General features: G+C 40.5%; 3 protein-coding genes across 6 annotated transcripts; 1 reads left to right on the top strand and 2 right to left on the bottom strand.

The window, feature by feature from the left end:
* The first annotated feature begins 60,913 nt into the window (after nucleotides 1–60,913).
* Nucleotides 60,914–153,711, top strand: LTK (leukocyte receptor tyrosine kinase). Its single transcript, XM_066321234.1, has 29 exons — nucleotides 60,914–61,225; nucleotides 99,264–99,377; nucleotides 103,239–103,394; nucleotides 104,020–104,242; nucleotides 111,167–111,306; nucleotides 113,061–113,198; nucleotides 114,136–114,288; nucleotides 115,354–115,454; nucleotides 116,987–117,153; nucleotides 122,311–122,405; nucleotides 127,148–127,249; nucleotides 128,830–129,004; nucleotides 129,541–129,691; nucleotides 131,878–132,009; nucleotides 132,521–132,677; nucleotides 133,793–133,975; nucleotides 134,504–134,602; nucleotides 135,112–135,264; nucleotides 136,007–136,117; nucleotides 136,759–136,945; nucleotides 137,653–137,743; nucleotides 138,987–139,051; nucleotides 141,026–141,155; nucleotides 142,374–142,471; nucleotides 144,641–144,733; nucleotides 145,326–145,427; nucleotides 147,326–147,460; nucleotides 147,800–147,890; nucleotides 148,522–153,711. The coding sequence occupies exons 1-29, from the start codon at nucleotides 61,183–61,185 to the stop codon at nucleotides 149,293–149,295; spliced, it is 4,359 nt and encodes a 1,452-aa protein (XP_066177331.1). The 5' UTR covers nucleotides 60,914–61,182; the 3' UTR covers nucleotides 149,296–153,711.
* A 1,034-nt stretch (nucleotides 153,712–154,745) lies between these two features.
* Nucleotides 154,746–194,011, bottom strand: ITPKA (inositol-trisphosphate 3-kinase A). Of its 4 annotated transcripts, XM_066321232.1 has the most exons (8): nucleotides 193,306–194,011; nucleotides 192,913–192,963; nucleotides 169,742–169,838; nucleotides 167,371–167,584; nucleotides 166,482–166,686; nucleotides 160,983–161,084; nucleotides 159,773–159,844; nucleotides 154,746–158,893 (listed from the first exon to the last, which is right to left on the bottom strand). In XM_066321232.1, the coding sequence occupies exons 1-8, from the start codon at nucleotides 193,807–193,809 to the stop codon at nucleotides 158,690–158,692; spliced, it is 1,449 nt and encodes a 482-aa protein (XP_066177329.1). In that variant the 5' UTR covers nucleotides 193,810–194,011; the 3' UTR covers nucleotides 154,746–158,689. The 4 variants fall into 4 exon arrangements, with proteins under 4 accessions (XP_066177329.1, XP_066177326.1, XP_066177330.1 ...); XM_066321229.1 differs by lacking the exon at nucleotides 192,913–192,963 and having other exon boundaries at nucleotides 192,994–194,011; XM_066321233.1 differs by lacking the exon at nucleotides 192,913–192,963.
* A 15,906-nt stretch (nucleotides 194,012–209,917) lies between these two features.
* Nucleotides 209,918–218,755, bottom strand: LOC136363187 (carbohydrate sulfotransferase 8-like). Its single transcript, XM_066322265.1, has 3 exons — nucleotides 218,687–218,755; nucleotides 211,342–211,489; nucleotides 209,918–210,903 (listed from the first exon to the last, which is right to left on the bottom strand). Exons 2-3 carry the CDS (start codon nucleotides 211,433–211,435, stop codon nucleotides 210,053–210,055), a joined length of 945 nt encoding a protein of 314 aa, XP_066178362.1. The 5' UTR covers nucleotides 211,436–211,489; nucleotides 218,687–218,755; the 3' UTR covers nucleotides 209,918–210,052.
* Nucleotides 218,756–246,873: the final 28,118 nt, after the last annotated feature.

Here is a 246,873-nt window from a genome sequence, read left to right as displayed (position 1 = left end):
CCACAGAACACTAGAGGGCATTGCTTTATCTAGTTTAAATGCAAGATTCCTCAGCCTCGGTCCTGCTGGGACCTGAAGAAAAAACAACCACCCTTACACATTGTTTGATTTTTTTTTTTCGTTTTTCATTTTTGCATATAGTTTTGGAGCAAGTGTGGTGAACTAAATACTTTATGTGATGGGTTGCTAAGAACCATACAGTGCTTTGCCAGCAGGAACATTTTTGAAAAATCATGGTACATTGAATGTAAGATTTAAATGTAAGCTGAATGCAGTTTTGAGACAGGACCAAAGCATGCCCATTCTGTTAATCCAGTTTAATCCTGGTCAGGGTAAGTGAGGAGATGAAGGAAATTAAAACTGTCAAAAAAAAATGGATGTGACTTCTTGACTCCTTACTGAAGGCTTAAGATTTCTTTGAGAAGAAAATAATTCTGCCTGCAATAGGATCCCCAAATAGGTTTCTGGTGCTGAAGTGGTTCTAACTCAGAAGAACATATGCTATCTGGTAACTCTCATCAGAAGTCAACAAAATCAGCAACAACAACTGTAAGAATTCCTGCCTGTCTTTTAATTCTTAAAAAGGGCACCCCATTTTCTGGTCCTTTGTGGCTAGAATATACTTGGTTTAATCTAAGCTTCTGATGATATCCCATGTGGATAATAGTGGAATCTCTGTTTTTACCAATTTAGCATGGGATGTGCTGGAAGGCAGCAACAAAAAATAAAAAACCAAAAATGGTCGTGGTTTTAAAAACAAAAGGTAGGTTGGACTGAAGATGAGTTGAAGATAATCCTTTCAGTGTTGCTGTTGAATAGGCAGGTGAGAGGGCGGGGCTGTCACAGGTTTGTATCCTATTACTTCAGTGGTATTCTACTGAATCTTCCTTGGCATTTTGAAAGGGAAGAGAGTTCTCCCATCAGCTTGGAAGTATGTCCTTTTCTGCCTAGAAGAAATGGAGTTGATTTGTGATCCTTCAACTGCGTGAATGGTTTGAAGTCCTGGAGTTTAGACCATATGTGGTGACTTGGCTCACTTTGCTGAATAGGGATCATTCCCAGAAAGATGTAAGCAACTCAGTAGCTGGCAGTACTACACAGTGAGGTAGGACAAGGCCTGACAGAAGAAAGTAAAGGGTTAGGCAAGGAAGAAATCAAAACAGGACTGAAACCAAACTGTATGGGAACTTTTTAACAGTACATATAAAGCATTATATAGTTGAAGAACTTCTGTTCCTCTGGATTTATTGACTACTTCAGTTTGACAGTGGAATTTAATAATCCATTTCTAGACTAATGCATTCTGTCTGGCCACTTAATGCCGGGCAAACCCTAAACACTTTTACTGGTGAAGTCATGACAGGGCAAGCCATAAGATGTGGATATATAAATACACTGTGGGTCAGACAAGCACATTACTTTTCGTGTCAGGCGTGAAGTACAGCAAACAGTCGTGTTAATCATTGCTTTTACTTCTTCCTAGTTCTGCAAAGTTCTTGGAAATTCCTCACTGATGAGGTGGTGCTGCCTCCAGCTGATGATCATATTTGGGAGGCAAAACATGCTTATTCCCCTTGCTTACAGAAGCTCATATAAGCTTTACTTTCACAAAGCTGGCTTTCTGGTGTTCCTCGTTTAAATAATTTTGTGGTAATTTATTGGCCTTTGCCCTAGTTTTTAAAAACTGGCTTTACTTCTGCCTTTGAATGGAGAATGTGCAAGAAAGCCCTGCTCACAGAACTGCTGTGTTTTGCACGGTAAGTGGTGGTTGTAAGGAGAGATAAGTTTGCCACAGTGTGCTCCCTTCCCTGCCTTTATTGTGATAATCTTGAGTCTCAAAACAGCTCAGCAATGCTATGTTTAGGTTTCTGGCCAGCTGCAGCACAAAGAGCTCCAGATCAACCTGAGGACTGTGCTAAAGGAGCAGGCACAGCACCAGCGGTATTGTGAGCCTCCAGCCACTCCTGGCTGCAGCAATAGCTCTGGGCCAGTTAAATGAGCAGAGGACATTCCAGACAGACAGCACCTGCCTCATCTTCGGGTCCAGTTCTTTATTTGTAGGTGGGCTGTAACCAGCAGATACCAGCAGACAGCTATGGCTCCAGAGAGCAGATGAATGTCCTTTAAAGTATGTTACTGCCTGTTGAGCCACCAGCTCATAAGCCCAGTCAGGGTGATGAATATTCCCTGGAAGTACTGTGTTAGCACTTCACTCCCAGTTGGGCGTTAGACCAAACCTGGGGCATAGGGGGAAGGCTGGATGCACCCACCCTCTGCATCCCCCTGCCCTAATCCAACATGGATGACAAACCAGACCAGTGCTGTTGCAGCTTGTCCTGGCCGCAACAAAAACAGGGCTTGTGTGATGTAGAAGTACCACTGATGTCAAAGCACAGCCACGTACATGGCAGTGCATGCTGGAATCTGAGGTATTAGTTAATGACTAAGGCTGGAGGAGAGTTTTGTGGGACAGTCTGGGTGCTGGAAGCCCGTCGTGAGGGGCAGCAGCTGTGGGGCTGGGCAGGGAACACCTCGGCCCCACACCGGCCCTCAGGGAGCGCAGGGCGGGGTCGACGGAAGGTAATTAACGTGCTTCGAGCCTTTTGTCCGCTCCTCTGGAGCGTGGGTGCCTGGCTGAGGGCTCTGGAGGACACAGATCAGGTTGGTAAAATTAAACTACGTGTGGTAAAGTTAAATTCTGTGTGTTAAAGTTAAATTCTTGTGCTGGGGCTGATAGGGTTTTTGTCTTTTTGGGTCTATGCTGACAGTGCTGCCTCATGTTTCCCCCAAGCAAGGAGGGAGAGCTGCCCGAGTGCTGAGCCCCGTGGCCATCCTGCCCTCAGCAAGGGCTCTCTTTGGGGTGGTTTGTGGGGCTCTGGCAGGAGTGTTTGCTATGGAAACAGGAGGCAGGAAAAGTCCAATCCTTGTGGTAAATGAGGGGACAGCAAGAGCAGGAGTGCAGGTGCTGGAAGCCTCGCCACAGCACAACCTTGTTCCCTGGCCATAGTGACTAGTCTGGAGCTTTGGGAAGGGGCAAAGAGAAGGACTGAATGAGCTGGTGGGCTTGGAGAATGGCTCAGTTTTTGCTTCTGGGGCTCTCAGGTTGAGAGGAGTTTTGTGGTTCCTCTTCTCTCTCCAGTGTCCCTTTCCTTCAGTACTCTATGTGTTCCATGTCTTTCTTGTCCTTCGCTAGACACTCCTTCCCTCTCTTTGCCTTTTTATTTTTAATTCCTCCATTATAGTAGCTTCTAGCTCCCTGTTGGCTTTTCTCTCTTTTGGCTCTTTTGCAGAAGCAATCAGTATTCCAACAGTTAAACTGGTGAACTGAGATGTCACTGGGTTTGAGGTGAAAGCTCACATCTCTTGAGTTGTTCATCTGAAGGTCTGGGCAGATGTCCATAAATAACATGCACAACATGCCCGTTTGGAAAGCTTACAGCAAAGAAGTCTGTAACTTTACTTTTAAGACTCAGATTGCCGTCTGGTGTAAGCACACCACACCATTTGGGTCTGATCTGTCAGATATTTGATGACACTTTAGCAATTAATGTATTGGATCTGCCTTCTGAAAGGGAGACTGATGCCTGTGTAGCAAGTGATTATTTACTGTTACTGCTTCAACCATGGTAAACTTTTGCCTCAAAAACTGAATATCTCCCAGACAGTATTCTAGGTTTCCTCAGTGCACATGGGCTTTTCTTAGCAACTTTCAGCACAATGCATGTTCAGGGAGGGTCTTTAATATCTTCCAAGTAGCAGGAAGTGCAAAGAGCTCTGAATTAAATTCAGGTATCACATTGCTGGCAGTGACCTGTAGTTTCAGAGGGGTGTAACACACCATGAGGATACAATGACAGCCACTGTGAAGGTATGTTGCTAGCATCTTTCACAAAAAAGCAGCTTGCTGCTCCTGGCATCAATGTATCTTTCAATATAGATTTTAAAGAACAAATTTAGAATGATACAAAAGTTTCTTAAAACCAGCATGCCTCTCTTGTCTCTGACATGAGTGTCAGCTCACTCAGAAAATGCTAGTTGTGCTGCCACCCAGAAGACACCACAGATGGTGGCTCGTTTTTGTTCCTCTTGTCTGCTGTGAGATTGATCATGTTTGGATTGATGAAATTATTTGGGCAGGAGCTGCCATTGCTCTCCTCCTGTCTGTCCACTGTTAAAAGAAGTGGGAGGAAAGGGGATGTAAAATACACTTTTTAGTGTCTTTCTCTCTTATTACTGTTTTATTAACACTTAAAATATTTATGGAGGAGAGTGTGGGCTTGCTGACCATGCTTCCTTGCAGTGAGCTCTTATAGCAAGCTTTATGTTTTAAAGCCTTTGCTGGGGTTTGTTTTGTTTGGTTTTGGTGATATTTTTTTTTGTTTTGTTTTGTGTGTGGGGTTTTTTGTTTGTTTGTTTTTGCATTTTGTTGTTTTGGTTTTTGTTTTTTTTTTTGTTTATTTTGTAGCAGTACAATTTGCAAGTTAAAATTAAGATGGAGAACTTTGGGTATTTGAATTCACCAGTGAAAATAACTGCATCCTGTGTGATGCAAGTCAGAGGTTTTCATGCTCAGTGTGCACTTGTGCCATGAAGGCCAACCATTGCATTGTTGAAAAAGTCAGCAGGTGCCCTGCATTTTGCAAATCTCCTCTAGAGTTAGTGTATTACTTTAGGGACAATAAGTTTTCTTGTATGAGTCTCTTCTGCTATTAAGATACTCATGTGATTTTGAAACTTCTCAATTTTGCAATTTAACTTTCCCTTTGAACAAGCAACTTTTTGTTACTGCTTTCTATAGTTACTTATTTTGGTGATTCCTACACTGTCTGCAAATGGAAGAAAGAAGCAATAAGTCTACAGCCTAGCATGGGATTCTTGCCCTGTATTTAAACAGAAAATGCAATTTTATAGTCAGACTAAACCCTTTTCATGAACGGATCCTCCTGGGAACAATGTTAATGTACATGGGATATAAGTAGGTGATCGGTGACAGTCAACATGTCTTCACTAAAGGCAGGTGGTGCCTGATGAATTTGGAGGTCTACAGTGTGGTTACAGCACTGGTGGATTAAGGGAAGAGCACTGACATCACCCACTTGGACTTGTGCAAAGTATTTGACACTGCCCCACATGACATTCTTGTCTCTAAACTGGAGAGACATGGATTTGATGGATGGACCATTTGGTGGATAAGGAATTGCCTGGATGGTCATGGAGAAAATATTATACACTCCAGAAAGACAAATAGCCTGAGGTTAAGGTAATTTTTCATTATGTGGGAGACCCCAATTACTGTGTTAACAGCTCTTCTAATGTGAAAGTTTTTACAGATTTTCTGAGGTTTCCACTTTTCGTGTCGCTGACAAAATTGTATCCAAAATAGAATTCTTATTTTCTGGTTCATCCTCAACAGACTGTTTATGGAAAACTAATTGTTATAGGAAAAATGCTCTCAGGGTGTGATAAACTTATTTTGTGGCTTAGTTCAGGATTCTTTTTTGTTAACCACATACTCTTCCAACAAATTGTCATAAATTAGTAACTGGAGAATATTCCCACAGTTTCAATACTGCATGCTATAAGCTAAACTTTACTAGTGCCTATTTGGCTTGCAGGTTTTTCCCCAATGTGAGAGGAACAAGAAAGAGGAAGCATGAGAGTCCTATTGGGGTTGTGCTCTCTTGGCTCCAGTGCACAATGTTTTAGTAGAAAAACATTGCATGCATTTAAAAAGTAGTTGTGAGTTCCTGTTCTGTAGGCTCATCAAAGAAGCAGGTGCCACCATGAGAAATTACTTGCTCTTGGATCCTGTTGCAGAAGCTGTATTTGGCTTTTGGTTACATAGTCAGACTGCTGAGGAAAATAGATAGTGAGAATTAGGAAAATAGTAACCAAGTAGGCTTTTCTGGTGGAGAAAACTTAGATGTTTTTCTTTGACAAGATACAGGTGGGAACACCTCTGTAGTCATCTGCATGTAAGCCTTGATATTTTTCCCAGGGAATCCAGTCTTAGATCTTAGTGGGAATGGAACCATAGCCTCTGTTTAATAAACCAAAGGATCATGAGAGGTACCTGCTGTAAGCAAACATAATTTAGTGATTGTTTGATAACAAGCTCCCTTTTAATTTGCAAAATGATAACATAGTCACCTTGACAGATAGATGTGAACAGAGAGCTCAATTCAAAATAAACCTTGATTGTTAGTGTCCAGAGGCCCACCCTGACACAGGCACTCTCTTGTGTGTGTGCAGGTGTGCTCATGTTAAGACACTATGTCTCTCTAAGCTTAATCCTTCTGGTGACAGATGTGATTGCCCTCTTGTATTTTTATTACAGTAAAAATCCACACTATTTTACTACATCCATATTTCAAGTCTTCTGTAGCTTGAGCTGTGTGCCTTCTGGGGTTTATTGTTGCTTTATTCCTCTAAGAGATAATTATTGACTGTTTTGGGTGACTAACTCCTTACTGAACAGCACAGTTGATGCATGTGTGTTTGATTTTGTCTGCTCTCTCATCCACTCTTATGGATTTCCATATGGAATGCATGACAAGGAATTTTGGGACATCTTGTGATGCTCCTTGTAAAGAACTTTTAAAACAGGACATGTTATGAGTCCTTCTGGATGGAAGCTGGAAGCTTTGCTTGGGAAGGACTTGTGTTTCCCTTAAATGCATAACAAAGAACCCTATCCTTATATTTTGAAAATTTAGTGGTTTGGATCGCCTATAGTTTCACCTGCTGACCATTGATATGTTCAGTGGCCATATAGTTCAGGCAATATCCAAGTGTCCCAGTCTTGCCCCATTTCTCTTTGAATCTTGTTTCTGTGGCACGGGTATAAACATTCTGCTCTTCTGCTTTATTCGTTTATTTTTTAGCTCTCAAAATTTGTGAATGTCTAATTTCTAGCTACTCTAGTGTGAAAAGGGTTTAATGGAAACTGAATCGTGCTAAACGTGGTAATAAAAGCCTTTTCTGTTTGTTGTGGTTTAGGAATGGTGTTCCAACATTTAGTGGTCCCACTGAGACTCTCCCAAACCAGATGCTACTTGTTCTCCTTCCTTCCCTCTCTGATTGAAAGCACCAAAGGCAAAGATCATGTTTTGAGATAAGAGCAGTGCTAAAAACAGCCATGAGATAAGAAAACAAACAGGAGCTGCAGCAATATTACTAACAAAATGTATAGGACAAAGAAACGACAAATACTAACTGGCTCTTCCATACTACCCTTTCTCCACCCTGCTAATGATGTGAGGTGGTATCAAATAACATTAGGATCTGGCCATACCACACTCCTGGCTACTGTAAAAAATAAACCCTGTTCTGGCTGAAACTAGGACACCACTGCACTTTGCATGTCCAAGTTCCTTAACACATACTAAAGTTCATAACCCCCTTTTAGGAGTGGCAGTTAGTGCATATAAAAAGATCACTTCACCTAATGCTGAGATAGAGAAGACTCTTTTAGTATATTACAGCACACAGAAATGCCACAAACTATTTTAGCCTGGAGAACAGAATGCTGTATTTAGATAAATCTGTAAGATTGATTTAGGTAGTTACCTAAATTGGATTGTCTCCAGGCCAGTGGGATTAAGAATCTGCTTTTTACAGAAACGGTTATGGGATCTTTAATGATCATACAAGGTCAGGACCTGTTTTGCGTCTTATCTGAAAGACCATGAACTTAAAACTACTGATCTGTCACTGTCTGATCTGACTATCTGTTCTAGGGACTGCTTTATTTTAGAAGAGATCTGTGTAGCCAGGAGTCTCTATGCCGTCAAAGCTTTTAGTCCTTGCTCTGTTCTTTGCCTGAGGAGGTTTCTAACGAGTTTTCGTTATGAAATATTGTCTTGGTTTGTTTTTCCCTTTTCATGGCAGACCAAAATGAGGCTGCAAATAATATTTTGCAGTTTGTACGTCTGTCATTCGCTGTGCTGCTCACAGAACTGCTTACTGATCTGTGCCTGAAAATGAGTTAATTTCAGGATTGTTCAGGAGGGTATCCAGTTCTCAATACTTTTTCTGGGTAAGGTCATCTTTCTGCCTACATGGCCACCTCTCTGTGAGGCCCCTCATTCCCCCTTACTGCAAAACTACAGCCACAGCAAACTGTAAATATAGCAGGAATATGTAGACCATGCCAGTCCTGCTTTTAGCGTGTCACGGGTAAGTGGTTTGTGTGTGTTTGTGTAGCCATGTTAAAAAACCCTCTAGTAATCATATAAGCAAAATCTTTCTGTACAGTAGCTGTACTCAGAAGAGGTATGTGGGAGGAGGTTAAAGAAGTTCTCCTTCCCAGCTATTCTCAGCATATTATACATAACTTGGCCAGTTTTTTCCTTTATAGCAAAGGTAGAGTCAGGACCCAGCTCATAACTTCATTGTTTATGTGGTGTGGCTGTCTGATTCCCACCCTCTTCCACACACATTTACATGTGCCCATATGATTTCCACCTTGCCCTCAAAAGCACACTCACTGTAGTGCTGCTTGATAGCACAGAAGTGTGTATTCCTGTTCATATTCCTGTTGTTCCTGTCGAGAGCCTGTTTGGCCTGCAGCAAGGAAACGTCTGTGCCAGATGTTATCTGAGATGGGAGAAAATGGACAGATCACTCTACTATTTCAGTGTCCAACAAGTGAGCTGTGCTCACTTTTCCTTCTATATATGACTAAGTTTTGCCTAGCCTGAAAAGGACATTACTCTGCATCATCTTTGCTTTTAGCGGCTTCATTTTAGCAGCAGCAGCAGAGGAGGTGAAATTGAAATCAGGAGGTCTTAATTTGAAAGAGAAATGAATTTGTTCAGAAACAAAAGGCTTTTCTCTCTTGAGTCACCAATATATTACAACTCTTGATTTGATTTGGAAGCTGTTTAGGATGCTGCGTTTATATGACTGGCTGGTAGTCTGGGTAACCTCAGCACTGATGTGCCCATGACTGGCAGACTATGAGTTGGTCACACCATACTGTTTGACTCATGGATTCTGAAGGTCAAATGCAACAGCCTTGTTTGAGAGACTTGTTTGGCACCAGCAGTGAAAAGGGATACAGGAGATCGTAGTGAAACGTAGCAGCAAATCTGTCCTTTCTCAAGAGGTGGGTGGAGAAGGAAGCCAAGTACACAAAATGAAAATATAACTGGTGGTATTGTGCATTAGTCAGAGTTTCTGAATCATCTGTGGAAATCATGCCAGCCAGGCCTACTTGTCTAGAGGAAACTTCTTGTCTCAGAGCTGAGGTGGCACAGCAAACTTGAAAGGCTTCCTTCAAGCTTTTGTGAGCTGTGCATTCTGCTGTTTAGAACAGAACAGAGTAATCCAGCTTGCTGACCAAAGTAAAGCAAGTTATTAAGGGCATTGTCCAAAGGCCTTTTGAACATCATCAGGCTGTGGAATTGAACACCCCTCTAGGAAGCCTGTTCCAGGGTTTGACCAAACTCTCTTGGTAAAATCAGTGTTTTCTAACATCCAGTCTAGAGCTCCTCTGGTGCAGCTTTGAGCCATTCCCATATGTCCCTGTCTCTGCATAACAGGGAGGAACTCCCAGCACCTCCCCTTCTGTCCTCTTCTCAGGAAGCTGTAGAGAGCCGTGCAGTCACCCTTCAGCCTCTTCCTCTCTAAACTAGATGAGCCCTAAATCCTCAGCTGCTTCTCAGGACATTCCAGCCCCTTCACCAACTTTACTGCCATGGCCTGGACCCATTCAAGGACCTTCACCTCCTTCTTAAATTATGAAGGCCCGGAACTATGCACAATATTCTAGGTGAGGCTGCACCAGTGCTGAATACAGCGGGGTATCTGTGTGTACTCCCCTGCAAGGGCGCTTGTCCTTCAGGAGTCAACAGCACCTCCCAGGCTGGTAGCATTAGCAAACTTGCTAGTAGTGCATTCAACTCCTTCATTCACATTCTTGATATGTATACTGAACAGAAGGGGGCCTGGAATTGAACCCTGAGGAACACTTTTAAAGCTGATGCCTCAAAATTTGATCTTTGACTTGCCCACCCTCCCCAAGTTTTTGTTTCCCCCTGTGCTCAGTGTATCTTGAGGTAGTGCATAAACACTAATGCAACTAGCAACTTGATGCTTGTTTGAAATGGTTTGCTTCTTTCTCTGAAAATACAGTAACAAACTGCTAAGGTAGCTGCCTGAGGTCTCAGTGAAGCAATTGACAGAGGCATAGTAATCCCTGTGCAAGTCTTTATCTCTTTTTTTCTCCTTAACCAAATGCCCCATCATTTCTTTCGTGGAAGTTCAGACTTCACATATTTTGAACTTTCTGGTGACTCTTAGACTGGGACATCCAAATAAGATCTTTTTATACTCACCTCAACAAAAATTCACTTTTTCAAATATATTTTCTGTTCGATGTACTTTCAAACTTAAGTCTCTGGCCTTGCACAGAGCTTGACTGCAGGGACTGCTCTTGCTCAGCCTTTGGGATCCTGATGAAGTGCATCTGCCACCATGACTGACTCCCAAACTCCTGCTGCTGCAAGTGTACACAAGCTCATTCCAGCTCAAGTATGTTGATAGCTCCTTCAGGAAGGAGTTCTGGGGAATCCTGCAATCTAGTCAATTTGAAACCATGTGACAGAAGAGAAAGCAAATATACGGAGTGCTTGTGTGTTCCATGGGAACTGGGAAGTGAGTAGAAGAGAAGTGGACATCTATTTGTGTCTCTGCTGAGAGAACAGCTCTGTTGTTTCTGCCATATCTGCTCCATCTGCTTGGAGCCAGCTGGCCAGTTACACATCCCTACTGGCCACAGAGCATCCTGCTCTTCTGGTGTGCCACTCCATAAAACAGGGGAAGGCATGGGAGCCTGAAATTGCCAAGTCAGGGATATCTATGTAGAGAAATGGTAAATAGCAACAATGAGGCTGAGGAGCAGTGTCCTGGGCAGGCACAAGTATTGCTGAAGGGCTTGTTCTGTTCAAGACCTTGACTAATGACTGGCAAAACAACAAATAGCCCATTAGCTCACTGATGCTGCTAATGTGGAAAGTAGTGTTGAATACCATCCAATCACAAAGGCAACTAAAATGCTGAAATCTGCACAGAAGTCAATACAACAAAATTCAAAGAGGGGAGATAATATAAAACATGGCTTAGCTAAAACAATACCTGTACAAAAAGATGTTGAGAGTGGTCAGCTTGACCTCCTTAGGAACAAAATGCCAGTTGAAGCTGTTGGACTTGGGCGTGCGCAGTGGCCTCCTCCCAGGGATTGAGGTGCCAGTAAGATGTGTTATTTTATGCAATTTAGAGCTGTCATCCAAGTGCCATTCCATGACAAAACTCCCCTGAAAAAAATTGCTCTCCGAATGAGTAGAGAAAGTTTTAAAGACAGAGTCCAGTGCAGTTTCAAATGTGCTGATGTGCCTGAACTTTTGCGTAGAGTTCAGAAAACAGTCAGTGAGACTGAAGAACTGTGAGGACCAGTTTGGGAATGCTGAAAAGAATAAAGTAGGTCTTTGCTAGACTGTACACAAAAAAATGAAAATAAAAAGAGCAATTTTATAATAGCTTGTAACCAAAAGAAGAGGAGAAATGGTAAAGACAGAAACTGTTTAGGGAGAAGTGTTCCCAGCAGAGTAGTGGGCATTAATGGGAGGAAAATGTGCACAGAAATCATCCCTATTGTTTGTTGTTTTGTTTTGAATAAAGTACTTGTACAGAGAAGGCCTAAGGCATCTTAAGCTGCAGTAGTCAGAGTTCCAGAAATTCTCTGATTAGCTTGAGACCAGGAATAAACTTGAAGATGCAATTTCCTTGTGTGGAATGTGCTCGGAGGCATTCTTCTATTCTGCTTGAGAATAAAAATCCTTAAAGAGCAGTGACCGCTCTTAGATCCTTCCCATTTGCACTTTGATTGTGTTTGTTTTCATTCTTCTCTGGCTGGAACAATATCTCCCCTTCAGTGTATTTTTTGATGCAGTGTTCAGGTACAAATGTATTTTCCCAGAAAACCTCAGGCATGTCAAGCTGCAGCAAAGAGACATGTTGTGATAACAGATTGTGTGGCACTGTGAATCCTCTCTGCACTGGAGTGCACAGTTCATGCTGATTTGCCTGAGTGGTTCCTGGACGCAGTCCATACACTTCAGAGGCTGTGCTGGTAAATAACACCACTTCATCTCTTCAAAGGATCCTGGACATATTTGTTTTCTTAACAAGTTATTTTCTCTGACTAGGAAGGGCAATGCTTTCTTTCCTTTTAAATGTCCCTGAGCTTTTGGTTGATTTTTTGGTGTCTGTTTTTCCAGAGGTGATCTTACAGCACTTGGCTTCTTCCAGGTTTCTTCTGTTGTTGGAACCTTGGAGGCTGAAAATTTCAGGCTTTCTGTGCTGAAAGGTGCTGACCCTCAAGCAAGCACCACATTTGACTTGAGGCCTTGGAACAGGCTTCTGAGGTCAAGTGACAGCACTGAGGCTGTGGGTGTGTAGTTTGAATAGTATTGTGTGATCACAGGGCAAAAAACTTGAATTTGGGATTTTAGTATACAGCAATCCATGTGAGCTAAGATGAAGGACTTTGGGCATTGTCTTAGTCCTTCTTTACCTTCTTCTTCATGGGTTTGGGAGGTTTTCTGTAATTGGTTGATGGAGTCTGCATTGCAGATTTCAAGTAATTAATTATTGGGTTTAAAATAAAGATAATTTAGGTGGCATTTCATAATTGGACGGACTGGCCTTGAAAAGACCTGGTAGAGATGGAGAAATACTCCATTTTACCTCATTTCTCTAACTTGCTAGTTAGAGCTCACAGCTCATAAATCTGTAAATAGATAAGAAATAAACATCCAAGTCTGAACATGAACTTTGACTCCTGTGTATTAATCCCAATCCTGGCAGGGAAAAAGAGGCCGGAACCATTGAACTCTGTTCTTTCTCCTCTGTGGAGTGCTAGGATGGAGGCATTGTATCCTTGTGACCCAAACACTTTTCTGTCAGTCTATTCCACCTCATTGATGCCGTTGGTTTTGTTGGATGGAATAATTGTAAATTCACTTTGTATGCCCAGGGGGGTGGCAGGAAGAAATCCATCTTTTATGCCATTAAAAGTACAGATAAAAAAAAAAAAGCCCCAATCCAAAGCAGATTCCCTTGAGGGTATCTGTGGCTTTTAATGTCATTTACATGTAGCTTAATTTTTGCTAATGAACAAGCTGTTTGTTTAGGGCTCTTAAATGAACCTTCAGCCTCAAGGGCTGTTGTTGAAAGAAGAGAGAAAGGAAAAGGGCAGAAGAAAGTCTAATGCCATGAGGATAATCACGTGATATTTTTTTTTTTTAAAGCTAGAGGAGTTGCTCTACTTTGTAATCCTCAAGCAGCTCCTCTGTCATTTGCAAGGTCAGGATTTTCTGGCTCACTTAGAGAGGATGCTCTCTGACCAATGAGGCATGAAATAGCAGTTGGAGAAGGGCTTGATAAATATTGATTTAGAAATTGCCACGGCTGCTGACTTTGCGATTGGCCTGTTTACCCGGCAAAAGGAAGAGGAATGGAAAGAAGCTGTCCGTTTCTCAGTGATGGTGGCACATGCATTTTTCAACAGCGCCCTAGATATTTGAGGGGAAAGGGTTTGAAAGCTCAGCCCAGTGAGTTTTTTAGGACAACATTAATCCATTACAGCAGATTAGACTTTGGAATCCTTCCTCCTGCCAGGAGCCTTCCCTTCTTAGTTTCACTAGACTCTGTGTAGATGGTTACACTGTCCCTCCAGGAGGAAGAAAGTTTCCATTGCAAGCAGGATAGGCATTTTGCTACTTTGGGGAATATCTGTGCTATGTTCACACTATAATGAGTACACAATACCTGTGCTCTAAGCTGAATTAATAATGTCTCTCTTAGCCAGCTCTGAGCCTGAATCTGTGGTTCCCCTTTGAGTGGTTTATTTATCTTGCCTTGCTGTGTCTCAGCGGTATAAAATGTGAACCAGCAGAGTGATATCACACCACTTCAGTATTTTGCATTTTGCTGTTGTGCCACTGCTAACCTGCTGTGAGGGACCCAAAATTCAGGTTTGCTGCATTGCCAACCAAAACCTGAATTAAAAGCCAGAGATGTGGTAATTAACTCAAACTCAGTGCTACATTGTTGGAATGTCTCAGAGTATGGGTGAAAATGAGCTCAATGTCTGACAGCTGTACTCAGTGGAGGCATCCCCTGGGTGAACCCTTTCCAAATGCCACCTGAGCTTGTGACAACCCTGGCCAGTGTTGCAAGGTAGTCCCTCTCCTACGCACTTGAAAGGAGTCCTATGCAGTGATTCTTATCCACACTTTTCCTGTTAAATATTAAATTCACACACAAATTGTAGGAGGCTATCGCTGAGTCTGTTCTGCCACAGGAATTCTAACACCTTCTGATCCTTCTGGTCTATACTTTCAGTGTGTTCAAATCTCTGCAAGATAATTTGGTATGATCTTGTTTCTATTTAATTTCTGCTGCTTGATAAAGATACTTCAGTTACAGAGGTGGCTGGGGACTTTTGTCAGAATCAGGAGTTTTCCAGATTAAATGTATTGAATGCATTTAGTACTACAGAGAAGGCTGGAAAAAGGAAACTTCTGTTCTGAAGTGTTTGTGGTCTAGGCAAACAAACAAACAAACAGGAACGAGAGAAACCAAGCCCTGAGTTCAACTGCGTGGAATCTATTTTGTAAATAATGAGTCAATAGGGGGAAAAAAAAAAAGAAGAAGAAAGAAATATCTTTGCAATATCTTCATTAGTCAATTTGAATTTTCTGATGTGTTTTGACTAGATTTGTTGTTTGAAAGCTCTAAATCCACAACCTACAATGGTGAGATGGAGAGCTTGTTCCTCAGCACTGTCCTGTCTGGTAGCACAGTTGTTAGTTGTCCTATGACAGCAGTAAGCTCTGTTCCCCAGCTGTTTATGTTTGTGCTCTCAATACCAGAGTTCAGGACCCAGAGGAAAAGCTCATGATCTGTGTGTAGCCTGTCCTATGACGGCCCCTAGGCCCAGAATCATCATTCTTTTTCACACCAACTCACCAGTGTCCTCCTAAGCCAGCTGGGAGCAGTGTCCTACTCACCAGTGTCCTCCTAAGCCAGCTGGGAGCCCAGTCCTACAGGGACAGAACTGAGGTTAGTCCTTTCAGCACAAGGTATCACGGTGGTCTGTGGTCTGCTTACAGAGCTCTCTTTGCTTATCCCCTCTCTCCTGGCAAACCGGTGTTCCCTACTGCTCCTGTATCCTTGGTGCTGTCAGCAAGGGCTGTCAGCCTTTCTGGCCATGCACTTTGCCTTTTGCTGTGGGGAATTAGCCCTTTTGAACCCTGCTGCTGTGTGCTGGCAGTCACCCCTCACAGGCCAGGGACAGCTGCACCCTGACCCTCTGGGGAAGGAAGGGAATTGGGGAACAAAAGTATAGGTATAGGCTGCATAGGGATAGGGCTCTGCCCTGCCACAGGCACCTCCTCATGCACTCGCTCCTCATCATTGCTCTTCTTGGATTAATAACCTTCACAGGTCACTGTGCAGTAATACCTAATTCCTGATAACCTCCTTCAACCTGTCTGGGTAATGAGTTGCTTCTAGAGAGGGACACCTTTTTATTAACTTCCAGCTATAAAGAAATATTGCTGTTGGTTGGGGCAGGGCTAAGAGGGAGCTGTGGCAATGGCATATGGTGAAAACAGATTCAGGAAGCTTAGGGATGTATCTTTAAGAAAGGACAGGACATACAAAATTACCGCTGGAATAAATGACATTGATACATTTTGGGAAATCCAAGCTGTTAAAACATAGGTACAGTGGCACTGCCTTCTTTTGCTTTCTAAAAGAACTGGTTTAGAAAAAAAATTGTATTTTTCATTGCACAGAGGTCAGAACATGAATATTTTCAGACTGAGTTATCAGTTTTGAGCATCATATTTAACAAGGAATGATTCTAGCCAACATATTGTACTCAGCTGGGAGAAAAATGCATATAGTAATGTCGTCTAAGACCACTTGTCAGTGCATCCTGAGTTTTCAGGTGGTTTATGATGCACTTTGTGTTAAAAAAAAAAAAATACTAATGTAAAAACAAAACTTTGCTTTCCATGAAGCAACAATAATGTAACTGTGTATTGCTTTTGAAATTGCACATCTTTTTTTTAATAGCTGAACTAATGCAGGTTTTCCACAGTTGGTGGGTTTTGTACACCAGCCTGTTATTACAGGAGAGACATGTCATTACAGGATATTTCTGCAAACCAGGTTGGTGGTGTTTTACCGCTTTGTAACACTGCTTATCAGACACTACAATATTAAGAAACCAACTCTTATGCAATGATGAATTCTCTGAAACAGAAAAGAGGGGTTTGTGAGCCTGGCTGATATGATGTGGTGATCATACAGGAGTGGTAGGAATGTATTAGTCTTAAATAGACTTTATGTTGCAAGGCTGTGAAACTACAGACTAAGCAGCAAAAAAGCTGAAGAAATGGCCTCTGTCAGAAAGATGGTACAGGTGAAATATTAATCCCCAGACTGTAAGATAAATATGGTAATACAAGAAGTAGAAGAACCTTTCTAATATTTTATAACAGGGAACTAGGTGGTTTTTGTCTCCATAGCCAGGACATTATCAGATTTGTTCTCAGAAGCTTCATTTTTTTTTTTTCCAGGAAGTCCCTCTCCCTTTGTTAAGGTTCACTGGAATTAGGAAGTCCTGGCCATTGTTTCCCATTCCCGTCCTTGGAGTTGTTAATTCGTTATGAACAATTTGCTGCTGTTCCCTTGACAGATGAGAAAGTGGAACCTGGTTTGTCTCAGAAGCCTGTGAGTACAGGGACCTTGCTCCAGCTTTTGGTATTAGCAAAGATTTTGTGATGCAAGGCTGAAATGGCCACCTCTGAGCAAGACATCCTACAGGAGAGTGAGTGGGTCTCACTTCTCTCAGTTCTGGCTCAAAACCTTATCAAGACACTTGATTGTTTCACATTTTGAGCTCATTTTAAAGCCTGGCATTTATTGCCTGGGCTTAGGCCAGTTTAAAATACGAGGTTTCCCACCATTTGCACAGCAGCACCGCTGTGATGTTTTCTCATTGCTAGCCCTGCATCCACAGTAACTGCTGTCTGAAGGGTCTCAGCTGTATGGGCTCTGAGTGCGCCGTGTGCTGGGTGAATGCAGCTACTGTGTGCTCCTCATTTGCTGCTGTGCATACCTGATCACTCTACCTACCTTACTCCTGAGCACTACTCTGCCCCTGTCAGGAGACTGTGCCTGGATCCATTTCCCAGGAGTACTTTTATTGGTTCTTTATTATAAAGTTGTGGTTTTGAATGTAATTCAAAGCATTTTACAGAGAATGTCAGTTTTACAGATGTAAATTCCCAAAGCCTGGAGCAGGAAAAAGACTTATCTATGGTTACAGAGGAAACTGGGAGCAGAAGCAGGCCTAGATTTCTAGTTTTCTACATGCAAGAATGCCACTTGATCCTTCCTGCAATGAATAGTGTTTCTATAGATCAGGTTTTTTGGGGATAATTTCATTGTTGTGATGGAGCTGTCACATTAAAAGGAAACTCTTATTAGTATAGCTCCAATTTCTAGGTGTTGTTCACATCAAGGATTTCATAGCTCTAACCTTTCTGATGCAGCAGTGACATGTGCCTGTGCAGTGGTTCTGTCTTTACTTTGAGAAACCAAGGCAGGGAACAACAAAGTGACTTCCAGAAGTCAAGTGTGGAGGAAGTAGCAAGTCAGTGGATTTGTTGGGAATGGTTTACAGGTGTAGCATGATGATGTGCTTCTTCAAGCCCCGCGTACACACACATCTCTACACACCAGAGATCTAAAACTGGCAGATGGTGATGGAGAGCATATGCTTCCAGGCTGTGATGGTGTTCTCCAGTTCTTCTTAACACTCAGTGAAGAGGAAATGGTGAAAGGACAATGGGAACAAAGACAAAAGACCCTGACCTATGTGTGAATCAGAATAACCCTCTCCACATGTCCATTGGGATGCTGACTGCTTGTGGCAGTACTTTGGGACAAGATGGTGTGGGGGTTCCTAGTGCTCATGGATAGTGTACAGCAGCTGGTTCAATTTGGATCTTTGATTGCCTGGAGCCCTGGAACCCTTGAAGTGTGAGTATGTTTGCATGCAGCCTAATTAGCACCATTATCATTGTCATTAATGGCTTTTAATGAAGAACAGATGGTCCAGTCAAGCTTTCAACCTGTTAAGTTCACTGACCTATTTGTGCTAAAAGCAGGGGAAAGAAAACAAAAAACCCCACAACCCCTGGTTCCAAACTGATGGTGGTAGACTGAAAATGATCACCCAAACATAAACCTCATGTTTTCCTATACAGCAATAGAAAGCATATGCAGATGCTGACCAAAGCCCTGCTTTCTCTGGGGAAAACAGGATTTCCTGGCACTTGTCTTCATGAGGCTCTGACACATCAGTTATCTTTGTCATGTTTGAACTGAGAATTCTCTAAAAAAAAAAATGGATCAAAGAAGGGATTGACATGATACACCCAGGTCTTGGAAAGGGTCATTAGGCTAGGTCAGTACTAGGGAATTAAGGAAAGAAAGAAAGGGGACATAAATTTGCAATGATTCTCATTAGTGTCCAAGCAACCTAAGTGAAGAATCTTACAGAATTTTAGTTTTACCCTCTTACTCTCTTTCACTTTTTCTCCAGGCTTGATTATCGCTCACGTGTGGCTGTGAATGGCACCTCTCTTAAGGGCTGTAGTTCCAAATTTTTCTTCTGGAAGATGGAATGCTGCTGTTCCTCATTAGGAGCTCAGATGGTCAGCTTGAAAGCATGGCATCTTGGTGGAGAAAAATTGGAAAAGATGAATCCCAAGCAGGGGTCATTTGTTAAGATGTAATTGCCTATCCAGGTAGAGGCTTTTCTTGTCTCCTAATTTGCTTAATAATTATTGAGCAAAAAGGGATGTGTAATTTATAAGTTCATGTTGATCGGTGCACTATCCAGCTTAATGAAAGGAAAGTCCTTTTCTCTTTTAGTTTTGAGGGAAGCTTTTGTTCTGCCTGTGATTCAGGATTAGCTATCTTCTTTTGGCATGGTGTTCTCCATCTGAATGAACAGATATATACAGATAATATGGAGTGTATTATTGGTGTTCACTTCTGCCTTCTGTTATTGGATCCACCCCATTTATATGGATCATTCAAGAGCATTTGCACAGCACAGGAAGGGCCTAATCATTATCTTATCATTATTCTGGTCATGTTCAAAAGGTTTACTATCAGAATTCCAGTTAGAATTGCCAGTATGATGAATGCAAATTGTGTTAGCACTTTGTAGAGGAATTTCACATAGGACCATGTGTCTGTCACTTCAGATCCATGTAGGTCCTACTCTTCAGTGTGGACAGATGAGATCTGGGGATTGAAATAGTTATTGAGTCAATTGCAATGTTCTCAAGTTATGAGAATTTTGCAACCTGCCCATTTCTTTAAAAATTTAGAAGCATTTAAAGACATTGTTGAAAAGTAAGAGTAATAAATAATTTTATCCTGGTGTTGGAAGAATACACCACCACTACAGTAAATAGTAGCTGTAAATTCATCTTCTTGTCTGCCAGACCTCTCTTCTTTCCCCTCCCCTTGCTTCTTATTTTTACTTCACATTTTCATTTGGAAGAAGGAAGAAATAAAATTCATTAGCACTGATCCAGTGCCATATTTAATTAGCTATAGTATGGGGCACTTCTGTAGTCTTGGATACTGAGTACTGTGAGTTAAGAGGTTTGGTTTAGTTTGGCTTTTTTGCTCCTTCCCTTGCACTAGCATCAATTAAGGATTAAGTAGCGATAAATCTGATTAATTTACATTGCCTTTATCAGGCTGTGGAAATAATTATCTCTCACTGGGAGAGTTTTCAAACAAACACAGTCATGTCCATGAAGTAATTTCCCAAGGAGTCTCTCTGGAGCTGCAAAAGGAAACTTAGAGCATTAACAAGCAAAAATTCTGCTTGGGTCCTCCCCGGCTGTTTTACAAAGCTTCACCCGCCCTCCTACCTGTGCCTACCAGGAAGAGGTAAGGCTCATAGAAATGAAAACCCCTTATTTCATGAGATGTGCTGACTTACAACAATCCCTTAAGTTGTGTTTTAGATGTGTGCTTGAGAGGAATGCACCCTTGATTGTACTCTGTCCTGTGGAAGTTTAGAGAGGAGGGGTTGGAAAGGCCATGGAAGCTGCTCCAGCAGAGCATCTGTATGCAATGGGTTTAGGTGGTTAAGCTTTCCTGTGTAACATGCATAGGAAAGGTTTTCTCATTAGCTGCCATTCCAGGCAGCAGCTGAAGACCAAGGGTGAAGAGGAAGCAGGGCAACCTTCATTAGGCTGAGTGGAAACATTTTCATAGGGATTTATAGAGAGTAAGAATGTCACACTGGGGATCAGTAGAAAGTTTAAAAAGCTGCAAAAGTGTACCCTCATTCCATCTCAAGCTGGGCCGGAGGATCCTTTCTTTCCCTCCTTCTCCTTAATTAATAAATGCTTTGTTACTTACATATACTGCAAAGCTTTTTAAGGCTTTTTTTTAGTATTTCCTTTATCTGTCCATTGATTTCAATTTACCTGGGTTTTGAGGTGGTCAAGTGTGTGGGTGTGTGTGTGTGATTTTTTCTTTTTTTCAAGGTGTGTAACCTATATGGGAAATTGAAACATTTTCCAGGTAGGAGCCTGCAGGAGAGACTGGCATGAGGGGAGCTTGACTGGCTGCTGCAACAGCCAGCTGTTGAAAATAACAATGACTGCCAGTTGCAGGTAGAATCTTGGCAGAAGGAAGAGTTTAAATCCAAAGAGAAGGTTTTGTCTATGCAGACTGGAAAATACTCTAGAGACTAGTTGAGAGACAAGATAGAGGAAACACTCAGGTATAAGCCAGTTTTGAGAATCATCTATTTGAATGCATTGGAAAATTCGAAGAGGTGAAAAGAAGGAGCAATCTCTGAGTAGGACAGTTAAAGACATGGAGGCTTTCTAGGAGGGTGGCTTGGAAAGCACAAGAGTGAGACAGAGATGAGTGAAAAGGTGTTTAAGGAAAGAAATTTGGGAAGAGTCAGGACAGGGAAGGCTCTTGCATGGGGCAGTTTAGTGCTTGGAAAGGTGGTTCCTGAATCAAGGTAGGAGTCTGAAGACTTTTTTTTGAGAAATAGATTAGTTCTATTCACTGGCATCAATGTGCTTCTTTATTTCAGTCTTGGATGCTTTTGCCAGGCCTTTTGATGTACTAACAATTTTCTTTTGAAAGGCCTTCTCACCCCTGATTAGTACCTGTATAAAAAAAGCACAACTTTAGTGCACTCAGACTTGATCACAAATGTGATTTTCAAGTGTGATGTTAATTAGTGCATCAACACCTGTTGCAGTCTTAACTGGTTTCTGTCTGTCCTTTGGTACTTAAACACTTAGACAAGGGTGTAAATACAGGATCTTCATAACCTGCTCTTCCAAGAATTAGTCACTTTACAGTGCTGGCAAATCACTGTTCTAAAGTATGTCCTGGGGCAACAATTGTCAGTTAAGATCTAGCTAAGTTAAGCCATTTATTATTTTAGATCTTTGATTTCTTTCAAAACTATGCCATCACTACTGTTTTCCTCACTTAAGGTTACAAAAGTATCCAATACATAATGGCCTGAAAGAAGTCTTGCACTTGTTTTTCTCCTGTCTGAGATGCACAACATCATTAATTTTAGAGGGGGGAAAGATTTTTGATGTAAAATTTGTGGCTTTATAGCAGTTTCCAGTTTATAGCAGTGGGAACCAAGTATGAGATACAAAGGCTAGGCACGTGGCTCACCCACCAGCTCTGCCCAGGGAACCTGTACAGGTGACAATGTGCAGGTGATGCCACGTGACTCTCCTCATATCATGATTGAAGCTATAACTGGACACATGCAATATTTACAGAGAAATTTGAACCCTGAACCAGTTCAGCTGGCTTTGTGTTTCGTTACAATTTAAATTACCAGTTACAACTTGCCAGTACAAAAATGTCAGGTTACAGCCATGTTTGCAGAATTGCAATAGGAAATAGCACAAATCGAGCAGATACTGAGGGTGTGTAACTGCAAATATTACTTGATATGTTTAAGACACTTGACATTTTTTTAAGCCATCTGTAAATTGCATCTGAATGTTCACTTAAATTTCAGTAATCTCTGGAGAGTCCTAGACCCAGTTTTCAATGCCGTCCTATTTTAGGGTGCTGTGCCATAATTTACATGCAAATAGTATCCGCATACTATTTTGAAGCAAAAGCCAGGGAGAATCTGGTAGAGGTCAGAAAGGTTGAGCATATGGCTTGTATTTAGAAATCACTGAAGTTTCATTTAGCTGTGCTTGGTGCCTCATATTACTGTGAAAGGGGTAAATACAAATGTATATGTAAAAGTGATACTTAAGGTTATGATTTTAAGGTTATTCCACAGTGAAGTACAAGGTGTACAATGAAACGAATTTCCTTTTTTTTTTCCTTCAAGAGGGAATATATATATATATATATATATTTGTGGAGACTTTTGTTTGTTATCCCCCTAAGTATCTTTGATTTCAGCTGCTCCTCTTTGTGGAGTGCTTTATTTGTTGAAATTACATCTACAAGCCAGATAATATTCAGTGACATTACAGCAAACAATCTTCATGGGCACCTAACTCAAAATTCTCATGTTTCAAAGTGGGAGCTGAGACTTCGCCCATTACTAGCAAACTGAAGTATGTGAGATGCAACAACTAATGAGTGTCCAGCATAAAGAGGAGGCAAACAGGTCTGAGGCAGGATTCCTCCCTGCTGGGCACAGTCTGAAATTCCAGCAGAAATGTTGCAGTGTATTTTGCTGAGCAGCTGAACCCATGGGTACCTGTGTGACTGACCAATTCTAATCAACTGGATATTCAAAATGATTTCTGTTGCAGCGTAATTACTGCCAAAGCTTGAACCAGCAGTGTTCATGCTGTCAGCCTAAGGACAAGTAGACGTGGCAGCTGTTATGTCTTGATTTTAAGTAAGGCTTGGCACAGTGCTGCGTGGCACTCTTGTACGCAAACTCAGGAAGCAAAACCCGCATAAGATTGGCACAACCAGTGGAAAAACTAAACTGAGTAATCTATCAATAGTTCCTTGTCAAGCTGAGAGAACATTCAAGTGTGGTCATCAGAAATCTGTCCTGGGTCCAGAACTATTCAATATTTTAATTTGTTATTTTGACAATGGGAGGACAAGCATGCTTATGGGATTTGTGCATAATACCAAGCCAAAAAAGATTGTCAGCCTTTTGGAAGACAGAATTAAAATTCATAATGATCTTTGTATACTGAAGGAACTGTGTAAAATCCAATAAGATGAAATTCAGTAAAGACGAGTGGCTAGAAAAAGGAAAAATCAAATGTACAAATACAGAAGTATCCAGTTTTGGCACCACGTTTTGAGTGCGATAGACAAATGTGAGAAAGATCAGAGTTCTAGAAAATATAGCCTGAGTAGAAAGATGAGAGGAACTGAGTGGAAAAGAAAAGAATATGATAGATATAACATTAAATGTATTTAATATAATAAATAACACATAATAATATATTATATAATAATGTAGTAATAAACATAGTTAATAAATAGATATTAATGTGATTGTTAATATTTGGCAGGTAGTTGCAGGGAAGATTAGATATTCTCAGTAGCTAACAAAGTAAGAATATGATGGGTTTTATTTGCAAGGAGCATTTAGGATTAGGCTTTAAGGGACAGCTGTTTATACCCTTCGTAAAAAGTGCTACCTTGATAGATTTTGGTATCTGAAATTTTTAATTATTGGTGAGATGCAAATCTGTTTATGGTGATTTTTGGATACCAATCCTACCTCGTGTGAGGGGATGTATTAGGTAGAAGTTCTTCAATACATCTACACTAGACAGGGATGTAAAGAGGAATAGTGTGTAGGAATGAATGTGTGAAAAATTGAAATATCTGACTTTTTGTTCCGTAGTACAGTTTCACCTTTGCATTCTCGCTGCTCCTCATGGGAGGCTGTCTTATGTTTGTGGTCTTCAAATGATATGGGCAAAGCTCTCTGCAATTTTATTTAGCTTCAGAGTAATTTCTGCTTTGAGAAGACTGGAAGAGTTGACTCCAGAACTGTCTTTCACATTCCATTTATCTGTGAATCTGTTTTATATGACCTAAGATTATCAAAGCTCTTGCTGCTTTTTTAAGGAAAAGAGTTTGACAATTTCTACTGCCAAAAATAATAGGAACTTCTGAAAATGTTGATCTTGCTTGGAGTTGATAGAAGAGCAAAAGACAGATAAATAGATGCTGGGGGTTTATCTCCTTCATATTGTATGCTAAATTGGCACATTTTAAAATATGTAATTAACTCCATTAGGAAATTGTAACAAACATTCTCTAAATATCATGATCCAGAAGCTGTATACAATATTTGCATAAAAATGGGCAGGTTCAAATTAATTCAGAGTTGTTCAAAAGATTTGATAGCTTTGCCAGTACAGAGAGAGCATGGCAGTGGAAACTATGAATAAAGCATGTCTACTTGCAGGTATAAGAAAGGTGATGGCATTCACCTGCTTGTATCTGCAGCAGGTCAGGCAACTATGACAGCTCTGTGATAACGATTGTACTTTGCAGCAACTTTTTCCATTTAATTACTTGAAGCTGATCCCAGAACAAGAGGATGTATATTGCTGTGTTGGTGGACAGCTAAGTGTCTCTCATTCAAATGTAAATACAGAGATTAAATTTATAGCAGGATATGGCACAGTAGACTGTGTCATGAGTCAGAGTGAGATAATGTATGAATAGCTTCAAGGTCAAGAGACAAAACGTGTGACGGGCTGATCTTCGTGTTTAGCTTATAGATAGAGAAGCTTGAAACATTTGTGAAAATGACTTTTGTTTCTAAAATGTTGTTTCGTGGAGCTGGTTGAACCAGTAGTACCCTATCTTTGCTTGCTGCTTCAAAAAGGAAATCCAGTTGTCTGTGTTGTGCATTCTCACGCTGGTCTCCTGACCTGTCTCTGGTGTGGCAGCTGGCTGATTACCTTCACAGCCCCATGACTTCTGTGATGGTCTGGTTCCTTCTTACCAATGTATAACCACTGAAGGTTTACTAGCATGTTGATCCAGTTGCTTAAGTTTTTGAACAATGACCAAGAGAGTGGTTGTCTCGCAGTACAGAATGGCCACCTTCTTAGGCCCACTGCTGCAGCTTCCATTGGGGAGGCTCCACTGTAATTTCCTGGGGAACTTCAGATATTGGATAACAATATGATCCTTATGAAGACTGGAATGAACACACCAGTTAGTGGGCTGCATAGGCTTAGCAAAGGAGACACTTCATGAATTCTATTGTCCTCCAGCATTTACACACTGGTAGACAGTGCAGCATGAAAAAACAGTGAAGCTGGAAATGCAAGGCAGACTGAGAAAGAGAGAACAAGGCCCACAGGAGCACTGAAAAGCTATGTTTGCCTTATCATATGCAACCACACACTAGTTTCCTCTCCCCACCCCCATCTTTTTTCCATCACGGCAAATTATAGGTTCTTGAAGACTTTTTTAAGCAGGATATGACTGAATTTCAAATATTTTCTTTATTGTGCACTGTGAGAAGGGAAACTGATGGTAACCTCCCTACATGACTTTTGTTCAAGCAATACTTTTCTCTAGCTGGCTGCAGATTTGTCTGCCTCTATGTGATATTTCCTGCTCCAGTCCTCTATGTGAGCTTTAATTAAGCTATAGCAAGTGGGACAATTCATGGATCCTTTATACTCTTGAACAACTGGCTGGCCTCTGAGACAGTCTTCACCATGCTTTAGTTGTGCTGGTCTAAATGTCTGTTAAATGTGGACCGTGGAGGAGGCATGTAAAATGTACATTGAAGTTAAACATTTATTAAAAAGGAAGAGGATTGTGTATTTATTTAGTCTGCTGATCCACTTCCAAAAACTTGCAGAGCTTCTTTCATCCTCACACACTCATGCATCTCACATGAGCATTAGCACTGCTAATCCATCCAGACTGACTTTTTTGAAATTACAGACAGCCTCTTTGAATTGTTTTTGCAGGCAGTAACGAGCATCTCCTTATTGATTTCACAAATACTACTTATAGTATCCTACATAAAGACAAGAATAAATCAGTGAGGGATTTGCTCCAGCTTAAGGGCTCAAAGTTATGAGAAGGACATTTCCTTCACAGTCTGCCCTACCCATGCTGTGGTCTACTGCCTGATGGTAAGTTTGCCAAATCTCTGTGTTCCAATTACCATTGCTACTATTTCCCTGTGGGAAGTTGGCGATTTTGATGGCTGACCTGTGAACTGCAGTGATTAGAATCACAGAAGTGTAGAATGGCCTGGATGGAAAGGGACCTTATATAGATCATCTAGTTCCAACTACCCTACCCTATCCTTTCATTAGACCAGATTGCTCAGAGCCCCATCCAGCTTGGCCTTGACAGCTCCAGGATCGGGGCATCCACACCTTCTCTGAGCACCCTGTTCCAGTGCCTCACCACCCTCACAGTAAAAAATTCCATTCTAGTATCTTATCTAAACATACCCCTCAGTTTAACGCCACGCCCCTATCCATATAGGATGAGGATCCCCCTTATCCTATATGCTTTTGTATATGTCTCTCACCATCTTTCTTGTAGACTCCTTCAGGTACTGGATGGCTGCAATATGGATGGCTTGAAGCTTTGTTTTCTCCAGGATGAACAATCCAATTTCTCTTAGCTTTTTCTTGTAGGAGAGATGCTCGAGCCCTCTAAACACCTTAGTGACTCTCCTTTGGACTTACTCTAACAGGTCCCTGTCCTTCCTTTGCTGAGGACCCCAGAGCTGGATGCAGCACTGCAGGTGGGTCTCATGAGAGCAGAGTAGAGAGGCAGAATCCCTTTCCTTGCCCTGCTGGCCACTCTGCCTTCAATGCAGCCCAGAATATCTTTGACTTTCTGGGCTGCAAGTATAAGTTACCAGGTCATTGCAAGGTAAATTGTTCAGCCCCTCATCCACCAGCACCCCCAAGTATTTCTTAATAGGGTTGCAATTGATCTGCTTACAACTGAGAACAGAGAATTACACTAAAATTTTTGTGGTAATCATGGGTAGGAACCCAAGAACTGCTGTCCTTATCTCTAGATCAGAGAAGGTTTGTGAATCAAAGCCCTGCGCTAGCTTAAAGGCAGTTCAATTTTCTCGTGTAGGAGAATCTGTAGGATTGCTCACTTAAAGGCTCATTCATGATGGCTTTAAGTGGAAGGTGTTCATTGCAGAAAACTGCATCCACTCTTGGATTTGCTAATTCAGTGCTATTTACATGTCACTCAGTCCATCCAGCCTAAATCAGTCTTTACTACACAGCCTCAAGCCTTTGGGAAACTTCAGCTTATGAACTGTCTGTCCACTCTATACAGAACACATTATGCCGCAGCTTCCAGTGGTAACGCTGATTGCATTCACTTGTTTGCATTGCTGTAATAAGAAAATATGTCTTCTCAGTAAGACTCTAGGTAAAAACATGCATTATTAACAGCTCTGAAAATCAGCTGAAAATACATTTGGTGGGTTGGTTTCTTTTTAGTTCTTTTCATGCCTGCTGAAGGTGAGATGGTGTAACACTGCCCCTGTGTACCAGAACAAACTTGAGAGCACAGGTTCCCAATATGGCTTATCTTGCATTTACTACTTCAGGTCTGAAACCCAGTTTCTGTGGGAAAGGCAGAAAGTGCTGAATGCTGAGGTGACACACTGCCAGAATGCTGTGACTGGTGCAGATAAGTGAGTTCCCAGCCTTGCTGCTGCCTGTGCAGTCTCTGACGTGTCATGCAAACTCTGTGGCTGCTTTGTAAATCTGTTCAACAAAGCTACTGTTTCCATGTCCCCCCTGGTGTGCTTGTTCCGCTTGTATAGCTGTTGCCTTTTAAGCCAATTCTTTCAGTTCAGCTGAAATACAGTTCAACTTATTGTGTTCTTTCTGGCTTCGCATCTCACTGCCGTTCATTACTCATCTGCTTTCCTCCTCTGCATGTCAATATGTACATACTATGACAAGAGGATTGGCTGCTCAGTTAATAGCAAATATTCTTCAACAGATACAGCTAGGTAACAATCTTTTTGTGCATCTCTGCTTCTATTATGCTTCACAAAGCAAACTGAATTTCAAAATGTCCATGCAGTTACTCTGGTATTTTCTGCTGATGGTGTAAATAAAGTTTTTTCTATCCTTCTGACAGCAAGTCCTTCAGTTTGTCAAATACTGTATCATGGATAGATAAGCTGAAGTACTCAGCTTCTCCTAGGAAGAAGGTTAGAAGAAGTTGATAGCTGTTGCCATAGACATCTTCCTCAGTGATTCCTCAAATGTGAATAAACATTTTTTATCCTTTGAAGCACAGGTCAAAATACATTTTACAAGTAAGAAAACAAAAGGACAAAAAGAATTTTCTTTCAAAGACCACATTATGATCACGAAATGAAATTAAATCAGAAATCTGAGAGCAAGTAAAACTCCCAAACTCTCAAAGGTTTCCATTGATGTTAATTATAAACTATAAACTTTTTTTTTTAACATCTGAAGGTACTTTAGGACTTGAAATCTAAGATTTGGGGTTAGGAGGTGGGAGTTCTGCTCCTGCTTGGTCATCATTGAAAAAACTGTTTATAAACAACTCTGTCTAGAATTTGCTTTAGAAATACTACTTGCATTCTTTACCTGGAGAATAGAACTGCCACTCATCCCATGCCTCGATTCCATGTAGAAGCCTTACGTATTTCTCTGGTTTTTCAGCATTGCTTTGTGATTGTCTTTGGGACTTATTCTGAGACCATTGAAAGGAGAGAGACACCAAAGGGAGAAGGATGCAAAGCTGTGCATTTTAACTTTCACAAGGACTCTCAGGGGATGACTGGATAGAACTCCTGTTGTGTTTAGTTAATAACAATCCAGTTGAATCAGTAGTATGATGTATCAGCATCTTTCTTTCCTCTGTCTCCAGAACCTGGATGTGCTGCTTAATTCAGTAGACCTATGCTGGTACCAACAGCGGGATGGGACAGACCCAGACGTCACAAAATTATGTGCAACATTTTATTTTGAACAACTCTTAGTGATGTGTCTTGGTTGTAGGGGAAAATACATTCCACGCCACCATGGCTTGCTATTCAAGAGAGCAGAAGTGAACCTTTTATTTAGATTAGTCCAATATGCAGCTCTGAATAGGCTCTCTCAATAGAAGTGAGTGACTTAGTAATGACATTCTACAAGTTAGGAAGAAGGATGGATCACAGGAGATGGAGGCCAAGGCTGCTAGGAAGTGAGGGAGTGTGATTGGTGTGGAAAAGGGCAGGCTGTCAGCATCCTGGTGTCTGGCTTGGTACCTTTCCTAACAGTGATTTCTGGCAGGCTGTCAGGTTTCAGTGAAAATGAGCATCAAATTGGTGATTCATAAAGCCGGTGCCTTTAAAACAGCCTGCTTGCTTCCAGATGGAGTACAGGGGATGTTGTGGTTCCTCCAAGCTTCCCTACCTTGTTTGCAGTCAGGTGCTTCCTAACATCTCACTGCTGGTGCCCGCTGACAGTGCAGTACTTCAGTCCCAGCTCTTTAAGCCATTTCCTGCCCCCTCTCCTCCTCCATTCCTTCCTTTACCCAGCTCCAAACTGCAGGCAGTGCTTCCTGTAAAGATTTTGCTCTTTGAGTCCTGTGGTATCTCGAGGGTTCAGGTTCTGGCTGTTTTTAACTTTGTTCTGAAGAGGGGCTCTGCAACTGGACCACACTAGACTTTCCTTCCTGCTCAGCTGGGGTGGAGATGCGTTTTCTGGTAATGGACCAACAGATTACTTAGGGATGTTATCCATCACACAGACAGAGAGAAAACCTGCAGATTTTCTTACAGGGCTGAAGATTTCAAAGGATGCTGAATGCGTCAGTGCTAATCCTGCACTGGGCAGAATGCCAGAGTCTGCCTAATGCCTTTGCTGGTCTGACATTTGAGCCTCCATCCTAATGGATGCCAAAGCGGATCCCTCCACCTCACAGAGCCATTAATTAGAGCTTAACGACTTTCTTAGAGAAAGACCTCGGAAATGAGATTCAGAGAATTTCCTACTGATAATGTATGGTGTAAGTACCAGGTTGGCCTGCTTTGGTCAGACTCTAAGGTCTTTTGAGTCAAATGATCTGTGTTTCTGTTTATAGGATCTACATTTTTTTTCTGTTGCTGTCACATAAAACACAAAATGTCTTTTGTGTAGAATGACAGTTTCTCTAACTTCTGAAGCCATTTTAGGTCTTCTCTAGGCATTAAATGAGTTTTAAGGTCTTCTGATACTGGCATAGTTCTTGGAATGACAACTCTGTTTACACCCAAAACCATTTTCAGTCCCAGGTTCCTGCAATTGTGGTTTCTATGAATTTTTGCTTTATCTGAAGTCATGTCTGATTGTACAAAGATTCTATTTTTAATTTCTATTTCTTTTTCTTTTTTTTTCTTTTTTTTTTTTTAGATAACACCACCTCTTTTTTCCCCATAGACATTGAATACAGTGTTCATTTTCCATTAGTTTAACTTTGAAATTCCCATTATCTTAGCAGAACTAAAATGTAAGCTCTGCAAGCATTGAGAGTGGATTTTCCTCCCTAAATATTAATGCTTTGGGGTTTTTAATGTATATTGTACAAGATTCTTAGGCTTTAAACTCTCCGGCTTCAACTGTACTTGTGTATTGATGATGGAGTATATGAATATGAGGTGTCTGTTTTTTGAGAAGTTTGGTCACATTTATGAGGGTTGGGCACATCAATATTTTCTATAAATCTCTTTGTAAGGTGACTGGAAGTCCTAAGAAGTTCAATTCATACTGGTAGTAATAAAATATATTTTCCCAATAATTTTCTTAAAAGTAGTTGTGCAGTCATCTACATAATGCTTTTGTCAATACTCCTTTGGTGTTGGTGCAGTGGGATTAGTATTGGCTTGCACAAGAGTTGGAGGAGAAAAGCTCTTTGAATTTTGACTTGAAGGTTCAATCCTGTAGTTTTTCCAGTCTCACTGGCAGTTACAGTGATGTCAAAATGGCTTTCTAAGAACTTGGATTCAGTTAATGCAATCAAGTTTTAATAGAGACTTGGTTCCCAAGGCATGCCTCTTCCATTTTGCTTTGCTCTGTTGGATACATGTGTCTAAGAGCTGGTACAGTATTCTCCCTTCTAGAAGGCTATTTAAAACATATTACATGTCAGCTGCTGTACCTCTTATATAAGCCTTATACAAAAATTTTGAAGTGTAAGGCTTTTTTCTTTTTTACACTTTAGTGCTTCTACCTGTGTTATTTTTGCCAAGCCAGGATCTTCAGTTTCATTATAAAGTGAACCAAAGCTGAAGAAAATTTCAATGAGTATAGCTTTTAGTTTCCTCATCATAGGATTTTTTTAACATGTAACTTAACTTTTTTCAGCTTTTCAAGCTTATACTGAGAGTAGAAAGGTAACTTTAGCTATATTTAAAATCCTAGTATAATCTCACAGTTGAAGGGATTTGTAGGAAAAGAGAGAAACCAGAAAATATTGCCCTTCCACTGTGCACTTAAACTAAACTTCAACTCACAAAGGAGAGTGAAACTGTGTAGGAGCCATGGGGTGTGCATGTGTGTACCTGTGCAAGCACAAGGCAGGGAGCTGATTTACCTAGAAACAGGATGGGAGATTTTAACTATGGTTTGGAAAAGAGAGGAGTTCTGGAGTGCTTCTGAGGAGGTCTGCACATACAAATCCTCAAGGAAGGACATGGGAATTATGCCTTCCGTAGCTGAGTGGTTCACAGTGTGTAATGCCAGGAGCATCCTTCTGTCCCAGCACTGCTTCATGATCACAAGGCTCAGTTTTACTGTCATCTTTGTTTCTCCCACCCACTTATTTCCTCTTTTTGCATGAATTAACCTCTCTTTTTTGAGCTTAGGATGTCATAAATTTACCAGTGCGTCTCACAGAATTAATTAATGTCCCTCTTAGCCCTCTAAAGAAAAGAGACTGGCACCCCTCAGCTCAAAGGCAGAAGTCCAGTTGGACATGGCTTCATGGTTTGACAGGACATTGTGACCAGCCCACTCTGGTGATGGCCCAGCATGTGACTGACTGGGGAGGGGGCTGGTTCAGAGAGGCCTTTGGCTCGTTTTTGGGAGGGAACACGGGATGTCCAGGCTGTGCTCATTGGCTACTTCAACCATTTTGTTGGCTGCTGCACCCTGTAGCAGGGTGCACTCACTGTTTCTTTGGTTTAGGATAACTTGGTGCTGGAACAAGAACAGCGTTTGCTTTTTGGAGTCTGAACAGATTTCTAGGATGGGGAACTGTAAATTGTATTTTGGTGTGTGTATTTGATAAGGACAAGGGACTGATTATTTGAGGATGATAGATTACCTCTTACTGTAGTACCTACAGACCTTTCAGATATGTAAACACAACATAGGTAACAGCCTGAGTTGATCTGTTAGAATCCATGAAATCACTGGGCTCACTTTTACTGGCTTGATACTGTGTATGTCCAAAATGCAGTTGTAAGCTGTGTCTGACCTGTGGGCTCTGAATTTCTCACCCACACAATGTGAAAACAGGGAAACATTCAAATTTGATATTTGAGCGCTCAAATCTATTTTGCTCTAGCAATAGCAGTAGTGGCTGTTGCTGTGCAACATTTTGTTTGGACAGCCAGGAGTCAAAATCTTTAAATTATATCTTCTGGCAGAGAGAGGGAAGAAGGAAGAACAGATTGCTTAAATGTATGATTTTAATCATGTAGGAAAGTGGCAAGAGAGGAGGTTTTGTAAACCCCCTAACTTTCACAAGGCTTCATTTAAAGATTGTAGATTTGACCAGACTTCTCTTTGCTCTTTTTCTATTATGTTCCAAAAAATATTTTTTGCTACCTTTTCATAGTTAATTTATAATGGTTTTCCTGCAAGCTTTGAAAAACTTTCAAGTTTTGTTTAGAAATAGTTGCCTAATATTTTCACTTTGCTGCATGATTGTAAAACTACAGACAAAGATCTAAGTCACATCAGTTGGAGGACTGATGTCAGACTGGAATTCTCTAGTGTTCAGATACAGCCAGGAACCTGGGTCTGGTCTCAAGGCTGGTGCCTTGTAGGACTATGGCTGCAGTACAAAGGCTTTCTTTGGGTAACATGAAATAATTAGAACATGAATAAAATATGTGAAACACATATGTGTTTCTTTGGTGTGGGTGGGAATGATGAGAACAATTAACTGCTTACATACAAGGCTTTAATTCTTGGACTTTCAAATCCCTTAAGCTTGAGGAAGTTAAAGTAGATATCTTTTTGGAGGAACGTATAAGAAAGCATTCACCAAGGACCACTTGTACAAAAAATTCAAAGGAAATAGGTTGCTGGTTCCTCTTTGAACAGGACTGGGTGGAGACAGGGAGAAAAGTTGAGAGAGTAGAGAATGGCATGAGAATAAGGTGAAAGAGGGCAATTCAGCAGTCAGCACTTTCCCATCTCCGGAGGCTTGCATTTAAGCACATCCATCCAGTGCAGCTGCAGCTTCATTTTAGGAATCAGGAAATAAGCTGAGTGGCAAAGAAAGATAGGAGCTGACAGCTCTCACTGTTCAGTCTCTCCCCTTCACACTGGGAGAGCAAGTAGGGAAGAGCTTTTCTCCTGCGGAAGCGGTACCATTCGCCAGCAGGATCATTGCTTACTGGAGAAAATGGGATAGAGAGAGGAGGACTTGGGAAGTGTATGGCCCCAGCTGCCTGGGTGAATTAAGCACGGTGCCTGTGTCAGTTTTGCTGACTCTGTGCCTCCACGGGATTGGGGCTGGGGGACATGGGATGGGAGAGCAAATGACAGGTGTGAATCTGCTGACATTTTGTTTCCAGTGGCTTCACCATTAACAGCTAAGCTCATGCTCTCTGCTTTAACAAAACCCTTTTAGAGCCCCATTAGTGGTGTCTTTGTTTTTCCCTAGCCTGTTTCATATATAATTGTATCTTGTTTATGGAAAATCCTGAGGTGAAGTGGAAGCAATTTCTCTTCATTCCAGGTGGCAGCAGAATGGAAGCCAAATCCTGCTGATGCCAAAGACCAGTGCATTCCTGAGCCTTCGTGCTTCTTGCTTTTCGCTCTGCCATTATAATTTTGTCAGGACCAAAAAAACCCACCAACTTGGTGGGTTGCTTTTCTTGGGTTTACTGAAGATGGCCTATTGACTTTTTACAGCATTTTGAATTTCACTGCCTTTTGTGGAGCCTGGGGTGACAGGGGACACCTGCCTGTATGCAGGCAGATTGTGTCCTTGACTGTGCCACAGCAGGATGCTTCCATCACATCTCTGCTCTTATGGTAGTGCTTTTGGCAACTGTACATACCAATGACACAGGGTCTCTCCCAGCAGCTTCTGGTGTTTCGTGATCGTCAGTCAGGTTTTTAAAAAGTGTAGTGCTTCTACTATCAGAAACCAAGACTGATTACAAATTATGTCCCCAGTGGATAACGAGTAGAAATTAGTAGTCAGTGGTATCTGCTTGTCAGCAACTTAGAGTGCAGATGTGGTGGGTAACACTAACTACCTGTCCAGTTGTCAACTAGTCCATAATTAATAAATAATGTCTGTAAATAATTTCCCCTTTGCCAAGGGAAATATAGGTTGGCTATTAAGAAAAAGTTTTTTTACAGAAAGGGCTGGAATGGTCTGCCAGAGGGGTGGTGGAGTCACCATCCCTGGATGTGTTTTAAAAAAGACTGGACGTGGCACTTGGTGCCATGGTTAATTGAGGTGTTAGGGCTGGGTTGGACCCAATGATCTTGGAGGTCTCTCCCAACTCAGTGATTCTGTGATCCTTTAATACAAGTGTGTGGGGCACTGAATGAGAAACTGAATATGCAAGCTGACTGAAGTGTAACCCCCACCCTAAAAATACTTGGTTCCAGCAGTAGCAGAAGAAATACTAGATTGAACATCTTTCTTTCCCTATTTTACTTTTGGTCACTTAGCTGGCCTCTTTTCGGGGTTGCCTGCATAACATGTGAGTTACAAGGATCACAAGAGGCCAAAGTAATGTAGCCTGCTCATCATTTCTATAATGCAGTGGGCTGTATGTGGTGCTTCAATGAGAAACCTAGGTAAACTTGTAGTTTCTAAAAAGGGGTGTATGGAAATTGGCCTAGTGATTTACACTTGGATTTCCAAATCCTAGGTCTCATCAAGCAGAACACTGGATTGAAGTAACTTTTATTTTTCGTTCTCCCCCTCCCCACAAACTAGAAATATTTTAATTTGACTTCAGTTTAATGTTTCATTTAGAACAAAGTATTTTTATTTTCAGATAGTTGCAGTAAAAGCCAGTGAAAAGTGAACTTAGTATGTCAAAGTATTGCCTGATACTCAATTATTTCATATTTGGTATCTGAATTGTTTAGGTATTTTGTCAGAATATGAGAAAAAGAGAGAAGTTCAGCTTGCTCTTCTGGATCAAGAATTTGACTCTAAATTACATTCTCTGTCTCTGCCACCAGTACTGTGTTTTTATGTTTCCCTGAAGTACTATTGATGTATTTTATTTGTAAGTCTCATCTTCATTCAAACGTGATCTGTTCTGTGAAAAGACTTGCTGAGCCCATCCTAATGGCTGGATAAAGCCAGAGTACTCTGCCTTGCTTGTGTGCTGCTCTTCTTTCTTATAGATTAGTCAGTCAGGAACATTTTCCCTCGTGGCTTCTGTGAGGTAAAATCAGAGGAATGATAATGTAAAAGGATTGAGAAAGTGTGATGGATTATGCTACTTTAAAAAACAAGTAGTCCTCCCAGCCAGCCTCACTGCAGCTACACCAACATCTACTTGTCACCATTTCTCTGCAGTTCCTCACTTTAGTCCTGTTTGCTTCTTATTCCCTTGGACTTTAGGAGCACCTGAAGTCAAAGAAAATACCCTGGAAGGTGTGCCTTCTTTTTTATTTTTTTGCATCATTTATTCGTACCTTGCCACCTCCTGTTGTTGCCTGACTTAATATCTTCCCATATAAGCTTACCCTGAAATGTGACCTGATACCAAATATCAAGTTGTTAAAACTACTGGAATGATCAACAAGGAACCTTTCCTGTTTTTGGAGGAGAGCTCTGCAAGTGCTTCAAAGCATGGGCAGAATAACAGACAATCTCCAGAGAGGAAACCATGTGTAGAGAATTAAACAGAATTAAATTTAGACATATTATGGCGGCTGCAATTCATAAAAATCATGCATAGGATGCATAACTACATATGTAAGTATATGTAATTTCAGAGTATTTGAATGAGAGAAGAAATAACTTCCTTAGGCCAGGAGAAGTGCTGGTGTATGGGCAAGAGCACATTCTCATGTTCCTCACCAGAGACACTAGCAGAAAAAAGCTGTCATGTAATGATTTTAAATTTCTTTGTGTGGACAAACTGTCTGAATTATTGATGTTTCACCTTGTCACCATCAGCTTGTGTTGTGGAGATGTAATAACAGCCTCTGCTGCAGGTCACAGAGATCAAGTAACTTCATCTTTGAGAGATTACTGGTTCTTTCTTTACCAGGTTATGTATAGATTGTTCAATTAATGTGGATGACTGTTGTGTCCCTGTGGTTCTGTGTCTAATATTGAGGGCTATCTTTACCTGAAATTTTTTTTTTTTTTTTTGTGAGGCACATACAAGAATGAGTGAACAAGAGTTGTGGCTTTACAATTATGGATTTTCTTGGGTTGGTTTTCCAGTGCATGTCTGTGTCCCTTTGTATAGCTTACAACTACACTGCTGTTTGGCTTGCAAATTTCTTTTACTGAGCTTTTCTTCTGTTTTATCTTTTTCATCTAACTTCTGAAGCAGTTCTTCCCTTGACCCCTCATTCCACTTTGCCTTCTTCAATGCCTGTCTGCTTTGCACCACCTCCCATCAGTTTCATCTCCCATCTTGTGTTCCCCTACTCTTGAAAGATATTTCTGCTCACCTGTTTGCTCTTGTCCACTGATTTTAACTCAGAATTACTCTTCCCCCCCTACCAATAATTTTGTCCTAATTTCTTGATTAGTATTTTTTTATGACTTTACTTTGGATTTATGTTGTGTTTGCTTCGAGTGTTTATTTTCAGTCTGTAATTGTATTCAAGGCAGAAAATATGTCTGCATTTAAACCTGCTGTGTAAATCCATGGTGCAATGTATATATGACTTTAAGAATTACACAAAATAATCCATAGATTCAATAAAGGAAGGCAGCCCAACCAGTGGTGTAAAGGTTTCAAAAGAAGAACTCTGCTTCCAAGGCATATGGGCCTAGGCAAGGGACAAAACTCAGTACCTCTGTGCTTCTTTCTAATTTTCATTTATGTTCCTTAAAAGTTGTTCAGATTCATGGTACAGCTGGGGAAGGGAAGGATTCAGATGATGTTAATATTGCTGGTAGAAAAACAAAAGGTGGTTCTTGGAGACTTCTTTTGCTGTCTCCTTACCTTTACTAATTTATCATGTCGCATCCTGTAGATGGCAGCTATGACCCTACACATCTGGCCGTGCACTGGATAAACGTAGAGACAGACTAGTGCTTTGTTAGCGAGCAGAGCTTTTTCCTCTCAGCGTTGAAGAGTACCGAGGAAAGCGTGTGCAAGGAGCAGATCAGACACCATCACAGGATCAGACCACTTGATCTCGTTTTGGTGACTGATATTCCTGCAATTTCTCATTTGATGACTGATACTCCTGTAGTCCCTAGACTCGCTCAGAATCTCCTACAGCTGGCAGTAAACAACGTAGGACGTAAGTTTTCATAGTTGAAAATCTGGAGCGTGAACTGGCTTTTTAGGATATAGATTCTACTGTAGTTCCCATTTAAAGTGTCTTTTTGTGTTGTGGCTTTTTGTACTTTGGGTAACCCATCAGTGCTGTTCCCCCAAGGCCAGATAGAAAAGGCTTTCGATTGTCATTAACCTATCCTGGATGTCAGCTCAAAATGAAAAGTGAAAGCCTGATAGCCTGTTAATGGTCCCCTGGGATGTCCATTTATTCCGTGTGTCATTTTCTAGTCCTTAAACACTTGGAGTATCACAGAACAAGTCTTGAATGTGTCACTGGCACCACTCAGAGAGGATGTAGCAAGAGATGATTCTGACAAGCACTGTGGCATTTGCAGCCCTGCTATTGTGGCCTAATCCTGTGATAACATGAATCATTTTAATGGAGATGTCATCTGCAGTTTGGGCCCTCATCATCCAGTCCGACCTATCATTGATTCCACCAAATACAGCAGCTTGGACTCAATTATATTGCTCAATTTATACCAACAAAAATGCAAGGCATTCATCCTGCAAAACACACAGTTACAGCCAGAAGTGCTTAATTAAGAACTGATACTAAAGAGTTGAAAACTATTTGATACACCTTGTTGTGATCAGATTGGAATTAATTAAAACTTCTGTCCTTGCATGCAACTTTTCTGGTTTATATTCCTCATCACAAATAAATCTCTGGTTCTCTTAAATGAGTGGTCAGGAACATCAGGTAAATATTTTCATGGCATCAAAGTGAAAAAAGAAGACTTTTTCTAAAGCCTACTTTCCTTTAGGTTCGGCATGTGTAAAGTCTTAAACAGCTATTTTATTATTACTTTTTATTATTGTTTTATTATTAGCTGCTTTCTGGTTTGTTTTTTTTTTGTTTTTTTTTTTTTTTTTTTTTTTTTTTTTTTTTTTGTATGTTTAGTATAGGATAACCTGAAAGTTTTCTATTCAAAGGCAAAAAAGCATCTGGCATTTTATTAAGGTATTTTGCCTATACTAGTTTTTGTTAATAATGGAATTCATATTTCTTCCCATTATCTTGGAATAAAATTTCCTAATTCATTCCAATAACCTAAAAGAGCATACCAGGACTGCGTGGATGCTGTGGACTGCCACTAGTATTGAGTGGAACATGGCTTTAGGCTGAGTTGGAGCTGCTGTAGGTCCCTCAGACCTTATTTTGGCTACTCCAACTTAATGTTAACTTGTGTTCCAACTGTGGAAGAGACTGGTCTGTATCCTAAGCAAAACCCTCTTCAGGATTCTGACAACAGCCTGAAAATTAGAAGCATTCTTTTCTTTAAATCAGGTTAATCTTATTTTGTGTCCTCAACTGCTGGTGAACTAAAGTGTGGGAAACCTTGAATCCTAGAGATATTTGTGAAATGCGGTAATTTATCTTAATTGCTTCTAGATTCTTCTCCAAAAACTTGAAGGCGATCATAATTTAGAAGGTATATTAGAGGACTTTCAATTGTCTTTGTATTTTCTTTCTATTTGGTACATTGTCAAAAGAGAGGAAAGTCACAGAATTTCTTAAGGTAAATGTTAGATGATTAGGAAATGTCCTCTTATTTTTAAGACTGTGCTCAGGTTGTTTCACTTATGTCAATAGGATTATTTCAATCAGTAATAGTTTCAGATTTAGATAAATCCTTTGATTGATAAAAAGAAGAGGTTAGGAATAGAAGAGAGTGGTCTCACACTGTGATTAGCAGTGAATGGGCCAATCATCTTGAAATGTGGATATAAAAGATCTGTTTCTTAGAATGCAGAAGAGAGAGCTTTTAGCACTCACACACGTGGACACAGGCAAGAAAGAAAGAATGATAGAATGATAGAGTGGAAGCAGCAGAAATGTGAGACAGAAAGTGAGAAAGTCAAGCTGGCTGTTCTGTGTGTTCCTTATTGTTTCTCTTGACTGTAGATAGCCAAGACAGAATGAAACAAGTGGTGTAGCTGAAGACTTGGGAGAACTGCCTGACCATTGCAAAGTGCAGTGTTTTGAGGATTTACCTCTCTGTTTTGGTATCCTTATCTGTTCATGCAGGACATTATTTTGAGCTGTGGAGTCCTTTGGAGCAGTAGTGTGTTGAATATGTCCGTGTTGCTAAATGTCATCTTTGAAGTGGGAAAGATGGTCAATTTAACCCAAACTCCTTTAACTCTGTGTTATTTGTTAGTTATTCTTTTAACGTAGATGTTAAGGAAAAATAATGATCTTGAGACATCCTATTGAATTTTTACAAGACCTGTCTTTTTATAGCCAGTCTCTGTGGAGTATGAGAAATCACAAAGTTTTCATCAGTCTTGATTCCTTCCTGTAATAAGAGGATAAAATTCTGATGGGAGCAGAGATAGAAACCTTTAGCTGACAATGAGGTTTATGTTTACCCATAGTTTTCCTCAGCTTCCTAAGGTATCTATCCTGAAAGCTAAATGCTTGGCATATCTACTCCTGAGTGCAGGAAAATGTGCAGCCGTGGTTTCAGATCTCACTGGAAAATGACAGATCAGTTTTAGCACCATAAAATTAAGGAGAGGGGAAAAAAAGGTAGCCACGTCTTTAGCTGTACCACTATTGTCGTCCAGAAGGTGGCAAAAAGGTAATTCTGTTTAGCCCCAGTGAGAGCTGGTTCCTGTATTTAAGCATTTCTACACTTGTCTCTTGGTACACAGCTAGGCCTTGAGCTGCTTATGTACAAACAGCACCATAAATTCAGCTCTAACATTGCTGGTGTAAGCTAAGTGAGACCATAAAGCTGTGCCAGCTATGGCTGAGGTACTGCTGGCATTGAGGTGGCTGTGTAGAATTTCAAGATAAAGAACAAACTGCATCCCTGAGCATTACTGTACTTCTGGACACAAGAAGGACCATCCAGGTTATCGGAGTCCATAGATTCACTGGCTTTTTGGTCCTGTCTAGGTCATATTTCTACAGTGATGTATTCAGGACATGCATCTTTCCTTACCATATGCTGCCATGTGGACAATTCTGCACAAAAAGTCCATTGATAAACATTCCATTGATGCTGACAATGAAAGCTGGTCAGGCATTAGGCATGTCAGGCATGAATCTTTTATTAGATTCAAAGACTGGCACTATCGATCCTAATAACTTTTTTTCAAAACATTTATTATGAGGTAGCTTTCTCACAGATGTTTTCACTTGCATGGTAGGGAAAGAGAACAAAACAGGATGGCATTCTGTAAAAAAAACAATATCAAGAAGAGTAGCGCCCTATTAGCTTTGCTAATTTACATGCATGAAACAACATCCAATTTGGGCTAATTTCTCAAACCAAGCTAGTGAGAAATGACACAGCATGAGGAAAGCACAGCCCTACACCTCAGATGCTGGCTCCAGCTTCTCTGTCAGTTCTTGTTACAGCTTGGATTAGGTGCTAAATGTTTACCTTGACAGCCTGTCTGTTCTCTTTCATTCACAGAGCCTCTTGCTCTTGAGTATGAGCAGCAAGTGATCAAAGTGACACTTGTGTGATTCAAGGCCAGTAAAAGAATTGTTCTTAACAGGATATGATTCTAACAACTCAGGAAATACAGAAGTAGTGGAAGGGAGAGTGGAAACTATTCTTTTTTATATTTCCTGGATACCTTAATCTCAGGGAAAAGAATCAAGAGAATAGCTGTTTCTACATCTCTTTAGAAAACGGTCCACTGATTACAGTGATGTGCTTTCAGCTGTCCGCCTCCTGCCTTGGACCTCTCGTGTCAGTGGAGTGTGTTCTCTGCACTCCCTCTTCAGCTTGCAGAAGGGAGAAGAATCTACCTCTGCCAGCACCGAGGCCATGTTTAGGTTGAGAGAGAGATTTGTGCCTCCCATTCCAGAAGCATGTTCTATCTTGCCTAATGCACTGCTGCTTAAAAGTTCTTGCCACTGGTTGTCATGGTTTACTTTGTAACTGGTAGCATTGGATGGATATTTGGAAAGCATTGCTGCCTTAATTACTTTGATTGCATGCAATCAGACAATTGCATCAAACACTAATCATCTTAAAATTATGTATATGCTAAAAGCTGAAATCTGTAAGTGATACAAATATTGACTATAGAATCAACATCTCTGTTATGTGATCATCAGAGATATTCTTGATAAAAAAGATCTTTCACAAAGTTTCATAGAGGTCATATAAATTTTAATTTTTGTTTTAATTTGATTTTCTGAAGCTCATTAGATGATTTGATTTCCTTCTAATTCACTAAGCTCAACTATGATTCTTTGTGTGATTTCAAGACTGATTTTAGCTTAATTGCTTCTTACAGGAGGTGTCTATATGGACAGAAAGAGGGTCAGTATGTAGTGTGAGCTGAGGTTTGCTTCAGTTTTTAAATTTTCCACTTTTCAGTTTCCTAATATTGTTCAGTTGCCAATAAAACAAAAGAAATTGTGTTGTGACTTAAAAAAAAAAAGTAATTGATGTGTGGTTTGGGCTCTTATTTAATGGGTTAAAGACCTCCATGAAGGATTTAACAATTGATATAGCTGATATTAAATAAACCCCATATTTGAAGAAAGCTCCATTACTTACAATTGAATAAAACCACTGAGAAATGTCACTGCTCACTTCTATTTGTCATGAAGATGCCTCTAGGGATTTTGACAAATAGCAGAAATGTCTTCTAAAGGATGAAGTCATACACATGCCAATGAGAATGTGCCTCTCTGAAGGCAGTTTTAACTGCAGTATGTAGGAGCTGGTTAATTTTAAACCTTGTTAAAGAGTAGCTTTTAAATGAGTATATAAAACAAATAGTATTCTGGTATTTGCTAGGAAGAGCTGACATTTCAGACCCACAGGAGACAGTCTTTTATGATTAAGAGCTAAAGTGACAGCATGCATAGCCTTTCAGGTTACAAGCTAATTGACATATGTATTTTGTTTTAAGGAGAAGTTTTTTAGGAAGCCTTTCATAATAGCTTTTGTCTTTGTGTGCAGCTCCACTGTCAAACCAGACATAATACTTGGTGTACAAGACAATATATTGGTTTTAGCCAGTACTGCAGAAGAAATACATAGAGCTTACTGTTACAGTCTCAAAATGATAAATAAGTCAGAAATTCTTCGCTGAATGTAGGGATGGGAGAATTTTCCTTCCTGGAACTGAATTTGAGATATGCACTCATGGCAAATCTCTGCTATGTTTAACAAGTACTTTCATGAGGGTTTTTTTTCCCCAAAGGTCCCCAGAACTACCCTGTACTTAAAATGTACAAAAGATGCAGTAGTCAGAATGTGAAGATGCTTAAAAAGTAGCTGTCTGGAAAATCCATGCTTTAGATTGAGCAGATGAGAATCCCGTGATTGATTGCTAGGTTATGGGCATCCAAGAGTAAATATCAACAGGTTAGACTGTGCAGCAGCTTAGAAGATGGAAGACCTAATTTATTTGTGTTCTGGACACCAATTTTCCATGTGCCTTTGGGAAAAATGTCAAACTGTGTTGCCTGAATGTGCCTATTTCTCTGAGTTGAACTTCACTTTGGACCAGATAAAGCATTTCTAATTCAGAAACTGATATTTCTGAGCACAGGGGAAATATCAGAGTTGAACTGTAACTTTCTGCAGAGAGCCTTCCATTGCTGGAACACCCTTAAGAGGTTTGGGTTTTTTGAGGACTGGTTATTGTATTTGTTCAATTTGTGTGGTGTGCTTTATTTGATGTCTGCAAGCTATTGAGCTGTCTGGAGTTTCAGCCTCTTCTACAGACACATCTGCTACTGGAAAATAATTTAGTCAAACGCCCTCTTCTGTTGTATGTATTTTGAACTATGACTGGTTTTTGGTATTGGAATAGCAACACTGTGCTCACCACTCTGTTGTGTATCAGAGAAATGTTTTTTCATAACTGCTTTAACTGTAGTTGACATTGGAAGTTGGTAACTTGTGGAAAGCCTTAGATTTTCTGTATTATACATAGATGTTTCTTTGGTTGTTTATTTTACTTAAGTGATAGAAACTTTAGTTTTTGATGCATCTTTTGAAAAAAAGTTGATATGAACAAAATGTTAAAAATTAATTAGACCTGGTCACAAACGTTTACTAAGAAAACAAAAACAATGCCATAATTTCAAAATTGGATGGTCTTTGTTGTTGTCGTTGTAAAGAAAGAAGGATAGTTTGTATCTCACTTGGATTAATTGTGGTTAACTGGATTTTTAAATGTTAGCAGTAAGATTGTATTGATTTTTCAAGCTTCACCAAGTGAACAAGTTGGGCAGCATTAACAGTTGTCCTGAAGATAACAATAGATTTTAAATTAAAGAGATTTTAAGTCTTAATTTCCTACAGTTGTTCCAATGAAAGCATCTGATTTCATTAGGACTGCTTTTGTTGGTGGGGATTTACAATTGTGTCTAAGATACCTGTGGCTGAAAAATGTGTCCTCAGGTAGAAACATTGTTTTCAGCTCACAAACTTAGTTTGTGACTTAATTTGGTGTTGGACATCCATAGCCTCTGAATCCTCCAAAAAACTGTCTCTGTGTCTCTGGAGCACCAACTTTCTGCAAAATATTCCCCTGAGTGGTTTGTTGTACAAATGTGTTAATAACTTACATGAAACATGGATGAAGTTTTTGGAAATACTACTTAATGCGGACTGATACTGGGGTGAAAAATGAGAATTTATTTGCTTGAGAAACCATGTCAGTATGTTGTTAAAGTTCCATTAAGCTTTGTTTTCAGAGCAATGACATAACTGAAACAGCATAATTTCTACTTTAGAGATGAATTCCAAGTAAAAGGAAGACCTGTGGGATAGCAATAACAAAAATTGCAGAAATTCTTTGCAATTTAACAGACTTTTGTAAACTGTAAAAACTTGTAAAGTTCAATGGCTAAAGCCATTCTCTAATGGTGTTGGATAATCTGGACATACCTTATATGAGGACATGTATTTTTTGAGAGCTACATTTTCATGTAATTGTCACAAAGTTAAGTAGATGATTTCATTTGTCCCTTCTGAGCTCATAATTACACATTTCACATGTAAATACTGCCCTACAGCAGAAGTCACTGGAAAAGGTATGCATTAAAAGAAAAAGATTAGAGGATTATTTAGCATGATCGATTAAATTTTTTGCTTAGCTTCAGTTTACTGCAAATGATAATGCTTGTCTTATGCTTTTCACCTGCAGGTGTCCTCACCTCTGTAGAGCCCATTTAAAGGGAGGACATACCTAAAGTTGCAGGCACAATAAAGTCAGATCTTCAAACCTGGACCACAGAGATTGATTCAAGTGCCTAAGCTTTATAGTTCTCTTGTATACATGGCCTTAAATGGATTTTGCAGTTAGTGAGGGCTCTGGTGACTACTTGCGTCAGAATGGTGCTATAATTCCTTTTTCCGCAAACCTGGCACTGGCTCTACACGTGCACTGGGCAGAGGGAGGCCTGTCTGGAGGTGAATGAAGTATCTGGCAACTCCACCTGTTCCCAGAGGCTTACGTAGCCTCTTGTATCCTGTCCATAGCACAGTCCTACAGCCCTTTGACACCAGCAGTTCTCCCTCCTGCCACCCCTGGAACTCTGCCACTTAGGGCTGCTGCTGCTATGTTTGTTGGCCTGCTGGCAGCAGCACACAACACCACCCATGGCTGTGATTTCTGTCTCTCAGGGTGATGAATATAGTGCTACCACCTCCACCCCTTTCCTTGGGTGGCTGATTGCAGCAGTGTTTGTGTGGAGCCTGCACTGCTCTGCTGGGTTTCATGACAGGCTGCCAGGGAGCCTCAGCTTTCAGTGACCACGAGCCCATTCCATCCCACTCAGTTTCTCAGGCAAATCAACAAGGTCTGACTTGGGAAACTCTACAGCCTCCAGAGCACACAACCCATTAATATTTGCATGCTGTAGGTTACTGGGCCCCATGGATTCAGGATCTTCCTTTTTGGGCATGGCTATGTAAGCCCAAACTCAAAGCTTTTGGGGATTCTGCTCTAACTTCAGGTTCCAAGGCCATATCTGAGGTCTTGGCTTCAAATGTGATTTGACATTAAGAAAGAAGTTAGGAAAGCAGCTGTAGGGTTGATAATGTTTTTCACATCTATAAAATTATTCATTTTAAGTCCACAAAGATGGAAGACTGTTTTGTGTTTCTAGTATATTTTTCAGTGCCTATTGATGCTAAAGTAATCTGTTAAATCCTTCATTGCCTGTACTAACCACAGTCCCCTTTTTCAGGTTTGTCTTTGAGATTGTTATCATACATAATTTCAGAGTAGTGTTAGATGGTTCTAGTGGCTCACCCTGTGTTTGCTGCAGAACTTCATTAAAAGAAATGGTCCTAAACTTGATTCTGTGTTCTGGGGATTGCACTGTGGGTGTCAGGAAAGGTTACAGGCTCCAGTGTCTGTGTGTCATGGACTTATAGCTGTCAGTGTAGCTCCCTTTTCAAACAGGTGCATTTACAAGTCTGAGAATTCTGAAAATGAACAAGGCTTTCTAGAGATTTCCCCAGTCCTTTCCATTATGCTACTAATTTTGATGCCTAATTTGAGTGTGATTAGAAGTGATGAAAGTTTTCTGTGAAAGTGAGGCACAAGCACATTTCTCTGTGCCTTGAACTTTCCAGAGGGGCAATCTGAACGAGAGAAGGGAGATGTTGTCAAGGGACCCTTCTCAGCTGTATTGGTTGGCTCTAACACCAACCCTTTCAGAATAACTTTACCCTCCTTGAGAAGAGCGCTGTGTGTCTGATACGAAGAATTTAAAAGCTTTGTTTTTCTTCTGCTTTCTCTGCGGACTAACGAAACCATACAAAACCAGGCACTAGAATGCTAACTACTTTTTAATTACATTGATTAATAATGTGTTGAATGATGAAATCTTTCCATATTCCTTCTCAGGCCTGTTTCCCACTCTCCTATTCTTTTTTAATTGGCTATGGATACTTTTCTCTCTTTTCATTACTTAGAGTGATTTTATTTTTAGCCAGTACTTTATTCAGCAGGGAATATGTCTTAGGTTTCCATAAATAACATCTTAGCTCCCTAATTATTTTTAATCTATAAAGAGAGATTAAAAAAAAAAAAGGTTGGACCAGTCATAAGAAAATTGAGTCAGGTAGTTTGGAGGAAGAAATAAGTGCTAGAGGTGGTAGCATTTCCTCTCCCATTTGAGACATTAGAGACTGAAGTTCAAATCCTGTATTTCCCTTTGAAAGTGTGACTCTGTTTACCACAGGATTGTTTTGACAACCAGACTACATAATATTTGGCTTTGTTTATCTCATTGTTTCTCTGGTACTGCTAGTAGGAGGACAGAAGCTGTTGCCTCCTCAGAGATTCTGTGGCTATTATGGAAGATAACACAAAGAACACAGAGTTAAGAGAGGCCTAAAATTAGAGCAAAATGCTTTTGGAGCTAGTTGTACAAAATGTTTTATTGTTCATAAAACAAAAATACTTAAGTTCACTGCTCTCCAGCACTGATGTTTTCTTTGATAGTGGGAAGTGGAGGATATTCTTTCAAACATAGGTTTGTCAATATGGTCCACTCAGAGAAACACCATCCTGTGTATTTCTATATTACTACACCCCACTAACTTCTGGGGCCATGGTGGTGCTCTGGTTTGTCCCTCAGTGATGTCTGGAGAAGCTTGACACTAGACTGGAACCTCAGAGCTGCAGCCATTCCACCTGGATGACTAGCCATAGGCACAGAACCTAGATATTTCCACAGTATGGGAAAATGCAGATAGCTGCATCTGACTTCTGTAGCAATGAAAAGAGCCCTGGTGTGCCAGAGCAGTGCATTTGTGGACTTGTTACACCTGAGAATCCTGTTGCAAGAAAAACAGTATTTGCCAAGAAAGCTTTCTCACATGCTGCTGGCCTGTTACTACCCGGTGGTATTAGAAGCAAATCTGTCACAGGTGAACCTCTTTGATGTAAAGTCGACAAACCTGATCCTAAGACGAGGTTTTCCAGGAAGATAGCCACTACTTTTTGGTGCAGGAAGGATCACAAATAGAACAGCTCTGACAGAATTTTGGCTTTTTTTTTTCTTCTTAATGCAAAAGTATGTAAAAATAAAATCAGCTTATTTGCAGGGATTAATGGAAGTAATCAAAACTGCTACAAATGTTTTATTTAGCATTTGAGTCAATAAACAACCTACTACTGCTAAGCATTCCTTAAACAGTGAGCTTAATGACTTTGGGCAAGTTATTGTATTCTTCTTGTTCAACAATGAGAAATTAAGAGAAATCTGGAGACAATGGAGAAGTAAAAAGCCCCACGAGTATTTTTTCCTTAGTTACTGGATAATACTTAGTTGGGTCAGCTCAAGGTAGAACCATCTGTCAAATGCTAAACATTCAGAACATGAGTTTGTATTTGTAGTATTAGGTGGAAAAGGACCAAGAAGTAAATTACCAGATCACCTTTCTCACCTAAAAACAATACTTATAAACTTTGCACTCCTAATATAAATTTCAACCCCCAAAATATTTTCTTAAACATGAATTTTACTCCCTATTAGAAAATCATGACTGACTGAAAGTATGACCAGAGCTTTCCCATTTTCCCTGTTATTGTTGGTTTTGCATGGGATCTATGTCAGTAATGGACTGAAGCCCCATGCCTAAAGCAAATCAGAGACAAATTTAAGAAGTTTCTATTTCTTGTTCACTTCATTGTTGTTTTATGACCTGTTATTTAAGCTGGGAAAAGTTTCTTAAGATCTCTGTGTGGGTTTGTTTCTGCCTATATAAGTGTATTAAAACTATGTACCCACCTAATTTTTCTAACAGTGCAAAGTTTTCATGAAATGTAAAGTTTGATAATTTCTGTGCATTGTAATTACATGAGTCATTTGGTGTATTCCTGCAAGAGAACTTTTCCACTTCTACCCCTCCTGTGTGAAAGACAACAACTCACAGTTGCTTTCTTTTACTTGCCACAAAGCCCAAGCACAAGAGGAAAAGGAAGGTCTGATACAACTCTGATGGGATTTTTATGTTAGCTGTAGAGAAATTGCATCAGAAAGAAATTTGGCTTTATGAAACTCAGGGGCATGATGAGTAAAAGCTACGATGTGAGTTTGTATAAACTTGTGGTACAACTTTTCTTTGCCTTCTTTTATATATTTATTTGCAGATGCAGACACATGCAACATTTACTATCGGTCTGAGACTAAATTGGGTACTAGGATTTCAAAGTTCTGGAGCTTCATTTTAAATGGTGAGGTTTGAATGTGTTACTGGAAGAGCTGTTGCAAAAGATGTGAGAAAAGAAGAGCTTACAGATGTAGAAACTGTAGGAGTTGGGTGGAAAACATGGGCAGGTGTTGAAGTAAATTTTTTTAGGACCATGCAGTAATTAGGTTTATGGGGACAGAAACCTTACACCAAAATCAGTTGCTATTCAGCTTCAGAATAGAGATCTTTGATATGAATAAATGTATACAGTAAGAGTAGTCCATAAAACCTGAGATGCAATCCCTCCTAATCATGCATTAAAACACCTTGCTAAAAGGAACTCTTTGTCTGCAACAAGGAAACTTGGTTTTTGCATGATGAATCAGGTAATTGACTTTTGTAGTTCTGTAAATGTTACCTACTGTGGTATCCTTCCAGAGTAAATTTTAAGGGATTGCAGAAATATCTATTGTCTCACGTGGTGAAGCATAAAACCTTCAGAGAAGCTGATGAGAAGTTTCACTCTTCCTACAGTTAGTCCTGGATTGGACAGTGTCAGAAAAGTTCAGCTCAGCCATTTCATTTCAGGCTGCTGTTAGCGAAGGATACTATCAAAACCCTGGGAGTTTCTGCGCTGTTTTCTGATCATCTTTGTTACCTGACCAAGCAAATGTCACTTTAGAATGTTCCTGCAGCTTTCTTCCTCAGAGATGACTTGGGAGATGTTCTTCAATGGCATATATCCACAAGCAGCAGCTGATGCGACCCCTCAGTCTGTTGTAGCTTTAATTTGGATCTGGGCATATGAGAGATCATTTGGCATTCCTTGAGAGGTGTGTATTTGCTTCATATTCAGGTGCCATGGCCACAGATGTCTTTTCTGTATGAAACTCTTTTCCATTGCTGTCTGTCTTCCATGTCTGCTGTGTTCAGTGTGGAGCAGTGTGTTCTGGACAAACTAAAGCTTAGGGGAGATTGGCTTTGCAACATTGCCTAAATGGGGTTTAATTATTTTCTTAAATGGCTTGTAACATGGTGCACTCGGTTATCTTCTGACTTTGGTACCTACACGGTATCCAAACCACTGCCATCTGCACATGACAAGGTCATCAAGAAGTTATAGGGTTTGAGTGCATGGCCTTTTGGATTGAACTGGTGAAGAAAATACCTTCACATAGGTTTAAGAGAACACTTAACCCAGAGTATTATAGCACTCAGAGCAAATACCATTTAAGCAGACAGAGTTTGTGAAGACATTTTGCAACCACCGTTGCTTTTCCTAGCATTTGAGGATGTAGAAGACAATATTGTACTTGCTTATTAATGCACAAGCTTCCTCACCTGGCTGCCTACACCAGGTAATTTTTGAGGTAAAATTATTGTTTGTGGTTCCTCTGCATGAATTGATAGTCTGTTGCTTCCCACTAATCAGATGGACACCTTTAACAACCATTATTAGTGTGCACCCAGACCCAGTGTAACCACACTTGCAATATCAGATCCCTGTAATGGCTGTGAGTGTGGAGAAACTTGCTTTTTAAAAGCTGGAGTTGGAGCAGGCTTTGTTTTGTGAGAGAATTCCAAGGAGGTAGTGGGGTGGTGGTGTATGGTCCTCAAAAGAGCCCTATTATAAAATCAGGGCTATGCAAATTTGAAAAATAATTTTTGTTTGCTACAGCCAGAATCTGTGCCAAAGCATTTCTTATGCAAGGCATCTTGCTCTTTGAGGAGAAAGACCTGTTGAGTATTTGACGCTTGGCCAAATGATTTCTTGCTTTATATTCACAGCTTTTGGGAAAGACTCTGGCTGATTATTCTGTGCAAAGTACAAACCAGCCTTAGCACTCGTTTTCTACAATATATCTGAAAATGAAGTATAATAGAAAATCATGAAAAAACAGACGTTATAACAGAAGTTGGCCTTATGGCCAGCTACATTTTCTTTTTGACACTTAAGTCTTTTCCTGGTATGATAGAAAATTCCGGAATTTATTTAATGAGCTTGAGAATCTCATTTCAGTAAAATAAGCATGCAGAATACAAATGTATGTCATTATGTTCACCAAGCCTTTGAAATCTAAGAGTAATTACTGATGTCCCTTATAATTTAGGAGATATGACAGGTTGCTGTAATGACTTACCTTAAGAATATCTTACAATAATCTACACTAATAGCTGTTTTTCTATGCATTTCCTGGTTTCTTGTCTGGTTTAGGAGAGATATACAGACAATGTCATTATCTCTGAAAACTGGAGGCCTACAACAGAGGACAACACAATCAGTGCAGCCCGTTTTATGGACTGTGGTAATTAGCTTTTGACAAACTGGAAGGTTGCTGCAGAACAGAGTAATCATGGAGAAGAAAGTAGGTCCCTGAAACTTGCCACTCTATGATTTGTGTGTATAAATAGTGACAGACACGTCAACTGTCAGTCGTTTATATTGCATTTCAATATTTATTTTCATTTTCAAGACTGTCTATATTGTGCTATGCACACTTGAACTCGAGAATTGGAATCTACAGGGATTATATACTCACATAGGGTCATTTCTTCCAATCTGAATAACCGGGCCATGAGGAGATCTCTAACACAACACAAATCTTCGGGAGAGCTTTGACAACACTGAATAAGGATCAACTGAGAAAAGATGTAGAACTTCAGTCTTGAAATAGATTATCTTCCTCTTTCTTAACAGAATATTTAGCATGGAGACATGTGGTACAGCTTGTAGTTTTTACTAGCTATGTATCCAGAGAGTACTGATACAGAGTTGCTCCTCATCAAAGGGAAAAACAGTATCCTCAGTAGCTATGAAAACATCTATAGTACATCAGACTGAATTTCTGCATGGTTCCGTGTACTGTTAATAAAGAATTGACGGCCTTGTAACGACCATCCAGCAGAAATCCGGAGTCATAAATGACAAGCTGTGGTATGACCTTCAGGCCTTTGTTTATGTTGCCTCCATTTTTTTGCCCCTTTCTTCCTTAACCCTCCACCATCCTGATTTATCACAGCATTGCTTGGTGATGACTTTCTTATTTGCACCTCTATAAACCAAAGTTTTTCAGCCTACCTGTGTGCTGTATAGAACATGGACAGATGGAATGATGGCAGCTGTTACTGCTTTTGGATACCTTCTTTAGCTTGAATTTATCATGCTGCCCTATGTAATTTTATTCTGTGGCTATTTTCTTTAATCTGCTTTTCTGGATACTCTTTTAATGTACAGCACAGTACTAAACATTGGCTTGTCTCTGTGTTATGTTTCTTTCTGCAGTTCTTAAGACACACTTCAACCAAAAATATTCTGTCTAGATTGCTTTTTGAATCCTATTCAGGGTCGCAGGTGCCACTGTATTGGGATGGGATCATCAAAGGCTCTGTGTAAGTCATTATGATTGCATTCATGATGATCATGGTGCTCGTGATCATGGTATTTGGATTAATCTTGCTCAGTGATATTTTGAGATTTAACTTTTCTACCAAAAATGCTAAAATAGAGACCAGCCTTTGAGGACTGCAAATGCATTTTACTCAGTGTTGTTTACCTGCTCACATAGCCTATATATGTAGCTGGGCCCAAGGAGGTCATATGAACCCAAGACAGTAAGATCCAAGACCATTGCTGCAAGTGATTAATTCTGAGTGTAGATGAGAGCATTTTCCTGATCATACCAAGCTGTGAAGTTCACTAGGAACATCTACAGCCCTTCTAAGCCACCATGTGATTGTTGTACTTACAGCAGATGCTTTAGGAACCAGAAAGTCATTCAGTGCTACAAGAGGCAAGTGACAGCATGCACTAAAGTCGGTAGTTTTAAAGGCAGCATTGCCAGAATCAAGTGCACAGCTGCACTCACGGACTGCAAAAATAGCCTTGTGTCTAGAATATTATCTTATGGAAATTTTGTAGGAGATGAGATGTATTCTCTGTAGTTCTGTGTCCCACAGAGGTAACACCTCTTAAAGGATTAGTACAGATGATGGCTTTGAACTGACTATTGACATCTGATGTCTGCTCAGTGAAAATAGACTTATATTTTTCTGTCCTTTATCCTGAACCAGAAGATGAACTGGACATGTCATGTAATGGCATGACTGGGTAGAAATTTCTTTTTCACCCCCAATTGTTCATATTTCCTTGTATTTAGTTTCGAGTTGCAGAGCTGTGCCTTTCATTTAGGATGGAAAGTATAAAACACATCTATGATGGATTGAAAACCACAGTAACAACTCAATATGATACAAAAGACAACAGATTTACAGAGCAGGCAGAGAGAGAGGCTACTAGTTGGATGGATGTAGAGACTACAGTCACTCTTAACAGTTGTGCCCTTATTGTCACAAATGTCACAAAAGTTGTAAGCTGCTAGTGTTGTTCAAGTATGCCTAGGAGGGTAAATCCTTTTTCAGAATTCCCAGAGCTGCTCTCTCTCAGGCCATAAATCCAGCACCCTTCAGATCAAGGTCTGTCAGAAATTGGAAAAAAATCCAGGAGTCCTTCTATTAACTGACAACAGTAACATTTGAAGGGACTATTTTCATTGCTTGCCTTTTCTAAGGCCTAAATCCAGTTGATAATAAAGGGACCAGTTGTGTATCTGTCTGCCTAGGTATCTAAATGCCTTTAAGACTTGCCTGTTTGTATCTTTGTGGTTCAAGTTTCTATTTCTTCTAAGAAAGAAGAAAAAGCACTTTCCTCCCACATGTATGAACACCGAAGTTCTTGATCACTATGAATATTTTTTTTTCTCATTGGTGGAATAAGGAGAAAAAAGAACACAGGAGAAAGGAAAAGATTTTGAAGGAATCTGTGGAGATAGTAAATATCTGCCTATGCAGAAACTAGATTTATGATATCATTAGGAGGTCACTAATGAGCAGGCTGAGTAGAAACTGTTGTTATGATGGAAGCTTTATATAATAATAGATGCATTAACAGCCTCTAGAGGAAAAAGCTTGTAAGGGCTGAGATATTTGTGTGTATATTACCAAAGCTGCTGAAGGAACTTGTTTGAGGCAGGATCACCTGTAAGGCACCCTTGAAAGTCTCAGAAATAACAAGCAGGCACCACTGTTAGACATGTTGCTCTACCTCAAGAGGTAGGAGTGGCAAGGAGTAGGCAAGGGCATTACTAATCCTTGTCCTCACTGCTTTCTGCTGGGCTTTGTGTTGATCCTCAGCAAAGCAAACTTCAAACACTGATCATCTGCCACATCTGTCTCTTGGTACAATTGTGCACATGATGATGATGCAGCAGATTGAGTGACAGTGACTCAACTACAAATATTGTGCCACATACCTAAGAATGAAGCAGGTAGTTGCCTCCTCATAGCCCAGGAATTAAATACTGGAAGAATTCCTGGAGGAATTCAGACATGAGAGAAATTCAGTGATTCTTCAAGAAAATTTTGGTCTTGATTCCTTAGAGCAGTGCAAATTGCACACCACTTAGCCACACGATCAATTCAGAACAGTAAGTATATAAATTCCTTTCTCTCTTCCTGCCCTTTTTCCTACCATCTTTTGAAAGTCCTTTTCTGTATTTTGATCCCCAGTCATCAGATGCAAGTGAGAAGAACTTTTCCCTAAACCCCATTGCATAAATGTCAGTCACACTCATAGTTGTATTTTTCAACCAGGAGAGGCAGACAGATAGGTGGACTCATAATGAAAAGGAAGAGAGAGCAAAGACTTTGTTTTCTGCCTCCAAGCTGAGTTTGTACAATTCAGTCTTCCATGGCATTCTGAATTCAGGCACACCTATTGTATGTCTGCACTGCTTCTGATACTTTGCTATTGATATTGTCACTGAGAAAGTCAGAATTGATGAAGTGTGGTTTCATCAACTGCTTGGACTTCTTCAGTGCTGTCCGCTTGTAATACAGAATTTTGTGGGCTTTTCAATATAGAAGCTGAATCTTGTATGCGTTGTTAGACCTAAAGGAATATATTGAGATTAAAACCATGGGTTTTAACAAGACATTAAAAGGGCCTGGAAGACCACATGTGGAATATTGTGCTCAGTTTTGGTCCCTGCCATGCAAAAAAGATGTGAACTGGCTGGAGAGGGTCCACAGAAGGTCCAGAAAGATTATCAAAGGACTGAGAAGCCTGCTGTGTGAGGAAAGGCTAAGAAAGATGGGTTTGTTCAGCCTTGAAAAAAGAAGGCTTAAGCGAGACCTTATAACTATATTCCAGTATTTAAAGGGTGGCTAAAAGAAGACTCTTTTTTCAAGAGAGACTCTACAAGGCATCACACAGAGAAGATGAGGAGTAATTGGTACAAGTTACTTCAGGGGAGAGTCTTACTAGACACTAGAGGAAAATTTTTTACCAGAACAGTCAGCCCTTGGAATAATTTCCCCAGGAAAGTTGTATATTCCTCAGCATTGAACATTTTTTAGATTTGTCTGGACAGGGTGTTGGGCCATCTCATCTACACAGTGCATTTGCCAATAAAGTTTGGGCCAAGTGATCCTTGAGGTACAGTCCAACTGGTATTCTATTGACTCACCTGCATAAGTAGTAACATATGGAATCAATCCAAGAGTATGCAAAGCTGGAACAATAGATAAGCATGCTGGAATGTTGGAAATATATATGAAACACTAATGAATGATTAATTTTGGAGAGTGGTGGCACCATATCATCTGAAACTGTCAAAACTGTATTACTTGAACAGTAATATGGCTGGTTATAGGAATGACTGGCTCTGAATTTGAATAAAATTTTGTGACTATATTATAGAAAATAAAAATGCAACACACATTCTCTTTGAACTCATCTAACCTGCGTAATCCACACCATCAATCAAGACCACTCGACTAATGTTGCTATTAAAATGCTTGTTTATAGTCACTGTCTTTTTATTTAAAAGTTTTTACAGCAGTTTCTTGACAGTTTCTTTAAAAAAGACCAAGGCAGATAGTGAAAACATCAGGTGAAGTGGTCTCCGTGTTTACAAAAATGTTGCATATTGATTCCTATGCCACTCTGAATTCCCTTACAGATCAATGAAGAATTGCTCTGTGGCTGGGCTGTGGTACTTTGCTGAGATCCAGCTATCCCTCATACCTGGTTTCTGCACTACATAACATCAGGCCCTTGTAGGAGACACTAAAGTGCCTTTCTATGATGTTGCTGCAAGAGCAGATGGTTTAGCCATTGCTGCGGGGAATGTTTTTGATTCAAACTCTGGATCTCAGTAAGAAATTGTGAGTCATTCAGGTTTCTGTGAGCTTAAGGTGCTACTAAAAGAAGAATGCTTTTTCATCCATAGGCTCTTAGGAAGTTCTGGTCGTATATGTTGCTAGATGATGTCAGTAATTCTGAATGTATGTAGCAGGCTGTTCAGAAGATGCAGTTTCCTGGGAATGTTACACAGCTAATGACCCACAGGGTGGCCTTCCTTGTGACACACTCCTGTGACTTTTGAACTGTCTTGGCATCCATTCTGTTGTTTTGTCTCTTTTACTTTCACAGATATGAGTTTTCTGTCTTTGGCAAATTGCATGGCCTCCAGGTAATTTAAGTAATTTTTTGGATTGCTGTTTTTCCTCATCTGTCTCCTTAGAGAGCTGCAAGTCCCCAGGGGATCTTGACATCCATTCCTAGTAGCACAGACACCCTTGTTTTCAATTTTCCATTGAATGAAATGTCAGCAAATGACAAGTTATGCTTTGCTGGTGCCATGCTGATTTAACAGGGCTGAATATGGCCTCTATCATCTTTCATTTGTAGGTGCTTTATTATTTTGACACTGCTTTTTACTGACCTGTTGTGCTGGAAATAATGGGGACTTAGAGTGAGTGACATGCCTCGTACGTACTTTGCTGCAAACTGCTAAATCTCATGTTCATTAAAGGTGCCTTGTTGTCAGTCATTACTAACAGAGGTACTCTAAAATGTGGTGAGGATAGTACTGTCATGGACAAATGATGTCTTAGATTTTCTTCTGCATAGGAATGAATTTGATGGTTTAGGACACAAATACGTTTGTTTTCTCCCTGCAGCAGTGAAAAATCTATGCTGCCTTTGCTCTAAGGCATCAGGATTTTTGCCCCTCCTTTCACCACCTACATCTTTACCTCTCTTTCTGTCCTATGTAACAAGCATAACAACAATTTCCTCAAACTTGCTGTTTAGATTTTTAAATCCATAAATGGTTCTGTGCATGTAGGTTTAACACTGTTTTTTTCCTGATGTCTGAGGATTTATTTTGCATTGAAACAAAGTCACACTTAACAATCAAATTTGACCCTTTTTAACCTATTATAATTTTAAGGGGTAAAGCCTGAGTTTTAGTTATTATGCACGACTGAGAACAGCTGGTGTTATCTGTGGCATTGGTCCTAACCACGTTTTGTAGGTGTGTACCCTTGGCGATGTCTGTAGCAATCAAAGTTCACATCTTGTCTGACATGAGATAGATATTTTTTCTTTAAGAGCTTGTGTGTGCAACAAATATAAAATCTGATTCTGGATATATTTTCTCCATAGTTCCTTTGTAAAGTACTCCAGAAATCATGTGTCTAACCATCATCAGATCTCGCTTAGTTTTTATGGAACATTTAAATCATACATTTGAAACCAAAATACTTTTTTAGCTTTTTTGCTTGTGGGAAAGACTAGGCTGAGAATTTCCAGGTCCCTTAGGCTGTAAAGAGTTTTATGATGAGTTTCAGCTCACAAAGTTCTTCCATGCATGAAGACATGAAGCTTTAATGGCTATGGAGTAAAGCCAAATCTTCTTTCTTTATTTATGTTCACTAACACCAAGTTTGTTCTATGGATAACTGACTGGTCTCAAAGCCTGACTATACAACTTTAAAAATATCATCAATATTGTCAGTAGAAGAATCCAAGGACAAGTTAGTTTCATGCTTAGATACCATCTCTGTCACTAAGACACTTTGTCACTAAGACATCTTTGGTTGATATCTTCAGATTTCCAGATGTTTTTGTGGTAGTCACATCCTGTGTCTGTTAAAGAGTTTTGTAGGCCAGTAGTCAGGATGCTAAGGTGGGCTGACTGAGCATAAATTTCTTTACATGCTTTGTGTTTGTTTCAAGTAATTCTGTACTCCTTTATCTAAGCATGTCCAGTCTGTACCATCTCACCCCATTCACCTTACTCTGATGGATATTATTTCCATCATAAGGAATGTTTTTTAGCTTTTGGCCTACAGCTTGACTCTCATGCAAAGTTTATGAAATCTCTGCATTTTTCTTTTATTTTTCTTAGATGGAAATGTCATGACACAGACTTTGGAGATGCTATCAAAAATATGCTATATATTTCTATGTACCATGCAGCCCAAGAGGGAACAGTATCTCTCAAAGGCCCCATTGGAGCTACATGAACATTTTGCCTTGCTTGGTGTCCAATGTAGAAATGCATTTTGGACCAATCATTGCTTTCTTCTTTTATGTGGGAGATATTTCCCACTATTTCTAATTTTTGTCCCCTGAGTGTCTGTGTAAGTGAAAACTTTTTTTTATGGCACTAACTGGACCTTCATTACTGAAGCTCTGCTTATGTAGCAGCTAAGTGCCTCATCTCCCTCCGGTGCTGAGGCATTTCTTGGTAGCAAGGCAGGACCTTGTCTTGCAACCCTGTTTCAAATGTTTTTGAGGTGGGTCAGATTTCTGTGTTGTGTTTGCAATAGTGGGTGCCCTCAGACAGATGTAAGAACAGCATAAGCACTTCTGCTTCCCTCTCCCAGGCTCCACTAGGTGGTTCCTGTGTTGCTGAGCCAAAGATGGTACCATTATTTAAGACCAGTGGTTTTTTTCAGTTGCTAGTGTCCAGATTCTGGCAGTGCTGTACTGCATAAGTGCCCAATTTAAAAGCTTGCAATTGTCCCAGTTGCTTCCAGACTGGCAGTTCAGCTCTCTGATGATACAGCATTGTCCACTGCTCCTAATTTCCTTTGCATTAGTTGTGTTGCTGCCATTCTCTTCTTGTTGTTGTTGGGCTTTTTCCCTTTCTATGCATGCTCTTGTATCACTTGCACACTGTTGGTGAGTGGCACTTGCTTGTAATTCCTATTCCACTTCCAAATGCTTGGCATTGTCCTGACTTCTATTGTTTTCATACTCTGTATATCTTATGGTTTTCACTGTGAAACATTTGTTTTTCTGTGTCCTGTCCTTTATCTATAAAATCTTTGATTCCCTAAAATAACAGTTTTTGTCTGGTCTGGGTGAATCCTTCGCTTGACAGATGTGAATTATCTTGCTGAGGATTAATTATGGACCTTTCAGTAGACCAAGGTCTACTTTCCTTAGCCAAGACTCAACCTCTCAAAAGTGTCTAATGAGGCAGTTGGTCAGAGATTAGTCACCTTATCTTCCTCTTTTGCCCTCTGTTTAAAAGCATCACATGAATCTATCTCTTTCTTGTAGAATGCCTCACATTTCTGTAATGACCCTCAGAATTCATCTGTCTTTGCCAAACTAAATGAAAACCAGTTCCATAACCATGGAAAATAAATACAAATTTCCTTAAAACTGAGTATTAACAGAAACAGTGTCTTCTGCTGCTACCAGTTCTTTGAAGATACAGATTGTTTACATTTCTGTTCATGGGAGGGTTTAGATAAGGATGGAAATTTTCCGAGATGCCTTTACTTTTTACCAGTTGGGAATAAAAAATTACCTGCTTTGCAATCCCAGAGCCTCAGCCAAGACATTCATTTCTGAAGAGATGGAAAGCTGGCAGCATTTTTCTTTCTCTCTCTCTTTTATAAATTTATTTATAAATAATGTTATTTATTAATGGTTCTGTTTTATTACTTGGCTTGGGAGACAGTTTATGTAAATTTAACTAGTAAACAACTAATAATGTCTGTCTTTCTTGCTACCACACTTTGGTAATTGAGGTGGCCATAGAGGAAAGCCTCAGAATGATGTTTAGATCCAGACCATCCAGGTTGTTTTAAAAATATGCCTCTTTAAATCTACTGAAAGTAGCAATGTGTTGCTGAACAAAAAGTGATTTTGTAGATACAAATAAATGATTAAGTACAAAAATAAAGTCCACCCTTGAGTGCTGCATAGATATTGGTGGAAGACTGAGAGAAGGTTAAGTAAATTGATTTAATTTTTAGTCTATTCTATGAACCACAATTAAACACAGAATGCAGGCTTCTGCCTTGAAAGTGCCAGGCCCACCAGACGTATAAGGGCTTTAGTTCATGTCAGCTCCAAATCTCTCCAGTTTCTACATTTTGAATTTTACTCAAGACTCAGGTACTACCTGTTAAATAGGAACCTACAACTGCCACAATAAATTATGCTAATTTGGACTAAAGCACCCCTAATTCAGAGTAAGAGTATCCACCTGGGGAATTAGTCATAAGGAATGCGTTCTGATTATAAAAAGAACATCAGTTTTTTCTAAAACTCCCCACGAAGGAAAGACCCACCTGCAAAGAAATTGAAGGTGGAGTGCACTAGTGCAATTGAAATGCTGATAGTCCAGAAGAAAACAGAGTTTAAAGTTAAGTCTTTGAAGAGCAAATGCCCAAGCTTACAGGTGGAGAACTGACACTCTGCTGCGCTGCTGCTGTGCTTCACTGTGTGTCTCCAACAGAGGCTGTCTTGCTCGGGAGTTAAGTGGTTGCAAGTGACGCTAAGGGAAGAAAGGTGGGAATCAAGGTTGTGTAAATAGGTCCAATTTCTCTTTCAGGGTTGTCACTACAAACAATTCCAGGCCGTGGGGATTCTCTCTATCGCCTTAAATATGAGCTGAGATTAGTCCAGGGGGTGCATGAGTCTCGTGTGTGTCGTTGGTCCAGCTGCAAGGGAAGACTGAGAGAGGGGAACAGCCGAGTAAGATTATGAATTCATCCGGTCCTAGTGAATATTAATGCCGGAAAACTTCTAAGTGGTTGTGTTCATGTCTGAAGCAACTGCCTTGTGAATTTGCTGATCGTGCAGAGCGGTATGCAAAACGAGAGGAGGAGGAGGCGAGGAAGGGAGGGTGGCTCTAGGACCCATACGAGCCTTCTCGAGCAGGAGGTGGGAATTTTCCTCCAAGGCAGCAGGAGCCCGAGCCCGGTCTCAGAGCTCCAGCGGAGCCCGCAGGAAGAACCTGGCTCCACAGCCGCGCACCCGGGTGAGACCAGCCCGCACCCCGCAGAGCCATGAACCGGCTACCACAGCTGGTGCTGTGGGTCACCACAGTAGGTAAGGAACTTATTTTTCTTTCTTTTCATCTCCTTTTTTTGCAAAGTTCCTCTTCTGCCCAGAGGCTCAGACTTATTTCATTGCCCCTTCCCTTTTACCTTTAAAACCAGAAAAGCATTCTTTTCAGAACAGTAGGGGATGGGGATTGAAAGTACTGGCATGAAACATAGGTAAAGTAGGTGACATGCGGGAAAATAAATCTTGAATGTAAGTAAATTTTGTTCACTGAAATGAATAGGGATCTGTAGTTTTAGAAAAACTGCTGCTGTCGAGGCTCTGAGGCTGGATGCAGGCAGTCGTTGTACAAAGGTTTGGCATAAAACTAAGAGCTACACCCTGGGACCTTTTTGCTTCTCTGGCTGCTGGATTGTTTTCTTTGGGGTTATTTTGGAGAGGGAGGTAAGAGTAATGCTCCAGGAGTAGTGAAGTTTGCTTACAGGAAAAGGTGTAGTTTGAGGAGGATGCTTTGTCTAAGCAGGGAGATGAGGGATGCAGATGAAGAGAGGAGTAAGTACTGGGGCTGTGAAAAATGGACTTATGAGCTGCCACCTAGAAAGTGGTTCTCAGGCTAAGTTTTGAAAGGGATCTTTGTGCTGGTCTGTTTGTCACTGTCAGCTTTGGTTCTGAAGTACAGCAAGAGAAAAGAAGCGACAGTAGGAGAGAAAAGGAGAGATGTGAGCAGGGAAGCTGCAGGAAAGAAGTTGGGAAGTGGCAGCATGCATGCAACCAATGATGGGAGAAAAAGGTAGGAGTAGGACACATTTGCTATATGTGCACAGTGGCAAACAAATTTGTTATGAGTATTAGAGTGGAAAAAAGCCTCTATCAGGACACGCTGAACTTCTGGGTCAGCTGCAGTTACAATAGTACCCCCAGTGTAGATACAGTGACTACAACGTGACCCTTAGACAGCATCAGGAGACACTTTGTATTTCTCAGTGTAACAGATCATGTAGTTTACAGGCAGGGAAGGATGAAAGGCAAATGCTGTGGGTGCTACAGCTAGCTCTTGTTTGCAGTGCACTTCTTCTCTCTGGCTAAATTATGAACTTGTATATATTTACTTTTATATGAAGACTCACTGGGACGTCATTTTCTAAGCAGGTTTTATAATTTAGTTCATTTACAATTATATGCCAAGGCATAGCACAGAGTTTTTGATTTCAGGCTTTTTCTGGCCTATTTCTATTGGGAAGAAGGAGGTTATTCTACTGTCGAAGAGTCCCAGGACAGGTGTATCTTGTGCAAGCAGAGTTGTATGTCCCTAAACCCTCAGGTTCCATGGCATGTGGTAACATCAAGAATTGCTGAGTACCTTTGTAGTGTTTATGGTGGACTGGCTTTCAACATGCAAGTCAGGTTAATGTAAGGAATAATAACTGTATTTGCCAGGTCTGTGATATGAAGAATGTCTGTATTAGGAAAGAGATTTTAAAAAGGGAGTGATACAGAGAGAGTAAGTAAAGAGCTAAATGAAAATAAACATATATTTTACAATCTCTGTCCAATCTTCTGCCAAAAATAATCTCAATCACCTGGGGGAGACTTCAATGCATGAGCATTTAACTATGTAGCTGCCATCACAGTCTTCATGTGAGTGCTGCTTGTCTCACTGTGGAGGCTATTGTGGTCAGCTCCCAGACTCTATAGTCAATTAGTTTAAAAAACACTTGTATTTCCACTGTACAATTTTTACTGGAGCATATTCTTGGAGTGGCTTTACATTTCCTTCTTTATTTGGAAAGCCCAAGGCCCAAGTGATGAAGGAATGTGCAGGTCCTCTCTCTTTCATTTTCCTGGCTGGCATACATGTTTCTAATGAGCTCTATCATGAAAGGATGATTTCAGAGTTCCCATCCACTGACAGTTTTTGGCACAACGAAACACTGGAGGATATTGCAACTCCTCTTGGTGCAAAAATTAAGACACTATGAGAAAATTCAGAAAGTTGTCGAGAATGACAACATGAAAAAACCTTCAGAAAAAGAACTACCACACCAAAGTTAACAAAACCAGGAAAGGACTCAGTCCATAGGTGTGTATTGTTCAGTGTCAAAGCAACTTCACAGTCTTTTGGAGGCAGATGTTGCACACTAGCCTCGGGTCTCAGGAGGTGGTTAGGAAGAAGGTAAAAAAAGCCACCAGATGAAAGTCTGAGAGAAATTTCTTTTTATTTTAAGCACCAATATTACTTTGAGCCTTCATAATGGATTATTTTCTTTTGGGGTTTTTTTTTTGTTTTTTTTTTTTGTTTTTTTTTTGAGCCTGGTAAGGGGTGGGTAGGTCAGACCTTTTCTCTCCTGTGAGAAACCAGGCTAAACTTGGCTGAATGTCATACTCTTGCCTTTGAATGTGGAGTGCCAACTATCTGCAAAATTACAGCACAGCATACATCCTGAGCAAACTTCAAACACCTTTCCAAATGTGTGGTCATGTTTATGTCACTGCTCAGAGTTTAGCTATTGAGTATAACCACAGTCCCTGAGATAATATTAGTAGAGGCACTTTCTTAGGATTTCTTTACAGTCTCTTCCAATGCTTGCAGTGCAGCTGTCACAGAGCAGAGTAACTTACATTTCATTTCAGCCTGGTGAATAGTTATGGTTTTGGGTTTTGTTGAATCCTTTCTAATGCAGAGAAGCATAGGAAGGTTGATGGCAGGTTTGGGAGTAAGACAGTCAGCTTTTTGCTTGTTTGTGGAATGGTATATCAGCATGGCAATCATGAATGCCCCATTCCTGGATGCTTGCATTTGCCTAACAGTTAAAGCCCCAAACATTTTGTTTCTCTCCCTGGGTTTATCTGCCTCTCAGGATTGAGTTGGTCTCTTTTGTAAGAGGAGTATAAACTGGGTCAAGTTCACTCAGTCCACTGTGCAGGAAGATATAGGAGTACCTTATTTCATTGTCAGCCAACTTAAACCAGTGCATCTATTTCACTTAGACAAACTTTTGGTGCTTTGTGTATCGCTTTATTGGAGGTAAGCGTGTCAAGCATGGAAGGGATGGGACCCTGTCTTGTCTTTTGTCTTTTCATTGGAGATCTTCTAATTTTTCTTCTTCTTGCGCCTATCTCTGCTCAGTTAAAGTAGCACACAGGTACAGTAGTGATTTCACTTAAATGGTTCCAACCAGAAGAACATTTAGTGATCCTTGAAATTTGTCTTAGGAGTTGTATCCACAGTCTTTTGTTGTGCAAATGACAGACAGCATGTCTCCGTATACTGTGCCTAGTCCAAATATCCAATTCAAGGCACTACGGCTGTCACTGCAATTCAAATATTGGGTGGATGCCTTGAAATGAAAACAAGACAGTTCTTTTTAAGTCATAGGCATTACAAAAAGTTGAGGACTATTTGACATACAACAGAAAAGAATATGATAAATTTATGGGAATCCCACAGTAAAGGAGCACATGCAAACAAACACTAGGGATTTCTAAACTGCATCAGGAGGGAGGACTAAGTTGGAGGAGGTAGAAATCAGGTAGTGAGCCATGTGTACTATTTTCAGAGCTGCACTCAATGTCTTACGAGCAGCCATAGAAGAAATCCATCTTTCTATCCATGCTACATAGCTGCATAATTTCTAATTAGTCCATAAGGTTGAAGTTGGAGAAAAGGATGCCTCACTCCAGTGAAGTTTCAAAAGCATTCCTCTTCTACTCCCTGGAGTCCCAAATGGATCCACAGGAGGGTCCCTGTCTTCAGTCTGCTAGTATGTGTGAAGGAGTGCATGCTGGCTGTGCTGGTGTGTAGAAACACATCAGCGATTTCTGTGACAAGAGTGAAGAGAAATTTTCATCTTGAATGAATTTTAGTGAAAACTGCTGATGTGTGACACTAAAATGCTTCATAAAGTGGTCTAGGCTTTGAGCTGTTCCGTTTGGTGTGTGCACCAGTTGGTTCATACTGAGACATTCAAATAAATCTACATTTTTAAATATATTTTTTTTTATTTCAAACTTTTGCTCAGGACGGCCTTGCATTCAGAAATCTGAAATATTTATTTTAAAAGCATAAAAAGTGATTTAATATCAAATGTTTAGTTTTGACACGAACTGTTCTAGTCCAGCACTCTCTGAAATGTGTTGGTCTTTGCAATTTTTATAAAACTTTTGATCCAGAAGATTTTTAGGTTGGTGTTGACAGGTTTTTGTTTGTTTTGATTTTTTAAAATTTCTTTGGGCTTGCCAATAACTTGGAAAATCCTGTATTAAAACTGCCCGGTTATTTTATAATACTACATTCCAGTTCATACTTAGATTTGTGCATGCAGGTGGTTGTCCTTAGGCTGATGCTCATCACTGTACATGCAGACAGTGACTGGTACTGTTTGTAGCTTGATATTGGATTGAATTCCTCAGAAATAAAAGAAACAAAAATAACTTTTTGCAAACCTTTAGTAAAAGCCAAAACACAAAGCAGCTGCTGAGGGGAGAGGCAGGTGAGCTCCTTTCAGAAATAAATGAAGAAGGAACCCACAGGGTTCATAGTTAACATAAAATGATGGATGTCTATGGGAATACAGTTACAGCCATGCAACATCTTTCCTTCTGTATCTGGAGACTTTTATCTGAGACTCCTACGAGTAAGCATGATTCCTGTATTGAATCCTTAAATCAGAGGAGGAAAATAATGACATTAATTATGTTAATTAATTGGATCAGGCTTATAGTCTTTTCCTGCCTCTCAGCATCAGTCCTTCCTCTTACAATTCCTTTTCCTCCCATTCCATTATAATTGCTCATCTGCTTCTCTCCTCTACTGGCATGTAACAAACCCAGTGCTTTGATGTAGCCTGCTGCCATCATACACAAAGACGAAACCCATGGCAGGTAGAAGAGCAGGCCAGCTTGGAAAATGGGTGAATTGTAGTGTTTGGTGAGAGGTGACTTGTAGCTGACAGAGTGCTCTGAGTGCGTAGGGAGAGCAGCTCCCTTATGAGAATGGTGACAGATCACATTGGTGTGCTATGTTTTGCAGGAGAAATGTAGAGCCTTTATTTCAGATTGTGACTCATTCAGCACCAGTAGGTTATGGATGGAATGCCTGGGGAATGTCAGGTTCCTGCCTCTTTGTGCTGCATGTACAAGAGGGAAGACGAGGTGTAGAACCTTTGCAATTCAGCAAATGCTGTGTCAGGACCTCTCTAGATCTCTGCAGTGCTTAAAGGATTACAGGTTCCAGACAACTGGCAGGGTATCACTGAAGCATTTTGCTTCCCCCAGCTGTGCTGTTCCTAAGAGCTTTCCTCAAGGTGGTGTACCTCCTTGTTGTGGCTTCTCCCAGTAGTGTCATATCTGCAAACTGAACCGTAAGGAGAAATGGAAACAGAGGGAAATGGCATAAGAGGAAACAGAGGTGACATTCCAGCATTCCTCACTTAGAAAAAGCAATTCTTCCACGTGTACTGAGTAAATAAAGAGCTCAGAATTTCATGAACATCAGTGAGATGTCCAGTCACAGGCCAAGTGTTATTCTTTAAGGAGAATTTCAGGTTGGTTTTCTGTATGTTCTCCTTAACACAAAGCTGGCTGTAAAACAATGAAACTTTACATAATCCTCCACTTGTTGGTGAAAAAGAATTAAAGATCTTTCACTAAGATTTAAATCTTAATATTTCCAGCTGACTTTATATTTATTTTGGGCATTTTGACTATATGACTGTTGTAGATCCCTTCTAACTGAAGTATTCTATTATCTGTGAAGCTATAAATGTCCCTGACATCAGCACTGATTGAATTTAAGAGCAGTTGTACAGCAGCCTCATCAGAGTTAGTCAAGAATGAGAGTAAAATATAAAATTATAATACAGAATTATAGAATTAAATAAATTATAGAATTAAATCTTGAAGTCTTTTCAAAACCCACAGATTTATCCTTGCAATTTTAGATGAACTTTTGCCCTGTCTAATGGTAGAACCATGTCTTTTAATAAGACATCACAGATTTTCAGCTAATTGGTATCTGAAATCCCATAAGCTTTGGCTAATCAGCCAAGAATGATGCATTTATTCATGTATTTCAGTTGCTCAGTTAGGGTTTTTTTTCCCAGTTTGTAGCACAGCATGTGTTTGAGGGCATAAGCAGCTAAACTTCCTGGAGTTAGAGCATCCACACCTCTCCTCTGTGTCTATGTTTGTGGTGATACATATTTATACATTAAAAATATAGGAGTGATAAAGTAACTGAGAGTGACAGTAGTAAGTGACATGGAAGGACATGATGGTGTTCTGTTGCACAGAATTAAGTACAGGTGGTGAGAAGTATCTATTCCTACATTGTTCTGGTGAAGAGTTTTTCTGCTATTCAGGAGCCAGTAGAACCACAAATTTTTTTTCCTGCCTTGATGCAGAACTGACCATCACATTGGAACCTCAATGAGAATGTAACCAGACAGGTTACTGGTTCAGAGTCACAGCTCTCTGGAACCACAATTTTCACACGAGAGGTTCTGTTGGGAGTACCAGCTTCCCCGCAGCGATGCAGGGCTCTTTTGAGTGACCCTGGAGCTGTGACCAAGACCTTTTTCTACGTGATGAGGATGAACTTTGCTCAAGCACTTTCTGTTGTAGCTCTGCCTTACAATATCTGCTCTGCTTTCCTGGCCTGAGAGAGGCAGGATGAAATTGTAGGGATAGGCAGAAAGAACAGGAGGTGGCCAACACTGGGTGGTGAGCAGGATAGAGGAATTCTGTTCCAGTGGAGATGAGGAGCCCAGTCAGTGTGGTTTTGGATTACCAAAAGAAGGGTTAGCAACTGTCAGCCTGAACTCAGGCAACCTCAGGCAAAGCTGAATTCACTCTGGAACAGAACTGAAAAATGGTTTTTCTTCACTGGATAATTCATTTGGTGGTTTTGCAGACCCATGTGCCTTGACTAATATCTTAGACAATGTAAAGAACATGGATGATTATGCTTAGACACTTATAATACCTTGGATGTCTTGATTTTTTTCAAAATTTTCTGTTTCTGTTGTTATGTTTAACTGCAGTTTAAATTTTCCAAGTATTGGCTGTTATTATTTTTCCTACTGAGCTCTGAGTGATTAAAGACTTATTTAATACTTTGACTTCAGCAAAAAGAGAAAAGCATGACTGCTTCAAATTTCCATGGTTTTTAACATGTTTTTAGAGTTTCCTCTGTAGCATTTTGATGTGTACTGTGCTGGAGTTTAGATCTCCTTACATGAGTAACACTTTTAAAGTATGTAGTTCACAACAGGAGCATTTTCTGTGCTTATAGTCACTGCAGGAACCCAAATAGTATTTAAAACCTCTGAAGGAAGCTTTCTTTAACCCCATGAAGGCAAACAGTTCAGCCTAGGGCTCAGTGAGACCTCATGGTTTAATCTCAACTGTGTCAGTCATATTGCAGAGATACTTTGAAATTATCTTGGATAAAAGCTAGCTTTCTTGGTTTCTACATAATTTTAATGTTACAGTTATGATGTAACCCTTTACAGCTTGTGTTAAGTACAACTGAGGATATGGTGATTCCTGCACACGGACAAGAAGGGGAATCAGTGTCATAATGGGGTCAAAAGGAAGGCTGGCTGGGGCAGAAGGAATTGTTCTGGGAAACTCTTGGTCTGCTGGGGTTTCTTTCTAAATCTCTTCCAACAGTCAATAAACAAGTGTCTTGTGACACCAGCCTGTAGCATTAGACACCTGAATTCAGACTATGGGAATACACCCTGACATAGCTTAGGGATGTCTGCTTTCTGATCTCTGCAAGGGAGCAAGTGCTCAACACCACCCTTGTCAGCTCCTTATGAATTTGCACTACTGTGAAAACACCTACAATCCCATTTTACTACCTAGTAAAAATATTTGGTTTGTTATTTAGTTCTAGTTTTTGGCAGTTTCTTATTTTTGAAATGTGTTGTTTTTTGCATACAGTTAACAGAACTTGTAACAGTTTTAGAGGACAAATTTGGTCTGATAGTCTGAATCCTATCATTGATGCTATGATGCTGAGGAATAAGTGATAAGACTGTTGTTAGGAGGAAGTACTCTTGAACATTTACAGATAGGATTGAATCTATTCTGAAGTTGGAGAGTAGGGATTTACATTCATCCTCTTAAAGGAAGGCAGTAAAAAAAGTTTTGAACTCAGGCTTAAATTTTATGCACAGAATGTTTCATACTCTCTAGCATAGACAGAAGTGCTCCCATGAACTTTTAAAGAAACATCAGCTACAAACAAGAATATTCTTCAGCATGTCTTTTCATTCTTTGTGACACAAATACACAAAGGGGTAAGAAATAAAGCTGGCCAAAGTACCTTTGTACAGTATTTCTGAGATTTGCAAAGGGAAAAACTATAGCAAACACCGTTTTCCTGTGTTTTAAATTCTCCAAGCTCAGGTTTCACAGATAGGGTTAAAAATCATCAAATTAGACATATTTATGAGCCATCTGGTTTCTGAGTCTTTCCAGTTTGTGTTTGCTATCCTGGGTAACTATTAAGTCATTTTTGTTGCTGTAATTTTCATGTCATTACACGGCTCCAGAAACTGCATGTTTAAGAAAAACACTGTAGAGAACTGAATTCAGAGTAGAATTATAAGCACTGGCAGCACTGGAGACATTTGTCATTCTTTCAATCAACCTAACATACTGCTAAAAGTAAATGTACAGAATAAACCTATTTTTTCTTTTAACGTGTGTTTATGTTAGGCAATGCAATCTTCCAGCTCTCTTTGCCTACCTTTCTTACAGTATGGTAAGGAGAGTCAGATTTCTTAGGGCTAGTTTTCAGCCACAAGTTTTCCCTATGATTTGAGGAAGACTCCTTAGCCTTGGTGCCGTAATCTTTATCCTTATTTACCAATTTTATCTCCCTTATTCAGATGTGGTGCAATATAAAACAATATATGTTCTAGTTCCTTCAAATAGATCCAGCGCACAGAATTACAGATTTTTTTTTTTCCTTTTTACAGTGAAATATAATTAAGGAGAATCTATAACTCCATTTCAGTGGGAATTTGCCTTGAAAAAAATTAAAAATTACTCTTTCACATTGAATGTTGGCTTACTGATTAAATTTTCTAACAGCATAGGCTTTTTAATTGGTTAAAGGTGTAAAAGTGTTTTCCTTGAACCTGTACATTTGTATTACTCTTCCATAAAGTATCCCTATCTGCTCCTGAGAAGGCATGGCACTGATGCAAAGATGTAAAATTCCCTCTTTTTTCTCTGGTGACCTGATCGTTATTCTTCATTCCAACTCAGTCATTTGTGACACTGAGTCAATTTTCAGAGTATAGTTTCATCTTAGGAAGAAAGAGAAGAGAGAAGATGCTTGTAATTGCTGATGTTTGTTTTCTAGGTGCAGCCAAATGCTTGTGCTATTTGAAGGAAGCGCATTTTGCAAATGCTACTAAAATGCTCTAACCAGTTTCTCTTTCTCACTCTGCCTTATCATTTTGACAGAGCTGTGTTCTGTTATCAGTTTTCTGAAGTCAAATTCAGTTTTACGGGTTTTGGAGCCTTTCTGGCTATTTTGTATGCCATGCAAAGCCATTTCCAATTCCTTGCACTTTATCATCCTTGCTGCCTGTCTTGGTCTTTTGCATGTGTCTTGGTAACTTACACACAGTGACTAGGAGTATGGCTTCACTGGCATGCTGAGCTCAGTGAACGATGAACCGGGGTCTTTAAGTCTTAAGACATGCACAGCTTATTTATCTCCTTTTCTTACTTGCACCTGGCATGAGCTTTAAAAGAATGCAAAACAATCACTTCATGACTCTGTGCTTTTACTTCCAAAGCTCATATGCATAAAGAGGAAGGAATAAGTATATGCAAAAAACAAAGCACACATTACTCTTGCTGTGTGTGCTTTGGAGCCAGGAATTACTTTCAGGAGCAGAAGATGCTAGCAATGATGCAGGGAAGACATTTGAAACCTTGGCTGACAAAATGTTTAAAACACTGCTTAAACTTGTGTTCAGTTTCACAGTCCACCTTCTTAGCCTCCTCCAAGTGTTTGTTTGACTGATTTCCTCTTCTGGAGTCCAGCTGGCATTGAGAGGCTCAGCTGTTAGGAAGCACATTTGGGAGTCTCAGCTGGCACTGGCAGACTCCACACACTGCTGGAGTACTTGCTGGCAAAGCTGTGGTCCCTACCTTGGAAGCTGGCAACAATTTCTAGCTGGGGCTGTGAGGAAGACATCTGAAAGGTGTTTGACTCTAGAGTTGCAAGGCTCTTCTGGGGAGATAATAGGAAGGGTAGGTGTTTGTCCACCTTCACTGGCACAGTAACTGCACTTTCTTCAGACACACAGGCCTGGGCACTGCACTGTGTGCTCTCAACATGTAGATGTGCAGATGCAGCAGTGTCCATGGCTGTCTTCAGAGCCAGGTGCAGGCATCCCTCTGCCCTGCAAGCTGCAGCCTGCTCCTTCACATGGTTGTACCAATTAAAGCCTGCCTCAGTACTGTCCTGGGAACAGAGCTGGCTTCCCATCCTCCCTGAGAATGACTTCAAAAGCTGGTCTCCTCTGAGAAGACTCTGAGTGTAGAAGATAGTGAAGTAGGTATTCAGTGTCCCAACAAAAACTACTCCTACCCAGGCATCCAAAAATATTGAGATATAGGAGGATACAGTAGCAGATTCTACCTTGGAATTTTCAGATGTGGTAAAGTATGTGTAAACACTATGGCAGAGTATGTGGCAGATTTTTTTAACACAGCATGAAATTACTTCCTGTGTGGAGGAACACACATAGGTATAGATGTATACATTTCTTTGCGTGTGTGCACATGTGTGACTTATTTATGTATGAATGTTGTTAATGTAACTCTGTAATTAAGTCATTGTTACAATTATTGTAAAGACTATTGAATTGTTTAGTTTATAATTGTTGAATCTGTTAATGTTTTAACAATTAAGTCCTGCTAAACACTTCTGAACCCTTATTTTTTGTGTTTATATCCTTTCATTCTGATTTGATTTTCGGTTTTTTGTTTGACTCATTTGGTAAGCAATAGATTGAAACTTGCCACTGAATACTGTTAAAGTTACAAATTCATATGAAAACTTGCTTTTTACGAAAACATTTAACTCCAATTCTTTAAACAGCACAAACCACTTTTTTTTGCAACAGAAGGCAAAGCAAATAGAATCATAGAATTATTTAGATTGGAAAATACCTTTGAGTCCAGCTGTTAATCCACCACTAACTCCACCACTAAACCATGTCTCCAAGTGCCAAACCTACACGTCTTTTGAACACTTTCAGGGATGATGATTTCATCACTCTCCTGAGCAGCCTGTTCCAGTGCCTGACCACCCTTTCAGTGAAGAAAGTTTTTGTAATGTCCAACCTGAACTTCCCTTGGGAAGCTTGAGGACATTTTTTCTCATCCTGTCATTTGTTAGCTGTCAGGAGAGGCCAACCCCCACCTGACTAGGATGTCTTCTCAGATAGTTGTAGACAGAGATAAGGTCTCCCCTCAGCCTCCTCCAGGCTAAAACCCCAGCTCCCTCAGCCTCTCCTTGTCAGACTTGTGCTCCACACCCTTCACCATCTCCATTGCCCTTCTCTGGACATGCTCCAGCACATCAATGTCTCTCTTGTACTGAGATGCTTCAACATTTGCTTCCAAAAGAATATATTATCTACTATTGCCAGTGCAGTTCCCTCAGAGCGCATGTATTGTGCTCTGTCACACCTTCTCATTACTGTAACTAATATGAGGTTCATCTCTGCTTGCAAAGAAGCAGTATCTTTTATTCACTAGGTAGTTGTCTGCTGTGGCAGCAGGTACTCCTGGAAGTTCTTGGGACATTTATGGTATTTACAGTGTCATTTGCAACTTCCTGATCCAGAGGTGTTGAGGCTTTTTCAGGGGAAGCTGGTACAGAAAGGATGTTTTGAAACGTGATTCTGTGAGAGATGTGGAAAAAGTTCTGTTGAATACTCTCTCCTCTGTTGGGATGATGTCTACTCGACTACCAAGTGGGCGATGAGAACACTTGACAAACTTACATAGAAAAAAACAGTAGTACTCAAATAGGTACTTGGTCTTTTCCTGTGGATGATAATCTGCTGATTACAGCTCTAATTTCAGGCTGTTTAGAACTGAAAAGGTAAAATTATGTGCTGGATGAGTAGTCCACACATGGCCTAAATGTACAGGAACTGACAGGTGTGCTGCATTTGGTGGGCATGACAAGTCAGGAAACCTGTCCTTGGTCTGGTAGTGCCTTTCTGGATATCAGAAGAGTGTGCACTGGAAATGTAGAAACTGTGTGGAATTAAAGAGCTTTTCAGGCAGCATCTCTGTTAACTGCTATGAACTACATGCTGCTGTGAGTGAAGGACTTAAGTCTTTTATTAATGACTCCATGTTGATATACAGCACTGAGGGTAGATTAGCTTTAAGACTTGTGATTCAGGCTTTTAATGAGGATGAACAGAGAAGAAAACTGCACAAACTCTTGACCTCATGTTTGTTTTCCTCATTGTGCTGGCTGGTGCCCTGGTAGCAAAGAACAAGAGAGCAAAGGCTCTCTGCTGTTCTTATGTTGCTCATTTGAGGACTGAAGAATAGAAATCTCTTTTTTCTCCCTTGTGTGAAGAGGCCTGGACTAACCCTTTGCCAGTGAAGAAACTGTAGCCCCCATGCCAGCAATAGCCAGACATTCATCTTTAGGGACACTCTACTGGAATATATAATATCTTTCATGATTCTCTGATAAAAGCCCAGCCAAAGCTGAAAGGAGCTGATGATCCCCTACCATTTCCCCTCCTATCACCTCCAGAGACCGAGTGCTCTTCTCGTGATTCCAAAAGAACTTAGTACATCACAAGGTAAGTGGTGGTGAAAGAGGCCTGGCCTCCAGCAGCCACAATGTTTCATGGATTCACTCTAAGAGAAGATAGCTTTTTTTTTTTCTCTTGCACAAACCTAAGAGCTTGATATGAGATATCCAGAGAATTCAATATTTATGTGTTCTGTTTGTATCCAGTGGTTTTTATGTGCTTGTTTCTCACGCAAATAAGCACTTTCCAGATATATCCAGAAATGCATCCAATTATGTTTCCTTACTGCCTGTAAATTAAATAGCTCAGGACTGTCCTCAATCATTTTCTTTCAGGCACTACTTTTTTCATTAGTATTTAACCAAATTACCCATGGTCTGAAAGGAAGTCAGATTTTTTTCCAAGAATCTTTGTTTCTTTGCAGACACCCATTCTGGTTTCTTTTGTTTTGATACTCTTGCACTGATTTCACTGGAGTGGTGGGGTTTTTTTGTGACATTCTCATCTCCATCATGAAGCTTGAGATAGAGTGAAACATCTCTAAAAGGAATGAATGACAGAGACACCCTTGTCTTTAAACAGATCAGATAGGTGCTGGCGTGGTCTATGACGTATCAGCCATTTGGATTTTCTATGACTCATTCCCTTCCATGAAACTATCTGAATGTAAGAACTGGAACATATTTTCAAAGCAGCTGGTTCATGGATGTTAAAATTATAGCCACAATATTGTTGGCTGTGCCAGCCTATTGAGTAATTCATAAAGATGTCAAACCCTTAAACTCATCCTTGCAGTAATGAGAGACAGTAATCTGAGACCCTCTTCCTTGGCAGGATAGATGTTCCCAACTTCACTATTTCTGTTTTGGGACTGATTCTGGAGAGGTCTTTTAAAGGAAAGGAGGAGCTCATTACATTTAAGGGTTTTGCGTCAGAAGTAAAATAAAAGCCTTTATAGGAAATACCTCCCCTTAACTGCTTTCTAGTCAGAAATGTGATATTGTAGCCCAAAGATTTAATTTCTGAACCACACTTCACTCTCTAAACCACACCTTACTCTCTTGGAAGTCAAAAATAAAATTAAATGTAAAGATAAGTAAAAATCCTTTCAATCCTAGTCATTCTTTACAGCACAACCATCTGACTACTGTTTTATATGTTCTGAGAGCAGTGGAGGCATCTGACTTACCATTGCCCCTGCCTTCTACGTTTCTGTACTAGGGAAAAATAAATGATAAAACTGAAATTTAGGTGATTGCTTTTCTGTTTCCAAAATCAGTTTCCTACCAAAAACAGAGTGGTACTATTCGCGCATCTTGGTTATGTTGTTTTAGGCCATGAGCAAAAGCTGTCTTGTTTTTTCAACACAAGGGTGATTTTTTTGGATTAAAAAATAAAGTTCAGGTCTTGGCACAAATGACAGAAGCGTCTTTAAAAATAAGGAAGTAGTTTGCCAAAAAAACAATAAGGTAGTTTAAGTCATCCCTGACTTTTAGCCCTTTCTGGAAGTTCTGAATTCCAGGGCTGTCCCATCCACTTGAATTCTGTTACACAAAGTTCATTGCTCACAACAGTAATTGCAATAGCAGTTTGAAAAAAGATTCTGCACCTCTTTCATTGTACTGGCTGTGAGTGAAGATATTAATACTGGAGAGTCATCTTTCAGATGGTAAATGCTTTGAATGGTGTGAATGAGCTTAGTTCTAATATTTTCCATAAGAGAACTGTCAGATCTTAGGGGACTGCCTAGACTCACCTTCCTCAGAAGGCTTGGCTCTCATGTTACTCTGAAGCAGTAGACAATGAAACCATCACTCTTTTTAATGTTCCATACCATCAGGACTCCATGCTTATTAAACTGTTTCACTATTAAGAAAAAGACTGTTTAGGCTGGTGCTGAGATTCACGTTCGCATCCCATCCCCGTCTGCACAGATCCATTTCCTGATGACTACTCCAAGTCCTACCTTTTTTCTCCAGGTTCCTGCTAGTTCACAGTTTTTCTTTCTAGCAGATGTTTCACCAACCTCATAGACACTATACCCTAAAAAGTGGCTTTCTAGCCGTGCCACTGCAGCCTGTCAGGCCTTTCATTGACAAAGGACATCTAACCCATTTTCATACTTCTTGTCCTGTTGCTGTTGAGGAGGGCCTTCAGCTGGTCTCTGATGTCCTTCCTTACATATTCTTCCTTCTGCCTGAGACCTTTTCTTTACCTTTTTAATTTTTGACCTCTTTAGACTGGAGATGGCGTCTGCCTGCCCCAGCACTGTCATTGTCTTCAGTTTTACCTGCACTGCTGAGTCTGAGGTTATCTGTAACTTGGTGTTCCTGTAGCTGTCACATTTGCCACTGATTTTGGTAGCTGTGCACGGACCTGCTCCTCTGCATTCAGTGCACTTGTGTCCAAGGCCACAAAAGCGTGGCCTCGAGCAGCCTGTGGACCCTGGCACTTCCCTTTTTTTACACTTGGCTCAGCTCATCGTTTTTCCTTTTGGGCTGTAGCACACCATGACCATGTGGAGCTGTCTAAATACTTTGGGGGTGCTGACTTCTGCTCTTTACTTCTGAAAGGTTTATTGTGATGATACAAAACTGCCAACTAGTAGTTCATCCTTATATCTCTTTTTGCCTTATGGTCATTGCTTTCTGATGTTTTTATTTGTTACCTTTCAGATATCTTTTTCTAGTTCTCCCTTGCAGTTAAATCTGTGGCACTTAAGATTAATGTGACAGGGTCTGTAATTTATCCATGGTGTTTTTTTTCAGTAGTTGTGCAAGACTGTGCGAAATATTCCTCCAATTTCTTAATTATAATTCATGTAAACATATCCACTTCCGGAGAGTGGTGGAAGGCCATGGTGCTAAGATAGTTTCTGTAATTAAAAGTAAAAAAATGTCCATTCTTACTTTGCCAATTGTTGAGTTGTGATTAAAAAAATTGTGAACTGTCTTCTTGTTTGACAGGTATATTATTTGCATGTCTTACATAGTTTCATTTGCACCTCTAATTAAATATATGCTTTTATGTACAAATAAAATTGGAAAATTAGTAATTCTTATTAAACTTCAAACAGGTCCTCTTGCTTTTCTTTCATCGTATCTTTACATCCTTCTTCTCAATTCACATATTTTGGTTTAGTCGTAGCCGACCTTGCAGTGTTCCTTCAGAAACCAATAGACGTCTGATGGATTGAGTCTTTATTCTGACTCTGTTCTGATTTTCAGCTTATGCACATGTGCTTAACATTTGCTTCTTTATGTCTCTTTGTTAATTTTATGTCATGACTGGGTTTCATGGTACTGGTTTGTCTCCTCCTTGACATGATTTCTGTCCACTTATCTCCATTCAATAAGCAGGAACGTCATAGGCATTGGGTGGTTAGGGGTCACTGCAGATTAAGTGGAAACACTCTTCACTGCAGTTAGCCTAGTCACAGTTGACTGGACATTATGTGAGCTCTTTTTCTTCCACATTTGCTAATTCCTTTGCTGGGGACCGTGCTGGTGCTGATAAAACTCTGCATTTCCCTGGGCTGCATGTAGAAATCTTTTTTTAACTTCAAATTACTCCCTAAAGATCCATTTCCTTGTAAACCATTCTTTTTACGCCCTGTGACTGCTGAATAGGGTCTGGTCCTTCATCTCTATCTTTTATCTTCAGGATTATTCTTCAAAGTTACTAGTTGATGCCAAAGTTCTTCACAGCGTAATATAAACATCCTCTCCATTTTTGACGTCCTGACTCCTTTTTGTAGGGGAGGAGAATGCAAGGAGTAAAATAATAGGATGTGACCCTGGAGAATTTACAGGAGACATCAAAGGATGAACAGGATTAAAAGTTCCTCTGCCCTCTTTTTGCAGATGGTAATCTGGGCACTAATGGAAAAAAACCCCCAGGTAACAACAAGGATCGAGGATCGGGGGATCTGGGGCATTTAGTCTGGGGTCTTGATCATGAAGAATGCGAAGGATCTTGATAGATGATTATTCTCGTACTTTCCTGAAACCTAGTTCAGCCACCAAAGGGCTGTTTCAGACATCAGTCTTTTACTGCCATGTCAGAGGTCCTTAACACAAGTTAAGAGATATGCAGTGAATGCGTGACAAATCGATTCACTGCATGGCACTGACAATAGAGGTGCTTTGGGCTGACTTGAGCCATTCAGAAGTGAGTAGTTTAAGCTAGTCTTCTCTGTGAACTAGCTTAGAATTAACACCCAACTACTAGGTGCCTGAAGTTATAAATCCCACTCTTATATATTTGCTGGACAGTTTATGGTAAGACATAGTTTAATCTCTTACCAGTATTCTTGTGCTTCCTACCTTTTAACAACTTATGCCTATGAAAACTAAATTTTGGCACAGAGCAATTGGAACCTCTCCTTCTGGAAAGGAATTTGGCAGATACTGAGAGGAGGCTTGTGGCAGTGCTTCCATATTTTCCTGGCGGTATTGCAGAGAAATTATAGAGGATGGAATCTTCCATGCTGCTCTACATAGCTGCTGCCAGGGTACTGGTGGTAGGCATACTGCTAGATGAAGTTTAGCAAAAAAATCCTGTATTCATAGTCTCATAGAATTGTATTTCTCAAATTATATTTTTATTTCTGACAAAGGAAAGCCACAAGACTACAAGCTCTAATATAGCTGCGTAAATCTGATATGTTAACTGGAAAGTTAAGTTAAAATTGAAATACTTGTGCTGTAAGGGAAAAGTAGGATGGAGCAAGTTACTGGGGAAAATATACTGGGTACTAGTAGGAAATTAGTTGTTTGTAAGGTTATACGAGCAGCATTTCCTTAGAATCATTTGCACACCTATTAGTAACCTGGGTCTGGCACAAAATGTAAACAAGAGTACATAAATATCAATGATCAGATCAAGTTGTTTCTAATATAATGGCAAAGAATTCTCTTTAAAAAGTAGGAAACAGAAAATGCAAAGTTCGTGTGCTTCTGAAACTCTCTGTCCATGAACAGAGCTGGAACGTGCCTGTCAAAGGACATCCCTTTACTATTTGTTTCTATTACATGAAAAGCTTCTGAATATCACTGTGGAAGGCAGGAGCTTGCTACTTTAACACTGCCTGGGCTGTTCCCTGGAGACCTATCATGTTCTTTAATATTTGTACCAGACAGTGGATCATAAAGAATGCAGCACCAACAAGTGCACTAATCAATGCTGTTAAAAAGAAAAATAATGAAGTAATCAGGAATGTGTTTTCATACACGTTTAGTCCAAAAGATTTCAGAAGTAATTTCTTTGCCATGTTTTGGAAAGCTGGTGGAGTATGTCCCTAAAATCACCAACTGCAGGTTTTAAACCACCAACTATGGTTTTAAATTGGTGGGTTTGTTGCAACTTTAGGGGACGGGAAGATCCCAGAGAGTTTAGGGTCTGAAGGAAATGTTCATGTGGAAAATACCATCATAGTCTCCAAAGATTAGTGCAGGTTTAAACCAAAATTTTATTCCATGAAACATTGTGGTTTTATCTGTATTTCTATTATTAATTAGTCAAACATAATGCAATATTCCTATTATTTTCTTCAAGATTGTGATCAAGATCCTGCATATCATTTGGCTCCCCTTTTACCCTTTTTTAAATGTCAAGCAAATGTTCCCTTTCTTTGCATACTGAGATACTTTCAGCATTTTGAGACTTTCTAAAATGAGTGTTATGGCAGAAGCACCAGCAGTCAGTTTGTTAAGAATTTTTGAGTTCAAGCTTTGGATTCTTAAGCTGTTTATTCCTGAGGAGGTAATGCTCTTACATTTTTATATGGCATTTTTGTACTGTGGCTTTTTATCCCCTCATAAATACAGAATCTTCTGTTAATGGAACAATTTGTCTTTTCAGCACAATTATTGAGAATTTTATGATTTCTGTTTAGTAAGTATTCATGTCTTTACTTCCTCTTGTGCTCTGTGCTATCTAATACTAAGACAAGTGTATTCAAATCTCCCAGATCTGAGGCAGTGATGTTACATAGCATGTCACTGATTCATCTCTTCTCTAACAGAACCTTTCCTTCCTATGTACGTTTATAATCTGACATCAGCTTCCCTAAGGGAAGGTTCTGGAAAGGTGCGTACCCAGGAGCTAATTACAGAGACAGATATACCAGTTGCTGGTTCACTGGATATCTGTTAATAATTCGATACTGCTAACCTTGTTGAATGACCTCAGATTCTCTTTCTCCTCTGTATTAGAGAACGTGTATTCGCTTCTTTTATTTCTGTACTGTGGTTATTTTATTGCTCGTCTACATCCTTGTGGTTATCTGATATATATCACCGTCATATGAGGATAAAAGCATCGACCATGACTTCTTAAAATCAGTCAAGGAAGTTTTGTGCAGGCATCAGCAAAGAAAAGGGTGAAGGGTTTGGAAAAAAATGTTAGTAGATTTTTCAGATAGCGCTTACAGCTGTTGTATATGTGATCACATAGATATTGGAATTGTGCCAGTCACTAAGGTGCCTCAAAACACCAAGTGTCTGATCACTACAAACTGCAACACAGAAATGAATGTTAATTCTTGACTGGGAAAAATGATGGGAAGAGGATGGATGTTGAATTCTGTGCTGCAACAATCCACCAAAAAAGCTTGAAAGTGACTAGGAATGGTTAAACAGCATCTGCTATACTTTGTGGCAGAATATTGCAAAAATACACAGTTTACATGAAAGGAGGTGAATCAGCAGTAAGATCTTAAATGGAAAAGACAACAATACAGAACGTGTTACCATCTAAACATATTCATTTTTAGGTTACCATAAATTATATAAAAAGAAGTCTTGGTAGCTCAACAGACCTTTGATGTGCCAGATGAAAGACTGAATTAAGTAAGGTTTTTATTATTTTTCACAAAACCTGTGGAATTGGGGTAATTTTGAAATTAATGGAAAACACTGAATGGAACACAGAGTATTAATTGCTGACTTCATGAGGATATAGTTTCATTAACACTGACAATAGAAAATAGAATTTGTGACTAGCTTGAGGAAAGAAAACTTTAGATGCTAAGTGATACACGTTTGTTTATGGGTAGAAATCACTAAACACTCAAAGCCTGTGTTACAGATTCTGTAACAGTATCTACCTTTCAGAAAACAAACATAATGTTGCGAAAGTACTTTCTGAGAGTAGAGATAACAGGTTGTCTTAGAAGCATGCTGGAAAACAAACAAGCTATTAGACAATGGAAGAGTTAACATGAATTTGAAGTTTGGGTTTGTTTAGGCTAATGTTTAGTTCCAAGAGCATCATGAATTGAAGAGTGCCCCATCCTGTCGTTCTCAGCCCTTAGGCCTGCCTCTCCCTCCCTAAATAAATCTGTGTCTGAATGATGGGAACAAGTTTAAATAGAAGATTTGGAAAGGAGGCTATTTCCAGCAGTACCCGTTTCTGGAGAAAATGGCTGCATTAAGAAACCAAAATGATCTAATATATGCATTTAAGAGAGTATTTTATGCAACTGGCCATACTTCCAAGCATAAAAATATACTGTGCATAACAGTATAAAGTTGCTGAATATTTAATGACAGCATACAAATGATTATGTGGAAACATAATATAGCAGGCAGTCAGAAATCTCATACCTTAGCTTCAGCATACAACTTACTACTGAGAAAAAGGCAGAAACTTCTAAATTTCATCAGTGTCAGTTCTGTTGAGGTTAAAAGTAAATATCCAGGTTAAGAAATATGAAGCCAATTCAGGAAGCTACATTAAATTCCTAGCAGTGTTAGTCCGTGGTTGGTGTTAGCCTACTCGAAAGAAACAGGAAAGGTTTCCTTTTATTAGCTGTTACTCCAGTTTCTTTGCAACTGAGCTGGAATAATTCCTATTCAAATGCATCTGGATAAACTTTAATTTACATAAATTAAATGACACACTGAAAAAGTTGAGAGCAAAATTTATTCTCTCTTAATTCAGATGAGGCTTTCTCTACTTCCCTTATTTTCTCAGGTGCAGTGATAGGGTAGTGGTTAAGAGGTGTGTGAACATGCATATATGGGGTTTTGGGACGGTTGTTTTATTCATTTGAGAGCAGCTAGCAGGCTGTATGAATTTGAGTGAGGAATGGGAAGCAATGGTTCAGGTGTGAATTATAACTATGAACATTCTGGGATCCTTTTAAATAGGTTCATGCTGTCTGTACTGTCCAGCTGATACTTCAAAGAAAGAAGAAAGGCACTGTGGGCTCTTTTGACAGTGTCATTGGGGTTCTCTGTGGAGAGACAGGTACCAAGTGCCAAGGTACCGTGGGTTAGTTTGTTTTAAATGTGTTTTAACACTCGGGCTACGGTAGCCAAGAGCAGGCATCTTACAAGAGAATTAGATAACACCAGCTATTTCTAGGATGCAGAAGTCACTTAGCTGTCCCTGGATTTGATATAACAAGGCTCCTAAATTCCCTAGGTCCATCCCAGTCCTGATAATTTTTATTTATGTTTGTTCTTCAAAGAAAAAATATGCTTATTAAGGAGAGAGACTCTTTCTCATTATTCACCACTGGTATCAGCAGAAAAATATCTCCAGTTCACTCTTGTTGGCTGGGAAGTTGATACATTTGTCCTTGACTGTATCAGTGAAAGAGTTCAGTCCTGAAATGCTGACATTTATCCCACCTAGCCCATCCAGAAAGGATTCAATTCTGTAACTGACCCACAGCTGGCAGAAATGAAATGAAATGAACTGCTTTTTAGAGGTACTGTTTTCTGCCCAGTGTGTGTACTGTCTGTCTAGACAGACACTTCTCCAGAAGTGAGAAAAGTAATCTCATTTTACTTGTAGTTTTTGTTTTCATAGCAAGCTACTATCAGTAACTGCAATTACCTGCATCAAAGCTTTCAAGATAGCAAAGAAAAACCCTCCAAAGCCTAAGTCTCATTCTCTCATTGTCTCTCTAACCTTGAAGGATAGAAACTTCCTTGTTCATTACCTTACAGAAATACGTGGCGTATCAGTATGGTTGAAGTGGTGGGAAACAATGCTGTGAAGAGTTCCCTGCATGTAAATGAAAACTGGATAGGACTTTTGGAAACCAGTGAGGGGGTTAAGAATTGTTATTCAGCAAATGGCCTGTTACAATAATGACTTCCATTAAATGTGTTCAGGGTTTCGTATACAACATCAGAAGTAAGACTAGTGGAGTATGAGTCTGTGTAACAGCAATGTGATACAAGAAAGAAGCTTGCTGCTCTCTCTTAAAACTTGTTTACAGGTTTAAATTCATCCTGGAATGTTTTGTTCCACAGTAGCTGCACTGTGACCACTATGCTAGAACATAGGTGCAGCTTCAGATCAAAGCAAAACTGCCATCACTTTCAATCTCCTGGTAGAGAATTGATGAAAAGCAATTCTGTGTGTGTTAACTTTGTCATTTGATTTGATTAGCTGATGCATTCATTCGGCGATTTCAGAATTTTGCTATCTAAGACACCACCATTAACCTATTTGATTTATTGATCCATATTCTTTGTGATATGGCTGTAGTTAGATTTTAATTTAGAGAATTTAAACTAGTTTTGGCCTAGTAATATCTTGGTTTGTTCTTAATATTTCCTTACTAATTTTTAGAGAGAAAATCTCTGCAGAGTATATAGATCTATGTTTTGTGTATTATTTGTTCTTTAAAACCCAGAAGCCTTCAGGGAAAAAATGTAATTTAGTTCTGGTGTTTGAAAGATATGGCTCTCTTTAAATTAAATCCTTTGTTCCCACATATTGCACAATATTTCAAGCAGCAGGGAAGTAATACCCTATGAGTTGCAGTTTGCTCATTATAAAATCAACTAATAGCAGGTAATTATCCACAAACTGTCAGTCACTCTTCTCAGTAAATCTCTTAAATACATCAGTTCATATGCATAAACCCCCGTCCTGACTGTACTGTGAACTGAGTTAACAGAATATAATTAGCTAAAGAAAATAGCAACTAAAACCCCACTGAAATATCATAATGGTGCTCAAAATGAATCATCAAATTCACTTATTTGGAGACCTGGTTGGAGGTCAAGAGCTTTTATAATTTAACAGGCTTCTTCAGTGAAAGCAAATTAATCCTGAGATGGTTGCAAGTGAAAGCAAGTGTGCAAAGGAGCCAGAACAGAGAGAAAGCTACAAAAAATGTCATCTGTGGGTGAGAATTGAGACTGGATTTCAGTAAAGAGGTGAGAGGCTCCTACGGATGAGGGTTGGTTCTACAGGAAGTGGGAGTTTGTTGTATGTCTAGGAGAGCACTTTGTCTGTCTATTGCTTGAGAATATGCAGAACATTGCAAAGTGTTGTTGTGTCACTAATGCTGAAGCAGCCTTACAGCCTGACTGCTTCATGGCTTGCTCTGGTTTGGTGTTCATGCCAGACTTCCATGGATTTATGTAATGGTGGTGTAGCCTGCCAAGGCAAGGAGTCCTCAAGTGTGTGACTTACTGACAGCACATTTACTTGAGCAGCCAAGCCTGCTGCAAAAAAAGCCAGAGGACTACAGGACCCACTGAATCCCTTGGCTACTGAGTACAAAGTGCCACAGATCCAGGCAGCCCTGTCATGATAATTTAGATTGAAAATGTCTACAAAACATTCAGCCTATGCCAGGAGTGCTGGAAATGCAAAAAAAAAAAAAAAAAAAAAAAAAAAGGCAAGAGCTAGATTTTCTCACCCCAGCCAACTGTCAGAGCCAAGGATTAAATCTGATTTTGTTTTCATGTGCCAATTGCAGCATTCCACCTGAAAAGGGTGCTTCATTTAGTGGTGGTTTGGTTTTAATTGTGTCACAAAGACTGCAGTAGTATCGCAGGAATGTCAAAATGGGTAACAGGACACGCGCTCTGATTGTGGGAGTAACAAAAAGTAATAGCAATAGTGTGAGTTCTTTTCACTTGCTTGACTTTTCTAGACATCTGAAATCAATTTTGAGAAGCTTAAGTAAAAATATCCCACAAGCTAAGATTCTTCCTGTTTAATGGAATATGCTGAAAGGAGATTACTTTGCTTAATTTCTAAAACGCTGGTTTAAAACTTTCCAAGCAAATTGTTCTATATACCAGTCCTACCAGCAAGGAAACAAAGTACTAACTGTGCAGCATGCCTGTTGCCCTGATTTTTAAGATAATAAAGAAATTAGGGTCATCCTTCTTTGCTCTTCTGTAACTCAGTTATTAGACTGATTTCTAAAGAAAAAGCAGGCTTAGGATCTAATACAAGTAACAATATTTTCCGTGAATGTCTCTGCTAATGGCATAATACAATGAAAAAGATGTGCTTTTTTGCTGATCCCCATCCTATGAGCTGCAAGTTCAATTGGATGTTCACTGATCTGCCTCTTTCCTTCCCAGTGTCAAATAGCCATATTACAGGAAATGGCAGAAGCAGCAGGGGCAGAAGAACCTTTATTCAGTCTTGGTTTATGTGTTGAATGCAAAAGCCATCAAGACGTGTCAGAGAAAATTGATCACATGAGTAAAATTAACCTCTGCCTGACTACATGTTTTCATTACTTTCTCTTTGGGAAAAAGCAAGTGTGATAGGATCTTGATCACTGGTATATGCAGGCACCCACATACAAGTATTTACATGTGTGCTCAGTGATACCTCTAGGTAAAGGCCATTGTAATGTGTGAACTGCATTACATACTCAGATTCCACCTTCTTATATGGAAGCCTACCATAGTTAGAGTGTGGTGTATTTTTCCCTCGTCTGTGGATTTAATATAGAGTGGTGGGTGGGGCTTCTGAGCAAAATAATTCTGAGGAAGTCAGCATTGGTAGCAAAATGCAAATGCTGCTGTTCTAAAAAGGCAGAGGTCTTGTACTCCTTTACATGGTTCCCCAAGATCTAGCAGCTACAGCCTTTGGCTGCCTGAAAATGAGAACCTGATGGGTGGCTGCTTGTGAATGAGAATGTAGCTTTGCTACCATATAGCAATCAGTTTTATTAAATATGCTTTGCCACTAACACTCCTGTTATGTTCTGTAATTTCCAGCAAGTGCCATATATTCTGCTTGGTAAAATAGGATTTGATGGTACAGCTTGTGACAACTGGAGACTATTCACTTTGGGACTTCAGTGATGTATTCTTAAAACAATGGGAATTACCTGAGGCTCACTTCTCTGGGTTCTTAAAATCAAAACAAAACAACCCCAAACATATACAACAATAACAGCAAACCCCACAAAAAAACCCCCTAAAAACCCAAACAAGCACCAGAAAACTCACCCACAAAAAACCAAAAACTCCAAAAACTGAAAGACAAGTAAATTTTTTTTTATATTTGAGAACACTTCAGTTACATATGCCTCTTTTTTTGTATGAGTTTGTTCTTCTCTCCATGCAACTTTATTTGCAGTGCTATTTCTTCATTGTTACTTATCTGAGAATGTGAGGTGTGAGCTGGGAATTTGGCTTCCTTTGCATTAGATCGAGCTTGATTCTAATTATCTCTGTGGAATATATTATTGATCAGAGTTTCTGCCTATGTCTAAACTGTTAATAATCAATGAAAGAGCTGAGACTGGGACACAGTTCTTCAGGTCTTAAGGATTTCTCTTCCCATCCTGAATTTCATAACAGATGTTTCATACAGCTTGAAGAAACCACAGTCTCATATAGCTTAAAAAGAGGTGGCCAGCAGCCAACTTTCAAATAAACAATCTCTGCTCTTTCATTAAAAGAAAACATTATCATAATATTAAATTACATGTCAAATGGTGAAAGTATCTTTCCTTGTGTACAAGATATTATCCTTTGAAGTCACAGAGTCCAGAGAGATTTTAACACAAGGGTGACCAAATAGGAAAGAGGGGAAAAAGTAAATAAAACAGTAACAATGGTTGCTTTTCACATTCCTCTCCTGGTTATAGAAACACATGTGTTTGGATAACAAGTTTCTTGTTACCCACATCTTCCCTGAACATTAATGCCCTATATTCTTTATTTGTTATCTAGGATATGTTACCTTTCTGGTATGCTTGTCCATATTGACATAAAAAGATTAACATTGCAGCTGTACATTGATGAAATATTTTGAAGTCAGGTATTTTGTCCAAACTCCTGTTGACGCTGTTGTGGGAAAGAGAAGGAAGCTTGCCAATGAATCTAGCTGAGATAAAGGAGAAATTTCATGAAAGAGCTGATGAAAGGCCAATTTTTATCCTGGTGCTAGGTAGCAAGCTTTTAGATGAAAGAGATGACTAACAGCTGATGACAATCCTACTGACTATTGCAGTTTTTCTTTTTTTTTCAAATGATGCAAATAAAACTTCACTCATAACACACCAGTACTTTGTAGAATACAGGAAAGTCAGGAAAGTGACCTGCAAAGCAGCGTGAGAGTCTCTCTCATTCTCCATGTGCACCAATAACTTATTTGGACTTTGGTTTCACCCAGTTTTTTGTCCCCTGACCCCTTCCAGCTCAGCTGAGGGTTATTTCTAGGGCTGACAAGTGTTTTTGTGGGCAGCTACTGATTGACAGTCTGGATCACCAAGTATTACAATGTATTTAACATTCTAGATTCTACAAGAAAAATAAATCTGTTTGTCCTTGAGTTTATTTTGGCTTTTTTGGTGCTGAATGATCTCTTAAAGGTCTGGACACCTGCTTTTAATATGAATTGTACAGTTGCTACCCTTTAAAGTTTGCTGTTTACTGTGTTTTGAGAATTCTGATATTCGCTTCAGCTAACTGGGGAACTCAGTGACATTCTTAGTAAAGTCTTGCTGTTCTGGTTTCCCAGCATATTTTAACTACCTCCCAGTTCATTTTTCTTTGGGGTAAAGACATCAAGTATAGGTGTTAACAACTGCATTCTCCTTTCTTTTGTGAGTCTGAATTGGTAAGTAATGAATGATACACTCCAATAGCTATCACATCAAAATACTTGTTATTTGTTCAACTAACCTTGGTACATTTGAAATTCTTTTTCTAATTAATTAATTAACCAAAATAAGACTGTAAACTATAGTAATAAAAATGCAGGTTACAGTGTTTTGCTCTCTAAATAATGTGAAACTTTGCTGCAGCAAAAAAATTATTAGGACTAGCTCAGTATAATTGGTACCATTTCAAAACAGATCTCTATTGGAATCAGACTAAGGACAACCAATAATGTCATGGTTCCAGCACGTCTCATTCTACCCTCCATGGTCTGTACCTACTTCTGACTCCTCCTGTGGATGCTTTTTTTCAACCAGAGAATTTGTGTTACAGTAAGAGTTTTGAGCCTCGTTCTTATACTTTCATACTCACATCAGTACTTAAAATCACACGTCATGCTTCTGGTACCAGACTATATTTCAGTACTGTCAGGAGGACTCTAGCTGGAAGCTTTTCCTGTTGCAAGAATTTCTGCCTTTTTTACAGAAGTTCTTCATGTACCAGCACAACATTAGGTGTAACCATGTAAGTGTCCTTATAGAACTGATAGTTTAACAGCATTTTCCACAGTCTCCTGGGAAATCAATCAAATATCTGCATCTCCTCCCTGCTTATTAATCACTTGGCTCAAGTCGTATGTGGGTAAGTGGGCTGTTGGCTGCTTCTTTGTTTTAAAGTTGCTTTTGGGGTGGGAAGGGTTGGTTTTGATTAATTTGTTTATTTAATGATGAATTGCAATACCTGTGAGTTATACTTTCGCTAGGTTTATTTAGATCTTTCCTAATCCCTTGCTCCTCCTTGGATTGAGATGAACATCGTCTGTGGGACAGTCTCTCAAGTGATTAAATAAAGATGAGTAGAAACAACTAATTAGCAAGCTCTTTCAATCTTTGGTCTTTCTATAGGGGTGGTGTAATGCTTTCTTCTTCTTCCCTCTTTATTTCTCATTAAAAGGAGTGATACTTTAAAAGTAATAGGTAAAGGCAATGATAACCTAGTCTTTTTAATAAAGCAGTCAATCATTAGTAAGGGTGTTGAAAGAAAAGGAGATTGAGAAAGTTAAGAGTTATATGATTACTACTGATTCCATAAGGAGGATTTTGTAATTTAGAAGAGATAATACAGTGTGCCCAATAGCAGGAAAGCACCAAACAATATTCTTAAATATTGGTATCATCAAGTGAAATGTGTACTTAGTATTTACAAATGGCGTTGTGTATTAGTGTGATTTTTTTTTCTTAAATGTAACTTTTTTTGGCTTAAAACATGGCATTTGGTGCTTTCCCAAATGGGCTACATTTGTTACTGCCACATTTTGAAAATAACTATATATGTTGAGCTTGTTAGTTTATTCATCCTGTATTTAATTTAATATCTCATTGTTTGTTCTCATTGTTAAAAAGAGTTGTGGGGAATTATTTATCTTTTTTCACTGCTAGGCAGACTGGTCCAGATGAATTTGTGCATGTGAATATTGTGTTTGTATATGAAGGAAAAGTGCACAACTGTGCCTGACTTCTTCAAGGTAAAACAATTAAGAAGCACTTGGCATGCAATTTCTACATAGGGCTTTGAGTATTAATGTGGGAATCAGCCAGGAGCATGCAGGTTTTTAGGCATTTCTCTTCTGTTACCAGTACCTTCTCAGTGTTGCAGAATTCACTGGTAGCCATGTGGTCTTCAGCAGTGAGTGGATTTTAGGAAGTTTTAAGGGAACTAGGAGATGACATTGTTTCTGATACAAAGTGGATGGAATTAACTGTTATGTACAAATTCACTTTTGATCCTTCAATAATCTCCAAGCAATTTCATCAGAAGTTGAATGTTGGGGAAAAGCTTGTAGGTTTTATTGACCAAAAGACCTGGAGAAGGAAATTAGTGTTGGCTGTGCTAGTTTTTCCTTGTCCAAGTAAGCCAGGAGAGCTGGTAAGACAGCAGTAACCAAGACTTTGCATCACACTTTTCCTTTGTTTTGCTAAAAGTACCTTCCCCTAGAAGTTGATCCCATTATCTGTATTATTGCACACAGTGGCTCAGTGCGTTAATAGCAGGATGGGAATGGGGACCCTTCTCTCGAGTAGTGTCTACTTGACAAAGCTGTACCTTGAGAGCCTCTGTTCCTGTCTGGAAAGAGTTACGAGATAAAGGAGTGTACAAAAAAAAAAATCTGCATTTAGTGATATATAGGCATCCTTGTAGCTGTCCTGCACTGATGTGCAAGGGTTAAGTACTCAAAGGGGAATCTTTAGATGATGAAGAGCTGTTGACAGTCATCCTTGTGTCTAAAGTAGATCAAGGAAAGAGAAGTGCAGGAAATGTGCCTTTGTGCTTGGATACCTCTGTGAGCAAAGCAGCCCCTGAGGGATTCTTAAAGCAGTGCATACATTTCGAGCATTCCTAAGGCTCTTACTAGTAAAACAAGGATGGAAAGGGACATTAAGTAACCTCGAAGATCAATGGAGCTCAAGGACAGATTAAAGTCACTCTTGTCCTCCCAACTTATGTTGTGTGAAATCAAGTAATTGAAAATAATTTTATTTTTACTAAATTTAATTCTACAGGATCAATTTCATATTCACTGTAATAATTTAATCAAGACCTGGATCTGAAAATTGTATTTCTTTCACTTTCTCGCTGGCACACAATTCCTCTTTTTCTGTGAAATATTGCAGTGCTACTACATGGAAGTTTAAGCATGGGGAGACAAAACTCCTGCCACAGGCCACAAAACACAGAGACACAGAGGCATCCTGAAGCTGGCAGCTGAGCATCTCCTGAAGGACAAATGTGTAGCAATCATGAATCCTATTTTTCTCTCACCTAATTTTGCTAGTTGCTCTGGGGCAACTTGCAGAATTTTGGTGGTGGTTTTTTTTTTTTTTTTTCATCTTAGCATGGGAATTTGTTAAAAACTAGATATTCTCTTTCAAGAGAAACTGATTTTAGAAATTATTTTTTCCTTTCTAATCATGATGAAGACAAAATCTTAACATTTTTCACAAAACAAATTGTTCCAAATTCATGCTTTGACTTTATCAAAACTCGTCATTCAGTATGGCAGAGTCTATTTTGAGAATATTATTTTCCTTTAGCTAGGTATTCCATCATTTTATTGTATTAATGTTAAAAGCTCTAAACTCAGATCACATTACAGATTGAAAATGATAAGTTTCAACCTTAACAAAATGATGTAATATTTTCCATGTGATTATTTGGAAGATACTAGTATTTCTTCTTAAGTAATGGAACAGGCATTTCCATACAGAAACATGCCATGAGAAAATGGTCACTCAGCATTTTACTGTCATCAGCAGAGAGTGAAGCTTCAGGCTTCCCCTTTTGAGGGATCCCATCCCTTCTGCTTTTGTGTCTGCATCCACAGGCTTCATATCTTCCTTCACCTTCCCTTGTGACTGTGTGTGTCACTTCTGCACATGTGAATTCACACATACCTCCTTTTAAGGTGCAATTGAAAAACCTTACGAGTGCTGTTCTAAATTAACCAATTATATTTCTTCCTCTACATTTATGTGCAAGAGCACATCAGTTTAGAAATGCTGTTCTCTCAGATGGCAAAGAGTATTTCCATCATGTATTCTTGGTTCTTTGTAGCTGCTTGAAATCATTCATTAAGAATTGGACACATTCCCCTAAATTTTATTGATTTCAGAGTAATATATTTAATGTGAATCAGTCATCCAAGTTGTATTCACTCTGGGAGGATGGTTCTTTGGCAATTTGCTGTAAAACAGGTGTCTTAGAGTGCAATTTCATATCTCTTTTCTCAAATGACTAAGGCAAATTGAAAGGCTTAAGTCCTTCCTCTCTCCCCAGCTTGTTGTCCTTCTGATTTTGGCAACAGACAGGATGGCCTGATGTGAACAAGACTGAAAATATTGAAAAGTTGATCTAAAATATTTAACCTATCAGAAAGGAAAATTTTCCTTAAGAATAGATGGTACTTTTTTTGCAGAAGAATAAAAAAGTATTTTGATGTTTAAAAAGCAATGAAAAATTGAAGAATCAAAGAATTTCACTTTTTGGTTCATTTAACACTTCTGATTTTTTTTCTTTTTACTTTTCTTCTTTTTCCCACTTCTGTCTTGGGTCAGTTTTCAAGAACCCAAGAAAATCCATATTCCTAGTGGGGAAAACACAGTTATGCATCTCTTAAGTTATTTTAATTTTTTCCCCCTTAATGTTAGTGGAAGAGGAAGGGAGGAAAAGGTTAAGAGTTCAGGATGTGGAATTCTGCTGTCTCTGACACAGGTGTGCCTTTTACATGATGTCATCCCAGCAACGTCCAACTTTCAGATGCAAATCTGTAGTCAGGTTAAAGAAATCCTACCAAGAAGAACAAAAGTCGATTGCCAGTGAAGCTGTAAGTCATATGGACAAATCCCTCTTTTTCAGAACTGGTATTGATACAGCCTGTGATAGCTGTCAGGATCAAGTCTGTACACAGGCAGCAGGACTGCAGGAGGTGTCTCTTCTACCACTCACCCCAACACGAACAGAGGAAAGAAAATAAAAAGTGGAGCAGAATGGAGTTCTTCCAAACACTATATCTCAAATGTCCTTGGAAAGCCTTTGTGCTGTTTGCAGCATATGATTGACTCTGGGCAGCCTAAAAAGAGGTGAGATACAGTGCAGAATCAGCCCTCATTACCAGTGAGCAATGAACAAACAGTACTATAAAAATAGACATATGAGTATTGAGCAGCTTAGCTATAAAAAGAGAAATATTTCCAAGGTAATGTGGCAGTATGTGCATACATAAGTATGTGCATGTGTACAACACACAACCAGCACAATGAAGTAGATGCCATTTTTTTTTTATTTCAAGAAGTGATTTTGGCATTATATTTCTCAATAGTAATTAAAATAGTAATTCAGATCTATTTCAGTAGGCGTAGATGTACACTGAAAAATGAATAAAAAATCATAATTAGCAAGTTGCTATTCAAAGGCAATATGCCAAGTTAGGGAAGTAATATGGAGAGGAAGACCCAGGAATTTCAACCTTGTGTCGTATTCAGTGGGTGAGGTTTGTGAGAAAAATATAGATGGCATGGGCAAAACTTTTTCTGAGTGAGTTCTGTCTAATAGCTGCAGCACGGAGGTGGAAACCTGCAATGTACTGTGCTTAGTGCCAAAGCTTCACAAGTCTTTGCTTTTTGAAGGAAGAAACAATGATTTTATTAGAAACAAGTGTTTGATGCATGAAGGGATGAGGATGCACTCTACAAAGCATTGGAGAGAATAAAGAGCGATTACACAGAATGGTTCAGGAAACACCACTATCCAGGGAAGGAACTGGCCACTGAGTGACTGAATAAAGAAAGTGAGGAAATGTGAGACAAAGCAGCATTTTGTGTATCTAGGGGCAGCCAGGAAGCAGCTTGCTGTGAGCAGCAGGAGAGGGGACTGCAGGAGTTTTGTACAACCATAAATGTCTAGCCATTCAGTATGTCGTGAAAACTGCAGATGATCTTTGGCAATCCAAGTGAATATTATAACAGGGACTTACTGGTTGTGAAAATCCCTTTGGATTGATCTGCTTACCACCCTTCAAAAAAGATTTTTGTCAGCAGGTGGGCAAGGAGGTGGCATTCTCTGTCTTGTGGATAGGATGCCAACAGGGATTGCAACATCTGAGAAGGTTCTCTGAAGTTAGTAAGTGACCAAATATAGTCCATAGCATAAACGACTGGTTCAGTTTTGCAGAATATAACTAACTTTTAGAAATTTTGTAATGGTGTCAAAGAAGGATGAACAAGGTATGCTCTTAGATACCATTCATGTTCTGCATATAAAGCAGGAAGGAAGTTAAAAAACAACCAAACAAAAAAAAAGTTTGTAAGTATTCTTCTAATCAGATAAGTATAAGACTTGGGTCAATGAAATGCATGTCTATATTCTCCAGCAAGAAGAGACTGTACAGTTTGACTGGCCTCCAGCTCACTGGAGAGGAAGAAATCTTACAGACTTGCTAAGGACAGACTTTTTCACATGGTATTAAATTAGCAGCCAAGGGAAATTATAGAAAACCAAGAAATAAAAACACTTGCTTAGCAGAGACGCAAGGTATTGAAAATAAAATTAAACAAGGCCCCAAGGACTGAAGGAAGAGTTCTCCAACTGCCTGTGACCAACGTGATGAGGTTGGCTAATAAGCAAGTGACAGTGAAATCAGTTACTAACTTCTCAACCTACAGTGCTGATAAACTGGAATTTCTCAGACTAGATGGAAGAATTCCTATGATTGAAATCAAAGGACAGAAGTAAGTTTGGAACAGCATTGTATGGCTAAAATGGCATTGCCTCTTTCCCCAGCCATTGAACAAAATTATCTTGAAGGTCAATTAATACCTAAAATAAATGTCAATGGGACTGCTGATGATTGCTATACCCTGTCAAACGCAACTAAAGATCTGGATGATATAATGACTAACCTGTTGTGTGCAAGGGGATGGAAAAAAGTAATTTTTTTTTCTTTTTACGAATATATGTATGTGAAGCTTTCAACAAAAGCGGCACATTGGTGGTTTCATTCTGCTAGCATGGGAGCATATTTACAGATATTGAACAGATGACAGTATCAGAATGAAAACTCCCCTGTCAATTGTTAGGGTAATATCTTGGATCCATTCTCAGCAGATAAAGAATCGATATAAGAATTGAGTTCATAACTAAACTCAGATGTTCAACAAGTGGAAGTGGTTGTGGCTTGTTTACATATTTCTTGGAATTAGAATAAAAATCTTAAGGGGTCTGATATGTACTTCAGCTGAGAGATTAAAATAAATGGACATTTGTGCCTAAACAACATCTGAAAGTGCTATATCTTGGTACTTCTAGAAGAGGTAGATCTCTCAGAATTTAAAACAGTGCCAAAGGAGCTCAGCTGAAAGAAATTTCATGGACAGAAAGATTCAGATAATAATTGAGTTACTTGTGTAAACAGCTAGAGAGCTACAAGCCTTTAGCTGACAGAGGAGGCTATGCTGTTATAAAAAATAAGGAAAATACTACATTGTTTACACTAAAAGGAAGTTGAAAAGTTGAAAGTTTAGCCATAGAATAAAAAAGCAAAAGAAATTAAGAAGAAATCAGCAGGAAATCTAAGGAAATTTTCCAAGTTCATTAGTAGCCAAAATATTTTAGCAATTATATGAATCTGTCATAAATGTGTGTGGTAAGTTGTCAATAATAGAGACAAAAAGAAAAATTATTCAGTAAATATTAGTATTCTAGGAAAAAATAAAACAATTGATTTTTTCACTGTCTCATAGAAATAATAAAATAGTTTTCTCAATGACCAGAATAATATTGTGAAAAATCCTGTTATTAAAATGCCCACTTTATAAAACAACTGGTTGAGACAGCTTGTGTTCAAGAATTTTGAAAGAACTAGTTAAGGAACTTTGAAAGACCTCCATGTGTTGATATTTTCAGTGTGTCAGGATACTGAGGAAATTCTGCAGAACTGGAAGAAAGTTAATGTTGCATTAGTATTTAAAAAAGGTAAATGGAGTTAGTTGGATGACAACATCTGCTTTACTCACGCAAAGTAGGACTGCCTGGTAATATGAAGATTGCTGCCTTAACATCAGTCTGAGTAAAAATACCAGAATATTTTATATATAGGATCAAGGAGCTGGCAAAAGGTTTATAATTACTGGTCAATCTAAAGGGCTTATTTGAGAAAACCCGTTGTTGCAGTATCAGTTTGTCAAATGAGTTTACCAGTGTGACAGAAGTCCTGTAGGACATTCTACCTTCAGTCATGTTCTTAAACTGGTAACTCTACATAGGTACTTAAGTCAGTGCCTGGTGCAAATTGTTGTGTCATGTTTTGGTTTAAAACACAAGTATAAACAGGAATCATTGTCAATTAACTCTATCTATAATCTTCCTGTAAGTGTAAGTTCTGAGTTATGTTCTATATAGGAGTTTAGGAATAAGTCAGAAGACAGCATTATAATTGTACTGATGATCTGCTGATAACTTTAAGATTAAGGTAGGGGAAAAAAAAAGGCAAAGGCAAAGTTCAACTCACCAATGGAACTGAGTGTCTCAAAGGGAGCTAATACAGTGGAGGGTGGGAATACGTGTCCTGGAAGGAAATACGTTATAGAGACACTTGATGTCCAAAATAATTTGTTTTGGCCAAAATATCCCATGAGACTGTTGCACAGATTAACAGAGAGATCTCAGGAGAGAGAGAATGACCATTCTACATAGCATGACATTAGTGTGCACTGATGTCTGCCTTTCTGCCTTTTTCCCCTGAAAAATTGGATAGGGCTCTAGAAGATCCTGAAGTAGCACCTTGTAAGCCTTGGAAAAACTGCATTTTGTTGTGCTGCTCCCCTTTTGACCATTACCTGCAACCTGTCCAGACAGAGCACAACAAGAGTGATGAAAGGAAGCAAGGGACTTGGAGTTGAACCAACTAATGAGCAAAGAATAAGAGAGTTTAACAGCAAGTAGCAGGAAACCCCAGTGATACTTTCAAAGAGCAAGGTTAATAACTTAAGGCTGTAAATACTCATGAATGAGAGAAATTATTTATTGAGCTGAAAGTGGAAGGTTTAGGATCACAGAAAAATACTTGAATAGGTAGCAGACAAAGAGTCTTCTTTAGGCTTAGTGTGACTTCCTAGATAGACCTATTAGTCTGTACATCAGTTTATCTTCTCAGAGAAACAGTGAGCAATTTTGAGTTGCTATTTTTATATTAGATGGAGAATACCACTAGAAAGTGCTCTAAAGGAAATTACTGTTTTGTCAGAAAGATGTCTTGGCTGATCTGGAACTGATTTTCCATCAGCAGTTCTTAAAGTGTTTTCTGTAATTTTCTTATTTTCTGTAAGGTAAAAACAGGATTCAGGAGAAAAATCACCACTGCAGGTACCTTAATGTTTGGTTTTTTTTCTGTAAGATAGTGAAAGAAATGCAATTACCTTCTCAGTGCCGAAGGTTTCTTATTTTACTGAAAAAGAGATGGATTTGTGCTGTGCTGGTAAAAGATCTCATCTTTTTATTGTGACAGTTAAATATGTTACACAGTTTGTTCCTGATCATTTAATGTTCCTTAACTATAGACTTAGCTTAAGATCATGAATCTCCTTCCTCTCTATGGTATATTTCTTTTCATTTAAACAATTGACTTTTGCTTATCAAGACAGAGAAATCATGGAGGTTAAAAGTAATAGTCATTATTAGTTTTTTCATGCTGAAATTTTTGTCATACAAAAATTACGTGCACATATGTGTGAGAGGACATGATGTGGGATTATCAGAAGCATCTTAGTGACTATGTGCACTGGATTTTCAATTCAATTGAAGAAGCTGAATAAATGAGAAAGAAAAATAATTGAGACAAAAAGTAAGACCATAAGCTAGACTAGAGGCTGCTAAGCTGCTGCTGTGAGTCCTCTTCTGCTCAGCCACAGCCAGAAATTCTTTGCTCTGATGAAATGATTGAATGGGGACCTACTTCCGTGGGTGCACATGAACGAATTCCTCATCTGTCACTGAATCTAGGGTCTTCTGCCCAAGTACACTTTGTCAGTGAACTCAGCTGTAATGACTGCTCTTCCTCCCTCTCAGATGTCCAGTTAGGTAAGTGGCATCTTCCCAGGATAGGTGAATGTGGTTGTTACACACATTAGAACGAACTCTTGCAGTTTTTTGCCAAAATTGAGTAGGGTGTTACTGTTATTTTGTATCTTATTTGTTTCAGCCTGTCGCTAATGGCAGTGGAGGTATTTTCTGCACTGAAGGAGTAAAAGCATGTTTCTAGTAGCTTAGGGCTTCGTTGCTGGTTATCTGCCACTGGATCTTGTGCTCGTGAATGAAAAACAAGAGGAACATCCCAAAGGTGTTTGTAGGGGAGTGGGGTGGGGTGTGTCTGCGTCAAACACTTAGTTTAAGTTTTAGTTGTATCAGGAAAAATGTCTCCAGCAGAACTTCTGCTATGACTGTACTATGTTTGTGGGTCCCGTGATACTCGGGCTATTTCCAAAGTATACAAGCAGCTTGGAGTGTGTGAGGAGATGAGTGGGTGGAACAGACTTTACAGAAAGCCCTGAGGGAAGTAAATACTGAAGCTACAGCAGTGCTGAGCGAAGATGGGGAGATAGAGAACTGAGCAATATCTCAAAAGACACAGAACATAAGTTGGGAGGAGCAGACTTCAGTTGTCAAAAGTCCTTTACATAGCAGAATTTCTTTTAATATAATGAAATATATTTGTTTGCAATATATGATTGTTTATTAACATGGATTTTTCATAAGGCAACATTTTTATAAGGCAGGCTAAACTTTGGCCCCATAAATTCCATATTTTTAGGATCTCATCTTGTCATTTAAAATACCTTGCTTATCACGGCAGTGCCTGTGTCTGATATGCAGTGCAAAATCAACTTTTCCAATATTAATGCCCCTAAATATTTGGAAACAGAGACAGGGAAAAAATAAGGCGTTTGACAATTGGTCTGTGGAGACCTCAAATCTGTCATTAGTACAGCATGTGTCTGCGTGTGCAGAACACAATGCTGTTCTGTTCTAAAATTACACTTCCTTGGAACCCCTTGAATGACTGTCTTTACTAACATAGTAAAAGATGGAAGGAAGCAGAATTTTCTTGCTATGAAACATTTCACAGTATTTTACTCACTTTTTGATGCATTGTCGTATATACTAAAATGAAAATTGTTATAGCAATTCAAAATCAGACCAGATATTGCTGAAAAGCTATGCAATAGTGAGTGAAACATATGAACATATGTTCAAGTTTGAGGGGTTTTCTTTTTATAGATACGGATCCAACTTTTCATAATATTATTGTTCAAACTAGTTCTGCTGAAAATATCTTAAACACTATCAATGGCGTATCTGTACAACCTTGTCTCAACTGCAATTCATGTGAATAAGATTCCAGTCCCCTCTGATGTGATGTGACATTTTTATATTGCTGAACTCATAACCCAAATTGCCGAGGTTTGGAAACAATTCATTTTGCATCTTGCTGCCTGTAAAAACCTTTTGACAACAAACGTGTTTGATTTTGCCAACTTGTTTATGACCTTTAGAAAAGACCAGGGATAATCTTAGATATAAACTACTGCATGCTTAGTTTGAGACTTGTGTATTTTCACATGCACAGGTTAAATAAATAAAATAGCTGTTGTTGGCATGAATTGTTATGGAGGCATCAGGATGGTACTGCACCGATGCACTGCAACGAAGGCGAGAGTGATGTAGTGGGGCTTTGTCATGTATATGCTCACGCTTTACGCTGTGGGAGCAGAGTTTTGTATAGCAACATCAAACACATCCCTTCTTCTTTTTGTTGTGTTATAGCTGTTGTCTTCTGCTCTGGATCCCATGAAGAAAACTCTTCTTCACCAAATCCAACTCAGAAGATCTCCCTGATAAAAAATAGGATGGTTTCATTGCATCAGCCTTCTAAACCAGGTACCACAAGTCCTCTTCCTGACATCCTCCTTATTTCTCCCTCAGAATCTAGGTGTAAGATAGATGATGGCAGTCACAAGCACCTCTTACTAGAAAGCTGTGACACTGTGTTTCTGACTGGAACTAGAGCAATGACTCAGAAAAGCCAGTGTAAACTTAAAGAATTCCTTATTTCTGTATTAAACAAAAACAAAAAACCCCAAATCCACAACATAGCATGCAAACCAAACCATAAATAAAACCAAACAACCCTCCGCAAAAGAAACTTCCTCCCTCCTCAATAAACAAACAAAAAAACCTCCCAAAACAAACCCAAACAAACAAAATAAATTAAAAAACCCCAACACAGTAGTAAAAGGGAAAAGGAAGAAAAAGGAAAGAAAAAAAATTCATCAGCACCATGAAACCCACCAGATTTGGAGTTCTTGAAATAAAAGCTAGTTAGTGGAGCTGCTTTCCCACTATTATAGAACAAACTATCTTTTTTGATACTGAATTTAGCTTTTTTCCAAATGGAATTTTATTTTCAAGGCATTGTGAAAACCAAGTGAGTGGTGAGGTTTCTTAACATTCGTTCACTGCCTCTTGTCATGTCAGCGGACACAAAGAATGCCTAGCTTCCTCTTCATTCGCTCTCAACAAAGTGTTTGTACTCATTGATAAAATCCCCCTGACCATACTCTTCTACAGACAGACCAATCCCAGCTGTGCCAGCCTCTCCCCTGATGAAAGATGCTGCAGTCCCTCAGTTATCTTTGTGGACCTGTGCTGGGCTTGTCCCTGTAGGTCTGTATGTGTCTTGCATTAAGAGGGCCGGAGCTGAATGCAGCACTCCAGCTGTGGTCTCACGAGTGCTGAACAGACAGAAGGACCACCTCTCTTAATCTACTGGCAATGCTTTTCCTAATGCTGCCCAGAAAGCTTTGGCTGCCTTCGCTGTAAGGATGCACCGCTTGCTCACAGAGAGCTTCTTGTTCACCACGTTCCCAAAGTCCTTCCCTCGGGCTGCTCTCCAGCCAGTCAGCCCCAGCATGTACACGTGCATGGGGTTAGACCCCCGAGGTCCAGAACTTGGCTTTTCCTTCAAGGGGTTCCTATTGAGGCTGCTCTGCATGGCAGCACAGCTCTGTGGTGTGCCAGCTGCTCCTCTCCTCTGTCACCTCTCTGAACTTGCTGAGGGTGCACCCTGTCTCCTTGTTCAGGTTGTTAATGAAGATGCCAAACAATAAAGAAAGGCCTCTGCTGTTAGAAAAGCCACACATTCCTCCCAGGAGGTGGCAAGTTGATGTAGCCTTGCCAGAGGAATGTTCCTTACAGTAACATCTTCAAGAAAGTATCTAATTCTTTAAAGTACTTTCTGACATATCCTGAACTGTCCATGAGCTTTTTTCCATCCAATCTTCTTTGGAGCATTTTTGTAATATCTTAAAATATGTTCTTTGCTGATTGTAGTAATACAGATCTATTTCTCAGTTATACTTATTTTTCCTTTTAAATTGTCATGTTTTGCCTTTTTGCTGACTTGTACTTGAGGTTCTCCAAGTTCATGAGCAAGGCTGGATATGAAACACCTGTGAGGTGTTACACAGTGGCAGTAGAGGTTTCACCTTTCAGTGTTCTCTTTCACTGTGACCAGAAGTCTACCCAGTTCTTGTACTCTGTGAGTTGTGCTAAAAAACAGCTTATTGTTCATCAGTCTTTCCATCACAATGCAACACATGTGATCTCTTCCCAGAGAAAAGTCTTTTTCTTACTGTCAAAACTTTCCTGATCTGTTTCAGACTTTTCCAGGTATCCAGATTTCTTTGGCCTCAGGTTGTAGCAGACAGGCCTTATAAAGCCCAGAGAATTGGCAATTAGGTGGTTTCAAAGGGAACATTGTGTTCACCTATCTCAGCTATGAACTGCCTTGTCACTTGAGACATACTCAGAGGATTAATTCTGTATTGATACAGTCCTTGCCACTGCAAGCTGAGGTATTACTAAGATTTAATGAAATTATTTTGTAATAAACAATAGTTTCAAGTAACTGTCTATTTGAAAAAGGAATTTTTTCTTTCCTGAGCTTTCACTTTGGTCCCTTTTGCTGTTTGCTTGTTGTGACTGAAATTGCTTTCTGGGTTTTATGACCAACTAAGAAAATTATCCAAAAAATATTACTTCTACTGACAATAAGTCTGTGAATACCGAGTTAGCTTGTCAAATCTCAATAAATTTGAAACAGCACAGCAGGTCTGGATCAGGACAGCTTTGTCTCACAGCTATGGGGTTTCCAAGCTATTGAGATGCCTAAAGTTGTTTTACTGGATCATCAAACCATAGCTTGGAGCTGTGCACAGACATTTTTCCCTACATCCAACATAGCCAGGAGAGTGGCTGGTGTCCTCATTCCTGTGTGCTACTGGAATCCTGCATTGCATACACACACATGTACACAATTTGTCAATTCATCTGCTTGTGGCTTCCATGTAGAAATGATGGGCTGAACACTGCCCAGGCCTTTCCTAAGCTGCATGCATTTGATGAATTAGGCTAAGAAGATATTTGGATGGTTGGCCCAGGTGTGACTTCGTGAGATAAAACTTTCTGGCAACCTCCCCAGGCCAGAAAGAGCTGGGGAGTGTCCAAAGGAATGGAGAAGTGTTTGGGTAGGAGACCACAGCCTGTGCCAACCCAAAGTTATGTGCAACTCTGTAACATCTGTGTTTCTCTTACCCCTGCTCACTGGATGTTGTTTTATAAAAACGAAGTTAGAATTGCCTTGAATAAAGAGAACATTTGTCTGCTTTTGAAAAAGATTCTTTCATTTCCTGTTTTTCTGAAAATTTAGTTGAAAGTTTAGGTAATCTTTTGGAGGTTCTTTTATTTTTATATTTGCCCTACCTGTATGGCCACACTTCCTTGTTATATCTCTGACCTTAGGTGTCTCCTTCCTACCTGCCTGCTCTCCTCAGGAACAGGGCTACTGAAGGGATAACTTTGTGTCATTCATGTTTGCAAGGTTTGAACACCCCCTGAACATCAGGATCCTAAATATGAATGTTTAGTCTCTTACTATTTTTTACTTGGCCTGGGGACACTCCAGTTATTACTGTGATATTATTATTACTACTGAAAATAAATATCATGCAAATTAATATCAGCTCTATTCAGCTCAACTCTGTGTGGGAGACTTTTGTGCAGCTAACATCCCTTCAGGGAGTTTATATTAGATTGATGAGAGAACAGTGAATTACTTCTTGTCTGGTTTATAATATGCTGATTATGAAAAATTCTGGCCAAGATGATCTAGTGTTTTTAGTACTGCAAGCAGACTCTGGAGTTTGTTAAGAGATATTCTTATCCATCCTAGTAGAGGAAAGTAAAACTGTCTAAAAAAAGATAAAAATAAAAAATTCTGTAAAGCTTTCATTGCTTACCTATTTTGCTTGAGACCCTGTCAAGCTCTTTCTATTGCTAAGAAATGGTTGCCCTTAGAGTGTCAGTTCTTTGTTTCTGCTAAAATGCTGAATCCATACAGTTTCATTATTGTTGTTGATATTATTGGTATTATTCACATTTGAGACTTTGAGTACTTGTGGTCCAGACCTTCCACTGACATAAATCCATTGTTGATACCAGTGGGCGGAATTTGACTTACATTTTGCCAAGAATTTGCAGGTTAGTTTTTCATTCTTACATGTTCCTTGACCTGCTCTGGGAAAGATTCTGTTGTTATCACCCAAGACAAAATTTCTTGTTTTTTCTCTTCACTTCTTCCATTTCTTGGGAGATAGAGCCCCCATATACTGCACATTCGGCCACTCATGTGCCACTTGAGCTGGAATAGGCTTCAGTAAAACCTTTGGTTTCTCACAACAGAAGTCTCTTGTATCATCGGCTCAAGCTGCTCATGGGTGACATCCACAGACAGTTTTGGAAAACCAGACTGGGTGTTATCTTCCACTGGTGTCCTGGCATCCCAGGAGAGGCAGCAGAAGCTTCTGGAAAACAATTCCTCCTGTGAAGATGGTGAAGGTAGGCAGAGCTAGAGTTCCCCTCGAATGGATGCCTGCTTTCGCCCTGCTCTGGCTGCTGCAGGAGTCAGCAGGCTGAGACCTCAGGCCCATGTCACTGGAAGTTCCACCCTGTGCTGGTTCTGGTGCAGAGCTGTGGTGCCCAAGAGCCAGTCAGAACCATGTAATTCATGTGTGCTGCCTCTGTTGTGTATGGATGAACCATCTAAACAGTCGGCCCCTAGTCATAGAGTACATAGAAAATACACTCATTTTCTATCTCCCCATTTTTGGATAAGCTACTTTTACTTGCAGAAACTGGATTTTTCTTAGGAAACTCAATCCTATACAAGCCAGAGCTGGCTCTATTTCTCTGCTGTCTGACTGGAAAAGTCTTCGGCTTTTGTTTTCTTGGACATGTCTTCATGCCTTTTTGGTTTCTTCTCTTCTCATTTCTTCTATCACTTCTTTACTTAAACCCCTAATTTTTACTTTATTGTCTCTTTTTCTTTTGGCTTTGTGCATAGTTCTTCCTCTATTATCATGACATCTTTCTTCAAACTCCTTATTCATTTTCCTTTTGTTATCTCTCTTCCATCCATGCTGTGTGTCTCTTGTTTTTTTTGTGGTTTTTTTTCTCTTCACAGGGGACATTTTCCTCCTGAACACCAGTAGACTCCCAGAGAGATGCGAGTTCAGCCTGCAAAGCCCCATCCTGTCTGGGAGCTTGGATTCTTGCTTGCTGGAACTGGCCATATGTTCACAGGATGCTGCTCCTCTCCTCCAGAGATTCAGAGTTGAAATCAAATATGTGGAGACAAACAAAAATACAATAACTTCTCTGAGATCTGGCCATGGGGAGAATGCCAGGTAAGACAATCAATTTTCAACTGTTAAGCCTTTGAGTTGCAAGGTAGAGTGGAGTTCCTCCAGGCTGCTGTTTATAAGTGTCTTTTGCCTTCTTGAGGTCATTGCTGCTACTAGAGCAGAAAATAAAGGTATGACTGTCAGGACTGAAGCACAGAGCCTCCTGACAGGATTCCTGTAACAGACATAGGTTTTGTGTGTTCCCTTTGCAAAGAACACACCAGCTTAGATCTCACTGTTCTTCCCTCATATTTAGAAAGGTGAAGAGTGATTAATTTTTTCGCTGCTTCTAGGACTGCAGCTGTAAAATGCATTCAGTCCAAAAAACAGCCTTGGTAACATGACTGATATCCCTATGGATTCAGTGGGCCCTATCAACGCTATAAGGGTCACAATCCTCATTTTGAGATGGGGTTAATTTTACCTCTTTAATAATTTCCTCCTTTCTAGTGGGTTCAGGAGTATCCACTTCTACTCCATTTGTAGAGTTCGGGGAGGGAAAAGAAATGAGACAAGAAGAGGTGAAGGAAAACAAAAGAAGGTGTAACAACCCCAGATCTTGTCCTATATTCCCTTTGATCCTGCCAATGTTTTACTTTTTCATTCCTGTGTGTAGCAGAATGCAGTTAGGAAGAGAAATGGGTAAAGGGAACAAATCACAACAGGAAAAGAAAGAGAAAAGTCCATGTGTCATCTAATTTTGCCATTTTCCATGTGTTTGTTTTTCCTTTGCTGCAGTCCAACTTGTAAGAACCTGGGTCAGACACATAACAGGGTTTTTTATTTCCATCACCTGACTGACTCCCAGGGAGAACTTAAGCAATAGATCCCAGTTCTTGTTTTCTTTGAATTCTTTGGCACACCCCAGGCTGCTATGGAGATCTGTAGTGAAGAGTCCCTGTTAGCCAAAGATAGCAGAGTTTGACTGAAACCCCTTATTTTCTTTTCTTTCACATCTCTCTCTTTTTCTTTCTCATTTTCAGTGGTTGCTCAGTTCCTTCCTGGCTATTCCTTCCCCATCTTCTTGCCAATTTCACTGGGAATCTGTTGCATTTTCTGGGATTAATTTCTAATATCCTTTTTTACCTACTCGAAGTGGCCCTTGCTGCTTTTTGAATATTTGACAGGCCTCTGCAGCTGCAGCTCCATTCTGCTCTGTAAACTCATAAAATTCCCTTTTGCTACACCTTACTGGTCAGACCAGGCTTTGCTGGTAATCACTGCAGCATCTCTAGAACGGCTCATAGATGTTTTTAGCAGTTGAGTAGTTCAAAACAATTCTACATGAAGTAAAGATGATCATCTCTCTAAAAGTGGTGGCATGATGGCATTTAAATTTATTAGAATGAAGTTATTTTTACTGGAAGTTGGCACAGACACTGTGCCAACGGTGACACAGATACCTTTTCTTACTGAATGAAATGAAGCACCAGTAAGCTCAGAAAGTTTACTCTTAATATTTTAAACAGGGAAGGAGACCAAGTCCTGATGGAAATCAAGAAAGAAAGGAGGATAGAAAAGAGATAAAACAAAGTTAGGAACCATTAAATACCCTTCCTTTTCCCCCTCATTACAGTGAAATTTTAAAATCTTGGTACAATTTAAAAAACCTGATCATGCAGGGAGAACATAATTTATTTCTAACACCGTGATTGACCTGCTTCTTGCTAAGCAGGTAGCCTGAAATGAACATTCTCTGCATGATTAAGATTTCAACAATATTGGTTGCTAAGGAGAGACCACCCTGAAGTGTTCCCACTCTACAGGGACTTTCCACAGGGAGTAGGAGCTCTACAAGATTTTTCTGTCTTAACCAAACACTGCTGCACAATTTAGAGCAGAGCAAGGAGGACAATGAGCTGATGACCTTGAGATAGGTGCCTGTGTGTAGTACCTAGTGTAACCTAGTGAAAATAACTACCGAGGGATTGTCTTCAGATCAGAGTAGAAACTTGGACATAGAAAAAAAGGACAGGTGGCACTTTTTTCAGATAATCACTCACTCCTGGAAATCGTGCTTCAGTCCCTTTTGTAATCTCTCAATTCCATGACCAAGCTATACTTCATCATAAACCCCAGCTGCACCAGACTGCTTCAGTGAACTCTCCTCTTTCTGGACCTAGAAATATTTTCCACTTTTCTCCTCCAGGATCCATCACTACACAGTTCCCAAAAGCTTTGACTTGTCACATGTAAGAGAAAATTTCTGTCCTGTTCACCTCACTAACTAGTAGGATTTATCCTTAAATTGGTAGCATTGAAGCTGCCACTACTTTTTCACAGATAAGCCTTAATGAAAGAAAAAAGAAACAGATGGACTTTCAGTACCATGTTCTCTGAACAAGTATGGCAAAGTCAAAAAGTCACAATGTTTATTTTTAAATATCACATCTATAGATCATGGGTATTCTGAGTTATTACCATCAGAAGGAGAACTGCTGGAGGAATGAGATGTATGAGATGCTATGTATTTACATATATATATATATATATATATATATATATAAAATACATATAAAGTTTTATTTCTCATTATGTCAGTAAAGCTCAAACATCAGGAGCCTGTAGTTTTGCTTACAGGGTCAAGCCTTCTTTGTCTGGCACTTAACTCAGAAAACTGTTTTCACTTTTCTGAGGGTTATGGTTATGGTGCTTATTCAGGTCACATCAAACACATTTTAAACTTTTTTAAAAACTTCTTTTTTTTAAAATTTTTTACTATTTTGCTTATCCCACCTTTTCATCTTTACCACACAGACCCAGAATCAGCCACAGTTAAAAATTCTTGAGTCCTGTGTGGTTTTGAATGTTTTCAAATGCTTATGTTTGTTGTGGATCACAATTATTTCAGTGTTCTCAGCCAAAACTGTTTCAGCAAGAAGCTAGTTTCTTTCAACTCTAAGTACTCACACTTCATTGAAAATAAAAAAGAATCATTTGGGGCAGGGATAATATTTTCACTTTCTGTAGTCAATAAGCCTAGCTGATTTTGTTCTGTTTTCATTCTGGAATGGCCATGGTAGTCTTGGTAGATCAGAAAATGAAAAGTTCGTGGCTGTGTGCACACACTAGTTTTCAGTTAGCCAACCTCACAAAACTGCTTATTGCTTAGGTTTTTGTGTCTTCCCCCTTTTTTTGGACGGGTGGTGGTGATAAAATGGCCCACCATATGCTGAGACTCTTGAAAAAACTTGCCATTTCTGACACTTCAATTCTACTAATGTGGTTTGTTTTATTCACAAAAGTTATTTAGCTTCTCCTACTGTACAGATGACAAGGGAGTAGCCTGGTAAGTGTTCTCAGATAATGTCTAAATTCATGCTGACAACAATGAGCAGAACCATTTTGATTAAACAATGTATCCAGAAAGGGTGAGGCTCTCCAGCTCTTCTATAAGACTGTGAATTTTGAACGCTAAGCTGGGAGTATGATTCAGTCAATGCCTCTTGTGCCTCTCTTGAACTTGCACCCAAAAATATACTGTGTCAAAGAATAACCCTCTAAGAGTTTGGTGAAGGCAGGAGTGGTAGGCATGTATTTTTCTCTATTTCCTTACAAGTCCAGTGGTTAGCACTGGATGTTCATGTGGACTTGCAGATAACAGCTTCCTGTGTATATAAAAGTAATGTAAAACTTCTAATTTTTATGATCATTGATTTGGTCTAGAAGTATCTACCATGCACAGCTTTGTCCAAAAACTCATGGAGTGGATCCCCCTAATTTAGAAAATGTTTTAGCTTTCATGTTCTGCTTTATTGCATTTTTCAGTCCTAATGAAAATTATTCTTAACATAAATTCTTCCCTAAAATTTATCATCAGTTACCTTTGTTAGATATGAAAAACTACATTGTAGAAAGGATTGGTAAGAAGAGGGCAGAAAACATCTGTTCAGCAGAGAAGATTGAGAAGCTAATGAAAATCCAAAGTGAACGCTACAAAAGAAAATTTGGAATTTAAAATTTTCACAGTGAATCTTGAATCCTCTTGCCTTAAGCATTAGACAGCTTGCAACTCCAAACTTTCTATCCTTGCAAATTTCTCAAAATTATGTCAGGCCCTGATAGTTCTTCCATGCATACTGATGAATTTTAACATCTCTTTTTAGAAGAAGAGTAATACCTTGATACTTGAGATCTGGTTTGACATAAAATCAATAGTAAAGTTATTGCCAAGCTTGGCTTATCTGGAAGCCTGCTGCAATGATCCATCTTCTGCTGGATCAACAATGGGCTTCGTTCCTGATTCCATTAAGAAAATTACATTGGCTCTGACTGGCTTCCGTTTCAATGGTGGGACCAAGGAAAGGAGGCATAATTATTTACAGCATTAGAAATCTTGCTGCAGTTGGATCTAGGGGGCCAAGCTTTCTCTGAAGGGGAATACCTTGATGATCAAGAGGCTTCATACACAAAAGCACTTTGTGTGATGCAAAGCCACTTGCCATTTTTGCAATCTTCGAATGCTAGGCAGTTTTTTCTGCAGTGTTATAAATGGAGAAAATTTCAGTACCAGAGATATTTTAGTGCAGAATTGGGATGTTTCCTGGGATCTTAGTGCTCTGACTCAGAAGAGCTGCCAATTCACAGAAGTAGTGGCTTAATATGGTGACCTTGTTCTTCTACCAGATACCACAGGTCTCCCAGCAGAGATGGCAAAATGGACATTGTGTCTTCCTAAGTCATGGCATTTCAGAGCTTGGTTTGTTGAGTTAGATGACTAGTAGCTTTATTTTGATACACAAGTCTATAAACAGCAAGTTACAAAGTGTCTGGCTCATAAACCATACAGGATTAAGGTGCAGAAGCTGAACCAGTCATTGTTTTCAGCTGTGAGGCTCTTTATTTGCTACTGCTAAATTTACCACTGGCTGTGAATCAGAGGCTGTGAGCCACAGGTTCTTGCACTGTGTTGTATTAACATTGCAGCTCAGCTGCAGGGTGGGTTATAACTTGGTAGAGGTACTAGACCTATGCCTCAGTGCTTGGCAGGTCTAGTATGCCTAATAGCCAAATTCAAAAGATTTAAAGATTGTCCTTACCCTTATTGGCTCATTGAACCAATTTGATTATGGCCCATTCATTCTTGTGGTCAACAGGATGCAACTGAGTGATGAACAGAGCATGTAGCAGAAGTGACTCAGATCTGGGTCAGTGCTGGATGGTCTTGGATGTTGTCCCACAGTGTGGCAGGGGGGATATATTTATAAGAATATTTATGAGAGATATTTATAGGTGCTGGATGTTCCTAAAGCTGTACTGTAATACAGAATGAAAGCGAAGTGGTTGTGCTCCCTTGTTGAGAAGTAGAGATGCTGCTGTTGCAATTCAGGGCTGTACCTTTCTGAAGATGAACTAAATGATAATGAACTATTGAATATATTATCATGGGACAGGAAATAGAGGAAACAGGGTCATCTTTGTAAGAGGAGCTCAGTTTCATGTGAGTTCAGGCTATCTGTGGGTATTTATGCATGTGTACAGTTGTGAAAGTAAAAGGTGGGTGGATGCCATAGAAGGGATATTAAAAATTATCCAGACAAAGTTATATAATTGATTTGTGAAGGGGAAAAATGCAAGAGAGGGTGATAAAAAATTAAAGTTGCTTTGGATTTTTTGCAAATTGCAAATAGGGTTCTGTGATTTTCATATTGAGTCCAGAAGAGATGTGTTTGTAATCTGGGTGTTGCCTTCTATGATGTTCCTGGTGCAGGACAAGGGCACCATGACCACTTCATGGCAGCTGAAGGCATTTCCTGAATGAAAAAGTAATACTAGGAGAGAGCTGATCAACACGTCTTAACACTGTGGCCTGACCTTCCTATTACTCCATTGGCACTTAGATCACTTGTCCAGAGTGGCCCCTGTAACATCAGCAGTGTATAGGATGTGGGTACATTACCTCTGTCTGATGCTATTTTCAGAAAAGAACTTAGAGCAAGGATTCCTTTCTCACTAGCCTTGCTCCAATTTATTTACAAAATAATAACACATACATTTAACTGTATTTTGCTGTCTTGTTAACGTAAGATATAAGAACAGTTTTTGAAAACAAAGAGAAAGTAAAAGTATTTTCAAGAATTCTGCTGTAGTTTTTAAATGACACCTGGGTACCTTTGACTTCCATCAAACTTAATTGAGTGAGGTACTTCAAAAATTCACTTTTGGTATCTCTCTCTAGCTTTTCATGTCTGACAACCATCTTTAAAATAAGGGTGCATGGGACCATTTGTCGTTCTCCAAATTGCCACAAGTGCTGCACAATTGAGAAAGATTTGCAGTCTGGATTTGCAGGTTATGGCATTTGCTCTATAGTGAAATATAAATGGGATAAGTAATCTGCATTTCCTAGAACAACACTTCCCTTCTATCACTTGCTTTGTGGATGCACTGTAGTCTGCTGAGGTGGAAAATCAGCTAGACAACACACAGATAAAGGTTTCCATTCTTGACACAACCAAAAAACATTCAGGGTCGGACATTTACTTCCAGAACACACAATGTCAGTGTTGGCTTGAGAAAATCCAGAGGCTTATGCAGCTGCTTGATTGATCTGTACTTTCGAGGGCAAACAGAACACAACCATATATGTGGAAAGCACATATTGGGGTAGCATGTCCAAAACTGGTGATAATTTAAGACCCATTTAAGAATCATTGGGAATGGTTGGATCTCTTCATCATTGACAATAGGCTCTGGAGCAAAGATAACCTTACATGAGCTTGCTAGGCTGAACATCACTTGTTTTATATCAACACCCATTTGTTATCTTGCTTTCAAGATATGTATGTTTGCATTCATTGATCCATTTCCCACATGGATACTATTACTTCTCATTGGGTATTGGTACCGTGCAGAATCTTTATCCTAGAGACTCCATGGATTCCAGAGTGCTGTGTGTATGTCTGATAACATTCTGTTGTCCTCTAGGATGAAATGGAAATACCTGGTGGCCCAGATTGGACGAATAGAAAGACCTTTCAAAATCACCCTGGTATATTCAAACTGTGGAGCAGAGGATGCTGAACTACTGGCAGTGGGCTCCTTGCAACTCAGGAACTGCTTTCCTGGTATGCTGCAATACAGACAGGTTTGGAATAACCAAATTCATCCTCACCAAAATGGATAAGGGTGAGGAGGGATAGGCTAGGATTTAGAAGAAAGATTAGTAACTCAGAATTATAGAACTAATTTAAGTGATCCTCTCTGCTTTTCAGCTTTGCTTGGCTTGATCTTTGTATGGGAAAAAAATCAAAAACAACTGGACTTCTGCTGAATCCAACAACAAGGATGAAAAATATCTTTACTTAGATTATTTTAGCACTTAGTATTTTTCTCTCTTAAATAATCAAGAACAACAGTCTACCCTATGTAACCAAAGCCTTTTCCATACCTAGGCTTTATCTAACAAATCTATGAAGAAAAGAAGCATTTATCTGCCCCTGATGAGGTCTTTTTGCTACTGCCAAGCTGAGAATTTCTCTCTGAAATGAAAATCGGAATGTAATTATTTTCTCTAAAGTACTGAGTGCTCAGCTAAGACCTCAGCTTTACCTGGAGCTTACAGTTTTGTTCTGAATGTCATGCAAATGATCCTCAGTGGCAGTGCGGAACCTTGCTAATGTCATTTAGGCTTCTTGGAAGTGCAAGAGTCTGTCAGCACAGGCAGTCTTCAGGTTGAGGACATAATCATCTGCAGTTCCTGAATTTCATGAATTAATATAATGTTATTGTTTCCATTTTGCAGATTCTGTAGGAATAGCTTGGAATGTAATGTAAAAAGAATGCGTTATTGTGAGCATGGTTTAAATCATATTAGAGATTTAATTGTAGTGATTATTCTTTTAACATGTTGTATTTTAATGTAATTGCTTTTTACAGTCCTAGAGTTTTGAGGTGGTGCATACAGCCTGAAACACTGTGTTCTCAGTCTCTAAATAACCTGGTGCATGTATCTGGCACAAAACAGTGTCAAGAAAAGTACTCTTTCAGAGTGTGTATCTGGATGACTACAGAGGTGCTCTTCTTTGTTTCTCCTGCAATTGATTCCCTAATTTTTGCATTTTTTTCAGAGTAGTAACAATCCAAATGAAACTTCTGTGCAGACTTCTGCTAAAGGGCAGCAGATCCATAATAGGCCTGGGCACATACACAGGACAGGCTGAGTGCATTAAGAGTCATGCTTTTGGGAAATATCGCACGTAAAAATCACGTTCAGCCTGGCTGACAGGTACCTGTGCAGTCAGTCAAATGCTCCCAGACTAGAACTGACTAGACTAGTTAGGGTGCATGAATAAAATTTGTGTACAGCAAGCCAGCTGGCTGGGGAGGCAGCTACCTCATGGGCTGGATGCCACAGTTGGAAGCTGGCACAGAAATGAGTCAGCAGCACAAGTGCTGGTTAAACGTGAGCCTCAACAGGGCATAGCAATGTGTCTATCAGGGCTGGAGATAAATGGGTGTCCCTGCCTCCAGCAGCAGGGTGCCCTGCAGCATGTCACAGCTGCCTGGCAGGTGCACAGTCATGTGTGCAGAACTGAGAGGCACATCACAGTAGGAAACTGGAGGGCCCTTCAGTAAAAAAAAAAAAACAACCAAATTATCTAAAGATATCACAAACACAGCAAAAGCAGCTCATGAGAAAGAAAAGAGCAAAAAAATTGGTCCAGGAATCTCATGCTGGATAGAAACATAGACGAAAAAAAAGAAGATTTATTGTACAAAGGACAAGGTCCTACCTGTGAAATCTAATACACCTGAAGGGTCATACACATCTTGTCAGCTCATCACGGGATTTAGTTCTCTTTTTTTTCTTCCCCATTAGACAAAGAAAATCAAGATCTTTTTATATATGACAAAGGCTCAACCTTCCCCTGCATTCATGGAGGCTGTGTCAGCCACCTACAAATCTGTGAGTTCATCAGTGATTGTCCTGCCAAAGAAGAGGAAGGAGTGAGGTGTGGTGAGTATGTGGCATGACACTTCATGAGACTCTTCATTCAGTTAGAAGAAATAATTCAGAATAAAAAATAAATTAAATTGAGTCTATCTTTAGATTAATTCAGTATTTTACATCCTGAATTATTTTGGCCCATTTACATTAATTGGATACCAAAATTCTCCTTGAAAATTCACTCTATACAGAATAAAATGAATCTTTTAAAAAATTGGTTTGATTTCTTAAGTATTGCAGAGAGGAGCTCAATGACCTTCTCTTCACAGCTACTACTACTTTGTAGCAAAATCTTATTTTCATGTCCGAAGCTGAGTGAGAATTTCCTTCTGGACCCAAGGTCTAAACCTTCCCTTCAGGGAGAGATGTTAATCATCTTTCCACTCTTAGTTACCTACAGTGTCATAAATCTGTCATTCTAAGATCCCATTTCAGAGTTCTTGCATGTCAGGACAGAGAAATCCCATAACAGTATATGTGGTGCTGAGAAGAAATGTTTAGTTTTGTTCCGAGTACACCAGTGCAGATTTAAAATAATCTATTGATTTGCCTTCCTTTAACTGGACACAAAACTTTGTGATGCCTGCAATTTCATACGTAACAAGACCTTTACAGATATGTGGCAGTGATTTGCCATTCCTGAGATTACAGGGCCTGCAGTTTTGCCCAGTAGTTAGAGTAGGACAGCACAAAAAAGCCACCAATGTTTCCAGAAGCAAAGTGTTGGCTTTCTAATGGTGACTCTGGAAATAAACAAATGAGACAAACTATTTTGAAATAGTTTTGAAAATATTTCCAAAATATTTTTGAAACAAATAATTTTGGCAGTGTAGCATAGGTTGGGTAACTTGGACAACCACAATGAATTTTCACTTTTGTTATTGCTTGTGCTCTTCCATAATCAAGTTGCTATTCTTTTCTTACTTTTTCTTGCTCTTGACTGCAGAAAGTCTCCCAGAGGGCTCACATTGCTCTTTTGAAGAAGGTCTGTGTGGCTGGACACTGAATGAAACTGCATCATCTCCTTGGTCTATTCGGGGCTTTTCTGAAATGATTCAAGAGGACTCATTTGTAGGGTCTACTTTGCAAACCACTGGTGGTAGGTTCTTCATTGTTCTCTCTCCCACTCTCTGTGTATGCATGTACAGAATAGCCTTGAACTTAAGTTTATTTAAATTGGTTTAAAAAATTTGGAATCATTACCAAATGAACTTCAGCATCAGTATTATCTATAACAACTTCACACGTAGCTAAAATTAACTTTTGAATCTGCCTCAAAACTTTATATTAAACAAGTTCTGCAAAAAAGTTAACACAAATCTCTCAGAGACAACGATTCTCCTTCACCTTTAAAAAGTCATGTAATGTGTACTTCTTCCCTCCTCCTTCCTCTTATGAGCTATGCAGTTGCAGAGTACTTCAGCAGCAGTATGATAAATGCTGCATCACAAGGTAAAAATTGCCCAACAGAACCAGGCAGCTTATAAAAACAAATCTTTTGAAGACTCTTGACAGATTCCACTTGTGCGTTAGGAAGAGCATCACATTTGAGAATATCCCAAGTGACCACAAACATTCTCTGCCATAAAATACCACAATTAAAAATAGAGTCAAATAATTCCCAGAACTGCAGAACTGTCAGCTTGCTAACTAAAGGGAGAGGGCGGACCCTCACCTGTTCAGGCTGAAAGTCAGAAGTGTTAGCACACATGAGTCTTACCTCACAGTTCCCTGCCAAAATGAAAGGTTTCCAAAGAACTGCTCTGTTTATCTCCTGAGAGCTTGTGTAAGCTCTCCCTGGAAACAAAGACTGCAAATAAATTCTTCCAGCCCAGTGCTTGTCTCAGCAAGACTCACTTATGCTGGTGGTGTAGGAATTAGGAGTGTAGATCAGTGTGCACCTCTGTATGGGAAGATCTTGTGTGGTATCTGAGGTTTATTCACTCACATGTGAAGAAAGGGTTTGGGATGTTGACTTTTGTGCTGCTGAAATCTACCAGAGTGTTTACGATGACCTCACGAATAGATTTGCTCTCAAGCCCTGCTTACACCTACAAATGCTTACTTACCTAGAGTAACATTAATGATGTTAAATTATTTCAATAGATTACACAAAAGAGCAAAAGGTTATTCTGTCTTTTCTGATTCCCTTCTATGTTCACAGGACACTTCCTCTACCTGCGAGCAGAGAGCACTCACACCAGTGGTATGGCTAAGGCTTACAGCACCAGCTTGCCAGACACTCTTGCCACTGAAGACTACCAGGTGTGTCATGCTGTCTTAGCACCCTTGTGGAGTAAATCATCAGGCTGTAGGCATTATTTGCACAATTAGCCTGTTCTCCTGTCCCTCTGCACAGTCTGCACAACACTGGAAAGCAGAAGAGCTGTCTATACTGCCTATCTGGCCACTTGTTCACAGCTGGAAAGGAGATGTGAGGTGCATCCCCAGTAAGTGAAAGCAGAAGCCCCAAATCAGCTACTCATTGTGGAAACCTCCCCAGCCTAACTGTACCAGTTGGGAAGAGTTACTCCTCTGAGATGTGCCCAGCAGCTAAATTGTATGGAGTTGCTGAGATTTGTCTTCATAAATTCTGCAATACTTGTGCAGGAGTTAATAAACTTGATAGTTTCACTGAGAACAGGAGTGTGAAGTTAGAAAGAATTAGATTTTCCGGAAATAGATTAATATAATAAACTTCTGATCACATTCTTCAGGAATTTCAGAAGGTTAATGCAACCTGGCCTTGATAAAATCACGCAAATTGCCTTGCAGCCCTGAGATGCTGAAATTAAAATTATTAAATAATATTATAGTCATAACACTTAGGAAAATTAAGCTGCAAGTTTGAGCTGGAGTCCAGTCTTGCTAGGGGAAAAAAAGAAAGCTTTGATGCCTCCTAATTAGAGCTGGGAAAATAAATACAGTGCAGGTGCCAAAAATGTAACTTTGGCATTTATATTTATTTATAAGTCCAGGTAAAATTTGCTGGGTACAAAATAAACAACAAAATAAAATGTGATTTGAGATAGGCTCACAAAACCAGGAGATGAAAAGCAGTAGTTTGCTGTTATTGCATAGATGCCACAGGATATCTAGATCTATTCTCTCCTCCACTGGCAAGGATTTGAGGCCACATTCCAGGATCAAGGAATTTCTGTGACTGCTCTTTGCAGAACATGCACGTGTTCCCTTTCCTGCCAGTACTGGAGCTCTCTATTACATAAAGGGCAGCTGAATATTCCAAGCAGTGGTAGAAATGGCAACTTTCTCTTGCTCTGTGGCAAGCTGGAAGTGGTTGCTCCGACAAAAGAGGAACAAGTCCTGCTTCAAAACATATTTTGGCCTAGTGACTTTGTTGTTCACTTGTCTTCGGGGTGCTACAATTCAGGTAGTGCCTTTGAGTTGGAGCAGATTGATGGACTGAGGTTTCCTGCCTCTATAAACAGTCCTTGTTTCAAATGTATTTGGGGCAGAGAAGGAATATAAATCTAATCTAATAACAAGGAAACCAGTCCTCTCACCCAGGTAGTGTCAGAGGCTGTGGATATTGCCATCAGTGGTTGAAGAACAGCTACCCAACAGGAGTGTCAGTTCAGGTCTTCCCTGAGAACATTCTGTGCTAGTAATGCCAGCACAAATACAGTCAGTGAGTAGAGGCTTAGTGATTTCTGTCATTAAAGAGTTTGACTCAGACTTGGATGTTTGGTGTCTCAGATTCCCAGGGAGGCAAGAAGTGACTACCTTTCCCTTCTGTCACAGATTACCATTCTTCTCCTCTTCTTCCTCTGTTACAGGTTCAATTTTCAGTGCATATTTTTGGTAGCTACAATGGTACAGTCTCCTTCTCTCTCAGGGAAGAGATAAAGGGAGCTCCAATCACGTTGCCAATGTGGGAGAGGGCAGGGAGCTGGAGTGACCACTGGTTTCTCATCACCTTACCCATGCCAGTGCTTCAGAACTGGTAAGAGCTTCACTGTCAGCAGCCATGCTTACCCCTATAGATTTAGTAAATTGTTACCATCTTTATTGTGAAGTGTCACTTTAATTCCTGTCTTCTTTCAGGCTGTTTTTAAGCAACTCTGCTTGCTCAGGAAGTACTCTGTCCTAAGTGCATATCTTTGTGCACATGCACAGCTTAGCTCCTCACAAGCCCACACCATGTGACTGCACTTCTGTGCAGCCTCAAACAGTACTTAGGTTTTGGGAACAGCAAGCATCTGTACTAAAAACTGTTTAGCAATCTGAGCAAGCCAATGTACTCACAGGGGCAAAGTGCTCCCAGCAGGGAAACAGCTGCATTAGCATAGCTGCACTTCATACTCCCACAGTAAAAAAAAACAACACTCACCGAGTGAGTCAAAGGGGTGCTAATCCCATAGATTAGGCAATACAGCTGTCCAGTTTAGGATCTATATCAGTGCAGTATGGGCAGCTGGACTTCCTTCCTTGATGCATTACAGATGCAATGATTTCAGAAGGAGACTGTTGCCCAAATAAGCCTTGCATTAAAGTTCTCATGGGTTTAGATATGGAAATACAGTGCAACACTGGTTTTCAAATGAAGTGAAATATTGAAGATTTAAAGAATTTCAATGCAATCAAATTTTATTCAAGCATTTCTCCACCCTCACCTAGTGTCACTCAATCTCAGGCCATGTAGCTGGTGTTGGTAGCTGGTTATTTTGCACAACAGAAATTTATTTTTTTCAGTTTCTCCAGTTTGGTTTTTTGGTTGGTTTGGTTTTTTGTTTTTTTTGTTTTGTTTTTTTTTTTTCATATTCCTGAGGAAGGCCTGTTTCACATGAAGTTTAAGAAAAACACCCCTTTGAGTCTATACAGTGAATATTATAAATGTTGCTCTACTGTCTTCCTAGTTTAATTTCCTGATTACCTTTGGTCTCAGTATTATCATGGGTTCACCATATACACCTTTGGCATGAATGATTCCTTCAGGGTAGGATTGGTCTGCCTGCTAGCACTGTATTTAATATTCTTGTCTGACACAATCTGAAGCCCTGTGGATTAGCATCTGTTTAATTATGCATATGTAAAATATGGCCAGTGAATTAGTGCAGAATAGCTTTTTTCTCTGGGCACTCTACTGTGGATCTGTCTGCAGCACAGACCAAGAGGCTCTTCAGAGATATTTAAGACCTTCTGCCTCCTCTGATGATATACAGTCCCTTATGCTTTGTTCCCTGAAGCGTCCATTTTCCTTATTGGCCCTTAATTCTGAAGCAAAATGGACCTTACATGGCAAAAGGGATGGACAGCAGGACACTCCTTTTGAGCACTAACCAGAATGGCATAAAGAAAATTTATATTCAAATGTTCAAATACTGTAATGTTTTTTAAAAGTTGAGCACTTAGGTAAAATGAAAAATGCAGCTAGGTCATGCATGCATTGATTATTACAGTCTGTTTCAGGTAGTTCTATCTTGTTTTACTTCATGTAACATTTATGTAGGACATTTTCAAATTTAAAACTGAGTGGCACAACAGTGACAATCACTGTGGGTAAGGATGGAACTGCCCAGTCTAGAAGGCAAATCTGTACCCCCTATGCTGGCCAGGTGACTGACAGAAGTAAATAAGTTGTCATTTGCTACACTGATCTATAACACACACAGAAAAAGCACGTGCTTTGCTAGAAGATGCTACAGCTATTTTCCCAAGGGAGGAAACCATGGTCTCTGTGCTCCCAGGACACAGGCTCCATCCCAGTCCTCCTGTCTTTTTGTTTCCATGCTCTATTCTTTCTGTTCTGTCTTACCTGCTTCTGTGGGCACTTAGTGCCTTTCTTCCTTGTTTTCATATACTTGGTCTCTCTTTTGCTTCAGCCTCTCGTTTAGGAGTCCATTTTATCTGTCTTATGCCTCTGGTCATAAGTTCCCTTTCCGAACTCCTCCCTGCTTCTTGTTTCCATCTCTCTTACAGCAGCTGCTGTCTCTGGGTGTTGTTTTGTCTTGGTTTTTTTATAATTAAGTCTTAATCCCTTCCCTGCACTTCCCTTCTCCTCCTAGCTATCTCTCCTGTGCTATCATTTCAGTGATCCCAGACCTAGAGTAAAGATTTATTCCCAGTATTCCTTGACCGGCAATTTAATTTTCTCTGTAGTTCTTGGGCCCAAACCCCCTGTACACGAAATCTATGCCCTTCTGCTTTAAAATTCCCCGTGAGCTCCCAGCCTCCCCCCAGGATGACACCTTGTTCACTCTGGATTCAGTTCAGGGAGCCTTTTTTTCCTGTTTGGGCAGAATCAGCAACAGAAAGAAAGACTGGGGAAGAAAATGTTTATCCATTAACTTGGAAGGGCAGTTTTCACCTCCTAGTAGTGAGAACTACTCACCTTAGTTCTCACTAAGGGCAGTAGCTGAAGCAGGACCTGACATGGTTCGTAATAGCGCTGCTTGGAAAGTACAATTTTGCCTGAGACTTTCAGATATCCAGGGAAGAGGAAGCTGCAGGATTACAAAAAATACCACGCATGGAAAAGTCAGGGATTAAAAAGCGTCAAACATGTTTTCTTAAAATTTTAATTGATTCTCATTCACATGAAAAAACCCAACCTCATGTCTGCCATGTGACTCTCTTCCTCACAAGTTTCACATCCCATTTCCAATACCTGATAGCACAGAGTGCTTAAAAAGTTACCAGTATTTTTGAGCATGGTCAGAATCATGAATCCCTGCATTGTCTTATCCTCAACACTCACAAAATGTTTTGACTGCTAGAAAAGTTATACTAAATGATGCAAAATAGAAAAGTTCAGCCTAAATCACTTTGATGTTGGTGAATTGAAAACAGTTGTAAACAGAAGTGTGTGATGAACATTGCTGGACAATTTTACTGCAATTTGGTACTTCATGAATGACTATTCTGTGTATTTATGGGTATTGCCAGCTTTCCTCGGTAATGCAAGCTCTAGCAGTGTTGTGCTTAGGGTAATTTTTAGTGGAGATTTTGAGATGGCATGCTGTTTTTCTGTATCCCAAATCTTTGGGAAATTTTTGTCCTTCTCTTGCTATAGGAAAGTGCAGTACTTTCCCCTGGTTCCTTCAGAGGATGCTAGGCAGAAGTAAAGTGTGTGGGAAGGGGACAGGTCACACAGGAGAAGAGTAGGCATGAATAGAAACACAAGAAGTTGCAAGTCATTAACTGCTTGACGGGGTCAGAAGTAGAGAAAGCTTAGCAAAAAGAACAAGGAGGACATGAAGGCTCTATTTAGGTAGATTTTAGCAAGACCTTTATCCAATTAATTTATTTCCTAGGAGAGAAGGAAGACACAGTTTGCTGATCAGCCTCCTAGATGGGCATCTAGCTACTTTGAAAAACTGCTTCTGGTGATGGGCTGGCAAATTCACTTACTTGGTTCACACACACAAGGAAAAATAATACTGTCGGGAGAAAACCAAACAGGCAGAAGACCAGACAGCAGAGAGCTGGAGAATATAAATTGTTGGAGTCAGCAAAATGAGATCAATGAACAGGAACACTGGAAACCCCTCTGGCTAACACAGCAAATGAGTTCAAAAGGCGATTTCCTCCCCTTTTCTGAAGTTAAGAGGAAGGGGAGCCATACAGAGCCTAGAGGTTATGAAATGTCAATTCTCATGCATTGAGGGGATCAGGGGTCATTCCTCAAGGTCTCCCTTGTACTCAGCTGGAGCAGAAACCTACCTGGTGATGCAGTGCCAGGGACCCTCGTCTTCTCTCTCTCCATGGACCAGACACAGCAGATCAACCTGACCAAGGGTATAATGCCATGTGAATGCCTTAAGTAAGGGGTAGGATGTGGTGCTGTGTCTGTGCCTGTGGGGCCTATAAGTGCCCTGGTTCGGGCTCAGGGTGTTCTGACTCTCCTCCATCAGATAGATGAGGGAATTATTGTCATTTGTCAGTGGACTTATATACGAGGTTTGAAAATGCTCTTGCTAAGCCTGCTATTGAAGAGGAGTGTTTCTGTAGGAAGGGGATGTAGTGAAAAATTCCCCCACTAACACCACAGCTAAGGGGTCATTCAAGAGACCCTTGATTTGCATTTACTGCACTTACTTCCAGTGTGCTCAGATCCTGAAGCTGTGGATGCTTTCATTTAAGCACAAGGGGTCATTCTTGAGTTGAGGTTAAAGCAGTTTATCCCTAAGGATTTGCATGCAGCTATGCAACTAACTGTGGATATCAACCAACATTTGGTTGGTGGGTGGAATGCACACACATATTTTATTGTCACTAATTTGGGACAAGTGTGTTTCTAGGCTGAATGATCAATGTGTTCAGCAGGTCAGGGCTTAATCTCTCATAAATCATCATTGAGCTTTACCAGAGACAGCAATAGAGGTTCTGTCCATATGCTTTTAATAAGCTCTAAATGGACTGGACATCAGACATCTGTTTATTTCTGAAATGTAATGAGAAAATATCTAGCCCTATCCATTAGAAGGAGATCCTTCAGCTAATTTTCTTTCTTCCTTGTGAATTCAGAAGGAAGCAATACACATGGGATGTGACAAAGCTCCTAGATAAGCAACACTTGGTCATAGTGGAAGATGAGACAGCCCAGGGAGCTAACTCTTCAAGGAATTATGACTGAAATTTATAATGTCCTACCCTTCCAAAATAAACTCATGTCACCTTCTACATTGTTACATTGGCTGAAGATCAGGCCCAAGATATTTGGATATTCTGTTCAGTTTTTGCTCTATCTCTTCAGGGGTAGAAAGGAGGAGATATTTTTTCCCCCAGTCTGATTTTCTGACTGTTTCTAGTAATTGAATGTGGATGGTTGTTTGTATATAGCAATTAGTGGGGAACAGTTGTTTGTATGTATGTGCAGATAGCAGAGGAAGTAGGGCTCTCATTCTTATTCCCCAAGAAATGTGAAATTGTATGAATGTTGTTGTGCTTATGAGGGGTTGATATGTGTCTAAGACTTATAGCAAGCCCTTTTGGCTGCTCAGCTGGACTTGTCTGGGGGAAAAATTGTAAATAGTGATGATCTTTTATCCATGAATAATGGAGCATTGTATTTTTAGGGAAGTTGTTTGGTTGGTTGGTTTTTCCCTCTCCTTAGTCCTTTCTTTTTAGTCTTCTCTAAAACATCTGTCTTATTGCAAAGGTTTCAACTGGAACTCCTGGCAACCTGGGGCTGGAATTCCCAAGCTGACATTGCTATCGACAACATTACATTTGGCCTGGACTGCTTCACTGACGGTGAGCCACAAATGTTGCAGAATCTCTCCCAAAATTTGGGTAGTGTAATCAGCATCCCACAGATCCAGGACACAAGTTCTGTTCTCCCCACTGAGTGTGCATGGATCATTTGTGTCAGCTTCTTCAGAACAATGCCATTTTATCTCAGACCTACTGAAGATTGAAAATAGAGGCAATTTTACTCTGTGTCAGAGTTTCCTAATGCTCTTTTCTCTAAGCTGCATGCTCTGTATCACATAGTTGAGACCTGTCTGTGTGTCTTGGCAAGAAACACTAGACTTATTCCTTAGCCGTAAATGGAAGGATTACATCACACTGTTTTTCCAAAGTCCTGCTGATCTATGCACCCTGGTAATTGATAGCTGAACCAAATTTGTTGAAATCAAAGGGGAAAGTCACCATATTTTTGTGGAGAAAAGGAAGAAAATGAAGGAGTAAATTGACTCACTGACAATAAAATTTAGATTATCCCAACAAGTTTGTTTTAGTCTGTAAGGAGGCACATCAGCTATCACTGCCAGACATATATCAGCTCTCCTTTGCTTCATTACTATGAATGTGAATGACAACTATTCCAGAGAAAAATGAAGCTAGTGCTACCCTTTGAAACATGTTAGCAGGAGTTGTAGTGGATTTTCTTAGCAGACAAAGGGGAAGAAGTTAGGTACTTGAACTACTTGAAAGTATTAGAATCTGCCTTCTTTTTTCCCTGGTGAAAAGACATGTTCTGTTGCAAAGGAAATGGAAGATATGTAACACTTGAATGGTGACTTCTGTTGCAGACAAAAAGTGAATTGGTGATACAGTGCCATTCTATGTGTCACCACACCCAGTATGTCAGCATTTAGGGTAAAAGCATGTCCCTGCAGTGGCTAGCTGTAGCTAGCATAACATATGGGAAGGCTTATGTCAAAATAGATGTGTTAAAAGCTCATCAACTGAAGCTACTATTCCTTCCTATCCTTTCCTGGTTCATTGTCCTGTTCTCTGTCCCTTTGTTCTGTGGGCATTGAAACCACTCTTCTATAAAATGTTGAGTATGCAGAGTTTCACTTGATTCTTTATGGTAATTTCATTTTTTCACTCCAGCTCTGTAACAGCCCTCTCTCCCAAACACTTTGGAACTTCCATGCTAACAGTTTGTTTTGAAATCTTGAGGAAACTGAAGGGAGTGACTCCAGATGCACTGGGGCCAGCTGATGTGCACCCAGCTGCTGGAGTTTACTGCCCTCATGGGAGCAGATAGATCCTCCAGTTCAGCCACAGACATTTTGCTGGGAGTGGTGTAGGTACGCATCCTCCGGCAAACAGGTGGGCTGTAAACGCCCCTGCAGCAATGTTATCAGAGCTTGTCCATTAGACTGCCCAAGTTACTCCTGACTGTCAATTGGGATAAACTGCACTGATGTCCAGGAGCAACTGGCACTTACCCCATCTGAAGGCATGACCCAGAGATGCGTGAGTCACACAGAAGAAACACATCATGAAGGAAACGTTTCTCGTTTCTCGGAAGCCTTGCACTTGCCACAGTTCCTTGAATCCTCTTTGCAAATTGATGGTTTCTCGCCTCTGAAAGCAACCCCCCTTGTATTTGTCTTCTCATGACTTTAATTCAGTTAGGTTGCAGAGAAGCCCAGCAGCTCTGCTGTTTTTTCAGTAATGAAATTACTTCTCCCTGGCAAGGACAGGTTTCAGATGTCAGAGACAGAGCCAATTAAAATCCAAGCAGTGAGTTCTTTTCATGAGGGCAGCAGGAAGGATGTATGGCAGGAAGGAAGGATTTGCTGCTTGCTAGGATGTAAATATTATTTTCTCCATCTATTTCAATCTTGTAGTTAAACTCTCTACAAAACCCAGTGCTGAATGAAAGCACTGTTTTTGTATGCAAGATGGGAAAGAAGGTGAGGTTTTACATATACCTCAAAATTGAGAGGAAAGGTTTAGTAAGATTTAAGAGAACAACTGAGTAGTGAGGGCAGCTCAAGAGACATCAATAAGGACAAAACCCAAACAAACCATTCTATGGATGGCAGCTCCTAGGCATTGACAGATAATTTCCCCATGAAAAAGCTGAGGCAAAAGCACATCTTGGCTTATACAATCACCTTGTGTAAGGCAGTGTCACAGACTGGATGGCACGTCTGGTTCATTGTGAGAAAACTTGGGGCAGACAGGTGTAAAGATACTTCAAAGTTTCAGTGAACTAGTGCTTATACAGGAAGAGGTCTGAATTTTGAGCATGTTACCATGAAAATGTGGACTGATGCAGCAAGTAGAGTGCTGATAGTTGAGTTCCCCTTCTCACTGCCTTTACTGTTATCTTTTGGTGCTCTAAGCATTGTATTGTTCCAATTAGGATCACAGGTCTGTGGTCCATGAAACTCTACTGCCCTGGCCTAGAAATTGCATTTCAGTCTGGGCATCATTTGCAATTTCACAGAAGATTGCTTTCTAAATAGCAAGACTGTCCAAAAAGAGCTTTTGTACAGATCATCTCTACTTCTTGGTTGTAGAGTCCCTGACCCAGCAAAATCTTAGTTCTGGGAGTACTTCAACCAGCATTAGTAAGGTGGGATCTCTGAGGAGATCATTCACATCCTGAGCATCCTGTGAGGTATCTTACTATGATTAATCTTGATCTGATTAATCTCAGCCACCAGATCTCTATTTTCATTACAGTCATAGAGACATGGAAGCAGTGAAGGAATTAATTACTTTAGCTCTCTACCTGCAGAAGATGCCCTCTCTTTCTCCTTTACTCTTCCCCCTGTCTCTTTTCAATGGGGAAATCAGTGTTAGCTAAAACCTGCAGAAAGGAAGTCTGTGCTCTTTGCATTTTTTGGATATAGATACACCTTAATATGAGTTAATTCTTGTTCCCTTCTATTCACTCTACAGTCAACATTCTGGCTGTTAGAAGGGGAAGTGGAAACTAAAATAGAGTGGAGCACCAGTCCCTGGGTCCCAGGGCTACATGAGGTTTGTAGAAAATGCCACCTTACAAGTTGATGTCTGACAGTGCATAGAACATCAGCCTTTAAAGTGTTAACAGCTCATGTGGACAGGGTGATGCTCAGTCTTTGTTGCAGCTAGTCTGCTGCTTAGTACAGAGGAGACAGAAAGTTTCTTCTGGAGAGAAAGAGTTTCAGAGTGTTTGGAGAAGGAGGAAAGACTGTTTGTTTGGAAATGAGGCATTGCCTTAGGATACTCAGTTGGGATGCCACAAAAAATCCATGCAGACACAGAGATCAGGTCTCTGTTTCAGAGAGCGATTTACATTCCTTTGCTATGGCAAACATAACCAGACTTCTTGTACATTGCCAAGTATCTGAAACTGTTGTGACCTTTGGAATTTGTAACTCAATGCAGGCCTCAGGGAGCATCTTTTCTGGCCAGGCATTGTATTTTTCATTCTGTTTTCCTCCTTGCATTTGTTTTGGGTTAATTTCATTTTTCACTGGCTTGACAACTTCATGCATTGAAGTTCTCCATCTCAGTATGAACAGAGTGTGTCAGCACAAAGCTTTTTTTTATTTGCATGCATCAATGTGCTTTCAGTCAAACTGGGGGGAATATTCTCAGGAGTAAAAGCTCAACAAGGTCTCCATGCTTCAATTAGTTATTTGGCCTTTCTGACACAGCTAACAAGGGTGTTAATTGTTGCTATTTAGGGCAGTGGGTTTGTGGCTGAGATAATTGTCCATCTGGAACTGAGTGAGTCTCTTTTCAGCAGAGCATCAGACAGCTGTTAAATTCTCATAACTGGAAAAAATTGAAATATTTGTAATGTTTTTCAACTGATGAAAAATATTCAGTATTGTATTAGATGAAGGCTCACACAATGGAAAGAAGTGTGTCCTTTTTCTTAGAGATTTTTCCAATCAAAAATCTGCATAAAAATGGGTAATTTAACTATTGAAACAGGATGTTTGCAGATTATGAGGCAAGGATTCATTATTACTTTTTCCTGTTGTAAGGCAGTATTGGTGTTATGGTGTTCAGTGCATTCAGATGTTTTGGATCAGCAATTGATTTGAAATTCCTCCTCTCTGAGAAAGGACTCTTTTTCAAAGGCCTGTCTCAGTGGCCAGAAATGTATGGTTTTGCTCTGTGGTTTTCAAAAAGGTTTGTCCAAAGATTTACAGTTTTGTGTCAAGGGTATGTTTCTGTATCATAACTGTGTATGTTAGTGAGGCATGTAATTTTATTTATTTATTCTCTAAGTGAGCTCTCAGGTACTCGAAGCTGGTAGCTGAAGTGGGAGTAGGCTGTTAAACTGGATTAGTTGCCATGAAACTATTCAGAACTGAAGACAATGATTTTTGTCACCACTCTCCTTTACACTTCCAGTCATTTGACTGTCCAGAATTGTCACCTGCCTGTTTGGCCAGCAGAACATCAGTACCTGGTATCTGTTCCCTGACATTATGTTTTACCTAAAATCTCTTGTAATCACAGCTAGAGGAAATTGCAGACCAAGGAGATTATCCTGCATGGGATAATATGGAGGGTCTGTGCTCATGTGAATACCCACTGCCTTCAGCACAGATACAAGTAGCTAACCTAAGACATGGGCTCAAAGGAGTAATACAAAATTATGATTCCTCAAAATACCTTTTCTACTCAAGGTAATATTTACTTATCTTAACAAATGGTTGTTTAATTAATGTAATCTTTAAATTTTCCATCCCTCTTTTCTACCATCCTCCCACCTCTTTCCTCTATTCTACAAACTATTACAGGAAGACAACGGAGTCATTTTGGTGGGAAACGCCAGTACCCACGTGAGATTACTATCCTGGATGAGCACCTTTTGAACCCTCTGGAAGAGCCCTCCCTCCCAGGTACGTGCTTCAGTACTGAAAACCTGTCCCTTGGCTAGAAAAGGTGGCTCCCTTCCCATCTCCTGTGTGTGATCTGTCTGCCCTGCAGCAATGAGGCAACTGCATATAATCCATGCCAAAGATGTGGGGACTGTGTCAGGTAGTCTCTGTTTGGCTATAGGGAAACAGTTTGCTGGAGCCTTGCACACCAGCCCTGAAATGGCAGGTCCTCTTTAAAGAAAAGCAGAATCTTTTCAAGTGAAAACAGAAGCTGTGTGGCTCAGATTCAGAGTGCATGGAAAAGCAGCTTAGGAACAAAAGGCATAGATAGACCTGTACAGAAAGCTGGGAATAGAAAAAGTGCAGAGCACTGAAGCTGAATAAAATGAGTGCAGAATAATGGTGTAGAGCTGAAAATCCAGGGAAAAGTAAGGATGAGGAAATCCACTGAAGAGAAAAATTGGATGAAAAAGGAGGAGAACAAGGAACACTGGGAACTAATTTACTGATAGTGGTAGAGATTGCCACTCTGGAGGACAGATAAGAATTGTGTGGGTGAAAAGAGCTGTCTAAAGGAGAAAGTGAGGAGGAGAGGTTTTCTTGAGGCTGTTTTGCAGCCAACAAATACCAGTGTGTGACTCTACCAGCACCTGAGGGCTATGTCCACCTGGAATGTGACAATCTGTACTGCTGTGTGTTCCCATTAGTGCAGGGGAATGCTGTAATGCAGCTGAAAGTCACACTGCATTGATCCATCTGCATGTTCATAGGATGATGTCTGTTTGGGGTAGTTTTGCTTGCCTTTTCCTTTAAAGAAGATTGGAATTTTCCTTTAAAAAGTTTTTAACCTCTATTTTAATCGTTCAACTCTTAAACTGTTCTATTTTTGACCCTGGCTTTTCTGCATAAACTGCATCACAGAGATTTTAGATACATTACTGAAAATTTTACTCTTAGGCTTCATTTAATGCAGTGGAGAAGATGGATTTGCTTGAGTCTTAGAAAATGGCTGTGAAATGGAGAACATCCTTATCTGCTGCACTGTTGTAGAAACAAAAGAATAATGCTTAATGAGAGCCAAGAAAGAAATTGTTTGGGGAAGAATTGTCCCTACAGATGGTAGCAAGAGGCTCTTCCCCGGCTCTTTCTGCTGCCACAGGCTTCTTGTGCAAGACTGAGACAAGTACCTTAAAATTTCCACTGTGTTTCTTAAATCCTCACTAGCTGTAATGACATATATTTTCAACTCTTTTCTCTGTGTACGTGGTTTAGTTCTCATTTGGAAAGCTGAACATAATCTTGCTTCAGACTGCCACTGAGAAGAGGAATTTGATCATGTCTATGAGACACTTGAATAAAACCCTTCTTAGAAATTCAGTCCCTCTTCCCTTTTCCTTTCCCCCCTCACACCAAATTGATCAAGTTTATCTTCAGCCCATGATTTATCAAATAGTGTGCAGGAAATAGGGTGAGAGAGGAGAAAAGCAAATAGCGACCATAACAAAGCAGTAGTTGTGCTATGACTAGAAGTAAGTGTGTACAAGTACTAAGAAATAGAGGGAAGCTCACATCTGACTCAACTCTTGCTGTTTTGGTCACAGGGGACAAAACTGTTCTGTGGTGGTTCTCAACCTGTGGTGCCAGTGGTCCCCATGGGCCAACTCAAGCTCAGTGTGACAGTGCCTACAAGAACAGCAATGTGTCGGTGACTGTGGAGAAGGAGGGCAGGCTCCGGGGAGTGCAAGTCTGGAGAGTGCCAGCCACAAACAGATACAGGTGAAGATCAGTGTGTGCTGGGGGGGCAGCCACCTCTAACTGCTTTTGTATTTGTGGAGTTTCAACAAGCATAAGTGTAGGACCTTACTGTACTGAGTTGATAGAGAGGACAGTTGATAGAGAGGACAGTGAAGAAATAAGAGTGATAGCTATAAAGATATACATCTGAGCTACTGTGAAGCATGGAAGGGTGAGCAGCAGCACAGAAGAGATCAGAAGAGTAATGAGAGTGGGCATGCAGTCAAGTAGAAGTGCTGCCATCGTCTCAGTCCTTTAGCCTTCTGGAGTGGGCTATACCAGCTCATGCTATTTGCTTGAGTCTCTGTTTCCAGTACTCGAGTGAGGATTGGTCTGTCCTCTTGTAAACCTACCTATGTGGGTCTCAGACAAAGAATAGCCGCAAGCTGCTACAGCAGGAGCCTGCTCTGGAAAAATGTCTGTTTGAAAGTGAGGGCTGGGGAGACCTTGCAGATGGATTTACTTTGGGGATGAGAAGTGTGAGAGCTGTTTCTTCAATTATTTACTTTGTCTTGCAGGATTTCTGCCTATGGAGCAGCTGGGGGGAAGGGAGCCAAAAACCACAATAAGAGGTCCCATGGGGTCTTCATCTCAGCCACCTTCCACCTGGAGAAAGATGAGCTGCTGTACATCTTAGTGGGGCAGCAGGGGGAGGATGCCTGCCCTGGGGTGAGGACCACAAAGCACATGGGGCAGAGACCTTGCAGATACTGTTCAGTGGGTGGCTTGGGGTTTGGTGATAGAAGATAGAATTCCCAGAATTCAGCAATGAAATCCAGTCAGGAGACAGGAAAAAACCAATAAAAGAAGTTAGAAAGAATCTCAAAACAGATATAAAGGACACTGAAAAGAAAAACAATCCCAAAATGTACAAATAAATATGAAGCCCACAGAAATTTTGCTTTAAGCTCCTGGTGTTTGAAATAAGTTCTTCATCAGCTCTCTTGTGCTTATTTTAAGCAGGAAGCTCATAGGCAAGTAATGTGCTCCCTCTCTTGTTTTTCCACAGTCTAGGTTATTTTCTGTCTGCCAGGATTTTCAGAAAATTTACAATTATTTATTGAAGGATCCAGCAGTGTTGTGGCTACACTGTGTTACATACTCTCTAAGTTGAGAAACTGAAGTCTGAATCCAAAGCCTTCCAAAACCAGTGAGAATCTTCCCGCTAACTCCAGCAGCCCTTGGATTAGGTTTTAGTGATGACAAAAAAATACTAATGAGAAATGGAAATTGGTGACATGAGCACTTATATGTGTCCTCTAAATGCTAGACCAAATGATCTGAAAGTCCTTTTGTCACTTAGGCTTAAAAACTACTTTTTTTCAGCATTAGTTCTTGATACTGCCTTGTTCCGGAGATGCTGTTTAGCCCTGCCCAGGAGCAAAGCTGGTTTTTCCCCACAGACTGGTGTGTTTGGATATGCATAAACTATTCTTGTAGGCATTTGAAATTATTGTTTACTTTCTCACAGGATATGTTGTCTTACCTAGATGCTGCAATAGACTCTAAACCCACTATTTCTTCACTTTATACAGTACAATAATCATATCTATCTAAATAAAAGGTACATTTGTGTAACATTTTCAGCACACTCTCTAGTTTTAGGTTGTAATCTGAAAAGTCGTCCATTAATCCCTTGCATTTCATCATTTGTTCTCCAAATTGCAAATTATAACCCAGCATTATCTCCCTTTGGCAGGTACTACTGGAAAAAGTTGCACTTAATTTTTCCCACTTCCCAAACTCAACTTTCTTTGACTTTGGAAATTGTGATGAATAGGTATATTGGGTGAATAATGTTTGTTTTTCTTTCTCTGGAGAAGTTCTGCAGCTCCAAACCTTGATTCTCTCTCCTCAGAATTACCCTAGTTGCTTTTCCCTGGTCTTCATCCACCTTGCTATCTTTTGTTCTCCTGTTTGAATTAACCAGACAAATTGCCCCACCAACTAAGAAATGCCATGCACCATCACTAACAGAATTGAGAAAGAGCTCTCCCTCTGTCAATTTTCAGACTGAGTCTCAGTCTTGGGATGAGATACAATGGGCAGAAAATGGGATATGTTCCACCTTAATGTGATGAAGAACTTCTTTGCTGTGAGGGTCACTGAGAACTGGAACAGGTTTCCCAGAGAGATTGTAGAGTCTCCTTCTCTGGAGATAGTCAAAAGCCATCTGGACACAATCCTGAGTTATACACTCCAGGGAAGTCTGCTTGAGCAGGAAGGTTGGACTGACTAGATGACTTCCAGTGGTCAATTCCAATCTTCTCCATTCTGTGATTCTACATGAATGAGAGGACACAGGCAGTAAGACTGGTGCAGGAATAGGAAACTGGGTCTCCAAATTACTCTTCAAAGATATATTAATAGATTATTCTCAACTATCTGTGGTCATCTTTGCTTTATGCATTTATGTCCTTGAGAAATAAATAGTAAATTTGTCAGTAAGAAAATTCTCAGAATTAATCCATAATCAAAAATATTTAAATGTTACAAGAAGTTCGTAATATGCAAAATATTATGTTAAATTAACAATGATTTATTACATTTTTTCCTATATGCATCTTTATTTTCATTCGCATGTGTAATGCAAGTTTGCAAATCAGAAGTTACTGACACATCTATCCCTCAGCTGTCAGTCTTAGTAGAAAAGGTCAGACTATTTTACAATTAGACTATTTTACAATTAGACTACAATTAGACTAAAAGACTATTTTACAAAGATAGTCTACATACTGGTTTATATATGCCTAATATGCACAACAAGCATTATGACATTATTGTACTGAACTACACAGACAAGTGTCAAGAGCAGACTTCACTGATATCTCAGTCCATTTCTTGTCTCCTTTCAGGGCAATCCTGAAACCCAGAAGATCTGCTTAGGGGAGTCATCTCTCATCGAAGAAGATTACAAAAAAAAAAGGGACCTGAAGGAATGGGCTGGAGGAGGTGGGGGTGGAGGAGGAGCAACCTACATCTTTAGAGTAAGTATTTCCTCTTTTCATCTTGCCTGAGCAGTGTCCAGCAGAGCAACTAGCTCTCACTGTCAGTCATGGCATATGATAAATCATTATCTTAAAAAAAGATTATGAAAAATGAATCTTCCTCTTCTGCCTCTCTCTCCCTCTACTCTTTCTGTCTCTCCTTGGTTTTTGTCTTTTTTAGTTGTTTATCCCTGTCACTAGGCTAGCTGAACTGGTTCCTCAGTCCTTAACAGCTCAGAAGTGGGAATTACACCAGGATCCCACTTTAATGCTGGCAGCAGTCCTAAAAAAATGAATCACAGAACCTTGATATTCAGTTAAACAGTTACTTTTGTACTCAGGAACATGATGTGAAATATTTTTGTAATGATTCTATGAGACAAGCAGTAGAATTACCCTGGCCTTAGGCCACTCTTCTTTGGGATGCTTTCGTGATCTTTGATAAGTTTGTGTGAGTTCACATATCCAAGGGATGTGAAGTTTTTCTGATGTTTGATGGGGGGTTTTCCAGCAGAAGGATGGGATTTTCGAACCTTTGCTCATCGCAGCAGGAGGAGGAGGAAAAGCCTACCTGAAGGCTCAGGACAGCTCCCTGGATGAAGTACCCCTGGAGCAATTTGAGAACAGCACTGCAGTACCTGGAGTCAATGGGAGGACTGGGGCAGCAGGTGAGACACTAAAACCACACAAGGTCTGAATCAGGTGCCTGAATACACTCATTGTCCTGTAGGCATGAAGTGAAGGGCTTCTTTTTCAGTCTTTTGGAACTTTTCTGTGGCAGGAGTTTTTAGAAATATTCTGGTAGCTTGTAAGGGATGTCTTCTTATATGTTGTGTCACCAGATAAAAGGAGAATGCACAGGACAGGTAATGAGTGCTCCCATAGAGGCAACTCCTAGGAGGACTCTTCTAAGAACTGAACCAGGGAAAAAGACGTTTGAGGGATGGAACCCTCTCCTTCGCACTGTAACAATGGCCTTTGAAGAGAAGACCTTTTCCTCTTACTCCCCTTAAACCCTAACAACAATTCTATTATGGGAATTATACCAGGAATGGAAGCTTATTTATAACTTTGTGATGGCTGTGCCTAGAATCCGTTCCTAAGAGAGAAAAAAAAATCTGGTGGTTGTCCACGTCCTGCTTAGGCTTACAGAGAGGCCACTAAAGTGAGATGTAGAAACCAAATTTATTTTTATTTCCCTGGGAAACTCAGCATGTTACATGGCTGACTGCCCATATCCGTTATCCTGAAGGGGAGTTGTAGGCTCCTCGCTTTCTTAAAACCACACGAAATTAGAGAATCACAGAATCAGTAGGTTGGAAAAGACATTCAAGATCATTGAGTCCAACCCATGCCCTAACGCCTCAACTAAAGCATGGCACTGAGTGCCAGCCACATCCAGTCTTTTTTGAGCACATCCAGGGAAGGTGAGTCCACCACCTCCCCAGACAGACCATTCAAGTACTTTATCACCCTTTCTGTAAAAAATTTTTTTCTGATATCCAACCTATATTCCCCTGAATTGCTGCTGATGTGTTGGTTTATGCAGCACATGTCACAGGCTGTGCATTAGGTTTCCTGTTTGTTGTTGCCCATGGCAGCAAGGATGGGCAATAACAAACAGGAAACCTTGTCTGTATATTGTTTTAAACTTAAAGAAAGGTTTATCTTGATCTAGGCACTTAAGAAATTAATAGAGGCTCATCTCTGTCTGTCTACACAGCATCTCTGCTTGTGCTTTTCTCACCTGTTCTTGTTCTCTTTTCTCACTCTCTGACTGGAGGTGGAGGTGGTGGCTGGCAAGATGAGAGTCTGCTTCCTCAGGCTGGGAAGTCCCTTCTGGAAGGTGGAGAAGGAGGCCAAGCTTGTCCCCAAGCACTAGCCAAGCTCCAGTGGACCACCTCTGGTGGTTTTGGTGGAGGAGGAGGAGCTTGTACTTCTGGGGGAGGAGGCGGAGGGTACAGAGGTAAGCCTGCTGGGGCAGTATTCATGGTGACTAATTTTGTGCCCTTCAGAGCACCTGCAGGTCAGGGACAGTGCTCTTAGTGCAGACATTGTGCGTGGCTGCAGGAAATGAGGCACAGGTATTTCCAGCTGAATAGTGTGAAACTCACCCTGGTCTCCACCATCTCTCTATAACTGGAGAAATCAAGGATACAAAAGTGTTTCTATGTGATTTAATATTTGGAAGGTGTGATGACTTACTCCTTCACACATTCTCAAGTTACCCAAGGAAAATGTTCCATTTCTTCTTTCTCTTTGAAACAAATTCATTTTTACTTTGCTGAACTGAGAAATCTACATTAGATAAAGTCACTTCACTAATAATGGTACTTGCTGGGTCAAGTGGCAGTTTGACATTATATGATCCAATATCACTGGAAGGTTGCAGAGTGACCTCAGGTAATAATGGGAATGAATGCAGCCCTTCAGAGACATCACTTCTTTTGCAGCATGCAGCACTGATCAGCTAACCATGCTCTTCTCTCCCCAGGGGGACATTCTTCTGACAGTGATGATATCACAGCTAGTGGGCAGGATGGCATCTCTTTTGTGAACCCCATAGGAGAAATCTTCTTGCATCCCTTGGCAGGTACATTATGGTTCTTGTTCTCATTTCTTTTCTTCCTCCTTTTTCCTTCTTCCTCTCCATTTCCTTCTTCCTCCTCCCCCTTCTACCTCTTCTTCTGTCTCTGTATTTTATTCATTTCATTAAAGCTTATGTCACTCTGCAGGTCAGACCTTTAGCTGTGGTCATTTCTTTAAATATTTCCATAGTGCTCTGGGACCTTTTTTCTCTCAATCTCTAAACCAGGAGAGACACCAGTCATCAGGTTCAACTGCACATCCTCAGTCCCCGACTTTTCCAATTCACTTCAAGGCCTCTCTGTTTGCTTAAGGAACCAAATATCTTCTTCCCTACTGATCCCCATCAGGCTTCTGACATGTCCACCCTGTGTTGCACTATCTGCTCTCTTGCAGTGAAGGAGAGAAGTTGTAGGTACCTGCTGGGTTTTGTTCTGTTGGTTTTTTTTTACCTTACTGGAACAAGATAGGAAAAACTGAACTAAGCCAACATGTTGTGTCTGATTCCTTGTTCAGCCATGGAGAGTCATGGTGAGGTGGAGGTTCAGATCTATCTTAACTGCAGCCATTGCCACTCAGACAACTGCAAGCGGGACCCTGACACCAACCTGCCAGTCTGCCAGTGTGAGATGGGGGCTGTGCTGGCCAACGACAATGTCACCTGCACTGGTAAATTAAGTTTTTGCTTCATTGGATGGCATCTCTATTCATTCTATCATATCTCCTTCTGGTTTTCTGATGTTCAATTCCCAAGTTACAGCTAGTGGCTCCAGTGGACAAGGCATTGTGAGAAATGTCAGTCAAACATAGGACTGAAAATTCCTGCTGACCTTTGTTTACATGCTGAGCTGTCTCATCATTACATCTCTGCCACCATTTCCAACAGTCACATTTGGATTAGGCAGGAGGTAAAATATCTGTAAAGAGACGTGGTTTGAATTTCCTGAATGGGCTCAGTGTATCAGATATTTAAGCATAAATACCTCTCCAGGATAACGTACCACCTACTGCTGAGTTATTTAAGCCACAAATTGCTTCCTTCCATGGCAGTTTCCCACTGTGCCTGTCAGCTGACGCCTTGTACTCACAGTTATTTCCTCTTGGAGCTCCAAAACATCAAGACTAGAAATTTTCAACTTATGAGTAGTGACATTCCCAATTATAGAAAACTGAAGCATGGATAAGGAATCTGTGTTTCATCAGTTTTGCTCTATCTTCACAATGATTTTTAAATTATTTAGATACTTTTTCAACTTTCAAGGCTGTATAGAGGGATTTGTTGTAATTTTTATAAGATGCTATAACCATGATCTCTATACTGTTTTCTGAAATATAAGCAACATTCAGAGGAATGTTTTACATTAGCCCTTGTTGTTTTCTGATTAATGCACCTCTGTTTTTATTCTTCCAGTGCCCCAGGGTCCTATACCAGAGGGACAGCTGCCTCTCCCCCTCCTCTTAGCTGTGGTTTCTGTGATTGTGGTGCTTGGAATGATCCTCACTTGTGGCAGCCTGTCTATCAGTAAGATACACTTACTTCTTATCCCCCTTTGACCTGGCTTTTTCCAGTTAAATTAGACAAAAGGAGACCATCTGGCCATGTGCTACTGCTTTCAATACCTGGAGCCAAAGTGTTGTTGTCTTCCAAGTGGATTGGAGGAACAGGGAAAAAGAAGTGATAGAAAACATCACCAGCCACAGTTAGACACAAGCACAGTCCCACAAGGAAATGACTACTGTTCCCTGGTACTTGTCCCAGAACAAAAGAGCCAGGAAAACCTTCTTAGCAGGTGTAGCAGCCACTGCAATACTGGATGAAATCACAACCTGTAATTAAATACATAATTTATTCAGGGAGATGGTTTGATTGTTGGGACTTGATGTCAGCAAGATGTCTTGTGGAGCGCTCATCCTCAGCCAATGCACAGGGCAGCATAGGAAACCTAAGTTGTTCCCAGGTGATTAGGAGCCTGCAGGAATTAGACTGCTCGCATATCCAGTCACTGAAGACTGAAGTGGATCACAATACTGGCAGGCCAGAGACAGTTCTGGACTATTTATAATTATGGGATTGGTGTCATTCTGTTCTGTATGGCCAGCATTATCTTTTCCGTCCAGTTGTAGATCTTGTTTGTGCGTTTTTGTTTATCTCTCCACCCACAGTTTATCACCTGAAGAAGCAGCAGCTGGAAGGATCCAGATCACGACTGCAGAGCCCAGAATATAAACTGAGCAAAATCCGTACATCTGTCATCATGACTGATTACAACCCCAACTACTGCTTTGCGGGGAAGGCCGCCACTCTGAGCGAGCTGAAGGAGATCCCACGGAAGAACATCTCTCTGCTTCGGTGAGAAAACAGGGGACACCCATCTGACTAACCACGAAGCATCCAGTCCAAGTCAGCCAAAATACAACAGATATGATACTTTCTGTGTCCTCTAAGATAATTTGATTCCATAAAATTCTCAAGCAGAAGTGTAAGATCATGAGTCTACTGTTCTGTGTCATGTTCCCACACATAGGTATTTCACCTCTATTATGATTGTGTTTTTATTGCACTTTCCTCCTGGCAGTAGCTCCCTTCCAAATCTATAGCAATATGTCTGTTTCAGCATTTCCCATCACAAGGAAATTTCCTTTCACTAGGAGATACATGCTACTTGCTGTTCATACTATCCGCATGATACCAATCAAAGTAATATAAACTTTAGAAAGAACAATTTGATCATTCCTATGGCTTACACAATCTCCTGAAGACATCAGTCTGCAGCCACCTTATTCTATTGTTCTCCATTTTTCTCATCTTGCTTTCACCATACTTGGTGATACATCCTAGGATTGAGCAGGCCTATTTTTTTGCCCATAACCATCGAAGATCCAACCTCTCTTTTTTGGTGACAGTGACAGAAAATACTGATAAGATACTTTCAGAACCTTTGAGGTGAAAACAAATCTCTGTTTTTGATTTGTCTTGGACTGGATGAAGAGAACAGCTTGGCCAACACTGGATCCAAGGACATACAACATCTGTTCCCTCTCTTTTTTTTCTTGCAGAGCACTAGGACATGGTGCATTTGGTGAGGTTTATGAGGGAACTGTGGTAGGCATTGCAGGGGATCCCAATCCTCTACAAGTGGCTATCAAGGTCAGTACCCACAAATTTCTTATACAGCTATAATTACCCATTATTTTATCACAAGTACAGATGGAAGTTCATGTTGATCATATGCATAAAGGCATATCCATATATGTAATGCAGGCTTGGACACATTGCTGCATCCAGGCATTATCAGCTTTGATTTAAGTGCTTTCTCCTAAGTTTTCACATTATGTATTTAAAAATCTATGTTGTTTCTCAGTGACTTCCCTTTATGCTGAGAGTAGTGTTTCTGCTGTATGTGAAATTTTCAGGTAGTCTCATGACATTGCACAGTGTTAAAGATGCTGTTGTGAATATTTGTTGCGATATCATGCTATTTTCCCATGTCATTAATGGCAAGAGATGACAGGATGATTTTCTCTGAAATTACTGCCATTGCCTCAGGTTTTGTCAATTACTCATCTCTGAAGTTAAGGATGCTCATAGTCTGCTTCTGTTATTTTTTAAGCTTGTGACTCAGAGAACCAAATCTGCTTCTGTGAGCTCAGCTCAAAAACACAGCCTTCATTAATAAAAAGGAGTTCTACTGTTACTCATCCTGTCTTTCATGTCATGAACTTAGCTGTGCCATTGCACAAAAGTGGATGAAAATCCAGGACACTAATAAGCAGTTGGAACTGCCCAACTCAGTTTCACTATCCAGACTGGAAGAAGCACCAAAGCACAGGGGCAAACAGAAGGAGATCAGCATGTTGTTAATTTGTGGTAATCCAGTTCATTGTATCAGCAGAAGATGTTCAAATCTGCTGGCAGGAATGAAAGCTATAGGGGCATGTGAACACAAGTATTTAAATCAAGTGGCCATATGTGTCATTCGATATGCAAGCATGTGCTGCAGTGTTGTCACAAAGAAAGTAGAGGATAAATAACAATTGTCGTTTTAAAGACCTTTCTAGGTCTGTAAGTCCCCACTCAATATTTTCTTGATGGGTACCTGAAGCTATTTTTTCTCCAGAATTGTGCAGAGAGTTCAATTCAAACAAAAAATTCTTCAAGAAGGTCCCTGGTTTCCTCTTCTGACTTTAACTAGCAAATGAGTCACATACAGTGCAATAAAACTGGGCTCTGAAAGGACAAGCCCCTGCTCTTAGGTTCCTGAGGTGATTTACATGTTATATGCTCATTTCTTTTTTGGTTTTCTTTTTTTCTTTCATTTTTTCTCTGGTGGTCACACAAATATCCTCAATTCTTTGGTGGAATGGCCCTCACTGCCTTTACCTCTCAACAGACCCTACCAGAAGTCTGCTCTGAGCAGGATGAGATGGATTTCCTGATGGAAGCATTGATTATCAGGTATAGTTTAAGGGGTTTTTTACTGATGGTGAGCAGGGGATAAATGAGTACTGCAGGTAATCATAAATAATTTATTCCCTTGCCTATGTTAAGAAAAGAAGTTTGGTCTTCTTTTTCACCAGATGGCATTTTAGTACCATGAAAGGTACTACTTGTTTATCTCAAACAAGATAACAGAGGTTCTTTTGTTGTCTGTCTCTGGTGCTTTAACACCAGTAGGCAACTTGGCTGCACACAGCATAGGGGTGGAGAAGAGAATCAGGAGGACAAGAAGGCTCATGGCTGAGATAAAAATAGTTTAATAGGTAAAGCAAAATCTGTGTGAGTAAGCCAAGCAGCACTGAAGAATTTGTTCCCTACTTCCTATGAGCAGGCATGTGTTCAGCCATCCCAGGAAAGCAGACTCCATCATGCACAGCAGCTGCTTGGGAAGACAAATGCCAAACTCTGATTGACCCTTTCCCCTCCTCCTCCTTCTTTCCCCAGCTTTTATAGCGGAGCCATGCAGTATGGGATGTCCCTTTGGTCAGATGGAGCCAGCTGTCCTGGCTGTGTCCCCTCACAACCTCTTGTCCTCACAGCCTCCTCGCTGCGGGGGAGGTGTGTGTGTGAGAAACCTTAATGCTGTGTCAGCACTGCTCAGCAGGAGCTAAAATATCAATGTGTTATCAACACTGTTTTTATCACAAATATAAAATATAGCACCATATGAGCTACTGTGAGGAAAATTAACTCTATACCACCTAAAAATCCTTACAATTTAACAAAATCTTCTGTTTATCGCTTCTGCTGGTCCTGTTCAAAGGAGCAAGAAGTCCAATGTTCTTGCACAAACATGTTCTGCATTTGATTTGATGTCTTTTCAAGCTTGACAGAACCTTTATCAGGTCCTATGTGCATGACTCTCTGACAGTGAATTATAAGATCTATAAAACCTTCTTGAAAAAGATAACAGACACCCTCTCCTATTGCCACCTGTACTTTAGGTACACCAGCCTTAGAATTTACTTTATTAACAGAAATCCATAATCTTAAAACAATAGTAGGATCAAGTATGACTTTAAGATAGTAGCATAGTTTAGGTTGATTGTAAGTATTTGGGATTTAAACATTTTGTATTTGTGTGATGTGAAGTTCCTCTTCTCATTGTCTGGCCTGGCTCATACTTAGATGCTGGTTTTCTACTATTAAAGCATGAATCTCATGACATAGTGCCACTCCCTGCAGTCTGCAAGAACTTGGCGAGCTGAACAGGAGGTAGCACTGATGAATGTTTTTTTAAAGAGCAATTTTAATCAATTAAGGAGTGCCTTGATTCACTTAGTAGCACAACTCTTTCTCTTCCCCAACTTCCTTTCTATTTTTAGTTCCTTTATTATCCAGGTAATCATTATCTAAGGGAAGACGCTGCTGTCTAATGACTGAGTTTTACTGTGCTTCATGACAACCTCAGCTTCCTTTTATAAAAAGCAGAATCACATAAGCTGCTGCTGCAGTAGGTATTGTCTGAGTCCCTCTGGCAGACTAAACACTGAACTGAGTCCCCCCAACAAGACAGCACTATGGCTAAAATAACCAGTGCTGAATTAAGATCCCTACCAGCCAGGACTTTGTATCACAAATGCCAAAGAAATTTACATGCTTAACTTTCTTATCCTTCTCATGTCACTCTCATCTTTCAGTCAGTGTATCCATTAAATTTTGTTTTCACAGACAGAAGGCTCTGCTTTACTTTTAGCTTTTCATACTTTCTGTTGAAGACTTTTCACGGGCAAAGCCAGGCATAACCGTGTTCTTGGGTTATGTTCTTCATAACAGAGAGGCATTTTGATATGGTTGAAGAATTTTTTTTTAATGCATCAGGATTCGCTTCAGTCCAGACTGTCAAATCTCAAGGCACAATGAGCATGGATGCACTCTGGCCAGGTACTAATGCTGTGTTTCTCTTCCATGTGCTGTGACCTTGACTTTCAGTAAGTTCAATCATCAAAATATCGTGCAGTGCATCGGTGTCAGCCTACAGACACTGCCTCGCTTCATTCTGCTGGAGCTCATGGCTGGAGGAGACATGAAGAGCTTTCTTCGGCAGAACCGACCCAGGATGGTGAGAGAACTTCCCTGAGAGGCTTGTGGTTGAATTTAGCATGACTGCTTTCATGTTTTTATCAAGTGGATAAAGGCACTGAAGCCAAGCTAGGCTCTGTGTATGTGTGTGTCCCAGCTACCACAGACTTCCAGATACCTGTGTCTGTCTGCCTGATGCAAGCAGGTGTCAGTGAGATGAAGTCAAAGCAGGGCCAGAAACTCCAGTCTATTAGTAACTGAGGAGGTAAAATCCTGTCCTGCCATTCTAGACTTCTCTGTCATTTAGACTATAAATAATTGGTCTTTCTTTTTTCAATACCTGCTTTGTTTTCAGTGTACTGTGATGACACATGAGGAGCTAAAGTTATAATCAGAATTCGCAGCACTAAGTCCTCAGCAGGTGTGCATAGGCACCATATGGAGAGGCACAAATTTATACCAGTTGAAGAGCTGAGCCTAATTTATTTCATATATCTCAGACTTTGATGTGCAGTGTAGTAATTTCTCCTCACCCTTCCTGAGAGCAATAAAGTTTTTCCTAGAGAAAAACTGACAAAAATTTCCCTATGGAGAGCAATGTAAAGGGAGTGGAAATAAGCAGGGGTCCTGGAAAAAGTCTTCTTTATTCTTCTTAGGGAAGTGCAGATGGTGAAGTGTTAGTCCCAGTCCTGGACTCCTGTAGTACAGCATACCTTTTTTGCATACTGCTCCTGAGGGTAATCACTGTTCTTCTACCAGAACAGATAAGCTGATGAATGCTGATGTTGGTGTAAAGGTGTGCGCTTTTGCATCTTTACTCTCTCTTGTTCACCGGCTAATTTCTGTGCTAATTTATTTGACTCGCTCTTTAAAAGTAGGTGCTTCTTTTTCCTCTTCTATCTCACCTGTTAAACCTGTTTGTCTAATGATTTCACATAACACAGTAGGGATTAGTTCTCTCCCACCCCCTTCAACAGGCAATTCACACCAGGCCATTAATCTCTTGCCAGCTTGCACTCATTTACAGTGCCCAAGAGAGGTGAAATCTGAAAGGTTTTGGGATTAAATAAGAATTTATTCATTTTCTAACACTTCGCTTTGATCTGCTTTATGTTCCTATTTGTTCCTGACTCATTTAACCCTTCCCCCATCCTGTATGTATGTCTCTCACTTTCCCTTCTTCTGCCTTCAATGATTATCCACCCCTTGAATTATATACTTTGCTATCCTTCCTTTACCATTTAATGTCCTTTTCCAGAATCAACCATCCACGCTAACAATGCAGGACCTGCTGAATATAGCCAGGGATATTGCCTGTGGCTGTAAATATCTGGAAGAGAATCATTTTATCCACAGGTGAGGAGAAATTGTCTCTTCTGCTGTTCTCAAGGAGCATGAGGCTCATACACTTTCGATTTGCAGTGGATTAGACAGGACTAATCTCCACAGGGGAGACAGATTATTTTCTCTACCAATACAGGCTTGTGCTTAGATGACCAGGTGGATCTCCTTGGGTTTTTTTAGGAGTTAGGCTCAGCACTGTTCTTTGCAGTCTTGGAGGAAGAGCAATGTTCTGTTCCAAGTGAGAGGGTTTAAGTACTAATTTTCGGGTGCCTGCAATGTAAAGACAGTTGAAATTAGCCCTGTAGTCCACTAGATGGTAGTGTCACCATATTTGAGCCAAATATTACACCTACTAGAGAAGGGTAGTGCAAGGATGATAGGAGATAAAAACACACCTCAAGCTTCGTTTCGAGCTCAGTGGCTGACCTGATTGCATTGTCTTGGGAAGCCCATATTTATCTCTTCAAATTCCTTTTTGCTCATTTGTTGAGCAATAAATGTTGATATAGCATGCTTCAAATAAAATATCATAGAAGGGATAAAGGTTGTAGTTATCTTTTAAAAACTCTTGGTTGTGTATCGAAAAACTTAATTTTTGATTACGAATTGTTTCAGCTCATAATGTTCCTAGGCACCGTGGGCAGCTGGATTCCTTACTGTGAAGTGCATGCTGTGTTCAGCACTTGTGTGTAAGGGAGAGGAGAACCCTTGCACACCAGAGGGTCACACAGGCTCAAACCAAACCAAGGTGCAGCCTGGAGATTTGCAGGCAGGCAATTGACTGTGTGTGTACTGACGTGCAGGGCTGCACAGCACAGAAATGGGAAACCATGAGCAGGGGCTGTAGAAATCCACGGAAACAATGGCAAGCAGCAGTTAGAGCAAAAAGACAGGAGGTTGAGATATGGGAATATCATATGGCTTTATGATTAGAACACCCGAAACAGTTTTCCGACTCCTTTATACTGCAACAATAAGGAAGTTCCAGTGGAAAAGGGTAGAGATTTCTGTAATTAAAAAAGAGCAGTAAGAATGTGCAGCAAGTTTTGGCTCTTGGATCTCTTAATAACTACGTGAGAGGATTAGTATTCTAGTTGGAAGGTTCTGAGTTAATCATTACAGCATTATTTTTTAGAATCCTTACTCTAATAGTAACAGTAGTGTATGACTTAAAAAAAAAAATCTCTGGGTCAATCTTTGCAGTGTTAGATCTTTAATATAAGCAGCCTGGGAATGGATTCATTTTGTCTTAGCCAACAATTCAGTAAATCTGAACACAAGGAATTTCCCTCAGTATTTGTTAGTGATGTCAGCATTACCTGTTGGGAAATGAAGAAGGCTTTCATTACAGATATCAGGAATCCTAGGGGTAAAAGGTAGTGTAGTGGGGTTGTAGAGAGGCCTCTGCAGGGCAGGTGTTGTCATCTAGGAGTCACAGTTGATAATAGAAGAGAAAGTTGAACCTGACTTCCAAATCCTCTGAGATTTTTCAAGGTTGGCAATGGGAAGAAATATACTAGTTGTTCAAGGAGCTTATTTTTCTTGGCACTTAACAGTACCCCCACAGTGCTATGATTTTAATGAGTTTCTTTTCAGAATGCATTTTTTTTTAGCCTTGGCCACAAAGGCATCGTTTTCATTTCTCACAAGTTAAACTTGCACCCAGCAAACAGCTGCTTCCATATGGAGCTTTGATTGATTCCATGGGAGATATCCAGAAGTAACAATGCAACAGATTACCAAATCTGGTTCTACATAACTTTTCAAGCAGCTTACTGAGACTGTCCAACAGCATCACATCTGTAACTGATGGGAACACTGCTGAGATGCCCCTCTTTAATAAAAAATAGAGCAAGAAAGAAATCTGTCATAATGTAGTTAAAGCAAAAGAGGTTGGGTCTGTTCCTCTTCTGATGCTGTTTTCTGCCTTAGTGAAAGAAGGCCTGAATGGGGAAAGCTTGGTAAATGCTGGGTAGGAGATATAATTCAAATGCAGTTTAAGAATTGTGGTTAACAAAAATGATAATGTAAGTGGAATTCTTTCTTATTTTAACAGAGCTCTTCTCCTTTGTGTAAAGATTACTCAAGTAAGACTTGCAGGACTGGGTCTAATATTTTTTTCTTTACTCCTTTAACTACTTAAGAGTTTAGAATTAGAATCTTTTTTTTTTTTTTTTAAAGAGATATAGCTGCAAGGAATTGCCTTTTGACCTGTACTGGAGCAGGACGAATAGCCAAAATTGGTGACTTTGGTATGGCCAGGGATATTTACAGGTAAGTGAAGGACAATTTCATTTCTGTGAGTAACTCAGTAATCTGTATAATTTTGACAGGTTTGAACTGTTTCATGATATGTGAAGAAGTGGAACCATCCATTAGGTGTCTGAATTTGATGAGCAGTTAACTAACTTGTGTTAACAGACTGTAAATTAACATGCCTACGTTTATGAAACAATCCACTTCAGCTGTGGTCCCAGGGAACTACAAACACTTGAGGACACTAAACCAACCATAGGCAAATTTATTAGCTACTTGATCATAAATAATCTTAAATTAAAATTAAAATCCCCCCAGCAACCGTAATTATCTCCTCATGATGTCAAGAATACTTGCTGCATCAACACACTGTGCAAAGCATTGGCAATTTTGATGTCTTTATGAACATCCTTGGTTTCCATCTCAGTTGCAAAGAGGATATAAAATCCTGTTCCAATGTGCTATTTGTGTTGATGACTTTTCCTTTTTCTCAGTTGGCCCCCACTGTTGCATGCAATCCCCAGCTGCTGTTACTGTGGTGATAAGATCTTTTCTGTACCAAAGCCTTTTCAGGCTGTGTGATGTTCTCTGTGCATTTTATTTTTCCCAGAGCAAGTTACTACCGCAAGGGAGGAAGGGCCATGCTTCCTGTCAAGTGGATGCCACCAGAAGCTTTTCTAGAGGGCATTTTCACCTCCAAGACTGATACCTGGTAATAGATGTCTTTTAATCCCTTCTTCTAATCACTGAAAAGCATTGAGAAATCTACTGCTCAAGAAAAAAAATGTGTGCTCGGCAGGAACCTTTAAAAAGTCAGTGTTTCCCAGAAAAGTACGAGAAGTCTTCCCACTGCATTCAGTAGAAGTATGGCTAAAGAATCCAGAATAAGAATTTAAAATTCAAATGTAAAGAGAGATAATAAAAATTTGCTATTCATAAATGTAGAATATCACATAAAGCCAATTGAGAAGTAAAAAGCAAAAGCAGATTAGATTCTCAGGAAGTTTAAAATCCAGATAAATATAATCAAATATTTCCCTCAGCCTTCAGAATCTTCCCGTTTCCATCAGTGACAGGGTCTGCTTAAATACCTTGTAAATTACTCTCTCTGTACCATCCAGGATTACTCTTTCATATATTTTTTCCTGCTGTGTATAAAAGGACAGCAGATTCAATCAGAAGTCCTTGCTGGTTGCTGAGGAAACAATATTTATATATTGATTTCTCATGCTACTTGAGTTTTCTTCAAAATAAGCACCCCCTCAACAGTAGCACATTGATGCACAGGTGCTGGGGAATGGAAGCTTTCCAGTTGCTTGAGAAGGCTTCTTTCTCTGTAGAGTGGATCCTTCAGTATGCTGTACTGAGGCATTCCCTCAAATGCCACACTGACCCAGTTTCCTGAAGTTGTTAGCAATGCCGGAAGGCAAGGGATTGCTTATCAGTGCCTAACTGTGTGCAGGCAGTGTTAAATATTTTGAAGGAAAGTGCTACAGTTCCTGTAACAGTCTATTATAAGTAACATGCATACACTGGAAATTACTTTGACCTTTGTAGCAAAAAGTGACTCTGAAAATTCTGACCCTGCTGATGTCCTGGCAGAACTCTCTTGACTTCCTTGTGTCTAAGTCATATATAATTTCTAGTGGCACTGACTATCTGACTTGTGGATGTAAAAAAAGCAGAACCATATTAGAAATGCTTCTGCCTTTCAGTTTCACTGGATGTCTCTCCCTTGATTTTATACTTGAGTGTCTTGTTCTGAAACACTGATTCAAATGCTAAGGAAACATTTGAAAGTCCCTGTCTGATCACCTAGGAGCCCCTCCAGACGTCACATTTGTATCACCTGAGCTAGGCAGAGGTTCCTTCACAGCTACACTCACAGTCAGACCAGGTTTCCTTACCAGCTTAGCCCTAGGTTCCCCATAGCAGGGTCTCAAACTTCAGGATCATTAAAATAATTCAATCAAGATGCAACAAGAAGATAACAACTTGAGCTTGTTCCTCTGAGGATGGACCCCAAATGAAGGAAGCCCTGGGCTTTTGTACCCTCACAGTCTAAGTGTGCTGAAGTCTGGTGTCTCTGAGTGCCTGGTCACCTGGCAGTGCCACAGGTCCTTGTCCTGTCTGTTTTGCAGCAGGTCAGTGCCAGGTCACAGCCTCTTGCCTTGGGCTTCTGCTACCCAGAGCTCAACCTGCAGCCAAGTTACCAGCACCAAATGTATTCCTCAACAGAAACATCTCAAGTTTTACCAAGTAAGGTGAGAAACATCCATGCCAGATCTAACAGTTCTTTTCAGTTAGACCATACACAGCTCTGGCATTTCTTGCTCTAGTAATAATGAATGCAGCAGAAAGAACACTGTCAGAGTTACTAAATATTTTGAAAATTCTGCAAAACTTGTTTTGAAGCTTGAGCAAAGGTTTTGATTGATTGGGGTGTCTTTTTATGGAAACACTGACTCATAATCACAATAATTGCACAATACTGTCATTGGACTGCAGCTTTAAAAGGTCATTGCTGTGGTGTTGCCTACACAGCTGCAAGCTATGTTTGTGGAGAACAAATTAAACCTGATTTGTATTGTTGGCTGGTTTCTGACATAGGTCCTTTGGAGTGCTGCTTTGGGAGATTTTCTCTCTAGGCTACATGCCTTACCCTTGCAAAACCAATCAGGAAGTGCTGGAATTTGTCACCAGTGGAGGAAGAATGGATCCACCAAAAAACTGTCCAGGACCAGTGTAAGTATTTCCTTACTCTCACAAGCCAAGGTAGTAGGTGTAAAAAATGTGAACAAAGACACCTCTACTCAGGGAATGATGATTGCCCTCTGTGTTAGGTGGGTATCACTAAATGTCTCTTGAGCTACTGCCTCTTGTGTATACCTCAGACCACTACAGGATTTGCTTTAAATAGTGGCTCTCCAATCAGACAGGATCCAGGGGATACAGAAAGGATATATCCACTTTTGCACTCCTCCTTTGAGCTATGTACCATCTGGGCCCTTGGACCCCTGATTACTTCATACTGAAACACTTTTTACAAAATAATCTTTATCGATTTTTTTTTTCAACTTTAAGGTATCGGATCATGACACAATGCTGGCAGCACAGCCCAGAGTATCGGCCAAACTTCTCTACCATCCTGGAAAGGATCAAGTATTGCACACAGGTACTGGTCTTTGGTATCGAGGTGGATCATAATCCAGTGAATGCCAACTATCCGAAGACATTAGCTTTAGTCTCCAAAGCAAGTGAAGGGTCCTGACAGACTGATGTAAGTACATTACTACTGTGGTGGTGCTGTTGGCTCTTTTGTAGTGTCCATCTTCGCTCTCCCATCTTCCCCCAAGACATAATGAGCATGCACTGTTCCTGTGCAAATGGATGCTTTTAGCTCTCAGCTTGTTCAGTTGCAAATTGTCCTTCATTTTGTGATGGAAAGGTACTTAGATCTCTCTCAAGGTCCATATTCTAACCTTGCCTAATGTTGCTCCAAAGCCACAGCTGAATAGTTATGGAGTGGAGATGGGGAATGAAATGGCACAGTGAGCTCACTATCCAGTAGCATTTAACAGCTGCAGGTCTGAATCCAACCTCTCAAAAGAGAAATTTTATACTACAGACGTCCAGCTTAGTCACTGATTTCAATGAAGCACAGTCTCTTCTCAAAGGAAGCATTCAAGTCTCAACAGCATGTGATATCCAGGTGGAACATAGCACCTTGTGTGTTGTGCAGGAGTATTCCCAAACCTGTGACAGTCACCCTGAAGGTGTAACAGATTCTTGTCTCTCTTTTTCAGGACCCTGATGTGATCAACACTGAACTGCCCATGGAGTGTAGCCCCGCACCAGAGGATGAAGGGAATACAGTCATGCGCCCAAACATTTCCAGTGGGATAGTGCCACTGCTGGTAAGCCCTTCTCTCACACCTCAGACAATACCTAAGACACTGGAATCCCACCAGGCTGGGCACAAATTTGTACAATGCCCCCAAGAGCTACTGGTGGAGAACCTGAGCAACCGGACTGCCCGAGGGCCCAGCCTGCCATGCCTCAGCGACTTCAACAGCGGGTCGTGGTACCAGCAGACCTCAAACCAGAAGCTGGAGCTCAGCAACCCATCGGCCCACAGACTTAAAAACAAAACAAAAAATCTTTGGAACCCAACCTATGGATCATGGGTGCTAGAGAATATCTGTCACTTCAGCCCCAGCTCCAAGGTCAAAGCAAATCCAGAGCGGGAAGACTCAGGCTTTGATGGGAATTGCAGTTCTCCCAGCTCTCGGGCATCTCCAGCCTCTCCAAGTCGAAGTAACTGCCCTCAGCTGGATATCAGTGGAATTGAACTGGTGAAACTCCAGACTTTCCCCTGTGGCAATGTGAATTATGCTTATGATGACCTGTGCTATAGTGCTGAGCGCCAGCCATCAGCCTTAGCAGAGGTCAGAGCAGCTGTGCTAAGGAGCTCCAGTCTGCACAGAGATGAAAAGCCTTTTAGTACAACAGAGAAAACATCAAGAGAGAGAGACTCTGGTCTTTCTTTGTCAGATGACCTGAGTGTTACTCCAGTATAGTAGAAATGGGTGTCCCAAAGATCAGGGAATGTGTGTGTCTGGAAGGACTGCCTCCTGTTTCGCTTACTTCCTCCACTTTTGTTCCATCACATGGGTGAAGTTCCAACATCAGCAATGTTCTGCTTCCTCTGTCTGCCTTCTGGATCCCAGATTGTTAAAGACACTTGCATTTCTGTCTCTGTCCTTCAAATGTGTTCCACTGAACCAGTTTAGAAGTGGAGAACAGTGGCGTTGTTTGTCTGATTCAGAATACAGTTCCTAAGGAAATAACTCCTTCTCAATCTGCTCAGGTGAAAAGAAATGGACCCTCCATCCAGGTGCAGAATTTGGATGGAAATAATGACCAGCACAGGTTGTGCTTCTTTCTGAACCAGTAATCCAAAAACAGCAGCAACCAACTTGCAAAGACTGCTACATTCCCGAGAGCTTATTACAGTCCTGGTGAATTACTAATACTTGTGCACTATAAGGGAAGTTAAAAAAAAATAGCAGCCACATTTGCATCTGTTTTATTAGTAGACCTTGTGGAAGCTATTGCTCAAATTGGAAGCAGTAGAAAGAATGAAAAAAGAAATCAGGCTCCTCTGAGCATGTGCTCCGTAAACAAGCAATGAAGAGGAAAACATTTACCATTAACAAAAGCAGTAGCTGGTGGAGCTGATAGTATTTCTTTGAGTAGTGAAGGAAATGTGCTTCTTGCCTCATGGTGTTGCTTTCCTCACAGCTCCTGGCATCAAAGGGGTAGGTGGTTTTTCAAGGAAGGGTGAGCTGCATGGTGTGATGAGAAATGGACTGTCTTTATCTTTTAATGGACCTTATTTAAAATGAACTTCATTTTTGTGAGTACTTTGATATTCAGCATTAGTTCTCTGTGCTGTGTTGGTAAGCACTAAGCTGAGGTTCTTGAGTAACTATGCATTTGGTATGCTGGAGTTCTTGGTTTTAATACTCTGAAGCAGAAAGTAATGCAAGGGAGAGGAACAGTGAAGGAAACAATGCAAACCCCACTTAGGATGTTCTTTTTACATGAAGGTGGAATAGCTCAATCGTTTGAGAAAGCTAGAACCATTACTTGGTTTCACACAGCTGAGCAGGTAGTAATTGTTCCTTGCCTTGCAAGGGCAGACTTGCTGATAAAGGTAGTAATCTTTTTCCAAGACAGCTGATTTCTAAAGCTTTCTTCAGTTGTTTAGGATCTAACCAAATGTTTTATGGATTAAAGCTGCAAAATAAGGATACTGAAAAAGCAAATAATTTGGATTAAGACTAAACAGTCTTGGAAGCATTCTGTCCTTATACCACTCCCAAATGTCACACTGGTTGTAATTTGCCAACCTACAGTGGCAAATTACATGCTGTTTTTGTGTGTAATCAAGTTGTGCAGTGAGATGCCTGTTGTAGACTTTTCTGGTTCCTTTCTGAGGCAAGAGGTTCTCTGGTACATGCTTTATGCTTAGTGAGCAGCTGCATGTGCAATCTGAAGGTGAGGGCTAGAAGGGGAGGATTTGCTTTGACCACACAGACTTCCTGTCCTTTACATCAGTCAGGTATTGAGCTGAGGTGAAGAAAATCACAGTGAAGAGTCTGAATCCATCCTCAGTGAAAGGCATCTTCAGCACATCTATGCTTTATTAGTCTGACTTTATACCTGTTCCATGCTTTATACAGTTTTAGGCCTTTGACTTTAGAATAGACAGTTTCATACAATGTCATTTCAGAGTATACAAATATCTTAAGAGCAGGTGTCAAGAGGATGGGTGCAGACTCATTTCAACGGGACCCAACAGGATAAGGGGGAACAGGCACAAACTGAAATACAGGACATTTCACCTGAGTATGAGAAAAAAAACAAAACTTGTTTACTTTGAGGGTGACAGAGCACTGAAGGAGGCAGAGGGTGTGTAGTGTTCCCCGAGCGGGTGTGTAGTCCCCTGCTCCAGAGACACTCAAAGCCCACCCAGATATGATCCTGTGCAACCTGCAGTAGGTGAATCTACTTGAGCAGGGAGGTTGGACTAGATGATTTTGGAGGTCCCTTTTCACACCAATCCTTCTATGATTTCCAGATACAAAGGATGACAATGGTCACCTTTCAGCCAAGACCCATATAGTGTGGAAATAATTCTGAATCCATCATGTTCTAAAATGACAGATGGCCAGAAAAGAGGTGGCCCTCTGCGTGGGGCAAATTTCAGTAGAAGTGTGGGTGGGGACTGAGGGGTTTAGTGACCAAGGGAGATAGATGACCTCATGCCCTTCTTCCCACTTCACCTTTGCTTTAGCTCTCTAGCTTCTCTCAGATTACATTCATTGCCTCTCCTGTCTTATATCCAGGAGTTGCTACAGCGGAGTTAGATGAGGCAGAAAAGCCCATTTAAGCAGGAAACTTTTTCCTTCTTTATAGTGGTAAGTTAGCCAAGACTCCATTTTCTTCATGGGGGAAAAGCCAATTCTTTATTCACATCACTTATTTTATACAGTTTCACAGACCTTGTGTGCAGCACCTGTTGGCTGGTAGTTTTCTTACTTTCCATTTTTTGGTCAGAAGGTGGTTTGTGTGTATGTGCTAAGATTCAGCTTGTTTACATTTTTCCTTTATGGGTTCTCATGGAACAGATCTTACTGTTTACACAGATGCACTTGTTTTTCAACCCAAGAATATGTTGTTAATGAACCTTTCATACCAAGATTGTTTTCGCACAGGAACTTGCAAATTGCTTAACTACACTTAAAAGAGATGACAGACTAGCTGTTAAATTTAATAGAGCAGGCCTGATTTTATGAGACCTTTCTTTTATAATTCTTCTACCTGTCACAACACTTCTTTCCTCTTGCAAAGGCTAATATTTTTGGTCATATTTCTGACTGGCCATCATTGGACCATGCTAGTCAAAAATTAATGCCTTTGCTTTTAGCTAATTGGAATTTCATCAGTTTGTCCTTACCTTTCAGGTTGTATTCTTTTATGGTTCATGCATTAGTAGGTTTTTCTTCCCCCAAACGTGACCTATCAAACTTTCCAGAAGTTGTGACCTGGTTTGCCCCTATGTAGCACTTGCCTCAACATAATTCACAAATTCAGAAAAGCCAGTAATCATAACACCAGCGAAGCAATTGAAAAATGAAGTGAGAGGAGAGCACAGCACCACGGGCAGTCTTGGCTGCAGCTATGCCTTCACTTTACAAACAAAGTGCGAGTCCAGCACATTGGACAAATACCTATTTCAACTGAATGGCTGCATCAAAGTACTCATTTACAGTACACATAGACATAGCTGCACTGAGACTGAACAGAATTCTATCCTGAGCAGGATATTATCACTAAGAGTGATCAAGAGCGGGGTTCTGAAGAGCAACTGTAAGTAGAGTGAACATGTATTGATTATTTATGTCTGAGACAGACTCTGATGGTTTACAACTGCAGTTACCCTCAGGGCCGTATTGAGCCAGATGCAGTCTCTTCTAACAGGACAAGACATGGAGATGCAGGTACCAAATGGGCATTAAAAGAAAGATCTGGGAATTTTAAAAGAATTTGCATTAGCAACTTCAATTTTGTACAAGCTCTTAACTCTCTCAACTGGAATGATCTTCTGTCAGCATATTGCCATGCATCTTTGACCTGTAACAATACTTTTTAGATCCTGTTTAAAACCCCGCACAGATCATGAATTTTTAATTAATATCCTGGAGGAAATAATGTTAATATTGCTCCTGTTGGGATGTTAAATGCTACACCCTACATCCTGTACAAACCATTTAATCTCAAAAGAAAAATAATGATTGCAGTGATACACGCTACAAACTTCAGTCCTTCAACTCTAAGACTGAAACTTACTGTTTGTACAATCAGATTTCATAGTGCTCAACTGCTAGGATTGCAAAACATAACTTGTGTGAAACTGCTTTTTAAGGAGACATTTTTAGTGCATCACCAATAAGTTAAAGCTATAGCATCAAAATTAGATTTCTGTGGCAACTGGAAGCCAAAACCCAATTTTGTTTCCAAGAGGAATAATATGAGCTGGAGCTCTGGGATTAATTCGATCCTATAATCCATGTGAAAATTCTTCTACTGCTTTCCTACTGCAGAGTCAGCCATTGTTATAAACTGCTCTTCCTCATAGGTTTCTGTCTCTTAACACTACCAAATCGGTTTTCTAATTGTATGTATATAGTTATTTTTTACTGTCTTTAGCATTAATACTTTATGTTGCTTCATAAAACCTCATACTTACATTTTGAAGAAGGGACTGATTAACAAAAGATGAAATAATGAAAATTTCAATTTGTCTTTCTCTGCTTTTTCACATTTGTTGATATTCTTCCTTCTCATTTCTTTGTAATCCTTGCTCTCCTCAATATAAATGCTTTGCATTTTCATCTTTTCCTTTAAACAAATAGAATTTTTAATTGCACAGATTTCAGGTGTCCCCCCTCATATTAACCCTCTTCCTGAGCTAAGTTCTCAGTTAATTTGCCCATGCGCTGGTGTGCACTAAGAAATCTTTCCAAGGCTGATAAAATAGGTATGGGCTTTTGCAGGTGTATCTTCACCTTCAAAACACTCTCGCTACTTTCCTGAAAGAGAAGAAAATGCTGCTGCTGGGAATACTTTTTCCCTCACTGTATTTGCATCTCCACAACTGTGTCAGGAGGCCACACTTCCTTAGACCCTGGAGCTGTGTGAAACAGCTTCTTCTGTAGTTCTCTGGCTGTGCCCTCTCCTCCTGGCTGTCTACCCTTCTCAATCCCATGCAGAGACCTACCTTAGTGATACAATGGCTAACATCTTCCCATCACATCACACAAATGGAAAAGTCAAGTGAATAGGTTTTGCCAACTTGCCTTTCTGGGTGACTGCTGTACATAAGTAGATGACACGCCTGCTTCTATGCAATTTAAAGCTAGACAAGTGTATACTTCTATACTTGCAACACAAAATAAACAGACACTAATGGTGGTTATTTGTTTCCCTCTCTTGTAAGTACTCTTTTTAATACTCAATTTGGTAAGAATACACTCTCTCTTGATGAGAAGTGCTGCCAGTCCTAGAGTGTTGAGTGCTTCTTCTCCACGTCCACACAAAAGTGCCCGGGAAACAGTCAATAATCAAAAATGCTCTGAGTCTGACAAATACCTCTTGATCCTCATTTTTTTTAATGTGCTGTAGGCTATTTACTGAGATTTCTGAGACAGAGCTTACCTTGAAGGAAGCTGACAAGCTTTGTGTGAATCAGGTTCTAAAGGTAATGTATACAATAGGTTTTGGAACCAAGCTCCACCATTTAGCTTCTAGATGTCTTAGAACTGGTTTTGCTTTAGGAAGTACCAGATGCTAAAGACTAAAAGCAAAATAAACACAAAAAATATATTGTTTTTCTCCCATCCCTAACAAAATTCTTGAAGAAAAGATATTATTTTCACATGACCAAATCACAGCAGGTATCTTTTTTCCTTCAGTCTCATTTATTTAGTAGCATACACACTTCAGAGTAACAAACACTCATCCAATACAGTCAATGTCAGCATTGCATTGTAGTGTTCAGAACGGATGCATGTGGATGATACAGGCCATTTGATCTCAGTACCTTAAGAATAACAAATAACAACAGCAATAAAAAAAGTAGCAAAAGCCCTCTGAGATATATAAGGGTTTGGTCCAACTCCCATTGAAATCTTTCCCTTAAACAGGAACTGGATCAGACGTTAAGTGACTACCTCCCTGTACAAAATTTAGAGGGATTTAAGTTTTACCACTCTGGTTAAATTTCAGCCAAACTTATATCTCTGTGGGACCTCAACATCCATAATTTTTAAACTTATCTGATCTACCTCTGCATTTCTTTCTATATTGCACCTTCCTCCAAAGAATCTCACAGCAGCTTGCAGGCACTAATGAAGGACAGCCTCACACCATTCCCGTGAGGTAAGTAGGTCTATTCCCATCTGTAAAATCTAAACAAAACAATGCCTAGGAGAGTTGTCCAAGGCCTAAAACAAACAAGTCAGTGATGAAGCTGAGGAAGAGAAGCCCTAGTCCTACTTCTCAATTCACACAGGAATGCAGCAGTGCAAAGATGTTGGAGCCTAAGTCAGAGGTCATCTGTTCAGCACCAAAGTGCCTCTAGGCCAGCATCTCTGACCCTGCTGTGGAATCACACGTGCTCAGTGTCTCCAGAGCGAGGCACTATCTCAGCAGATGCATTAACGAATGACACTCTGGACTTGCATGTGAACAAATTCCTTGGTTCCCACACATCAGCTTCCCTTGTGTTACATGCCTGTGCACATGCACCATGTTGACCCTCCGGTAAATACAAGCTTATTCAACACCACTTTCCCCATAGTGAAAGAAGGCCATGCTGCTTCCTCACACTAGCAAGTGCCTGTCCATAGACAGGTGCTCTGGGCCAACTGATGAGAAACAAGGAATCTAAAACTCACCCTGGGGCAGTTTGCTCCTGAGCTCACAGCCTCAGCTCCTTAGAGTGTTTAGCTGAAGTCCTATACTTACAGTTTGCTATGAAAAACTGCCTCCTTCTCTCTTTTCCCATTACAGCAACAGATGACTGTGATTTCCTTTTTTCTAATCCCCTAGCAAGAAAAACAGCCATTTCAAAATGAACTTCCTAGAACTATACATCATCTAGAATGAGTTTCCAGATCAGTGTCTCATATAGCCGAGACTTTCCTTTTTTCCTGACCTTCTCAGCTACTGCAGTGGAACAAACCTTCTCCATGTTTTCTTCCAGGACCATGTACTGCAAAACCAGCCATGTGCTACCAGGAGTATGTTTTTTTTTTTTTTTTTTGAAGCTACTGATAACACATTGTTCCAATTCTCCTTTAGAGCTGGACAGTCAATCTGAAAGTTTATCTTAAACTCTCACCTGACATTTGAGCACCAGCCTCTACTGTTTAGATCTCCTCTCCTCCAGGAAATAGGTCACATTGGTGTAAAAGATTCACATATGTGGTAACAGAAGAAAGAAATTTAACTCTGAAGATTAATTACACTAACCACTAATTGAATTTTATCTTAATCTTATTTCTAACTTTTATACTTCTTTTTAATTGTGGTAGGACAGCTTGCAATTGCATAAAAAAGACAATGTCATTGAAGTCCTGCCTGTGAGACCTTTTTCCTTGCTATTCTCCTTTATCACTGCTATCCAGTGGCTTACCTGCTGGCTGCAGAAAAGAAGAAATACTTATTTTTTAAAAAATTTGTATGGAATTCACCACAGATTCATTTGTCATCTCATAGCAGTTCAAAAGTTAGGAGGCATCTGTATAGTGATACAATCTATACTCACCGTCACTTCAAAAAAACCTAATGTAAACACTCTGAAACTTCTAAGTGAAAAATTCATTAACATACTACCATAAATATAAACCAGAGAAACTCTGAGAGGCCACAGAAGTTGTCTGAATGTAGAGAGAACTGCAAAAATAATTACCAATTTCAGACAGCTTCTGGTTTAAGATGAAGTATTTCCACATGTCATTACTTGCTACAGAATACCTACTCTGTGTCATCTAACTTTTACATCATAACTGAGCTTCGAGTTTCAATGAGTATTGAAACTCTCTGTTTGTTGAGAGGTGATGAAAAAGTAATTAAATTACTTATCTTTTAGTACAGTAGTGTGTTACCCAACTAACTCCTTATAGAAATGATTTTACGCTGTCCAACTCAAATTACAGATATTACAGATTTCATTCCAGATCTGGACTCTATAGAGGGGTTTTTTTGCTTATGATATCAACTAATTATTGAAACAGCAGTTTCCCAAAAGTGGAATCACCTCCATATATCCAAAATTCTCAGAATCTCTCCTGAGCACAGGATACTAGAAATAGACAGGAATTTCTGATCAACATACATTACTACCTCTAGATGTTGAAGGGGCTTTAGCCATCAACTGGTAATGTAACTCCTACCTGCACTGTGAAAACTGCATCACCACATTATTGATATAAAACCCTGGAATGTGAGTCAACATGTGACTAATGATAGTATTTATACTGCCAGTATGTAAAAAACTGTTGCAGTGACTAAAGGCAACCAACAGAGAAGATCTGTGAAGTCACTGCAAGAAAACAATTCAATCTTTCTTGATTTTAACCTAGAAACTGAATTTTCTGTGGCTGTGCCTGGACCTCAGCATAAGAATGAAGCACAAATCACCCTGTGATTCCAGATGGGGATTACAGGATGTAATATATTGACATTCCTTCACCCAAACTGCCTAGCGTTAACAGCTGATACCTTCGAGGAAAGATGCCTGGGAATTATCTCATCATTGTGTAATGCTATGAATGCAGAAACATGACCTCCCTGATTGCTGTGCCACTTCACACCTGTAAGTGGCAGTGTCTTATCTGAGAACAGGAACATGGCCGAGAAGTCACGTGCATTAGGAGAAAGTCAAACCATGATCTTAAAAGATCACATTGGTTGCTGACTACTAGTGTGTGCATATGTATAGGGGATTTATCTTCAAAAATAAACAAGCCTTGGGAAAAAAACTTAGTTCCCTGATCAGCTTGTGAAAGATCATTAGTGATTTTCAGAGCTGCAGTTCAGCTGCAAGAAGCCTAAAGCTCCACCTTAGTAACATACCCAACAGCCCACACAGCTGGAAAGTCAAATGTTTTTGGAGACAATAGGCTGCTCTTTTCTCCCTAGAGTACCTGTAATCTCCTGAGTGGCTATAGAAAAGGCAAGGCCGTTCTTGAATAGAAGCAAGGGTAGGGTAGGGAAGGGGAGAAATCAACAGCAGTTAGCCACATCAAGCCACTACAAAGTGCTGTTTCTCTTTGCTCCCGGTTTCTCATGATTATCACCCTTTTGCACCTTGCTCACACTGTAACATAATGCAGCAGAAGTTGTTGGTCCAACCTACAGTGTACACAGTAGCAAGAGGACTTGGAATTAGAGAGGAAAAAACCCCAATCTGGTTTCAAAACTATGCAGTCCCCTGAAAAATCGTTTTTTCCTGCCCTGAGTTCCCAAGCATTTGTCCTGGTTCTCTAAGAAGTAATTTGGAGTCACATTTTGCCAGAAATCATAATCATTCTGGTTTACCACACAAACCTCTTGACTCATGCTGGTGTGATTCCCGAGTAAGGAGATCTTCATTCTCTGAGGACCAGTCTCAAGTTCATCTGGTGCAATACAGACCTATCTGGAGTGATTCATTTAGGTTCATAGAGGGCTGATGCAAAGTAGCTTTGATCACTGACTGCTGGGTTCTGGATGCAGCTCCCTCTGCACTGATGACCTCAGGAGTTTGGAGTTAAATGTTTCCTTCTAATTGAGTTTCCTTCTACTTCAGTAAAGCAGAAAGTTACAGAGAAGCCCTGTAAGTTTTGTGCCTTTCTCAACTCATCTTTCAGTGATGCTTTCCAAGATGCCAATCAAATTGTCCAATCCCAACAAGTACCCATCCTCCCTGTTGCCTTCTTGCCAGGGGATCCTGTGATCCAGTGTCTGCCCGTCAGGAAGAAGGGTGGTCTTTCCAAAATCGATCAGCCACACATTGGCATTCCCACTACCATCATGTACAAAAAGTAGTGAACTTCCTACAACCTGGAAGACAGATTGAGATAATGTAGTTAAAAATATATCTTCAGCCCTCCCCCACCAATTAACACTTCCTGCTAAGAAGATGATCTCCTCAGCTCACCTGTGACCCAACAGACTTTTGGGATCACTTATACATTGATGATTTAGATGCCCCATTTGTATAACTGTATCAACCAGTAAGGTACAAATGGGAGGGTAGATAAGAAATGGGACTCAGTAGAAAACAGGAAGAAAAGCAATTCTTCATCATATTCAGCATCAGGTCTCAATTTGAGCCATTCAGCAAAAGCCAGTAACTCCCTTCAAAGATAGATCAGGAGCCATGATTAACAAAAATATCTCTACTGATAAGAGAACATCAACAAGGCAAAATGTCTAATCTCAAAATCTTGAGCTGTTAACTAGCAGAAATTACAATGCTAATGACGCCTTTTGCACAGCAAAGCACAGAGAACACAGACAGCAGACTTAAATGGTATTTCAGCATAAATCTAAGTAATACAGCCTTCACTGTCAAACTACAACTGAATGCTACTGTATCAAATGCAAGCCTCCATGTTGCCATTCCCCTGTAAATATTCCCACTGGAGCACATCAGCGTTAGAGAAACCATAGGAAACTGGTACTAATAAACTATTCCATGCAGTGGCCCAGAGCTGTAAGTGCTGGGATGTCATAAAGACAGGAGAGTTATTGTTCCTCAACTAGTTTAATTATCTGTATCATTGTGGTGGAGGCTTTGTGGTCTCTGTGTTGTCAACATGTATTAGCTTTTTTTCTGCAAAACCCCTTTACTCATACAGCGGCCTGTTCTGAAGCACACCTGAATGACCAAATGAAGAAGCGATGCACCTCCACACTTTTACACTACTCATTGCTCACCTCATGTCGCTTAAAGAAGTCTGAGGATTCAAGAATGACATTAATTTCCTGCAGACGTTTGAGGTATTTTTTCTGGAGGGAGAAGAGAAAAATAAAATCAAAACAACCCATAAATATTTCATTGAAAACTGAATAAAGGTAATCTATTTACAAGAGTCAATATAATTAAGAGACCATATTCATTTTAGGCTAGAGGTCCTTCAAAACAAGAGGTTCATAATTTGAAGGTCAATCTGAAAATACATTTCAAGCTTTCATAGTGAATTAACAGACTGGAGTTCATCTGCTGCATATGTTACACCAAGCATACTTATCTGTCTTGACTTGGATGTCATGAGGCTTTCTGCAACTGTTTTTTGTTTGTTTGTTGTGGGGTTTTTTTGTTTTTTGTTTGTTTTTGGTTTTTTTCTTTTTTTTTTTTTCTTTTTAATAAAGAGAAAAATCTTTCAAGGAATTAAAAATTTTCCAGTCCCCCAAAGTGAAAAGAAAGAAATTGTGTTACAGAAGTAAGGAGCTCCAACCACAGTGGGGGCAGATGGGGGATAGAAAGAATCAAGGCCTACTGTATAAAGCTCTAGTGCAGATTTTTAATGCTGGCCTGAGCTACCATGCACGCTCCTCCAGAAGGGCTAATCTGCCCTCATAAATGGCTTCCACACTGCAGCAAAACATTACGGCATCCTTGGAAGTTCCAAAGACAAGAGATGTGTTATGCCATTACCACATGCCTGCTGTGCTACCCATGAATTAGCACACAGGAATTACTCTTTGAGATGAGTTTCACACATGAGAGCACAGCTAGTCACCAATCTCACTTCCTGCCTCCACATTGATTTTATCCTCTCCAGACTGAATTCCCAAATCACACGTTTTCCTGCCAACACAATCCTTGCTTAGATACCACCCATCTAATGCATCCAACACCCATGGTTGAAGCTGATGGCAAGCCAGAAGTTACTTAATTTGAATGACATTTTGACGACATGAAGCATTTGGGGTCAACTCATGGCAAGAGCTGACAAAACTGGCCTCAGTCAACTTCTCACAACCCACCAATGCCCCATGTCCACCCGATCTCCTGAGAGCAAGCAGGAGTCAAAACTACTTATCCCCTTGGTACTCTAGTCCCTATTTCCTGTACCAAAGAAAGCATGGCCCTGAAGCAAGAGCACTGGTCCAAAATCAGTGCACCTGAAGAGCTCAGACTCACCAGAATAGTTGTGTTGCCCTCAATGAATTCCACGAAAACCTGTAGAACTTGCTCCTGTGTCTTTGTAGTTTTGAAGTTTGTATTACATGTTCCATCTGCCTTCTGCACAAAACCACACAGAAAGAGAGATTATTTATAGTGCACACATATCATTCCTCTCATCACTCAATCCCCTTGAACTAGCAACAGCTCAGCCCTTGCTAACCAGATGAAAGTAAGTAGCTGAACAGGAAGAGAACAGATAAACCAAGAAAGAAAGAAGAAGAGGAGATACAAAAGTTGATTGGATACTTTAAATGGCACTGTCAGGTCACTTCCTGTTGAGTACAAGTTAAAAAAAAAATAAACAATTCATTATATTACCAGCTTGCAGGAGGGTTTTCTCACATCAGCACTAGCACTGCGAAGTTCAGTGGGGCAAACCACAGAGACCTCTTTGGTTGTACTCTTGTCTGGCTAGTGAAACCCTGGCTGAGGGTGTGAGGGAACACTTCCAAACCCAACTTCACTAGTCCTTTTAGTCTGAGGGTTTCTTTTAGGTTTTGGTGAGGACTTTTTGTTGTTGGTGGTTTTTGTTGTTGTTTCTTTTTTCAATGGGAAATCAAAGAATCTCAGTTAGGATTCAGTTCTAAATATACCTTTGAACCTATAATGAGACCTAGAAGTCACAGAACAGAAATCTGTTGCAGACAGGAACAACCTGGGATTCGCAATGCTAGCAGCGACAAAGCAGGTGGGTGAATTTTGGAAAGGACAGTGCAGGCACTGTGCTTGTTCGAAGTGTGTCCTGGAGAAATTCAGAGTATTTTTGTGCTAGTGGTAAGATACAGTACAGAAATGTCCTGCTACTGAAAAAAACAGGTATTTTTATGTGCTTCTGGAGCTACAAGTACATAAGAGCAGTACATGAATTGGAGGTATCTGCAAACATAGAGTAGATGAATATCCATGTCTCCTAGAGCATCCTTGTTGCTTCAAGAGACATAAATAGGAGATTTTAGGATATGCGTGTAAAATACAGCAATTAATACAGTTGGTCACAAAAATCCACTAAAAGCCTGCAGGATTATCAAACTGTCTTCCTCTCTCTTGTTTAAGTCCAATCCCTCATTTTCATTGTGAGCAAATCAGCAGGTCATAAAAATATGTTGTCTCCCACATGTTAAGTCACTGCACCAAAATGACAAATTCAAGTCCAGTCTCAGCAGGTGAAACACTGTTTTTATCCACAGCTGAACTTGTTTCTAATGTATTCATGAAAAAAATTCAGTAATGCTAAAACTCCAGATCTCTCATGGGAGAGAATTTTATTCCAAGGCTTTGGACAGATAGAAGTGCGGCACGTCAGCCTGACGAGACGTGCCAGTTATGCCAGAGCAGTTCAGCCAGTAGGCAGTGAAAGTTAGAAGCCATCTGATCTGATGTGTGATAATACTCAACAGCACACAGAAATCTGGAATTTTCATCTCATATCTCTTCACTGGAGTAAGGTTGTTTTAAAAATAATTTCTCCCTATGATGCAGATTATAAACCAATGTCTGAAATAGCTGCTCCATGTTCCCTTTCTAACCATTTGTGTCTGGACAAACCAGTTGCTTGTTTCCCTGTGGCTGACAAAACTTTTCTGATTTTGCACCTTTTCAGTGGTTGGCAGGAAACATAATTACTGCCTATCTTTACTTGCTGTAAACAACAGCCAGAGTTTGAATGGCCCCACTCCAGTATTCTAAACCATTGCTCTGCAACAGCTCTGGATGTACTTGATCCTCAGTAGGCACTTGCCTGGCTCATCCTTGAAGTCTTACCTTTGCTAAGGACTCCACATACACTCCTGCACAGCAGAGCAGTCTGTCACACAGTGCAGCTTGTGGGGCAGTTGCAACATTCCTCAATAGATGTGACAGCAACATGGCTCACTGGAGGGCAGGTGTCACAGCTCCATGAAATAGTGCTATCCATCTTAAACCATGAGGTCTTGCTCAGAGCCTTCTGCACACTTCCGTTAAAGGGCTCTGAGTTAACTTCATGGATACACAAAGATTTATGAATCAAATCTGGTATCCTCCTAGGAAAATGGCTATCCCTGATCTACAGCTAGAGGAATGGTACCCAAGGAAGAAGTAACTTTTCAGGTAGTGCACAGACATTCACTGACAGAATGGTAAGACAGAAATCCCAAATCTCAGCCCCAGGCATTAACTTAGCATTGTAGAGAAAATGTTTGTGATGCCTGGCCCTCAGAGAGCCTCTGCCAGAGAGGAAATGTGCATTTAGAAACAGGGAAGTGCAAGATACTGAGCAACAGGTTCCAACTGTAGGAAAACCAAATGTCAAAATATTTTTGATAGGAGGAAAAGTGACAAATCCCATAAATGAACTTGACTTGATTTCAGAGATTCAGAAGCAAGGCAAGGCAAAGAAATGGATCAACCCAAAGAGAAAAGGTAACCCGCTCCTGCAGGAGTTCATATGGTGAATCAGAGCTCATTTATCAGCAGCCAGTTCACAGAAGGGCTTATATGATTTCACTTTGCTTGTACTTCTTATTCAAGCAGCCACAGGGCAGGAATGACCAAACCCAACATACCTAATCAGGTAACTCCACAAGTTACCAGACCAGTCAGGGAGAACCCTACTCCCATGAATCACCAGCTGGTACCACTGACTCTCACAGGCTTTCCTAGCAAAATGGGGATCCCTGCAGAATGGCTTTGCTTTTCTACAAAAATTCAGAACTAGATGTACAGTTCACTTTCAGTGGAAAAGTCTAGGGAGTACTGACTACCTGTATTGCCTGAACAATTATGTTTCTGCCACCTTTTTCCATCTAAAAGATTGAAAAATGATACCTACATTCCTCATAACAGCATGGTGAGGGGGGGGGGAGAGAGAGAGAGAGAGAGAGAGAGAAAGGGAATGTGCTCCAAAGTACTTCCTGTGCTTAGTCAAGGATTAAGTATTCATGTTGTGCACAGTTACAGCAGTGTTCTACAGGGAAACACTACACAGTCTGTGTGTCATACTGCGCCTGCTTCTGACAACCAACAAATTCACAAAGAACAAGCTAGGAGGTTTTTCTGAAGCTCCCCTATTCTCCCTCAGCTCAGTCACTCTCCAGGACTCAAATCTGTACATCTTCACTCACCAACTATCTTTCCAAGAACATACACGAAAGGCCTCAAGATCATCTGCGTTTTTGATTCCATTACACAGAGAAGCTCTGAGCAACCTGGTCTAGTGGAAGGTGTCCCTGCCCACAGTACAGGGGCAGGAACTACATGACCTTTAAGGACCACTCCAACCCAGGCCATTCTGTGATTCTGTAAAAGATAAGTAAGTAACAGGTAGGAAAGAAAATTGCCTAAAATCTCTTACTCATGTCTCTTGAAGCAACAGGGATGCTCTAGGAGACATGGATGTTCATATAATTCTACGTTTACAGATACCTCCAATTCATGTACTGCTCTTATGTACTTGTAGCTCCAGAAAAATACTTGTTTTTTTCAGCAGCAGGAATAAATACTTGGTTTTTTCAGCAGCAGGACACTTCTATACTGAATCTTACAGCTAGCACAAAAACAAAGACCTAAGCTGTATAGGAATAAAACCATATAGGTATCTTGGTAACATCATTAGCTGGCTAAAGGGCAAGACAGGATCCCGTGTTTTGGCTGGACTAAAGCCAGATCACCTACTCATCTACCACCCAGACAGTTCCTGCAGGAGGATGCCTGTGTCTAACAGCCAGGAGTGGGTGGCACAGCACACCGGGGGCCAGCACGGCATGAGCTGGAAGCCCCAGTTCCTGTACCACAGCAGGACAATCTGTGAATAAGGAAGCGAGAAGACACAAAGCAAAGGATAGAAGAAAGAGGTCTAAAGAGCCTCTGTTCATCAGCATCACTGTCTTTTATACCTTATTTTATGTGCTTGAATTGTGAAATGGAAACAAAACTAACCCAAAGTTCTGGAGTGGTGCAGCTGACACACCTGAAGGATGGGATGCCATCCAGAGGGACATAGGCAGGCTCAAAGGTAGGTCCATGGGAGCCCCATGCAGTTTAAGTGCAAGGTGCTGCACCTGGGTCTGGATAGCCCCCAGTATCAATCCAAGCTGGAGGATGAACAGATCAAGAGCAGCCCTGCTAAGAAAGACTTAGACATGCTGGTGGATGAGAGGCTGGACATGATCCAGCAACGTGTGCTCACAGCCCAGAAAGCCAAAGGTGTCCTGGGCTGTATCCAAAGCAGCGTGGCCAGCAGGGCAAGGGGGGTGATTCTTCCCCTCTATTCCTCTCTCGTGGGATCCCATCTGCAGTGCTGCATCCAGCTCTGGGGTCCTCAGCACGGGAGGGACATGAACCTGTTCAAGCAAGTCCAGAGGAGGCCACCAATTTGATTACAGGGATGTAAAACCTCTCCTATGAGGAAAGACTGAGCGAACTGGTTTTTTTTCAGCCAGGAAAGGAAAAGGCTCTGGGGTCACCTAATTGTGGTTTTTCAGTAACTAAAGGGAGCCTACAAGAAAGATGGAGAGGCATTTTTTAGAAGAGAAGGCAGTGACAGGACAAGGGATCCTTTAAAAGTGAGATTAGGTTTAGAATAGGTATTAGAAAAAGGTTCTTCACTGCAAAACAGGGTGAGACACTGGAACAGGTTGCCCAGATAAGTTGTAGGGGTCATATTCCTGGAATTGTTCAAGACCAGGTTGGATGGAGCTCTGAGCAACCTGGTCTAGTGGAAGGTGTCCCTATCTACAGCACGGGGGCTGGAACTACATGACCTTTAAGGTCCATTCCAACCCAGGCCATTCTATGATTCTATAAAAGATAAGTAACGGGTAGGAAAGAAAATTGCCACGGTTCTACTGTGGCTATAAGGTGATATCCTAGGAATGGTACAGGAGCACAAACTTATCCATCAGGAATAGCAGATGGACTTGGCTGATGGAGAAATTTCATTTTGGATTGTTCTGGCTTTATTCCAGCTCCATCTATACTGGATCTCATCATGTATTTAAAAGGAAAAGTGGTTTCCTCGATCTCAAGAGTATCTAAGCAAATGCTTTTAACATGCATTGCCAATAAACATAACTGCAACAAAACCACTTTAGTGTGATTCACTTGGAATAAATATGTATAGTTCCTGGATAAAAAAAAGTAATTGCATGCAGAGAGGGTGTTAATACTTCTGTTCTGAATTCCTTCTTACAACCACTTCATTTTCATTCTATCTGCACTGCATACCTCTAGAGTCCTTCCTGTGAGGTCTCTGTAGTTGATTCAAGTAGGGCTGATGTGTATTTGAAACTTAAATTCATCAACACTCTGTTACAATGAATGCTTCAAAACTGCAATAGAGTGAACTCTGTAGTTCAGTTAGTGCATTTTCACATAATCCTTTGGAAAAGCTGGCTATTAATGTGCACAAGCTCTGTGATTAATCAACACATTAAACAAAGTTCAGTCTCCAGGAACAGGCAGAGGTGAAACAATTACCTTAATTCCTTCAATCCTGAAGCCCAGGTTGGCGCTAGAGCTGATGGTTTCTCTCCACTGCATGTACCGGGGTTTGGTGACAGCATGCTGGGCGTTCTCTTCAGCCGTGGGAGCAAGAGGATCCACTTCAATCATTTTCTTGTACATGTCCTTACGCAGCTTTGGTTTCTCTCGTGCCTTAGTCAACTCCTCCTCCAGGTATGTTCTGCAAACATCACATCCCAACACATCCTTAAGGACTTTCTCAACATTTCTTTTTACAGCTTACAAACTGGCCTCAGGAAAGTTAAGCTTTATCATTGCCCCAGTTTTGCATATGGGAAACCAAAGTACACAGAGCAATGACTGTGCAGGGCATACTTAGTGAAACAACCTCAGGAATCAGGAAACCATAGAAGAAAGAGATAGCAACATCTCAAGATGTCAGAGTAGGGAAAAACACAGGTCGGTCCTGAGCAAATGGTCAACTCTTTAAAGAAAAGATCCATACCAGCAACGACACATTCAAGCACTGGAAATGGGCTTTCGCACTGCTATTCAGTCATCTGCATTGGGAGATGGAAATTTTACTTTGTGAGGCTTTCTGAATCACGGCATACGCAAAGATTCAATTAACTGGCAGTGAATAAATCACATAATTTCTTTTCATGTATTATCAGGGCACTGTAGAGTGAGAAAATTTGTCTTAAATCATCCCTGAAAATTTCTGGATGTGGGTCGTTTTTGAGGCTATAGATCAGTAAGTTTCCAGAATCCATGTACAAACTGGAAATAATGGGACATATTGTCCTCAGTTTGTCCAAGGTGACTGTGAGCATGACTACATCTCCCTTCCTTCAAACGCAGAGAAAACACAGAGAATGAAAGAGAATTCTTTCATTCACCCTACCTGATCCCCATCTTGCAATCCATCACACTTGGCCCCTCAAAATCAGTAAGCAAGTCATCCAGCTGGATGTAGCTCTCGCCATCTCTCTCCACCACACCGTGGAAGCAAGGGACGCAGGAGCGTAGTGGGTCTTTCATCAATCGTTCAAAACACTCCTTTTCATTCTCTGAGAAGCGTTTGAGAATCTTCCCACTATCAGCTGCCTTGAAACTCCCTACAAAAAGAAAATCAAACACTTGCTGACAAGATTGACAGGCAAAAAGGAAGAACTCCTTCCCCCACCATTCCAATTTCATCTATCTCAGTCTCATGGCAGCAGTTAAAGATTTCCCCTGAAGAGAAGAGAGAAGATGCTTTTCATAAAAAACAGAACACACAGGACAAAGAGTTTTTCACAGTGAAAGTCCGTTTGGATACATTCCCATGTCAGAATTTATAGCTTTAAGGAGTGCAGTTGCTTCAGGCCATTGGGTTGTTTGGGTTTTTTCCCATGCCAGTCTTTGCTAGGTTATTAAACAGTACTATACTTACTAAAAGGCACAGGAAGAAGCCACGAGCCAGAACTCATTAATCCTCTGACAGGCTATTTTAAAGCTGCATAACACTGCCAGCTCTGGCTTTGTCCCTAATCCTCACACACGGTATACACACCTGCTGACTGTGTCCAGACACAGGCAGCGCAGTCAATCAGTGATAGTTAAACAGCCAGAACCAGCCAGAAGCCAAGAACTGCCCTTTCCACACATACACAGACACACACGTGCTTGTGACTGCGCCTGCGTCTGCCTGCAGGTACTGCCTCTCCTCTGGAAACCTGCTAATCTGCTAATGCCCTGCAGGTACAGTCTGGAGGGCACCAGCGCTTTTTACAGCCCTGGGTCTCAATGGTATCCAGGACAAATAACATCTGCAGAGGCCACAATTAGCAGTAATCAGCCTCCACCTGCCCAGAGTTTCCAAACGCTCTCCTGTCCTGCAACCTGCCGACAGCATCTGAGGAAAGTACATGTTTCATTCAGAGGCACCCTTTAACCTACACAAAATAAATTTGGCACCAAAGTAGGAGCCTCATTAATCCCGAGGATAACACTCAACCTTAACCACAGCAGGATCCTTCAGTCATTGCAAACTGGTTCTTCTCTGACAAATCCCAGAACAGGCACTGCCTCAGCAAAAGGACCAGGCTAGTAACAGCCCAGGTTCTAGTTCAGAAAAAAACTATCATATCAGAGAAGAACAGCTGCAAAAAGGATGGAGTAAACCCAACCACAGAATGCTGCAAAAAGGAAGCTGAAACAGTATCTCCCCTAATCAGCTTCTAGTAAACTCTTTACCCTTCTCTTCCACCCTACTATACGAGTCTCCAGAAGGGTTATGATTACATGACCAGTGCATCACTCCACACAGATGAAGCCAGCTCCACACACACACATCTCTGACAAAAACTGCACTAAGACTGGGTCATCTTGGCACTTCATGTAATACAAATCAGACCCAACAACAACACTGTGCAAAATGCAGCTACTCAGTTTTTAGGGCTCAGTGAATTTCTCAGCACAGCTTTGAAGTGCACCATATTAGGGCATTAGCATACACAGAGGTGGTTCACGTACAGCATTACAGCACGATGCAGCGTAGGTGCCTGCCCACATGTGTACTAATAAACCCCCACTAGCACTGCACAGGAATTATATGAAGCATGAGAGACACAAACCTAATGACTTCTCTTTGTTGTTTTTTTTTTTTTTTTGCATTACGAATAAAACTAAGCCTACATGAGGAGCACGCCTACTAATTCTTACAGACACAAAACTAGAACCAACCAACTGAGCTGAACAGTGAACAATGAGAGACTCACAATGCAAACACCTGGTCAGCAAGGCAATTTTCCCATTTGTTTTCTACCCAAGGACCTACATTCAGATGAGAGGTTTGGAGTGGAATTAGAAACACTGTCCTTTCCAGGGCTGAAGCATGTAGAGGCATGGACTGTAACCCTTCCCCCTAGAGAACTAACTACTGGCTACTCAGTCTGGAGAAATGATCCCATACTGCAACCAACAGCATCAGACAGATAAGGGCTTAACCCCCCCCCAACCTCTTGTTTCCCTCTAACAAGTATTTTACACATATCACCTTACAAGCCTGGTCCTTCCCCAGTTTGACCATTGCTTCCCTGCTCATCTCATTATTCAGGTGTATCACTCCCACTTCCCTATTCACACCACAACTAAAATACATTTTAGGTCACAGGTTTATGTGATATTGCCTGCTTCCTTTATACCTGAAGGAAGGAAGTAAACAGAGACTGTTCACCTTACTGCAGTCATCCTCATTCCACAAATAAATACATTGAAGATACTCCTCTCACCTGTGTGCCCAGCCAGCTGCACCCATGAGTAGCGTTTCTTGAAGGGGCTGATGACTGGTAAGTTAACCATGGTTTTAATTGTATGCCATGCCTTTTTCTGGAAAAGAAAAGAAATCTTAAGTTGGGCAAAAGCTGAAGTCTCACACGCCACAAATGTATTACATAGCTTTGTGCACGTTGAATTGTTCCTCACTAATGTGTAAGTGCTCAAAGGTGGAACCACAAAACAAACACTGTCATCACTGTTGGAAAAATACGCACACAAACCCAAGAATGGACAAACAAAGATAACGCCCTGCCATGCACAGGAAAGCTGCCTATAAGGAGGAAAAAAAGAAAAGTCAGACTGCACGTCACAGTCCTGCTCTTAGCCACACCTCAGCCTCTGTGTGTGAGTCACGCAGTATGTGGACAGCAGATACTGAATGAACACACACATGCACACATACGCACATTTAAGTTTCCATGAGACATGCACATAAGCTGCTTGTCACTGTCAGCAACACTTCCTTTCCCAAAGAACTTCAGCATCACCTCATGATTAACAGCTTTCCCTGAGTCAGCAGGTAAACCTCTACTGTGGCACATGCATAGAAATTACATCTCTAGTTGGACATAGATCTCACCCAGGTCCCTCAGCACCCATTGACAGCATGCTGTAGAATCTACTCCAGGTCATGAAGTTTCCTACTCCCTCCCCTCTTACCCAATCCTGTTACTTTTTAACAAAGCTGGGCATTGCTCTGGCAACCTTTGGCTGCAGCTGCCTGGGTACCACTGCAAGGCAGACAGGGAAATAGAACAGCTGCTCACAAAGAGCAGCTGAGCGCTCGGTCACAAAGGCAGAAAATAAAAAAAAAATAAAAAAGTAGAAAGTGAAAAAACCTCATACTCTGGAACTGAAACCCAGGTGGGAGAGAACCACAGCTCACCAATGTTTATGGCACACTTGGAGGGATCCCAAAGTGCTTTACAAACAAGGAGAGAAGGCTCAGCTTTCCTATCACTAGAACACAACCCACTGCTGGAGAAGTAAAATGGACCTGCATTATACTTATGGCATGACAGTTTAGTGTCAAGGGGGTTTTTTAGAGATCAAGTGTATCTGAGGATTAGGCTACATTTACAGAAGTGTTCATCAATGGCCCAATTGGAAATCACCAAAATCAATGGGAGGCATTAATGTCACTGGAAACAAGTTTAGGTGCTTGCTCATCAACTGAGAAATATACATTCAAAACAACTGTGTCTTCCCTAGCATGGATCTAGCATGGAAGATTTAGGTGCTTAGGGTAACTTACTTTTATTGTCTTCTACACTCTAAGTGAAAAACAGAAAATGTGAAATTGCAGGCAATAATACAGGCAAAATGTTGCTCTCCAGACTCCAGATCACTCTGACCTGGCCACACTTCCCCAAACTTATTAACTTATGCTACATTTCTTATAAGGCACCCTCCAGCAACACTGGTGCCCCTGGGAGGGCAAAAACCTGCAGTTATCTTAGAATGTATCAAGAGGATATATGAACCCACAGACACAAGTGATTTTTTTTTTATGGATTTGCCTTCACAAAGAAGTTTTAAGTTATGCATCGAACTAAACTGACATAACAATATAATTGCTAGAAGATCATACTTACTCTGAAATGAGGTTGCTTTTATGTATTTATCTTTGATTTTTAACAGAGTTCAAACAGAAATTAAGTCACTCCTTGTCACATATGTGCCCCATGCAGTAATGATGACTTTTGAAAACATACACCAGTGAGAAGAAGCATCCAGAGAAAATCCTGTATGTTTGAGAATTATGAAGACTCAGTAGCACTTACTAAAACTCCACAGATGTTACTAGCTCTAGCTAAACTCCAATTTCATAACTAACTTCTGCAGGTTCATATGCTTTATTACTTGGATTTCATATTTCTTATAATCTGTCTTAAGCTGTTCCAAACTGGAGCCCTGAAGTGCTGAACAGTGACTCGTGTCTATTGCAGACCCAGCTGCTGTTCTGTGAAGATGAGAGAGACTCTTGTACACCACTTAAACATGTCCATAGCTTCCTTCTGGAGGAAAGTGCAATGTAAATACTGTTCTGCAAGTAGCAAAGAAATTATTTTTGTATAGTTTATTTGTCAGATTTCACTGATAGCAGAAGTTCTTCAGTCTATTCTGCTGTTTCTACTTCAGAAGGACAGAGCTCCGAGTTATTTAAACAATAGTTAATAAGAAAAATTGTTACGAAGTACAATGACCTCTTTAAATGTAGCTCCTGCCAGAGATTGAGTTTTTTAAGATTCCAGATCAGTTTTCAGGGCAACACTGCTTTTCCCTCATCCCTTAATCAAAAGTCAACATTGCTCCATAACTCTGCCATAAAGACCCCATACACACCATAATGTCCCACTCCTAGCAAAGTGCATCCTGTCTCCCAATGACTGTCATTCTGCTGTATGCACAGATTCTCAACGAAGGCATATCAACTGTCAATGCTACATCACACTCCAGTGGCTCTCCTGCCTCCCACCTAACGCTAAGAAGCTGAAGCTTTTATTTGTACTGTGGGTGTGAAAGAGAGACAATGGGCCAAATTCAGCCCTAGCTCAAGAGGACTTTGGCTGCTTAGGTTACGACTGCCCTGGATGTTTAAGTTACTCATCCAACAAAGAGACACTGACAATTTTTATTTACCTTATCTAATTTTAAATAATCTCTTCACAAGCCTCTCCTCCCCCTCAAAACAAGGAAAGCAGAAGGCTCAAGCTAGGAGGGAAAGGATTGCCTTCAGATCTGCCTTGTGGGGAATGTTGCCATCAGCAGGGGTGAAGCAGTTTCACTTTCCCCTACCTCAATTTCTAGTCTCCCAGCTCACTCAACCCAGGGTACAAATTGCCAGGATGTAAGCAGGGCTGCATGCTGGTAGAGCACTGGTGTGAGTAGGAAGATGAAAACTTTGTGTGCTTGCTGTAGGAGGAATCATTCTCACTTCTATTTCTAAAGCAAAATCTCTTCTTTGTTAGCAATGGCATTATGTGCTTTTCAAATCACTGCTTTATGCTGCAATGGCAAAGAGGGCTTCTACCACTGCCCATGTGTATCTGTACCGTTATCTCCTTCTGTCCCTGTTTCTTCTAGATCCCTGTTTCTCCAGTCTCTTGAATTTTTTCTCTGCCTGGGTTTCTCCAAGACCTCACTTCTTCTAGATTCCTAGGGGAAACTCAGGTATCTCTGCATTGTATCTGCTTACAGGATTGTCTGAATCAGATCCTCTTGACATCACTGATGCTGTTCTATATGCCTCAATATGCTCAAGAGTTTTCCAACAATAAGAAGAAAGGCATTCCAAAAGAGGCAAGAAGCAACCATGAAAAAATTAACCTTCTTAGATTCAGCATGTAAGTTACTCGATGTGAACTTTAACTGATACATGATATAACCCGCCCTGAGCAATAAAAGGTGTGGGGCACTAAAGAGGGAAAAGTAAATTTTCTGCCAATGGGGCAGGCCATGTGACAGTCTGTGCCATGGCAAGTGTGTCCTTTCAGCAAATGGACAAAATTTCAGGGAAGAGAATGTGAGAAGTAATTCATGCAATGCAGGCACAGTGCATGCAAAGGAACTGTGGTTTGGTATCTGATCAGCTACCTGGATTACTCTCTTGACTCACTTTCCTAAATTTGAGGCACAGCTCTGAAGAGAAGCGCACATTCATACAGCAGATATAGAGACCTGCTCTGTGCATATGCAGACAAGATGCTGGCAAAGTGAGGTATTCCCAACCTACTCAACCCTGGATAAAGGTGGCTGTTGCCATCATGTCTATCCATTAAGAAGAGCAAAAAGCAGCAGTAACTGAGCACCACTGGTTTGTGTGAGCACAGCTTTCTCCAGGCCTTTTCTCATAGTAAGCATGCAACTGCACACATGACCAGTGTGCAGAGGCACAGCCATGATGAGCCTGCACAAATACATCAAAGACTTGCCTGGTGAAAATCAACTGAACCTTCTGGGAGGTGCTTCATCCATTTCAAGGAGTTTGGACTCAGATCCCAAGAACAGATCTCCAGGAAATACCAGACTTTCCTGAAACCCTCCCATCATTTCAGGACAAGAGCTGTAACATCCTAATAGGCAAGCTCACTGAAGAGATTAATGCAAACTCCCTGAATTGGATAGGGTTTTTTTAGTAGCTGTTGTTATTTTACAGGTAGCACAGAACAACTAGCATCTCTCTGAGCCCATGCTGAATCCGTCAGGAACAGGAGAGCCACTCATCCTAAAGGAAACAGAGATAGGGACCTGAACCTTCCTCTGCTGTTCTGTAGAAAAACAAAATCTCTCATTTATTTAAGCGTAAAGAGAGAACAATAATATCTCAGTTCTGTGAATGTCTGAAACACATGTAACTATCTTCAGGCTAGAAATGACAAGCAGATAACATACACAAGAATTTGTTTCATTTAGGACTTTGCAGCAATTACAATAATTAAAAACATCAGTCACATCTAAATTAGGAGGAGTTAGGGGTAGGGGAATAAGAAAAACATTTCCATCCAAAAAATGAAGTAATTAAGCTTTCATAATTCTACCATATTACTTGAAACTATGAGTTAAAGAACAAAAGAACACTAAGAGTCAATATAAATCAACAGGGTCTTTGAAAACATCCATGATTCCATCAGCAGCAGAGAGGAGGCATAGTTTTTCGCCTGAGCTGGTAAATAGTCATGGAAGTTCTGCTCTGTTATTGTAAACAATGACCCTTGAATCTTTTTATCAGGTAAATTTCAGGATCCGAGATCCTGTTGTGGTTTTTTGTGGGGTTGTTTTTGGTGGGGTTCTTTTGTTTTTTGTTTTTTGGTGTTTTTTTTTTTTTTGTGCACTAGTACAAAGCCTACACAAGAAAGCTATTGTGAGCAAGAAACAAAAGGATGAGAAATTTTTTTAGTAAGCTTTTTTTTTTCCTAAAAGGCTTTAAGAAAGAGTACTTAATTGTCAGTAATCATTATCTACTGTTCTCTTAAAGTCTTTACATCATTTAGGCTAAATTCTGCCACTCTGGGACATGGGGGCTGATATCTAATCTGTAATGCTGGTTGCCACTGCCTACTCAATGTCTCACCAACTCCTAGAAGGAGCAAAGTTCCTCCACAGGGACTTGTAAGGAGCACAGAAAACTGTAATTATCAAAAAGTTACTATGTGCATTTCAAAACAATCCTGTAACAGCCATGTGCTCAAACTGCAGAAGCAGTGAGCAATGCCTTACCCAGGGATCTTGGCCAACACTGTGATCAGCAGGCACATGAGGTGGTGATGAGAGCTGGTCTCTTCTGGGGCACAGTAACCACAGCAATAGTGTCTGGAAATGTAAAAAGTGTCTGGGAACTCATCAGTCAATAGCGGGAATTGCCTTCTATGAGCAGGCCCAAAAATAACACTAAGAATTACTAAACTGGGTATCACTTATGACTTATCTAGGCACAGTATTAGTCATTCTCCAGCAGCTCACCTTTCTGCTGGGTTGGCTTTTTTGCCCCTTTTCTCTTCTTTCCTGGTCACACACTAGCATCCATATTACTCTGAGTGACACAACAAATCCTCATGAGGTCCACAGTATCACTCACACAGGTGTCCTAAGTATCAGTGTGAGCAGTGGTCACTTTCTGTTCACAACTGTTTCTTTTAACCTCTGTATCTTTTACAGCTTTATTACTGCTTCACAGAATGGGTCAGGTTAGAAGGGACCACAGTGGGTCATTCAGTCCAACCTCCCTGCTCAAGCAGGGTCATTCTAGAGTATGTGGCAAAGGATTGCATCCAGATGGTTCTGGACTATCTCCAGTGAGGGAGACGCCACAGTCTCTCTGGGAAACCTGTTCCAGTGCTTGGTGACCTGCAGAAGTTCTACCTCATATTCAGGTGGAACCTGCCATGCATCAGTCTGTGCCCGCTGTCTCCTGTCCTGTTGCCTGACACCACGGCACAGAGCCTGGCTCCATCCTCTGACACCCTCCCTTGAGACACTGACAGACATTGATGAGGTCCCCTCTCAGCTGTCTCTCCTCAAGGCTGAACAGGCCCAGCTCCCTCAGCCTTTCCTCATGAGAGCAATGCTCCAGTCTCCCAGTCCTCTTCAAAATCCTTCTCTGGACCTGCTCCAGGAGTTCCATGTCTCTCTTGTACTGACGAGCACAGATGCAGCCCCACAAGGTCTAAGTAGAAGGGTTGAATCACTTCCCTAGACCTGCTGGCAATGCTCTTCCTAATGCATTCCAGAAAACCACTGGCCTTCTTGGCCTCCAGTTTTACTTTTTATAGTATATACACTTACTTAAAATGCTTTTTTAAACCTCTGAGTTAATTTTATCTACAAAATCCTTGACTGCTTTATTTACCATTGTCTATGGTAAATATTAAAACTGAAATCGGTTTGAAAGCTAATTTGTTTTCCTAATTATTTATGCCATTCTATTCCATTATTTAAATAATTTAGAAAATGAAATTAATACATTTGTTCCCTGCTTTCATTAGTGTTGCCACTTTATTTGGTTTGGCTTAGACCTGACATATTGGACCTACACAGGTGAAGAATTTAGATGTAGGTCTAAAGCTATTAATCATATTATTTTAATGTACTAAATCTAGCCAAAACAAAACTTTGTTTTCATCTATTTCAATGCAATCAATACCTGCCACTACTATAAAAAGCTTCCATAAGAATAATATTGAGAAAATCACAACCAAGAAAATTACTGGCCTAATTTAATTACTGTGTAATTAGATATGCTTCTCTCTGTGTGTGAACATAGTCAATAACAACAGTACTATAATTAAAACCTACTGAAAAAATAATCACACAACACTTAAGCAAAGTATCTACTGTTTTGTCAAAATCACAGTGCTCTACCAAGACAAGTTGTTATGAGCACAATTTTGTGCAAATCAGACTTTTCCATGGGTGCAGCTTCCCAGCACCACAGAAACAACCAGCTTCAATAGTTATTGGAGATTTCATTTTTTCAAGGAGTACAGCTCTGGGACAGTTCACCATATGGTTTCACCTCATGGAGAGAACTGAGGATTTGAGTGATGTTATATAAGAAAAAAAAAATTAAAGATAGTGAGAGTTGCTGAGCAACACAGTATCTTTCCGGTTACAGTCACAAAATTTGCCTATCAAGGGATTCTGATTTTGAGTTCTTTCAGTTTGAGGCTTAGTGTAGCTGTCTTTGCAGATCTGAAACAGGCAGGCAGTCATCTTGGTCAGATCCAGATCCTGAACCAACTAACATTTTTTTTGCCAAATGTAAGCAAATCTTAATTATCCTCAGTGTCTCTTCTAGTAATACATACAGATATATACATACGCATTCATGCATGGTTTTAAAATAGCTAAAGCAGGTAGTAAAAGCCTTTTATTGCAGATGATCAAAATTCTATTACTTTTTCTTATAATTATCCAGACTATAACAAGTCCTAGGCTTGAGATCATCTAGTATTTGAAGAAACTTAGAACACTTAACAAGATACGGAGCAAGTGAAGCATACATGACATTTTTACCATATTTGTCAGGAGAAATATAACTTAAATATCCACAAATGTTCTGTGTAGGGAAGCAAGGGGCAGTATTTTCCCACAGATAAAACAAAAATGCCCCAAATAATAACAACAAATCCCCGAATTTGTCATAGAAGGCACTTTCAGCAGCCAGTTTCTGCGTTCTTGCCCCTTCTTAAAGGCTCCTGGAATCCTCAAACTCAGGAGATTCCTGCTGCCAAGTATACTACCCACTTGGCTGAATCAGACATGAATCACAAGTCAAGACAAAGATCTCAATGGGTGGGAGGTGAAAGAGCAAGTTAAGAAGGAGAATGCTCCCTAAACATATGTGAGTGAACCCTCACACAAACCTTTATCACCGAACTTCTGAGTGCAACACTTAATTCAGCTCCCAAGGTAGGGTAAGGCTCCTACAGCAACTCAGCCCCATTATTACCACATTTCACCTTCTCTTCATCCTGGGCAGGAAACAGGTTCCTGAAGCACCAAGCACTAATCCACACAGGAGTCAGTGTTTACAACTAGACAAAAAGCTATTTGGAGCTGAATGTTGCGGTGTGATAACTGACAACTGGACAGCCTGGTCCAGAGTCCGGAGCTGCAGGCATCAGCTTTAGAAAGTCTATGCCCTGACATGAAACAGCAACATTCTTCACACTGAGGTTTATGCCAATCAATGCCAGCTGATAATTTGGCCAAATCACAACAAATGGCCTTCTGCCAGGGCAGCTGTGTCATTTCAAACACTGCCACTTGTTGCTCAAGGAATACAGTGTAACCACAAGGATATCCCCGAGCCATCTCCACATGCTGGATGCCTTGGCAGCCCTGACCATCCCTGTATCTAAGGCCCCAAGGGAACTTAACGCTCCCTGCTTTGTCACACAGTTGATCTTCTCGTGATGTACGAGTGCCAGCTGGAGCTGTAAGACTGATAACCAACAGCAAGGGAGAACACGCACTCCTAAAGAGCAGCAGTTTGCAATGCTACACAAGCAGCCTCCTGATCAGCACCTCTCATCAGACTGCCAGGCAAGCTGTGAATACACCTTCATCTCTCCCTCTCTTTCAGCCTCCAAACTTAGAGGAGAAACAGGGCTCAGCCTGTTCTTAGCCCTTGATGGTTCTGGCTTTGCACTCAGCCATGGGTGAGAGCCACAGCTGCTCAACCAGCATTTGGCAGGTGTATCCTCTGACTGCAGGGTTTCCATTTCCTGTTTGTGCTGCACTCGCGATGGGCTGGGCTACATCTTCAGAGTCATGAGAAACACTTAATGCAATAAGCAGAAACAACACTGCAAGTCAGAAGCCACGGGTTTCTGTGTTTTCTCCCCTGTGGTGCCTCACTGTGCAGTGAGATACACACATAATTTGATTTTGCTACTCTTTAGGATAAGCTTGCTGGGTGTTCATTATGTCTGGACTAAAGGAAGAAGTCAAGATAAGAGAAATGGATAGTCGGTATCAGACTCAATTACTAGGACTGCAAAATCCCATGTCCCACTCCATAGCAGTTCCTCTCCAAAGCAGAGGAAAATTAACTACAAAGACGCAAAAGCCTTTCCTGCCTTCCTGCAAACAGCATCAAGAGCCACAGACTGCTGACTGTTCTGCAGGAATCTATGTCGGCATTTTGTTTCTGGTTATTACCAATTGAAATATCTACAACCTCTACATTATTCCCAGGCCAAAAGACAAAATAATAAAGTAATTAGATGGCTTCAAAGGTGCATTGTCACAAGCATTTCCTTCATGAGATGTGAGGTATCACAGATATGTTGCAAAAGCTGATACTGTTGACTGAAAGACAGATTTTACTTCTACAAGCATAAACATTTTCTGTTCTATGGGAAGCTAAACTGTCTGCCTTCCATAGCAGGCATTAAACATGGCCATTATCCCTACTTTCACAGCTTGTGGTCTGCATGGAAAGACACTGGATCTCTAGCAGCATGGAGCTCTGCCACCTGTCCCTACTGAGCACAGGAAATCTGAACCAACAACATTCTGCCCCTATCGGGGCTCTGCCAGAACATCAGTCTTGCTGGAAACTGAAATGTTATTATCCAAGAAGTAAATGGAAAGTTCCTCACTACAGGAAGTTGAATCAGAGCCCAAATATTCAAGATTTATTCAGGCTGTCCATCACCCAGAACAGATATGTGGTAAATCAAACATCGCTTCAGCAGATGGTGTGGCAGAAGGAAAGAAATCTTTCTTAACCTCCAAAACAACTGCAGTTTAAATCTTCAGAAACAGTCTCAGCAATTTGACAATTCTCTGCCCATCTTCCACATCTCATGGGTCACTGACTGACATCTCCAGTCATGAGACAGGGACATCTAGATAGACAACACTCTACATGATAAAATAAGCCCAACATCCTATCAGGTAGGACACAATTATCAGTTCCAAACAGGATGAATATTTGGGAATACCTAAAACCCAAACAGATGCACATTTCTCTGTTCATAGACTAATAAATAGGTTTAGCCAAAAACATAATCACAACGTGTTAAGGCGCAAACGTGTCATTTGTTGACCTGTGCATGACCTCAAATCCAAATGTACTACAAATGCCAATCCATTTATATCAGGTGTGGTTTCTGCGTAACATCAAGAGAGGCTATGCTCTGGCAAGAAGCCAGGAAATAACTTCAAGAAGCTAATCTCCCCTGAGTGAACTTGGGAAGGAAGCTGAGCATGTGCTTCATCTTATTTGCAATGGTGGTGCAGTCTGTTACCTGGAGACACAGCTCCATCCTGCCAGCCCAGCAGTCCAGGGCTATGCTCAGCACCGCTTTTAACACCCGGGGACTCAGAGGGCACAGAGGAATCTCCAGACTGAACAGACAAAGAGAAATAAAGAAAATTCTAATGCTTATCCTTTCTTACACTTTCCTATTTGCCAGAAACCACTAACATCCAACAGGAACTGCAAAACTGTTTTCTACTAATTGATCAAAGACACCTCTCTTACTATCCCCAGCAGTTTGGGTTACTGGACGCATGTTGAAAGCTGACCCTGCTTTCAACACACCGTCATGTAATGGCCCCAGAAGCTGCATCCCACACAACTTCGAGATTCTGCCTGAAAGAAATGTAACAGTGGAAATATTATTAATTATTGTATTGTAATTAGTTTTTTCTATAGGAAAGGATAGGAAGCACAAGAACAGAATTAAGGCTGCTGCATGTATGTATCCACATACATATAGAGAAGTTACTGACAGGTATTGAGTTTTAAAATATTTTTATATAACTTTTCTTTCCTACCAAGGTAATTCAGCTTCTAACATCCTAAACTGTCAGACACTGACTTGAAAAAGATCTGAGCAGATTTCACTGCTTCAGTATGGAATCTAGGTCCAAATACGTGCCCTTCTTCTGCTCCAGTTCCCACTACAGGTTATAAAAACACTACTTGAGAACATTGTTGAATAATATAAGTAATTAGTGCTTGTAAACTAAATTAGATGCACTCAAATGAGAGAGTCAAGTACTCAAATAAGCAGTAATATAGTGTTAAGTGAAAAGGATTATTAGAGTCTAAAAACATGTAATGTAAAAAACAGACAATACATACACCGGTAGCAGTTTGCCAACTGCTCTTCCATCTATCACAAGACAAAGTCCAGTACTCCACCTCTCCTTCCTCGTCCCCTCTGAACTGCCTCTATCCATTGTCCTCTAAAGAAGCGCAAGGAGTTACTGCTTCACCTGTGGTGCATTACACTGTTCAAACAGGGCCCACCCCTTGCAATGGAATGCAAGTGTCAACATGCAATAGGCACTGCTACACTAAGCAGGGTGTGGTGTTTACCTAGGGGAAAGCCACATCCTTCAACCCCTTTAATAACTCCGAGCTGCAATGCAGTATAACTCTGAGATTATTCCAAACCACGCTGTTGAAAGGATTTTGAAACAAACAAACAAAAAAACCCAACCCAAACCAAACGAAAACCCACACTCCTATTAATGTAATGTGGCAATGACTGAGAAACTGCAATTCTATGGAAATGAGGACTCTTCACCTTATCCCATTGGAGTGAGAGGCTTACAAGGTAGTTGTTTGTTTTTGAAGCAAACCTAAGATTAGAGAAACCCTTCCTTCCCTAAGAACTATATAAGGCATACAGATAAAAGACTTCTCCCTTGAGAAGAATTACGGGATCAAAAGATACTTTCTGTTAACAGAACAACATAAGAGTGGCGAGTTGAATTCCTCCTCTGTATCACTAGCAGCTAGCCCCAGAGACAAAGGGTTATTTAAGATTTTAATTTCCATAATGTAGCCTTAAGAAAGAGAATCAAATTCAAACCTTACATAAGCACAAGTGACTCAACTAAAGACTGAAACTGAAACAAGGCATCTGTCTTCCTGAAGAGTTGTGGGTGTTTGAACAATAGCAAATGTGTTTTACAGAGCATGTTTCCTCTGCCCGGAAGGTAAACGTGTGTTCACCATCAGGACACTGGAGATCCCACCTTTGTAGAAGCATGAACATCAACTGCCAATTATTAAGATGCAAACCCACCTAAAAATAAAGTAAAATAAACAGGGTCTAGTTTATAAAGACAATTTATCTACCAAAATTTTTATCTCATGATAAAAGATTAAAAAAATCCCCATAAAACTTCAAAGAACTTCATACTGTTGGCTCCTAGCAACAGAACTGCAAGCCACAGTCCTGTATCTTGCACAACCACCTACACCAGCCTCCTGAAATATGGAGCAAGCAGCAGCTTCTGTGCCACATTGGACACAGGTAACAAAACCCAAGAGCGACCAATATTAGTTTACCAGGGCTCAACAAAGAGAAGACAGACATCTGAAATGCCATTTGCAGATGGGTGATGACCTACACTAGACACAGGGGAACAGGCCAGGTTGAGAAGTTACTCCACAAGCCAAGACTGATTTTGTTGCCCATCTATTTTTTTCTTGAAGAATGCAATGTAAAAAGAATATTGATGACTTGGCTACATTTATCCTATTGTCCCAGACAGGATTGTTGCCTGTAAAATCAGAGGACTGAAAAGGCAAACCAGGATCAAGACAAAGAACTATAGCAATGGAAGAGGACATATTTCTAGAGATGATGGGAAAAATCCCAATGGATGAACAGGGACAAAAGACAGATGATTAGTGATCTGTCACTCCAGTTTTAATATTGGAATGAGAAACCATAATCAGGACATCAGCCAGTCCTACTGCTGGAAAAAGACTTGGAGACTGTTGACATAGTGATTAGCAATCACTGGACTGTTAGAGAGCTCAGGACTTGCTCCCTTTCTTGGTTTCTTTGCTGACAGAAAGTAGTTTTCTTTGGTCTTGCTAAAAATTTTGGGAAAACAACTCATGAAACTTGTATAGGGATATAGGGACCTGATTAGTGCCCAAATCCAGGCAGACTATTAGGCCAGAGAGAACTCTAGAGACTTACTTCTTTCTAACATATAAAATATGCTTCATTATTTTTTCTACTGACTGCCTTTGGTAGCCCTGGTGGCATCATGAGCAAGTGAAAGGCAAAAGCACTTGAAAGTCAGGAGTCTCCACTTTAAAATCCTCTCATAGGTTTTTCAACAGAATGGCAGGCTCTGTCCTGAAATGAGTACCTCAGGATTTAATTGCTTACTCCTTCTGGGTTGGTACAAAGAAGGCAAAAAGTTCCTTATTTAAATGAGAACAGAGCAAGACAATACAAACTGTATCAAATTATCAGCTCAGAATTCTGATACTCTGCATTTTGCACTATGAAAAGTGAGAGCTGAAGCGTAGGAAGGCTTCTGAGTTTCTTCAGATTACATTTTCCTCTGAACAAAGCTAACCCTTTGTGGGGTCAGCAACACCATTCCTACAGACCATACATGGGTGGCAAAGGAGGGAGCCCACACCAAGCGGAGCTTATCATGATTAGAATATTAAGGTCAAGTGCACACAGCCAACAACCCACTCAAACCCTGCACAAGATAACAGCTGATCTGCATGCAAAAACATTGTTCACACAGATTTTTATCCTTTCTGCTGCATCACATAAGCATACAATGATGGAGAAGAGTACAAAGGCCATACAGACTTCTCTAGCTCTGCCTTTTTCAGAAGATCAGGGTCTCAAAACCCAGATTCCCTGCACAAGCACCAAAGCACAAGAATTCTTTATATGTGTTTAATTCTCTGGTGATTTGCTCCAAGTTACCCACCTCAAAAAAGAGCTAAAACTGGTTTGTCTCAGATTGAACAGCTCTAACAAAAATTTGAGCTATTTCTAAGGCTAGAAAAAGATTCATACTGACCCCCCTACAAAATTTCTAGTGGATCCTCTGAAAAGCTTTTAAAACATTGAATTTTGAGGAAGAAACCTGAAATCTAGGAAGAGGAGTGTTTTCAAAGTAAGGAATGGGAGGAGCAGAAGTCAACCTGACAAAGCCTGTCATATTGTAAGAACCTCAAATTAACCTGCAGTAGACTCTCATTAGTATATAATTACCTTCTGTGGAGACTGCTGGGCACAGCACACACAAGGGATCAGTGTAGCTCAGCTGGGAGGGATGTGTTTAGCCATACACAGGAGGCTGAGCTGCGCACCAGGCAGCTGTGAACTAGGTTTTCCCCACACCAGAGGGCACCTGTCATGGTGCCTGAAGAGCCTCTCCAAGCACAGCCCTCCTGTGAGTGCCCTCTCTAGCACGGGCACACTACCCGAGCCTCGCTCCACAGCACACGCCTTGGGAATACAGGAAAGATGAAACATCACGGCCAGATGTCAGCACCTTCCACCTCAGGAACACGTTCACAATCCAGAATTACATTTGTCCTCGAACTTTAATGATGCCTTAAATGCAAAACTGAGTACTCAGAAATCAGAAATTTTCAGAATTGAAGTTTTCAATACAAACTTAAAGATAACTGTTATTGCAGCAGTAGACTGTTTTCCAAAATTTAGTGAAATTGGTTTCACAACCTGTTATGTGAAGTGTTTTATTCATATCTTATAGGGGAAAATACTGAAGGAGAGATAGGTTAATATGAAAAGTACACACTAATTTTGAAAGCTTAAACTGAGGTGTCACCTTTTTCTTTTCCTAATACCCAGCGTTATACAATACTGCAGAACAGGTGTTGTAGAACAGCTCCCATTAACTTTGGCTGCATGTACAAATGTTCAGTGTTTCTGCTCGTAAGGCTCGCTCTCAAGTTAGTCAAAAGGAGAATGAAAAAAAATATAGTTATTTGCCATGGTAAAAGTCTCCATAAATAACTTCCCTAGTCTCTTCCCAGGCAAAGAGGGACTGTGAAACTGTGAAAGGCAGCAGGGCTCCACATCAGCATTCAGCAGTGTTAAATTGGGAAGTCAGCCTTTCCCTTCCTGTGATCTGCTGCAGAGCTATCTGTGAATAAACAGAGGTTCTGCAATACATGTCATCAGTCACTGTGGAACTGTAACTTATCCTTTGAGTTGACTGAAAATATAGAACAGCTGAAAGTCATGAATTCTGTGCATCAAGTGCTATGCCTGCTTGTAATGAAAGACAGTAGAACATTAACATACCCACACCGCAGGCACATGAGTTCTGTCATTACGTATACTTTCAATGTTTGACTGATGATTTCTTAATATAGTTGTCACATGTTCTCCTGCTTTTTTCTGAGGATGTATTTTCTTTGAATTTTAAAGCAATAATCTGCTTGCCTATTAAGTTTTGCTCTTCTCACTAGTCCTTCCTCTCACATTTCCAGTAGCATTCCCAAGCCCTGTCAGTCATTCCTCTTCTGTCTGGGTGTACATAACCTGAACCTATCACAACTCTCTCACCTCCCTCATCTCCAAAGTTTTGCTCCTGAATTAGAACCTTGCAGCTACCCTTTGCAATGTGTGTACCCATAAGATGGGCCATTTGAAAGCACAAGACAGTACCACTACCTGTGCCACATGCTCAGAGGATCTTTGAAGATTTTCAGCAGAGGTGGTGATTTCACACCATCTGAAAAGATTCCAGTAGTGGAAGGTGTTGACACATAACACCGATGCTCCCTCCATTTCCAAAGTATGTGCTGCAGAGTGAGCCAGCACTGGCTGGTGCTGGTGAGAAACGCCTTCTTGTAGGGGAAAACCCAATTCACAGCTGCCTCGTGCACAGCTGAGCCTCCTCAAGCTCACCTCCTGCACTGGAGTGGGATGGCTGAACACATATCCCTCACAGCTGAGCTCCATCGATTTCTTGCGTGCCCACAACACAGACTGCGACTAGCACCAGCACCTCTAAGGTGAGAAACAGAAGCCTGCATTTGATTCAGCATTCCACCACAGGAAGCAAACAAAGTAGAGCACAGAAAAGTAGTGCTGTCTTGAGTGAACATCACTAGAAAGAACCACTGCAGTGTTCTCAGCTTTATGGAGCTGCTTGAAAAGAGCTGAGACACAAAGAAAGCTGTGTTCTCTGTAGCAGCTCATAGTAGTGAATGCAGCTACAACTAAGACTGGATCACTTAATGTTGGGATGTGGCAGAGACCAGGAGACAAAATCAGTTACATTGATAATGAATGATGATTTTCTACCATCACTGAAAACAACCTGTAGAGAGACCTTCTCTCTCTACACAATATTTAATGTAATTTATCAAGAGACATTATTTTTATCACATCAAAGTTGCATGAAGTTGCATGAAGCAGTTTCTGCTGATACATCCTATGAACTGTGCCATTCCCTAACTCATACAGTTCTGCAACACCCCAGCTTCCTGTTAATCCTCTGGATGAATCAGACACATTTCAGTACCAATGACACCCAGACACAACATGTCTATGTATGTCCATACATACTCTTTATCACTTGTAATCACACCTCTGTTAGAATGCGGCTGATGAACAGATGAGGTCAGAAGGCTGAATAAGAACCAGCACAAGAACTTCTGAATAAGAACCTTCAGAATAAGACTGAAGTTGAATGTGAGTATAATAAACGTGGTATTAGTGGGCTAAGGTAAAGAGTTTAAAGTGTTTGCATCACTGTGTCGCCTTACTTAGATATTTCAGCCTGTAAATATGGAGTGCTCCTGGATTCTGGGTTAATGCCAGGCTCCCACAAAGCAGTGTCTGTGTCATGCTTGCTATAGTCTCCAACTGGCTTGGAGAGTCTGTCCCAAGCTCTAAATCCGGATCATGTCAAGTCTATGATCACTGCTTCACATGAGCAGTCAATTTGTCTTTGGCTAACTTCTCTCCAAGCTTGCCAAGGAATAGAAGATTTGCTAACAAGCAACAATAGCCAGGCCTGATGGGTTCAGGGTAGATTTCTATAGCATCAGTCTCAAACCTCCATGTTTCGGAATGTAAAAGATTTCATCCCTTGTGAGAAGCTCAGCATTCATCAGTACAAAGATCCACTCAAATGTTGCTGATTATGTGTTACCCCAGAAAGCATTCTCCATTACCGACAGGAATGAATCACTTAAGCATTGGAAACAATACACCAAAGTATTTGCTAGCCTGACACTAGATAAACAGGTAGCCTCTCCCAGAAGGAGTTGATGGAGATTAACACCTGCTCCCACTCTCCTCCTTTTTTTATGATATTTTCCCCCAGGTACACTATGCTTTGGACGGACAATGCCATCTTACCCAATTTTTGAGATGAAGCTGTGTTGGTAGAGAACAGCACTTAAAAATTCAATTTAAATCTACACTATGCAAGATCCAAATTAACATGGACTGACAAGCCAATTTTCTCTGCCTCAGCACCCTTCTGCTGCATAAATGATCCTGACTGTGAAGGAAGAAGAGAGACCTGACTGCTGCTGTACATAAGATCACCTTTTCCTTCCAAGATGTGTAAGGTTAACACTACTTTTTCTGCCACCACATTTTATAGATAATCACTACAAAATGCCATATGATGATCCTCAGTTTTCCTCAGCCACTGCTAAACAAAACAGCTATTTACCACATAAATACAATGTGCATTCTCAGCTTCCAGCCTTAAACTGCATCACATTATGAGCATTTAATAAAACAAATCCACTTTAACACATTCCATTTATAATAAACCTTAGATGTGAGTTGAGGTAATTTTTGAATATGTTAATTACCACAGTAATTACACGTGGTAATCAAATTAACCAGTTAAGAAATATTCACTCTAATCAAACCAGTCTAACAGGGCAATAGTGTGAGAACACAAAAATATACAGACATGCAAAATTTCCAAACTATTGCTCCAGCCACTACCCTTATTTCTTTAAAGACTGGCATGGATTTTCACAAAAAAAATCTGCTGAGTCAATGACAGCTTGAGAAAAATATACTTAGGTATGACCTCTTTAAATATGCATCACCCAGTAATGAGGAGTTGCTGTTACTTTTTTCCCACCTTTCCAGTTGTAACAAGCATTTTAAGGAGGTTTGAACTATAAAAGTGGACATACAGAGAAACTTCTACAATACACCCAACACAGCAGGTCCATAAGGAAAAAGTTATCAGAGTTCTTCCAACTTTAGACTGTATGCCCAAACAATATGTCCTTTAATATGTGAAAAATAAAAACTATCAGTGTGAAACTGATTCAGAAGAGAAGAATCTTGTAATCTCTAAGTCACCATTTCAGATATATCCAGGATTAGAAACTTGTATCTGATAAGGCATTTAATTGCCTCTCTCTCAGCTGATTTGGAAAGAGCGAAGTCATTTCCTTATACACAAGAATCCACATTACTAAAAGTCACCATTAGACCTGATATTGCTGATGTTTTGACATACTCCACCACTGCAATGTACAGTGGTGAAGAATTCATCCTCCAACTGAGAGATGGCTATTAGTTCAGAGTTTTGTCCCAAGCACCGTGTAAATATGGAAAACTACTGCTGTTCACCTCAAATTTGTTCAGTATACAAGAGGCACATGTTAGTACTTGGGACTGTCATTATAAATCTGCACCTGTTTTTAGCAGCATGAAATGTATTCCATTAAAAGCAGCTGTTTCATGAGCAGAACACCAGAGAAGTTTAATTTCTACTTGACTGGTATCTGCTGTCCTGCAACCTTATCAGAGTATCTACAGCTTGTCGCTGTCCTCTATAAACGTGTTCCAAAAGCCCTCTAACCTCCCTGACATTTCCATACCTCCTCAGAATTTCCTCCCTTTCACCCCTTTGCCTCAGCTAGAGCCTTCCATGTTCCTTAACCTCACCAGCCCACAGCACCGTATGATCCCTCCCACACTTTCTCCCAGTCACCCTCAGGAGAGACACTACCTGCAGCAGCTGGATCCAGCATGGAAGCACCTATGGATTAGCCAGTAGGCATGTGCCAAATTGCCAGTCAACAAGCAAAACAGAAGACAGCTGTTTATCTCCTCTGGCACCTTCTCCCCCAGAGAAGAAAAAGTGTGCACTTCCTCTTTCACCCAGTCTGACCTTTGCGAAACTTTAAAGAGCTCTTGAAGAAACTTTGAGATGTCTATGCCATTGCCAAATTTGGCTGAAACCTACTAAAGCAGTTTAAATTGAATTGATAGAGTGATTACACAAGCCTTCTTTCCTTTGGAGAGTAGGCTAAAATCCCATTAACAGTCTTACTTATGTCATCCCGTCATTCCTATTCTTCATTTAAAAATAACAATTTTATTCTACTGCATTAGCTTATGTAACCCACCCCTGAGCCAAAGTAGTTGAAACTTTCATTCTGTATTTATTAATTTATTTAGTTAGCTATTAAGTGTGTATGCCTTTCTATACACTTGTCCATTTTAAGGTACTTGATGTTATGAAAAATAACATCAAGAAGATCAGTGAAACCAAACCAAATGCACTTCACTAATGAATATCCTCCAAAGTTTCTGGACTGGTATTATTGCAGGCAAGAACTGAACTGCTTTTTCTCTAGCAAACTGTAAGCTGTTCTCATGGTTACGGTTCCAGGAATTTGGAATGACAGGTCAACGTTATGAAAATGGGTAGATTTATTTGGCATGTTTCTATCTAGTAAATAACATTGTCCCAAAAAGAGGACAAGAGGCTACTGTACATTATCATGCATGGTGTTTATTCTCTGTGAAAAACCACTCTTTAAAGTCTCTGTCCCGACAAAGAAGGTGCTAACCAGACTTCGTACTTCTTAAAACCACTCATTCACAGAATGAGGACAAAAATATGTAACTCTTGTATCCTCTCCAATACTATAAAGGCACCACTGGTGTTTCCACTGCAAGATTCAGCTGTGTATATACACTACCCAGATGGCATGGAGCAAGGTTACAAAAGTATGCTTCCCATTTAAATGCAGGAATGTTAGCTTTTGCCATAGGGCAAAAATCTATTCTGTCAACTGGCTACTAAAAAAATAACCAATATTTCTTCTTTTAACCAATAATTTCTTCTAATAACCAATATGTCTTCTTTTACAAAGCTCCAAATATGGCATTATGCAGTTTCCATCAGCACAGCTTTGCACAATTGGTTTTCACTGAACCCCAAGTTGAACAAACAGGACAGCAGCAGAACGGGCTCCTCTGATACTTCCATTCCTCCGCTGTTAGAAGGGTCTTCCTTCAGAAAAGCCAGCAGAGCCCAGTTCCAAAGCCTCTGCTAACTACTACAAAATGGCATGAATAACTTATGCAGAGAAACGGGAACACCACCCACTGAGCTTCTCTCAAAGGTGGGCCTGCCCCGATGTGAGCGACAGCGGCACTTTGTCCCAGCGGAGCCAGGCTGGGACTGCACTGTCATCGTCAGCCATGGGCCCCAAGGTATTCACTGCCCCCACACGGGCCCTAACACCCCAGGGACATGCCCACGTACTGTTCTCAAGAAGAAACAAAAATTTAACATCAGGATGCGTCAATCCATCCAGCCCCAAGTGTTCTGTGAAATACTTAACTGAATCACTCATCCTCTTGGAAACTTGTTTTCCAAGTGACCTACCAAGGAGAACCGTCCTCCAAGGAATAGAGTCAGAGACAGCACTCCCAGGCATATCATCCTGGGATTTAAGGCCTGAGAACTCCAGGGCAGCAAACCCTGGACACAGAGACTCCTGAGCTTCACATTACACACACAGTCCTGCACAGGTAGCTTGAGAACCCGCATTTCAGACTCAGCCGGGTCTTGATCTCCAGGCCAACAGTAGAGAGGCCTAAGAGGGCCTTCTTCAGATTAGGTCTCAAGTTCCTGGGTCTCCAGATGGAAGCCTTGAAGCTCTGATAACAGGAATATTATCAGAACTTCTACTCTCACAGCCGAAGACCTGGGCAAGTTTCCAAGGTCCCTGGTAGGCACTGGGGTGCCTGGTAGGCTTGACAACCCAGCAGTTCTCTGAGCACTGGTCTGAGCTTAATCATAAGGTGCCAGGCTCCAAATTAACTTCTAACATTTCTAGAGAAAAGTCTCAGGGAATTTCCCAATACAGGAGAAATTTTAAAATGTCAAATTCTTCCATTAATTAGGAAACAGTAACTGTGGCACACCTCTGATTCCAGTTTCCTTCAGAAAAGTCTCTATGCTTTGTGTTACACCCTTAGAACAAGCCTTCTTCACCTATTAAAATACAACAAAAATAAATATAAACAAAATGTTCCAAATTGCCTCTAAATAAAATCTTCAAAATATAAAACCATTCCATGGGTTATCATAAAATTTGCAGTTGTTTTCACTTGCATGTGTGTGCCTTGAACTCAAAGCCTTCCATTCCAAAACAAAGATTCATCCTGCCTCAAGATTTACGGGCTAAAAGGACACATCCTGTAAAGTTGAACCCCCCAGAGGTTCAAAGCACAGACTCCAACTTCAGCATGGTGTGAAGTCACTGCTTTGCTGAAGAAACAAGAGTGGACAGCATTGTCCAGTACCAAAAGACATGGATCACAAGAACTGTCCTGAATGCCTCCAGGTACTGGTGAGCAAACAGCGCAGCCACCTGAGATAAAGGGCAGTGCACTTGACCACAGGAGAAACAGCAGATTCCTGGCATTCCAGCTCCTGGTGGGTAATGCAGCAAGGAAGGGAGGGATGAACCATGTAAGCAGTCACTGAGCAGGTGAGCCTACTAATTTATTAAGTAGTGCCATGAAGTTCTGCTGGTTTAGAGTCCCTGCTCTGGGTTTGACATCGTGCCACAGAAGGAATAATGAGATAAAGAAAGCCAGCCAGAATGCAAGCTCGTGGTGCACAGTTTGCCCCATCTTTCCCTACACTGCAGGTATGGAAACATAACCTTGTCTTTTAAAACATCAAGTATTTTACCTCAGTTGAGGGAATACTTACTTTACCAAGGAAGCATTAAACAGTCCTGCAGCTGCACTAAACTTCAGAAAATTGCAAAAACTTCTTCAAAAACTGAATTGTTATAATACTATCAAAATTCTCATTTTCCCCCACACCGAAATGAACAGGAGGGTGTCTCAGAGTTTGAAACATTTATAATATGGATATTTTTAGTGCGTCTATAAATCAGTGTTAGAGATCTTCTTTTAATATTTTATTTTCTTGTAATTAAAAGGTGACTATAAAAATTTCCCAGAATAAAGTAACACCACTCACATGATACATGCATGTCTGACTACAGGGAAGGATACACACCAAATCATTTAGGTCTCAATACTGCATTCAGTACCAATGACTTCAGAGATGAAGAAGCATAACCTTTTTAGAAGCAGCACACCTTCTCACCTGAAGATTCAGTTTTGCTTCAGTCTGTATTCACAACAGTTTAACCAGCTGCCACGATGCCATCTCACAGAGCTCTCTCACCGCTGAAGCGCCATGACTTAATTCTTGCTCCCCATTAACCACGCATACTGCCATAGCAGGGATAGTCAGTCAAATGATCCTATGGCCCTTTATTATCTTTAATTTCTGTTCTCCTGCTACTTTCACAAAATCATGTAGCATGTATTTCAGAAAAGAAAGCCAAACAGTAGTAATTTTCCCCCTGCAAACCAGATTCCATCTCAGAACCAAAAGTACAAACTAAGTATTATTATTACAGGTTTTTATGATGCTCAAAATGACAAAGTACAAAAAACCTTTTTGTTTTTTTCACTTCCAAAATCAGGCCACAAGTTGATGCAAACAAAACCAATATTGTGCAGTGCAATTTAGTTCCTGTACTATGTGTCCTTTAAAGTAGTAAACCCACAATTACCATGAGAAAAGTCCAGCTGGAGGTATCACCTACAAGTTGCATTACTTCTTCTTTATACCTTTTTTATCAAAGCATATGTTCTGCTTGAAAACAATTCAGCACCAATGAGTTGGCAGCAGAACAACAATTTAAGCAGTGGTGTCAATGAAGGTGGGAGGGGGAATTTACTAAAGCTATTTTTTCAGGTACAAAAGCCTGAGAAGCACGCTATATGGAGTCAGGCAAATATACATCAAAGATCATGAAAAAGCAACTAACTACATGCCTTTAAAAGCGCACTTCATGGATGAAAGCTGCCAAATTACAGAGGGGATTTACTGAGAAAAATGTGTTGCTGCCAGAATGGACAAAAGCATGCATTCTATCCATTCCAAGCTCCTCCCCGTCTCCTGTCATGCTCACAGCAAGAAGCGGCTCAGAAATTGACAACCACAGACTCCAGCACTGAAAGAGACAAAAAAATACCTGCTGGGAAATGCCTGGAGAATTTTTATTTTGAGCATTTGACACAGGAGACTGGAAAAAAGAAAAAAACAACCCACTTACGATCAAGAAACATCCCAGATTCTTGAAACCTGAAGTACCAATGCACAGCGCACACCTGGCTGGGTTTTTGAGGAGCCCACGTGCAGAAGCGCTTTTCCAACAGGCGCAGCAGCCTGCCCACCGCAGCGCACTGCTGCCGGCCCGGGACAGGAGTTTCCCGGAGTTTGCATGGAGTCGGGTCACGGAAACCTCACTCCCAGCGGGAGCATCTGGTGGCCCCTGAGGAGCCCAGGAGGCGCCCAGCTGCCCGGCCAGGCTGGCCCGGGGAGCGGGCAGCGCGTCCCGGGCGAACCTCTCACCCCGCGCCCCTACCTGGCTGGTGTCCTCGCCGTGCTCCAAGTGCACGATGCCCTGGCTCCTACACTCCGTGTCGCTCAGCACGTCGTCCTCCGAGTCCTCCAGGAGGGACGAGGAGCCGGTGGAGGAGACCGAGGAGTTGGACAGCCTGCGGGACTGCAGGTGCAGCGAGCTGCCCGTCCTCAGCCCGCCGCCCTCCGGCCGCGCCGGCCGCGCCTGGGGGCTGCCCTGCGCCTCCTCGCTCTCCTCGGCGGTGACGGTGAGCCGGGGGATGACGGGCGGCAGAACCCCGTTCGGGGGTCGGCAGCCCCTCTTCGGCCGGTCGGGCAGCTGCCGGGCGGCGGCGGCGGCGACGGCGGCACAGCGAGCCTCGAAGAGGGAGCAGAGCTCCCCCACGGTCAGCCGCTTGGCCCGGCTGAGCTCCGGGCTGCTGTGCAGCCCCGCGCGGGGCTCCATGGCGGGGTCGGTGCCGGGCGCCTGCCGAGTAGCGCTCCAGGACCGGCGGCCGGAGGCGTGCATGGGGGAGCGCCGCGCCGCCGCCGGGGAAACTTCTTTGTGGCTCAGTCAGTCTCCCGCGGCTGCCCGGAGCCCGGCGGAGAGGCGCATCTCCAGCCCGCCCTGCCCGGGCAGCTCTGAGTCACCCGCGGCGACAGCCGGAGGCTGCTACCCTGCCCGCTGACCCGGCGCCAGGGCCATGGGGGCGCGCTGAGCCCGCCCGATCGCCCGCCCGCCGCCACCGCCCCGCTCCGCCTCGGCGCTGAGGGGAGGAGCGAATCGAATCGCGTCGAGTCGAGTGGAGCCGCGCCGCGGGAGCCCCTGCCCGCCCCTTCCCGCCGCCGCCGCCGCCGCCGCCGCCACCACCACCACTCTTTTGGTTTCGCTTTCCCTGCGGCGGCCCCCGGGGAGCGGCCTGGGATAGTCCCGGTGCCTGCCCGGGTGTTGCGCCCCGCGCCCGCCTTACCTCAGCGCCGCCGCTCCCGCCCCAGCCCCTGGCCGGGCCGCGGCTCCCCGGGCACGGCGGCTGCGCAGCGCAGCCCGCCCCGGCCGCCCGCGGGCCGGAGGGGCGGCGCGGCCCCACAGCCCACCCCCGGCTGGGGACGCGGGGGAAGTGGCCCTTGACCCTCCCTGGGGATCTCCACCCTCTCAGGGCTGCGCGTGGCGGTGTTGGGTCCGCGTGTGACCGCGCCCTCGGTGCGCGGTGACAACGGGGGACACCTCCAGGCCTCCGCGGCCGCCGTGGCGGGACCGCGGCATCCTGGGGGGCCCTCAGCGCACCCCGCGGCGGCGGGGGCGTGCCCGGGCTGTCACCAGCCCGCGGGGAGCGGGTGGCCGTGCGCGGGTGGCCGCGCGGTGCCGGCAGCTGAGCGGCGGGGACGGGGCGTGGGGCAGCGCCGGCCCCCGGGGGGCCCGGATTGCTGTCAGCCCGGGCGGTACCTACGGAGCAGCGCTCAGTCGGGTTGCCTTGAGCCGCCGGTTGCCGCGATACCCCAGCCCCCTTTACGAACGAATTTCAGCGTTTGACACCCCCTGCCTCGGTACTTCTCGCCTGCTGAACTCCCACTCTTTACCTAAAATGCAACCCGTGCTGGGCTGCGGCATGTGTTGTAATTGTAGCTATTAAGACCTTTGGAACAGGGAAGGCGTTCTGCCGTAGGGTTACATCAGCTGAAATGATTACTAAAATTAATAATTTTGGAACCAAACGCTAAAGTCTTCAGCTGAGTTTTTGCTCATTTATCTCATTGTTTCCTTGTACTCTCCCATCTGTCTCTCGCCATCTGCTCTTTCTTGCCTAGTGCTTGGGCTGGGAGCTCCTTGCAGAATGGGCTGTGGAGCTCCACACCCAGCGCAGTCCCAGCCTGGGCCGGGGCTGGGACTCTTCCCTCCAGTGGCGCTATAAATTATTTGTTAACCTGTCTTGTGATTCGGTCAGATTATTTGGCTGCAGTTGATTATTTTATAGCCTGGTCTTGCAGGTTACCTTTGAAAAAGCCTGTTCCAAAAGGCACCACACGGCATGCATGCTCCTGAGGTAGCTGCTGTGCTTCTCACAAGGCCCACAGCTTGTGAATGCTTAGGAACAGACAAAAAGGCAGCTGGGAAACTTCATAAATAATCAGTCATCTTTGGACACTTTTCTGGAACGAGGTGGTGCCTAGACAGGAATTTGGGCAGTCTGGATTTTCAGCTTAAATGGCAAAGCTTTGTGGTGGACTTAGTTTTGTGTAGAAGCCATTGTGGGAGTTTTTCCAAGGTGTATGTGATGAGGGAAGCAGGGCTGACAGCTGCCACCAAATTATGTGAAAACACAACCAGTAAAGTGCACAGTAAAATGGTTGGCAGTGCAACTTTTCTCCAACAGGCAGTGAGAACACCAAGGTACCTGTAGGAGAGTATTCCTTCATGGTAGACTGTAATGGATTTACTTTCTTTCTGAAAGAAGGCTGTCACTGCTTTTATTATTAATTTTGCAATTAGTTTCAAATTTCATGTAGCAGAAAGGCAGTCTCAAAACATGAGAATTGATTATACCTAATAAATACCTAAAGTCATAGCAATTTACTAAAAAGCATGATTCTATAATTGATGGTTTTATAAGAATACTCACAGTAATAAATTTATAGATAGAGCAGAAAATGCAGGGAGCGGTTTTAAATGAGTATTCAAGATTGTCCACACACACGGGTTGGACCCACGTAACTCTTTTATGTCTGTGGCAGGTTCTGTCTGTAGATAAGCAAGCTGGAAAAATGTATTTATTCACAGGAGAGGGGTTACGTGTGAGCTTTCACAGGGCAAACAGGAACCCTTCAGGAGAGCCCTGCTGCATGTGGAAGGACATTTCAGTCTGCAGTCTCTTTTAGCCATTGCTCTCTCTGCTGATTCTGCAATTACAAAATTATGTGTGGTCTATGATTAGGAAACTATTTAGGATCCTTAACCTTGGCAACAGTTCTGAGACCACAAACTCAGTTCAGTTATAAAATATAATTTAAAAGATTTTATTTTCAGCTAATGAAGATGGAAACAAAAGCATGCAATACATTATCATTTTAATAAATACATGTATAAAAACTGTCTTTTTATAGTATTGATTAGTGATGATTGGTTGGATGAGCTTAGATAGGTTTAATTGACTTCATATCTGCTTTAGAGAGATTCTCATCTCTGAAGTTTGCATAAGATTAACTCAATATCTTTCAAAGCTACCTGGAGAATAAAGAGATTCTTCAGTCAATATCACCACATTTCCTTGTAAGTGTACAGCTGTTTTAACAAATGCAATGGTACTCTGTGTCCTGCTAGTGGCTTGTACTTTTCTCTTGTGAAACCCTGCATTCCTGACAGGACACGGCCGCCTATGTCCACTGGTGATGCTCGCCAAGAGTTGGCTCTGGTAAGATACAGATGAATGTGTCCCTGCTGTACAGATGGGTGGACTGATAGACAGTACATGAGTTGACTACAGGCATGTCGTTAGTAGCAGGAACAGGAAGCTTCAGATTTGCTCTGTGCCACTGTAACCGCCAGATCGCGTTCCCACCTCCAGGGGTGAAGCGTTTTGCTTATCGCAGTCTTTCTGGCTCCTATCGGTGCTGCTGCACACTTGCCAGGGTTTCACATTTCACACACACCTGCTACAAAAACTGTTTTCTGCCTTTATTTATATTGGCAAAAATAAAAGTCTATGTCATTCCAATGAAATCCCTTTCTAAACATTGTTATCATTAACATATTGCTTATTTCTATTTCCTTTCAGTTTGCATTCCCACAGGGTGCCTAAGCTTTGACGAAACAGGGGCAAAAATGTGACGGACATTTCTAAATAGGTTAGAAAGATTTCATGAAGACAACAGTTTAAATATGACCTAGAGGGGACCCTTGGGTTTGACTTGGCCTGTGTAGTACATACATAATTGGTCACTCCCCACGTGATATTTCTCAGAGACCTTAGAGCATGACAGCTAAGAAATGCCACCTTCTTCAATTCTATGCTGAGCTTGACCTCAGAAGGCTTAAGAGCTGTGATTTGCAAGTTTCTCTTGGATGCAACAAGCACAAGCATTTATTAGTATTTACCTTATCTCTTTCAGGATATAGCTGGGGAGAAAAGGAGTTGGGTGTGTTTTTGTACAGAAAGCCCCTTTTTCCAGAACTGGAAGAAAGGCACATGGCCAAGGTGGCCGTGCCTAAGGGAAGATCTCGACTCACTCACAGCATTCATGCCTGAGGCAGAGTTTCCCCTCCAGGGCTGGCAGAGGAGCAGCAGCAGGGACAGCAGGCAGCCTCATCACCAGCTTCAAAGGGGCTGGGGACCCTGGGTGCATATTTTAGTTCTGTCTTTGCTGCTCATTAGAAAAAGTGAGCAAGTTAGTGCATGTTACAGTCACATCCTCTTTTGGTCATACAAACACAACCAGACCAAATTATGCAAGTACACAGCTGCTGCATGCAAGAGGAGAATGAGACTCCAAACACGGGTCATATGACATGAAAAGAATTGTTGCAATAAGTGGGAGCTCTTTATTTTTGGGATTAATTTTTGTAGGCGATTTGCCAAAGCACTCTATGCAAGACGTGTATATATTTTTGATATAAACTCTGGACACCTAGTAAATGAAAGCCATATTATAAAAAAAAAAAAAAAAAAGTGGGGGGGTGGGGGTGTGGGGAGGGAATGTCTTTTTACCTAAGAAGAAGCAAAACTGTAACTGCTGTGAGTGTATGGATCAGACGAACCTACAGGAAAGAGACAATAAACTATGAAGGTCCCCTCGTGGCTGAAATTAAAATTACATTTCGAACTCAGGCCTCCCACTATTCAGCTACCTGACATGCTTAAACTGGAGAGGGGGAGACAACACACCTCAGGCACAGTCAGATGCCACTGCCCCCTTGGAAAAATAGGTGCAAGTGCTTGAGATCATGAGGTGATAGCTATGACAGTGAGAAAGAACACAAAGGATAAGGTCAGAGAGGAGGAAGGAGTGTGCACAGCAGCCCTGCTAGCAAAATGTCTGCTGGTGTATAGAGCATAGGGTTACTCCATAAGGAAGGGCAGCGAAGTACTCTGGAAAGAAAGAGCTACACAGGAAGTGAAGATCATCACAGAGAGGGAAAAACCTGGGAGAAAAACTATTTTTCTCCTACATCTGCATCATGTAGCCATTCATTCTGCAGCCAGTTGCTGTTCTTCACCATGAAAGAGGAAGAGAAATTACTTTTCTTCTCACTTCCCTCTCACTACTTTTATCCTTCCTATTCTTCCTGCTGGCCTGGGGGCCGACAATTCCATAAAATAAAATAAAATGGGGGAGGAGAAAGGGCCTCAGGTATAGTATTCCATGATAGGAAAGTGTGCTGAAAGGAGTAACCAGGTAGCAGCATCACTGGCAGGTTGCTGGGTTGGCATGTGAATTGTGCACTCCCTCCTCAAAGTTCCCATAACTCCATAGAAGAGCATCTGAGATACTCTCATGGTTTCTGCTTATGTTTTCCCTGTTCTTGCCTTAGGTAAAGGATTTATCTTCCACAGTTTGCATTTCAGCAGAAAATCTACACAAAAATGTCATGTGTTTGAGCTGGTTACAGGTAATGCTCCCTAACAAACATGTTCCTCTTAGTTCCCTGTGAGCTGATTGTGAGAACTTCAAAACAAAGGTTTGATTTAAACATAATTACTCCAGTGAAGCCACTTCTTAGCTTTACACTTCAAATAAGCATAGTTGTTATTTTTGTTATTTTTGACTAGCCGTTTTTAACCCCTCAGAACACTGGGACAGATTTGCCTGTATTTATAGTGACACATCAAATTTTGTGGACTTACTCCTGGTTTATAATACTGTAAAGGAGTGGCGGATATGTCTCACTGTGAATACAGACAGACAGTTTCACCTGTTTAATTTCACCTGTTCATCCTGCAATCTGTGGGCATGCTTAAGGAACAAATCATGGTTCTTCCCAATCTTTAAAAGACATCTTCAGCAAAAGCCTATTCCACTTCTGAGACATTTAAAGGAATAAACTACTGTGGTTTGGCCCTGACTGGATACCAGATGCTTACCAAAGCCACTCTATTGCTCCCCTCCTCAACTGTACAGGGAAGAGAAAATATAATGAAAAGTCATGGGCTGAGATAAGGCCAGGGAAAGATCACTCACTGATTACCATCACCAGGAAAAAAACATATTTAACTTGGAGAAATTAATTCAAGTCATTATTAATCAATATTGGACTAAGACAATGAGAAGTAAAACAAAACTTAAAAATCACTTTCCCCCACCCCTTCCTTCTTCCTGGGCTTTAATTTATGCTCAATTTTCTATCTTCTCCCCACCAGAGATGGAGGGAGACAGCAATGGGGGTTATGGTGAGTTCATCACATGGTTTCTGCTGCTGTTTCCTCCTCAGGGGAAAGACTCCTTCCCCTGCTTCAGTGTGAGGTTTCACCGACAGGAGACAGTCCTCCACAAACTTCTCCACAAACTTCTTCTCCCACAGACCACAGTTCTCCACACACTGCTCCAGTGTGGGTTCCTTTCCATGAGTTGCAGCCCTTCAAGAACAGTGTCCAACCTGGATCTGCCACAGGGTCACAGGTTCAGCCAGCAAACCTGCTCCAGCATGGGCTCCACAAGTTCTGCCAGGAGCCTGCTTCAGCCTGGGCTTCCCAGCAGGTCACAGCCTCCTTTGGGCATCCACCTGCTCCATCCTGGGGTCCTCCAGGGCTGCAGGAGGATCTCTGCATTCCCACTGACCTCCATGGGCTGCAGGGGCACAGCTGCCTCACCATGGTCTGCAGCACAGGCTGCAGGGGAGTCTCAGCTTTGGTTCCTGGAGCACCTCCTGCCCTTCCTTCTGCACTGACCTTGGTGTCTGTGCAGTTGTTTCTCTCACATGTTCTCACTTCTCTCTTCTGTGTCTGCAAGTACTTTTCCATAATAACATTTTTTTTCCCTTCTCAAATGTGTTATCCCAGAAGCACTTCTATCATCACCGCCTGGCCCAGCCTCAGCCAACAGCAGATCTGTCTTGGAGCTGGGTTGGATTGGCTCTGTCAGACACAGGCAAAGCTTCTGGCCGCTTCTCAAAGAAGCCACTCCTGCAGCCCCCATATATGCAAATCCAATACAACTATAAAAACCTCGGTAGATTATGGAAAAAAGAAAGAAACAACAAAATCTAAAAGTCTGAAATAACTAGATTTTAATGAAGATTAAAGCCAAATAAAGTATTTTCAACAGAAACCATCACTACTAATCTGGCATGGTAGCTGAATTGAAATAGCTTTTTCAATCCTGTTCCTACACAAAGGTGGCCAAAAATCTATATTTCAACAGTCACAAGCTTGTATTTCCCTTTGCAAGAGGGAAATCTCTGGAAAACTCTTAAAACTTCTTACTGAACTACCTGGATGCTGGAGGTAGGAGTGTTCAGTACACTAATATTTCTTTGTCCACACACTTTGCTTTGCAGGTTCATTTGACAGCATTAAGAATCAGACATCCTGAAAAGTCATAGACACACCCTAGTGAGAATAATGATGCCACGTGAGTTTATATTTAAGGAAAAAAAAAAGCTAAGGAGTAACTACTAAGCAACAAGCAAGCAGCTCTGTTTTAATGTAGGAGTCTGGCTTATGCTGGTGCAAAATGACTCCAAATGGTTTGTAGAGGGTTTTTTATGATATAAAGGTGCTCTTTGGCATGACCTAACTCCAAATTAATGCCAGTGTGTCTCTTACAAAGATCAGTTTTTTCTCTGTATTCCCAGCATCTGTTGGCACACACGTTTGCCCAGCTTTGTGTACTAGACCACAGTATGACACAGAATTGACAAAGAATTTTATTCACAGGACTTTACTATTTATCTCCAGAATCAACTCAAATATAGAATAAAAATAGTAACACAAGAGGGAATAAAAAGTAAAATAATATGAAAAAATACACAGGAAACTCTTTCTCTGGAATTTTGGACATTTCTGTTTTATAAAATCAAATATTGCATGCTTTATGTTTATTTGCCTGTGAGAAATACGTTCTTCACTTGAAGTCATGGGAGCCGATTTTGCACTAATATTAGTACGTCCATGTTGTCACTATCTTCAAGGAGTTTTTCACCACAGGTGTCAGAAAATTTTCAGGCAGAGGGTGTTGCAAAGGACTGCATTCCATAATGACTTCCTCCAGTTGACCATAAACGTGTCAGGGGAAAGAAATGAGATTCACCAAAAGCAGAAGAAATAAAGCATAGGCTGAGAGGCAGCTCCCCAGCCTGGCCGGCAGCACCGGGGCCGTGCCGGGCCCGTTCAGCACCGCGGAGAGCTCAGGGCCCCGGGACACCGCCCCACACCGGCACCGCCTCCGCCGAGCCCGAGCCCCGGCCCCCCGTGCCGGAGAGCTCGCTCCGGTACCACAGCAGAGTTTAAAACCAACCCCAAACCTAATGTCTGTACTCCGTTGCATTTCTAGTTCTGTCTTCAAAACAGGAAACCCGTATTTTGTCATGATTTTGAAAACTCCAACACTAGCAATGCCTCTACAGAATGTCTGATAAGGTTCTTAAACAGTGTCCTGGTTTGGGCTGGAGTAGAGTTAATTTTTTTCGTAGTAGCTGGTACAATACTGAGTTTTGGATTTAGGATGATAACATGTGTGATGTTGACAACACACTGCTGTTCTGGCTGTTGCTGAGTAGTGCTAACCCCAAGCCAAGGATTTCTCAGTTTCCCAGGCTCTCCCAGTGTGGAGGTGCACAAACAGCCGGGCAGAGGCGAAACACAGAGCCAGGACAGCTGACATGAACTGCCAAAGGGATACTCCATGCCACAGAACATCATCCCCAGTGTATAAACTGGGAGGAGTCAGCCAGGAGGTGTCTTTGTCTCTGCTGCTTCCACCATTGCTAAGAGCACACAGAGTTCTCTTCAGTAACTAAACTGGGATTGTAGATCATTAGATTGGGTTTCCATCTGTTTCTCTTTCCAAGAGAGCATATTGCTAGAAAAAAGACACTGAAAATAAGACAGATAAACCAATCACTCTTCCTTGTAAGGAACTACATTACTATAAGTCAGAGGTAGCCAATCTTTCAGAAAATTCTCTTTCAGCTAATTCCTCTGACCAGGAATTCCTCCAATCTCTTGAACTTTAGGTGTTTTCCATTGTTTTGTCTTTTCCATGGGATTACTAGCACAATTTGTCAACAGTGATAAACGAAGTAGCCCTGCAAAAGTACCAGGGGAAAAATATTCCATGCTTTTACTGGCATAAAAAGATATTAACATAGCATTTAATATCAAGGAAAAAATACAGCAATATGAAGAAAAATGTTAGAGGTATTTTATTAATGTATCCAATACATAATAGCCTCAGGTAAGTACAATTTTCAAGGCTGCCCGATGACTAGACAGGAAGCAAAGAAAAACACACATCCTCTTTGAAAAGCAAGAAGACCTCTGCCTCCCTAATGGGGTTGTTATCAACCCAAATAAACTTTTTTTTCGTTTTGCTTTACAAAGCTGAAACGTTAGTTATGATATTTGCTAACTGGAAGCTAATATTTTTGTAGGGGTTTTTTTCTGTATATCGGTTGGAGTCATAATGAATCCTATTTTCCTTATAATGTTATTAAAGATCTTGCCAAAGAGCTTGAGAAATTGCCTCTGAGAGCATAAGCACCTTCAGAAATGGAAAGACTGAACTGAGATGACACAGGAACACTGCAGTTTATTTACTGGAATTCATTTTCATTCTAGGAATTGCATTTCTCTCACAGGCAGTTTTCTGTAATTGTCATGAAAACATTTTCACTTTGATACACATGCATAGGGATTCTTGGAAAACAATGTTATTTCAGCTTTCATCATGTTCAGCAGAACTTGGGCTGAAATTAAAAATGGAAGTATTGAGTTGCACACAGAAAATGCTTAATGACATATTCATATATAACTATATACCATACCTGTTTTTCAGGTTGTCAAATGAAGATAAAACTCATAAAAAGATATTCAGAGAGACTTAATGGATGAACAGATGAAACAATGACAGAGGTGAATCACAGCACACATAAGAATATGCCTTTCCAAAAATAATTAAGCGAATACTGCTTCATAAATAATTTTATATAAAATTGAACCAGTTCAGTTAGAACTTAATTATAAATCAAATCCATAATGCTCTATTCTCCTGCCCAGTTGCAGCCCAGAAAATATCTTTACAAAGGTAGGCTTTCACCATGGAAGAAGTTAAGTGCAGTACAGAAACAAGAAGTCCTTGCTAGAACAGCCCAGTGTAACTTCCAGTGTTAGCAGCTCGTTAGCCCTCACCACCGAGCAAGTTAGATAGGATAGCTTGTGGTGAACCCGTAGGAAAACTACTGGGACGAGAAAGCCACCAGTGGCTATGTTGAAACTGAATTCTTGTTCCAGGCAAAGAGGAAGATAAGCAGAGAGAGAAGGGTAGAGAAGAAGAGGGACAGAAAGAATAGGCATGGGTCTTGAGATGCAAGACTTCAGGGGAAAACAAAAAAAAACCACAGAATTGAAACAAGCACCGAACAAAGACCTCTCTCCGGGCCAGCCTCCCCTGCCGAGCCCCTTCCGCCACCAGATGGCCCCATATGGACGCCGATGAGTATTTGTTACTTGCTCCAAAGACTTCGGGCGTTCCAATGTCTAATTTCCAAGGATCCTAGCTGCCAACAGGAAAACAAAACGAAACAGAAAAATCCAGACGTCCATGAGTCTGTCCTCATGAGGCTGGAGGGTTTTAACAGTCCGGGTACAAGAACTTAGATTAGAATACATGTCTCAAATCCTGGGATGTTTCTCATGGAGTCTCATGGTTCAGTTTTTCAATTACGAGTGACTTGTTCCTACATTGAATTAACACTGAACTGACAGTACAAATGGGAACTTACTAATATGTGACATACCTGGGTTCATACTTTCAATCTGTGTGGCATTTGGAAAGTAAAAGGTTTGCATCTGGCTTTGGGTGCTCCAGGAGATCTGGAAACCACCTGGAACTGTAGAGAATTCAAAGGACAGCAGCACAGATGAACAGAAATTAAACATTACCAGCTGTGCAAAGCTTGAAAAATTGGCTTGCTAAGCTGTTTGACAAAGAGCTTTGTTGTTCAATTGCAGGCAGCAGCTGGCATTGTGGTCAGGGTACTGAGTTAAAGTTGCTAGCCAGAAGTTATCTTCAGGATAATAATCTGCTTACATTAATTTGATTGCTTTTCCTCTGTGTTTATTTCTTACCTGTGATGTCTTTTTGAGACAATCAATTTTCTGAGAAAATTAACTGTTTAATGTTCAGGTGTCAGGTGGATTCTCTCTTAAATTTGTCACTTTACTTTTCCTTGCTTATTACAAGCTAAAAATCTTGAGAGGCTCTTTTATCATGCAGGCATCCCTGGGGACCGATCTTAACAGATCTCTGAGGGTAAACAAAATTTAACCCTGCAGAGAATGATGGCCCCTCATGAGAGAGGGTTTCCTGGGTTTTTTTGGTGTATGATTAACAGAGGCTTCTGAGACCTGATGTAAATCCCAAAAAGAGATTTCTTCCTTTAACCACTAAACCTATCTAAATAGAAGATGAGTTAATTTTTAAGCAAGGAGAATGCCTTCAAAGCACCCTTTATTTAATATTTACATTTCAGCTTGTAGTAGGTAATATCTCACTGGTGGAGCAAGTGCTTGAAGAACTTTCCCACACAAAAAACCTTCTGAAAATAGCTGCAATACGTCCAGCAACAACCTGTGCCTGAGTAAGTCAGCATCTACAGCACGTGTTTGGAGGCCCCCATATGTGGGAACTCAGCAGGAATCCATACATGCAGTTCAGGTGAATACTGAAGAAGGGATCTGGGAACAAATGGAGGACAACGCAATCAGGTAAGGTAAGAGTTGGGATATTAGTCATAGATTTGTACATAAAAAGCTTTCCCCCTAGTTCTGCTACATAATAGAAATATAAACTGGAGTATGCCTACCTGGATTATGGTATTCATGCTAAATTCTGCTCTGAGCCCCACCTCTGTCTTGATTGTTGCACTTTGGTGGGCTCCACAAAGGCTGCATAATCTTTTTAACAATAGCTTTACAGGGACTTTTTGAGAAAACCCTTTCATCTTGCTAAGCTTTGGTACATCTCTAAAAGAAGCCATAATCAGGGTCCTGAATATGTAAAGGATGTGTTCATATAGGGGTGAGCAAAGGTGAGGTGTACATGGGTAGTGTTGAAACAGTGTGGAGCCATTTCCTTTTCACAGACCTGATCCTGTTATACATCACTCATTTTTGCTCTGCTGATTCATTTGGAATTTCAGTCTCAGTATACTGACTGAGATTTATGATCACTTGAGCTTTTTCTATAAAAATAGTTCTTATTAGAAGCAGCATTGTAACTACACCCCTGCATACATTTGATACCTGTTCAGAACTTGCAGGAGGAAGTTCCTGAAATTTCAGACATTTCTATCAAGTAAATTCTCTGCCTGTTTTGATTATATTTGGTTTACATAGATTTAGGTATGTCACCCAATTCAATAACTTTTTTTTATACTAAAGCATGTCCTAAATTATAATTCTGGAAGGAAGGGAGGTAAGAACTGCTGTGACAGAGATAAATCAAGTCAGGCCAAAGGCAGGGTCATGGAGTGGTGGTGCGTTTTTCTTTTCCTGTTTTCTACTTCTTTTTCTACTTCTATGACACACAGGCTAAAAAAAATGGTTATCATCAAGCTAAAAGCTTTTGACTTATTAACACTCTAAGCACAGAAATGGAATCACCTTCTAGCTGTGAGCAGTGAGCACTACAATGTGTCTGATGTGCAATGTCGTGCATGGGTGGTGTTTCCTCTTCTTCCTGCTACAGACACTTCTGTGGAACAGCAAACACTTCAAGTTTCATTGCTCACACCCTTTATCCTGTTCACAGGTCCTGCTCTTTGAAGTTCTCTGAGCAATAAACCACTAATCACAGTTTACCTGTTAAGACTCACATTCAAAACTGTGTGAAAAATTAGGAGTGCTTGCAGGCAGAATAATTGTTTTTTAAAGTGAAGGAAACATCTTCTTCAAGGAACAGCTGGTGAAATGGTCTCCATTGCTGACATACACTGATCATCTGTTAGATCTGTTATAATTCCATGAAGAAAGTATGATGTCAGGTTTGTGGATACTTATCCTGAAAGTGTGTGTGTGAGGATTTCCATGAGAGTGGGAAAAATCTCTTATTTTCTCACTGCTGATTGATAGATTTGTGGGAAAAATGCAAGCTTGACTTTGCAAGATTTTTTCCTTCTCTTCCTTTTTTTCCACTTATTTGCATTTTTTCTCCAAAATGAAATGCACATTAGTATTTGCTAATTCTTTCAATTCTTTAAAATTTCTGTGAGGCAGGCTTATATTAATGTAGTAAAGAAGAGGCAAGCAACTTTGTATTGATTGTTGCCTAATAGTGTGTGGCTTTTTTTTTATTATTTGATACAACAATTTTGAGGTGCGTTTGTTTTTTAAACAGACATTATTGAGAAGGATGAAAAAGTAGATTAATGTGTTAACAGTTTATTAAGATAATCACAAATGAACATTTCAATGATCATATGACAGGCATATAACAATAAATCAGAAGATGAATTATGGTACTCCCTCCCATTTCAAACCCTCCCTGGGGCCTGAGCCTCACCACACTGCCTCCACCCTTGCTCTCAACCACAAGAATCCATTTTCCTTCCAGGAGAACATCACTAAGGGTTAGGATTCATAGGAAAGAAGCTCCACTGAGGGTTATTCTCTGGGCAAAAGTCAGGAGGGAGCGCAGCTCAGCTTAGAGCCTTGTTCTGGACATTGCACTTCTAGGGAAGACAGTACAGGAAACTTCTCTTTCAGGCCGTGAAGAGAGTGTTGTGTTTTAATTTTCATCATAAAGTGTACAGGTGTCTTGCAGTTTTTGTGGGCTGTTTAAGACAGTATCCAGAGCCTTCATTATATTACAATATCAATAATCTTTTTTTTTCTGTTTTCCAACAGGTTATTCTCTTTTCCAACCCATTATTCTCATTTTATTACTCTGGGTAATCGACAATTTATGCCATTCTTGTATGATGCTGTGTCCAAACCCGGTGTTATATGGGTACACATGCCCACATATGTCCTCTGTAGCTTTTTTTTTTTTTTTTTTTGCTCAGGCCCACATCAGCTAAACAGCATTACAGTAGCCAGTGCTCTGAGGTGATATACAGTTCCCTGTTAAATAGGAGCATAGGCAAATGGCAAGACTCAAAGTCTGCTGTGAATATTTACAGAGACTTTTCTGCTTTGATAGATACCCTTCTGCTACTGAATAGTGCTTGTGATGAATGAATTAGCCATCAGTTTTCTGACACCACTGTGGGAACAATATGTGAACCTCTGTCAAGAGGAAATAAGAATAGAAAGGCATTCACACCTAACAGCAAGAAACAATGCTTTAACACTGCATGCTGATAGCAAAGACACTTATCAAACTCTGTCAGTATCATTTCTTCAGAGCTTTCCTAGGCTGGATGAAGGTGACAGAGTACTCATGTATTTTAAGATATACTTACAGCTTCAGACATAGCTCTGGAGGGATCTGCTCATGTAGAAGTGAGTTATGAAGCAAATCTTATTCCGCTCTACCTCTGCATGATCTGTCAAAGAATGTAGGAGAAGCATGTAGCTCTTATTCAGGAAAAAGAGAAAGACTGCATCCTTCTGCATAGCCTTAACATGGATGGGAGTAATTTCCAGCTTCCTCTGACTAAAGCAAACTAACAAGTAAAGAAAAAGAAAAACCTACATGAACTGCAGGGTTGCCAGGGCAGCATGAACAATCCACTACCGGGAGCTATTAGGGTTATGGGGGACACCAAATATGGTGGTGGAGAGGGTAAGATCCAGTACATGAATCACTCTGAATAAAATCATAACCTTATTTTTTTCAAAATTGTTTTCCTTGGTCTTCTCACTTTGTATCTCTCCTTGTGCCAAAGCTGACCCATTTATGAGATAGTCAGCCAGGCAAGACCTACCACATGTATGGAATGCTACTCCTGGCTTGTGTATACAATCTGCTGTCAAGTGGGATAGAGAGCACTTCTTTCTGAGCCTTCTCCTGTCACTGTGGCCTGATCACTCTCTCCAACTGATGTCATATATCACTGCACCTTCCCACTGGAGCAGGTAATTCCTGCAACCCACTTCCTGCACTGAGAGGGCTCCTCCAAACCCTCATAACTTAAACCCCATTGTGTCAATTTTTCAGTCTCCTTTTCCCTCTCCCTTGGCCATGCTGCTGACAGAAAAGGCTGTACAAATTGGTGGCTACTCTGTGATTAACTTATTTTGTATCTGTCCTTTTCTGTGTGATGAGAAGCTGAGAGCCAACTTTGGGTCCAAGACTAGCATGCCAGCCTTTATACATGTGCAGATTTAGCTGAGAGGAACTAAGTGCATTTGAGAGATTTTCAAGTTAGCTGCTGAGAGACCGACATCCCCTAGACATGGTGCCAATAGTTACGAGTTGCTAAAACTTGTTACAATTAATATGATCACAAATTAATAATTGAACATGACTAGACAATAGATTTTTTTTTTTTAGAGGAGACAAATCTCATGCTTAATATAATAGCAGTTGTAGACCCCCTCAGTGATCTAAAACCAAGGTCACCTAGGAATATAAGAAGGGGGTAATGGTTTGAGTTGCTTCTCCCACATGTTTCATTGTTTCCCTCACCATAAATACACAATTTATTTGCACTCATTCTCCTGTAAGGTGAGAAAGCAACAGGTAGAACAAATGTACTATGTATGCATAAGGTTACCCCACTCCTCCCAAGTACTGTGCTCAGATAAGTCCAGGGGACTGTGGATTCCAACAGAACAAATGGGAAAGCCCAAACATTGTCCCCACTGTGCTGACTGGCCTGCCCATTGACTGTGTGTTAAGGGCTTTTGGAGAATAACTAAGAGTCACTTTTCCACAGAGATTTTAGATCATGCATCACCCCAGTTGTACAGTTTAAAAGTTACCTCTAACTACTTCACTTAAAAAGGACTAATGCATTTTTCAGACCTTCTGCTAAAATCAGACCCTAATCCTTACAAAAGTGAAGAGAGTTTGTAAAGTCGCCATGAATACCAGAGATGCTCATCAGAAGATTTTAAGAGCTATAATGGAAACTTTGTCTGAATTGCTGACAGCTCTGCTGCTTGAGGGATGAAGCTGATGGGCTGCTAGAGAGGAAGATATTCTGGCATTAGCTTCTACGTAATGCAGCTTCAAGCATCTGAAGTTATTTGCTCCTTTCCTACAGTATTCATGATCAAGGCTCTTGCAGACAGAGAGGTTTAACTCTCAAGCAGATTATTTATTGCTTCTTTTGTCTTTTTCTAATTTAAAAAATGACATAAGAAGAGTGTTCTAAAATATTAATTGTGAAAAACAACATTCTTCATCTTCCCCATGTCTCTTACCAATGGGCCAAAATCTATAATTTATTAATAGCTTTCATGAAACAAATGTAAACTGTTGAAGGAGGACAATAATTTTAATAGTTAGTGGTACAATAGGTCATGGGATTTTTTATTATAGTGCTTAGGATGATTAACCATATCTACAAATTCCAGGACGATCTCATCAGCAGTCACCAACCCACCTATCAAGCACCTGTGAAGACAAGTTCCACCCGTTTTGTACAAAGGAAACTGTTCTTTGTTTGACCTACATTAGTCATTCAGGGAAAAAGAATCCTCATATTTCATAGTATAGTTGAACAAAAAAAAATCCATTTCATACAATTTTTTTATCTTCTCAATTTGTTGTGAGGTCAGTTGTCTGAGGTACTCCAAGGTGATACCGCTGTCAGTTCGTTTCTCTGAGCCATATCGCTTCAAGCTGGGGAACTGCAGGCTCTCTGGTGCACCGATGGCCTTCAGAACATGCTCAGAGTCCAACTCAAGAGTTTCATACTTACCCAAAATATCATAGTGAATGTTGCAAGGATCACAGAGCAAAAACATTGGTTTCCAGTGAATGTCAAGATTCTGTGGTGGTTTTGCCATAACATAGTTGACAAACTCCTGGAAACTCACTTTTTCAGAAGAAGCTTTATTTTTCCTGAACATTGCCTTAATCTCATCAGCAAGTGTGGTGCTGTAGTACTGTTCAGAGTGCAGGAGTTTGTCTCTGTAAGCTGAAACCAGCCGTTCCAAGGGATGCCTGGTGAACATCACTTTGGTGTAATTGTTTAGAAATTCCTTTTGTAAGGCAGGAGGGTAAGACACCAGCCTTTTGATCAGTGAGGTATGGTGGATGTTGTCATGCTCAATTTCATCAGCTTTTGCATTCAAGTCTGATTGAAGAACAAAAATAGTTCTCTTCCAGTTGGAGCAGCCTACCTTGGGCACCTCACAGTAGACAAATTTATGCTTATGCTCCACAAAGAGCTGCTTTGCAACATCAGAATCCAATTTGCTTCTTGGTTTATTAAGCTTATTTTTCAGGCAGACAAAATCCAGTATGTTTTTCCGACCATTTTGAATGGCCAGCCAATTTTCAGTAGGATTGGGAAAAACACCTGTAACCGAGGAAGAAATTGAAACCATTTCAGTGAAATAGGCTTGTATAAAACTATGTATCTGTGACAATCATAGTACTCCATCTATCACCCTACATACAAAATCTAATGAAGATGCTAAAATCAATTTTTTTTTTCTGTAACTAGACTAGACTATGGCAAACATGCAATAAACTACCCTCTCTAGTGAAACATTTATTGAAATGAAAACTTTCAATATGTTAGCACTATTAGTCTAAGCAAGTCTGATGTTCCAACATCCTGTTTTGTAGTGCTCTCCTCTCATATATTGCTGAGATAACTACCACAGTGACAAGGCCTTGGATATTTTCACAGTATTGTTGATATCTTGGGCTCCATAGTTACCTTCTAACACATTTGGATAAAGTGTCACTCTTCTATGAAACATTAAATCTTGTTGGTAATTTCCTTACTCACCTGTTAGGGTTTTTTGTCTCTTACAGAAAAACCCAAAAAGAAATATCCCAAATAAAAAATTTGGGACAAGGAAAGCTAACATCTTCTGGTTCATGTTATTCTCACAGGAAGGAAAATGACGTGGTCTCTATGGTTGAAATCTGTCTTTCTGTCAATAAGGAAAGATAATTCAGGTTAGATTTTGTATGACTGATATAACAAAGATAACATGTAAATCTCCTATGGAAATTAGGACAGCAGAAAGACCTTTCAAGCCCTATAAAAATAGGCTTTGCTAATAAGTAAAAATTCTCTTATGGAAAAGACTCATCTCAATTATATTGTTAAACCAAATAGATAAATAATATGTATTTAGAAGTATTCCAAAATTCGTCCTTTTCTCAAAACATTGAACTGCTTATGAGCAAATGCTCCTCCCTTTTCTTTTAAAGCTGCTGGGGAACAATAACTTCATTTAAGATTACAAAGTTGTATTTTTTTTATAACCTTTAGAATCTGGGAACACAAAGATCTCCATAACCTGTAACAGGTGTATCCACAAAGACCATGACACATTCAGGATTAATTTCTTTCCATTTATTGCCCTGAAGCTTTCCACTTTGGACAAATAAATCACTGCAGGAGAAACTTCCCTATTCCTGCAGAGAATCCACACCACTAACCTGAATTCTCTCATTCTCCCTCTCCGAAGAGACTACATGGTATATATGTTTGCTGCCATTGCTGCTGCGGCAGAAGAGCCTCAAAATGGTTCAGTAGGACAGGAAATGCATAGAAGTGGTAGAGGAAACAACAGAAAAGGAGTTGTTCCGTGTTTCCAGATAAAAGGAAAGAAGGCAGTCCAACACAACATATTTTCTCTCTTGTGCTCACTCATTGTCTCCTTGCACTTCATTGAGAGACTTATCTCACCCCTCTGTGAAATCTTACTCTGTTTCCCTCAGTAGAGAGCTCTTCATCAGCATTCTTTTACTGGAAATTGCAAAATGAAGCACAAAACAATAACTACTGGTAAACATGACATTCTCTTTCTGTTCCATGAAGTCTGCACAATCAGAAGAGTCAAACAGCACTGTCTACCCACTTCTCAGTTTTTCATGCTGAACCTGCTGGCAATAAACACATCATTGCCTGGATTCCTTGAGGATGTAAATTCTCTTTTTGTGTTTCAATTTTTTTTTTCTTTTCGTTCTGTTTTTATAAGATAAAATAGGAGCACTTCAGGAGCTGTTTGTGTGCCACCCATTGTGTGGATGTACATAAACCCCAACTGCCATAGTAGAAACTGATGTGTTTCTGATGTGTTCTGAGACAACAGTAGGAGCAGCACCAGCTACATTGCTGAAACTGTACTTGAACATAAGGGTTCCTTCTTTCAGGGCTGATACATGATTTTGATATCACACACTTTTACCAGAATATCTGTGGACTCACAGAGTTAACAGCATTACTGACAAATCTCCCTTAACATAGGTATGACCTGGGGAATGGAGAGGGACACTGTTCACTATCTCTGTATTAAAAATTTATTTGTATTTACAATAAAATGTTGCAATACTCATTCAAATTAATGCAGTATTTTTAGACACAATGACATTCAGCCTATACTTTTTCATTTTCTTGGTTGTATGATATTATTGTAAAGGCTACAAGAAAGGCTACAGGAAGATCTGCCTTTACCTTTTCTTCACCGTACATCAATTCTCCTTTCATGATGTGATCCATGAGTCCTAATGCATCAGAAGCTGTTTTCAAGGCAAGCTAAAGTCAGTCAGGTTGTTCATTGATCTCATGAGGGTCAAGATGGAGCGTTCCCTTTTTATTCTTTTTCAGAAGCAGTTTGATGATGCAGCTTCACACCATGTAGCAATTAAAATCAACTAAATAATATATGTAACTATATATAATCAAATAATTCTGTACAAAGACTCCTTGTTAGAGTATGCTTAGGAGAAAGACAATGGGCTTCAATTACTTTAAATACTGTCACTTCTCTGAAGTGATGCTATCATAGCTGTCTCAGGAATCAGAAAATGAACTAGATTAATTTTACCCCATTTAGATACTTGTATAATGCATAATTACTAATTACACTATCACTAGAGAATAAAAGGTCTGCTACAAGATGTATTTCATGTGTAAACATGTCAATGAGTGACCACAGAGAAATAGAAGGGCTTGCTTCCTTGGGGGAACAAAGCTGTTTAGGAGCTAGTTAAACACAGGAGACATCTCCTCTCCTAAGACATATGTGTATTTGTGGAAGCAAAAAAATCTTTAATTAAATTCAGGAGAACAATCAGACTATAAGGAGAGATAGAACAAGCTCCAAGGTGACAGGTGAAATCTTTCTGGACTCCTTAGAAAAGTTCACAGAGCAGACTGGCAGTAAGAGTTAACACTGCCCACAACAAATGAGGTCAACACGACATGAAGTTACCTTAAGGTGAAGTCCAAAGCCTTCTTTGGAAGATGTTCTCAGATGTGAGACCCCAGTACAGAATTCTGTGTAATGCAAATTTTCCAGTGATGAAAATCACCTAAGAGAATCCTGAGGAAGAGGAGGAAAGAAAATTCTGAGAGCCATTTTGTCAAAGAGAGACAAGTCAGCTGGAAATTAAAAAGGAGGGGAAAAAATCCAAAATTAAAACCATCTTTTCAGTAGGTTTCAGTGTCAGTAAATCAGATGAACTTTTCCTTATATTTATTATGGCTTTTCCAAGTACTCGTAATTGTTTTGATATTTAAGATGTAACGAGTTAATACTTATCTTTGCATTTTCCCTCATCCTACCTTGAATTAAGTGTGATTTTAGGTAACTACAAGGTATTCCTCAGTAAAGGAGTGGTGAATCTATTAACACAACAAGTCCATAGTAGACTATTTCTGCTGTAGCTGAAGGGCAGCACTATGGGCTCTCCCAGGCAAGATGGAAAGACAACATCATAAGACTCATGAAAAAAAAGCAGAACCTTCTTCTACTGAAAAGGAACAACACAGGAAACAGGGAGACAGGAATCTAAATGTCTCTGGATCTTACATATTCACAAAAAAGAAGATCCTAAAAGTTAAATATAAGGCACTAATCTGCTTTGTTCTTGTTTTATATGGGGATAGGGGGAGAAGCAGAGGAGCTGTATTTTTAAATTTTTTCAAAAACTTTAATGAAGCATAAAATCTTCCAGATAACAGCCTTACACTGCACAGTTGGTTTTTTCCTTGTTCTTCAAATGACATCATTATAAATCAACTATACATAGCTATGGCTTGACATTTTCAATTTCTGCATGTCTTACTGTATTCTCCAGGTTATATCAGAAATCACTTTATGACTCTTTTGTTGTCAATACTAAAGAGTAAACCAGGCAGCAATAATTATCCTCCTAGAATACTTTCTTGTAGGAGTTTTTCAGAAGGATTGCTATCAGGTGATAAGATTTTTTGAGGCCTGTCAGTTAATTAGTGTTTAATATCTCCAGTGTGTGTCCAGCTGATTTGATGTCTTTACAACTTTTTAGTCAAAACATGCTGTCATGTCAAGTCAAGTTCTTTATACAGTTCTAAATTCACAATATCAATGCTATTGTGAATGCAACCAAAGCTAAGCAAAAAGAATTAGTCAGTCTGGTGACATCTGTTTCCTATGACATAATCCAAAGTTTCTCTACGAGAACAACCAGAACAATTGTTCAAGTCAAGAGTGGTATCAAATGGAAAATAGATTACTGGAGAAAGCAATTCAAAATGGCAAAAAGGCCTAAAGCCCTCATAAAATTAAAAATATTTACTGAATGCAAGCCTTCTTTGCACTGCTGATAATTCTACCATGGTCCTCTACAATTCCATTGTAGAGGATTCTTTTCTTAGTGATAAACACACTAAAAGTAACAAAACCAAAAACATTTTATCATGTTGTTAATATCTTCGTGGTCAAGGTCACTGACCATAAAATGTTCTTCTCATCCTTCTATTTACTTCAAGAAACTTCTGACATTTGTCTGCTTTTAATTACTTTCAACATCTCCCTTTTCTACATGGTAGGCTGGGTATGGAGGTTGCTGGCAACCTATGTGCAAATCCCCTGCATGGCAGGCAGGATGGTTTGACCCAGAAAAGCTCTCTAGCTCTGTATTGTACTTTTCCAGGGGTGTCACAAAATTGTCATTTGCTGGACTTATTGGAATTTTTTTCTGGTAAATTGCATTTTCTTGGTTCATTTGTCCCATGCTTGCTTTACGTTTTGTGATACTGGACCTTCTACAATCTTCCCCTATGTCTGATAGCCATCTGAACTTCAACTGAGCATGTGTAGCTACACCACAACCACTCCCACTTATCAACCACCAGCTTTGGACTTATAATGAGTTCCCTTCCCCTGACCAAAACAAGGTCTGATAGAAAATCTTTCAGTTAGGAAATACTCAAAGATGTTTTAATGAGAGTCACATGAGTACAGGACCTAACACATCACACTTAGACTGAAGTTCTTCCTCCTGCCACGTAGATTTATTTCTATAACAGGCACCAAATGAATAGGTTGCATTGCTTTGCGTAAGTATCACTTGTACATTGTTCTGTCCTTGAACTGCTGAAACAATGATTCATAATATAGTATTCCCCAATCCATCTCCTGGAACTTATTGAACCATTGCAATTAAATTTTTTTCAGAATTTAAAGAAATAAAACAGACAAACAAAGACTTAAAAAAATATTTTTATACTTTCATAAACAATAAGAAGTACTATAACTGGAAATATTGAATAATGTTAAGTCTTTTTGTGTAGCACCTATTACCCAAGTACAGAAACACACGTACACACATGTGTGTACATATATATACACACACATGAATAGTTCCAAAACACATTAATATCAGTTACAGTGGCATATTATTTGCTCCAAGTAACTAAGCAGGCTGATAATGATTTAAAGTTTTCTGATAATAAACTTACAAAGGTGTGTCTCAAGCCAGTTTTTCACTGACAGACCTTGGCCAGAGCTGAGCATGTGGGGTGATCCTCTGCACCCACTTGATAAGTGGAACTTTCCAGACTAAAATAATGAAATTACAACAATACTTATTTGTGTTCCTGATACATTTGACGCCAGAAGTAAGAGAAAGTACCGGTATGGCAGCTCAGTGGAAGGTAGGGAAAAATCTCTAAAAACAGATAACATTCTCAGTTGCTGAATGTCACTCTGTACTTAAGCCCTGTTAATCCCTTCAAAAAGACAACTGCAAATACATACATACTGATATGTGCATGGGTACATAGGAGGTGAGGAGGAGATGATGAATAGAAAGCCCCCAAGAACAGCCTGGACAGGAAAACCAAGCTCTGGATGCAGTTCTGCATTTGCTGTTCTATCAGAATGAACTGCAAGAGCAAGACCCTTGTTCGACCAAATCTGCTGCCCCCTTGCTTCTGTACAGTTTGTGATGGATGGACAGGAGGGAGAAATACCCCAGAAAGTGGAGCCTTAGCAGCCAGGCTGACCTGTCCATGACGTGAAAAATCAATAACGGGTTAGGAAATATACACAAATTACAGACATCCAGGGGCTGGAAAAAGTGTCTGATCTGGGTAATTTTGCCAACAAGAGACAGCATTTGACATCATCTCATTTGCAGCAAGGGTTGAATGGTGATAGGTGGGAATGGGTAGAACCTCAGTGGAGAGGCAACATATAGACTAGGATGGGAGCTACTGAGGAAAAGGCTGATAAAGATGTCCTACAGAACAACACACTTCATAGCACTGAGGTGGGTGTGAAGCAACAATTTCCATTGCAGGCACAACCTAAAAATCTCGTTCTGTCATCACTGCAGTTCTCCATTACGGAATCAGATTTTTTTCTGGTCTCAGCAACCATAGTGACACCTTCCTTGCTGCCATCATTAATCTGCTTATTATTCTCATTATACCACTTCTTATGCCTGCCTTTTACCTTTTCTTTCTCTCCTTAATTCCATGTCATCTACGTGTCTTACCTTCCAAAGTTTTTCATTATCTATCATTTCTCATGCAGTATTAAAAGCTCAGCTTTCCTTTCTGATCTATCAATCCCTGTTACCACCAGCCCTGGATAACAAAGAAACAGCTCCTGATTTCTCCTCTCCTGACCTTGCTTTTGGATGAAGTTTATGCAGCACCTACAGAGCCATTACATTTTTCACCCAAAATCACTCCTAAAAGTCTTCCCTTTCAGGGATGCCAGCACTGTTGTGACGCCAGTGTACTGAAACCATTACCAACCAGTCCACAAAGAGCAAGTGAAAGGAAAAGCCAATTTGGGGATGAAAAGGACCCAAAGTGAAAAGAAAAAAAAGAGTACATGTGGAAAGACAGCAGTGAGTCTGACGGAAAAACTCTCAGAGAGAGGCAGAAGCAGGAACCCGAGGAAAAGTAGCAGAGCTGGGGGCCAAGGAAATAGAAAGGTTCTGTAGTCTGCTCTAAAAATGTTGCAGAAAAGGGAGGTTGAGAACTGGTCTGAAAAAGACACAAAATATAGTTCAGTGAAGATGAAAAAGAACAAAATCAAAGAAATTAGTATAGAAAGCAGTATTCTAATTATCTAATTAACTACCACAGACATTTTAAAAGAAATGAGACTGTATGAACTGCAGTCACTCTTGCACTGGAACCCAGTCCTTACTATGTGATCAAATGTATATCTCTTTTCCTTCCTGTAACTGCAGCCAGAAGGGCCACAGACTTTTGATTTTCTAAGAAGATATAGGTTCAGTGAGGAGACCCAGCTCGTGGGTGGGCCAAGCTTGGCAGGAACCCGGGAAGCTGTTGAACAGTTCTGCTGCAGTATCACGGGGCAGGGGCTGGTGGCCTCAGGAGGGTGACATGGGGTCCTGGGCTGTGGGCAGTGGGAGACAGCCCCAAGCGACTGGGCAGTGCCCTGTTACTGCTTTTGGTGCCTGACATCTGGTAATGGGCTGCAGGGCCTTTTTATCTAAACACTTAGTTCAAAATTCCATGCACTTGTCAATTGCCATTTAAATCAATGTAAAACCAATCACAGGAGAACAAATTTCACCGTGTTCCTTTAGGGAATCTAGATAAGACTAAAAAACTTGGAAAGAAGGGAAAAGGAGAAAAAAAGGAAGTACAGAAGAAAAGTTTAGAACAATGCACCCTGGCCAGGGTGGCAATGAATGATCTCCTTCCACACTTGTTTAATAGGAGATGGGCCTCACAAAATGTATTTGCTTTGTCACGGGTACAACTAACTCTCTGCCTTTACATATGTCTTACTGTCCCCTCCCATGTTTCTTTTCTCAGTTAACGTCAGTAATAACAAATGTTTTCCTTACCATTCAGGTCTACCCACCTTGTCTCAGACCTAGATCCTCTTTGTCCTCTCCTGCTTTTCAGCTCCCTGTGCAAGCTTGATTCATTTATTCCTTTACTGCACACCAAATAGCACAGTCAACACTGTTTGTAAAAGTCCTGGTTACTTAGCATACCACCCCCAGGCAAACTCCTGTTTGCGGTTCACCTTGTTATACCCTTGTATACTACTTGTGTCTCCACCCGTAGTACCTCTTAACCATAATTGATGACAGCTATGACCTCTCTTTCTCTCTTTACACTCCAGTGAATACAAAAGGTTTATGCTTAAATGGTTTTCCTTTTTGCTCCTATCTCCTCCAGCTTCTCCTGTCATTCTAGTTTAGATTTTGAACCTTATTTTCAGGATCCAAAACTAATTTTGTCTGGAATTGTACCTCTACTCTCATCCTTCCCCCAACTTTTTCTTTTTTATACTTCTTCAAAGACTCCTTTACAGGAATCAGGTACAAGTCCTAACACTAGTGATTCGGTGTCTGCTCTTTTACAGAAATAACCTCTTTCCCTAAAATCCTGAAATATCCTGACACTTACTGACACACTGTCTGTATACCTTTTTCTCTCTTCCTACATTAATCTAATCCTATTCTTTCTTTCTTTCTTTTTCTTTCTTTCTTTTTCTCTCTATCATTCTCTTTCTTTCTTTCTTTCTTTCCTTTCTTTCTTTCTTTCTTTCTTTCTTTCTTTCTTTCTTTCTTTCTTTCTTTCTTTCTTTCTTTCTTTCTTTCTTTCCGTTCTGCTCCCTCTGTGTTGCAGGGCAAGCTGTTCAGCAGAAATGTTAGGTTTAAAGTCTGTTTCCATGGAACATGTTTTTATAGCATACTATGACACATGCAGTATCAAAAATGAAGGAGTTTGAAGACAGTAAGTTTAAACTGATAAGTTAAATCATAGAGAGCATAAAATGAAGTGCCTGCTGGCTTTTGGCAGAACAGCCTTGAAATGAAAGACTTGACATTTCAGAGCATTTGACGTTACACTCTAAGTCAAAATACTGTTGTAGATTCAGTTGCAGATACAAATGCTTGAAAAATCTGCAAATCTGATTTCCAGAGTCTGCTCAAATATCCAGAAAACAGAGAACGGACAGTCCATGAATATCTGAAAAGGTAGGTGCCCCACACCACATGGGATTATCATAGCAGACAAAGAATACAAACTCTCCTCCTAAAAACTCTCATCCGGTTTACAGCACACCTTCCTTCATCTGCCATAGATGATGAAGATCCTACTGGACAGCCCTAGAGTGTCTCAAGAATCTATTCATCCTGTGAACCCAACATGTCAAGTTGTGTGGAGTATCTTGTTTCTTTAAAAACTAGGTGTTGAAAAGCTACTGAAAAAGGTATTCATGAAGTACCCTAACAATATGCATAAAAATCACTGTTAGTGGTGAATCAGCTCCCTTGACCCATAATATGATACTCACTCTAATGGAATAACCAACAGTGGCAGCAGACCGCTATCTTCTGAACAAACCCAGCATGAACAGTGACAAGTCCCAAACTCATCAGTCTTACCTGCTGGCAGCAATAAAACAGTAAGACTTGGCCATGTGGGATGCCATTCCCAGCACTGAAGAAAAATGGTCCATAGTACAGCTTGTCCCTGCTTCCCCTGCTCCCACCATTAGCATGGCCTGCCCTGAGTCTTCTTTCCTCTCCTGGTACCCCCACCTCTCTGCACTCCACTGTACAGCAGCACTCCAACACTCCTGTCCAACACATATTTGCATGGGCACCAGAGCTTTTCCCTTAGCCCCCATCCCTGGTGTGAACCTCTCTTTCCCAGTTCCTGCTTCTACTCCTCAGGCAAAACTTTAACCCAATCTCCAGCAAATTCTCACCTCCAAAAGCCTTCCTCATATCATCCCCAGGCAGCTAACCCAGCAAATCCTGTTTTCCAGGTTCTTAAACACCCTGATTCTGCTGTTCAGCTTTCCTCATCCACAAGCCAGCCCTATGCTGGCTCCCCCTGCCAGACTCCTCCCTTTGTCTCCTCAGTCAGCCTCACAGCCCCCCCTCCAACAACCACACTTCCAAGCCCAGCTCATCAGAACTGTCCCTCCTTCTACTTCCAAGATTCCCACGCAGCGCCACTGCATCTCACTCTCTGTTCTGTTCTCAGCTAGTTCCAGGCTCTATACTTCAGCTTCTATAGTTATTTTAGTTTCTCTCAAACTAAACTGACACATTTTCCTTTTCAACATTTTCACATTTTCCTTTTCCTCCCACATCAATTTTCACACTAGCCATCGAGGCACATTTTCCTGCTGATTTTGTCCCTTGAATCTATTTTGCCAGCAATCCCCAACAATTTCTCCCTTGCTCATGTTTGCTTTGTTCTTTAAAATGGACGGTTTACTCTCCTGTGCAGAAGAGGTTCCACTGAGAATGTAAAAGAGGAACCTCTTAACCTCATTTTTCAAAAGCTTATTTCAAAATCTGCAATGTACCTGAACTTCTTAGAGGAAAGCTCACGGGAATCATTTAACAGAAGAAAAAAGAGCACAGATACCCTGTATAAAAATCAATAGACTATTTTTGCTTAAAGGGTTTAAAAAAATATCCTGAGGCAGATATCTAGCCTGAGAAACTTCTGTTGAAATACTTGAAATTTGACAAAATCCTATGTAGATGCAAACTGTATTGAAATTAGAAGAGTCGAGATGCATACCACCCTTAATAAAGTCAGAAAGTGAATGAAAGCCATTGACATTTCATTTCAGGCACCAGAATCCCTGTAAGATCAACTTCTTAACTGAGGAAAGCCATAGCAATGAATAACAAAAAATCCTCTGTAGATTCATTTCATCACAGTGTGATTTCAAAAGCTAAACAGCATCTCAGTTTATGCCTTAAAATATTTGATGTCAATTTCTAAGTATATGAACAAATAAAAACCCCAACCAACTCTGAAAAAAAAATCTCTCTTTGCAGAGATTTGCCTACACTTACAGAATCATGGTGATATGAAAAGCCACTAACAATCCAATTTTACTCACCAATCAGACAGCCTCAGTGGAGATTTCCCATGCGTCTGAGTGATGCTAAACAAACAGCAAATATTCAAAGAAAGATCAGTCCAGAAAGACATGTCATTTTAATTCTATGCCTAGGGATGAAAAGGAAATAGGGGAAAGATTTTGTGTTCTCCTTACCTGATCTTTAAGGCAGGGCAAAGTACTTCTGTATCCACACAGATGCTTTCATAAGAGAGCGTTTGAAACACTCTGTATATGTAGTGTTTGTGTGTGTTTTGATTTAATGCCCAGCTAAAAGTTGCCAGTGTTTTCCTGAGAAGGTTTAGGTGAGCATCTCCAGTTGCACATTACAAAGCAGTGTGCTATGTCTGTCTCTAGGTATGAGAAGCACCATTTAACCACTCCCCATGCAGGGTCTACAGCAGCTGTCAGAGCCTGCCAAGTGCTTCAAGAGCAGCCTGCCAAGAGGCTGCCTGCTAAGCAACCAAGAAAGGGGATGGTCAGGAATATGAGGGCAGAGGTAATTTGGTTGAGAGTAATTATATTGTGATAATATACATTTTTTTTTAGATGGACTACAAGAGGCAAGGTCAATTCAAGCCAAATTAACTCTATACAAGAAGACTCCAATAAACTCTGGGAACTGGAAGGTAAATTCTCACGGGAAACAGGGCTAAATCAGAAGAAATTCAGTAGAGTTGGCAGTTCCTTAAAGAAATTACATTTAGGGTACAAACACAAACAATCTTACACAATCTTACTCCTCTTAGGAGGATAGGAAGTATAGTCAGAGATCAACTTGGCTACTTGGCTAAGCAGCACAGTCCTCAGTGACCTGGAACACAAGAAGGAAAAGCACAGAAAGTGGGATCCAGGTCAAACTCTTACAGAAAAGTGTGAAAGAACAGCACTAGATGCTGAAACAAAGTTGTAAGGAATAAAGCACAAATTTAACTGCAAAAAGCAATGGACATTAAGAGATAGCAAGAAAACAAATCTGGAAGGAAAAGAAACAACTAGTGATAGTTCACTTGCAGAAGGCTGATGTACATTTTCCATTATTCTTCATAAAAGAGTGAACTGTAACTACATGATTAATAAGTAAACTCAGTAAGAAAGTATCTATCTAAAATATGAAAAGAACAGGATAAAAATCATTTGAATACACTGAAGTTCACATTATCCTCAAGTATACCACTACAGCATGTCTCTAGCAGAGCTCTCTAGTTGTTGTCAATGCACTAAGTGTTTCTGGACTGATATAGGAACCTTCACCCCTGCACAGATACAGATGGCTCCTTTATAGGCTGCTAAAGAGGTGAAATGAGTGCTATACATACTGGCACCTGAGCCTGAGGAAGTGCCTGTTAAGATATGTGGGCAACGGAGAGAAGCAAGGTCAGATCTGCTGGCTTTGTCTGAAAACTCTCAGAAGTTGTGTGAGAAATGTGTTAAGTGGTGAAAGATTATGCTTATCTTTATAAAGTCAAGAAAAGAAGAAGAGATCAGTTCTGGAAAAATACTAGAAAAAATGAAAATATAAATTATTCATAAAAGGCTGGAGATAGTTGAGCTACATTGCTTTGTATTTTTTTGTTACATTGGCTATTAATTTCTGTAACATGGCAAGAAGTCTTAAAAACAAAGAAGCAGTATGTCACATAATATGTTTTCATTTTAATAATGTTATTGACATTATAGCCTTGACTCATAACATCTTCAAAAATATATAAAAGTGAAACTATTTTTAGAAGAGTGAAAAACTACCTGGGCATAGAGAACAAACAAGGAAAACAAACCAAGCAAAAAAACCCAGCACCAAAACCACAGACTAAGATTAGTTTTTAATCATTCACTATCAAACTCAAAAAACATAATCAGTAAGATTCTGGGCTGAGTAATGGTGCAGGTCATTAATGATTTGGATAAAGGAACAATCTTTCCATCTCATAGATAACAATAAGCCCGTGTGAAAAGTAAACTCATTGCAAGATACGTTAAAATCAGAATACTTTTCACAAATAAGATGAATTATCTGTAGGAGAAAACACATTGCAATGCACTTGTGTTTACAAGTGTCAGGCCCTAAGGGAAAATAATAGTTCATAAAAATGTGGCAGCCATTCTGCCAAAAAAGGAATGAGAAGGGTACCAGTCAGTCACAAGTTACTTACCAATAAATAGCATTTCATCATATCAAGAATGCAAAGTGCATATTAGTAAGAGAAACTGTTTGATTGTATATTTGTTCAATACATTAAGGAATATCTCCTATTATATTCCTGTCTAACACAGCAACCAGTAGCACTGTGTCCCTGTCCAAGCAAAACTGTTCCAAGAGAAGGCAGACCAACTGGAAAGAGTCCAGAGAAAAGCAGAGAAAATGGTCAGCTGTGTTGGGAAAAAAATAAAAGCCACAAGAAAGATAGATTGAAAAGCTATTTTTTTGGGTTACTCAATTTAAAGAACAGAAGGACAACTAAAGACATAAAAACTATCATCTACATAAGTTACCTCTAGCGAGGTAAGGACAGAATATATATTTTTTTATCCGTAGTGGATGAAGTGATGGGTTCAAACTATGACACTGAAGGTTATGCTAAATATTAAGAAAATCTTATTAACAATAAAGAAAATTAGATCCCTTTTCATTTCTGAGGTACTGTTGATTCCCTTTTGGAGCTTCAGAATGCACAAGATGAAGTCTTGAGGTCTTTTCCAGTATCCTTTTCTTTAAGTCCATGGTTCATTCTGTTGTATAATTTAGATGCCCCCAACTTACCTCTCTACAAAACTACATTTATCAAAGTTTTCATGCTAAATTATAAAAACCCAGACTGATTTCAGATAACAAATCTGGATTTCAGATAACTAATGCAGCCTTCTGCATGAAGCCTCAGAATGAAACTGTCTGGAAAGACTGTCACTTTTTAAATTATTGACTCTTCACTGCCTTTTCTTCCCCTTCAAACCCTACTTCAGCCTCAATATAGTCATACAAATAAAACATGGCTTTTAATGACCCTGTAAATAGTTATTTAGGAAACGGGACCTGGTATCATGCTGTGTAACCATAGTATGGGCTGTACAAATGTGGCTAACCAGACCTACAGTGTGAGCCAGGGCTCTCTCACCATGGGAGGACAGAATGAGGAGTGTCTACAGGAATGAGGAGGGAAAATGGCAGTAGCCCTTTGTACAGTCACAGTTCAGTAGCATTTTCAGAGCTATCTCTTGCTTTGTCCACGCAGGCATGACTAAATGTATAAAGCATGTCTCTGTTACACATTCACATACTTATTCAGAAAATCTGCCAAGACTGCTGACTAGAATGTCTAACTAGGGAAGCACTCCTAGTATATGTGAAGCCCAAAGGGGAAAAACCTCACAAGGTCATCCTTAATTTCAGTTTTCTTTGCTTCAAACTTAGAACTGCTTGTATCTTTCAAAAGGGCAAAATTTAAAAAGGGTTTAAACAGAGTGTGAAATAGAAGAAAGAGGAGAAGCTATTAATTAATTTGTATTGTCAATTGGCAACCCCCATGCAATTGCTACAAGAGATAAAAAAAAAAAAGCAATTTACGGCTTCCAAAATAATGTAGTAGAACTCATCCTACAGGTAAAAGTGCTCAGAAATTTAGTATTTTTATTGTGGAAAGATTTCTCAAGCAGCTTCAGTTCTTGGCATGTAAGAATTCAAAAGGAAAGAGTATTCTAGAAATAATCTCAAAAATAAAATGACGGTAAAAGAAACTCAAAAGCACTTTTGTATTTTCTGTAGGTTTTCATGAATAAGAGTCCTTGCACTAGTAAAAAAATAGGTTCATACATCACACTGATAGATTAAAAAAAAAATCAGAAGTTTGAAAGTGAAAAAACCTCTTGTGCTAAGAGGCTTTTCTAGGGTTTTGAGGCCAGGAGTTTTAGATATCAATTAAGAAACTGAACAAGTTAAATATGATTGTGTTCTGGTTTTTGATCAAAGCAGGCCAAACAAAAATACAGAAAATGTGGGCTGTAATAACCCATGAAGTTTAAATCAGTCTAAAAACAATATCAACATTTCTTCTTTAAATTACTAATTTAAAACTATTATCTAAAAAACATTTAGCTTTTTATGTGATTTGTTTTACCTGGATAATTATACGTAATATTTCCCAGATAATAGGAATTAATCCCAGGTATCTGGCTTTAATTCTGCGCTCTTTTTTTTTCTGCCTGCAATTAAGGGAACATAACAAAAACCTAACAAACCATATGAAAGTGTTAACTGCAAAATTATTTCTGGATCTGCGTCTGTGAAGAGATCAGTTGAAAAGCCAATTGCCTTTGACATTATTAAATCTAAAATCAGAACTCATCTTTTAAAAACACAAACAGAAAACACAAACATTTTAATTTACTAATGAAACACCTGGAAGATTAAAAAACAAAACAAAGAATCCTCCTACTCTTCTAAAACGAATAGATAAAAAAAAATAAGTACCTCTACAACATGTTCTGTCTCTGGAGCTTCCTGCTGGACACAGCTTTGTGCAACTCTGGCTGAGTTTACTGATTCCGATTACTTAATGCCTTGGCTCAGATAAAAAGAAGGTGTATCCTTGAATACTGTACATACAGCACAGCACATTGTGGTCTTTCTTCAGCAAGCAATTTTGAATTTTTTCTTAGCAGTATTTGACTACTGAAAAAAGGGAAGAAAGCATTTAGGCTGAGTGACCTTTACCTATATTTTTAAAAATTTCTACTGCAAAAAATATCTGACTCAAAGCTCACAGAAGTCTGTCTGAGACATTTCAGTCACTGATGTCAAATACATTGATTTCTACCTATTCTGGAGTGGTATGCAATCATTTCACTTCTAGCCTGTCTGGGTTCCAAGATCTGTTTTGTGACCTAAGGATGGACGAAAGTACATTTGTGAAGTATTAAAAGAGATGAAAGTGTATTCATTGGATTCACCCTGAGAGTGACATTAATAGAAGGATCAAAGAAGATAGAAAAAGGAATTAAATACTTGAATAAAATGCATTTGGAAATCTTTTTAAAATATCTGTCCTTAACTGTCTCACAGCTCACTGATGATACTATGAAATATCCCTTGTGAAAGGGACGCCTGGAGCCACAGCCATCCAAAGGGACTTGACAGACTTGAAAAATGGGGCTGTGAAAATGTCATGGAGTTTACAAGGCCAAATTCAATGTCCTGCTCCTGGCTCGGGGCGATGCCAACTACAGAGACAGAGACAGGCTGGACACGGAGTGATTGAGAATGGCTGTGAGGAGAGCTTGGGGGTGTTGGTGGATGAGAAGCTGGGCATGAGCTAGTAATGTGTGTTTGCAGCCCAGAAAGCCAACTGTATCCTGGGCTGCATCAAAAGCAGCACGGCCAGAGGGGTGAGGAAGGGGATTCTGTCCCTCTGCTCTGCTCTGGTGAGACTCCACCTGCAGTGCTGCATTCAGTGCTGGAGACCCCAACACAGAAAGGACATGAACCTGTTGGACTGAGTCCAGAGGAGGGCCACAGAGATAACCAGAGGGCATCTCTCCTGTGAAGACAGGTTGAGAGGGTTGGCATTATTCAGTGTGGAGAAGAGAAGGCTTCGGAGAGACTCAATTGCAACCTTCCAGTACCTAAAGAGGTATAAAAAGATGAGGACAAACTTTTCAATGGGGCTTGTAGTGATAGGAAAGGGGCAATGTATTTTTAACTGAAAGAGGGTATATTTAGACTAGATATAAGAAAGGTGTTTTTATTATGAGAGTGGTGAGACACTGGAAGAGGATGCCCAGAAAAGCTGTGGCTGCCCCATCCCTGGATTGTTCAAGACCAAGTTGGATGAGGCTCTGAGAAACTTGATCTAGTGGAAGGTGTCCCTGCCCATAGCAAGGTGGTTGGAACAAGGTGATCTTTAAGGTCCCTTCCAACCCAAACCATTCTATGATTCTATGAAAACAGTTGTTCAACTCTAACAAATATGTAAATAGAAGACGAGCCTATCCCCTGCACAGCAAGCTGTGTATTGTGACTGCACCTTTGTCATGAGCAGGAAGCAGATTAGAAGAGGTAAGCTGGACTTTGAGCCCAATTTATTATCTACTGAAACTAACAGCAGCTTGAGCTCATAAAATTTTTAAGTCTAATTTGAGTCACAGTAGTGCCCTGTAGTTCTGCATCAGCAGCTTTGCCTGGGCTTGTCTTTTAGTTCATTTCACACTCTCATTTGTACCTCAAAAGTGAGACTCTGCAGTCTGCAATAGAGTTAGGTATTTATTTTGGAAGAAGAAAATCAGACTACATCATTAGACCACAGCAACTGCCTAAAGACATATATGACACATATATGACACATTATATATAGACATATATCACTAGAACTCACCTATCCAAAGAGAAGAGTAACACTCTAACCAAGTCCACAGCATGAGTCTGATTTCTTCAATTCCTGTAAAGCCTAAAGTGGTATGGTTATGATTAAGAAATGCAAAAATGAAAGTGACTTTCTTGATAAATTTGCCAATTTTGTGTTCTCTGCAGGCATAACACTATGTTACCTACTGTACATTTAAACAAAATGGAAGAAAACCAACAGTACAGTAGTTCACTGAAGTTGCTTCCCAGTATGTTTGTTTGTTGTCATGGGTTTATGAATCCTCTGGTGAATTATGGAGTATATTGACCATATTATCCAATCACAATAAGATTATAAAGTTTAATAATTTGCAGATAATCTTTGTATTATACCCTGAGGCAGACAAACACTATCAAATAAAATCACAAGTGCATCAGTTATGCATTATCTGTAGAAATTAAACTACTAACAAAGGCAAATGTGACAGAAGCATGATATACAGCCAAGAATTTTCAGTTATGATTCTTTTTAGGAGGGCAATACCTAGAGAAGAATCAGAATATAATTTTTCCTGTTTGTTTGTTTTTTTAACAGAAACACAATCCCTACCCAGGAGGCCTTAATTACAAAGGAGTACTGCTGATAGAATAAACTAACTTCAATGGAGGCAACCTCATTACTGGGAAGCAGAAGCTTCCAACGTTTCAGCAAGAACATCTTTGGCATTAGAGAAATAAGGGGGAGTTTCTTACTCTCATATTTTTATTAGAAGAATGGGGCAACATGTTTGTGGTACAGGAAAGGAATAAGAAGATCATGTTGTAGATGTGAAGGAAATAAGGAAATGCTGATATTTTTACAGAATAACATGGTGCAAACTGAAGAGAGTCTTTCTATCTCAGTCTTTTAAAACAACTCTCTGGTGGAGCTTTTATAAAATTTACTTCTGTTTGTACCTGTGGTGGGAAAAGAAGGTATAGCAAAGGGAAAAAATGCCCATATTTTCAATTGTGTTGCCTTGTGCTACATTGTCCCACAGCTTCCGAAAATTTAGGAAATCCAACTTGTCACTTGTCACCCAATGTCACAGATGTAGTATCATGAAGATCCATGCGCCAAACAATATTAGTACCCTCCTCGTTCACATCACAGATTTATGAGAGCTTCTTAGCAGAATTACTGAAAGCTTTGGTTTGAGGAAAACATTCCTAGATCTGATGGGGCAACAGACTCTGGTTTTCTAAGCGAGTCTCTTGCAGAATTCGCGCCTGATTAAGTTACCACTTGAAATTAGATACATCCATTTGGGCTACAACACACTTCTCCAAAAAGCACCCAGCCCTCATTAAAAATGTTTTTAATGATAAGGTATCCATCTTCTGTTCTTCTATCTTAATTCACCATTGCTTGAGTATTTCCTAATAAAAAATGTCATCTTTTTCCAAGCTTGAATTTGTGAAAACTCAGTCACCACCCCAGGAATCTTGTTAAACATTTATCCAGCGAGACTGAACCAACTTCTGCTATCAAGTTTTGCTCTGCAAGGTAGAACACAGACAGGAATAAAAGACCAAGAACAGCTGGTAACTTTGAAATGTACTCTACATGAACACATTTCAGTTATTTTGGTTATTCTTATGACCCTCTCCAATCTTCAATACTATCCATAAAGTACAAACAGAAGTACTGGAGCTGGTGCCAGGAAAGAGCATATATCAGTATCACAGGGAAAAGTTTCAGTTTCATCAAGTATTCAAAATGCAGTATTTTCCCAGATCATAACACACTGGGGCCTAGGGAACTGGATTCATGTTCTCTTGCCGTATGAGGGCTTGTAGCAGGTATTAGTCATTACACTCTTTTATCTTTATCTTCTAAAACAGTGACCTGCAGTATAGTACGCTTGATCTCGCTTTGAAAATATCAAATAAACTTAGTTTTAATTGCAAGAAAGTAACAAGTGAAAATCAAACATTTTCAATCTGAACAACAAAATTTGGGAAAGATTATGAGAAAGAAATTCTTAAAATGCTAAGAAGTTGTAAAAGTGTAAAGTAGGAGTAGCTGTATATCCTTTACCTCCATAGGTAGATAAACATTAACATACTTACACGCTCGTTCAGAAACATAATAATATCAGTTACATGCAAACCGCTGTATTATTTGTCCCAAGTAAACTGATGAAAATGGGTGATACATATTTAAATCTCCTGGAGAAAAATTTCTAAGTGCAGGTGTGTCTCAAACAAACATATGGCAGAGGAAAATCTTGGTCACAGTCAAACAGGATGGTCTTCAGCACTTGATCTAGGGATAAGATTTTCCATGCAAAAATAAAATTACAATAATACCCATATATGTTACTGATACGTTTGAGTGTCGAGGCAAATAGTTGAAGTGACAAGGTTTCCTAATAAAAGACCAGCAAGACCTCTGGAAGCAGATAGCAGGGATAGCCATTGAGCTGCATTCTCTGCATAAGCTCTCATTGGATGGTTGATATGCTATCTGGTTTTTCCACAATTCAAAACTATTTAAATTTGATTATTTAAATAAACAATGCAAAATAAGATTTGTTCTCATTATTTTATGATCAAACTCCTTCAAAAGTCTTGAAAAGAACCCGAACCAACCAAAATAGCCAAACACACACACACACACACACATTCACACACACATGACCCAAAACCAAAACTGTTGATGCTGTGATCTGAATTTGGAAGAGAAATATATTCTCTCCTGATGGAAAAAAAGCAAGGAAAGTAACATACACTTGCTACACATTAAAAAAAAGCAATATTCAATAAGGACTACAAAATGAAAGGAGAATATGCATAGAAACCTCCATGGTCCCTCAGTTAATATGGCTCAGAAAAATAAAACCCATAATTAGACTGTTGCCCTTCACACACCAGTTATTCACAGTACTCTTCTCAGACTTTGATAACTGCAGTTTTACCTTGCTGTAATCACTATATTCAGAAGTCTGACATTACATCCACTGTCTACATCTCCTTTCAATCCTTCATTTCAATCACACCACACATCATGCCTTTCCTGTGTTCATCTAAAGTGCTCAGTCAACTACAAGATTTCCAAACTGGTACTGTATTACTGGTTCTTCTGGAGGTGAAGAAAATTAAATCAATAGTACTTCTCTTAACAAGACAATTTCTTTTATCAAAAGTATCAGATCAGTACAGCACAATCTACCTTTGGAAAAAATTATGTTCCATTTTATTTTCCTGTTTTAATTACTTCCTTCCTCTAAAATTTTGAAGAAGAAATGTAAAAGCTGAAGCTGTTAGGCTTAACGAAGAGAAGACTCATATGAAATATAACACTTTCATGAGAAGAAAGAGGGGATTTTTGCTGTTCTCAGCCCCAGCCTGGGCAGCCACAGTATAGCAGCCACAGAGCTGCCACTGGAGCACCATCATTACATTTTCTCACAAAGAAGATTTGTTCTGCCCTGGTAACCTAAAACAGGGACCAAAATTCTGTTCTGTTGTGGAAAGTCTATACACACACCCACACACATACTAGGGTTGCTGCCTTTTCATGCTTGACTTGTGGTGAGTACCAAACAATGAGTACATCAGACAGACAAGAACAATTACTTTCTTCCTTGATGGAAACAACTGGTAGAAGAGTGTTTCCAAAAGCCCAAAGCGTGTGTATTAGGGTCCCAGAAGAAGAACAGTTTCATTTTTCCCTGTTTTATGAGCATTCCTCAGTCAAGTCAGGGTCATGATTTTGTCAAGATCACCTGTTTGCATGCTAAGATGATTATCTTGTCACATACCTCTACAGATGTGGATATACCTCCAGGTGTGTATTATGCAACAGGTGAAGAAAATGCATTTGCCAACTAGGCAGAAAAATTGAGCTGTGCAGGTTATGAATACCAAGAAAAAAAGAGCATATATTCTGTAATTGCCTTCAGACTCCACAGAAGGCTCAAGTCTGAGCCTGTTGCAGTGAGGTTGTATGATGTGGTTTCTCTTGTTCTAAGAGATCAGATCACTCTGAAATCTTCTAGCCACCAGAGCAAAGGGAGAGTTGTTGTAGAAAGGTATGGATGCAGTTCAATTCTTAAAATTCAATCATCTGTGACTCAACTGCAATAATTAAAATAGTGCTGGCACCAGTCAGTATAATAATTCTAGAAAGCTTCTGACAATGTTCCTCTAGCTGTAACAGAAGTGTACTAATCAAGAATGCGGCTGTCAGAAGTTATCTTTTGTTCCTTTATTTTACTTATTGAGTACTGATATAGTACAGATGAGCAGTCTTTGGATCCTAGCCTTCAGACCAGAATTCTTTATCTACTGACGAATTGGTTCATTGTTTTAAAAACTAGTCTCCTCATTGCCTCAACTCTATCCACATTTCTTTTCCCCTAAACAGAGACCAAAGTTTCCTGATTGTCTGTATGCTTTATTTGGAATATCACATTCTGTGCTCAAATGCTCCCTATTGTGCTGATAGATAATAAGTCGAAGACTACTTAATTAAAAAAATGTGAGAAGGGTCCTCTAAAAGTCACCTGGTCCAACCCCGCACTCAAAGTGGGACCATCACCAGTACCAAGCTGCATCACTTACAGACTTGTGAATACTCAAAAAACTGAAGCGTAAGAAGGTAGAAGGTCCTGTAGGAAGGTGCTATTACAGCTCACACAGTGTCAGTGTTCATTCACAGGAAATGTTTCCCTGAGATGTAGAAATGGTAAGGAGACAAAACCCTTTGGACACTGTTCTGAACACACACATATCTATGCTCTAGTCCTTTTAATACAACATAAGGGTGTTTCAAGACAGCTGAGGTAAATAATCTTTTTGTTTTTCTTTTGCAATACAGAATGAATGACAGTTTCCATTACCTGTATGTTTATGATTGCTTTGACAAAATCCCAGGGCAACGTGGATGATTTGACACAAATCTGACATGAACAACAAGCTGTATTAAGTTAAGCAACACTAAAAAATAGCTGTCTTTTGCTCTATTCCACAGTAAAGTTTTCACCCAAACAATTGCTCCAAATTAAGAGCTAAAGCCTCATGAAGAGCCACAGCTGATGCTTCCCTGCAAGTAGAAATGTTAGCTGTGAAAATAGGATAGTGGTGTTGAGAGTGAACTCCAAGATATGGCTGTCCCTTAAAATGTTTGGAAACTGCTATCAGGATGTTTTCCCTGGCACTCAGAATAAGCTGCCCTGTTGAGAAGGCATCAGTGCATACTCACTAAATTCAGACAAATTCAGGAAGGAATTGTGCCTAATGAATCATAAAATAGTTTGGGTTGGAATGGATCTTTAAAAGTCATCAGGTCCAGCCATCATGCTGCCATGAAAAAGAACAGACTGGTCAGAGTCTGATCAAATGAAGTCTTTCTGATAACCCTAATACAGAAGGAAAGTAGTGCACCCATACCATCTCTGATAACAGCTGTATAGGCCTTGGCTCCTGACCACCTACACCTGCCCCCATTTGAGAGGACAGGTTTTTTTCTAGAGACACCTCCTCAGAAGGTCTCTGCAATTTTCTTAGCACCAGCATGATCATTATGTCTATTTCAGAGGCAGGAGAGTATCTGCATATCTGAGTCTCCTGGGACCCTTTCCATGACCCTTGCTATACAGCTGAGTATGGGTTAACTGATGGGTTAAATAAAATTGTATTTACACTGTGCAGTGCCAGCACTTAGAGCCAGCTATGCTGACTGGCTTTCATAGAGTGTGTCATGATTTCTTTCTTCTGCTTTGTAGTAAGAGCACATTTACCACCAGCAGCTTTCTGATGGTATCTCAGTACAATGACATACAATATAGCCATTGTGCGACCTATTCTCAGATGCCACTATACATTTACAGATTTTTACGTTTACTCAGATTTTTTAAAAATTGGAAAGAAATTTGGATGAAATTATTTGTCTTAACTACATCCTGCCAAGAGTGATCTGATTTTATATTGTTATGCAGTGCTAAAACAGCGCTGAAAATGTACACTTTCTGAGGAGAAATAGAAGGGATCTGGGAAGGCAAATCTTAAGGAAAGGTAGACTAATATATCTTGGGCTACCTTCTCAAAACTGTCCTAGAAGCCAGAATATTTTTGGGATAGGGGACTGCAAGAATCCCTTCAAAGAAGTGCAGAGAATGCTTCCTCTTCATATGAGCAAAAGTTTCACAAAAGTAGTATTTTTTTTTCTCTGACACACAAAAGACTACAGCCTTTGCAGAAGACTGGAAAAGGTGTGCAAGCACCCTGTAGTCTAATACATAAGCAACAGGTAATTGGGGAAGAAGAAATTATTTTTTAATGATTTTGTTTAAAGGTTATCCTCCAATACCAATAATTAAGTATCTCATAATAAAACAGAATAGCCTGGGCTTTTGCCCACATCTTGCAAGAAAACATTCGAGAGACTTGTCTTCAAGAACTGCTGGTTCTTTCTTCCTGTATCATTTTTTGCTTACATTTTTGTAAAAGTAACTGTAAAGGTAAATCAGGCTAGATGTTGTTGATTTTAGTCCCTGCCCTCTCTTTAAGATTACCTCTTTAAGACTCTTAAAAAGTTTCTAACCAGAAAAAAAAATACAGGAAGTCTGATTAAGATTTCAGACTCTGTTTACAGGGACTTGGCTGAATATTGATTTGGGAAGGCAGATGAAAAATACAGAAACAATGAGTGGAGAAACTGCACTAAACATAGGCCCTTCACACTCCAGGGAAAATCTTAAAGTAGTAAAATACTATAAGTGCCTACTGAAAAAGCATTAGCTGTGGAAAGTTACCTGAGAGTCTTCCTGTACTCAGGAATGCAAGTTCTGTCTTCATGCACAGAATTAGGCAATCTTCATATATCTAGATTTTCTGCCAATTTTCCTTCCTCCTACATGACTCTTAACTCTGGTATCTGCCTGGAGATAAAAAGTGAGAATTTCAGGCATCTTGCTCTTCTGAATGTGATACATGCTCAGAAAATGCAGGGTTTTGGTTTCTCCTGGTCTAGCTATTCCATATTATGTGTAATAAGGAAAATAGATACATAATTTTAAAAGGTTTTGTTCTGTTAATAAAACATTTGAACTGGTGGACAAAGATGGGTAAGAACTGACTAATGGATGGTGACTATTTTATGTTTTTCTGATCATGCAGGGCTTGGCACTGTATTTTCAGGACAGTGAATCAGAAAAGCAGTTGTTACACTCCAAATGGGCCGTCACTTTGCTGATCACTATGATCAGACAGTCATTTCACCATATTTTCTAGAAATAACCTGAGCTGGATCTTCTGGTATAAGACTGACTAATTATTGAGATTTTTTTGCAGACACTAAAGTGTTAGATTTAAAGCTTCCCTGATTAAGCTAAGGAATACTGGCTACTTTTTGAGGAAGAAAACAAGAAATTTCTTGTTAACAGAAGGAATAGAAGACTTTCAGGAAAAGCAATCTATCTTTAGTGCCTTGGGAACCATCAGTAACCCACCAGTTAAAAAAGAAGTAGGGAAAGCAAGATCTACATCTTTCAAATACAGTATATGTACTAATTTTACCAGCCAAGGCTTTTTACCTAGGCTGGGCCAAAAGAGACCTAAGGGAAAGAGAGAGAGTGAAGAGACAGCCATACTACCAGCACAGGCTTGAGCTCTCCTCTGCACTGGTGCAGCCTCACCTGCAGTCCTGTGTGCAGCTTTGGGTGCCTCAATGTAAGAAAGATATTAAGCTATTAGCATCTAGAGGAGGGCCATGAGGATGATGAAGAGCCTTGAGGGGAAGCTGTATGAGGAGTGGCTGAGGTCACTTGGTCTGTTCAGTCTGGAGGAGACTGAGGGGAGACCTCATTACAGTCTGCAACTCTCCTGTGAGAGGAAGAAGAGGAGCAGACATTGATCTCTTCTCTGTGATGAGCAGTGACGGGTCAAGGGAATTCCAAGGGAATGGCCTGAAGTTGCGTCAGGAAGTTTAAACTGGATATTAGAAAAAGGTTTTTCACCCAGAGGGTGGTTGGGCACTGGAACAGGATCTCCAGGGAAGTGGTCACAGCACCAGCCTGACAGAGTTTAAGAGTACTGTTTGGAAAATACACTTGAGCATGAAGTGTGACTCTTGGGGATGACCCTGCTCAGGGCCAGGACCTGAACTCAATGATCCTGTGGGTCCCTTCCAACTTAGAATATTCTGTGATTCTGTGATTTCACCTTCCACAGGCAGAACTGAGAACACGAGGGAGCTGGGGTGTTCAAGTGCCACAAAACACAACCATGAGGCAAAGGTATGACCTGGCTGGCATAGAAACAGAGTCACATTAAATGCACTACTCACTTGCTTCATGTTTGTCACAGCACAGCTTTGCACTAGTGACTAGAGACTAAAGCCACAAGCCTTCCTCTGGGCAGCATTCCTGGAATGAAGACTGAGTACATGGAGAAGCCCCTGCATCCAAGACGGAGACAAGATGGTGGCTGTTCCTGCAGGGCTGGGCCCAAGGGGATCCCCAGGGTGGCAGAGCCTGCGCTGCTGATAGAGACAACAGCCAGGTCTGACTGACAAGACCAGGCTCACGGTCCTGGGCCAGGGCTGGCCAAAAGGCCAACCCCACGGCTGGGCTCAGCTCTGTCATGGCCATGGGGACAGGCCATGCCAGGGCATCGGCCAAACACCGACGGAGGCCCAGAGCCGAGGTGTTCGCAGGCCCGGCTGAGCTGGAGGCCAGCACCCGCAGGGCAGGCAGAGGCTGAGGGCCCCGCGCTGGGCTCCGGCTGAGGCAGGTCCGCGGCTGGTGTACGCCCAGAGCTGGCACTGCTGCCCTGGGGGGCCCTAATGGCGACACTGGTGCTTACAGCCCGCTGTGGGCCTGGAGCCCCCACAGCCTGACAAAACACCTTGCTGACGGTCTTCTATTTGTGCTTCTTGCGCCCCTATAAATATTCTTTTTCCCAAAACCTTTTTTTTTTTTTTCATTGTTTTCATCTGTTTGCTGCACTTTGTGAAAAACACTTTTTAGTAGATTTCCTTAAACTCACTCCTTTGATTGAGCTGATTGGTCATCAGGAGGATTTTGCTCACCTGTAGGAGCCACAGCTTCCCTAAATCTGTGGCTGAAAAGAATCCTTGAGCTATTCTCACCTATCCTCACCAGGTCTCCACACTCACCACTCGCCCCTTCCAAGCCCTGGTGAACACCAGCTCCCTGGGGCTGCAGCAGTCTCCACAATACACTCCATGCCAGCTCCCCCTGTCCTTGCAGCCACGATTGCATGGATTACAGGGCTTTGGTTTCCCATGGAATTTCCCATGGAATGCTCATGAGTCCTTGTTCTCTTGTGTGCCTGTAGTTAATCATTTTTGAAAAGCAACCTCCCCACAAAATTTCATATCTGCTGTTGGAGCTTTAATCTCATTTGCTGGAGAAAGTAAGATAATTAGTGAATGGAAATAATCAAACTACTGTTCCATAACTGCATATTTTCTTTACATTCAGCTTCTAAGAGACCCTCAGCCCTCTGAAATGTTCAGTTCACAATTCAAGTTTAAAATCTTTATTTTTTGTTCCTCATCTTGTTTGCTCAGTGGCTCACTCCCACTATTCTGCTGAAAAATGTGAGTAACTAAGCCAGAAATAACACATGCAGCAAGCTGTTACAATTAATCCACCAGTTAGACTAATATAGTCCAATTTTAAACTCTAGTTTTCCTGATTTATTTCCTGTGTAAAACACTTTTTAATCTATCACACCAAAACTGCTCTGAATCAAAAACTTATAAGAAGGGTGTATTTTTAACAGAGTTAAAGACTGCAGGGGGTAAACATGGAGCTTGGGACAGAATGAAGTATTGACAGAAATCTGGTACATCTAGCACTTCCACACATCAACAGCTGATCTGGGTTGATTCAGAAAGGAACAATTATCTTTACAACCCTCTGTTCCATAAGAAAAAAGATTACACAAGGCATTTTCAAATGTCATTTCATGATTTCCAAAACAGCTCCTAGCATTTTCTCTCTACAGTGATTGGCTCACTCCTGTTCATCAAACATGTCAAATTTTAACAGCCTGTTCTGTATTTTAACTTAAAAACTCCTACTCCTCTTTTTCCCCCCTTCCCCTTTGTATGCAATAATTCAAATGTTCACTGTTGCTTTTATGTACCTAATATTATTCAATAATAATTTTGTACTTACCTGATGAAAATTCAGAAAGGGCCTTTCGTCTTTTTACTTGTTTGCCATTGTCTCAATGTGCTTTTTTTTCCTAGAACATTTTCAGTTTTATTTTTTGTTTGTGTGAGTAACAGATCACAATATTCACATTTTGAGTATTTCCTATTATACTGCCAGGAAGTTCAGTTCCTGAATTTTCATTGAAAACTACCTGATTTCAAATACTTTTAGCTATGCCAATTAAGAGTTTGGGCTTAACTCTCTAGTTTGAAAATGTCTGTACTTTTTATTTCATGGGAATATTGGATTCTGGATACTCTACACTCAATAGAAAATGGATACAGTTTTATCCTTTTGCAAAACATTTGAACTTATGGTAATCACATTGGGCACTATTTATAAGCAATTATCACATTTAGCATGGCATCACATACATATCTGATATTACTTACAGCTTTTAAAAAAATTACATTAGATATTTAGTACTTGAACTGTTTGTGTGAATTGAGAAAGTATAGCAAACTGGAAGAGAATTTCAAGCACATGCAAGCAAATCAAGACCATTTTTCAACTGCAGAGCTAAAGTTTCTACATTTTTTTGCAAACTTTCCTTGGGTATTTCTGTTTTATTTTCACATTTCCGATTCTTTGATATATTTCTAAATCTACATTCCTTTGAGGCTAAAAGTATACAAATTTAGCCATTTTTTGGTTACATTAGTCCCTGGAGCTACATCTAAGCAAACTTTTACGCCCTTATTTTCCATAATTGCTACATAATTAAGCAATTTCATAGATATTTCTTTGCTGTTCTATTTATCAAATTCCTCTCTACATTTTTGCTGGAACACTAAAGAAATATTTGTAGGTGTGTTGTAGGTTTTTGGCAGTACAGCTACATCTTGTATTACAGCAATTTCCTTCTCTCACATTTTAAAACATTTCTACATTGATCATCCTGTCTGTGAATATATGCCTACCCAATGTACACATTCTCCTAAGAAGCCCTGGAATGCTAGCAAACATGGAATAACTATTTTCTTTCCTAAAACAATTGTAAGCTATTTATTTCCAAGATTTTATCTTCAAATTATTACACCTAAATTATTTATGCCTGAGAAATTATTTCTGTGCAATATATTCTGAGTCATGTTTAACAAGAATACAGTTTTCTCATTTTTTCTTAATGTACATTAATACCTCACTGCCTGATAAATATGTATTAAGATTTTGGCGTATAAGTAGATGTTCCAGTCTCTTGACATATCTCTTTCTTTAACATTTTCAAAATAATTTTTTGTGTTGCACAAAATCTATTTACTAAGTTTCTTGGTAAGCATTTTCAGTCCTTGTGTTTGGGCTTTGTGAAATAGTTTTGGTTATGACAGTTGTACTGTCACTTTAGAAATGCTGGGAGACACTTCAGCCTCTGTTACTTCCTTGTGCAGTCCTGTGTGCTGCTCCCTGTCAGTGTGTGCTGACTGCCTTTTGCAGGCTCCTTGGATTTTTAACCTTCATTCTTCCATGTTTGTTTGCACTGTTGCTATTTCAGGTGTTCATTTAATATCATCCAGAATAGAAAAGGCTTTTTGCCTTCCAACACTTGGAGCCTTATTGGTTTTATTTTGCTTCCTGGTGCATTTGATTGTTGTTTACTAAGTATAAATTGGGCAATTCTAATTATATTTTCCTCAGTTGTGGATATTGACATCTTGATGCAAGATGGCCTTGGACCAGATAGCCTTTTCCCAACACCTTTTTACTAGTTTTTATAGTAAAAGACTTTATTTATTTATTTCTGGAAGTCCTGTGCTCTTTGGTAACCAAATTACTTTCCTCAACTTACCTTCTATTTTTGACAGATATCAAGCCTCTGAATCAGCAACCTTTTTAAACAGCTGCTTTACTTCCCTTCCTCATGGTGCTTAGGGTTAAACATGACACGTATGTGTGCACCTCCAATTTGCCTGCCACACTTCTGCACATTTCAGGCACCCAAACCACAGGGTTGGTTTCCTCGTCTCACGTACACAAACTCTTATGCAGTTCTTGAGAAACTCTTTTTCCTTCCCTGCTCCTGGCATAACTGCCTGTGTTTGGCTGTTAGTAAAGATGATGTTCCTGGTTCCAAGGATCGCTCTTTCACAGTAGCTAGAATGTAGTCAGTTGGTGACTTAGAGCCTAGAGGAGACCTTAATAAAATACCATCAGCTTCCCCAGCTGGGCACTCCTGTGTGTCTGTGCCTCTTTTCCCAAGGTTTCCTCCTGGCAAGGCAAGCAGAAGGGCCTGGCAGCAGTGCAATGGTGGCAGGGCAATGAAGTAACTGTGTGTGCACAGTATGTGCTCCCTGAATAGACAAAGCACTTCCCTCTGCAGGGTTGCAAGATGAACACTGCTCACCAGCATCGTGTTTGTCTAGCGTAAACAAAGGCTATGGTATTGCAGATCAAAAACTTAACAAATCAAGTTGTTGTAGCATTATAATGTTGAGATTTCAGCTTTTTTTCGAATTTTAATTTTAATCTTGAAATTTTAATCTTTCCTGTAGTATAGTTTTCCTTCATTCTGCACCAAATGCGCTGGTTTAATTCTATTATCATGTGACTGGAAATTGACTTTTTTCAATCCAAAAGGGTAGGTTTCTGTGGAGGGCAGTCATAATTTTCTTCATTCCTCAGTTTTCTGTGAAAGTCACATTCTGTGTGTCAGAACTATTCAGTCCTAACACTTATGCACTTAATTGCATTATAATGCAATTAATAAAAATTAATGTTTAATAATTAATAATATTTAGCTTTACAGTTAATCAATAGTATTGTTATTGATTTATATTTAATATTTAATAACATAATTAATAATTAACAATGCATTTAGGCCATGAAGCAAAGCTGAAAGCATGTTCAGGCTTGGAGGGAGAGAGGGAAAGATATGATGAAACAGCAATAGTGGCATACCCATTGTTTGATCACTTGAGAACTGTATGACCTTTGAGTTTACTGAGAAATATGAATAAACACGTGAACATAGTGAGCCATTTCTCTTCTCTGAAAGCTTATTGTGTGTTCAGGTTTTTGGAAGAGACTTTTATAACATTTGTTTGTGTCAAAGATCAAGGACAATTCCTCCTAACCACCTTTACTCAGCTCCAGTGCACACACTGTGAAGTTTTTTCTGTAGAGCATGAAAAGAAACAGCACCTCCAGTCAGCATAAATATTTGAGGACAGATTAGAATTTTCTATCCCTATCATTCATCCTTAAAATAAGCCTGACTTGATTTTGTTCATGTTTTTCCATGAGGCACAAGCAATTCTGCAGAGCTAATCTAGATGGAACAGAAAGTTATGTGTTCTGTGATGGAGAAAGAAGAGAGTTACCAGCAGTCCTATGAGGACATGACAGACACCATTACAAGCAAAGGAGCCTGGACAATGCGTATAAAGAACACAAAATCAGCAAAATAGGGTTAAGCAAGGTCACCTTAATTGCTTACAAGCAATGGTATGGAAGCAAAGAGGGCCTACAGGCCACTGTGGTGGGAAAACTCAGCAGGACACCAGTGTGCCCCCCAGGAGTGCCTGCACACATGCATGCAGCATCGGGAATAACCATGAGGAGCTAGAGATCTGCCTGCCACCATGGGCCATGACCTTTTTGGGATCGCAGAGGCATAGTGGAATGGCTGTCATGGCTGGAGTGCTCCAACAGAGGGGTGCAAGCTCTTAGGAAGGACAGGCTTAGAAGACAAGGAGAAGGAGTTGCCCTTTGTGACAGAACAGCCTATGTGCAAGGAGCTGTGCCTAGGGATGGATGATGAGCCAACTGAGAGCCTAGGATGTACTCCACAGTCCTGGGTAGAGAATCAGGAAAAATGCATCTTGAAATGTTTTACTGAGCACTGGAAGAGGTTGTCAAAGAGATATTGTAGAATCACCATATCAAAAAATATATTAAAATATATATTTAATATATATTTAATATATATATTTATATTATATATTTATATATGTATAATAAAATTAAATATAAAATATATATTTATATTATGATATATATTAAAAATATATTTAATATATTAAAAACCACCTGAATGTGGTCCTGGGCAACAAGTGACATTGCTCAAGCATGGGGGTTGGACATTTCTTCTAGCCTCAACCATTCTATGATTTTGTGATCATACAAAGACTGAAGACAAGCGTTGTCTGGCTAATCCAAAAGGAGTCTCGGCTTTGGCTTAATAAAACAGTCAAAAATAGGTAAATTACAAATTCTGTTGTATAAGTCTTTTCAAACTACCACTCTGTGAAGTCTGGAGACACAATTGGCAATGAACCCATTCTTCATCACAGGAGCAATCTCTGAGCTCTAATCATAACAACTTCCTGATGACTTACTTCTTTTATAATGAAAAATAGCACCTGGAATTTGAATGGACAGCACTGTCTTCCAAGCAACAGAATGCAACAGTTACTGCATTGGACAATGTCCTTTGCTCACACAAAGATGCCTATGCAGGATGCTGGAAGCAGGCACAAACACCAAAGAAGCAATGTTTTGAGAGAAATTTTTTCATTCAAGTCCTATGATTAATGCAAGGAGGTACTGGAATGAATACTTTTAGTAAGAGCAAACAACTCATGCATTGGAGTCACACACAATAAATCCACACAAGACATTTGCTTTGTTGAGTCAGGTGATGAATACCTCAGTAAAAATTCTTGGGTGTTGAACAAGGCAAAGGGATCAAGTCATTGTACCCTTTCTGTGATACTGATCTGACACTTTTTACAAGAGCTCCTCTGTGGGTTTGGTGGTACTGGTAAAATGTTAGCAACACTGGGAATATTTGTTTGCTTCAAACTGGATTGTCACTAGCAGACAAGAGATCAGTATCTTAGAAATTGACCTGTGTGTTACCTATTGGAGTGGTATTTAAAAAACGAAGTCACCTGGTTTACACTATCAGTTCTTCATTATAAGATCTAGAGATTATACTTTTTTGTATTCCCTTTAAAAGCAACCTGAGATTTGGGGGGAAAAAAAGAGAACATTCTAATCAGTTCATCTCTGTACTTATTTAGTCCTAAGAGGAAAAGAGAATATGTACTGCATATAGTTTTGAAGTGGAAAAATGTGTGATAAGGGGAGAGAACAAGATTATTTAAAAGCTATCTAACAAAAAAAAAAAAAGGAAAATATTTATTTATCCCATTTTTCATCAAAAAATTAAGTTTTCAAATATCCTTACAAAAATCTCAGGTTTGAAGAAAGGAAGGAGAAAATATGTGAAGTGTAATACAATTACTATCTTTATGGTAGATTAGAAAATAAATATTCTGAAAACCCAGTGTATGGAAAGAAACTTTTCATCTGGAACACTTAGTAGCATTAAGACTTATAGTTTAGTTTCCTTTTCAAACATTAAAAAATAGTAAAACTAAAAAATAGCACTTTTGAACATTTGGGCATTTGGGGAGGCCAGTCCTGTTTAATATCTTTATCAATGATCTGAATGAGGGGATCATGTGCCCTCTCGGTCACTTTGCAGGTAGTACCAAGTTGTGTGGGAATCATCTGCTGGAGGGCAGGAAGGCTCTGCAGGGGAATCTGGACAGGCTGGATCAATGGGCCAAGGCCAATCGCATGAGGTTGAACAAGGGGAAGTGTCGGGTCCTGCACTTGGGTCACAACACCCCCATGCAGCACTACAGGCTGTGGGAGGAGTGGCTGTAAAGCTGCCCAACAGAAAAGGACCTGAGGGTGCTGGCTGACAGCAGCTGCACAGGATCCAGTGTGTGTCCAGGTGTTCAAGAAGGCCAATGGCATCCTGGCCTGTATCAGCAATAGTGTGGCCAGCAGGACCAGGGCAGTGATTGTCTCCTTGTACTTGGCACTGGCAAGGCCATACCAAGAGTGCTCTATCCAGTTTTGGGCTCCTCACTACAAGAAGGACATTGAGATGTGGAAGTGCATCCAGAGAAGGGCAACAGAGCTGGGGAAGGGTCTAGAGAGTAGGTCCTATGAGGAGTGGCTGAGGAAGCTGTGAGTGTTTAGCATAGAATAAAGGAGGATCAGGAGTGACCTTACCACTCTCTACAACTTCCTGAAAGGAGGTAAAAGTGATAGAAGAGTGGAAATGACCTCAACTTGTGCCAAGAGACATCAGGGTAGTATCAGAATTCTCTTCACTGAAAGGGTAGTCAGCATTGGAACAGCATACCTAGAGAAGTGGTGAAATCACCATCCCTGGAAGCATTCAAAAAACATGTGGATGTGGCATTTAGGGACATGGGTTAGTGATGAACATGTCAGTGCTGGGTTAAGATTTGGACTCTCTCTTAGAGGTCTTTTCCAAACTAAGTGATTCTGTGATTTTCTTACCCTGCTGCATTTGGACAGAATTTAGCTTCTGTAAGTTGTCAGTCATGGGTAAGAATAATTCCATATTGTCTCCTTCGAGATATACCCCTTAAACTCCACATGCCTAAGGCCTGTTTGGCATCTTGTCCCAAGGCCCCCTAATGTTGTAGTGACTGTTACAGTGATCACAGAAGGGGAATATGAGCTTCTAGCAAACAGTCGAACCCTTGAGATGGCAAAACTGCTTTCTTCCTGCTTTCAGCCCTTTACAAATAGTTGTGATGGTGGCTCCATGGGTTCCAAACGATCAGAAACTATTGATAAGTTTGAAAATTTCTTCTCTGCTTTACTCACCATGGTTTGTCACAGAGGAATAAATTTTCTGCTTTTCCTCCCACATCTGCTCCTTAAAACACATCTGTGCTTTATTCGCTCTGTGTTATCTTCTCTTCTGCATTTGAGCAACGTTCACCTAGCAAATTCATAGAATTCACCTAGCAAAATCTCTTCTTCTGACCTTACCTTGAAACAGAAAACTAAAGCAAAGGAAAGGAAAGCTGCACCAGGTATTAACAAACAGAAGTGGCAGCTCAGCAGCAGTGCTTTGCCAACTGTCAGGATGAAAAACCAAATGGCAGTGAGCCTGTAGCCTGGCCTCAGCCGGGAACATGATTTACCTTTCAACCACCTGCTGGAAAATTCGGTCCGTGACTTGCAGCCCAAAATAAGACTGCAGGAGCTGGTGGTGCACTGGCGCCTTACCACTAAATGTGAGCTTAAAAACACAATGGGGAAGAAAAAACAAAAAATCTCTGCTGCTCTCTCCTGCTGGATAGCCATGGTGCACTGCCCAGGGAAGGGCTGGGGGAGAAGGCTGAGCCTGACAGGCTGGGAAGCGAACACAAAAGGAAAGTATTTGGCTGCAGGTGCCAGGTTGGGGAACTGGGCTCTATGGAGAAAACAGAAGGATGAATTGATACCCTTGAAAGTATTTATATAAAGTGCCTCAAAGCTGGAGAGGCCGCATGGTAAGGAAGCATGGAGGAACTTGTCTGAAAGATATTTAAGTCAGCCATAGAGATCAGAGACAGGAGTCAGTGCCTTATTAACAACGAAAGAGAATTAGTAGAGTGGGGATAAATAGCCGAGAGCCTTAAAAATGAAGGCATATAGCCAATGTCTGATGCAATTAGAAAAGTATATCCCAGAAATGGGATATAAAGAGAGAGAGTGGGTTATATACTGCCAGCCAAAGAAGACCTTAGGACAAGTCCCAAGCAGAGGGATCTCATCATCAAATTAAGAAAGATGGCAAAGTCATGTGAGCAATATGTGACAGACACTATAGCAATTTCTCCCAGTCTTTTCTCAGGGCAGCACAGCGCAGACAGCTAAATCCTCACAGCAGAGGAGATTGTAAACACATGAACTGGCCAGAGGAATCGTGCTTGTTGCTCCATATCAGCAAAACTCCTGTATTGGTTTTGCTTACACCTCAGCAAGGAGCACATGCTAGCAAACCAGCCAGCTAAAAAGCATGATGCTTGGGGAGGAACTCTGCTCCTAACACTGCTCATGTTGCAGTTTGTTGTCTTGATCCAAATAAAATGCAGAGACTTTGAAAAATGTCACTGACATCTGCTCACCACAATACTGTTTCCTCCAGTACCATACTTTCTTTTAGCTCCTCTTCACCTGTTCATTGCTTGAAATAAGAAAAAACCCAAGATCTTTAGCAACAAGGCAGCTACTTTTAAAGTCTACAATCACACTCACAGTAGGCAACTCCTCTGCAAATTTTTGGATCCATCCAAGACATCTCATCATAGTTTCTCCTTGACCCTGGTTCCTCTTCCAGGGATCTTTTGACCAGTGAATCTCAGAGACTCCTCTCCATGTTTCTTAGCTTCTAATACCTGTAAAAAATGTCATGGTTTCTGCCACTTCAGTCTTCTCTTGCTTCCAAGAGAGATTTTGAATAAACAGAAAGAGGCTAGGTCTGCTGATGGTTACCAAGGAAGTGTAACAGTTTCAAAACCACCTCTGGCTCAGGATGTCCCTGAACCATGGATGTTAAGCAGTTCTCAAAGAACAGTTTCTTTATGACCTATTTCTTATGTTCATGTCCTAATCTTCCCACACTGGCTGTTGAGACAGGATAATGGCTCAAAGGGATAGACTCAGCCTGGCAGCTCTGATGGAAGCCCTTCCCAGCCTAGAAGAGGAATGCTGCTTCTCCTTCTAAAGAAGCAATGGAGTACTCCCTGGCAAAACTTCTGACAGTCTAACTGCCTTCT

The sequence above is a fragment of the Sylvia atricapilla genome, chromosome 6, assembly GCF_009819655.1.
Source record: "Sylvia atricapilla isolate bSylAtr1 chromosome 6, bSylAtr1.pri, whole genome shotgun sequence".
NCBI lineage: Eukaryota > Metazoa > Chordata > Aves > Passeriformes > Sylviidae > Sylvia > Sylvia atricapilla.
This window is presented reverse-complemented; position numbering and strand designations above follow the sequence as displayed.

Coding starts and splice junctions, on each gene's coding strand:
- LOC136363187 (XM_066322265.1), bottom strand. CDS start 211,435: ATGAACCAGAAGATGTTAGCTTTCCTTGTCCCAAATTTTTTATTTGGG. Junction 210,904..211,341: donor GAGACAAAAAACCCTAACAG/GTGAGTAAGGAA, acceptor CCTCGGTTACAG/GTGTTTTTCCCAATCCTACT.
- LTK (XM_066321234.1), top strand. CDS start 61,183: ATGAACCGGCTACCACAGCTGGTGCTGTGGGTCACCACAGTAG. Junction 136,118..136,758: donor TTGTGGCAGCCTGTCTATCA/GTAAGATACACT, acceptor CTCCACCCACAG/TTTATCACCTGAAGAAGCAG. Junction 141,156..142,373: donor GGCAGAACCGACCCAGGATG/GTGAGAGAACTT, acceptor GTCCTTTTCCAG/AATCAACCATCCACGCTAAC.
- ITPKA (XM_066321229.1), bottom strand. CDS start 193,809: ATGCACGCCTCCGGCCGCCGGTCCTGGAGCGCTACTCGGCAGGCGCCC. Junction 167,585..169,741: donor GCAGCTGGCTGGGCACACAG/GTGAGAGGAGTA, acceptor TTCTTTTTGTAG/GGAGTTTCAAGGCAGCTGAT. Junction 161,085..166,481: donor TCAGGATTGAAGGAATTAAG/GTAATTGTTTCA, acceptor GGTTTTGTGCAG/AAGGCAGATGGAACATGTAA.